The sequence below is a fragment of the Phalacrocorax aristotelis genome, chromosome 2 (assembly GCF_949628215.1).
Source record: "Phalacrocorax aristotelis chromosome 2, bGulAri2.1, whole genome shotgun sequence".
In the NCBI taxonomy this organism is placed as follows: domain Eukaryota; kingdom Metazoa; phylum Chordata; class Aves; order Suliformes; family Phalacrocoracidae; genus Phalacrocorax; species Phalacrocorax aristotelis.
The window spans coordinates 140457493-140745850 of record NC_134277.1 but is presented as its reverse complement, the minus strand read 5'-3'; the positions used below and the strand labels follow the sequence as shown (position 1 = coordinate 140745850).

Below are 288358 nucleotides of genomic sequence, written 5' to 3'. Positions count from 1 at the left end.
TTTTTTTTTCTTTAATTCCCTGTTTGGTTCCTCTGTAGTTTTATACAAAGTCCATTGTATTTAAAACTCAAATAATATCAACACAGAGAAGGTATGCAAAGTATACTGAAATAGATCAAAATTATACAACATACCCTAAAAATACACTACAAAGTCTATTATGTGGGGCCTTTGTTAGGTTATTGTACTCGAACAGTGCATTGTCAGTGAAAAGAGTCTTTATGTAAACTGACTTGAACTGATGGTAATCCATTTGCTTTAGCGGCTCGGGTCAAGTGAAGAGTAGGTATAAATTATGTGTCCTCATAAAAGTGATAAATACACTCTACAAGCTAAGGCAATAGCTAAGGAATAACCCCTGAATATTTTAACTCTCATGTCAAAATACTTTTTTTCATTTAACATATACGCATTTTTAGATTTATTAATATAAGTAATGTCAGTCCTTATGCACATAAATGCAACCTCACAGACCAAGGTTTCAAATCTTCTTTTTTTCATAGTTTTGAATTCAATTTGTTGTGCAGCGCCATTTGATTTTGAGTAATGTTTTCCTTTTTCTCTGCCATGAATGAACAGAAATGGTGAGCTGAAATTCCAAAATTTCTCATGGAATAAAAATTCCAGAAAATTTTAGTACATGCTTATTGAAGCAACCTATTTCAGCAATCTATCTAGCGCTATTTTATTCTGACCTGAAGAACATCATTCTAATAACATAAAAACCCTGAACTTAAAATTGTGAAAATTCTGACTTTCCAATTATCATTTTAGATATTTTGTTTTGTTTTTATGCCAAAATGTTCATGACGTATAATACAATATTTAATGCATTTGAATAAGATAGTAAATTAAAGCAATTAAAGAAGAAATAAACCTTGTTTTTAATTTTTTCACGGTGCATTTTCTCAAAATCAATAGATTCAGTATTATGAAAATAATGAAACTGTGGTTTTATCAGGAAGCTGTTCCATAAAATCGTTTTCATGCAGTGCTACTCTTAGATAGCAAGTCACTAGTCTGGTTATTCAGTGAAATTCCCATACAGTCCGTTATTCAGTTTTAGTTCAGCTTTTTAAAAAACATTTTCAAACACAAATCAAGTGCAAACAATTTTCAGCAGGAGTCTGTTTAAATACTAACAAACTAGTGGAATCAATAATATTAATTATGATGGTATAATAATGCATGGATTGTATAATCAATATTATTGTTATAAACAACTACTGTAAATAAAGCAATTAAATAACATTGTTTCTGTTCTTAGATTAAGGGTATTTTTATTTTTCATTTCATTCTTGGACATAGTGCCCAAGCATAGCTGTCCATACTTCAAACTCACTACCAATGAAGCAGAGCATCCGTATAGGTCTGTTGTTCAAATGTTAGTAAGAATTAGATGCAAAATATTAACCAAAGATTAATCTTTTTCCAGTATTGACAGTCCATGAAATACATGGATTAATTAACTGGGTTTCCTGTTTATTATGGTTGGAAGATAAAAAAAAACCAAACAAATATAAAGTCATCTAAGCTCAGTTAATGTTTGTGGAACGGCATAAAAGTATTGGAAGGTGTCACCCCTGCACAATCTGCCTGTGTGAGCATATCCTGGAATGGGTAACAACTTGGAAACACGACACCACAGAAGTCTTGGTCAAGACAGCTCCATCTTCTGAATTAAAATCTGGATCTCATAAGCAGCTAAAACATCAGATGCAACACAGACTGAGCCTTTGGAAGGATGTTAAGGGTTTTCAGCTGAACAACCATTAAGGCTTTTGCCTCCCATAAATTAAACTTGCTTTTCCCCAGTACATTATAATTTCATTCACATCATTGTTATTCTCCACCAACATGGAAGGATTTAATTCTCATTTACATCAGGCTAAATTGACAATTTTCTATCAAAATATTTTCCCCTCTGAAAAATGATTTTGCAAGTAACATGAAAGTTCTACTAAAAGAATTCAAGAATGTTTATCCTTTTAATTAATGGCACAAAAATGCAAACGGAAAATCTAAATATATTTTCTGTCTCTGGCTGACAAAAGGCACTTTACTTTCATGTTTTAGGCACCAAATCAATATAAATGATGGAACAAGGGTGGTTTTTTTATCAAAACATCGTTTCCCTCCCCAATCCATCCTAAAAGAATGAAAATGAGGATTTTTTTTCAAAATAAAATATAAAAATTAATTTGTTCTAACATACTTATCCTTTCTTTAACCATCTCTATTTTATGATGATACTGGATAGTGTCAGAATTCACCTTCTAGGCAGGGCAGGGAATATCTCGGGCACATCAACTCTTCTTCAGGGGTCAATCCATGAATCTGGAACTTCTTCAATAATATTTTTTGATGACAAGGGAACTGACCCCTGGTTCCTCGGGGATGCTCTGCCTTTTCTGTCACTGCAAGGACTAGCTCCCTCCAAATCCCAGGCTGGAGAAAACACCATTGACTCCACAAAATGAATTATTATAAAAATTATGACAACTCCAAAAAAAAAAAAGGTTACCTCTGATAATAAATATTCCCTATTTTCTCTCATTTGTGACTGAATTTTGATGTAAGTTACACTAACTAAATTTTTTAAAGTTTAAAACCCTGGCAGAGACTATTTTTAATGGATATAACAGTTTCAATGTTATAATCTAATATGTAACAGGTTTTGGAATATAAAAGGAGACTAAAAGCCTGCCTCTTTTCTGGACTATTTCTTAGCACATGTGCATGTTAGAGTTACTACTTAGATGACGGTATGTTAAGATGTCAAAAAACAAGCTCCCCCAAAATATGGAGGGTGGTGCTTGCATATTTAGGAAATGGTGGGCATTTTAAAGTGAAATATATAGAGGAACTTACTGGTCTGGTTCAGTAAGTTTGTGCAAAGAATGCTAATTCTTATGTACTTATCCTATAACAAAATTAATTCCCTTTTCACCCTCATGAACTAAGTTGGGTCCACAAGTCTACAAATGCAAGCAAGAGGTCACCCGTGCTGCCTGAACAGTTTGGAAGATGGGAACTCATAATCCATTGATTTCTCTGTTGACAAAAGAAGTCCAGTCCTTCCACACAAAATATTAGACAATTTGGAGTTTAGCTACACAGTTTTGAACTCTGTGGAGGAGCTGGACAACAATGAAAGTCTTTCATTAAAGCAAATGTCAGCCAAGTTTGCAATGCCTCTTTGATTAGCGAAAATTACTTTGCATGTTATGCCTTAGAGTGCTTCCTCAGGGTCCCATTTCCTTAATTTTCTAAATCTGGGCTTATTAACTCTTCACATACTGACTTTTTGTCACTGGTGCAGTAATGAGCACTCTTCCTTCCTGGCTGTGTTCGTTACCAGATGCAAAAAACATTCATGACTCTCAACAGCCAAAGCAAATTTTTTTGTTATCTGTTCTCCTTTCTTATTACTGTTTCTTGCCCATTTGACACAGTATCATCCTCAAAAAGAAAGACCGATCCTATATCATGCCTAGTACTGTATTTCTGGAAGGCTTTTTCCCATTTGTATTTCCAGGCTCAGGCAGGGCAGCACATGAAATCTCCATGGAGACCTCAGGTGGGATTCGGAATACTCCCCCAAGCCTCCAGAATTTTCTGACCTAGAGTCAGGCTCAGAGTAGCATGGGTCCAATGGTTAAGAATTATTTTGAACAAAGAAGAATGAATGCCTAATGAAAACAAGTGGAAACATTGGAAAGGAATAATTATTCACAAGAACAGAAAAGAATGAAAAAAACTACAAGAGTGTGTGCATTTGTGTGTGCTGTAAATTATATTACAGACTACTTAAGTCTAGGGAGGAGTAAGATGCATTCAGACTACCTATTTTGGTCTATAATACAGACATAGATGCTTAGGTTTACACCTACCTTCAAAAAAATTGATGACAGAATCAATCTTACTAGGCTGAGACAGTAAGCTATAGCTATGTATACATTCTACAGGAATGACATGCTGGGAAATGTAAACTGTCTGAATAGGGTTCCTACGTCATTTGATAGACTGCCCAGGGAGCCAGACGACCTTTGCCTCACTCACAGACAGGTCTCTTGAACTTAAACATCTGTTGGTTGTGCAAGTCCTTTTTAAGCACTGTAGTAGCTGGTCAGAATATGTCTCGTTATGACTATCCAGTTGTGTGACCAGCTTCAAGAACAAGTATCTACACTGCAAAGTCTATTGACAAAACTAGTGCAAAGTAATCTGCTGCAGTCTCTGCATGCAGATATAGGCCTGGCCGGGGATAATGAATTAATTCTCTCTGGGACTGAGACAAATGCTGGCAAAATAAAGAGAGGTTTGCATGGATTTCTTTTTTTTACTTTTGCTGTGTTTTTGTAGGAGGCAGGCTGACTGTCGACTGATTGCAGTAACAATTGAATTTACACCTAAGCAACTGCTGGTTTTGAGCAAATGCAAAAAAGCTCTACCTGGTTAATTTATTTTTGCATTTTATTGCACTGTAGGAGAAATCAGATGACACCACAAATGAAATAATGAAAGAGTCCTCCACAAGGATTTTAAGGGACAGAAGTATTTTCAATGGTAGAACTTTTGTTTAAAGGTTTTTAGAAAAACCTTTCCCACCTTCTTTTGGCTTTAGGTCTATTTTGAAACAGAACATGGCTATTTTTCCCTTCTACCCTTCTACTGTCATTGTTTTTATCTGGAAATATTTTTCATCAGATAGAAGTGTCCTGTACAACAGGGAAAGAAAACATTTTTGTTAGTTCAAAAAAAAAAATCCCAAGGTTTCACTGTGGAATGAGAAAGGGTCTGATGACATTTTCTAGCAGCCAGCAAATCATGCTGTCATGCATAGGGAAAAAGCCACTAAAATATCCCCAGCTAAAATATCGCAAAATTATGTAGAGCTCAATCCTAGGGAGCCATCTGCCATGTGAAAGCTCCACTGATTTCTAAAGGCGTTCATTGCAGGCAGGCTTGCAGGACTGGACGCATAATTTGTCCCTTTTAGAAACTGTAGCTGTCGAAAAGAAGCCTTCATCAAAAATACTTGAGTGGCAGAGGCTGCCTGAAAAAAAGTCTGTGAATTCAATTGGGAAAAAAAACCCACCACATACCCTCGAAAGGAGTTTGTGTGCTGCCTGAAAATGCACCACCACTACAGGTATAGACGTGTATAGCTACCCGTGAAAGGTCTGATCCTGCCATGTGTACTCACAGAATCTGCCTGCTGTTGAGGAGCTTTCTGTTCAGGAAGTGTGCAGATAACGTTCCTCCTCAGTAACTGTGCTTTTCTGAATTGTAGACCTTTTAAAACAAAAGTTAAATAATGCCAGACTAAGTGGAGGAATTTTTGACATACACTACACATATATGGAGATATATGTATATGTACATATGTATAATACTTTAGGATTGCCTTTCATTTTGCTAACGAATTCCTGTTGGGAATGGTTTAGTGGGTCCTGCCTTGGGACAGAGAGATGGCTGAACAGCCTCTCGGGGTCCTCCTCCCAGCTCTGTGTTTCTGGAAGCACGGTACCTCGATGTGGAGGAAACAATCTGCAGAGAGGCAGAAGGGGATGTGTTTTACAAATTGCAGCCTGATGAGCTCTGCAACAACATTAAACATCCATGCAGAGTTACTATAATACAAATACTAAATGAAAAATCTTTTATGGCAGTAGTGAAAGCAAAACCTTTGATATATATATAAAACAGATAAAATTCCATTAATTTTCAACTGGGGACAGAAGGTATATTTGAATTTACAGACATGCCAAATGGTAATTTTGGCTTCCAATCTTTGAGATGTGGCTGATCTATTATGGGTGATAACAGCATATGCTACTTTCTGAGTCAGTTTCTGTTATGTCATTGGAAGCTAGTAATGGAAGGCATTTTTGCATTAGCTAAATTACCAAATGAGGTTCATAACATAGAAAATAGGTGGGCTCCAAAGGTAGATTCAATATTTCAGGCGGATGTCAAATTCAATACTGAGTAAATAAATGAACAAAAGCAAATCTCACAAGACAAATTAACACGGCATGTAGCTTGTTCAGACTTTTTTATTTCATGATGTCAATGGGTTGTGTGTCTTGACAAGTGTCTTCTGCTGGTTATGCCTGAGAGATTTAATGGAGACATTTGGCCTTCGGGGGTCTGTGTCCAAACATGTATGTCCCGGGGAGGTAAGTAGCTGCTTGAGACATCACAGAGCAGTGGCAAAGAGCCGAGGAATGGGAGCATCTGAGTGCAATTTGATGGAGCAGATGTTGCATCCCAGCACTGCACAGCTGCCTCAAGGCTTTGTCTGGTGTCAGCCCTTTCCTAAATGAGTTTTCATAATGAATTTATCTGTTAATTGACACATAAAAATCTATGTTAATATAACATTAAGGGCCTATCTTAAATTTACAACAGCCAGGAAATTGGAGGGGAAAAAAAAGCCTAAGCTTGACTCTCACCAACATTTACCTGCTGTTTTCCATGGGGAAGAAACCGCTGATGCAGACACACTTTACATACGACAGAATTAAACATCACTTTTAGTTTTTTTGCTGGTACGTGCTTAAGGAAATAGTATTTCTGTGGAAAGATCTTTTTTGACAACTGCATGGGCAGAGGCAGCATCTCCATTGCCTGGTAAATGTTTTGGCAGCTGCTCCTGACTTTGGGGTGTGCTGCAGTATTAGAATACTTTTTTTTTTTTGTAGCTGTTACCCAGGCTCTGGTGTAACCGGGGTTGTCCCACCACTGACCAGACCAAGAAGCAAGGCATTTCCCTTACTCCTTGCAGAAACGTAAAGATGCTCCCCCTTGATCTTTCAGCATTTCCACTATTTAAACAGCAGAGAGCTAACAAAACATAGAGGTGGCCCTCATTTCAGACATAAGCTAGGGCAGTTCCTTCAATACAATAGCCCATTTTTTACCATATAAAATGACAAATCCAGAAACAATCTCCTTCTCAGGCTGATAAGATTCCAATCTACCATTTTAACCTCAGGAATACCCTGCTTACTGTTGGGTGAGGATACCTTCCACCAAAGCTATGCCTCAAAGAGTTCAAGCCTGAAATGGGAAGTCTGGGGAAAAGGACTGACTCTGTTTTAGTGCCTGAGGAAGTCAAATGAGTGTGGAACTGCTGGGCACCAATCCCTCCTCCCGGAACAAGGTATATATTTAATGTTAAACTACCATTACAAAGACCAGAACCTAGGAACTTCACCTCATGCCCTTTGTTGCCTTTGTCCTTGGCCCCAGTGAATCTTGTTGCCCTCTTTTCTATGCAGCAGGATAATGTCCCTATGAAGGAGAAAGAGTAAAAGAGTTAAGGCATGCTCCCAAGGGAGGAACAGGAAGTGTGTGGCTAAAAATATCAAACCAGAAACGATGATTAAATCTGGACACCTCAGCTCTCAGGAGGTTGTTTGAACCATGATGACATGTAAAAGGGCAGAGAACACCTAAGCCCTTCTCCAGCTGTGTTCTGAAAAGGAAAGAGTGAGCCCTTTTTACTCTGTTGGCAGAAAAGTCCCCAGCACCTACCTTCATGAACTTGGGGCTGGGAGAAGACGATTGTTGCACCGTGGCTTCTGCAGCTCAGGATATGTTTTATACTTGAGCAATATTCACATAAGACTGTCCAGACCCCATCTGCCTCTGTGCTTGTTTCCATACTGGCTGATAGCCGGTGTTTAAGACCAGTGCATCAGCCTTTGCTGCCTGTCTGGAGAGGGGAAAGGGTTGCCACACAGGTCACTGTACAAGAGCTGATGAGAGGCAGGGTGGCAGCCAGCACACATAGCAGAGAGGCACACTTTAAATGGCCAAAGTCATTGTTGTCCCCCAGGTGCACAGACTGAGAGAGTCACTGAGGTTTTAAGACCTCTGGAGGTGTCTACTCCAAGCTCCATGAGCAGGTTGCTCAGGACTGTGTTCAGCTGGGTTTTGAATATCTCCAAGGATGGAGACTTGGGAGCCTCTCTGAGCAACCTGCCCCGGTGTCCGACCACCCTCACAGTAAAAGTACGTTTGAGTGGAATTTCCTTTATTTCAGTTTATTCCAATTGTTCCTTGTCCTGTTCCTGTGCACCACTGAGAAGGGTCTGACTCTGTCGCCTTTGCTCCCTCTCATCAGGTATTTATATGCATGGATAAGATCACCCTGAGCCTTATCTTCTCGAGGCTGAACAGCCCCAGCTCTATCAGCCTCTCCTCCTATGTCAGGCTTCGTGGCTTTTGCTGGACTCACTTCAACATGGCCATATCTCTTCTACTGTGAAGTCCAGACCTGGGCACAGTAGATTTCATTCATCTGGCAATGCTCCGTTTAATCTCTTTAAGATCTGAGTTTAAACTCTCAGACAACACCTTGGTGCAGGCAGCCCAGGCAGGCAGGATGTCGCCATTCTTAGCTGAGGACCATGTAGAAGGCAGATTCAGCAGCTGTGCAAACCCACGTGGATGTGTCTCTCCTGATAAACAGTGCAATAATGCCTCTGGCTACATTAACTCCTGGTTGCCCTGTGCTCAGTGGGTCACAGTAGTCCTCTGTGTACAGTCCTGTGTGTGCATCTCCGGGGACACCCCAGTGCAGGTGTCGGGGTTCAGGGACAGTACTACAGACATCTCTCTACTGCACCACCTGGTTTGGCGCTCCCCTGTGTGGGCAGAGTGCTGGTACGTACCATGGCACAGGGTGCCACGTCCCCATGAAACTCTGTCAACATTGTTGATAGCTAACTGTTGACTAGTCCTAAGTGACTGGTTATTCTAAAACTATTTTCCTAGCTTTGCATTAATCTTTTGATTAAAAGTATATCCCCTTTACCTTTCTCTCTTCTGGTTAACACAATTCTAGTCCTATCCTAAATTTCCTTGGATGCATGCCATGAATGGAGCTGCCACTACCCCTGCTGGTTCCTGATGAAGTATCTGAGTGGTGACATTGCTGGAGAAATGAATGAAGTGCTTTGAGCGCAATGTTTGCAATGACTGTCCATAACATGGAGGTGGTAATGCTCAGGCTACACCTGTTCCTCCTTATGGACCACCTGTCTCTGAAAAGGTGTAGTCTGTGAGGTTGAAAAGAGGCAGATGTGAGCTTGCTTATACATGTACTTCCTGCTTATAAGGATGAAACACCTATAAATGCTGCATTTTGTCTGAAAAAGACTTACTCTAGAAAAAAACACACCCTCTTCTTTTATTGCTCTGAAGTAATTAAAATGCTGTTAAAGCCACATTAGCAGGATCAATGGCAGTGTGGGGAAACTATCCTTGTGTGAGGCAAACTGCACTTCTGAAGGAAACGATCTCGCATGCTGATCAAGGGCCTGCCAACAGCAATTGGTCCAAGTTTTTATGGCCTACCTCTCCTTCATCCAGCACCCCCACGCAGCCTGACAACCCAGCTGCACCATCCAGCTTTTCATCCATGAAAACATCACACAGTCTCATTCGCTTGAGATTTCTTACCCCATATACTCTCTTCCCACACCCTGCTGCCCACCCCAGTGCCCGGCTCCTCTCAGACCCACACACCACAGCCTCACAACCCACGAGCATCTTAGCCCTGGTCTCCAGCTCCACATCTGCACCATCTTACGTGTAGCTTGGTCATTACTACAGCCACCAGCACTTGTGTTATGCAGTCTGTAGGGCAGACTATCTGATAATGGGAGAGATAAGAAGGAGGAAGGAGAGAAGCAAGCAATTCCCTGGTCTGCAGAGCATCACGCATACCTCTACAGGTCACCATCTCTGTTTCATGGGATTGGGGACTGAAAAGAAGAGGCATACTGGAGACATGTGAAATGAGGGCAACAGTGGAGCCAGGCCAGCACTGAACCTGAGCTATGATTGGCAGATTTAAACACAATTTTACTACTGAAAATAAAATGAAAATGATCACAAATTGCAGATTGCAAATGTAATATTCCAAAACCTGTTTCAAATCTGGAAACACTCCAAGACCAAAAATGTGCACTTTTTTTTCTTATCCGTTAGGATTGCTCTCATTCTTTCAAAACATGTCTTCCATTATGGAAGTACTCTGAATTAAGAATTTGGCTATAGGAACCAAGCTAAAACAGAACGGAATGAAGTTCCAGAGATTTAAAAACATTCACAGAGAAAGGAAAGAGAAAAAGGAGCTTGAAGCAAAAGCTGAGAGTGTTTGAAAATATTAGTTTATACTGGGGTATAAACTAATAGTGCTGGAGTATTAACTAGCAATGCTAGTATTGTGACTACTAAGATTTCTTGGATAGGAAATGTCATAATGTTATTTTAAAATATATTCTAAAAAGGGCTTTTCTAATAGAGATGCAAACACAGCAGGTCCACAGAGGCAGGACAGAAAATCAGCTATAGACATTACAGCAAAATACTCTAATACCACTGATAACACAGATGAGCTGGATCCTAAGGCAGACATGATGTTCAGTGTCTGATGTGTGATGTATAGAAGTAGATAGCCCTCCTCGAAACTGCAGGATTAAAAAAACACTGCACTTCTCCATTTGTCATAGAGAGCATGCAGGATGGATGCTATCTGCCAGTTACTTTATTCTCAAGACCAAAGTAGCAAATATCATCTGCTCTTTCCTGCTTTGGTTCACAAGAACAGAAGACAGGGATCTTGTTCCCCCCAGTACACAGGGGGATTTACAGTCTGTCCCAGCAGTTTACAGGCTGAAGGGGTTGCACAAAAAAACATGCGTATGAAAGTCATCATGGATAGGGCAGGTAATCACAAGTGGAGGTCTGTGAAGTACTTCAGGGTGGGGCTGTACTATTGCTTTTAGGTAATACTACTGTCCATTTCTGAAAACTCTCTCCATCTGCAGACTACCACAGATGAATTGTTCCTATAGCTACTATGACCTGTTCAGGCTTCAGATGTTTGAAGTAACAAGTCAAGTCCCAGGCAGTCGTGAGATTTGTTTAAAGATCATTCTCTGAGATTAAAAAAACATATCTACCAGATCACACAGAAAAAGCGATTCAGTGATGGAACAGGTCCTTTCCAGACCTCTCTTTCTAAAATTATATAATTTTTCTATCAGTTTACTGGTTCAATCACTCCAGAAGCTGCAAGTGGTTCAGATCTGAAGCCATCCAATGTATGTTATGTATCATAGAATCATTTAGGTTGGGAAGGACCTTTAAGATCATTGAGTCCAACCATTAACCTACCACTGCCAAGTCCACCACTAAACCATGTCCCTGAGCACCACATCTGCACATCTTTTAAATACCTCCAGGGATGGTGACACAACCACTTCCTTGGGCAGTCTGTTCTAGCACCCTTTCAGTGAAGAAATTTTTCCTAATATCCAATCTAAACCTCCCCTGGTGCAATTTGAAGCCATTTCCTCTTGTCTTGCTGTGATGCTCCATCACTTTGCCGGTCGACTAATAGAGACTTCATTTTCTGAACTGGTGAGCAGAGAACATTTTTAACTCGACTACCTGGGTCCACAAATGACAGCCTAAGTTTCATATTTGCTGGTGGCTTCATTTATACAAAATCTGTGATTTACTCAATGAAGAAAAAAATGTGCAAAAAGTACCTTCACCAAAAAATTAGAACTATTAATAGTAAGTAACAATTAAGGGATCAAATAAGTTTGTCTCCCAAATGAAATATAAGACAAGGTATTTAATTAGTGGGACATACTTTGTGGGATTTAAGTGAATGTTCAGCGTGCAGCTTAATTCAGCATTGTGGATTTTTTTAAGAATACCTATGATTTGGCTGCATTTTTAAACTGTGACAACATTTCGGTCAAAGCACAATGAGGATAGAAAGTATTTACAATCACCAAGTCTATCAAAGCGACAGCATGGACTTTTATGACATCCTGTGCAGAACTATGAGCCACTCCCTTGGTTCTCCTCAATCCTTAATCACCTGAACGTATCCAGCACAAAAGTTCTCTATTATTAGAAAGCACATTAGAAAAAAATTAACCAAACAACCATTTCTCTGCTTTTCTATGCCATGCTTCCCTGAAATGCTGTGGACCCAGAGGATTCACCTTAGGGAAGGACTTACACCCCAAGCTACTTTTCAAGTTCCTGGTGAGAGCTGATCTTGGATTTCTGCACTCCAGATCAGGGAAAGAAAAGAATGAGGTTTCTCAGCCATCTCACTCCAAAGGGGTTTCCTTGCCACTGTGTGAGAGTAGTGGAGAAGCACAGCTCTACTAAATAGCTTTTATCATTAAGAATATCACTAAGAATATTTAGCTGGATAGCAACTAGGAGTCTATGGCACTGTAAATTGTTACAGTTTTGCAAACCACTGTAAGATAAAATATGTAGAGGTTGCATTAGCTTTGTTAGATGCACATGCTCTCGTAAATTACCAGGCTTGAAAACTTGAGTTGCTACTTTCAAAGTCCAGCTTTTGAAGAAATGTCAATCTATTTTCCATTAATGCCATCACAGTTATTGGCAGGGTGGGAGGGTTTACCCATAATTTCCTCTCTACTGGGGTAAGCCACAGACCATGTGTAAACAATACCATCAGTATGTGCAAACTGGATATGAGGTGCACCATCTGTAGAAACAAATGACAATTAAAAAAGAAGTATTCAAATGACTGTGCATGCATAGAGGCAATACTGGAAAAATTGGCCCAAGATTTCTGTATCTCTTACGGAGGTAAATATGTCTGTTAGGTGCCGTACTCCCCTAAGAACTCTGAGGAAGTCAAACTTCTGAATGTAATGCAATTTCTCCTCTTTCATTATTAAGATTTAATACATTTTGATGTTGGAGAAGGCAACATATCTCATTACAGACTGGTTAGTACAGAATGTAAAAAAAAAGCTGCTAAGTATTGAAATAATGAGGCCATTTTCTTCCGTCTACATGTAAATTGTCTCATATTCCGATTTATTTCCCTATAAATTTATTGTTGCATATGCTAATACACAAAATTGAAACACGAAAAAAATAACTAAATGCATTGTAAAACATATGGAAACGTACAGATTATGTGATCTTTACTAAAAATCCATCTTAGTGATGAAAGCACCATTTAGCATCCACTCTGGAAATGCACTCTTTCATTTATTATTGAGACACTACTTTCCGTAGACAAAGAAAGTATCTTCCAAAAATAGGAGTGCCATATTTTCAAGGCATACTGTATATTTTATTTTTGTAACTAGTAAATGTCAGTGTCATACACAGTATTGATGGATTAATGTTTTCGTTCAACAGTGAAGATACCTTTCCTTGTTACATTATATATTTATGATACACAGAGCTGTCAAATTAATTATGTCAAAGCACCTAAAGTCAGACCTTGTGACACTTGAATCATACAATCAGGGCAAATAACCTTTAAAATGAAAGACATATGATGAGAATTAGAAACATTTAATTTGCATAAATATAATGTTAACAGTCTTTTCCTTATTACATATTGTATGCCTAATTTATAATTGTCACTATATTAATTTCTTAACATCAGTTTGCACTCTATTTTTTTTCCCTCATTGCTCGCTTTGTTTTGGAACATGTGAAACACAAATTGTGTAAGAAGCAAATGATCAGATCCCCATTTTAACAGACTCTGATTAGTACCTCTTAAATTTTGCAGAAAACTCTTCATGCACATAATGTACTATCTGACATCTAGAATTAATTCTTAAAAATAGCTAAAAATTCCTAAAGACATCAACATCTCTGAACACATTGGGCCGTCTCTTGAAAACAATCTTGTATTAATGTTTTCCTATGAAATGCAGAATACGCCAAAATGAGCAAAATTGAAGCACTGATTTTCGTAAGCTAGATGATTCATACATTTTGAGTTTAGGAAAGTAAAATCTGAGCATCTGAGTATATATATAGGAATCAAAGGGAATGGTGACGTTTTCAGAACTGCTTACTAAGAGTAGTAAACTCATTGGTTTCATTAGTTGAAACATGCTAGTAAATGAGACACTTCGTCAAGCCTCTGCTGAGGGATGGGAGTATCTCTCACACCTTTAGAAATCAATAAGAATGGAGAGACCTCCACACTGCAGGACTCTGCCCTTATTGCTAACACTGCACAAGCTTATGTATGCAAGCATGGTTAATAAAACTGCATTACTCTGAAAACTCACTAGGAATGTTCAGGTAAATAAGGCTGGAAGGTACTAAGATGAATGTTTGCCTCAAGAAGGCACAATAACTAAACCCCTTACTCTCTCTTACTGGCTGTAATTCACTTCCGTGTGGATAGCGAGACCAGGGCCTGCACTGTGGTAAGGAGACACAGACTTTATGCAGTCTCTTTGTGACACGGTGAGTTTGGCTCACCTCACCCTTCTGAATCAGCAGAATAAATATGGTTTATTCTATTCTATTCTATTTCATTATTTTTTAATAATAGGAGTTGGATAAGATGATGGCTGTAGGTCCCTTTCAGCTGAACTATGTTATTCTATTTCATTCTATTCTATTCTAGTCAAGCTAATTGGGAGGTTTTGGGTTAAGCTCCTATATATTTACTTAGAAATTCTTCCTGAGAGCTGGAGGGCAGACAGTGGACAGCCTATACAAAAAAGCATAGAGGAAAGGTTGAAATCGGTAGTACCCCAAAACCTAACGTAGGAGGTTTAGGGTGTTTCCTTAAATCTTCACCAAAGGATTGAGCAGTTGCTCCTCAGTTGACTCTGCAAGTGAAGCAAACACATCACCACCAGAGACATGTAGAGAGCAGCTCCGGCAAGGCACCAAGCAAATTCCAGCCCACCGGCAGAGCAACTGGTGATCTCCTGGCAGTCAGTCACTGGTGTATGAAATCTGAGGGCATGTCATCCTGGTCACCTGAAAGCAGGCAACGTGCAATCACCAGTTTTAGTAAATGTTAATAGCTGAGAGGGGGGGCGTGGGGTGGAGAAACAGAAACTGCATCAGTAGTGAAGTAATTTGCCCTCCTAGACCAGTGATAAAATAAAGTGACCCTCTCTCACCCACTAACCATGGTCTGTAAAGCAGTTCTGGTCTGACAGAGCTTAAAATCAGTACAGATATTTCAGAAGCAATTGAAAGGGCAGCTATCTTCATGGGTCACTTGAATGCTCTGTTCTGCTGAGAAACAACTATCCCAAGTGGTGCCACTTGCCAGCAAGGGAATCTAATTAATGACGTATATTTGGAGAAATAGAAAGAAATTTAGGCTAATTATATAAGGTATAATACATTACAGGAATATTACAAGTGTTCCAAAGCCCAGTGTTGGAAGGTTAGGAAATTTAGAGTTATGATTAGGTGTTTTAAGGGAAGAAATGTATTTCATCCCTGATTCTGCCCTGAGAGACAATCAAGCAGTAATCACAACATCAGAACATTTTGAATTTGAAGTCTTACACTGATGAAACACTTTTTAAAATGAGACTGAAGGTCTTTGAGCTAAAGGGAGATAAACAGAAATCTCAAAACAGCCATTTAGCTGTGGAAAAGTTATTCCTGTTGAAAGCAGTGGAAAGTGGAAGCCATTTTGATTAGCGCTACAAAATTGTTAATTTGATGCAGAGATGCAGAGGATTTCAAAAGGGCTGACACTACAAAGAATTTTAAAAGCATCCATGTTTTTCCATTTAAAAGGTCATTGAGAACAAAACTGTAAGTCTCCTGGTAGATGCTATCTTTGCTAAAGACCCTATTTTTAACAATTTCATTACAACTTATCTGTAAATTTTCAGAAAAACATTTAGCTGTCAAAGAATAAAAACTGAATGTAGTAGAAAAGATACCGTTTATTCATTTATTCGTTTATTCAGTTTACAGTTAAGTAGAGATCTCCATTCAGCTGTGACATACAATTGGTGCCTCTACAATTAAAGTACAATGTAAATAGTTTCTAAAGTGATAATAAATTACTAAAACTGTTTGAGGAAATTATTAATCAAACATTACAGCCTTAACTATACTGAATCCAAGGATGTAATGAGTCATCTGCAATCAACTATGACATCTGAAATGAATGCATTTGGGACAATGTGCAGAACTTACTTCTCCTGTGTATGACAAGCTTCTCATAGTTACTAATCAACACTTGGGGTAGCAGTTATTAAAGCAGTCTCAGCAGAACATGTACGGAACACTTCTGGGCATCTGTGGGACAAAGTGGGGGATAACTTCAAGAGTCACTTATAACTGGAAGGGTAAAAAAACCCCATGACTCTCTCCCATTGTCTTCTAGCGGTGTGGAATCACCCAGACCAGAAGAAAAGCCTATTGATGCCTTAACTCAAGTGTGCAGAGATGGAAAACTCACTTTGTGAGCCACCTCATCTACTGCAGGCAGCTGCCTTGGGCAGAGAGAGCAAGGAGAGTCTAGGCAAGCATACAACTGTAACTGCTGCTGAAAACAGGATGCTTAACGTTACATTTTGCCTATACATGCCAGCTGCACAAAGAGCTTTGTACTTCTCTCCTCTCTGTAGCGCTAAGACAACCATTACAGCTGTGGATATTAATTTACCTTTTAGATTCCATAGGTTTTTTAAAGTCTGTGAGGAAAAAGGCAAGACAAAAAAAAGTCATATATGTTGCCACATAATATGGTACAGATATGATAGCATAAACTAATATGATTGCTGGCAACCATAATTACAAGCCAAATAATTAACCCATTAATTCCTCCACCCCACTTGCGTGCTTGCACACAGTACCGCACACCAGAATTGGGGATGAAATGTGCCACACACCTTATGTGTCTCTCCGCTGTCATTTCTCAGCTGCCACAGCTGAAGGTTTCAACACCAGAAAATCACAGCTCAAACTGGAAATCCAGACTACTCTATACTGGAAACAAGAACAAGTTTCAGAAAAATATTACCAGCTTTTCCTCTTCGATCTGAGCTAAATAATACCTGTGGCTTTGAAAATGTAACAAGCCATAATAATAACTTGTGACAAGTACTAGAGGGGGGAGAAAATCCAGTGCACTTAGCCAACATACATTTGCCTTCTCTGAATATACGGTGCTCCCACTGACCTTGGCAGGCATTAAAAAGCATACAAAACCAAGTACAAGAAATGGAAGAATATGTCAGCTGTGCTATGATGCTGTTATTGCGAACGACTGATGGAACAGAAGAAAGGATAACTAAAGCCGTTAGAAAGAGAGTATGCACAGGTATATGGCTTCCTGCATGTACTGTATCGATTATAACACACTGGTTTTAAGAATTCATAATGTTTTATTATTTCATGCACAAAACTACAGATGGATATTACAACTAATGTTACAATAGAAGATATCTAAAAGAATATACCTTAGTGGTAAACACAGTCAGTACCTCATGGCTGTTTTCTAATAATTCGTATCTAAATGTATATAAAAATATTATATAAAACCACTATAGAAAAATTATATGAACATTCTCTGAGTGATGACAGCTGAAAGATTTTTTTCTGAATAGCAGATTTGTCATTACTGAATGCAGTCAATATATATGGTATATAAAAGATCATCTATGAGATCCCCTGGAGAAAAAAAACTAAGGAGAAACTGTGGCGTAGTTCATTCTGAATACGAGCAGATCAGACTAGCCATATTCAATAGGTTGACATCACACTTCACTCTGTTCACTGAACTTGCTGTAATTCTATATTGGGAGAAATAGAAAAAATGTATTATAATGTTTTCCTAGAATATCATGTAAAATTAGTAGATGAAGCAGTGCTAGTTTGGAAATGTTACAATTATAAAGACTAATAAATCAAAAAGTATCTATGACGAGGATGAACTGCATAAAGCAACAGATGAGTCTTTTACCAACTTATCAACATAAAAATTAAAATTGCATGACATTATCCTTGGAAAATGTAGACAAGAGCACCCTTGTATTTCCAAACAGCAGCAGAGATGAAAAGGATCCATGAAACCCTCTTGCCTTTATCTTTCTGCCAGTGAAAGTCTATTTTCTGCTATAGGGGAAAGTTGAAATATAAATCAGAACAAATCACTTTCCATAAATCTCCAACTCCTTCCTTCTTTTTCCTTTCCTTTCCTTTCCTTTCCTTTCCTTTCCTTTCCTTTCCTTTCCTTTCCTTTCCTTTCCTTTCCTTTCCTTTCCTTTCCTTTCCTTTCCTTTCCTTTCCTTTCCTTTCCTTTCCTTTCCTTTCCTTTCCTTTCCTTTCCTTTCCTTCCCTTCCCTTCCCTTCCCTTCCCTTCCCTTCCCTTCCCTTCCCTTCCTTTCCCTCCCCCTCCCCTTCCCTTCCCCTTCCCCTTCCCCTTCCCTTTCCGCCTTCATGTAAACACTCAAAATTCCTTCTGATGTTAGCATCTTAAAAAGGCACAGGAAGAGTACATAGACAGACTGTGTTAGTTACAGTGTAGTGCTGCTATTGCACTCACCCTGCCTTTTTAGTCCTGTTCATCTTATCTTCAGGTATTAAATGCAAGGAACACACAAAAAACCCAAATCACACACTTTGAATACTCTGAGGAGGCATCAGCAGCATATATACACTGTTCATAATTACATTTAAAATTTGAGGCTCAGTGGAAGCCTTTCAGACGACTCAACTAAGCCACTATTCAGAGCTTTGATTTCCTTAGCAGCTCCAGTAGAAACATGGGATCAGTTCCTAGAAAAGTGGGCTTCTGAGCTCTAACTCTCCCTTTTCGCTTTGGACATTTGTCCTGGTCTTTCTATGTCCCATTTCCACAAAATGGGAATGCTAGTACATAACTATCTTACAAGAATGTGAGGAAGGTTAATGAACATCTATAAAGAATACAGACATTTTATAACACAACAATCATCCTAGTTCACCTAATCAGACCCAGACAAAATATAAAATAGTCATCCCCGTTATTCTTGCCCTGCAGTTACCATTTCTTTTTTTTTCAGGGCCACAAAATTAAAAATATTGAAAGCTCTGAAGAAAACATGTTTTTCTGGTCAATCTGCTAGACCAACTCTGCCAATTCACCTTATCTGGATAAATCAATGGAAAGTGATTTCGTCTATAGGCAGCTCTATTTTAATTAGTAAAATACAAAGTGGAGAACAAAAATACCCAAACCACAGACCATGATGAGTTTAATGTCCTTCAGAGAAGGCTCTGAGCCAAGCTTCAGCCATGTTTGGAATCATGAATAAAACCATGGCAAAGCACAATACTTGTAATGCTTGCTCAGTTATGCTGGCATTGCAATGAACAAGGCTCACATGGTTTATGAGGAAAGCCCAGGTTTACAGCCTTTTAACAAGGAATGCAAGAAATATTGAGCAAATAAATACACGTTCAAGCCTCCTTTTCCCTTTAGCTCTCTCTTCCACCTCATGCAATTCCTCTCCCTTTTTTCTACCAGCAAACCAACACAGCACACTACAGTACAGGGTAGAGGGAAGCTTATTAGCGCAGAACAAACTTGCTACGGATCCAGAAGTGTTTTGGTCAGAACAGTGCGGTGCTCTGTGAAGTACCTTTAAGTGACCCAGGCTGAGCAATGGAGTGTAGTTGTTCAGTAACGCAGAACTGGGTGTGAGTTAATTTGCCTTGCTGAGAGGCCATGTTAGGTGTGTCTAGATGACATAATGCTTTACAGCAGAGAATGCACCCAGATTAATGTACCACAACACAGCGTCTCTGGATCTACCATAGAAGACTGAGAAGTTGTTGCTGACGGAGAGATGGGGACAGGAAGAGAGTGCTAGCAGGAAAAGCTTGATAACTGCAGTCCAGAGGCTGAAGACCAGTTGTAGAGAATAGATAGATAAAAGATCTCTACACAAAAGGTTCACTAGGTAGATAAGATTTCCCTGGACTTCAATAAATTGCTGTGAGTATCAAAGAAGCCCTCCAGCCTTCACCTACCGCTGCTTTAAGTCTCACCCTGTGAATCTGAATGGCATCGATTGCCGAAGAAATAGATTCAAAGAAGACAGGATTTTCAGATTCAAGATTTCCACCGTACTGCATTGCTTTTATCAAGGAAGCTGCAATAAAACAAACATATGAGCACTGATAAGGTAGCGAGGATATATAAACCGTCATGTTAAAAATTTTGCTGTAAGCTGATACTTGCCTTTGCAGTGTGCTAGCAACACATCGATGTGTCTGTTTTTACAGTCCATGTAAATCTATATGTGTGAAAACATGAAATTCAAAAAAACCTGTTTAAAATACCAACAGGAATTAAATATCCAAAAAGAACATATTCAATGCAGGCAGAGAGGATCAAGTTCTGCTGCTGAAGTGATACTGCCAGCAGCCACCAGAGTGAGCCCTTCCATAATGCAAACACCACAAGCCCACACTAATTTCCTCCCCCTTCTCAAAATACTGTGCAGCTCTTCTGGTGATAAAATTAATTAAATCTGAATTTGATCAACAATTTATCATTTTTTAAATTATATTTTTTAGATTTTTTTTCTCCAGTTTTCCTTTTTCAGCAGGTGTCCCCATCTCCTCTCCACATGCTTACCTACCATTCCACAAAGGCTTGAATCAGACTTAGGAAACTTTGAAACTTCCAGCAGTCTATCAGAAAAGCACCATAACCATTATGCTACATTTTGCAGTAAGTTGTTCTTTATTCTTTCTTTAGAAATGTTCAACTTCACAGAGACTAGACATTCAATAAGCCAGAAAATCATAAAAAAGGTGAAAATAACTCTAGAACCTGAGTAGGGCCTTTTCTGGCTGATGAGGAACATCAAAAGCAGTCCCTGATTCAGAAAATGCTTAAATAACCCATGTAAAGTGGAAAAACTGAGAGAGAAGAGATTCAATGAGAACCACATCAGAATACCCTATTTTTAAAAATAAACCAAAAACCTGACTCAGCCTAAAACTTCCTCCAACTCTAGCAGCAGTGATGGCATTTCGGGAAGGAGTGTAACAATGAGGACATGTTGAGTCTCCTTCTCCTCTGGGTAACTCAGTTTTGAAGCAGTCATTCATTCAGAGGCTGCACTCCCAACCTGTGCTTTTCACAGCTGATAATGGACTTACCTCTCACAGATCTGCCTAACACTTCTTTAATATAATTCGTACTTCTTGGGTCTCTAAGAACTTTTGGAAACGAGTTTCACAAATCTTTTTTTTTTAATTAATGCTTTATCTAATAGTTTTATTGAATACCCTACATTTTGAGGTGACACATAATAAAGAGTAACTCCCGCTCTCCTTATTTAACTTTTCCAGTTTTATTTTTAACTATACCCTCACATACACACAGTTTTATTTTAACATTTTTAAGGCAGCACTTACTTCCCTGCCTAATCACTGCAGCAAAATGAGAAAATGGTTAGGATAAGAAAAGGCCTGGGCTGAGAGCCAAGTTTAAATCTGGTCTTCTATCTTACTCAGAAAAATTATATGAACGAAACCTTGCATACCCATTTAAATCAGTACCCACTACACATCTATTAAATGCCAGACCCAATGGAAATATAAGAAATAGGTTTTGAACATAATTTTTCATCCACTATATAAAACTGCTCATTATGTGGTTACTGGTTTTAGTCTTCTGGGAGCTTCTTGGAGCTCCTGCAATGCCTGAGGAACCCAGCCTGCTAGGTATGTAACCCACAGAGGAAAACATGGAGATCATTAAGACCTTTGGCTTAGCAGAAAGCAGGACATACAGATAAAATCACAGAATTAAAAGCTGAAATTTTAAAGGGGTAAATCCACACATGACTCCAACTGACATAACTGACATGACAGGGTCAAATATGACCTAAACCAGCTGTAAATTAAAAAAAAAGAAGGTTCCGAAACTCATCTCCATTACGTACAGATACTTAAATATGCACTGAATATCACCCCAAATCTTTAGAATTATTTTTAATATCATTTTATATATAAACACAGTGCAGTTTAATACCAAATCTGTGTTCATCTTTTCCACAAATGACATGTTTATCCACTAATATAGCTGAGGTGACTAGTAGCTGGCCCAGTAACTTGCATGTGTAATTATATTTCTATGTAAAGTTTGTCTGATGTCATGAATACCTGAAGCAGCACCGAGACTCCAGTGTAGTCAAAGAAATTCAGTCCACTGCAGTCTAATACCAAAACACATCGCTCACCGTGACATAACTGCAATGACTCACCTACACAATTGATAAATGAAAAACTTTAATTAAAAGGGAGAATAGTCAAGAAATGTGTATAAGAATAATGGTAGTTCAACAAAATAAACCCAAACTGTCACAATAAAAATTTTACTATTTTGTACGGGGGTATCAGTCAAGTATATGGCACATTTTAGAAGCACAAATGAAGGACATTCAGAGCAATGGAATGAAGTGATGATGGGCAGAATATATTATTAGTAAGACGTTCTAGGCAGGAATAGTCCCACAAGAATTGGGGAATTGCTTCTTCAGATTTGAATTTCTAAATGAGTCCGGATAATATCTTGGCTTGTTTGGAAGAGTTTACATGAGCTACACAGAGAATATATCTCTCTTTTAAGTTCTGATACAACATTCATTTCTGTAGTACCTGAATGCCTGCCTATGGCTTAACTAGTATCTTCCTATAAGGAAGAAAAATAAAGTGGCGTGTTTAATTTTCCTAAGGTTTTACTGTGCTGTTTTTTGTTTGGTTAAATTTTAATATACTACCACTTATTGATGCTGGGGAGAAAAAGTTGTTGGTAAGATTCGCAAAGGTCTTTTGCTCATTCTTCAACCTCAGGCCATCTTGTGCTTAAACTAAGCACACTCCCAGACTCCTAAATGTGTCCTGAACTAGCACATAGATAAATTATTCTAGGCTGTCATAAAGGGAAAACTAGAAAATAATGCATGTCTTATTTACATTGCTCTGTGAACAAATGTTAGTTATGATAATGCACAAAAAAAAAAAAAAAAGGGAAAAAATCTGAATGTAAAGATGGGTTAAACTAAACCATTTTGACAGAGCAGAGGACAAGATTTTAAACTCTTGAGGGCACTTAGAATTTCCCCATGGTCTAGATTTATAAGAGTGCTAATTCCTTTCTGACAGAAGCCTGAGAGCCAGAGCCTTTTGGACTTGAACCTCCAGAGATTTACTGTCTTTGTGTTGGCCAACGTACATTAACAGATACATACCAAACAAAAATACAGAGTTTAAAAAGAAACCTCCTGCCTGACACTACTGTGATGGAAACCGAGAAAGGATTTATGCGATCTGCTAGGCTGCTCACTGTAATCTTTTCTATGCACCTCCTCTGCCTTTGAAACAAAAGAACTTGGTCTTTCTCCCTGTTACTTGTGCTACCTTCCCACCCAGCTGGCTTCCTGCACTGCAGCAGAGGCTGCTTGGCTTCTGAATGGAGGTTAGGTAAAGACCTCCTCCCTCTCTGAACGAGTGGCAAGGGCAAGACCAGCTGTTTGATTTGGTGCTGATACAGACCAATGGCAAATTGGTACTCCCCAGAGGAAGAAAGGAAAGATTTTGATAATGACCTACATTACTGTGCCTTCCAGGACACCTGCCTTAAGGATTAAGTTTTATGTCTTCCTGCTCCCCTCCTTCCTAAAAATTAAAGCCCCATGTTTTGTTTTCTTTCTTATAGGAATTTTTTTTTTCTCTGTGTTTTTTTTTTTTTTTATTTTTATTTTAAAGCTCCCATGAACAGTCACCATGGACTAGTTGGTACTAGGACCAACAGAGCATTTAAGTCCTCAAGGCAGGATGTAAGCAATCAGAAAAGAGGTCATGTGCTGTCTGTAACTTCTGTAACATGAGAAACCAGTTCATCCAAAAGAAGACCCAAGTATGTACTGCCAAAACCTTCCAAAAATCTCCTCATATATAAAGTGCTTTGTACTTTTTTAGTATTTTACAGTATAGCCCTGTATAGTCTTCGGTAGCCATTATCATTGCATTGCTATGTGTTACAGCAAAGCAGTCCGTCACCCCCAAGTAAACTAAACACTGTAGTATCATAAAAATGTCATGAATCTAGTTAATAAAAGTAAACGTTCAGACAGCATCCCCCAAATCAGATTCTCTACTGGGGCCTTAATGCTTTTAAGTGTTTTAAATAAACACAATATTTTAATTCTATCCACAATGAAGTCATCTGTATAAAGTATCTTCTGCAAAAGGTTGCTGCAGCTCTCCCATGGGAATGTATGTGTTCTGGTTTGATTTAAGTGTTATAAAATGTGGGAAGAGTGGAATTATCCAGCTTATGCTTTAATTGAAAACAAACCCTTAGGTTTTTTCCTTTATTCTCTCCTCTATTGAAATACAGCACAATATTGGTGGTCATAGCGTTACTGATAATTCAGTTGATGTTTTCTGAGATTTTCTCCTAAGTAGCTTTAAAGTTCATAAGGATTTAACATGGCTCTAATCTTATCCTATTTTTACTTTTGCATACTAATATCCAAGCCCCACTGTGAATGCAGAAAAACAAGACCAGAGCTTAGCGAAACAGCCTCTTAGGCCTTTGTCTGAAGACCAATCCAAGCACTAATGTGGCAAGTGGTTCCCCCCACTGCCTGCCTGTCTCACTGTGCACACAGTGGTTCATGAGAAATGAGCAGGGACTCCAGCAGAAAAGGTATATTCATGGGTTCCCTGCTTTTGAAGTCTTAAAAAGTCAGTCAAGAACAGAATGAAATAGGACCTGTTAGGCCAAGGTTAACAGAATTTAACACTGTTTAGCCCTCATGCTTCATTGAATGTTTGGTCTAACTGAAAATATTAGTCTCCAGACAACTGGAGTTCACATAGAAACAAATAGAAAAGCGTGGAGCCGTTTTGCACACTTATATCCATTTTGGGTTTAATATCATTTATAGATAATAAACTCACCATGACAAGTCCCATTGGGAAACGAACAGAGCAATGTGTTCTGCTCACACTGAAATAAAAACAACAAACTATTAACATACTAAGGAAAAGTAGTCCAATGCATAGTAACCAGAGAAAATCAGTGCAATGCATAAGAATTCTGGTTTTCAATATCAAAGTTAACTCCTTCTCTTCAAAAGCATATTGTGTGGAACAGCCTATTAGATATTCAGCACTTGCCAAGTATGTTTCTCAGTATTCTTCTGAAGTTATACTAAACTGATATCTTGTTTTTCTTTCTAGATGACTCAACTTCTGTCATGTTTGGATCCACTAGAAAGCACATTATGGACATGATGCTTTGGGGAAGCAGGGTTTGGTTAAAAAGTGGTCAAAAGACCACTTCTAGTCAGTGATTTTATAAGATTAATTTTTGATTCATTTTCTACTTGCTGCAATCTCATCTGCTATGCTAATATTTTAGTGAAAACATTTTCAACATGTAAATTTATTAAAGAACTACTTTTATCGTGAGAAATTTTTTTATAACCATTTAAAAATGAATATTAAGTTCTCAGTAGAAATATGTGTTAAAACCAGAAATACAGCAGAGAAAAAAATCCAAGGTGCATTTTTTTTTTCACAGAAAGACCATTATTCCACAAAAAAATTTACATACAGTATTTCAGGCAGGTGTACTGCCAAGTACCTTACAGAAGAGACAAAGGATAAAATCTTCCTCTTAAGTAAATGTATAAATTAACTTATTAAATTAACTTACTGACTTATTACACCTACTAAATTAACTCATAAATTAATTCCATGCAAATCCTAAGTAATTTCTCTCGGTTTGGGGGTTTGTTATCATACTAATCCAAATCAGTTAGCCGAGTACAACCAAGGAAAAAAAGCAGCACGATTTCTGAGCTGAATTTCTGTATGAGGAGAAGCCACCCATCAAAGTAGGTATGGGTAGCACAGCTCTTTGGCAAGAGACAGGAGAGGTGGCGGGCACACAATGCTGAATGTTGTCTTAACTTGCCTAAGAAAGAACTATGATTTTCTCAGCCCAGTTTGCCAAACTGGATGATATTGCCCACCGTAAGGATAATACAGGATTGGAATGTCTTCACTGTAATGATAGAAAAAGTAAAATTTTTTTCCCTTTTAGGGAGCATTGTAGGAAGTTGCAGTAGTTATGTGCAGATAAGCTTGGAAAATACTGTACTTATGGAGATATTCTCCAAAACCAAGTTCTATATAATTTTTGTACTGTTTATTCTTCCAGTACAACCAGTGCAGAAAATGAAAACTAAACACTACCTTTGAGAAAAACTTCAGTCAGTTTGTACCTTCTTCCTAATTCTCCTGGAATTACTTATAGTCAGAAATGAAGTGTCTGTCTCTCATGGACTCACCTCCAGCAAAAAAACCTCACATTTTGTTCAAGTAGATTTGTAGCACTCATTGTCTTTTTAAAATCACAACCTTACATTATCTGAGGTTATGTAAGTTCTGGCAGAAATTTTGAAGAGCTTTGAATCAGTGCTTTAATGTCTTTTACAGGATCATATATAGAAATAGTAGAGATATTCAAGTAATAGCAAGAAAGCAATCCATACTGAATCTGATTAAGATTAACTTTTTCTATCCTAAATTAATAACTTGAAATATTACCTTTTTAAATCTGTTTCAGTATCTGATTGCATTGTCTAAGAAATGCAAGGAAAGCAATCATGATCTTCAACACCATCACCATGATTACTGAAGCATATAGCACAGCTTACCTTGTTTACATCTTCACATGCCTGGCTGCTCGTGCTATCCTTCTGGATTATCTTTATCAGGTCAGCATGAAATTTCCTGGCATTCAGAAAGACTAATGGGTTGCAGACTGAAACAATCGTTACCTGTTTTAATGATTCCTGTGGAATAAAATAAAATACAAGAAGATTACCTTGTGTTTGGAGACTGAAAAACAAAGTAATTTCTTTAAAAATGCTGCAAATGCCTGTAAATCAATGTGGAAAGAGCTTTGGGTTGTGATAATGATTTAACAGATAACTGTCTTGATCAGTTTTCACACACGACTGAAGTAAAAAAGGAAATGTAAGTAACCTATAAGAAAAATTATCCTTAATTCAAGCAAAATCATATTCATTATGATACTTAAGGCTATTATCTGGCAAATAGTAGGAGCGCTGTTTCCATTGGTATGATCCCCAAACACAGGCAAGACAAGGCTTGCAGACAGGGAGTAGCTGTTATTAGTCAAACATATGTGTTGGAAAAAACACATGAGGCTTGGGGGCAAATGCTGCAGGTGCTTTGGGGAATGCTGAAAATCTTCATCTCAGTTATCTGAAGATGACTTTAGTGCAACAGGGATATTTCTCCATGGAAATACTTAGTAGATCCAGACCAAGCTTGAGCAACACTTTTTAAACTTTGCCAGCACGTATCTACAACGAACACAATAAATAATCTACACGAGAACCATCAGCCGCCACCAGTTCCTGCCTCTGCACTTCCTTGAATAAGTTTCATCCAGTTCATCAGGTACCTTCAATCAAATCGTGTGGCCCAAAATACAGACATTATGCACCAGAACAATTTCTGAATGACATCAGATAAAGGTCAGGAAACCCCCAGGTAGCAGTGGGGAACATTTCCCACAAAACAAGCACTTTTTCTCTCATTCTCAAAGTGGACTTAAAACAACTTCGAAAGCCAGTAAGAAAAATTAATATTTATGTATAAATATGCTGATTTGATAGGTGGGTAGAGTTAAGCTAATTCTACCACGCTGTCCACTTTCCACAGGTTAAGAACCATATCTCTCTTTTCCTTGGGCAAACTATGTTTGAGACTGCTTTCAGCTGCTTTGGATTCTAATTCTTCTATTTCAGACTTGAAGAAAAATCTGTCAGCTGTTAGGATCTTCTACTTTTTCCAGTTGTGCTGTTTGATCTAGTAAAAGATATTACATCTACTTATGAAGTTCTTTTTGTATATTTCAGTAAACAAATGTATTAAGTTTTTATGCATCTAGTGCTGTAAACAGGAATAAGCAGGATCATGTGTGGCCTGTAAACGTTACCAGTATTTTCAATGGCATTTTCGACCTGACAGGCATTCATGCAACTACAGGTTCTTAAATAGCCACAATTACACTGCTAGAAGCACATTGCCAAAAAAGTGATAGGATTAATTTGCCTTTCAGATATGTCTTTTATGGAAGCTGGGGATATCTAGGTTACATGTGGAAGTTCAGAGCATTCTCCTTCCAGGTGAGACAAAGAAAGGATCCTCGAGTTCACAACCTGAACATTGCACAGCAATGATTCCCACTAGTTATTTTCACATGCAGAACATGGTATCACTGAGTGTCAGCTTCAACGGTCTCATAAAAAACTTTACCCACTCCGGAAGAAAGAAAACAGAGTGAGATTTTAATGGGCAAACACTGCAGCTGACACCACCTCAGCAGGACAGCAGCAGACTGTGTGAGGGCCCATCAACAGATCTGACTCCAAGAAGTTCTCCAAAAGGATTTCAGTCCACAAAAGTGCTATATGCAATAAAGTATCCTATCACTAAGTGCAATGAGGGATCTGGACACAGCAGGTATCTATTTACTACTGAAATAAGATATCTGATTTATGTGAGTATCAGGTCTCAAAAGTTAACTACTTGTGACAATGGGTAACAGGAAGTAAAAACCAAGGAGTCGCAAGAGAATATAGGTTCAAAAAGCCTCTATTCTTCCTAACAAAAGTCAGAGACATATAACAAGGTCACACTCAAACACAAGTAAGTGGAGCTGACACACAGACAGTTTTTAAGTAGTTCAAAAAAGCATGGGATTGCATTGGAGATACACAGTTTTCCCAAAAGACCTTCAAGCAAAACAGGAATGAAAATCTTCACCACAAACCACACAAACTACCTCCTTATTGTAGACTGCTATTCAGACCTCTGGGAATCAGACAATCTCTCGGACACCACCAAGTGACCAAAACTGCGGCAATGAACCCCAGACTATGTATAGGGACTTTGCGCAATTCACCTATGAATATGATTGTGGTAAATATCATCTCACCAACATACCTCGGTCAGTCAAGTGGCAAAGCCTAACTGGCAATTAAAATGGCTAAGATTATATGAAAGAAAATTCTAAAATAAGGGTGAAACAGAGGACAATATATGCTTGAATGGAGAAATACTCCAACATCCCACAAATTCTGTTAGAAAAGGTGCTATACACAGCTTGGTGTGGAGACAAGTGGGCACTCCAGTGCCATACCAGTAGAAGCAAAGTGAAAGATGACAACTAAAAAAAGGAATACTGATGCGCAAAGATCAAAGCCTGTGATGATCAACAGCTAACAAGTTCCTAAAAATACAAGGTGGAAAATCTGAAAGGCTCAAATCATAAGGCCAAATGAAGCAGATGGCAGATTTAGGTACAATCTTTTTTCCAGGATGGGCAAGGACAACTGTGCCACATGTGGCTCAGCTAATCCTGGCTCTGGTTTGGTTCTAGCTCCTTTCTCAATAAGAACCACTCTGAGAAAAATGGATTTCCTCTTTGTCGTGTCCTTGCCAAGAAAGAAAGAAAATTATCTCAGGTGGCCTATCCCCGCTATGACTTAGAAGGGTAATGGCAATTGCCCCGTGCACTCTGCACAACACTGTCTACGCTTGGATAAAATTCATTTCAGGGAACGCCTGTGATGCAGTGTGTTTCACATAAACTTCTAAATACCCTCTTGCTTTTTTCCACATTAAAGTGTCTTTTCTCCTATTGATGAAATAACCTCTATAAATCCAAAGACTTTAATGGCAGGGTAGATCATTAAGCTTACATATTTTCATGTTTAAAAGTCCTGTTGTCTATGTCTAAGCTGTTATTTACCAGGGGAACTTGGATCATTCTAACGTTCATACATTAAAAATTACCCTAAATGCCTGGTGCAACCCAGTGATTCTAAATTCAATTAAAGGCATTTTTCTAAATCTTAAAAATATTTTCCTTCTAGTTTTGTGTAATAAGCTCTTGAGCAATTTGCTTTCTTAACGAAATGTTATTTTCCCCACTGTCTGCAGGCACTAGTTTGTTATTACTTGGTTACTGGCATTAATCTTAATGATTAAGAAAAGAAAATCAAGGAAGCAGTTAAAAAAAAGACACATAGGGATTTGTACAAATTCTTTTATGAACTGATATGAAAAAAAGGAAGTAAATCAAATTTTGGTTACCCATCTCTGACAAAGTTACTCCAACACTTTTCCTCGAGAATGAAAAGTGATATAATAGTTGACAGCTGGGCCAGCCTCAACAACCATGTTTTTAATTCACATTTCAGAGTCCTCCCCATTCTCATGTACCTTTCACATTCCAGCATTGTTCAGCATGCCAAAACAGTAAACCCCCCTCAGCCAAGTTCAGATTTTAAGCCCAAGATAGTTCTAATAGAAAACATTTGCCAGAAAAAATAAATTCTTTAGAGGAGAGCTTCTTAATGGTGAGGTAATAACTGTTGAGCATATTGCTTACTGGTACATAAGACCCTTCGTAAGCATTAGGAGAGCAAAGAGGACATAGTAGAAACTGCCATGATGGAGAAGGCAGGATGGCCTAGTGACGGGACTCTGTGCTGAAAGGACACATGGTTCTACTTCTCTCTTGGCTGCTGACCTACCATTTCATCTTGGAGGAGGGAGTTCATCTCCCTGGGTCATTACCCTTCTTTTCCTACCATGGGCCTGACCACAAGCAACTTTGATGATAATTGCAATGAAAATAACCGAAAGAATTTAAAATCTCTGACTAGTAGATTTAAGTTTGTAAGAAGCCAAATTTTTAAAGAACAGTATTTCAGGGACATTCTTCCATCTATTTTTCACATGAGGGTACCCTTGTTTGAGTACAAGGTGGTGATATGTGTGAAGTAGTCTCTGACAACTTCATGATGATGTCCCTCCTTCCCCAGCCACACATGGTTCATGTGTCCTCTGACACAGTCCGATCACAAGGGGCTGGTGGCAGAAATGAGGTCAGAGAAGAGACTGTGTATGAAAAGGACTTTCATAAAATGAGGAAATTTGATAAGAATATAGGGACAGCTATTGTCTGCTCAGATGGACTTTGCTCTTGCTGCCAAGAGATTTCCTCAGACTTAGGAATTAGGAAAATTTTACAAAGAGCAATTCCTATCCTAAAAGTAACAAATAAACTAAAATAGACTAAGATCTAAGATCTAAAATAGACTAGATCTAAGTAATCTAGCCTAACTTCACTTCGCAGACCAGCAGCAGAGTGAGGGAAATATTCCAATTTCTGATACCCAGACTAGTTCTGTATTTACTTCATCATACTAGCTTTAGATTTCAAGTGGTCATTTCCTAAAAATGTTCCCTTGACTCACTGATTACCATCTGGTAATGAACTAGAGAAAATAAACAAATCAGAATTAGTGGAACACACACACACACAAACATAATTTAACTTACACAATTATCTTCTGTTTTGTATTTATATTCCACTTCTTTCACATTTTTCAAGTTCAGTGTCTTTGCTCTGTAATCAATACACAGAGAAATTCTGTAAGGCAAATCACTAGTAGTCTTGAACAGAAACAGGAAGAGACACACCCCAAAACTACAGCATAGAAGTTTAGAGTCACAGTGATGCAATCCATATGTATTTTTGTGCATATACAGCTTATTTTTCATGCTACTTAGTTAAAGGGTAAAAAGCACATTTTAAAATTATAATAGATCACTTTGAAAATACAAATAATGGAAATTTCTGTAAATACAACCTTAATTTTAAGTTTCATTACTGTTTCACAGCTGGCCAGAGAGCTATTTTCAAGTCAAGGTAGGTAATATACAATCTACAGCTTCAAATGTACAGAGGTTTAATTAATATTTTTTACCTGCAAAATCATATTGTAAGGGAAGGAGAAAAAAGATATCAAACAGCTATGGGACGTGAAAACTAAGGATGGTTTATTTGTCATTAAAATCGACACATCTGTGTATGATGAAGCAGAACATTCCACCCTAGCTGTCAAAGTGGGGGGCTTAACTGGAAAAGCCAGTATCCCGACGCTCTCTCACAGCCAGTAGAAAGTTGCCTTGAAAAGGCAGCTCAGTGGGCGAAGCTCATTCTGCTTCAATACATCATTTGCAGGAACACATTTAACTGCAGAACAAGATGGCTATGAAACTAGCTATCATCTGAGCTCTGTGCCTAAAGCTAGGCAATGAAAATAACTCCAGAATACAAACATTTAATAGATGCATCAATGTGCAAGGAGTATTTGGAGGTGCTGGGGTTGGATAAATGAGGCTTGCAAAAGTCAGCTGTTCTCTCCTGTTTGCATAAATCAAGCTGTAGCTGCTGCTGGTTTTAATACGTTCTGGTACATATGTATCATGACGTGATCGTGTCCAGTACTCTGGCACCTGAACAGAAACTTCACAATAAATTGTCTATGGCATTTTTCTTGCTTCACTTTTGCTGACACTTTTGCCCGTGACTGGATGGCTTACCGCATGTTCTCTTGCTAACCTCGCCTGTGCAGTACGGCTTTTAGGGCTGTTATCTTGTTCCGTGCCTTTCGATTGCATGGACAATCATGTGCACCCTGACTGAAGACCCCAGAAAGCACTGGGAAGAGTCTTATTTACTTTAATTATTGCAGGTTCAGACTGAGGTCTCTGGTAGATCAGACAACAGAAGATCATGCTATTTTGCGTCAGATGTCTCTCCCTTTCTGCTGTGGCAGAACCTCAGACATCCAGGCACGGGGTTTAAACAACATGAAAACTTACCTTTTCATTTTCTAGCAGAATTTATGAAAATTTTAGTTTGTTGAGTAGCAGAAGGTTACCAAACAGCTACTGGTTGATTCGAGCAGAAACCATCTTCCATAATCTGTAATTGCCTTGCAATTTTGAACTATTTTCACACTGGTTCTACAACCAATTCTATGAGAACAGTGCTACGCCCAGATGGTTAACCCCATTAACTCTAACAAGCATTAAATCAAGCTGTCAATGATGTACTTAATTTCAGTGGGATTCGATGTTCATGCAAACAACTGCCTGCAAGCACTAAGTCACTTGCGGGGCTGGTGAGCTATGGATTAATTTGAACCTCGACTGATATTTTCCTTTACTCATGATCCAAAGTAACTACTATAAGATACGGAAAAGAATATAAAAATTTGTATTAGCTCTAGTTTCTTTGTCCTGGCTTTTCTAATTCATACATAGAATTTATAATGTACTTTTTCATTATATGTCAGAATACAACATAGTATCTGGTTTATAAAGGGCACTTAGTTACTAAGGCTACTAAGGTTATTAAGAAATACTGTCTCTTTAAGGAGTAAATAAATATCTAATGGAAAAAATTATAATTTTTATATTTCTGTTGATCCTATGCTACCTTCACCTAATGAGTCATAGAGATGTGTAATACTAAGAGAAATCACAAAATAATGCCAGTAAATCACAAGTAAATACACAGGTGTAACTTTTGCTTTTGAATTATCTTATCTAGTAATTTTCTGCAACTAAAGAAATGAAGTTTCCTTGTTATATTTTGTGAACTGCATATCTGTCCCGACAGTGAAGCAATGTGCCACAAAGAAGACATAACGATGTGCAACTAGAACATTTCAATAAATTTATTTCTCACCTGGGAAAGCGGAAAATCACAACTACTATAGTGCAGACAATGCCATACAACAGTCCCACGTTAGCAGCAAAGCATATTGTAAACACGTAGGTACTAACCCATATGCTCTTTAGGGAGGGAAACAGAAAAAGGTTATTAATTTCATTTTTTGTAACAATGTGCATTTTATGAATTAGAAATAATTTTAAAATGAAGATAGCTTCACAGAGGTGAACATTTGGACTTCTGAACTGGCAAGTATTGAAGACAGAATTAGCAATTAAAATAATGTCTCCCCATGGGAGAACACATATGACATGGCACTATTCATCCCAGCACTCATAGAGGTTCCTTTCAGAGTTACTTCAAATAGCATATGTAGCTGCACTAACAGCATAGTTCAGAATGAACTCAGTTGTTTTGCAAAACCTATATTTCATTTTTCACATTACAAGTTTTTGTCACCTTCTTCACTGTACATATTTAAAATCCTCTTTTGCTTTTACACAGTGAGGTACGCTAATGGTCAGGTACAGAGAGCTCTTCTCCCACTAATTGTGTAAGTGGGAATACTAATATGCAAGGAGGCTAATTAAAAGTGGCATTTATGAGAGTACAGCTGACTAAACTAACTCTATAACAAATAAAAATTATTGGGGAATTAATTTCTTCACGTGGAATTGGTGAGACTTCAGATCACCTCCCCATCTTTCAATATTTGATTAATAAAGCTCTGGATTCATTTTAAATACAATTTAAAAAAAAATACAAAGAAGCATACCTGAAACAAAAGTCACTTTGGAAAGGAATTTAAAATATTAAAAACCAAAAAGATTTTAACATTTCAATTTTTTTTCTTAATTGTTTTCTCAATAGAAACGCTCGTATTCCCATACCACAATGATGTGTATGGCAGAGAGTTATCCAGATTTTACAATTCAAAGGAAAAAAGTACAAATTACATGATTTCTTATACCAACCTAATGTCAGCAGATATTTTTTTCCTTGAGGGAGCCTTAAGCAAAGAAATGTCACCTAATCTTTATATAAAAAGTCTTAAAGAAGAACAGAGAGTTTTCTCACTCCTCTGGATATACTGATCTCCACAGGTGCCCATTTCAACAGTTACAATGCTTCTTGTTCATGTTTGCAGAGGGAAAGATCACATTACAATGGCACAATCAGTGTTAAAATTGTCCCTTCTGATGCTTTCACATAGCTCAGGAAAGCCAGAGACAACAGAATACTTTCAGCCTAACCACTGGAATTTTGCTCGAGCAGATTTCAGAACTGTTATTTTATGAACTAAAAAATGTAAGTCATAACGTACTAATCCGTGCTTCACAGAGGATGGAGTGTTACATGACTCTACTGAGAAACCTTTTCCTCCCTCATCTTCAAAATTTTAAACTACTGCAAAAGGTTTTGGAGTCTTTTCAATGGCACAGCTGCTGAGCAAAAAGGTAGTTCATTCTTTGAAACAGTGCTCGACCTCCATTATATTTTATGACATCTTATACAAATTTGTCATGTATATATTTGCAAAAAGTACCTTTACAAGCAACAAAGTTCTGATTTTGAGTTCTGATTAATTAGGATGAAAGTACTTCTAAGATTTAAAAATCCAATATATATTTATGAAGGAGCTTGCTGGACATGAAAGGACTAACAGAAGTACTACAAACCTGAAATTCAGGCAGGATCAAGATATAGCCCATCCTGATAAGGCTGAGCCCTTAACAATACCTGAGGTCAAGCTATCTGCTTCAGCTGGAGACCTAAGCCTAACTAAATCGCTGCTATAAGACCTTCTGTCTCACAAGAAAAGAGAAAGCATGAAAACCCAGTACAAAGTCTACATAGGAAAAATCAAAGCCAAAAATGTTTAAGTACTGCTGAGTACTAAGCAACCTAGTAACCCACATCTTAACCATAACCAGAGGCTGCCATTGCTGTAAAGGACAAGCCAAAACAATCATATTCTCATCATCAACCACCCTTTCAGTGCTTCGTATTGGCCTGGAGTCAGTACTTTTTTAGGTAGGGTAGCATCACACTTGTATAAAGAAGTTATGTTGATCTTATAGGCATTTTTTTAATTCATGGGTTGTCACAAGGTTCAACAACGAAGTTGTAAAAATATCAGGTTTTTATGGCAACTTACTTCAAGGTGGTTATTGTATATTCCAGAACAGATAGAATCTAATAATTCTTCAAATATTAGCAATAATGTATTATAGGCACATTATCCTCAAAGTCAAAACAAAATCCAACTTCAAAATATGCTTGTACTGTATTAATTTTTAAAAATTCTAAAGAAGGAGAAAAGAAACAAGTGGGTGATATGAATGTATCTTGAATTCTGCATATATCAGAAAGTATAGGAAGTATTGAGAGGTACTATGACTGTAAAATAGCAGCTGCCTCCAGAACTCTGTGGACAGTGTGTTTCTATGTAGACGTTTTCATTTCATGAGGTCTGCTCATCCACCGTTTAGGGGAGTGTGAAATGGGAACTTGGTAGGAAAAAAAGCATATAAATAGGTGAAGTGGGAGAATACCCTCTAGGTCAATGGCTAAACAACACAATACTAAGATACTGTGATACTAAATGTTTCTGTACTACTTTGAATCCACCTTATAAATGTCCCTTTTTGTTGCAAACTGAGGAGATGATCGGCTACTGCCTGGGTGGTTCATTTCGTTTGGCATTAACTATCTACTACACAAATGTCTACAGCTGGGTGAGCTGTCTAGGTTCCCACCATAATCAATAGAGACCTGGTTATCAGAGTGAGGGGAATTTAGTATACAGTTCACCTGACTCCTACCCGATTATGCTGCTGCCTACTTCAGGAAGAGATGAATCATGCCCTAACATGACTCGATTGACCAGTTCTGTACTGTCTATAATGCAAGGCTGTCATGACTTGCTCAGATACAGAGGCCCTTGCTGCAGTCACCAGCATGTAGCCAGAAGAAGAAGAATCCTATTTAAATCCTGTTAATTCAAGGGGTGCCTTGGCAGAGAAGATGCTGGAGTCCAGGAGGAGGCTCTGGCTCTGGGGAAGCTGCATAGCCTGCTCATGCTCCCTCATCCTTCTGTAGACAAATGACTAAAGCGTGCATATGTCCTCAGGGCACCCTTCATCAAAACTTATGATTTAAGTGCTGAAGTGAAGACTACTACAGCCATAAAACAGGACCTGCTTAATAGGAAAGTGGTATGGTAGTTCTTTAATATAATTTTTTCACAAGCATTCCATACACAATGGTTGAGAAGGTATTTGTTTGCACAGACTGCCCTGAAGACAGATGGACTGATATTATTTTTTAAAAATAATTTATATAGCAATCACACTTTCAGTGGATTAAACATCTGTAAATTCTTTCCCACCCCACTGAGACTAACTACAGCAAAACAAATATAACTCAGAATAGCATATTCACTAATGAAGGAAGGACAGAAAATCTCCCTAGGATGTCATAAGCTAGAAGCATTCATGTATAATTATTATCATAGAAGAGATGGATTCATACTCTTGGGAAAATTGTTTCTATAGCAAAGCTCTCCATAATCCCTCATGAATCAGGGCCCCTATGTAATGGATACCTGAACAAATCTAAATGTTCATCTCTCTCCTGAGGATATGTTAAAAAGTTCTAAAAATGCATGCAATTGCACCAGTGAGCTCCAAAATTTCAAAACTGGACCCTCTGTTCCAGTCTATTTTGACAAAACAGATTGACAGGGTGGTGGCTCCATGTCTTAGAAACTCACACTGGCAAGATCTTGGAGGACACTAGTCAAAAGTGAGAACTTCCTAGTTGGATCGATTTTAATTTCTGAATTAGTAGTATTCTTTACATCCTTATATATTAATATATGTGAATGCAGAATTCATACACCCATAACTACCTCTGCCATCATGGCACCATGTAGGGAATGTGTAATTTTTACCATAAATAGTTGTCATTCTTTCTGCTGTACAAGTCAGGCATACAACTTAGCTGTGCCTCAGCTGTGGCCATTTCCTGGCAAGGTCAATTTTACATTTTTTAACATTTTTTTCTTTTTAAATGCCATAAAATTTATCTGTTGAATATCCCAAATCCCTCTTATATAATCAACTTGTGAAATAATCCTTATTCTACTGTCAATTTTCACTTAGAGGGTCACCTTCTGGAATACTTTTTCCCCATCTTTTGTCACTTTCAAGTCCAACTGTTAACACCAAGAAGAACATTTTTTTTCAGCAGTCCATTACCAGGCAGTAGTCTATGCCTAGTTTAAACGGCTGCAGCTCACCTGGGATGCTCAGCCTTAAAAACAAGAGTTAACAAGAACCTCACTGACCTTTTTGTTGGTACTAGGAAAGTGCACTGTCAAGTTGGAGAATGAAAGAGGGAAGTTAGTCAAGAAGTAGGCCTGCATAAGAAATTAGGCTTGCAGGAATGATATGGAAATCAACTTTTGATCTGAGGACCTGAAAAGTGAGATACACTTACAGAAGAATTCCAGATCAGTGTCCTGGTAGTTCCCCCAAAACAGGCAAAAATTCAAGACAAATTGCTCTCACGTTAATGTACAAAACAGATAACACAGGAATCAACACCTTGGAAACAGCCAGAAGATGAAGACAGCAGAGGGAGGACAAATACAGTTATGCATACAGTTAGGTATTTGACATATACAGTGGACTAGAGCAATTATTGATCTGAAATTATTGAAGTCATCCAAGAAAGTATAGGGACTGACAGAAGACCTTAACTGAAGCAAGAGACCGTTGAAGTTCATATGAGTGCTGTGAATGGCAGGAAAGGGCTCTTTGGAGTAAGGGCAGTGGGGATCTAGCTGGAAAGAAACTGAATGTGATTTTAGAGGTAGGATGTGAAAACAGGACATTTCCAAGGGTTGGTACAAAACAAGTTGAAAGAAAACTCAAACAAATACATGTAATAATACTCCTCTGTAAATATTTAGTACTAGCTACTTAGGTCTGTCAGCCTAGCTGCTCCTTTGAACTCAGCTGCTCCTAAACATTTAACCTGCAAGAAAAAGCAAGCCATGGCTGAAAGGAGAGATTTCATAGACTCACAGTATATCATAATTTGGGAGGGACCCCCTCAATGAAGATCATTGAGCTCATCTCCTGAGCTGCACCTTTCAAGCTGTACCTTTTACATTTAGCAGGATTATGCTTTATAAAGAACTAATTGGCAAATAAATATTACTCACCCTGCTGTGTTCAATGGGAAGCTTAAAGAAGTGCAAAGGAACAAGGTAACAAAAGCCATAACACTCTGCTTTCACACGCTCTGATTTGCCAGACCATAACAAACCTGACTTCTATGTTACATGACACACACCCTTCAAAGAATCAGTTCCAAAGAGGATAGCTGCTAATTATTTCCAAATGTTTTTTTTTTTCAGAGTTTCTATCTTCAAAACACTTTGGATAACCTCGGTAATGGAGCCGATTCATTTCCAGTGTGCTGTCAATTGCTGGGGTGAATCTTTTCAGGCCAAAATCAACACCAGTGTAGTTATTCAAATCACTGGGTTTGGTGGGGCTCCTCAGACCTGGCAGCAATGTGAGATCAATGTTTATAGCCTTACTTTAGATGATGCAATTTAAAGCAAGATGATTTATCCTGTCAGGCTGAGGACTGATAGTGGAACTACTTGAAGATAAATCATTGTTCAAGTATGTCCAGTCAAAAAGATAAACTTAGCAAACTCCCCCTCTCTATAACCTTTCTCAGAAATAATGACAGATGTCAGAGATGTAATAACTAACTACTCACCCATCCTTTTCTGCCAAAACCACAAGAGCGAAAATCAATCAGGCTAGTGTATAAAGATGCATCAAGACTAGTGAGCTTCCAGAATATCCTGCTGGAAAACTTAACTACTTGTTACCTCAGTGCACTGATAGAGAAGCTATATCTCTCTCCCATAACTACCAATTTCCTTAAGTCTGCTGCCCCCCGATGATTCTTGATTGACATCATCCACCCCTTGGACACTGGAAATCTAGGTTAAGCTGAAGACCAAATACAGTCCAAGCGGTAGAAAATATTTTCAGAATTTTGCTGCTCGAGGAATGTAAGATATCACAAACGATAGAACTTTTCTTCTGGATGATAAAAAAAAAAAAACACTCTAGTTTCCTGTGACTTGTTGTTTACTCAGCTCTGCTTGCCATACTGAAATCCAGTACTCTATAAAAATGTTTTACTCAGTCTAGACTTACCACTACTGCTGTAGAATATTAAGTCACTGGTGAGTTCAGTGAAGTCCAATATTACATCCAGTAACCTATATCTCCCACCACAGAAGAGGAGGATATGGCCAAAATACCTTTCTGAATATTTGTTAACTGAAACTGCATAAACAGAAGTTCCAAAACCTTTATGGGATGTCAGTATGTATATATGTAAGTGGTTAGAGGTTTTGGTTCCACAAATTAGCCAATACATTCAAAAAATCCCACAGAAGAGAAATCTAAGAGTCTTCTTAAACATGGACCCATCTTTAATATTTGCTAGGAATTCTGCACAAATGTATGTCACGCTATTCAGGCTTTACATTAAACTTGATTTTCATACTATGTTTATATTTTATATGTTTATATAAACATATTTAATATGTTTATATTTTTTCTATTTCATCTATCTGCTCTTTCTGATGTATTCCTCCTCTCATACTGCAAAATCTTTCATTACGATCAAACAATAGTTATTCTGTTTGCAAAACCTGGAAGAGTTAAGGTAATTTACCTACAGCACCCTAGGACATGTATCTTTCTGCATCTCTAGTGTTTCCAGTTCTGTTTGTCCTGTACAGTCAGTCATTCCATACCCCCAGAGGACAAAGATACCAGAATCTCTTCAATAATACTGCAGTAGCAAAAACATGCTAACCAGCTAGAGAGGGCATACAAAATTAGACACACATCTGCTCAGATTAACATGATCTGTCTATATACACATCTTTAGCATTAAATCAGGTTTGATTCTTCATCATCTGTAAAATTCATTTTTTTAAATACAATTGACATTACAGGTGCTATTATTCTGAGATAGAAAATAAGCCAATAATACACAAAACCCCTAATAATAATGGCTTGCACTTATCTCTTCTATGGCCACAGAACTATTAAGGTTTATATAGCAGGTATTTCTTAAAGGGTCTCAGAAAAACCTCCTTAGATTAAGTTTCACTTACCCAGTCTATTTTATCCACATTCCAATATTTTTTTAGGTCACGGAACTGCATTAACATCCCCTTCAAGCCCACAACAATAATGCTTGCTAGCACACACTGCAAAGAAATAAAAACAAAAAAACGTTTGCAGAATTGGTAGTGAAAACAGATGCCTTTTCTTCAATTTAGCAGTCAATATTATAATTAAATTGTAAAAACCTGAAGTTAGTTTTTAAAAAATGGAATAAGCACAGGTGTCCTTGTAACACAGACATAACAGTATCAAACCCAATTTTTTTCCCTGAAGGCAATCTCTAGGCCACCTAATTGTGAGAACTATGACAGAAACTTCAGGACTTCCTGAGACTCTCCATGTGTCACCAGCCCAGCTACGTTCTTCCATAGTCTGGGGGACTCAGAAGAAAATCAGCACTCAAATTCTACACAGTGAAGAATTTTAATTCCCCTTCTTCACCACCTAGAGAAGGCCTCTAGAGCAAAAAAAATCCATTAATTTTGAGGCAAACAAAATAATTTATTGTGCTCCAAATGGGAACGGAGGAGGAAATGGATGAAGAAATCATCTGGAGCCAAAAAGGATGGAGTACAAAGCAATGGACTTGCAGTACATAGGTGGGGAGGGCTAAAAAAGCATAGTAAAAAAGAAATAAAATATCAAGAAAGCAATATATGAAAGTATTCCTTAAAATATGGAGAAAAAGGCCTACAGGATACCAGTCAAAATGTACATATAATCCATATAAAAATGAAGGGAGGAAAGCAGTATAATAAGAAAAAGGGCGTATTGTGCACCCCACCTTAAAGTGTCCTTACTTTGCATGGTTAAAATAAGCTATAAAAGGATCTGTGTTTGAAAAGTGAGAACCTTCATGTGACACTATGTAAACAATAACACAAAGTAAATTTAAAACATAGTTGAGTTAAAATTTCATGTACAAACATGGCAGAATTATAGACAATTTTGGAGCTGTATTTTGTGTCTTTGACATGCCTTTAGTTAAAATTAGCTAATAATTTTTAATACCAAAAGCTAGATATAGCTTATGTGAAAGCACACCATGTTGCTTTAGAGTCTTAGTGTAGAAGATGTATTCCATGACAGAGATATAAGAATACCTCACAATCTTGCTGCAGTTAGGCTTAGATCACCACAATTATTTGTGTCATATTTATTTGAAAAGCAAAGTCATACATCATACGCATAACTGCAGAAAAATTGTGGATCTTCATTAATTCCACACACTTCGTCAGTTTACAAATCCACAGCAATCTGGATGTATATTTTTCATAAACTATGTGCCAAAATTAAGTAGAAGAGAAATACTTTCTTATATACTTATGTGATAGCCTGTATGTGTAAAATCTGTAGGTACTATGTTGTCACCTCTGTATTTTATGATTTTGAGACTTGCTTTGCCCTTATTATTCTTTCTCCCATTGAAATTAGAGCTGGTTTAAAGGTAGTACTATCTTTCCCTGAAAGACATTAAGTCATTAGAAAATATTTGACGTAAACTTTAAAAAAGAAGATAAGTACCGTACCATAGGCAGCCAGTACAGCATAGGTCCAATTGCATAGATCACTACAAGAATTAATACACAAGAGATAAGGCAAGCCACCTAAAACAATAAACAAGAAAAGCGGATCATTGTCTAACAAAAACAAAAAAAAAAAGAAATTAAAACATGTGAAAAGGACTAATTATAAAATATTGTAGACAAAGTCAAGAATGAGATGTTAAAGATGGTAGCTATTAACATCTATGGATTGCAGAAGCATATAATTTCAGTTTTAATCTCTGGCGATTACCTTCAACCAGCTACAGTGAAAACATAGTAAGAGATCTCAGCATCTGTTCTTGACCCTGCTGACAGCACGCAGACATAGACCACAGTATCACTTACACCCTCAGTTATTAAATGGGGCTTGTGTGTGCAGTATCTCATCCCAGAAGTTTTGCAGCACCTACCATCATTCTGTAATATATTTATATCCATGCACCCTATGTTGCACTAAATAACCTATCTGTCACAGCACTGAGCAAAAACTATGTACGGAGAACTGTGTTGTCACTTTTGCACAAGAGAGGAGTTCTAACTTCTTTTTCTGGGATCAACACCACAAGGAAATTTGTGTTAAGTCAGAAACCACCAATGATTTCATGTTAATATCAGTGGACTTTAGAATGTAGGAACAATTTCTTTTTACATATTAAAAATTAAAATTAAAGCAAGTGACAGGAATCCAGACAAATGTATGGTCTAAGAACATGTTTCTTCACAGTATTATATGGCATTAATCTCATAAAAAACTACAGTAAAATTGAAGTCTCCTACTCCACTCTGAGTGTTCACGAAGTAGAGTACTTCTGGTCTCATTAAGATAGCGAGATAGCGTCCAGATTCACAGAAGGTTTTTGACGATAAGTAGACAGATGCTCACTTTATTTTTATATTGATAATATGTTTCTTTACCAAAATAATTAGGTTTCATTTTAAGAGACAAGTTGTTAAAAACAAAACCAGACAAGTTGTTAAAACACTAGAAAATTAAAGCCATGGTGTACTTAAAAATGCCATCAAGAAGTGTAGACAGAGTGTTTACAGAAAAAGGGACACAAAATCTGCTGGCAAAGTCACAAGCAACTTTTCCCTCTTTCTGCCTTCCCAAAAAGCAAAAAAAAAAAAAAAAAAGCGTTGTTTCTATTTGAAGGACACTTGTAGCCCATGATACAGTCCCTCACTTCTATTTTCTCCCAGCAAAAGATATCACTGAAGAATAAATGACATCACTGAATCCCAGGTACAGTCTTTGGAGAAAAAAGGGCTGCGCTGAGCCACAGAAAGGCTCTTTGCATTTCTTTCACAGCATATGCAACCCCTCACTCTTCTTTTTGCCTATGATCTGACCAACATTTATTAGTGATGTTGTTCTCATATCCTCATTCTGCCTAGACAGCCCCCAAAGTAAAGGATTAGTTGGATGTGCTGCTTTACAAAAGGAAGGCAGGAGAGAGGATTTTATGTTTATTAAAGTACTCTCATAGTGCTAATGCATGGCCACATTCTAACTTTTGGATGTAGGGTCTGCTCTACTGTGAAACTAATGGATAAAACAAAACAGATACTTATTTTTACCATGTACATTCTACCTTGAAATCAAACTCTGGTGGTTTCTTTTCCCAGTTCATATATTGAATAACCTTCTATCGGGGCCTTTGCCTACATGTAAAAGAGCCAAAGTGGTCAGAACACCTATATGCCTTCAGGTTATAGGTCTTCAAGTATAGGTTTCAGGTTACCTTAAAGCTTCCTTGGAAAAGCTATGATGTGGTACAACTGCAAACTGGACAGACAATACGTGAACGGGTAACAGAAGAGAATGTCTGTGAGGACGAGGGCACATGGTATGACAATGAATCCGACTCAAAAATATGCAATAGTTAATAGTAAAGTGGTAACTAAACTATTTGCATATAAATGCTCTTTAAGGGTATTTTTTGATAAATTATTCATTATATTTACTCAAGTTCAGAGTATTGCGTAGGCTAATTAGCAAGTAATTAACATGTAGAGTTTTGAATAAAGCCCTGTATAATTTCTTAGTGTATTGGTATCCACATGAGAAATAATCGCAGGACACGGTCAAGAAGAAACAGCACCTACAGACTGTACTTAGTATTGTCAGTTGTACCTCATTACCCTTTTCCTTGTAATTAATGTCCTTTACACAGGCAAAATTAACAGTTATTTTTATAACTGCAATAGCAACAAACTCCAAAGGACATAACATTTATACCTCTTTTGTTCACGGGCATGGTTTGGACAGGTGACAGCCTTACAGGGTTACAATTAACGCTTTCATCAATTGCAGTTCCCTCTTTTCTGAGATACTGCAATAAGAACTTCCGGGGTTGGTTTTCAGCAGTAGGAAATAGGCCAAAAAGGCCACAAAAATCTGAGTGTCATCTCTGTAGGCTAAATGTATACTGAGGGACAGACAAGCACACCATGTCACAAGGCAGAAGTTGGGACATTGTTTGGATTCTTTAGCTGCAGCTTTTAAGATTACTTTCACTTTATTTTGAAAATCAGATAGAAGCACTTAATCAGATCTGGGTTTTTTTCCAAAACTTCAGCTTAGCCTGTACCATTAAGTCCATTAAACACCATTAGAGGGCACTTTTGTTACAGCGCTAACAAATTCACATAAAACTGAAAGGGATTGTGTGTAGTTTCCTGCAGTCTGAAAACACAACTCCTACCCTCCTTACTGCCACAGACTTTAGAGTTGATACTGAATTAAACAGGTAAAAATAAACAAGTGGAACCATTAGCTTTTCTTGTAAGACAGCTGCTGATCAGATGCAATGCCATTCAGATTGTTGAAAATTACAGGGCAGAGTCATTTCCCAGGGCAGAGGAAAAGGAAGAATAGGGAAACAGAGTGGATAAATCAGTACATGTTCCAGTGAGCAGTATCATAGCCTTAATTCTCCTGTGTACGTCACTCTAACCCATTACCTGTGTTTTGGCACCTGTACTGTATAAAAGTGTTGTCCGTCCCATCGCTGCAGCACTTGGTATGCAAAAGAAAAATGAAGGAATCACGTTGCTGAGGCCATGAGCCAGAAATTCCTGCAAAGTTGTTAAATAGAATATGGTTTTTTCCTATTGTTCTGTCATTCAGTGCTTCTTGCCAACAAAGGAGTCCCCTATATTAGCAATGACAAAGGATGGCCATAGTTTTGAGTGAAAAAAAAATCACATATGTACATGATAAAAGATCTCCCAATATAATATATCTTCTCACAACTCAGAACTTATTTGAATGATAGAGCTGCTGAACCAGATTCATCAGAAGCAGGAGGCACATTTTGTTCACAGAATAAATGGTACTGCTAAGTTTTGAAGATTAAATTCAGCCAAAATATTTATATCTTGATCCACATCTGCTTTTTAACAGGCCAGATTCTCAAGTAGTGGGATCTGGACAGTGTCCAGGTTGTTTCTGGCTTATGACTCTACTGGAAAAAGACAGCCACTGATTTTTTTTATTTTGGAGCATGCTGTAGTGAAAGTGAAGTATGGTAGCAATACTATCTGCATGCTGTCTTTCATTACAAATATATTTGGTGTTTATTCACAGTCAAAAAGCAGACACATCTGAACAAAGATTTATGGAAGAAAAAGTGGGAGAGCCACCTTGTATCTGCAGGCTGAGCTAAACAGGGTTTTCTAAGAAAGCATCCCAGTTTGGCGACTCAGCATCAGTCTTCCCCAGACTATGAAGAGCTCATTCATCTCCTGAGGGCAATGTGTAAGAAAATACTTCTATGGTATTGTATCCAGCCAGGGCAACACCTGATCATAAGTTTGTCTTCACAGCACAGGACAGCACCACTTTAAAGCTCCCCAGAGAGCCTTGTGCACCCACACGCCACCATGCAGAGCCCTATGCCTGGCCCCTGAATAAGATACAGCTATGAGCTATGCCACTGCATTGCCACTGTAGCCTCTGCTCTCATGGAGGTTTTGCTCTTTTGCTCCATTATTCGATGCAGACATACACACAGTTTCCAACACCTCAGTAATTAAGCTGTGTAAGTTACGAGTATTCCAAAGGTGCAGAAAGACATACAGGTTGCTGTGCTCCATTTAGTGCTCTAGAGACAGCATATGACCATGAGCCTGACTTGTACTAAGCTCAGAGCATTTTCCCTCTGCCCCCTAGAAAACAGGGCTCTGAAGCATCAACATGAATTCATGGCACAGTGTATGAATTCTGAAAAAAATTCTGAGACCTGAGTAGACAAGAACATTCCCACCATATTTTCCAATAACACAAAGAGTGGTAAAAGACATGCACTGATGTAGCAAGACTAACCTGTTTAGATAGGGTGTTGAGATAGACCTCCAGCTGCAAAACCAACTGTTCTTCATTCAGCCTTACATCATTTGTCCCAAACGACTTAAGAGAAAGGTGGAGGCAGCATTTTCATCACACAGCACTATTGCCAGTTATCTAAAATGGAGTGCTTCTCACCACAGTGCTTGAATAATTGCCTCCATGGATCTCCAGTTGGCTTGGAGTTACCAGCCTGCCATGACCAGCAGTGGGGTAGTTGAGAAAGTAAGCATCTCACTCTTACTTAAGCTTGCCCACTGTAAAGTGGAACTCTGCACAGAAAGCTTCTATGACTGCAAATTTGGCAGCACTGTCTAAACCCACTCTGCTTCTTTTATACAAATAAACCTTTATTTCAGATGAGACTTCTACTATTTTATAGTAACAGATATGTCGTAGGGCTGTTAAGTACCTAATTCATCTTTAGAACTGCTTTGTTTCTTTGATCAGTGGCTGATTTAACATCTCAGCTGGTCTTTAAAAGCTCAGCTGCCAGAGGAGATGCTGTCCTGTCTTAGAACACTGGAAAAATGCATTAACACCCAAACTGGCTGCTGGCTGCACCAAATGAAGTATTATGAGATTATCCTGGAGGATGCATTTCCCCAGAAGAGGTCAACCAACTAGGGCGTTCTGCAGAGCTGATTTGGACTAGATTTGGAGTTTACTGTAATCACTGGAAGGCCTCACGATGCCATATGGAACTCACCCTTCCCTACTGGCTGTTCATCTATAATACATTTCCAGAATGATGAAGTAATTTCAAGGCCTATGGACAATAAGGAGAAAGAGCTTTACCTGGTTGTCATCCACAGTGTATTTAAACTTTTTAGCAGAGGCTTTGGCAAGAGCTAGTGATGCTACGTAACCAACCAGTGCTACTCCAAAAGCTTCAGTGACTACTTCGGGCAGGATGTTCATGGGTGGTGTTTTTGGTGATGGTAACCTAAAAAAATAAAGACAGTCCTTTCTGCAAAGCCTGGAACATAACCTCGATATGCCTGCAATTAATGAAAATATAACAGAAACAATCTTTGCATGCACAGCTGATTCTTTTAATATTTGTAAGGTGATGTTTTTCAATATTTTAGATTACTAAAATCTGTGAGGAACTGCGGGAGAGAATTCATACAGGAAGTTGAACCCGTTTCAGATGGAGTATTCAATTTGTATACTTCAACTGAGAAATTAGGAAGGGATCCTTCTAAATTAGCTCCCCCACTGACAGATAAATTCAGCAACCATTCCCTAATTTTGTAATGTGCAATAAAAGAAACTCTACTGCATATTTTTTCTTTTTTTATAGTTGGCTTTCCTGTGAAGTTTAAACCTTTTAAACAGGTTAGTATTCCTGTAGCTTATGGACTGTATGGGCATTTATTCCATCTAATGGATACTGCAATGAAATGCCTCAGTTAAGAACTGAATCACCCCATATTGTCTCTGTACTCCGTGAAAAGACTTCTGTCCCTCCAGAGCACAAATCACACTGCCAGAGAGCCAAATCGCACTCTGAAGGTTTCTAACATTCTCCACTGACAAGGCAGTTAGTTAGATGTTTCAGGTAAGTGCCGGAAAATACACAGGAATGATCGAGACTTCTGCTTGTGTTTTTCAACACTACAGAGTGTTCTCTTGTGAGGTTAGAAAATAAACTCCTGATTAAAGATGCACCAATGCAGTTTAGCTGTTCATAATACATATCAAAAGGGGACACTTAGCCCTGTTTATTCTCAGATACATTACATGTAATAGCATGCCTAAATACTTAAAATCAATTTTTTTTCTCATTGACTTATATTTCTATCAGTCCATGTTGCTACACATGCACTCATGCTGTCTCAGACTCGTACTTTGTGAAGTTTAGGGAAATCTTGTGTCCTGGTTTTGACTGGGATAGAGTTAATTTTCTTCCCAGTAACTGGTACAGTTCTGTGTTTTGGATTTAATATGAGAATAATGTTGATAACACACTGATGTTTTAGTTGTTGTTGGTCAGCGCTTGCATTAAGTGAAGGACTTTTCAGCTTCTCATACCGCTCTGCCAGTGAGGAGGCTGGAGGTGCACAAGAAGCTGGGAGGGGGCACAACCAGGAGAGCTGAACCAAACCGGTCAAAGGGATATTCCACACCATATGACATCATGCCGAACAAGAAAACTGGGGGGAAGTTGTCCGGGGGGCAGCATTTGCTGCTTGGGGATGGGGTGGGCATTGGTCAGTGGGTGGTGAGCAATTGCATTGTGCATCACTTGCTTCGTATATTGTTTTCTCGTTATTATTTTCTCTTCCTTTTCTGCCCTCTTAAACCGCTTTTATCTCAACCCGTGGGTTTTTCTTTTATTTCCTAATTCTTTTTTCTGATTTTTTCCACCAGGGATTGGGAGGGAGGGTGAGCGAGCGGCTGTGTGGAACTTAGTTGCCAGCTGGGTTTAAACCACGGCACACTGCAATTTCCAAAAGGGAGATTACACAACAGCTGTGCTATTCCATACCGACCCTTAGAGTTCAAAAAGTCTCTGTGACATCTAGTCCAAGTTCTCTTTCCAGCTAATTATACAGAATATTTTTTTTCCTTCCCTTCAAGGTCACGGAGAAAAATGTATCACTATCTATAGTCAGAATGCTCTTTTCTAGATTAAGCATATCTAAATCCTTTACATTTCCTCAGAAACCACTTTTTCTCTAAGTGGCTGGAGAAAAACAAAGTGCAGTAATCTACAAGCCTCACCTCATTGCCGGCCCTTTCTACTACAATACCCAAGGCAACCCTCAAAAAGCAAGTTGCAATAATCTTGTAGAGTGTGCTCTGTCCTCCTGTCACACATCCATCAGACATCATCAGGTACTCAGTACCTACTTTTTATTCCATAAAGTAATGGAAAAGCTATGAAAATATATAAAAAGTAGTCTGCATTTTTACAATGATATCTATACAGATATGCCTTGTTAACATGGGGTTGAATGATGAGAGAGTATTTGAGGAAGTTGGAAATGAACATAATAGATTTTTGCCATTTCTTGTTGCAGAAAACTACTTTGACCTCTCCAGAGGCTGTTCTCAGAAGTAAACATATTTAAAAGCCACAAGCTAATAAAAAACACATTACCCTTCAGGAATATGTCCCACAACTTCCAGCCCATAGACGTATTCCATATCAGCATAGTAGCAGGCAACGGATGTAGCAATTATCTATTGATTCAACACAGAGAAAGATGTTATGTTTCTATTGCGTTTAGCTTCTCACTTGCTCCTTATTATTGCCGTACCTAAGCACATGATAGTGTTCATGCATTTATCCTTAGATCAATCCAGTAAGACAGGGAAGTGTTATTATGGAAAATTTTGCAAATGTGGAAGAGTCAAAAGAAACTAAGATCTGGACACGATAATAAATTTAGAAAAGATGGCTGAAGAAGGACTATGGTGGAGTTTGGACATTCTATGTTAGTGAAAGGTATCTGTACAAGTCTCTGTAAAGCTTCAGGGATCTTGCCAATCAGTGTCTGAACTGCCTTAATGCAGCACGTGCCCCAGACCACTGCCGTTCATGTGAGCAGCTTAAAATAATTTGTAATTTAGGTGCTCATGAGTGGTCTGGGTCAGCTGATGTTCTCCACACACACCTAATCCAGACCAGCAGTAGAAGATGTGTCTGTCTCTTATTATTTTTTTTTTTCCTGTAGGTGTAAGTGTTGCTGAGGGAATAGAAAGTTCGGCCCTGAGGAGGTCCAAACTCACTTCCAAAAATTTTTATGAGATAGACACACAAATCCCAATAGAACAGGCACAGGTTCCAGTCCATGATCCTCAGTTTGCTGGTACATTTTATCCAGTGTTGTTTAAAAGGCAGCAGAGAAACAGATCTTAGAGCAGGGACCAGAACCACACTACCTTCTTTTCCAGCATTGTGCCCCCCAAAATTTATTCTTTTGTAAATAGCTTTTTCCAACTGTCCTGGTTTTAGCTGGGATAGAGTTAATTTTCTTCACTGCAGCTGGCACAGTGCTGTGCTTTGGACTTAGCATGAAAACAATGTTGGTAACACACCAATGTTTTGGTGGTTGCTGGGTAGTGCTTGTACTAGTCAAGGACTTTTCCAGCTTCCCGTGCTCTGCCAGGTGCACAAGAAGGCGGGAGGGGAGGGGGCACAGCTAAGAGAGAGGATTCAAACTGGCCAAAGGGATATTCCGTGTCATGTAACATCATGCCCAGTATGTTAACTGGGAGGAGCTGTCTGGGGAGGGAAGCAGCAATTGCAGCTCGGGGACGGACAGCGTCAGTCGGTGGGTGGTGAGTGGTTGTATCATTTGTCTTTCTGTTTTTTTCCCTTTTTCCCTTTTCCTTTTAATTATATTATCATTATTGTTATTACTATAATAATCATCATTATTATCATTATTATCTTATTTTAATTATTAAACTGTTCTTATCTCAACCCACAATTTTTTTTTTTGCTTTTGCTCTTCCGATACTCTCCCCCATCCCACAGGGGTGGGGGGAGTGAGGGAGCGGCTGCGTGGTGTTTAGTTGCTGACTGGGGCTGAACCACGACACCAGAAAAGGAAGAGTAACTGGGAACATCCACCCTGAAAAGCACCTGCCCTTCTTTTTTCTTTTCTTTTTTATTGTTTTCATTTTCTTTTAGAGGTCTAGAGAAAACCACAACTTTCTTTACAGGAAAACTGTAAGTAAAATTACAAAAAGCAATAGCTTAGGTATTCAACTTCATTTCAGATAAATAACAAGAACCATCTAAGCCACAACTACCCAGCACAAAACTTGCCTGGAGTTACAATGTGCCCGTTACATTTCATTTTCTATTTCAAACTTCTTACACTTTAGCTTTCTAGGATTCATGTTCTTGTGATTATGTAAAAAGTAGTAAACACATGAAAAATATTATACAAATTGGGAACGTATGTCACTTCTTTCTTAATTATTTAGCCAAACTATTTCCTGTTCTTACATGTAACATACAGCCATGAAAATTAGTTATCCATTTAATAAGTGGCAGGTGTGGCTGTGGGTAACTATAGAAAACACAGTAAACCTCAGCAGATTAGTTGAACCATTGAAAGCTTTGTACAGCAAAAAGTCTAATGTTTGATTTTGTACTTACCAAGACTAGATCGATGGGAAGAACAATTTTAATGTTTCTTTGAAATTTCTCATTCAGTTCTTTAACAAGAACAAGCACCACAATGCTCAGCAAGGAGAGAAGTAAAGCCTCCAACTGAACTGATCTGATATTCTCAAACACATAGGCATAAATCTGTAGTGAACGGCAAATAACAAACACAGATCAAAAAATATATAATTTTGAGTCATATGCTATGGCATATTCTACACAACTTCAGGCATCTCAAATAATCTGTGAGAGCTGAATCAATACTGCAGGAGCTGAGTCATCTGACAAACTGGCCTACACGTAAGATTTTGCAAGGAAGAAAATCACCAATTTATTATTGTTAAAAAACTGTGGACTTTTGAAAACTCAAAAATCCACAGTGAACATCTGTATATACGAATTTACGAATTTTTATTGTAGAAACAAGAAAATTTCAATAAATGTGATATGTATCTCTTTCTTATTCAGTCTCATTAAATTATATGTGATAAATGAGTGTTGCACAAAAATGTTGGGAGAAGCTTACATGCGCAAAGATCTATTTTGACTGCCCGTAGCTCATAACATCCATCAACTCTAACAGTAGAAGTTACTTCTGAGGAAAAGGTTTAAAAGACAAAAGGGGAGGGAAAGAGAGGGAGAGAGAGGAAGATCAAAAAGGGGAGAAAAATGCAGTAGTGGCTGGATGGAAAGAGAACAGGAATCTTCGCAGAAGATCATCCTCTCCAGGGCATCCTCTCCAGTGCATGAGGGGATCCATCAAAACACTTTTCCAGAGTAAGAGTATAGCTTCAGCAGGGTGCACTCAGTCTCTCTGTTGGTTGCTTTTGCCTGTTACACAAACAGTGCTCCATGGAGCATGCTTTGATCGGGTCCAGATGCTGCACACATTACTTAGCTGTCAAGCTTTGCGTACGTATGTTATTGGCTAGTTAAATAACTAAAATTATCTACTAGGCCCCGTTTCTTTCCGCAGCATAAACTTATAAGTTAAAAGTTGCAAAGCAAGAGGTAAAGAGTAGGGGAAGAAGGGGTGATTCACACATCAGTGGCAAGTGCTTTCCAGGGGAAACTCTCCATGGCAAGGTGGGGGAACTGCAGGTGCAAGGGTGTGAGGGGTAGGGCACGCTGGACCATGAGGGTCAAAATCCTTCAGCAGCGGGCTCTGGGATGTTTGGGAGCGGCTACATCACTGCGCGTGAGAGGCAGACTGCAGGGTGAAAAGAGGAAGAGGAGGTTGGAGTAGGGCTATGGAGATGGAAACAGGAGGCCTTCAGCTTTTCAAAGGTTAAGGCAAAGCGCAACATGCTGTAAAACATGGTTAGAAAAATATAGTTGTGTCTATGATGAAGAAAAGAAATACAGTGCTGAAAATAAGGAACATGTGGAATAGAAATACGGAATAGGAATAGAATGACCAGTGGTGATGAACAAGGATCTCTGATGAAGAATACAATGTTGTGACAAACACAGAAGAATGCAGTTGCCTTCACACCAGCACAGATGACACAGCTATCAGTGAACTGTAATTCCAGTCCTACTCTGAATTTGAGGGTCCAGAAAATGAGGTATAAATCAGTATCATAACAGATTAACAGAAAGTAATTAAAAAATTCACAACTTTACTGAATGGTTAGAAGGGTGGAAGAAAGTTAGAGGGGAACTTCTGTCCCAATAAACAAAGGAATAATCCTATCACAAGTTATTTTCAGGCCACATGAATAAAAGCAATAGTCTGTTGCCTGGAGGAACAAAGAGGCATCAAAATGGACATAATACACATGCTTACTAAAGCTACAAGGGAAAAAAGGTGGACTCAGACCCTTGAATTCTGCATTTATATTCTGGGAATTATTGTGTAGCCTGAGACGTAAACCATATAGAGAACAGAAGTTAAAACCTAGGATGCAGATTTAGATTGCATCACAAGTAACTTCTTTTTAAACCACAACATTAAGGATAATAAAGTCAAGCAATGGAGGCTTAAAATGCTAATATAAAAAGGGTGTTTTCCCTGGCAACAGCTAAGATGGACACTAAAACAAATGAAAAGTGACACTTGTAGTTTTATCAAAATAAAGATTAGTAATTTTTTGTCCCAGAGAACCTATTCTCAAATACATGGATAATGCTAATAAGGTTTGACGTTTTGGAGCTCAAATATATGAATTTATACTGGACAGGAAAAAGTACTAGAAAAATTTTCTTAGGAAAGGACCTTGTTCTAGCAGAAAGGTGGTCACTATCACAATACAATTTTTTACCACTGTTCTGATTCTGTCACTCCTTGAAGAGGTAATGCGTAAATTTTAAATATTATATACAAATATTATATATATATAAATATTATATATATATAAAATATTATATATATTATATATAAAGAGGTAATGAGTAAATTATCAATTACTTCCTTATTCTTCCTCTCTCACCCTTTCTAAGAATATTTTCATAATCTTTAAGGGAAAAAAGAAACCAACTAAAAGTCCTCTAAAAATCGTTGCAGAAAAAAAAAGACAAGATGTAATTTTCCTTGTAAAGAGGACAACTTAGTGTAGTCCTTTGAAATTTACCCTTGGACTTTTGATTAAGGATGCACAGTGCAACCCAGCACATAAGTTTCTCAGAACCCAGGAAAATATTTTAAAATCAATGTGTTAAACAATTTGATATATATATGTCATAAATGTGAATAATGGTAATGAAGCCACAGTTTTTAACCACGTATTGTCCCACTGTGATCAGACAATGTGGATTGTGTCTTGAGTGGCATGGGACTAGTCTCTGTACCCATAATTTTCCAAGAATGCATTTTCAAGAGAGCACAGGAGTTGGCACAGTGCCCAAGCAGACACTGTGATTAATTAGGACGCAAGGAGGCAATCTGGAAAACTATATTGCAAACTGTGCCCACAAACTCACCAAAGGCTGAGCTAGGTATAAGGTGAAGTGATAAGAAAAGGGAAGAAATGGATTCATTCCAAATTGTTGAAGTCAAAGAGATGTGAGCGTATTTTGAAATGAACAGTATCTATTGAAGTGTCAGCATTAGCTATCTGTGTTTATGGTGTTGAATATCATTTTCCTAGATAAAGTGAGACATAGGGTTGGATGAATCAATATAATTTTAATGAATGATTCAAAGAAATATTTCAAAAGAAATATTTATAAATGTTTTCATCTCAAATACCATGATGAATTCAGTATTTTACATATTTTGATGATGCACTTACTGAAACAATTTAGAAATTCTGTAGCAGAATTGTTTGATATTGCAGTGTACAAAGCAATTGTGTCATTATATAATTAACAAATTTTTTTAATACAGCAATAATACATTAATTGAGATGTTTGTCTCCTGTTTTTTTGTTTTTATTGCTATCTTTGTGTAAAAATTTTTAATGGAAATGGTCTGGCACTATTATGAGGAACCAGTGAACATTTTGGCAATCAATGTAAATTTGCACGTAAGTGGAAAAAAGCAATGTTTTAACTTTGCACACACATATATGCAGACACTGAATGTCCCTGTTCTAATGGGAAATTAATGGCTTTGAGTTCTACTATATTTTCACATACTTGCATAGGGTAATGATGAACATTGTCATGGTTTATATTCTAGAAAGAATATGTATTCTTATGCAACAATGAAATCCTCCAAGTTCTTTTTTTTAAATGTATACAAGAAAACCCAAGGGATTAGCTCTAAAATGAGCGTACAGGCTGAAGCAAACAAAAGAATTAAAGGAACATATTAGTTAAAACACTTAATACAGTTTAACAGTAGATGACCTCATTGCATTTTCAAAAACGTTTCATTCTGATGTTTGTTAGAAAAATATAACTGGGGGGAAAAAGTACAGGCAACCATTGTGAGCTGTATAGGGAACAAACTTGAAAAAAGAAAGGAAATAAAAGGACTGATAGTGGGAACATGAGGGTTTTCAGCCAACTGCAGCACAACCACAAGGATTTTGCAACAAACTTGCAACACAACCACAAAAGACCCCATTTTGCAAAGTAGGTTTCTTATGTTGCAGGAGTTCATTTTGCAGTGCTGTATAGTCTCAGAAACTTGTGGAAGGATAAATATATCTACACATGGATAAAGAGCAAATAAAGATATGTTTTTCTGTTTTCAGATACTAAGTAAAACCTGATGACACTTTTCTTGTCCCTTGTAAAAATCAGATCTCACATATAGTCTTCCCTCACCTTTTTTCTTCTTCCCCTTTACCTTGCTCTACCCATTTGTAAAATACCAACTGATGCTGTAATGTGCAGTTCTATTGCAGTGATACAAACCATGTACATGGAAAATTAAATTTAATAAATTACATAAACCACGTGTAAACACAAAAATCTCATAGGCCTAACGCCAGTGTAGTGGATTTGTTCCCCACATACAAAGCTCATTTTTACATATTTAATCATGATCTCACTTGCTATAAAGAATCCGTTTCACTGGCTTGCTTTACTTTCAACTCTCTTATCACACTTTATTAAACATTCTTATTCTTGCTTTGCCAACCCAAAGGCTGCCTGAGGCGAAGCAATTGGCTTTGTGAGTGGGAGGTGTTTTGGAGCGGAGAAAGAAAAAAAATGTAAGCAAAAATACCAGTCTTTGGGTTTCAAGAATTTGAAGTAAAGAACATGTCCAGAGAGACACGCCAAATTTGCCTTTCACTCTCGAGTTACATATGCACACTAGCATATATCTAATGAGTATAATTTTCATATAAAACTACCACCACAGGAAAAAAAATATTGTTAAAAACTAAATCTGGTGCTTCTGACTGAGATACTTGACCTTCTTAAAGCAACCCATAAGTCTGCACAGACACCAGAAACCTTTTAAAATATTTGTATGGTAAAATTGTCCCTTCTAAATATGGAGATTTTTTTAATTATTCTTTTAAGTTGTACAGTTGTATTCTTTAAAGTTATTTTTTGTTTGATCATTTGTTTTCATATAATTCTACCGAGCAATTCAGAACCATAAAAAATTCAGGAAAAATTTTCTTTGGAAAATGTTCAAGGGAGTTTGATTTCAAAAATGAAGTGAAGGGCAAAGGACTTGTTTCAGATACATTAAAAAATACAAGGGATAAGGGAATAGAGTTCTTTCAGAGCATTTGAATGACCTCACTTATGATATCATCAGCACACCAACGTGGAAATATTTCTTTGTATCACTGCTGTTCTTTATTATTGCTTATAATGTATGTTTTGATTATGTCTTGGCTGGGGTACTTAACACCAGTCATCTCTACAAGATGACAATATTCCTATATGTAAGTATAGTCTCCATGGAAACGCCATGAAAAAGAGGCTAGCCACATTTTATATTAAGAAGTATTTTTGAAAAGGTTTTTAAAGAATTAAAAAATGTTTTAACGTATAATGAATCATTTGTAATAGTATGACAGGCTGCCTGACTGCTCATAGAAATGGCTATGACACTTTTAGTTATGTCCTTACAAGATAAATTACTTGTGTTTATTACATGCCCTTAATTTTCATTAATGGTTCGATCCTCTAAAAACCTTACCAATGGATTAGCCATACGAAATATTATCGCACTTATGAAATACTATGACATAACATTCTGAAAAGCAACATCTTCTTATCACAGAGTTCACATTAACAAATGCCCCAAAATAATAGGAAAAAATAAAGAGCAGAGCAGAGCAAGCAAATGCAGTCAGTGCTTTTAAATAAGGTGTCCTAACTGAGTGACTAACTAGACGAAGCCTCACTTCATCTGGTAATCAATTCATTTATGGCTATCAGTGCACTGTAAATATCATCTCAGCAAGTAAATAAAGCTTTATTTTGAGCAAAATATCATTTTGACAGGTACTACTGTAACACTACTAATGCTTATGCCAAGAGGTTATGCTTACAGCACCTAAATCCAGGGTTTTCTGGAATAAGTTACTGTAAAGAATATGTTCTCATATCTTTTATGCAATAAGATTATACAGCTTCGCCCTTTAAGGTTTCAGCCAACAATTTGTACTTTCCAAAGGGAGTAACCATGATACTGTATGAAAGGCTGTATGAATTTTATAAAAATTACCTTAAAGCTGTACACTTGCTGTGTTTATGGCAAAGCATAAAGCAATAAGTAACCTATTTAGGGTAATTTTTGCATAGGAGATCCACAAACCATGGGTCATTTTCCTTTTACCACAATGATGGTCAAGTTCTGTTCAGCAAAATATGAATAAAATATGTTTAGAATGATATTTGGATATATTCCTCCCACATGCTAATCCAGAAAGGGTTAACCCTCCCTGTAAAAGTGTGTAATTTCTCAGGATAATAAATGGAACTACTGATGCTGTAATACACATATTTTTAATTGATTACTGAATCCTTTCAAAATAAGACCCATTCCTGCTAATTCTTTATCAAGTTTTCCTAAAAAACACACCTCGCAAGGTGAAGGTTTTGGTATTATATTTTCTGTTCATTCATATGCATGCATAATGATTTTCTTACACTTACCTATAGCCGAAAAGCATAGTATTTAAGAAAATGTTAGCTAATGGAATTACCCATCTCTTTTACTGAACTCACATGAAAAAATCCCAGTGGCCCCGATATATACGGCATTTTCATTCCCAACAGATACTTGACTTGTGAAGTCACAACGTGTGTAGCTGCTCCTGTTGTCATCGCACTTATCACTGGTTCTGTTAACAAGAAAGTGGCACTGCCCAGCTGCAGCATAAACATCGCTACCTGAAAAGCAAAGGTGTAAGTATCAGTAATTATAATAAAATGCAGCTTCCTGGCGATAGGACAATGAGGCAGGGGCCTTTCAATAAACTGTAAGATAATGAGACAAAGATAAAAAGCAAAAGCCCTTTGAAGGACAATTATAGCAGAAAATGGAACCCATTGAAACCCTGTGGGTTTACCTGCACCACCTTACTCACATCACTAGTTTACCAGACTCTATTAGTTTAGTAACAAAAGCTGACTCAGGGAAACTGTCTTCATGCAAAGTTAAGTATTCTCTCCCGCTCAAATACATGAGCACGATAAACACTATAAGAACATCAACTCAGCACAGAAGCATGAAGTAAAGTAAACTCAAGTAAAGTAAACTCAAAAAGTGAGGGTGGTGCTAAGACTCATTCCTGCTCCACTGCTGTTCAGCCTGAGTAGGCAAAGGGCCATATCTTGGTCCCTCTTACCAATTGCCAACACGTTGATATCAGGATTCCCAACGTTAGTAATTCCAACACCTACCAAATTAATTAGGTCCTAAAACTACAGACAGCTGAGTCCCATGGTGAGAGCTCTGTCATCCCGCGGAGGCCCGCCCTGTCCCCAGGCTGCTGCACCATCAGATTTCTCTTCCCATGCAGTCACGCAAGCACTTTGCTCCTCCAGCAGACCCTTAGCCTCCTGATATCCCACTCACCCTGCGCATACGGTTCAATATACCATGGTATTTGGTGCTCTCATGCTACAATGTCATAATATCAAATACGTCAGATACCACCAGTCCACTACCAGTAGTTACATCAGCTTCATATGTTGAGGAGGGTATAAAAATACTTCAGATGACAGAGGGTTTAAAAATACTTCTTTACAGAGAAACAGGGATGTTTATATATAGTTATGTGTTCTGTATGAACAAAAATAAAAGTAAAGACCTTTAAAACTACTTCCCTTATATTTCAGAAATGCTTGAATTAATTTAAAGTAGAATATATGTATACAATCAGAAAATTTAAAGCAGGAAGAAAAATTCAACATCCATTTTCACAAAAACACTCCTGTATACAAACTGGATTTCTCTGCAAGAAAAAGGAGTATGGTTTGGCTCAGCAATATTTGACCTTGAATACTATTTCAGCTTTGTTGCAACTTTTGCAGAAGTTATTTCAGAGTACAGGTATATAATGGAAGAATAATATTCCTCTCTAATCCAGGAATCTGGACTACAGATTAATCTACAACTATTGTAGATATTTTGTGGGAATATAGGTTAAATACCCAAAGTATTATTGGGTATTACTGTGTTTTGTCCCCTTATTCCACACTGCAATCACTCTTTTCCTCTGAAAATGAGATTTGACAGCTCTTAATTCTTTGAACAAGGTTATTACATACCTACAGATGCTACTGTGGTTAGAATAACACTTAATCATTTTCTGATCAATATTAAGATATCAGCTTATGTTTGAATTATCTCCCCATACAGTATGTTCTGCAGATTCATTAGATAAAAAAATAGTTTCTTACTTCTATAATCTTTTTCATTTCCTATTCTTCTGCCTGTAAAGTTACATATTCTTGGTACAGAGTTGTTTGTTAAAATAGTTTCCAAGAGGATTATTTTGTGTCTACCATATTAAATATCATCCTTTGGGAATATATTACAGCCTCCTTTGCTTTATTTTGTTTTGTTCTGAAGCTAAAATAATAATTTCCAAATGTTAGCATTCTTTACGCTTGAACACCATTTATTTTTTCACCATAAATCTCACCTGTATGCAGTGAGCTATGAGTATAATAGCACAAAAGAAAGAAAAATACCAAAGTGAGTGGCTTTTAATTTATCACAAAAACCTCTGGTGAACAATTTCCTCTTCCGTCTGAGGGATTAAATCTGAGATTTTTTTTTCCTATTTCCCACTATTAGCCTGTGGACAGCTCTATACTACAATCAGAACATTGATTGCCATTCAAGATTGGAGCCCAATAACAATAATTACTGTGTATCCTCAGTGAATAGCAATTTAGTCAGGCCTAAAACCAGTAATAACTAACTTCAGATATTTTGTTTAGCTGTTAGTACAAACAGCCTATTCGTATATTTAAAACATTGTTCACAGTAGCAAAGTTCAATAAGAATTAAATTCTCTCTTCCCTAGTGAATTTTGGGGTTTTTTTTCTAAGATCAGTTTGTATTGTATGAATGTGAAATTTCTAACTGTGTAATAGCCTAGCTTCCAGAGAATGAGATGAATGTTTATTTAGCTGTGGAATAAAAACCACAGAGACAATTCTGTGAGCTACATAGTATCACAGAAAAATATTAGTTAATATTAGCATTTCAGAGAAAGTTATTACAGTGAATTACATGGAAATGGTGTCATCATTGCAGAACTTCGCAAATTCAGCATCACCCTCTTTTTACTTTAATTTTTTAACTTTAAATCTTCAGCATATTAGGGGGATGCTTCACAGATAGTAATTAAAAGGTAACATTTCAGCTGCACTTTCTATTGTTTATTTATAACCGTGGGTTATGTAAAATACATCCAAACCACGAATATGGTTTCAGAGAGACAATTTCTGTAGCCGCTCAGTTAAACAACCAGCAGCCTACACTTCGTCCCTCGTCTCTTACTGCAGAAGGTAGCTCAGGACTTCCAGAAACAAAGGCAATGTTTCATCAGCATGTACATCCTACTCTTTCTTTACATTATAGTTAAATAAATGTAATGTGCATCCATATATCTTCCATGGTGAAGATCTAACAATGAAGCAATGAGAACAGAAAACATCCGGGGAGGAGGGCATAATTTTCAGCACAAGCTGGTGAGGGAAACTCCTGCTGTCCTTGCAATATGAGTAATGTACAGAAACTCTTTAGGTAAAGAGGGAGTAAAAAGGTGTTTTGAAACAAGCCTCCCAAATCTAGTTGCATGTGAGTGTTTTTGACAGATATACTTAAAATTTTTAGCATTTATACAGGTCCAGATCAACTTTCCAGTTAAGCCTCCATGCTGGGCAACAGGCATATAGCTTGGCTGCTTTTTGGATAAACATCATTTGAAACTCAGACGAGCTGACAGTGCACAATTTCATCACGTTGCATTATGTCATAAAATCTGTCACCTAATAAGCAATAACCAAAATGTAGAAAGTTAAACATTCTTAAAGAAATTTCTAAAAATCTACATTATCTTCGATGTGTTTGTGATACTCATTTTTGCGGGTTTCCCATCTTATTTTTGGATATATTGTATAATTTTTCTTCCTTCTTGATCAGACAAACTACAGGCAAAACTGACAGTGAAATGCCATAACAGCAAGAAATAAAATACAAAAAAATGCCAAAGGCAAATAGGTTTCTCTTTTCATTATTTGTACTAATACTGGGCTTTTCTTAAACTGTAAAAGGAACAAAATTTTCACATATTTTAGGATTGTCTCCAGAATTTTTAATTTTTCAAAATTTAGTTCTTAGGGGGTGAAGGAATATTTCAGAGACAACAATCACAGTCACAATAATGGTTTGAAAGGCACGTGGCTCTACTTTCTTTGTGCAGCTTTTTCAGTATATCACACTATGTAAAAAAGATCATTAAGAAGTAACTTTTTTGAGATGAATTTTGCTTTCACCAGGTATACATTCTTGATTAAATTCATGCAAATGAAACCAGGAGCTGTCAGAGAAAGGAAAAAAACCACAGAAGCAAGGGAGAGAGAGCAGCCTTGAGATAATGCGCAGTAAAGGAGAAAAGATCTTGGAAACAAGTTATTAAACCAAGTGGTGGAAGGCAGGATTTCTAAAAAACATTGTGGAGAAAAAATGAAAAGTACAAATCAGAATGGAAGGTAATGCAAAGGGAACCTCTTATTGCAGCTGTCTTTACTGCTCCATAATTTTACTCTGACAAGCAGACGAAGAGAATGGGGATTTAGCCAGGAGAAGAGAAAGAAGTAATTTCAAAAAGCAAAGCCCTCTATGTTCATTAATTCAAGTCCTTTTGGTTCTTGTCCACTTTCAATACTTTCTTCCCATGACAACGCGCTCAGTTTATTATTGTTAAAATTCCACTCTCACTGTGTAGTCAACCTAACTGTATGGCCAGTAAAAATTTTGATCATGTAACAGCACTTTGGAAATCACTAATCTTAAAATTTCTGTCCACAGTAACTGAAAGGCTGATATCATGTTACCTGCTACATGAATTCAATTTTGGACAATGAATTTTAAACCCCTCAAAATTCCACATTCTGGAGGGTGCTCGTTTATTTCACGGTTAAACTGAACAAAAAGCAGTGGTACTCTTTCTGATCATTTGCTGCATGGGCTGAGAGGACAAGGTGAGCCGTGAGGAATATATCTTGGAAGAAAACAGTACAGATTGTGAGCCTCTCATTTAGTGTGTTGCATTGGTTATCTCAAAATCAGAGGTTGCAAAAGTGAAGACATCTATGGTCCGTCTGGAGACGACTGTCTGGAGACAGCTGTCAGACACAGGCAGTTCAGTTTGACTGAGTTGTCAATTTAAAACTCTTCTGGCCTTTTTCAATAGACATTGTAATTGGCAGCTTTGGGTCTTTTGAATTGCAGCTTTTAAGTTCATTATGTTTAGTAGCTTCTGATGGTGTGTGGAGTGAGCTTTCCTCGCTCCAGGACCTGAACAACACTTCTTTCTGTGGTCTTTCTGGACTAACACATAGCACGCTGTACTGTAATTGCAGGAACCAGGACTCACACCCAGCCAGTTGTACAGAATATAAGCCTGCAAGAAGTTATTTCCATTGTGAAATCAAAATGAACTCTTTTCCGTGATTATCACTGTATAATAAAGGCTCATGTTTGTACTTCATGAAAAACTATGTAAAACATAAAATAGTGCAGCATGATTTTCCCTACAGGAAACAAAACTTTGGACAAGAATATTAACCTTACAAAACCACACTTCATATTCAAATGTGCTCCTCTGTTATTAAGCAAACTGATAATAGACCATGTAAATTTGTTGTCCTGATAACCAGAAACATTTTTTATTTCCAATACTGTACATCAGCAACTAATTATTTGTAAGTCTTTAAAATACAGTCATTGAAAAACTTGCTAGTAAAAATGTAGAAGACTGGGATGAAATAACCACTATTTCTCATTTACAGAACAGTAGCACAAGTGAAGTCTGTAGGACTGTGGTCCTGAAGAGAATACAGCTTTTTTCTAGGATAAAAGTTATTTTTTCTCTCGCTTTGAAATGCAAGCAGCTTTCCTCTATTTATTCAGCAAATTTAATATTGAATTTCAGTTTAGTATGTTGAGGTTTTTTTACGGACACATATTTATGCAAGCATTCTTGCACATATACTATACTAATAGGAAAAAAAAATCTTACCCAAAATAATTTTTTGAGGATTTTTGATGCTATAAAGGCATCATCCAATTCTAATTACAAAATTATTTCATAGGCATCTGTTATGTTCCATCATTTCCTCTCCCCATCAATATCTCTGAGGTATTTAATATCAGGAAATAATTCCATTAACTTGATTAGCTTTCCCTGCCCTGATTATCTTTATAGAGTAGCAGTTACACAAACATTAAAAATCCACATTATACCTTGTGTTCTGCTTTTAAAAATGAAATAGTCTCTGTGAATGCACTATATTAAATGTTTTTAGTAATTACAGTTTTTATTTTGTTATTTATTTTCTGCTTTAACACTACATTATGTTCATTAGAATGCCTCTTAAGATAACTAAATATCTTTCCTCTTTTATGAACAGTCCCTCAATCATTAGATTTAAAAAGAAGTTTAGGAATCTGAAATTTATTATTTGAAAAAAAATTTAGTCAGCTAAGCCCCAGATTTCATGTCTTACAAGCTCTACCTATTGTCTGATGATCAGAAATCCATTCGAAGTTATTTCATGTCTAGATGGCACTAAGATTCACAAAGCCTGCTCAGAGTTTGCCTCACACACAAATGCACACTTATGGTCTTCACAAAACACAAAGCAGCCAACAGCAGTTCATCTCAAAAGCATACTTCTTCCCTTTGCCTTCCCTGCATGACTCATTATTTTGTATGTTTTTTGCTTTTTCTTCTTTAATGTTATTTGCTGATTAGCGTGCTTAGCCCCGCTACTGGAAAAACAGTATGAAGTTCCTTTTCTGGCCAAGGACGTTCAGGTCTTTACCTACTATTTCTAAGACGGAACCAGCTGTTTTGGAGAAAGATGCTTCATTCTTCATGTGGAAGCTGCCCAAAGTATGGAATAGTCATAACATCAATAGTTTTTGTGTAATTAGTGGCTGGTTAGAGCTCTGCATTTTGACTACTTTATAAAGAAACGGTCTTAGAGTAGACATCATAGCCTAGGTCTGCTCCCTTCCCAGAGAAGCACCATCCCAACTACCAACTGCACTCATAATTCCACTTCTTTTAGTATTTCAGGATGTCTTCAATGGGAAAGTGCTGCCTCAAAATGCATCATCTTGTCCCAGAGTACATCATCTATTCCAAGCTATCCATTATTTTCTAGTTTAATCTGATAAGTAGAAGCAGGTCACTGACTTAGCCCTCCATTACCAGCAAGATGTGCCCTGTCACCTTATCTGGGAATTGCAGCAACTGTTAGCTAGGAGACTGGAATCATGATGAGAAATGTGGATTCCCACTTTTAACAGCACCTGGCATGATGGCAAAGTTTAGTCACAGCCTTGATCCAGACTTTCACTTGTATACAGCATATCAGTAGCTTCAAGGCAGTCCTCTAGGAAATAAGTATTTTAATCTGGTCTTTAACCATTAAACTCACATGAAGGACTAGTGGTAGCCCTACGATCACCCGCTATATTAGTATGGCTATAGTGCAAGTGACTTTACTGACGTGGGAGAGGAGCCCATGCACATAGCACAGCTCCCTATCAGACCTCCTTTGAAGATGCAGGCAGAGGATTTTCTAGTTCTTCTCATTCTAAACAGGCTTAAACAGGACATAGGCTGCAATAAGTCAGCTGGTGCAGTTGAAGGTATATGAAAAAGCAGAACTTTTCAGAATGAAAGAGGTTTACACATCTAATGGGATTCTGCAGCAGCTAAGCAAAAAAATTCTACGTGAGATTTTGAAGTTAGATCAAATGCAGGCACCAACTTCCTGCTTGAGGCATTTCAGCCTCTCTGGGGACGACGTAGGAGATTATCAGGCTGTGAGCACAGCAACCCGCATGAAGAGCTCTGTGCGTGCTCAAAGGACTTTGCTGTTAGAAGCACCCTGCACATGATGCAGTGTTACGTTGCACACACTAGTGCAAAGGCCACGCATGCAGCAGCCAGGCACATCAGCATCAGCTCTACTCCGCATGTTGTCTGTAGGGTTTCCCTCACTCATGCTACTCCTCCAAGTCATAATTTTGTAACCAATAAACCAACAAAAGAATTTAAAATGCAACAGAAAACCATGCTTCTTGATATATCCTACCGACTAACATAAGCACATGCCCCAGTTTCTGCTAGGTGTGCAGGGTGCTGGAGATCCCATTCCATGCTCCTTCACTCATCCTTTGCATGGTAGAGGAATCCAAAGCAGCAAGCACAGGGGTCCGAGTTTCTTTCAGGAGGCCAGGTACCCAGGAGGTGTTGCAATGTTGAATGTTGGAACATTTCTTCCCTTTTAATATTTACAAGGAAAGAGGGAAGCCTTCTTTGAAGACCTAAGTAACTGGCAATGGATAAAGGAACTCAGCGCTTGTGGTCAGAATAGGAAAAGAGAAAAAATTTAAAAGACCTCTGATCATTTGAATAAGCTTTGGAGAATCATTTGAAGACATCTGTTTTACTAATTTATTTCACTTTAACAATGGGTGTGTGAACTCTAAAGAGAATTTAAAGATGTTTTCCCTACTGTTTTTAATTATTGAATATTGTATAGTATTTCTTTTCAAGCCAAGAGCAATAAAAAACCTCAGGAATATGTCAATGCTTACCAGGAGCTGATTCATGTTTTGTCTCTGAAGGAGAAGGAAAGGGAGTACCAACAACAACTGAATATTATATTAGAGCTGACTGAATGTGGTTTTACTTCATATTGCAACACCCTAGGAGCATGTATACAGACAATTACTACATCTCAACAAAGGAGCAGCAAGTTCTTAAAACACATTAATTTCATTATCCACGAACATTGGACCAGACCCATGGTCCGTTTTTCTCAGAGAAGTGAAAAAAAAAATGTGTTACAACAGTCATAGCTATCAGTAACATACAGAATATGTGTTCATAACTAACCTGAATGATTCCTCCTAGAAATGAAACTGCTGCTGCAACTCCAATCCTCTGCATTTCAAACTCCGATAGGCCCCAAAATCCTGAATTATTGTTTGTAGTGAAATTCATGCTGACCGAAGGAACAAGACGCTCAACTGCGCTGGCAGATATTAAGGAAGTTAAAGCAAAAGTTCCTATAAAAAAAGCCGCACATTAGTCACCTATAATTCTATATCTGTCTGTACTTATGACTCACAGTTTCTTTTTTAAAATTTGGACATTATGAGTAAAAGTGCCATTTGTGAATTTCTATCATGCTAAGAATAATTTTTAAGGTAATCTTTTTATGTGACACACATTTCTTCATGTAAAATACCATTTATACATGTGAATTAAATGTTGTGAGTTTTTTCTGAGCATATTCATTTAGACATGGTAACAAAAGAAATTCAAACACAACAATTCACAATGATTTCAAGTTAGCAGAAATGCTTTTAACTCACCCTGGGTGTGATGAAACAGCTTTTTGTCTGAAGATCCCAAAAGTTCACCATTCAAATTTCTAGGGCAATTAATGCACACTGTATACATGGTACCTAGCATATTATAGCTAGCAGATGTATGTGTTTAAAAACTCAGCTGTCTGCACTCTAATATATGGAGGCAGATTATGAGAGAAACATTTATTTGCTGACAGAGGTAAAACAACTTTTATGACACACAGATAAATAAGGATGATAATTCAATATTAAAAACCACCAATACATCATGCAGAGCTCTGAGAGCATAAGAAATGCCCTACTATGTCAGAACAATGCTCCACCTTGCACAGTACTCTGCCTCCAGCTGTGGCCATCGGAGGTGTTACCCAGAGAAAGCACACAAGCCTGGCCACTTTCTGCAGGTCATTCCTCTTCTAATCCGCTGGCATCTATGGCTCATGTTAGGGAAGCACATCCTTATCTGGCCCTTTTAGATTTCGTTTACAGACTAGCATTCATGAATTTGTCAAATCTTTGTTTGAACCCGCTTGTATTTTCTGCCTCCACAATGTCCTCTGGGAGCAGGTTCCAGAAGTTGGGTTCAGTGTGTATTCAGTTCCATCTGCTGTAGGATTTTCTTTAATCTACACTTTAAAAGTCTTTTAAAGTGATCTCTCACCAGTTTCACTGACCTCTCTATTTCTATTGTTGCAGGACCTGGTAAACACAGTTTTACCCTCACCTTGGGTTTCACAGAGTAAACCTCCCAGCATGAATTCCTTTGAAACTACCAGGATCACCTCCACCTTGAAAAAGGACCACTAAGTCCTACCTTTTGCTTCTTATCCTTTAACCTGTTAATAATTAATAAAAGAACTTTTCTTGTATCACAAACACAACTTAGTTTCTTTAGTAACCTTTAGAGTGGAACATTATCAGTAGCTGTTTGACCATTCTGACATCTTGTTCAAAGCATTTCCTTTTCCATGTGCTTACTGACACTCATACAGTACTCTAGGACGTTAGCAAGGCAGGATTTTTCTTTACAGGAGTCACATTAACTCCTTTCCAACAGACTGATTATGCATATCTTTCAGTGATCTTATTTTTTAATTATAGTCTATAATAATAGGGGTGCAAGACAGGCCTGCACTTCCCAGGAGTCCATCCAGAGCCCTACTGACAGACGAAATTACACTAGTAACTTGACAGTCCTGTGTCCATGTCAGAAACGTGTCCCACCAGTTTCTTCCCTGGCTTCCTGATTTTGATGTATTTAAAGAACATTTAACCACCAGTTTGATCGCCCCCTCCATGGCACTCTTCAAATTCCTTTTTTTAGCCTTCTAAACTTACTGCATATGTTTGACCTACTGAATTTCATGGCTTTCCTGCTCACCTCGTTTGGTCAAGCTTTCCGTTTTTCAAGTGGCAAACTCTTCCCTGTGACAGTCCCCTTAGTTTTCCAATTGAGCCATGAGGGGTTTTTTTGATCACATTTTCTTTTTTGAATCATGATACACATTTTACCTGAGCCTAAAATACAGTTTTTCAAGCAACATTCAGGATACTTGTAGGCATCTTGCTTTTCAAATTGCTCCTTTTTCTTTTAAACCTGTTCCCTCCTTTTCACTTTTTTTCCTGCCATAAAATTGTATTTGAAACAGTGTACATAAAATTCTGTCTGAAATCAAAGGTCTATGTGTAGTACGATGACAGATGAAGCTGTCTCAGAGGATCCATCCAAGATCAATTATATCAAAAGTAGTCAAGAAGATCTGACAGAAAGTGCTGGTAGGAGAAGAGAGAGTCACCCATGTACGTGAGGAATTATGGAGTGTTTAGGATTCTGAGGCAGGTGGTATAGCTCCAGTTCAGCCTGCACACCATAACGCCTTAACGGAGGCTGGTGGGATGAGTGCATGAGACATTTCTACTGAAAGGATCAACAGCACATGTCACACACATTTATTTTAAAAAATCATCACGATAGCAAGAGAACTGTTTTGTTTCCTTTTTTTCTTAAGATTAAATTCTGGAATAGACACCTGTGAAAGGAACAGTTTTCTACACCAGGAACTGTGCAGCAATCTGCAGCCACGGCACTGCAGGACTCAGCAAATCATTCTCTGAACAGTATTACCTCCCAAGGATAAAACGTCAGACTTAACTGTTTGTACTTACTCATTTTATCATCTGTTTTTATTACTAGAATTTATGTCAGCCAGATACTTATTTATTTACTTTCCCACATATGATCATATGATGGATTTTTGTCTTCCTAATAATCTTACACTAACAAACTACTGACAATACACTGCTAAATTATTCATTTTTAATATAAGTTCCTGTTTTAATATATTTAATGAAAAAGTTCAAAAAAGTATACTAATCTATAATAACTCAAGTGTCAAAATTATTTTCCAAATTCTAAATTTTCATCTTTTTTTGAATGCTTCTGTTTCTTACATGAGCTGAGTACATGCCATCATTCATTACAGCATCAAGTCACTAACAGCATCCACAGATCATTCTCAGACATCAAAAGGCTCAAATACTTTCTGTGCTTTTAGGGAAAGCAAACTTCCAGCTTTCTTTTTGCTATAAGACAATTCATAACTGTTCAGCAATTTTGAATTTAACTGAATATTTTTGAATAAAAACGGTCCTCGAAATATGTTACTAACTTCTTACTGAAACATTTGTCAGTGCATACGCTTGAGCAATCAGATTCTGTGGAGTTCGTTTTGTGTGTGATTCCCCAGAACCATCTTTCCTCTTTTCAGGAGTTTTTCTCCTCCACAAGGAAAACATACCTCCTCCCTGCTTAAGTCTCCTGATGACCGCAGAGGCTGCTTCTCTTTACCCAGTCCTACCATGCTTTACTACTGGGCCTGTCTCATCCTTCCTGAGAACCTCAGAGGCCACAAAGTGCCCACTTCTACACAACAAACAACTTGTGGTTCTACCTCTTGAGTATTATTTCCAACTTCGGTCTGAAAGTTGGGTTCTTTGGAGTCAGAAACAGAGCATTTGCCAACTTATTAGGAGGTCAAAGTCACTCAACTCTTGCAGCTGCTGTTGACTCTGTTGAGGGTAAACAAGTAACTCAACTACTAGAAGAGTCACCAGAGAGCACCTTTCTTGTACTGAACTCATTGGGAGAATCTCTAGCTTTAATTCTATAGCAGGTAATAGGCACAGAAAGATTTTTTTCTCAGAAATGCAGAGTTTGTGTTTTAGATCTGTGAGAAGTAGTGTGTGTTTTCTATGGCTTAAGAGGCAATCAAGCCTTTTTCATTCCTGTTTGCATATATCTTGTTGGCTAAGCCCTTTGTTAAACTCTTAGCCTGAAGCAGATTTCTAAAGTAGAGTTAAAATACAAAAGCCCTTAGTAAACTACATTTACAAAGGAAGTGTCAATGTAATATTAAATTATAATGGCAGGAGTAACTCCAATATGTTCTTAATGAGGCTCTTTAAAGTGCTTAAATGGGCAAACAATAGTTGTAAAAAGAAGCACAAAAACATATTTTTGTTTAGTCTTAGTTTTCCTTCCATTGATCTTATAACAAAAAAAAAAGTTCAATTTCTAATTCCTTATTTCTGAAAATGTTTTTAGCAAATGGACACTTACCTGTCGCAACATGATGTCCCATTCCAAATATGGCATAAATAATGACAGGAAAGAAAGAGCCATATAAACCGAAAACTGGATGGACTGAAGACAGAACCGCAAAGGCCAGCCCTGTAGAAAGTTAAATGGAATTACTTCACTGTATGAAGATAAAACTGTTCTGCATTCTGTTTTGGTTTTGGGTTTTTATGTTTGGTTTTTTTTTTTTTTTAAATGAGGAAACATCTGCAATTTTATTAAGAGCAGGCAAAAACCCACCTTCATTTACAAAAACCTATAGCATAAGCCAACTACTGCACAACAAGGATCAGGAAGAACTGTGGAAGGTTTTTCATCTATTGTAAGTCATCAAAATCCACACTTTCTTCTGAGTCTTGGTCAGAAGAAACACCAGCAGAAACAAATGGGCCACAGATACAACCTATGGAACCAGCTACCATGTTTCCAGTTTATCTCCATCAATGGTCCCAAATAATTTTTTAATAGACAATCCTCACAGGAGAAGGCAGCACCATTTCACCCCCACCCTCACAGACATGAGACTGGGGCTGCCAGGGCTCCAGGCAGTCAGATAGTTATTTCTTACAAACAGTTCAAAACCTATAATTTTGATTTGGATGGAGCCCGTTCAGTCTGCTTTCTTCTAATTCCTTAAACAAAAAAATATTCCAGAGTTCATGGTCTTTAAGTGCCTGCATTTTTCATCCTATAGATATTGTTGTGGTTTAACCTGGAAGGCAGATAAACACCACACAGCCATTCACTTACTCCCCTCAGCAGTGGGATGGGGGACAGAATCGGGGGAAAAAAAAAGTAAAATTCGTGGGTTGAGATAAAGACAGTTTAATAGGACAGCAAAGGAAGGGGGAATAATAATAATAATAATGACAGAATATACAAAATAAGTGATGCACAATGCAATTTCTCACCACCTGCCAACCAATGCCCAGCCAGTCCCCGAGCAGCAGTCCCTGCCCCCCGGTCAGCACCCCCCAGCTTATATACTGAGCATGATATCATATGGACATCATATGGTATGGAATGTCCCTTTGGCAAATTTGGGCAAGCTGTCCTGGTTGTGCCCCCTCCCAGCTTGTTGTGCACCCGGCAGAGCATGGGAAGCTGAAGTCCTTGACTTAATATAAGCACTACTTAGCAACAACTAAAACATCAGTGTGTATCAACATTATTCTCATACTAAATCTAAAACACAGCACTATGCCAGCTACTAGGAAGAAAATTAACTCTCTCCTAGCCAAAACCAGGAGAGATATTAACTTTTTTGTTGTTGTTATGTAAATCTCTTGGCCTGGAAACAGAAAGTATTTGACTTTCATGTTGAGATGGAGAATGAACTGAATTGTTTAGGATTTAACTTCACAGACTTACTAGTTCCCTTCACTGTTTAGCTATAGAGGGCAGTATCCATCCTATCCTTAGAAAGTCTCAGAATATGCCAAGAAATCATCTTTTAACAGAGACATTCCTGCAAAGCAGAGCTTTGGTTGCTGTTCAACTTTAGATGCCTAAGTCTGCACTGACTTCTTAAAAGTCATCGGATAGAGAAATTCCGCAGACTACACTTCAGACCAGCAGCCTCTACTGCCATTTCTCAGTTTTTTCTCCTAGAAACTAAGCATAGGAGAAATTGCCTGGCAGTGTTGCTCTGTAAATCTTGCTGTATACCTTGTCTTGCAGTAGAGAAGACAGGATTGGCCTGTGTAGCACACAAGGTGCCTTTCTGAAGTCCACCTTCAATCTGAGCTGAAGTATATATGTGTGTATTGGGAGAATGACCGTGCATGAGCTGTGACAGAGGTGATTCAGATCTATGAAACAGAGTTGCCTTCTGTGCATATTTGAAATGTCTAAAGAAAATTAAATGTGTAGGACTAATTGTTCTCACCAAACTTTCCTGACTGCTCCAGAGAGCACTTTTTACCTGAAATGTTTCAGGCGTATGGTGTTTTAATAATATGAAGAATACCAAAGACTATCTTTGCTTATAGGTTTTCAGTGGCAATACTGAACATTTTGATTCAAGAGCTCTCTTCTTGAATTTGCATTTGAGTCTGTAACAAAGAGCACAAGATGGGGGAAGGAAATAAAAGGCCAAAAGGCCAAAAGTGTCAAGTTCTCTGTGAGGCAGACAAGGCCTAGCAGTTCACCTGTTCTTAGAAAAACATCATGGTGAAGATTTTGCTGAGACAGATCTTACGTGGATCGTCTTCATCCACACTGCACTCAGCAAAGTAGCACTATCAGTTATGACTTGGAGAGGAGATATTTTAAAACATGTCTCTCTTAAAATTTTTAAACAGAAATGGACATCCTTTCTCTTTTGCCTTTTCATTAGTATATCTACTGATCATCACTTCTGGATTTTTCTCTTAGCACACCATTATCAGGAACCAGAAAGATCTCTGAAATTATAGTTCTACATCCATGTTCATGTGTACCATGCAATAGATGTAAAAGATTCTGACCCAACAGTGACACAGAAGGATGTGTCTGAGGAGAAGAAAAACCTCACATAAGAGAACTGCATGACCCTCTCCAGACAAAAGTGAGCATGGGGGGAAAAAAACTACAGAAAAGGAGAAAGAAATATTTAAGGTTTGTTCAACACTGAAAAGCTCTTCCATTATAATCACTTTATGAACTAAACCAAAAACAAACAAACATTTTGTAATTAATAGATGGTATACACATAACAGACTGGTAGAATACCACTCACACAGATATCCCCGTCTTGAAAAGAAAGCAGTATGCAAGGCTAATCTATTTTAATCTTCAAAAAGTAAAGGAACCAGCAAAATCACTATAACTTCAGCCACGCTTTAAATATAACAACATAATTAAACTGAAGTGACCTCTCTGTATGGACAAACATAAGGGAAATACACAAGACGCAGTACTAAATGCTGAGCCACGTATGTACTTTACAAGCACTATTAGAAGAGGTCTATAAATCCTGGTTAAGATGACCTGCAAAATTCTCTGTGTTTAAGATGCTCATTAAATGAAAGGAATTCTTTAACACTAAACCAGAGAATGACAAATATAGAATATTTTAATCTGAAAAGATTCCAACTTCCAAAAATTCCTATTCATACACTGCAGAACACAATGCATAAACTCACTTTGGTGAGTTCCTTTGCATGCTCTCCTCCTTGCATTTTTTTTCCAGGTGTTTGTACTCCATGAGTTATTACAAGGGAAGAACAAAAACTCCCTCTTTGCTAAGAAAGTTTAACAATTTTGAAAGAATGTTTTGAAATATCAAGTTCATTTTGCAGAAAATGAAGATTATGTTCATATTTTTAAGTTTGTGCTTCAGTTGTGTTAACTTTAGACTTTGATGTTTTCCTTATAAAACCTACACAGTTCACTTTTAAAAGGTTTTCACTGTAAGTATCTTTATCACTCAGTTCAAGAGAAAGTTAGCTTAGAAGTTGTACAAAAAAACCTGAAGGGTACAGTAATACACTGCAGGCTAAATATTTCCAGAAGAGGGACTACTAGTTCTTCTACTATTCAGTATTTTCAATTAATCCAGGATTAAGAACAGTATAAATTGTTCTTTCCTCTCAACATTTACAGGGAAAACAAGGGCTCAGCTACTGCAAAATAATCTGTCACCATCTGGCTGTAAAAGCCAATTGTCCTTTCTTTACATGTGTTTACTTTGTTTTTAGGTTTCCTAAAACCTTCTGGATCCGAAACATTTTACAATTACAGGCTGACTGTGTTTGATTCAACATAAACTGTACATGTTGTGGGTAGAGCACAAGAAGCTTAACCCAGCTGTAGATCATGCACAGACAAACTGTGTCAGCACCTCAGTTCAGCTCTCTGAACAAGGCTGAGGGGAACAGAGAGGCACAACCTGAATGAACCCTTACTTCCAGAAGAACTGGCCAACAGAAATCTGGCAGGAGACTTGTTAAACTGTGGAAAAGGGGTTGCCTCGCCCAGCAAACCCCTGGCACTCAAGTGGAATTTTGCTTTACTCTCAGACTTGCCTCTGAGAAATATCTCCTGTTTACAGGCAGATAATATAAATCTGGCCCTTGTTTTTATCCTTTCACGGTGTTTTTGTATTAAGTTTCTAGAAGCAGTCTCATTCTTTTCATGGTGAGGTCATGGCAGTCAGGACAGAGCTAAAATTACCAGCCTTTGACTCTGGTCCTGGCTCTCTTTCTTAGCTTTTTGTTCCCATGACTGAAGCATGTCAATCATGTGCAAGAGCAGAGCTGCATTATGAAATAGAATTAGTAAAGACTTCAGGCTTTCTGATTAGGTATATAATGTTCAAAGGTTCAAATACTTTAAATGATATAATCAGTAGTATATTTCAGCTCACTTCATTAATTTTCATATTAAACTTTGCTACAATGCATTCCATATGCTCAAGAACTAGTCAAAAGACAGGAAACATTACTTAATTTTTTTAAAATTCCAAACGGTAATAATACTCAAAAGAAACAGATCATAAAATAAGGATCCCACATAATCTTCACTGGTAAAATGGAGAAGCCTCCATGGCAGTGACATTAAGAACATAAATTCCATGGAAAAAAATGCAAACAAAGAATGAACCGTAAGCTAGGACACAGTACATTAATATCATGGTTCTCTATTTTAACTACCTCCTTATCATAAGATAACATTGTACAACAGAGTGTCATTGGAAACCATGCTTTCTGACCAGCACTGGATGCATAACAATACTCTGCCATGCCACACTGAAAAAAGAGATGGTGCACTGCTGTTGGTAAATTCAAATGCAGATAACTACCAAATAAAAGCATGATACAAATAGAAAAAAGGCCATGTCCTACCACATGAGAAAGGTCTCAGTTTGTTAAGTTGATAGTTTCTGCTAATGAGGCTAGTGCAAAAACTACAGAAATAAAAAAATATTTTCCATAGAAAGAGCTATGAATCATGAGAGTACGGTCAACTAGTTAACAATTTTCTGCATCTGGAAATGAGCTTATGAGACATACATGTGTTCTGATGAAAGCTATACCATGCCTTCTGGAAATATACCCAAGCCAGAAATTTAAATGAAGAAGCAGGAAAAGCAGTAAATCTATAATTGATCTGAGGAGTTTCAAAATTTGTATCATTTATTATTTACACTGAAAGCTATAAATTTCAAAGTTTTTCTGGTATCATATATATTCAAATAGATTTTGTTACTGTAACCTTTTATTCTTAAATGTGACTATATTAAGATTGTCAATCCCCAAGTTTGGGGAACCCAAAATAACACTAATACATCTTATCCCACTCAAAATGCTATCTGCAGTTGTGGTCACTCTCTGGTGTTTCAGAAAAAGAAAATTTCTCCCTTTGTTCATAAAGCTGAAATATATATATATTTCCTGTAGATGCCCTAAAACATAGAATTAACACATATTTAATTAGCGTCCTATCAAACCCACTTGGAGAACTAAAAGATCAGACACCCAATGATTCATATCGCAGCTTTTAATTTCCAATTCCAAGATAGCTAACTTTTGCTGAAGAAAAAAAAGCCACTGCAGAAAACATTTTTAATATTACATTTCATAACAATTTTCCTATACAAACCTACAGTTCTGGAAGATTCTTTGACTCTGGCTTGTTAAGAGCTATTAACACAAAATGATCCTTTGGAAATAATGTCATTTACCTCTGAAACCTGGAAAGCTCAGTATCAATTCTCTTAATGGTGTACAGACACACTTCATGCTTGCAAGATCTGTGTTTCCTAATGGCATCATTTGCTAGGGCTACACATGTGGATTGTACCTTCTGTCTGACTTATTTAAAGACAAAGTACAAAGAGCTTAAAATCATTCCTTAGTTCTGTGATTCAAATCCTGAGGCAAATTAAGAATGTAAAAGCAAGATGGGAGGACAGATTATGCAAAACGTACCATAAATCTTTCAGAGACCACAGAATGTTGAGTTAGCAACCATTCTCTTTTTTGAAGGATGTTTCAGTGTCGTTTCTTCCCATGCAACTGTCTCCTTCAGTCTGGTGAGAATTAAGCATCTCAGCTGTATTAGTCGTACAGTATCTGAAATGCAGCTCTGCCAGTGTACCATCTGATAACTGCATCAAAGGTATATTTGAGAAAGCACTGCCTATTCTGCCACTTTGCAAATTTCCAGGTACTGACACTTGTATCTTGATGTTCAAAAGAAAGAATATTCAAGTATTATGGTAGAAGAAACAAATGAACGATGTGATCCATTAATTAATTCTCTATTCAAGATAGCTTGACCCTTCTGTACCTAATAAAGCTATCTCTATTTGAGATGGCTTGACCCTTCTGTACATTTTGGATTTACCCAAAAACAGACAGAAAAAAAATAAATCTAGTATTTTATTTTCTTTTAATGGATCTCCTGGAAAAAAAGTTATGACTATTGAGAGATAATCAGAGATTCAATGTTTAGACCTCTTTAAGATGAATTTGATACAATATCTAAACACCACAGATAATTTATAAACTATTATACACAGAATTCTATGAACTATTCCACAATGGTCAGCCATAATACCTGAAGAATCTGGCCCCCTCCAAAATAACATGAAAGAGGCATTTTGAAAGTGGATTAAAGGGAAATTCCTTTGCATCTCAATAAGAATAAACAGAGAATGAAACCCATAAGAAGTTTCTGGCAAGCAGGTAACTATGAGATAATCTTCTGAGAAGCACCAATGCTGTGGAGAAACAAAGACCAGTCGTGACTGCTGACAGGCCTTAATTAAGATGAACTGGACTTTTGAAATCCATTAAAAGGGCATCCATTTTGACAAATTGCTGGCCAAGGATCTCAGCACTAAAAGCTGACCCAGAATATTATAGATGATGTAATTTCTTCGTCTTCTTCCTTCAGGGAATCAACATTTCCTGGGTTTGTCAGTCTCTGTCCATGGTGCTCAGGCACCCCCCAGGCGCAGGGATCCGACATCTGCGCAGCTCATCTGGTCATACTAAGACAAGTGTACCTGGACATTAGGCTCCAAAGGAGTCAGAGGTCATTCAGAAGCCAAATTCACATTTCTAATAGTCTGTCAGACAGGTCTGTATTAGCACATGTATAACTTGGAAGAATTCTAGTAGGCATCAGAAATGAAATATTGCATGCACAGCAGCATCAGTGCCTTTCTTCTCTGCTGGAAAGTGGTATAAATATGAAACATTGCCCTACATTTACTTACTAACATGTTACGTTTCATGATCAGCTTACATCACTATTCTTTGTATAGGAGAACTATAACAGAGTTCAGCTGGACACTTCCACAAATCATTTATGATTTATATCATTTATATCATGGATTCTCCAATGCATTCTCCAGGAGATTTTTCTGGCTCAGTTTCCAAATGTGCTTATTCAATTTCATCTATACATGCTATTTGTATGCCAGATGTATATTTACAAGACAGCTCTACCCCTTAATAAAATTATTAGCTCCAGTTAGTCTGCTCAGAGTATATTTATGTCTACATATATGGTCAGAACCTGAAAAAAAATCCCCAGCAACCATAACCCTTGAGAAGACACAGCTGGGGTTCCTCCATGAAAAGCTAAAAAAAAAAAAAAAATGTATAAGTTTTTGGCATCATGCCTTCCAAAACTCTGGGCACCAGTTCTGGAATGCATGAAGGCAGTATCGTTCGTTTTTTTAACGGCAAGGTCTCCAGCCAGTGTTAAGGAATTAGTTGTTCAGCAATAAATCCAGCTCAAAATTAAATTAACTTTAATTAAAACATACAAAACACACCAATCCTCAGTGAGTTATTACTGGGCTTGCAGAATGAAAAAAGAAGTTGGCAGGAATAACAATACTGATTTCATCAGATGCCATCTACATATTTCACTTTTAGAGGAAATGTGTCTCAAGGGCCCTCCACCCCCCCAAAAAACAGCCCACCAAAACCCACTTGAGCCAAACTTGTTCACAATAGGTCATAGGAAAGGCAGCTAATGTATAACACTACATATGAATTCCATACGAAGTATATCCATGTGCTAGCTGACTACAAAAAATTATATTTTTAAAAATTTACAAACACTGCCATAATCCCAAATCTGATAAATTTGAAAGTCCAAAAATTACACCCTCATGCTTCCACATGGGCAGCTTTTGAGTATATGCAGTATAACACATGGACAGATGTTTATTTCAAAACAAATAGCATAATGTTTATGATTCCAGCCAAATACCAGGAATGTAGCAAAATAAAGATCGAATCCAGAAATACAGTGAAAGTATCATAGTTTGAAAGAAACACCACATTTTCCTTAACTTATTAATAGATACAACTCAGTTCAAAACTTCCCAGTTTTTCTGAGCAGCAACAGATATTGAAAGGAAACATAAACTTGTGAAGGAACCCCTTTGTGCCCTGTGTTCCATTCTCTTTAATGACAGGAAAACAGGTAATTTAGTACACCTATGAATGGAATTATATGTTAAGGAGATACATCTTCTTATCCCAATATTTTAATGGAATATTTTTAGAACTACTTCCAGTTTTAAGTCTAAAAATATTCATGGCACTTTATACACATTTGTTCATGTGCTGCAACTGTCCTTTACTTTAAATGCCTTTCCTGATAAGGAAAAACCTTCTCAGGCTTTAATTAACCTGTTCAAGATTTTTAAGTCTTCTCCCAGGTATAATCTTTCCTTTTTTTTTTTTCCTGATCCTTCTCCTAGCCTTTTCTTCTCCTACTGACGTTTGAAATCTTCTTCCATGAACAGAGGCAACCAAAATTACACACTATATTTCAGATAATAGATCAACAGTCAGCACTACCTGGGGTCATCGGCTTCTTTGCAGCTCCTAATCCACCTAACAACCCATTCTTTTCAAGGAGGCTAATTAATTTCCAGCAGATCACTAAAACTACCCCTACTTGAGAGCATCAGCAGAGTTGTCTTTAGAATACATATATAAATCTGAAGGAAAACCTACTAGCTGTCCTAGAGCCTTGCTTCAGAATTGGGTAGCACAGCCAACCACTCTGGTATCCTTTAATGCTATACATGCAAATATTATTTTATTATCTTTAAAGGGAAATACACCTCTATTGCTTGCATCCGGTCCAGTCCCTCCTCTGCAATGCAGACTTGTAACTTGGATACTCACTATTATCCGATCGTAGAATATAACTCCAGATTTGACAGATTCATCAGAGGTACTTGTTACTGGATCTACAATGTCAGTTACCTATTCTTTCAGAATTTTGAGATGACAATTACCCATTCAGCCCTTTATCTGAGTGTGTTTTATTTTCTGTGTTTACTCTCAATTACATATCCATGCACTTGACCATTTCCCCCATGGGCAAAGTCATCATCCTTCAGGAAAACTGAGACAAAGTACTAATTTTGTACTTCAGCTTCAATTTAGACCAAATACTTAAGCAGAAAGTACCATGTCTTTGTTTTGACCTCTTTTCTTCTAAGGTTGAAGAAACATTTGTGAGTTTGGGTTTTTTTGGAAGGGTCTAACTGAGTTGTAATGTTGGACATTTGTATTAATAGCAAATAACTGAAACCTGTATTAATTGCACCATAAACTGTCAATACAGTATTGCATGAGTCATGTCTGTGTCCCAAGAAAAAGCACTTTTGTGTTTCTAATTGCCCTCCCCATATACTTTTCTATTACTGGACAGTGTAAAGAGCTCCAAGATGCTATAATGAAAAGTGCAGGGTGCAAGTATTATCATCACCCAGTGAATAACAAAACAGAAATTAAGTCATGTATTCGTCCAAGCAGGAGTTTGTCTGGTCATTAGTGGCTTGCAGAAGAGGATTATAATTATCTAAACCTCAAGTGATTTCTTGGAAGAAGCTTGGGGGAAAGGGTTGACGTTGTCTGAAGTTAGGCATCTACATTAGGAATTTACATCAAGAAAGAGTAAGGCAACTTCAGATATTAAGCAGAGCACTTGATTTTCATTTTATAATGTCCTAACCAAAATGCTTCAGATACATTTGTGCCCCCTAACTGTATAGAGAAATGACATACATAAATAAATAATGTATACTACTATACATATTCTGGCAGACTAACTTTGGGGATAATTTCTCTGGCGATGAACTCAGCTGTGTGACAGAGGGTGTATTTGCATAGACTTTTTCAAACTCAGACTTCTTTTTTTACAGCCCATGATGGTCAGAGAAACTTAGTGATGGATTGCAGCGTTACCTACATGACTTCTAGATGCCAGTCTTTTTGGCCAGTATTTATAGTTCTGCCCAGGAAAAAAAACTATAAAAACAAACAAACAACAACAACAACAAAATCACAAAGAAACACATTCTAAATAACAATCCAAAAGCAAATACTGAGATGTGATGTACTGACCAACATACATTGCATAATTTAAATCCTTAGAGAAGGCTCAAAGCTAGTTTTGAAAAGACAAGACTGGATGAAGGCTAGCAAAATGGATTAATGAGAGACAGATCAACAGCCTGGTAATGAATAAATGATACCAAGAAAGATTACCTCTGAAAGGCCTTGAAAGTAAAGGTGAATAATTTGCTTGATGCAATAAAAAGTTACCACAGACTGTGAAAATGAGTTAAGCAGCTGCATTCTGAAGAGGTATGAAGGGGCTACAGCATGTGTTCAGAAGGCTACAGAAAAAAACCAAAATGACAGCTTTATGAGATTTAGCTACATGGAAGGACTGCATCATAATGCATCTTAATATTAGCATGGAAGGAAACTGAGCAAAATTCAGACACAGCTTGATCAAAGTATGCTTCTCGTGTCCAGTAGGTTGTGTCTAGGTCACATGAAAAAGCCACAAAGAGAATTCTGATATTATTACAAAAGGTCAATGGATGAGTTACAGGAAAAAAAAACCAGTAAGACCTGCCTTTAACAATGTGGAATATGAACTGTTTATTACCCACAATGCCACAGATATAATGGCTGAGACACACCTCACCTAAATATTATGTCTACATCATCAGTGTCTACACCTGAGCCAGTCCTGTGTTACACTCAACGGAAATCTTGCCAATATAATCAATCAGCCTTAACAAAGTAGATGGTTAGATTTAGTCTGTTGAATCGCTTCTGTGGTGGGTTGATCCTGGCCAGCAGCTAAGCAGCCACCCAGCCACTTACTCACTCTCCCTGAAAGGATGGAGGAGAGAACCAGAAAAGCAAAAGTGAGAAAATTCATGGATCAAGATAAAGACAGTTTAATAAGTGAATGAAAGAAAAAGAAAAAAAAAAGTAATGTAAAGACAGTCATTCACCACCTCCCACAGCAGACTGAACACCATAAAATTCACTAACTCTTATCAGCTAGATCTCCATTGAGTAATAAGAAACCTAAAAGCAGCTTGCTGAGAACTAGATACCTACACTGCACAACCTTTGTTTTATTAGGACAACCTCAATTTGGATTAAAAAAAAAACCAGATTAGGGATTTATGAGACATCTACATGGATCTAGCAATTGAATTTTTGTGTATAGGTGAGGAACACAGAACTAAACGGAAAGAAAAATCGTCATATGATGACTATTGATGAGATATTAATAGTTTTAAAGGGAAAGGGAAAAGAGCAATGAAGTGTTAATCCAAGAAGCAAATTAAGGATTTACTTGTTAATTTAGAGTCATCTTGCTCTAGATGACTATCTAGATGTCTATCAATAACAGATTTTTGAGAAACACAGATAAATGAGGTAGCGGTTACCAAAACATGAAAGCTCAAATTTCTTAACTGTTGGTGAAAGTATATAGCAAACTTCAAGACTGGATGACAAAGTTCATTTTAGATTTAAAGGTTATTTTTCAACCTTATATATCAGAGTAAGAATAAGGATTCTGCATCTGAAAAACTGGGTGTTGAGCTCTATATTATTAAATGATAGCTGGAACTAATGAAGCCTAGTTTCTTCTACTGGTTTTGACATGTGGTTGACTGACTTTGCAGTCAGATAGTCAAGCTCCAATGGAATCTTTCTTTTTGGTGTGTTTGAAAGGACTACACAGATTATCTAATGCCCAACAAGGTATGAGTTTCTATTATCACTTTTTAGAACTTGTAGGGTCTGTTTCCTCTGGCCATTTTCATGAAATTTGTAGAAACACAATTATTTTTGACACTTCCTTCTCCATCTTCTGTGAAATTAGCTAAAAGACTCTAAAATTAAAGAACATACACAGAGACCATACAAGTAGAGTCTCGATAGGTGAATAGGACGGAAGAGCTCAACACTGAATTTTGGGACTCATGAATTAGGATTAACTTGGCATTTTTAGCAGACAATGAAACAAATATAGAAACACCTGAAGAATGACTGCTTGGTTTCATCAATGACTCTTTCATCACAAATGCCAAGCAGTACATCATGCTAATTCCATGCCTTTCCTTCCCATCTCCCTACATTCCTTGGTCTCCTCTCTCCCAACCCACTACTGGATCCATTTGTTGTACTGCACGCTACTGTTCAATGGATTCCCTCTGAATGGTCAAATATGACTTGGGCATGTTTTGAAAATGTTTCAAAGCATTTGAAAAGTAGCATTAGAAGATTCACTTTCTGCAGAAATTATTACATAATTTCGTATGGATTCTTTGATAGTTACTATACTCTTTATTAGATAACATTGTCAGATAGTAAGGATAACACCTTAAGCACAGAGGCATATGGTTTTACCTTAGCTCAGTGTTAGGTAAGGTAACACCTTACCTTCTAAAGATCCATTTCTTCTACACTGTACATAGAAGTAAAGACAATTAAATTAACAAAAAAAAAAAGGTAAAAAGGTAGCATGCCTTTCTTGTACACCATTCCTAGACTCTGTCACCATAGGACTTAGTTTCTAGTTTAAGTGTGTCATGATGGAAGACATTCAAACCTAAACTGATATATGAGCTCAAGTGTTTCCATTTTCAAGTAGCTGATTTGAAGGTATCTTACAGGAGTTTGAAGGCTTAAGTCACATTTAGAAACTAATAATTTTGACCCTGAAAATCAGAAGATGAATGGTACTAGCTCCTTATAACTTTATCCAAAATAAAAGATGGCATAAAAACCATTATTCTGAACTACCTTATACCTTTATAAAAGACCTTTTGGGAGTAAACATTATCTGCATGCACTGATTGCTGATATTTCTACTAATTTGCTTTTTTGGGGTTTGGTTTTTTTTTTTCACTTATAAGGCAGACACCAAAACCTGCTTTTGCATAGGAATTCTCCAGAAAAAAACTTCTGAAAATTCTGTGAGGAGCAGTTATGAGCACTATCTTTGTTGCATTCACTACAACACACTAAGGACAGTGACTTTCCTCTTTCCTTTCTTCCTTTACAAAGGCAAGCCAGCTATATAATCTAAAATTTAGATTAGAGGTTGGAACACAAACACGTTACACCAGATCAGAGGAGCTGCCAACCTGAATAGTCTGAGCAAGGCCAATGCCAGATGAGTAAGAAATCCCACAGTAAGAAATTGTGAAAAACACAGCTCATTTGGAAGATCTTAATTATTCTCAGGCTACTGGACTGCTCTCTACCCTGGAGTATGCAACCTTCATCACTCAGAAGATTGTTGCATACAAATACAACTGCAGAGTTTTCCATATACTTCCATAACTCAAGTTTATTTCCATATACTTGAATTTACTTAAACATGTTGCTGCAACACCAAATGACACTGTGCTCTGCATGTCACTTTTCACTGGTTACTAATTTTTTCCTACCATTGTTAGAATTTCTGCTTTCCATTTCATTACAAAACTTATTGTTTTATTTTGTGAGTGGAAAGAAACAGACACTGTAAGTCCTCTCAAAATGTAGGGTCTTTTCTCTTCATGTTATATGTCAAATGGGACTTTTTATTTTCTTGCATAACCCTCTCTGTAAAACCATTAAAGGATATTTCTGGTCACTTACAACACTATGAAAAGAGCTACTGCAAGCAGAGTCTAAATAAATATGTTGTGTTCAAGTTAAAGCACCACAAACATGATAAAATGCTTTGGTATTAAATTCTTTTTTTTTTGTCCCCTAAAATCTTTCTGAAATCTTGAGAAGCAGTGAGGAGAGAGAAAGGGAAAACAGGTCAGCAGGAGGGAAGAGTTTCAATGTATTTGTTTTTAAACAGCATAAAATAAGGATAAAATTATTTCTAGGTACTTAAAATAATCCAGAAAAGAAACCCCAGTATTTTCTGTCTTAAATAGATCTTCTTAAATTTATTTGTTACATTAAATTACTTCTTGGTACAAGATTCAAACAAGAAAATCCTGGCTAAAACTACCAGCAGTGCAGAACTGCTGTTTAACTTAACAATTTTGATGAATTTCAACAGACTGTTATTAGAAGCATTTTAACTACAATTGTTGTATATGCACATACCAGTGAAATTAGATCCTTTGCAGTGTTACGGTATTAAGGTTCTTAAAGTTAAAGCATGTCAATGCAGATGTTCCTAATTACTTTAAAAGCAAAAATACTTACACAAATCAGTTGTTTCCAGTTCCAGCATAATTCAGTTAAAGGAGTGCTTATGATTTAACAGCATGAATGACAGTTAAACATAGCTAATATGGGAAATCGTTAAGAAATAATATATATATTTTACATAAGGGAAGGAGTTAAAGTCCAACTGAGGCAGATAAGAAACTGTGATTTGCCTGGGACAAATACAAAATATTGCCAAAAGAAGGTGACACTATCAAAGACACATTAAAAGAACCTGACAAAAGCATTTATTCCCCAGTACCAATCACTTTACAAACCCGGACTACTGGGGCATTAGGTTACTGCAGGTCATTGTGCAGGCTTTTGTATTTGGGATGTTTTCCATTTTCTTTTCCTTTTTTTTTTCTTTCTTCCATGTTTTTTTTTTAAGCTGCCAAATGGAGCCTAGCTCCACCCCTACTTTGTATTGCTGCTTGAAAAGACACATGATAGGTAGTGTAATACAGCATTAAATCAATACAGAAGCCGAAGTACGCAAGCTGCGGATGCAGGCAGATCCTCTCCGTGCGTATTGTCTCTGGCAGGAGCACCCCTTATGTACAGAAAGTTGTTAATTTTTCCTACTGTGCTCCGGGCTTCCACAGGTAATCGCATAATGCCAATGTTTCTTTCAGAACAGCATCTCTTACAATGCAATTATCATGCACACGTATTTTGTTTTCCATATGGAATAGGGAAAAAGGTGGTCATTTACCTAATAAAACATTGCATATAACCGTACGCTGTGTGAAGAGAGTTACTGCTCTCTTATCTTCTACATTAAGTCTTTGAAAAATTGTCAAAGGGGTGGGATACATAGTATCCCACCCATAGTAAAGTTCCAACTCACAGAAATCAGCTACAATAACAGAAAGCATTTCTATGCACATTTTCACATCCACTAACACATAAGAGTTAAGACTATATATTTTTTCCTTGTATATTTTAGATTAAATCAACATTAGATATATCAGCATGTCTTTGTTTTAACCAAAGCTTTAAGATAATATTAAACAAGAAAGAAAAAAAAAAAGAAAAAAACAGAAGAAAGACCAGACCAATTCAGCATGACCAGATTTCAAAATATGAATCCGAAATGAGTTAACTGTACCTTGAGTCACCTGTTGGATGGCTAGCATCATCCCAGAAATTGTATCAGGAATCAAATTTTCTTTCCAGTTGTAGACAGGCACCCAGTTCAAGATGGGCAGCCTTCTCATACACCAGACTTTGATATCTTCAAAGCGAACAGCCTGGATCTTCCTCCAGGCTGCACTTTTCCTTTTTGCCCCTGTCATCATTCCCACCCCGCAAAAGCAGTTCCTTTTTCAGAAGAGCAGAGAGTTGAGGAATTAACTTGATCTGTGTCAGATATGTGAGATTTTGCAGTTCCAAAACTACAGAAAAAAAAAGAATGAACAGAAGCACTTAAGATTTCTGCAGCCGCTCTCTAAATATACTCAATAAAAACACTTATTAAACACTTCAGTCATATAAACAGCGACATGAAACACAAGAACCTTTTATAGAAAAGGTCACATTTTCTGCTCTTTGCAAAAACTTGCTCTAGTCTCACATTAGTTTGTGATTCTTTCCAGTAACATCCCGCTTTATATTCCCTGTAATGCTTGTGCTTTTGGCCTCAGTCCAGTGGCAAAATGAGGTATTACTGGGTGTGTGTACAATATAGGCTGGGCTATGCTAATATGAGTGGGAAGTGCCCAACAGAACACACATCTCCCTGCCAAGCCCAAGACAGCAGCCTTTGCTTGTTTTACTCCATCACTGTTTTGTATTCTAAATGACAGTAAAAAGCTTATTTATGTAGAAAATTCGGAACATCAGGTAGTAATAAGTCCTGCTGAAAAGATATACAGATTCTGTCCAGAGGCTGAAGTCTCAGACTAAAGTGTAGCAAGCTCAAAGCGCAGTGAAGGTCTGCAAGCTATCAGCTCCACAAGGGAAATGCCAAAAACTCTCGGGATGATCATTCTTCCCCAAAGCTACCCCTTTCTGCTCCTAGCAGTCCACCCAGGAAATGCTCTCTCAGTGAAGACAGTTCACCAATTAACTTTGATCTTGTAATAACTTCATGTACCTTGTGCATGATACAAAGTGCTCAGATACAAAGCGATGAGAGCACGGTAGAGACATTTAAATGCCTTATCCACTATGGAGTAAGGACACAGTGGCATTCATCTAAGTTTTTTATATCTCTGGATGGGAAAGAAATTTAAGTTAGAGTGTAAGATCCATCACATGGGTGAAGTGTCTTCCCAGCCACTGATCTGCAGTAGGCAATAAAAATAAATATTCTTTTTTTACTATTTCAGTCTCATTTATATACATTAATTTACATTTTATTGTTTAGGTTAAGATGAAGAAAGTTGAAGCATGGCCCACTCAAAACAACTTTAGGAAAATGAGACTTTGTTTCCAAATGCAATGGGGAGAAAATCACAAGGGTAAATGCCCAGCAGTTCATTCTAGCAAATGACAATCAGGTGGTCTCCACTGCTGTGTGCCTTAGAAGTGCAAAGGGAAAAAAGGGAAAAAGAAATAGCAGGAAAAGATTGCTTCAGACAGGCCTTCACTTTTAACTATTGCGACGTTCTTATTCTTTGCCCAGCCTTTTTTTTTTTTTGTGTGTGTGTGTAGTTTGGGGGTTTTGTGTGTGTGCGTGTGTGTGTGTCCCTGATTTTAGCTTGAAGGTGCAGTTAAATGGCTTCATAATCAAGGCTTTTATGGCTGCCAAGTGTTTCACAACACAGACCTTTCCCTGCTTTCAATTGTCAAAAGTGGACAGCAATCCTTCAAGCTACAGAGAGAGTTACTCAGCTGACATGGGCTGCTTAGCTTCAATAAAATGTTCAGTACTTCTAATTTTAATACCATTTACTGGGGAAAAAATCAAAATATATTTCTACACATAGATATATATGTATGTATAAATGTACCCAGATTCGGGTACTTGTGTAATAGAGACTAATTCCATTTTTTTAAAAAAATCATGGTTCACTACAAGCTCTCAATATTGTGAAAAAGTGAAAAAAAAAAAGAGAACTATGAAATCAAAGAACTATCACTAACCACACAAGAACGTATTCTCCATTCTTCAAACTTCTTGCATCAAAATGATGAAGATGTTTGAAAAAATCTGTAATTGAGATTTTCCCTTCTATTGTGATTTAGCCCCAGTCAGTAACCAAGCACCACACAGCCACTCACTCGCTCCCCTCACAGTGGGACGGGGGAGAGAATAGGAAGAGTAAAAGTGAGGAGACCCGTAGGTTGAGATAAAGACAGTTTAATAGGCAAAGCAAAGGCCACTCACACAAGCAAAGCAAAACAAGGAATTCATTCACTACTGCCCATGGGCAGGCAGGTGCTCAGCCAACTCCAGGAAAGCAGGGCTCCATCATGTGTAACGGTTACTTGGGAAGACAAACGCCATCACTCCAAATGTCCTTCCCCTTCCTTCTCCTTCCCCCAGCTTTGTACATTGAGCATGACACCCTGTGGTACGGGATATCCCTTTGGTCAGTTGGGGTCAGCTGTCCTGGCTGTGCCCCCTCCCAGCTTCTTGTGCACCCAGCAGATCATCAGAAGCTCAAAAAGTCTTTGACTAGTGCAAGAACAACTTAGCAACAACTAGAACATCTCTGCATTACCAGCACTGTTTCCAGCACAAATCCAAAACACAGCCCCATACTAGCTACTACAAAGAAAATTAATTCTGTCCTACCCAAGACCAGGACACCTCCTCATATTTGCAAAGTCAGTAAATTTTGACAGTTTTCATCAATCCCAGATTACTCTCTGAACTCCTAGGATTAGCTGTATCAACAGGCTTTTGTCCATCACCAATAACAAGGGCTGGTTTCTCTCTATGTGTGTGTGCATCCATGGGTGCGAATATGTTACAACAAATACTTGAAAATAAGCCCTTTTAGTTAGGCACAAGCAGAACTTTTCATGCAAAGTCTCTGGGATGTCCATACTGATGTGGAATTTCTGAGGATATTTTGTTTTATTCCAACAATTACTTTGATGTGTAAAAAAAATTACATCATTATTAAATTTGCAGTTGATAAACATCATCACTAGTCTTGAAAAACATTGTTCCTTGTTCTAACTTTGAAATTAATAAAGCACTCTTAATTAACAATAACACAAAGCAACTTATCATTTACAACCCCCTCAGAAAAGAAATAAAAAATTTTAAGGGAAAACAGATGTACAGGTATGCATAACAGCAAACCTACATCTCACTATGCAGTAGTCCAACATTTGAATATTTTAAAAAAATCAAAAAAAGACTTTCTTAACTGAAATACATACTGTATCACACACATGATATTTAAACATTTTCCCATCAGGTGGCTTTCATTAACCTATAAACCTACAATTTATAAACCCCCCAATCTATACAGGCTTGTCATACTTCAAACTGTACCACGATGTACATGAGCTACCAGGATTGTCAGACCCTCTCCTTTCCTGAAACAGGTGTGCAAAACTTAGTTTTATGGACTAACAAAGGATAAGCGTGAAGAACCTCTCTTTTTATGTTTTTAAGTCAGTGTATTCATATACATACAGTTGTAAAATTAGATCATTTACAATTCGCTCTTTTGATGACCTTATGTAAGTAAAGCCTATTTGTGTTGGGTTTTGGTGTTTGGCTTTTTTTCTGGAAAATACCCAATAGTATGACTTTAATAGTGTATATAAGTACAACGTTAAAAAGATAAGTCAAATTTCAACGCACAGATAAAAGGAAAGAATTATTGCATTGTAGATCAGATTGGGCTTTTCAAACTTGATTTATAATAGGTTCACTGAAAAATGAGGTAACTTCTGTGGGGACAGTTTCTATCTTCATCAGTTCCTCTAACATTTACATACATTGAATATTAATATACGCAATGGATACATGGAGTTAGAAGGTTTGATTCTCTGGCTCTGGCCTCAAAGGATGAAAAAAAAAATCTAATACCTTACTCCAACCTAGACCTCAAAAAGAAAAATTTCTGGCAAACTCTGAGACAGAAGTCCTGATCCCCACCTCATAAGGAAGCAGCTTTTCCAGGAAATCACTGAACTTTTGCATGAGAACTCCTTTTAGTCTTCATATAAATTGACAGAAAAGTTCAAGAACAATAACTGTGTTTCCATATGCTCACGGTTACAGTTAAATGAAGTTATTCATACCTTAGGCAGACATAGACGCCATGATGGAAATAATATTACTTGTTTTTGTAATTTTTCTCAGGAAGACAGATCACTTATTAAATATTTGCAAACATCCAATATTAAACCAATTTGGACTACCTAAACCTGTATTCATAGAATAATCAAATCAGAATCTTAGAATGGTTTGGGTTGGAAGGGACCTTTAAAGGTCATCTAGTTCCAGTCCCCCTGCCATAGGCAGGGACACCTTCCACTAGACCAGGTTGCTCAAAGCTCTGTCCAGCCTGGCTTTGAACAATTCCAGGGATGGGGCACCCACAATTGCTCTGGGCAACCTGTTCCAGTGTCTAACCATGCTCACAGTAAAGAATTTCTTCCTAATATCTAACTTAAACCTACTCTCTTCCAGTTTAAAACTGTTACCCCTCATCCTATCACTATACTCCCTGATAACGAGTCCTTCCCCATCTTTCTGTAGGCTCCCTTTAAGTAGCGGAAGGCTGCAATAAGGTCTCCCTGGAATGTTCTCTTCTCAGGCTAAACCACCCCAAACTCTCTCAGTCTGTCCTCATAGGGGAGGTGTCCCAGCCTTTGGATCATCTTCATGGCCCTCCTCCGGACCTGCTTGAGTAAGTCCATGTCTTATGCTTGGGGCCCCAGAGCTGGACACAGTATGCCAGGTGGGATCTCATGAGAACAGAGTAGAGGGGCAGAATCACCTCCCTCAACCTGCTGATCACACTTCTTTTTACACAGCCCAGGATACAGTTGGATTTCTGGGCTGCAAGTGCACATTGCCATCTTATATTCAGTTTTTCATCCACCAGTACCCCCAAGTCCTTCTCCACAGGGCTGCTCTCAACCCACTCATCGCCCAGCCTGTATCAATGTTTGGGATTGCCTCAAGCCATGCGCAAGACCTTGAGCTTGGCCTTGTTAAACTTCATGAGGTTTGCACCGGCCCACCTCTTTAGCCTGTAGAGGTCCCTCTGGATGGCATCCGTTCCCTCTACAGTATCAACCACACCACTCAGTGTGGTGTCATCCTGCTGTATTCCTGCTGATTTACATTATTTATTCCCCAAGAACATCCAGTTCATTCAAGTCACTTCCCCACGTTCTCTTATATACCCTCACTGGGCAAGGGAAAGTGCATGCTATCATTAATCCAAAGCTACATGCATCCTTCTGGTTGGTTGGCTGCTGCCCAACTGAATATACAATGATTGAGCTCTCCTCAACTTCTCCGTTGAGTTGTGTAACAAATTTCCATTCATCTTTGTCCTCTATCCTGACTAACGATTTCTATGAACTCAGTTTTGATGCTGCTATCTTTCTGCCAAATGCAGATAAAAAGGCTAAAGGTTTCAGAGGATATTAGATGAAAGACTTGAGAAAAAAAGACAGGTAAAAACCTGGTCACACAAAGACTGTGCCTTTAGGAAAGATGGCTAAAATCCCAAGAGGATTTATATGAAAAATTCCAAGTATGTTTGACAAAACAAAGCTGGATGGGAATGAAAGTCAGTTCGAACTAGATACTGCTGCAGACAGACCAAGCTGTGCAGTCCACATGTCCCAGAACACAGCACATGAGAATATTATGTAAGCTACTGGAATAAGAGGGTGACAAAAGGGACCAACACAAAAATGGTGACAAAAATCCACACCTTCAACAAAGCATTCCTGAATTTTGACAATTTGTAAAAACATAAGTTATCAATCACATGTATTATATAAGGCCACAGAAGTTGCATACCCTTAAGTATGAAAATTATTTACTACTGAATTTGAAGGAATTCTGCCTCTGAAACTCTGGTGCATCAAAACCAAACATAACTCTCAAACTCCAAAGCTTCCCAATAAATCTTCCAAAGTTGGATGCAATGCATCTATTTTCAGCAATACCTAACTTTAAAAGTACACCTGATTTCAATCATCAAATACTTAAATGTGGACATAAATTGAAAAATATATGATTCTTGCCCTTATAAAAACAGATTAAGGTAAAATCTGCATCCCTGCATCATACAGCACATTTAGGAGCCTCTATGGCTTGACACTAACACCTCCTTCGCCACAGAGTGATCAGAATTATCACAAGATAAAGATGAAAATCCAGGCAACACAGAAGTCAGACCCTGACTCAAATGGCTTGGGCTCGACTTTAACATTTTCGCTGCAAATCGGGGTTTCAGCACCGTTGATGATGCTGTGCTGCACAAAACTGTGTGAAGCAACACTGACATCGAGTGGCTTCACTTGGTATTTTTATTTGGTTATTGCAGGGTCCAAGAGCACCGTCTAGATCTGCGACTGCCTCATGACATGGTGGTATTTGAACTGGACAGTGTTAACTACGCAGTTTAATAACACAGTACGTTAAAAATCAAAGATCTGTAGCACCAAGACAAGGTTTATTTGCTACATTTCAAATGTATTTACTGGTCAGAAATTTAAGACAGGAGGTTGACTGATAGATTAGCAAGGCACTGAACCATGGGTGCTGCTAATGCTCCGGTACAATCTGCTCTCAGCTTATCTAACAAATGAGAAATACAAGTGCAGAACAGACAAAAAAAAATCTGATAATGCAACCATCCTTTTAGAGTCTGTTCCTGTTGTGATACTTACAGCTGTCTGTTAATAAATTACCACACAGTTGCTAATTAATAAAAAAAAACATTAAAATTATTGGAAAGTATATTAAATTATTTTAGCACACCTAAAATGAGCATGAGAAACCTAACAATATCCACCTCTTAGGGAAAACATCTGTAAAGAAAATTGCATTTTCTTATTCTCTTTTAAGATTGTTTCTAGCAGCTGTTTGAGGGTCAGCTTACCTTCAAATTAGTAAAAAAAAGGTTAATTTTTTTCTTTTTAAACTAGGGATAAGTGTTGCAGGATGGGCTGAAAACTGAGATTTATGAACTCGTACATTTGAGAACACATCTTCATAGCCAAAATACAGAAATATCTATACACATACACTGACATTAAACACAGAAATATTTTGTGGTAACCCTTAGCCTTGACACAGATTCATATGTCCAAGCAGATGCTGTTTAAGGTCTCAACATCAAAAATGCGTGTTGAAAATATGTCTAAATCACAAGCATCAGTTTCTGCATACTATTTTCCTTATCCAAATTTTAAGGCAGAATGCATAAACCAGGTTTTTCTGATTATTGAGTGCACAAACCAGCCTGTAAGCCATGCAAAGAAAGGAGACTATTTTAACTTTGGAAACCAACGGGTCCAAGCTCAGGTGACCCCCTCCCCGTGCATACTTAATGGGCTGGTGGGTGCTCAGCAGCCTGTGGAGCTGCTGCATTGCAGAAGCAGCTCTTTTCCAGTTTTCATTCTCAAACTTGGTTTTGATTCTCAGCTGCTGGAGAATGAGGTTCAAAACCTCTACTCACTCCACATCTCCACCATTTCAAATCAGTGGGTACTGAACTTTTAAACACACCTTGAAGAATTATCTATCCTTGTGTCTGAGAACTGATCTGTAAATGACATTGCTGAGACTTGGCCCACCAAAGGCTGTGGGACACTGAGGTGCTGATGCAGCTGAGAAGACCAAACATGACCTCCCATGATAGGGCTTCAGTTTTCCTGGAATTCAGGTGCAACAGCCTTGCAAGTTAGACAAACAGCAGCTAGGTCTAAAATGTAACTATGTTCAAAAAGTGCTACCTACTGTTCCCAAGCCACCAGACTGTTCATACATCAAGTTACTTTTTACCTGAATTAAAACAATGTTCTCATTAACCACAGAACATGTAGGTGCTCACCGATTACGGCTTGTCTAATGAGAGAATTATTTGGGAACAACTATAATGAAAAAAGCATTCCTGAAGAATTATTTCTCCAGATATCCTTAGAATCATAGAACAGTTTAAGAGGGGAGGGACCTCTGAAGATCACCTCATCCGAACACTTACTCAAAGAATTTATAACTTCCAAGCTAGATCAAGTCGATCAGGACCTTGCTCAGGACTATTTTGCAGATCTCCAGGGGTGGAGACCCCACAAGCCCTGGGGACAAACTATTCTTGTGCTTACCTCCCCTCGCTGCATTTTTTTCCCCTCTATGTATTTAATCAGAATACATAGAGAAAGTAGTCCCTTGCTACTCCTTGTGAACGTTGCCTCTTGTCCTTCTGCTATACAACTCTGACAACAGGCTGGTTCTGCTTTCTCTATTACCTTCCTTTACTTCTTCCTTAGAAATGAGAGCCTCTTGCTTCAGTTAATTTCACTTTCAAGTGGACTCAAAAAATACGGCAGTCCTATTAGAAAAATGAGCACACATGAAGCTAACCAAAATGGTAATCGGCTTTTTTATCAATAGACAACATAAGTTGATTCCAAGCCTTCAGACACAAAAAGTATATTAAAAGTAAGTGCAACGAAATTCATTTTAGTGGAGCAGTAGCAATGTGTGACTAAAAAGAAAGCCATCTCTGTGCCACAGTAACTCTACTGCCTGTGAGCATGTTGAAAACAGGAAAACCTTAGCTACCATCAGGATCATGAAAAAGAAGTTTTAATACTCATACAACAGATCAATGAAACAAATGTCAGGTAAGAGGAAAAGAATCCTGAGATGTGATATCACTGTCCTTTTGCTCTGAAAGTGGTGTATGAAGAATCACTTTCCTGTAGCATCTTCTGGCTTACCATTTCTTCCCAAAAACATACACTACATTAAACACTGTGGGCAATGGAGAAAGTTTTTCACATTCTCTCTCAAGTGTTACATCTTATGGCAGTGGAACAGATACTAAATCAAAGACTATCCCAGTTTATGTAGCCTTCCTTCAACAGTAAGTTTTTGTTCTGACGTTCTTACAGAGAGAAGACATCACTATCTGAATAATCAGCAATACTCTGCCTCCAGACCCTTCAGCAGATAAAATCCCTTCTTCTGCATTACACAATATTACCATACTCCTTTTTCTCTGTGTGAAAGCTCTAAATGCCTTGTTTCTACCCACTCTTACTATGCACTGTGGTGCTACTAAATATTTTACAGAGATTCATCATTCCATGCAAGTGCTGAGTTACAAAGCCTTGCAACTTAGAGTTTATAGTTTACTCATTGGTTTAATTTCATCCAGCTGAAGTGGATAGTTAATCACCTCACTGAGGAAACCAAGTTAAGAATGTATTTATAAAGCAGGATACTAATCCAGACCTGTAGGCTGTCATAATATAAATTACAATGATAATAGATTTTACAACGTACAACAGAAAATTTGGCTATTCAGAAAGGAAAGCCTATGAAGTGTAATAATTAAAATTTAGTAATTAAATAGCTACTGTGCGCTGGCCTTGGAGACAGCAAAAGGATGGAATTCCAGAGGCGCAGCCAAGCAATTCCATGAAGCCTGCAGGACAGCTAAAATAATTCCTGAAAAATCCAACCTGAAAGAATTAACAATTTCACATAATCCTTTGTTTCCTCATTTTAATTTAATATATCTGAAAATGTATTTTATGAGACTACTGCCCTGTAGTCTATGTACTTTACAAAAAGTTTCACATGAAGAATGTACAGTACCTGCTAAATAAAAAAGGGTTTACTTTTCAAACATGAGCCCAAGAGGACTTAAGTGCTTTCCCTCCCCACAATTATTGTTTGCCAAACTGACTTAATCATCATCAGTGAGTACACATGAAAATCCTATGTATTGTACACAATGCTGTCCTAGTGGCTAAGAATTTAGGAGACAAAAACTTCTGTGCTAATAATAAACTGAATTGTAACATCATCTTTTACGGGTTCCAGGAATAAGCCTGAAAAATATATAGAGGCATAAGAGCATTATTTTTTCTAAACAACTTTACTACTAAAAAGGTTAGTAACCTTGGAAAACTCATAAAATAAACACTTGTCCTGAACTATCTTGCTTGCTTCAATAAAAAGTCTCAACCTTATTTGGGACTTAGTGAACTAGACACACACAAAATACTTAAGTTTGAAAGAAAGTATTTTAAAATAGCCTATACATACATCCACAGCTTATAAAAAAATTTAATTCCAAATACCAACAATTTAGAAATAAGTCTAGCTAAATCCCCCAGTATACTTGCCAACTTCTTTGAAATCAGGAACCTTGTTGCTACTTCTCCAGCACTTTCTTCCAAAGCATCAGGAACAAAAACAATCTGCCTACAGTAACTCAGAACACCATGACTCGCATGCCAGGTCCTTAAGAATCCATTAAAATACATTAAAAAAAAAGAAATTTCTCATTCAAAGACGCCACCCAGACAAGTCCATATATTTTGTTCAAAGTTCCCACTACAGAGATGCATATTCACCATTTCCTAAGCCACGGTCCACTTTAATTTGCATAAAAATACTGAATAATTGAGATGAGAAGCCAACAAAATGCTGCTACTTCCACATTCTGTGTAACGGTGTACATTTTATACCACTGATTATGTAAGAAAATAATTCCTTGTATGTTCAGAATTCATTGCCTGGACTCATCATTTGGAGAGTTTTGCCCCAGTTGTTGCTGGTCTATAATTACTGCAGAAAAATCTGTTCTAGGTGATCTTGAGCAATGCATTCTGTCTTTATATCACTGCTCCACAGGCTAATTAAGATATACTCCTATTCTCTTATATGATTGCTAATGGCCTCATTGATGAAGAAAAGGCTGTCATTTTGCTACTTTCTTACAAATCGTCTGTTACTTAGATTAGACAATTTAACATTAGATAGTAGTAAATTACATAGTCTCAGTAAAGGCCTTATGGCTTTTAAACATGATCCCTTTCCTGGGGTTCTAGGGAAATGATCTACATCGCACAACACAGTGTATGTTGTGTTTCCTAGGAATAAGAAAATGGCATCGACTGGAGAGTGGAGAACAGCTGATAAAGGTGGGACGACGTGCTTGGCGTGGCTGTGGTGTGCAGCGTTCAGTCCTGCTTGAGAGAGCGGGGAGGAAGGAGAAGACATCAGAGGGAAATTTTTCACACTGAGGACAGTCAACCATTGGAATAATCTCCCCAGGGAAGTGGTTGACTCGGCCACATTGGACACCTTTAAGAGTCGTCCAGACAGGGTGCTGGGCTATCTTGTTTTAACTCTGCTCTTCCTAGAAAGGTTGGACTAGGTGATCCCTGAGGTCCCTTCCAACCTGGGATTCTGGGATTCTATGTGACCTTTGGCCACAATCCACTAAAAAGAAATGGCTAATTCATTATCATGGCTGAATTGTGCACACATTAATTAAATCACACTTATAAGATGTTTGAAAAATTTCTTTGAAATGTGCTTGTCAGGGCAAGAGAAACACACCACAGCTACTGGACAACTGTTGCAGAACTTCAGGTTTTTTCCGAAATTATTACTGAATGCCCTAGACAGCTCCAAATCTTATGAAACTGCCACCCCTCCCTTATCACAGTGAGGGAGCTCAGACAACTCAGATCATTCCATGCCAGTGCTCTCTCTTAAATACTTTTAAAGCTATATTTTAAAGATGTATTGCCAAAACACAAAACCATCAATTGATTATATGCAAATTTTTCGAATACATTTTGGAAAGTAATCAGGAAGACTGTGCTTTTCAGTGTATATTTATTTAAATTTTTGCATATAAACTTTAAATCGTTCAAATAATTTTTTTATCATTTTGTCAGCCTCATTTCCTGTAATCCCATAAATAATGGAGACACAAAACCTGTGTCTTATTGAATTTAAAAAAAAAAATAGAAAAAGCTAAGGGATTAAGCTATTTCTCATAGCAGTTATGGAAAGATTTCTCCCGACCCCAGTGATTGCTTAATTGACTGTGGGATTCTTAGTTAAATAAAAATGCACTTGAGCATACAGCTGGATAGTTTGCTGATTCAGGTGCTTAGCAGTTGCTTTTGTTGGGTTCCTTATTTTCACAAGTGACACAAACCACTTTCTTTTGCTTTTTCCCCTCATAGTTCCTTTTCTATTGCCACTTTTGAAATTTAGACTTTTTAGCTCTAGTGTTGATTTTGCCTTCTCTTCCCACTGGCTTGCTGTTCATTTTCCTCCTCTTATGCAAGACTGATATGTTCTGACTCTCATACTCCATACAGACTTTTCTTTTCTGCCGGGTTAAAACATGTCCTGTGCCCCCTGCTCTGGGTGTGCCTGCTCAAGCAGAGGGGTTGGACAAGATGATCTCCAGAGGTCCCTTCCAACCCCTACCATCCTGTGATTCTGTGATTCCTTTACAGACTGTAAAGAACTAACAAGAAGTAAAGGGAACCTACACTGGGAGACTAAAGTTTTGGGCAGCTGTTAGAGCTAGTACCCATTTTGCAGTGACTTCATTTTCCAACTCCTCTTTTACCTCCTGCTGTCTCCAGCCATCTTAGGCCCCAGTGTCTGACAGATGAGGGCCCTGTCTGCCATCAAAGACTAATTTTATCTGCATTTATAATTAATATCTAACATTTTGATGTTGCCTTATTTGCATTTGTGTGTTTATTTGTAAAGTGTGTTATTTGAAGAGCCAACAACTTAAAACAATGTCAGTATAACATCATACAGGAAACACGGTGAAACTTGGTGCTGTAATGAAGCTGCTTTTGAAGAAAAAAATGGGACAAACATTTCAGTGTGAATTAGAATATCTACATTTAACAATAAAACCTGTACAAGACAGGAGTTGTTTTTTTGTATACAAATTACACAGAATCTGAAAAGTTCTACAAAATCCTCTGTGGATATATATTTTCCCAAAGTTTCTAAATTATAAACCTGTATGTGTGGATATCTTCCTACATATAGACAAAGTTTGTGCAAGTGCCCACATGGACATCTGCTCTGTGACAGCACTTGTGTAAACTTCAGTAATATATTTTTCTTCTCATCATAAATGGATTTTGTTTTATGCCCTACCCAAAGGAAAAGCACTATGTACATTACATAGACTAGCTGAATGTAAAAAATGAAATCTGCGTAGGTTCTCTTTAAATTTTTGAAGTAATTGGCTTTTATATGATGCATAATGTTATATCTTAGACTAGCAGCCATGAAAGTAGCCTGACTCTGATATTCTTGTATTTGGAAATACAGTCTGATTGTACATAAAACATCTTTCTAAAGAGCTTAAAGGTCCCTGACCAACTTGGGTTTTGTCATTTCCATACCTTTGGGCACATCCTATAGCCTTCTTAACATCCTCTTAATGTGATAAGGACATGAATTTAGTATGCCATGTTTACATTTTTACCCTACCTCAAAATCAGAAAAGAATTCAGTGCTTTTAAACCACCCTTTTGCAGAAATGTTCAAATTCAGGAAGGCATCAGAATATTTGGAACATTACCAAGATACCCTTCACAGTTTGTACAGCAGTATAAAAGAAGTTCATTGTCTCTCAGCCATTCACACTGTTCAAAGAGAAAAGATCATGCCAAAAGTCTCCATTGGCTCCATCATGGAGCCAAAAGTCTCCAGAAGTGTTTGCACTCCAGCCATCCTTTCTTCTAAGCAGCAAACCTATAGAGAAAAATCTGCACCTGCATATAGAACTTTTATTTACTTATTCTTAAGCCTTGCAAGTATCTACTGTAGGAGTAGTAGAACTAGTAGTATTATTTCAAAATAAGTAACTTTGGACCGCTTGGAGAAGCTTACTAAGCACATTCTTAAATTCAAGCACATTAAGAATCCCACTGAAATTACTGACTGATTATGTACTTAATGTTTAGGAATACGTTTCCTGAATCAGCTTTGTCTTTGTAACACCACGATCATTTCAAAAGAGTGATAAATAACGAACAATTGTAATTTCAGGGGAGAGAAATTACATGAATGCTCAGATTCTTAGCATAAAAGAAAGTAATAATAATCTTGTTTCCACATGAATTCATTGGTAGAAATAAAAACCAAGGCAGAGTATAAATATAGAATTTCTAAAGATAAAATAATTAATGCTTTCTCAGTGTCTTCCATGAGGTATAAGAGCCTTTAAACTTTAAGTTTAAATTTATTCCAGGGGAAAAAAAATATCTCCAAACATTTCAAACCTAATCTTTTTTCTTCATTTTTAAGAATGTATCTGTTTCTATATTAAGACATCTATACCTGAAACTTTAAAAGCCAATTTCAAAATTTAGGAAAAGTAGGACTTACAATGAAAATGCTGAAGCATGTTAGAAGTAACACTTTATCCACATCCAAACATTTTGTGCAACTTTAAAATTTGAACTCAAACAAAATTGTTGATCACAATATCACATTAAAATACATGGAAGAAGCCAGTCAAAAGCAATCATATATCAATTGTTTATGGTTTGCCCAATAAAACCCTGAATAATGTTTAAGCAATGTCATCTGCTTCATCTATCTGTTGCTGGAGTTTAAACAGCCAAAACCACCACGATTACAGAGTTACAAGGAATAATTACGTATATGAATAGATTACTACTTCAGAATTAATTTTCTCTCCATCTGGTGTACATTTTATTTTGACCACAAATGAGGTACTATCCTAGGAAACTAATTAACAATTACTGTAAACAATACCAAAGAGAGCAATCTGATTGATCTACAGAGTGCATTCCTTGCTTGTTGTATGGCACAGCAACAGCAACAGCAACAGCCCATGACCACAGTGGGTAGGAGCGCTGCACCGTCCCTATAGGTAGCAGGGGTACATCTCAGCTTATTTTCATTTTCTTCTGAAAAAAAGATATGTTGTGCATACTTTTTGAAGAAAAGCTGTAACACCAATATTTCAAAATCACTTTCCATAAATTTGTACCACAAAATTCCTGAATCCTTATTATCTCAAATATCCTGTAAATAGTGTTAGTTTTTTCAAACTGTTTACAAGGCACAGAAGCTTCCAAGGGCATGGTTTAAGCTCATATTCTATATTGCCTTCAAGACTAATATTTAAATTTAAAGATCTTTAGGACAGGGACCACTATTATCTTCTCTGTCGTATGCAACACTAAGCAAGGCGTGGACAGTAATACTGCTGCTGAAAACAGAAGTTTTCTGAGACCTCAAAAGCAATTAGATTATTTTTAATCTAGGAAGAAGGAATTAATTTATTATTTGTACAGCAGTATAGTAGTAACTGGGATTGGACTTCATGGAAAACATCCACACCATTAAATAACTGAGGGCCAGAAAATGAACTTATGCATCAGACCCTTCAGTGCTAAACACAGCTTCATTTTTCGCTCGCTCCCTGGATCTTTTGGGCTGCTCCAAGTAAGTGAAGAAAATTCAGAGGATTCACTCAAAAAAACAAGCCACAACCAAAAGGCAGTGTGGTGTGGATAAGGTTACATCAGTTCTGTCTTTTTCTGCATACCCAGTCCTTCGATACTATATCCTAGAGGTTTTTCCATTCTTACAAACGTCTAAAACTCCTCATGCTGTGCTCTAAAATGTGCATACGTACCTTTACTTCCATTCTGTAAAAACATTGCCTTGGTGAGCTGGACCAATTGCTCTCAGTTTATTTCATAAACTTTAAAATGAAAGGAGCACACAAAGAATAATGGCTGTTTCTTAGAGCCACGGGCACACCATGTGGGGTCCAGCAGAGAGCCAAAGCCAACTGCTGTGCCACGCAGCATCGGACAGGCTGCTGTGAAGAGCATCACAGACACCAGTCAACCTGCTTCACTGCCCGGGGCTGACTACCCATATAAATAGAGGCAGTTTCAATCCTGAACAGCCTAAGGCTGAAGAGACAGGACTGACAGACACTCAGAGTGGCAACAGAGGAACACCTCCCTGACTCCTGGCAGTGGACTGCAGCAGCCTTCTGCCCTGCTTTCCCCATCAAGGTCCAGCTGTGTGCTGCATCCAGCAGACTAGTAATTCCTCAATTCAAAATTCAGGATACTGTTAATATTTTTCCCTATCCAACATTCAGTTTAACATTTTAAAAACCTAACTCCATTTCTATCCATAGGTCACATTCCAAGAGATTTCAATTGCCTAAGCAGGAGGTTACACTGGATGATCTCAGGAGATCCCTTTCAACCAAGAAGATTCTGCATTTCTCCAGCTCCATGAATCATAGAATCATAGAATCATTAAGGTTGGAAAAGACCTCTAGGATTATCAAGTCCAACCATCAACGCAACACCACCAGGCCTCCTAAACCATGCCCTGAAGTGCTGCATCTACACATCTTTTAAATACCTCCAGGGATGGCGACTCTACCACCTTGCTGGGCAGCCTGTTCCAATGCCTGACCACTCTTTCAGTGAAGGAATTTTTCCTAATATCCAATCTAAACCTCCCCTGATGCAGCTTGAGGCCATTTCCTCTCGTTCTATCGCTTGTTACTTGGGAGGAGAGATCAACACCCACCTCGCTACAACCTCCTTTCAGGTAGTTGTAGAGAGCAATAAGGTCTCCCCTCAGCCTCCTCTACTCCAGACTAAACAGCCCCAGTTCCCTCAACCTCTCTTCACAAGACCTGCTCTCCAGACCCTTTACCAGCTTCATTGCCCTTCTCTGGACACACTCCAGCAACCTGATGTCCTTCTTGTACTGAGGGCCCCAAAACTGAACACAATATTCAAGGTGTGGCCTCACCAGTGCTGAGTACAGGGGCACAATCACTTCCCTGCTCCTGCTGGCCACATGATTCCTGATACAAGCCAGGATGCCATTGGCCTTCTTCGCCACCTGGGCACACTGCTGGCTCATGTTCAGCCAGCTGTCGACCAACACCCCCAGGTCCTTCTCGCCAGGCAGCTCTCCAGCCACTCCTCCCCAAGCCTGTAGCATTGCATGGGGTTGTTGTGACCCAAGTGCAGGACCCAGCACTTGGCCTTGTTAAACCTCATACAGTTGGTCTTGGCCCATTGATCCAGCCTGTCCAGGTCCCTCTTCAGAGCCTTCCTACCCTCAGGCAGATCAATGCTCCCACCCAACTTGGCATTGTCTGCAAACTTACTGAGGGTGCACTCAATCCCCTCATCCAGATCATTGATAAAGATATTAAACAAGACTGGCCCTAACACTGAGCCCTGGGGACACCACTTGTGACCAGCCACCAACTGGATGTAGCTCAGTTCACCACAACTCTTTGGGCCTGGCCATCCAGCCAGTTTTTTACCCAGCGAAGAGTACACCCGTCCAAGCCATGAGCAGCCAGTTGCTCTAGGAGGATGCTGTGGGAGACAGTGTCAAAGGTTTTACTAAAGGCCAGGTAGACAACATCCACAGCCTTTCCCTCATCAACTAGGCCGGTCACCCTGTGTCATAGAAACAGATCAGCTTGGTTCATGAAGCCATGCTGGCTGGGCCTGATCCCCTGGTTGCCCTGCACTTGCCTAGTGAGCTCACTCAAGATGAACATACCCTAACCTTCCCTGGTTCCAAGGCCAGACTGTCAGGCCTTTATTTCTCCAGATCCTCCTTACGGCCCTTCTTGTAGATGGGCGTCACATTGGCAAGCCTCCAGTCATCTGGGACCTCCCCTGTTAAACAGGACTGCTGGTAAATGATGGAGAATGTCTTGGCAAGCTCCTCTGCCAGCTTCCTCAGTACTCTCGGGTGGATCCCATCCGGCCCCATAGATTTGTGAGTGTCCAGGTGGAGCAGCAGGTCGTAACCAGCTTCCTCTTGGATTATGGCAGGTTTATTCCGTTCCCCATCCCTGCCTTCCAGCTCAGGGGCCTGAATACCCTGGGGATAACTGATCTTACTGTTAAAGACTGAGGCAAAGAAGGCATTTAGTACCTCAGTCTTTTCCTCATCCTCAGTTGCAATGATCCCCCCATGTCCAATAGAGGATGGAGATTCTCTTTGATTTTCTTTTTGTTGATAATATATTTGTAAAAACATTTTTTGTTATCCTTACAGCAGTGGCCAGGTTGAGTTCTAGCTGGGCTTTTGCTTGCCTAATTTTCTCCCTGCAAGACCTAATGAGGTCTCTGTACTCTTCCTGTGTTACATGCCCCTTCTTCCAAAAGCAGTAGACTCTCCTTTTTTTCCTGAGTGTCAGCAGAAGCTCCCTGCTCAGCCAGGCCAGCCATCTTCCCCACCACTTCGTCTTGCAGCACTTAGGGACAGCCTGCTCCTGTGCCTGCAAGACTTCCTTCTTGAACGAAGCCCAGCCTTCCTGGACTCCTTTGCCCTCCAGGACTGCCTCCCAAGGGACTTTCCCAACCAGTCCCTGAACAGGCCAAAGTCTGTCCTCTGGAAGTCCATGGTAGTGGTTCTGCTGACCCCTCTTCTTACTTCGCCAAGAATCGAGAACTCAATCATATCATGGTCACTATGCCCAAGATAGCCTCCGACCACCACACCTCCCACCAGTCCTTCTCTGTGAACAGGAGGTCAAGCAAGGCACCTCCCCATGTAGGTTCACCAAAATGGATGACTCACTGGTAATAACGAAGTAAGCACTATAGACATGCTGTAAACTGATCCTCAAGTTTCTCACTCTTTTTTTATAATGTTACCTGTATCTACACAGGGAGCAGAAGCAACATGCAGCTGAGAAATTGTTTAAGCTGTTGCAAAATCCATCTGTTACTGTTGGCTGGGAGGAGTTCCACTTTCAAATGGCTCTTAAGAGATTCGTTTTTCTGAGGTGTTGAGCATCTCCGACCCTCATTTCCATCACCTACATTGGGACCCAAAATGCATTCATATTTAATATCTTGAAAATCCTTTGAAAACCTATAAATAATAAAACGGAGTAAGGCAACTGCAGATTAGACAACTGTATAAGAAACCAACCAAATATTAAGTCCTGCAAGTAAAAGTACTGTAAGTCCTCTTATCTAGGATCATCCAGAACCAGATAAACAGTGGAGCTTTAAAATACAAATACTCCAGACACTCTAAAATCCTTTTACTTCCAAAAAAAATTGTATACTCATGATGAATAGTGCACATTCAGGATTTCCTGTGTCTCAGTATTGCACATCCAAATGCTTCCTAGAGATTTACAATTCCATCTCAAATTTTTCATTCCACATCCATGTATAACCCAATTCTCTTTCCTGTTGTATGATTCATCACATTACAGACAAACCATTTAACCTCTATGACCTTTTCTAGCATAGCAAATCAGTGGCCTGTATAATGAGCACAAAGATACACCTGTGTTCAACTGATAGCATTGAAAGACAACTATTGAAAGACATGGAAAGACAACCATTAATTCACAACACCTCATAAAAATTAGGCTTGCGTAATAGCACATCAGCTCAGTCATAAGCAAAGACGCAGGGTAACTGCAAATAGGTTATTGAATCAGGCCTTTGTTTTGAAGACACTTGTTTTTTCCTGTATTCACTGGCATACAGAACGTAAGTGCTAGTGTCCTTAAGTGGCTGTGTAGCCATGACTTAAAGAGCCAGCTGTGTTCTGTTTGAAATCCTGGATTAAGGTAGTGCTCCAAGTTGTTACAGAATGTCAAACAATGACCAAAAAAAAATTTAAAAACGTATGGATTTTCTCTTCCTCTAAATTTTAGGTTTGAATTACCAATTCTTTTTTTTTTTTAATGAAATTGCTCGTTTGATTTCCAGTATGGAGTGCTTAAAAAATTTAACAAACTGACAAGCTCATCTCACAAAATGATGCTTTGTCCCGAAGGCCAAATTGAAAAGAAAGACGTTGTTGGCAGATGAAATTATTTCATTTTATGCTGAAGTTCTTGAAAATATCCTGATAAGTATAAATGCTGTACATTTTATCTAAATAATAATTATCTTCAAATGGAAAAGGTAGATGAACACATAATTTGATTTTTCTGTTATTAAAAAGATTCCCAGTTCCTGTCTCCACCACACTGACTTCCCTCAGATGAGAAAAGATAGGAAGAAAAACACCTGAACAAAAATGACAGGACTGTATTTAAACCGCCCTGACAAACAGTGAAGTGCTCTTGCTTACTGCTTTGCTTCCATGAGGTATCAAGAATTTCAAGGCTGGATGTATTTCTTAACCTAAAATCTTAGCACATTCCAATGCAGCTCTCCAAATGAAATAAAATATGGTGTGTTTACTGTTACGAAATATCTGAAATATCTGTTTTGCTTGAACACATCCACAGCAGGACCACTCATAGCTAGATGAAAGGATTTTCACATTGGTTTTTAGTACCTAAATAAATTACAATAACATATATTAAACAGTAAAAAACCTACTTTCCCCATTGTCTAGCTTAATTATCAAGCTTAGCTGCTTTTCACTGACTTCATTGTATCTAACCTGGTGAGGTAATTTTAGCTTGCATGGTATAAATCATTGGCAAGATTAACAATACATATTAAGATGATGTATGTTTTATTGCCGCTCAGCTAAACATGTCAGCTAAAGTAATTATGGCTATGAAACTGCATTTATTTTTCCATAATGGGACCCTTTAAGTCACACACATTCGGAATGAGGCATATGCACTTCAGTCTCTTTCAAGAGTAGTTTTTAACTGCATTACATCATTTAATATGGGGTTGAAAGTTCATTATCCAACACACAAATCGTTTACTCCCAAAACTCCATAACTTTAAGAGGATCTAGGGAAAAACTAAGATTATCGGCACTACAGAAGGTAAATATATATGAAAGTGTACCTTGAGGACTGGATGTCTGAGGGAGATGGCAATGGAATTTAGGACCTTCCATTTCCAAGTCACTCTCTTCATTATGTACTCTATGAGTAATAATCAAGAGTCGTTACTACAAACTATTTGACATTAGCTCCTTGGCCTGAATCCAGATACTCATGGATGAAGTCCAGATTTTGAAAAAAAAAAAAAAAATCATATGGTTGGACTCTTGCTGACAGTCATGGCAAAGGCCGCAAAAACTGCATTGCAGAGAAATCATTACCTACTCTGAGATGGAAAAGTCCTTGCAAAAGAAGCAAAAGGCACATGAAATGAGTGATTTCTGTGTAACAATTGGTGTAGTTAATGTCCAAATAAGTAGTTGCTGCAGAGTAACAAAGTCTGCCAGAAACACTCCATACTTGTTGGCACTGGTGCTTCATGACGTAGATAGGCTCAGGGTGAATTTTTGCATCAAAAAGGGCATCGCCAGCAGAGAGAAAGAAGTCATTATCCCACTCTATTCAGCGCTTGTCAGGCCACACCTGGAGTACTGTGTACAATTCTGGTCCCCTCTATACAAAAAGGATGTGGACAGGCTGGAAGGGGTCCAGAGAAGGGCCGCCAAGATGATCAAAGGATTGGGAAGCCTGCCATAGGAGGATAGGCTGGGAGAGCTGGGTTTGTTCAGCCTTGAGAAAAGGAGGCTCAGAGGGGATCTCATCACCAGTACTTAAGGGGCAGCTACAAAGAAGGTGGAGACTCCCTTTTTACACGGAGTCCCATGGAGAGGACAAGGGGGAATGGACACAAGCTGCTCTTGGGGAGATTCCGATTGGACACCAGAGGGAAATTTTTCACACTGAGGACAGTCAGCTATTGGAATAATCTCCCCAGGGCAGGGGTTGACGCGGCCACGTTGGACACCTTTAAGAGTCATCTGGACAGGGTGCTGGGCCATCTTGTCTAGACTGTGCTCTTCCTAGAAAGGTTGGACTAGATGATCGCTGAGGTCCCGTCCAACCTGGGATTCTGTGATTCTGTGATTCTGTGTGAATTACAAAGGGACAAAGCATCTGCTGAGTGAGATAGCTAATGCTGTGTGACAAAGTCCATTACTGCTGTCCAGTCCAGTCTTATGTAGCCTACATTTAATGAGGTGCAAGTAGTAGAAAATGCTTTCATGAGATGTGCAGCAGCTGCTAAATTGGAAGGAGGTGCAATCATAGAAAGATCATTGGAAATACAAATGAAAAACAACAAACAAATTCAAGTGGACAACGAAGAGTCCGTTGTTCACCATCTGCCCAAATGTGGTAAGACAACCTCCATGGTATATGGGTGAGAGCTCCAGGAGTCTCAAGCGAGGACTGACGTCGAACAGGTGAAGTTCTTCAGTAACAACTATAACAGTTCCCAGCCCCAGCAGAAAGAGACTACAATCCGGCACTGCAATGCCGAACTATTTTCCAGTAAGATGGTTTATCTGAAAAGCCCTAAGTATGATAGCTCATATGAGAAATGCACAGCTAAGGATAAGAATGGAGTGGAAGACTTGTCTAAAGGAATAAGCATCAGGTGAATTAATCCTACTGCATATAATACACCAGCATCATAAATAGGCTGAATAACCAGAAATACCTTTAAGGCTGTTCTAGTATGTCAGCTGGCTCTATCAATCACAGACAAAAGTGAGCAGAAAACCCCAAACAAATTTCTCCCTTGCTCAACTAGCTCCCTAGCAACAACCTAAGAGACTAAACATGAAGAAGCTGTAAAACTCAGATCAAACTGAGGAAAATCTCAGTTAAAGAATTTCTGAGAAATGTGGTTCCTTTGACCAGCCTGGCCTCAGCAACAAGGGATCTGCAGCCTGAAGCAAACACACAGAACAGGCATTTCTTTTCTGTCCACATCTACAGAGTTCTCAGTAGCCTTTCTTCCCCTTTTTTCACATACAGAACGATGGTGCTCATAAAGTAAAAGACAGAATAATCAAATCTATCTGAAGTTAGTACTGCTCTGAGCTGGATGGACCTCTGGAGGACCACCAGAGATCCCTTCAAAACTAAAATGTTTTACAAAAATTGTGTTTTGTATTTGCTCATCTCTTTTGCACTGCATTTTAGAAAAGTGTGATCAAATTTTGACATTTTGCAAACCAACTGTTGGAAGGTTCTTGGTCAGGTTTATAATAAGGTGCGTTACTAAGGCCACTGATAAACTTGTCAATAATTTTTTGCCCAACTTCGAGACCCACATTCCAACCCCACATTCCACCACCTTGCGTTTTGATTTATGCTCTTTCAAAAGCTATGCTATTTTAAAGAGATAAAAAGTGAAGGATATTTAATAACACATATCTCTAATCTTGGTGTACCATCCATCAAACACTTGGTTAAACTATCCTTGAAGCCATTAATTGAATTAACAGATTGTCACGTGCTTTGTGTGCCAGTAATACATTCAGCACTGACTCCAGAAATTTGCTTAACTATTATTTTACTGTAGAAAATAAACTGACAAAGAAAAGAAGCACCAAATATGTGGAATATATATTTTTTAAATATTTCTATATACTTTATATGTCCATGGGCAGATGAGCAACATGCAGAATCATAGTTTCATAATATAAAATATAATTTGAGTTACTCAGTATAGTTATGGGTTACCTGTATCCAGGCTTCCGTATTTCAAAAGCAAATGTGAGATGTACTATATGCAAAATTAGAAGTGAAGTTGATTCTATAATTTTTAAGGCTCTTGAATGAAGATTTACTGACAGTTTTGTTCTTGATGATATATAATTAATTTGTACAGTGCTTTAAGAAACAATTTGTCAAATTTCATTTGAAAAATTGGAAGCAAGAAGTGTTTCACTGCTGAGAGTCTACTATTAAAACTGCTCTGTGATTTGCACTGAAACACTTATAGATAACAAAATTAAAGTATATCTAAAATCAGTCAAGTAGAAGACACTTTTATGTGTTAATCTCAGATATTCTGGTCGCCTTTTGGGTCCTTAATGGGCTGAGTGTGACAACTTCTAGTTCTCCAGTAAACTGTCACTCAAGTGGCAAGATTAATCTAGAAGAGCAAATGAGGATTAGCTGTCTGATTAAAATATGAGAATTATTTATTAGAAGCATGAGAGGACTATGTGCTCCTAAATTTTTGCAAAGGAAAATGAGCTTTAACTTAGCATACCACATGGAGCATCTGTCTTTATTTCTTTACCCTTAAATAGCTTTTTAATTTGTAAAACAGTTGATGTAAACTGAAGCAGCAAAACTGCTTAATTATTAACTGTTACAAACTATTCTGTTGAAATAAAGGGAGGACGTCAGGTTAAGGGAATTATGCTGTAAGAATAATGCACTGCTTTATAAACAACCATCAGTATAATTTTGAACGAGGAGGTCAGTGCTCTGAAGACTAGTAACGAGATAATCCAAATATTCCATTTGCTATAACTGACATCGTCCAAACCCAACTATTTAAAGGAATTCTTCAATAATACAGAGCATTTCAAGAAACTTCAGATTATCTTTTTTATTGGTGTACTTCTGTGCTATCTTTTCTGATGATGCTCACTCACCTGATTAGCAGGAATGCATCCACGAATAGAGCAGAGACATGCGTAGGCTACTGGATGGAGGTTCATTTTCTCATAATTCTAAAGGTGCATTTTGCATCGTTTTTGTTGTACTGTTATCAGTTACAGATATTTTTTTTCTTAAACCTATTGGTGTAAATGAAATCAAAGATCTTGTGTCAGTGCTTTGTGAGAAACAAAAAATAAGGTCTGACAGATGGGCAAATGGCTTTAGAGAACTTTGCTAAGTTCCTTTCAAAATTTAATTATAGAAACTTCAGGAATTACTTTTCTAGTTAATATTATACCCTAATTATGCCATCCTATTTAAGGTGATGGTTTTAATGAGCTAAAATAACTCTCAGCCCACAAAATGAAGAGGAGGCTGAGGGGAGACATTATCACTCTCTACAACTACCTGAAAGGAGGTTGTAGCGAGGTGGGTGTTGGTCTCTTCTCCCAAGTAACAAGCGATAGAACGAGAGGAAATGGCCTCAAGCTGCATCAGGGGAGGTTTAGATTGGATATTAGGAAAAATTCCTTCACTGAAAGAGTGGTCAGGCATTGGCACAGGCTGCCCAGCACGGTGGTAGAGTCGCCATCCCTGGAGGTATTTAAAAGATGTGTAGATGCAGCACTTCAGGGCATGGTTTAGGAGGCCTGGTGGTGTTGCGTTGATGGTTGGACTTGATAATCCTAGAGGTCTTTTCCAACCTTAATGATTCTATAATTCTATCTTATGCATAAGTAATTATGCATAAGAAATTCTGCTAAAAAAAATTACGCTTACACACTTAACAGGTATCCTGTTCTCTTCTTGGCCTGTTTACTTAGTTTCTATTATAATAGTAGTCAGCAATTCTCATCTCTTTTTACAGTGCACAGAACAGGGTGGGATTTTTTCCCCTTACTAAAATGCATGTTTGATTACAGTCCTTGAAACTTTCTTTTATAAGTGCTCTGATCTGGAAAATGTTGCATACCGATGCAGCTGACATTCATAAAGACTATTTCAAGACTCTTAAATCATGTAACATTTGTTATCAGTTTTGGAAAGCCCACTTTTTGAAGGAAATACCTTAGTTTGTGCATCTGGCAGACTGAGATGCTACATGCATCATTGTGATACATACCATACATTGTGTGAAGTAAGTGAGAATACAAGAAAGCCTCTGCTGAGACCTGGTTTCACCTGTTGTACAAGTAGGCTATCCTGTGTGTTCTTAAAATACATAAATAAATTTTGCAGGGAAAAGATACTGGGTTTCATACACAGGATTTAATGGAGACTTCAGAATCAAATGTATTTACTAAGCAATAGTTTTCAAATTTAGCCTGCTTTGTCTTATTTTCAGATTAAGGCTCTGGAGTTGGCCAGGGAACCTGAACTGTGCAAAAGACCACTGTTAGTAAAACCAGTAAAAATATGTTGGTTGGTGTATCGCAGGCACCCACCGCAATGTGCCCCACACAGGCCATCCCCCTGATCCTGACCCATAAGCTACGAACAGACCTGCCACCTGTCCCACAGCTGAGCACTAAGCTAAACCTCTCCTCCTCACCTTCCCAGCCTGTCCTTCCTAAAGAGTTTGTATCCATCCAATGCACTGCTCCAGCCACGCAAGCTATTCCACATTTCTTTTTATTCCCAGTGATGTTCTAGATCTGCAACAGTCCATGGACTTCCAGCTCTAGTGCCAAAACTCTGTAGCTAAGAAGTTTTTCCCAAAGAGACTATCATGTGGGACTAGTCAGCACATAACCTACAGTGCAGAACATATTGGTATACAGATTTTAAATACACAGTTTGCTCAATAGGCCCACATAGTGCCCAATGTCTCAGTTCAATTATTACTGATTTCAGGAAAGCAATCTGTGTCCTCCTTGTCCCCGCTCAAGATCCCCACCATCAAAGGCACTTTTTTAAATTAAAAAAACTGAACAGCACTACTCCTACACACAGCATCAAGGATGTTTTACAAAAAAATGTTAGAAGTTCAAAATGGTTGTGCTGGTTTTGGCTGGGGTGGAGTTAATTTTCTTCATAGTAGCTGGTAAGGGCCTGTGTTTTGGATTTGTGCTGAAAACAGTGTTGATAACACAGGGATGTTTTCATTACTGCTGAGAAGCGCTTACACAGTAAAGGCCTTTTCTGCTTCTCACCCCACCCCACCAGCGAGTGGGCTGGGGGTGCACAGGCAGCTGGGAGGGGGCACAGCTGGGACAGCTGACCCCAACTGACCAAAGGGATACCCCGTACCACAGGGTGTCATGCTCAGTGTACAAAGCTGGGGGAAGAAGGAGGAAGGGGGGGACGTTTGGAGTGATGGCATTTGTCTTCCCAAGTAACCGTTACATGTGATGGAGCCCTGCTTTCCTGGAGATGGCTGAACTCCTGCCTGCCCATGGGAAGCAGTGGATGAATTCCGTGTTTTGCTTTGCTTTTGCACATGGCTTTTGCTTTACCTATTAAACTGTCTTTATCTCAACCCATGAGTTTTCTCACTTTTACCCTTCCGATTCTCTCCCCCGTCCCACTGTGAGGGGAGCGAGCAAGTGGCTGCGTGGGGCTGAGCTGCTGACTGGGGTTAAACCATGACAATGGTCTAACTACAAAAAGATGCTTATTGTAGTTTTTGTAACACGTCCTTGCACTAGCAGGGATATCACTTGTTATGCTGGGGAAAGCTACCTTTCTTTTAGAGATAACAGAATCTGCAAAACCTGAGTACACTCTCAGAGGTGTAACACCCAGTTTCTTCTGTATTGAAAACAAACAAACAAACAAAACTTTTACTTGATTGTCACAACTAAAACATAAAAACTAAAATGTAAAGGTTTGAAATATTATCAGGGTCATTTTCCTTAAGAATCTTTTCATTATTGTTGTTACCAAACAACACAGTTTTTCAAGATGGATTTAAAGCATTCTTTCACTACATTCTCCAGCTTCTTGTCCCATGCAGGTTTTCTCAAAGATCTCTATGTTGACTCTCAGTCTGCAGTTGTCTGCAAAAATTGTAATAAAACATTCAGAAGCAGATGGATAACATAAGCAGCAGATCAAGCAGACAGCAAATACCGCAACTAAATCAGTGACATAAAACACAGTATGTCAAATACTGATAAATATATCAGAGCTTAACATAAATTAAAGTTTCTAAAATCCATTGAAGTAACCTACAGTTCTACCAACCACGGAAGAAGGTGCAATGAAGGCTGCCAGTGAAGCTACAAAACAGCTCTCTTTCGGGGAGCTCACCTAACCCCGAGCGTTTGAGGCTGCTGGTTATACAGTGCAATTCTTCAGAAGCACATGAGGTGTAAAGACAAATGCAAGACCTGCACAAAGATGTATATTGATATTTTCATATTATTAAATAAATTATGAGCTAGAAAAAGCAGCAAATATTTACTTTCTCTTCTTTCCCCTTTCAGAAGGATATTTTAGCATAACAACAGATCCCAGAGTCACACACAATCCATCCGTGTTTTGTTTCTGGAAAACAGGCTACTAGCTTAGTGTGCCATCTCTCTGCTTGGCTACTCCTCTAGCTATTCTAGCCCTCACGTAGTATTCTCTCTCACCTCACTGTTCTTAGCCCAGCTATTTTTGTGCATTTCATTCAGGCATCCCCAGTAAGCACCAACTCTCCCTATTCTGCTTCCGGCTTTTTGAGCTCCTGCATACAGTTAAGAGAAAAGGGGTTCTTCATTAGATATGCCATCTTTTCTCCCTTACTCTTTCCCAACTCGAAAGAGCCTTATTCAGTTTTAACAATGAACTATCACCTATTTAGACTGCTGAGGTTTTATTAATATTTTGAATTTTATAGGATACATATGTATTATATGTACATGTAAGGATTATTTGTTTAAAATCTCCATGTCCTCAGCTTCCTTGAAAAGAGTATTCAAATACCTTCCAGACTGCAATTATTAAAGTGCATCCTCATTAATCACATAATAATTTCAAAAAAGATACCTTGCTCAAATGTTTTCATAAGGTATTATTCTTCAAAAGAAAAAAAAAGCGCTTTAAAAATAAAACTGTTATTTACATCTGGAAGGTTTTCGGTTTTGGACAAGCACATCATCTTCAGACTCTTCATGTATCTAACCTCTTCAGATACCATGACAAAGTATTTGCAGGACTGATGAGGTTCAGGGTGCCTTTGCAGAAAATGTGGCGTGCTCGGAATATTTTTTATCTTGCTACTATTTAAGCTCATGAACTCCAATTTTTCTAACTTTTCAACTGAAACCTTAATGTGTTCATTCAATCTGGAACATAAAGACTACATCAGTGTACTTTGAATTTTACAAAACATTTTTTTTGTGTGACAATTATTTTTATGATACACCTGTTTTATAACATACAGAGGCAGTTGCTCATTATTTTAGTTGTATTCAAAAGTATGTGTACCATATGCCTCTAGTCATTACCCATAACCCATCTGCTGCCTTTATTAGTCTCTCAAAACAAAGGAATTGGTGGGTTAGTGTTCTTACTGGAGCCAAGGAAAAGAGAAAATGCCTTCTATATTTCAGATCCTATTTTTAAGTCTGCTCAGCTACTTACACAGATTAAGTAATCAACTCAGGCTGCTTGTCATTCATAAATACACCCCAGGAGATCAGCTGAGAGACAGAGGAGGGCACATTGTGTCTTGAGGACTGAAAACATTAAGTTGTACTTGCAACAATTCCATGGCCTACGAAAGACGATGGCCCAAAGCGTTGCCTTGTCTACCCAGATGATGCAGACGGGGCCTTCTGACGCCCACTCTCGCCACAGCCTTCAGGGTATCTCTGGGGCATTCAGCATTCGCTCCTTTGGCTTGGAGGCTGTTGCACCCCTGACGATACCACTTAGCCAGCACACCTCTGCAGCATGTCTGACCAGGACTTCCCAGAACATACACCACGGCTTGTCTGCACTGCAACCACCCATGTCGTCTACGAAAGAGACGCTGCCTCTCTCCACTTATTCAACTGTCACATTAATGAATTCATAAGCTGCAAGGCGACCAGCGCTGGTGAAGAAGGAAGGTTGGAGTACCGGGCAAAATCCATAGGCTCAATACCAACCACAAGAGGCAGCGCCCCTACCCCATCTGCTCCCCACGCATTTAGCTATGATAATTCTCACTTTTGTAATGCATAACAATATTACACTCAAGCATAACACAGCAGGGGTGGGGGCCACCATCGCACAGCATCCGATCTGCCCAGTCACACTGCTGACAGCTCCTCTTGCTCCTTGAGCCGGAGTAGGAGCAGGCGGGATGTGCTCGGCACAGATCCAAAGTTTCAGCCTTGTCTTTTTTTCCTGGGGCCTGTCAAAACTCCTGTTGAACTGCCTGTTAAAAAGAGGAGATGGGAAGGACACAGCATGGCTAGGAGGCATAAAGTGCCTTTACGACAATTTTTCCTGGAGGTTGTGAAACAAATTCCCCTCTTCACTGTGTTTCAGCTTTGGTGTAATATTTTAATATATATAAACACAACAGGTTATGAGAATTGTACAAATGCACACAAGGAACACTAGTGCTTCATTGCATTTTATATGATTTCTTTTAAAAAATAAATCCTTAAAGTCATGGAATATTTAAATAATTTATGAAAGCCCCACCAGCGATGGTGCCGCTTGTTACCACTGCAACAGCTCAGCGCCACCTGACACCAGCCCCTGGGAGCGCCATGGCCCGGGGTGCTTGCTCCATGCCACTCCAGAGATTCCTCGGGACTTAGGGCCTACCTCTGCACCCATTGCTTTCAGCAGCAAAGAAGTTCTTCCCTTTAAGAATATTGTACACAATTTATTGCAGACCACTAGACAGTTTCCCTCCCATTCACACGAGCGTTCCTACTGGAAACTAATCTCAATTAATCTTGCAAAAAAGTTACCTAACAGCTCTTAAAAGAAACAGTGGCTGAAGAAACTGATGTCAATGATTGCAGTTAAAAGCAAGAAAAGCTACTCAAATACATATAAACTCAAAATAAGTAGTGCTATTTTGCAGAGAAAATGTAATCTGGCAAAGAAGTTAAAAGCTAAATTCTGAAAAAAACCTCTCAGTTTCACTTGGTTGTTTTTATGTAAGGAGAAGTTCAATAGTATTTTCAAATACAGCTTTTCAGAAGAGTTCAACTGCTAAAATGCTGAGGATAAGTTTTCTTTAAAAACAACTTCATTTCATAAAGAGTAAAGCTTTGCCTGCTTGAATAGGAATAGTCAGTTGTTGGTGAATTCAGCATACAGCAGAACCCTAAAGCCATAAAAATTAGATGAGTAAACTTATTAACACTAGGAATTAAGAAGTGGACAATCTAAGGACAAAATAAAAAGTGACCGCAACAAGGTTTGCCACAAATAAACCCATTTATTACTTCTGGCAAGTCCCATACAGCATGAGCAAGGATCTTTCTCTCACTGTCGTAAAACATTATTTTGCTTCATACAAACTGTACACATTTTCAACAAGACAAACTGTTGGTAGAGGCATCCCATGATTCTGGCATCTTTGCTCTGTCAGTTAATCAAACAAGAATGAAAACCCAATAAACCAAAGAACGTTTTTCACATGGTATCTATAAAATGCAGCATGTGCATTTCATATCACATCAGGTCTAAGCAAAACAGAGAAGAGTATTTCTGATTATCATTTTTAGTGAAATTCATAGTGGTATTATGAATAGAGACACTTTTTCCATACTGTTGTATCCAATTTTTTGTTTGAAGTTAAAAGCACCGTTTTATACAATCAAGGTAGTAAACCAAATTCTACAGTAATTTAGTTGCTGACTGAGGCTGAACCACGACAACCAACTGCTACAAATGCAGCTATAGTTGCTACACTGTAGCAGATAAATAAGGATGTAAGAAATCCGGATCTGGTTAAAACTTTGTTTTCCTGGTAGGCACAAGGCTAAAGAAGTCATAATTCAAGTTCTGTTTGTCCAAACCCCGCTGCTCTAATTGTCTGGGGTTTTTTCCCCTCCCTCTCTCTCAAAGTGCTTAAATCAGACAATTTGATCCATAAAGTGAACATTTTTGTCCTTCTTAAGTAAGAGCAGATTTTATTTTCTAATGTAGAAGTCCCAGGAATGTCAATCTGCTGGTGAGCTTTACCAAAGGGCTACAAGAAGCACAGTTAGCTCATAATCCTCAAATCAGGTCAAAGGTGTTTAAACTCAACATAAACTGCTTCTTCCCAAACCAAGCCATCAGCACTAAAATAGATAATTATGTTATTGATTAAGGCTTTTTTTAAAAAAATCACTTCTATTGTTAAAAACAATCACATTACAACTTTGGTTTCATTATGCTGCTAATTTTGGAGTTACATTTACAGTGACTTAAAGATAAAAATCTACATTTCCGATGTAAAAAGTCAAGCCATATCAAAAAACTCCTCACCCTTCAAGTCTCTGTCCATCATCAGGAGCAATGAAAGTAAACTTGTTTCCTCTGCAGATCACCTTTAAAGTTACTGACAAAACCCACGGTGGTTATTTTCACACTTGTATGCAACCGTCTGTTTTAAGCATTATAAAACATGACGCTTTAGATCACAAAGTGCTTAGATCAGCACATCCATAAATGGTAAGTTCAGATGAGTTTCACTACCTGAAGTGAGGACACTGAGGAGCTTTTTGTTTGCAAGATTTCTGTATCATCGAAATGCACAGAGGAAAGTCTATGAAGGCTGAGCAGCACAGTAAAACTCGCATCAATGTTATCACATACAGTCATAAAGAACAATGCTCTTCCTACAGATTCACTACTAGGAACAGCATAAAGCATTCAGGTCCTATTGTCAGTGGGGGTTGGGAGGGAGTGAAGTCCTCAAACCTTGGTAAAAATCTTAGATGAAAGTCTTTAAAATAAAGAGATTGCGCACTTCCTTTGGCCAAGCAAGATTTGCCTCCGGCTCTTCCCTGCCCAAATAAAGAAGGGGATCTCTACTACAGTGTTAAAGCTAGATCCTGACAGAACTAAAGAACACTGTGGAGGATATTCCATCAGTCAAAATAAAATAAATTATATTAAATGCCTTAACTCTTCCATGATCATCAAAATTTGCCAGAAATAATGTAACAGGAACCTTCAGGTAACCTGAATTCTTCACAGAAATGCAGATTAACCAACATTTACTACTCAGTATTTTCACTGCAGCATGGGATGAAGCCCTGTTGAAAATTCTGATCTACACATCCACCATTTTAGAGAAGATCATCTAAACACGATTAATGCCAACAAATTCAAAATACTGTCGTGTAGTTTTGGTTTGGTTTTGTTTTAAATCAAGAGTTATTTCTGATTTATAGTCAAAACTTGTATGTCTCTCTTCTTTTCAATCCATTCCATTTAGTTTTACTTTCCAGTCTGTCTGGGAATTGTCTGGAGCCCAACACATCAAGATGCAACTGTTTGCCACGTGGATTTATGACTTTTGTATGCTAGCTGCCATTTTCTGTAGCAGCATCTGTTAGAAGTTTCACAGAATTGTAATGCTCTCCTAATCCATAGGCATGCCTCATATACCTAAAAGAAGAAGTCAGAGAATTCGTGTTCAGCTTAACTAAAAGTACACACCATGACAAACATAACATGGAAGATACGTTTATATAAGCTGGACGACACCTTAAATAAATTCAAGTTTTAGCACAGAAAATATATACGGTCAATTAAATAGGAGAGTATTAATAAAGGCAGTCTTTAATTCTGGTGACTTCCAGGCACAGATTGACATAAACTTTGGAGAGGAAAAAAAAAGGTTCCTGTTGCATCTTGTATCAATTTCACTATTATTTTGTAATTATATGACAGGTAAAATGACTTTGTAGTATTCTATAAAGCAGTGACTAAATCACACTTCAGACTGATTGTCAGCATTTTAAGAACCCTAATTACAACATCTTTAAACTGTGTCAATAGCAAACCTAATTACTGACCTGCAAAATCATTATTCAAGCAGCGTTTCGACACCAGATACATTACAGAAAACAAAAGAGCAGGTGAGAACCAAAGCTGAGCCCTCTGCTCTTGAAGTGAGTGCACTAATTTTAAGAAGGGATAAAAATGACATACTTACACAAGTATTATTGGTTTTCCGGAATATTCTTCACCAACAATAATGGGAGGGGAATCCATTTGCACTACTTCAATAGGTGTTTGCAAAATGTGTGACAAAGCCCTTAGCTTTAAGGCATAAAAACAATTCAATAATAGGATTAAATCCAATGTAGCGAGGAGAGAGGAAGACACGGCATTTAGTTGTAGCCGACATGAATTCGGGCATAACATTCCAAATATTGTCAGAAAATAAACGTTATTAAAATAAGCAAAATTATTTTAACTTTTTAAACTTTAATTGAAAACAGGTTGCCTTAAATTAATCATTGATGATACAACACAGGTAACATTGGGCTAGTTGCAGTAATTTGGTAACTACTTTTTCATAAAACATTAAATAAGACATAAACTAAAATAAATACAGAGTTTCTCAAGCTCAAGTTCTGGGTTACATTGCAAAAATCTAACATTGTTCCGCTCTAGTCAGTTTTGCTGCCATTTAAGTCTGCATAATAAAATGCTTTCCCCTTAGAAAGTCTTCCCCCTCCCATACTGTCAGTCTTTCTAACGATATTTAGAACTACTGAATTCATTAACTTGCATGTCATCAAATACATCAGAACAGAGGTGCACCATCAGAAAAACTGCTAGTTTGGGAAAACAATTTATAACCATAGAAGAAAGTTCTTGATAAACTATGACTATGTCCCCTTATGCCTTCAGGTATTCTTTCTTAAGAAGCCCTTTTTGGAAGGTATATTCACCCACTTCAGAATTTCACAAATAAAAATTATCAATACAAGACTTACTTCCAGCTGACCACCCCATGCAGCTGTATTTGCTATATCATCACAGTATTTTTCAAATTCCTCTGCAGGGAAAGAAAAGACAACTTCTATTACTTCTCTTACTTGAGAACAAGCAACTGAGGAAAAATACTGATTGCACAATGAAGAATTAGAACCTGAAGAGTCCAAATACATTATATAGGAAAATACATAGGTTAACTGAAGAGAAAGAAAGAAAAAGAAAGGAAAAACACCAGAGGCCATAAAAAAACCCCATAACTGTTCTAGAAAGAAACATTAAGACTGAAGACAGGAATAAAGACAAGTATGGGAATAAAAAGAAGTACAGGTTTGTATTTTAAACTTTTTATTCAGGGAACTGTTAACAACAAGCATGAAACTGCATACAGTTTTCTTCCTGTTAAGTTTCCAAGGGTGTTGTTTTAAGACTCTAGAAGACAATGTGATAGCAAGCAGTATGCTTAGTTCTTATATTAAGTAGGTGTCAAGTGTGTTTTTAAAAATCTTGTAACAGTATATAGTTCAATTGTTGGGGTTTTTTTTTGAACTTCCAAATTAGCTGTCTCGTTTTTAGCCTCCAAACTATTTATTCCCAATAGTTCCTTTGTTAACAGCTAAACAAACCTTTTGCTGATCATATTCTACAGAAACCAATGTTTCAAATTAATGAACTGCAACAATTTAGGCTTCTGAACTCTATGAATAGATTCTGGTGAAGAAGGAACAGATTTTCTGAAGACTGCTCAAAACTGGTTTTCATACATTCCCCTTATAACAGGCTTAAGAGACGTACGAAAACCACAACTCCCTGTTGCTCTGGAGAACTTCATTCGGTCTTCTCTTGGGGCACAATTATCCTATGGCAATTATCTCTGTCAACATGGGAAAGACACCTCCTACTTCAGAATGGCCCCCACTCACCAAATGAAATCCACAGGAGAAACTATTAAATGAATGTAGCAGGAAGTTAAAAAGAAAAAAAAATTTATAAAGTCATTGGAAGGCATTCCAGACACACAGTAAGAAATTAATAAACCATGTATTGCTCAAATAAGTACATAAATTCCATTTAATTGCATTTACTCAGCCTACAGCATTGTTCCACACTAAATGCCTTTATAGTTTTAGTTTAGCCTGTTTATAAGAAAGGACTCCAAAAGACCTAATGTAAAAAGTGAAAATAAAGGGTAGAATAAGAAAAAGCAGATATGCAAACTATTCTAAAATTTACTTGAATTTCACCCTCATTTTCAACAGCTTTCCTATGAAACTGAAAACACCAATATAAAAGTTAAAAAAAAAATCATCCCTAACTTGGGAGACAAGCTGTTTATAACAACTTAAGTCACATCCCGGAACACGATTACCACCTAGTAACCAGCAAGTTCTGTAGGTTTTTTTTTCAGATGGGCAATAATGTTACACCCCAATTCAGCTGTAACTAAGATCAAGAATTATCAGAAATAGTTATAACAGTTTTTAAAGTCTCTTAAGCCACAAGTCTTACCTCTGCTATACATGTCTCCAGTACTAGGGTTTGTTAGAAATGGCAAGAAGTCATCAAAGTGACTTTGCATATACTTCGCTGTTTGGTTCCTCAGAGTTGTAACAGTCCAGGAATTCTGGTGATCCTTGAGCTGATCTTCAATAGCTCTGTACATGCAATGGCCATCTGAAGGGATCTGTTTGATCTCTAAGTGCCTTGCTGCCAATAGGGAGGTAAGTTTCTGACTTTCGAGATGCCTAGCACCCGTTAAATTTTCTATCTCAGCTTCAGCTATCCTTTCTTCTCTTTCTTTCTCCAAGGCAGCTTTCTTTTCCTTAGATTAAAAACACACAAAAATTACATCAAATGTTAAAATGTAGAAGGTACCTGTACAGTTCTTAGCTTAGTGCTTGCTTCTAACTCTTCAAATGTTTCTCAGTACATTCATATCTGTGCAATGTTCTCCTCTATCAGTACTACCAAATCTTAGAGACCCCTAAACCCAAATGATAAGTGACCAATATAACCAAACCGCCTCTAACACCACACCTGAAATTATGTGACAGACAAAATCTTCATATCAACATGCAAAATAGCACTTTATGGGGCCTGTACAAAGGATATTAATAGCCGTTTCTTCAGGATTACTTATTTCACCACACTGGCAAACAATTTAAGTACGAGAATTCTAATTAAAAAACAGAAAATATTGCTCTTTCATAATAAGTGTGAGATCTACCACTTACACGTACGATTGCATAATGGAGCTCATGTCACAAAACTGAAACTCCCTCAGGCTAGGTACTATACATCATTAAAGACTGCTCCTAACCTAAAGGACAGATAAGAATGCAAACAGAGAACACTAGAGGGGATGTAACAATACGTAACAAACAAGACTTTTATAGAATGCTTCTTAAGTTTACACTTAAGTTAACAAAGGAATAAGTCAAAGTAAACGAGCAAAAAAGGAAGCAGTACAGAGAACGTTCTTTTCACTTGCACACTTGAAATTCACCACAAATCAAGATCAGACTGGCTTAGGCGATGACAACATAGGAAAACTAGACTACAGAGTTTCTAGTTTGCCTACACATGGTGCAATGAATTAATAACATCCTTTTATCATGTTTGTTACAAGGCAGCTCTGCAGTAGCAATCATGTAACAGGGGATGGACTCTACAATAAAGCAGCACTCCTCTGCCCCTGAGCCAACATTCCTGCAGGTGCAAAGTGAATGTTAATCCATCGCAATTTAACATCTGAAGCTTAACAAGATTTAACTGTAATGGCCAGGACACCAGGTAGTGTGTCTTAACTCAAAAATTTACAAGAATTTCAGTATTAATGTTCTTTTGTTAAATGTGTTAAGTTCTATTACTTGCATATTTTCCACACAGTATTTCACATTATCTTAATTCAATTACTTTATTTCTTTATTAATGTTTTTAGTTAAAATCTTTTCAGATCATTTGCTTTAAATCATTTGTTTTTCTGGCTCCCATCTCCTGACCTATTCTGATTTCCAGCTCATGGCTGACGGTGTCCTGGTTTTAGCTGGGATAGAGTTAATTTTCTTCACTGTAGCGGGTACAGTGCTGTGCTTTGGACTTAGGATGACGATAATGTTGATAATACACCGATGTTTTAGTTGTTGCTGTGTAGTGCTTGTACTAGACTAGTCAAGGACTTTTCTAGCTTCCCATGCTCCGCCAGGGGCACAAGAAGCCGGGAGGGGAGGGGGAACAGCTAAGAGCAGATTCAAAGTGGCCAAAGGGATATTCCGTGTCATGTGATGTCATGCCCAGTATACTAACTGGGGGGAGCTGGCCGGGGCGGGGGCAGCATTCACGGCTTGGGGACCAGCAGTATCAGTCGGTGGGTGGTAAGCGGTTGCATCACTTGTTTGGGTTTTTTTCCCCTCCTCTCGAGGTTTCACCTCTCTTTCATTATTTTTCTTTTTCATTATATTATTGTTATTACTGTTGTTATTACTTTTTTTTTTTAATTATTAAACTGTTTTTATCTCAACCCATGAGTTTTCTTACTTTGGCCCTTCTGATTCTCTCCCCCATCCCACTGGGGTGGGGGGAGTGAGCGAGCAGCTGTGTGGTGTTTAGTTGTGCTGTTTACCAACAGACAGTAAAAAAGTGCAGCTATTTATAAAATGCTTACATATCTCTAGGTAGCAGTGTTACAGATTTCCAGGGTACCCAGTAGGTATAGCATCAATACCGAACTAACCAGGTAATGTCCCTTGCAAAATTGTTTAAGTTAAGTTTCAGTGAATATAACTTCAATCGAATATTTGTAAAATTTTTAAATGATAAGTCATACCCGCCTCTTCTGTGCTTTTGATATTCGAGGATGCTGAATCTGTTGCTCTACTCCTTCAAGCTCTAAATTTGCAACCCCATCAGCTGTAGAATCTGTCTAGAGAGAAAAGAAATGTTAAATGTTCTTATTAGTAAAAATGATAACTGAGATGTGCACCTCCTGAAACAGTTTCTGTTCCTAGGTAATTCCAGGGTACATTTCTGAAGATGAACCACAAAGATTAGCGTAGAGCAGAGAACCCATCAAAGCCAAAAGTAAAGCATTTCACATTCCAAACCACTGCCATGCATTTTATTATTTTTTCTGTAGTCTCAGCGAAGAGACAGTTATGAACTGTGCATCTCAAATTTAATCTATATGTTCTCTTACAAGCTTCCATACTTAAGTGTGAACACTGCTTACGGGCTGAAAGGGAAAGTTTCCCTCACCATACTAGCCAACTGAAGGAGCCAAACAGCCCTTATCAAGTTCTGTGACAATTAAAGCAGGAGAAGGCTCCACCAAAGCAGCAGCTGGAAAAGACAGGAAGTTGACACTTCAGGAAAAATGACAAAGCTAACCCTGTAACGCTATGAACTAGATATCCGTGCTTCCAAGGGTGACATGTTTCAATCCAAATAAAAAAGTTGAGAAGCTAAACAAACCATAGATCTCAAAATAAAATCCTCTCAGGTAAAGCTATGTTCAGGGCAAGGATTTTAGCTTGAAAGGTCCTCCATCAAAAAGTTTTGACAGCTCATTTAGTAAAATAAAACAAAGCCTTGCAACTAACCTGAGACACAGATAAACAGAAGTATTATGTTTAATGCTTATGCATGAATCATCTGCTTAAGCATCTGAATAAAAACTACTACAGAAGATTGTTATATGGTGATAACTTCCACAATGTGAAAAAAATTTTTCAAAGGTTTCTCAGCAGATGCTTCTCAATCGAGTCTATTTCCCTAACAGTCATTCAGAAATGTTTTAACTCCCATTTTTAAACAAAAGTACATTCTGCTTAAGTCTTTGTTAGATCACTAATTAGAAAACACCTAGTCCAGAAAGTGTTAGGCAGCCAGGTTTTTGTTTGTTTCTTCACAAGATTTAAACAGCCAAGAGACACACACTGTTAGGGAAACACTTTAAGGAGGTGTATGAGCATGGAGCATTAGCATCATTCACAGATAACTGTATTGCACCAATTTAGCCATAAGCTCTATTCCCATTTACGTAAGAGAAAGTATATGAACAGGCCTACTTGCACAAACGATCCTTAAATTCAAGCACATAATACAAATAGAATTCTTTTGAGTACTGGGTATACAGAATTAAGTCTATGGATTTAAAATTCGCTACAACAGGAGCTTCCAACACTCTACTTATTTAATAGTATCTAGTTTACTCAGGTGCTCGTATTTCCTGCAGCTAAATTTGAATAATGCTAAGCCTCTGTTAAAAATGAAGTGGTTTGCCAACAACCAGGAAACTGGAAGCACTTAAGTATGTAGCTATGTTGCCAACATGGCAGAACAGAACAGCAGCATTAAGACGACAATTCTCATCATCACAGGACTGTCTTCTTACAAAAAGGTCAGTTACGCTGTTGACAGAATTGCAAGACAAAACACACTGCATCGGTCAAATGCCTACTGAAGGCCACTAATACTTGAGCAGTCTACATAAGATAATTAGAGTGACAATATAACAGGAATTTTAGAAATAGATTTCTTTAAGACAACTGAGCTACTAACCTAGCCTTAAGAGCAAAACCAAATACTGCCCAAGAGCAAAAAAAAACCACCCACAGTTAAATGCCCCTTCTAGCAGTGCCCACGCACCGTAACAGCTGGATCTTTCCAAAGATGAAGAGTTACTAATCCCGTAAGGAAAAGGAGGAATACTTTGACATGTTACTTCATTATAATTTTTAGAAGTTAAAGAAGCCCTAACACAAATGTATCTGCGCCACTTCAGCTAAAGTTAAGGCACCTACCTTATTCTGCTCAGATGAAGCTTCCTTCAGCTGCTTTAATTCCTCCTTGTGCTTCTGTTCAAGTTCTGCCTCTAGTTTGGCAACTTCATCAGCCAGCTGTTTTCGTCTCTTTTTATCATTCTTGGGAACAGCATTTTTCATGCCTTGAATTTTCGCTGTTAGAGAAGTAGTATAATAAAACATTACCTCTAAATATAGATACAGAAAAAATTTACATATATGAACACACCAGCATTTTAACAGTTTAGCTATGAGATTGCACATTGCAATCATCACATTTTAAAGCAGCTATATTTTTCTTAAAAATGCAAACGTTAAATCTGAAGAAGAGAAAAACTTGTGCCAGTTTACTATTACATATACTTATGAACTTCGTCAACAAAGCAGACCTCATCCTGTTGCCTTCAAAAAGGTTATTTGGGCATTGAGATCTCACACATCTTTCCTGTGACAGGATTTAAATTCTTAATGACACAAATAGGAGATTAAAAGTAACAAGCACAGTTCACCTGTCCTTAAAATAATGTTTCTAAAAGCAAAGTGGGTATTCAAGAAGAAAAAAGGAAAAAGAAAAAAAAACCACCACCTCAATTTGCTGAAGTTCCATAAAAAATTTTAGGCTGTAAGTCAAGGCTCCATTTCTCAAAACATAGAATAGCTTAGTTAGAAGAGATGTCTGATGGTCATCTAATTCAACCTCCTGCGCAACGCAGGGCTGAATTCAAAGCTACATCAGGTTACGTTAATTCAGATTGATCTGGAATTTGTTCAGGTGACTGTGCAAAGTCTCCAGGGATGAACATTCTGCAACCTTTCTGGGCAGTTTTTTCCAACGTTTAACCATTCTTGTAATGAAAGTATTTTCCCTTTTTCCTCTCATGAGGATTGTCCTTGCTACCACTTGCAGCCATTGTCTCTAGACCATTATCTATGTTTTACTTTGAAGAGTCTGGCTCCATCCATTACACAGTGGAAACTACAACCAGATCCCCCATAGTCTTGTCTTCTTCTCTAGGCTGAACCAACACAGCTTCCACAGCCTGTGCTCTGACATGAACACACCCTGCTAGCTCTTGTCACTTCTGTATTCACTGTTTTAGAGTTACAGAACCAATTATTTAACACCCTGCTTGCTATTCATCATCTGTACATTTTCCTATCCTTCACCCTTGACTGAGGATAGGAAGGATTCTCCTGTCCTTCACCCACAATTGAGCTGAGGATGATGGCGATGATAATGAAACTCTTCAAGAAGAGGAAGCAAGAATGCTCACATTGAAAGATTTATGTTAAGCATTCAGCCTCACAGGTGAATCAGCTTAGTTTGACAAAGAGAAAAGCAGTTTTGTTCATAAAAATGTAACAGGGGAGAACCAAATCTGGGACTTAAGAAGCAAGCATAAATACAGTAATGAGAGTACATGGGGGGTGGTGGCGACAAGAATAGTCAACCGGAGGAGATACTGTATTTTCAGAGACTGACATGCATCTTATGCTGATTCTTATGAACAAACTGTTTTGCTATCTGTCACACAGTTTATCACTGCACTTCCCAGGAATGTATTTTTCAAGTGAGACAATGTGTGTCTATAGGTCCCCTGTCTCACCTAACTGGGAGGACTGGGGCTCTGTGTTCTGTATGCCCTTCCCACCTTCACGTAGTGCAGAACTGCAATTACATACCCCCTTATCACCTTCTCTATGTGGAAAAACCCTCTGCTCCTCAGCCTCTCCCAATCAATGTGCCATGTACTCCAACCACCTAATCGCAATGCTTGATTCCTACCCGTCTTTTCAATTTCAATCAAATTTGAGAGCGGAAAAGGCATCTCAAAACTGTAAATTTCTATTGGTTTAATGACAATATACAGCCCAATACTGTCTCTCCTCAACTACAAAACTCAACTCAACAGAACCCAGCTAACAGAACTATTTAATTATATTAATCTGCTGGAACAGGGTAGGTAAAATGTGGCTCATGAACAGACCACACAGGTCCGTCTACTGTAGATGCTTCACCGTGGCGAGACGGAACGTGAAAGTTCACTTCAGATCAGTTGCACTTCGAACAAAGAAAAGCAGCAGCCTGGGCGGCAAGGACTCTTATGCGGGCTTTTCAATCTAAAATGCCTTACAAAGACGCACCTCCCTTAACTTAGAAGCAAAGCAGCAAGTCGTTAACATCACGTTAATGGTCTAGCGTAAAGTTACGGCTCCCAAGCACTGCCAGGCTCCCAAGACTACAGCAAAGCGAACTCGGCGAACCGCCGGCATGACGAGAACCGCACCTGGCAGCAAAGCAGGGCTCGGACACCTCTGCCAAGGCGCAACGTTTCCATTCCCGACGTCCTCTTCCCCTTGCGAGGGCAGCCCTCCTTTTCCAAACCCCCGCCGTGGCGAACCCGTCCGCCCGCCCGCCCGCCCGCCCTCCCTCCAGCCGCGCTTCCGCGGAGCGTTCGCCGGAGAAGGCCGAGAGCGGGACGCCGAGCCCGCCCGCCCGCCCGCCCTCCCCGCGGCGAGGCGGGCGCCTGAGGAGCCGCTATCACCACCCCCTCCCCCGCTCCGGAGCCTTCCCGCCCCGCGCCGGGCCGCGGCGACCCTCACCCTGCAGCTCCCGCTTCTCCTTGCGCTGCCGCTTCACCAGCTGCTCCAGCGGCCCGTCGGCCCCCGGCTCCTCGTCCCCAGAGCCCTCCATGGGCGCCCGGAGCCCCGCGGGACGCCCTCGCCCGGTGGCGGCGGCGGCGGCGGCGGCGGCGGCGGCGGCGGCGGCGGCGGTGGCGGTGGCGGCAGCGGCGGCGTGCGTCACCGCCGGCGCCAGGCGGGAGCTCTCCGCGCTTCCGGCAGGGCAGCACCGCCCCGCCCGGCCCCGCCCGGCCCCGCCCGCCGCCTCAGCACGGGGCGGGGGACAAGCGGCAGCTCCTCCCCGGGCGCTGGGGCTCCTCCCCGGGCGCTGGGGCTCCTCCCCGGGCGCTGGGGCTCCTCCCCGGGCGCTGGGGCTCCTCCCCGGGCGCTGGGGCTCCTCCCCGGGCGCTGGGGCTCCTCCCCGGGCGCTGGGGCTCCTCCCCGGGCGCTGGGGCTCCTCCCCGGGCGCTGGGGCTCCTCCCCGGGCGCTGGGGCCGCCCCGCCAGCGGGAAAGGCGGCCTCTGCCCCACCCCGCCCGCTCCGCTAGCTCGGGGTCGGGGCGGGGAAGGGGAGTATTCCTTCTGCTCCCGGGGCGGGAGGGCGGCGGGGAGGGGAGGGACGGGATGGTTGTGCGGGGCAGCGGACTCCGCCTCATGTCGGTCCCCTGAGCAACCGGAGCCGCTGGCTCCTACCCCTGCCCCGTAAACCACTGCCAGGGGCACGTCTTCACTGGAGGAAAATGGTGCATTTAGCTCAGCTACGGGTAAATCCTATCAAAGGGGACGGCTAGAGGTGAGAAAGGAATTAGTTAGGGTTTCTATGTAATTTATCATGTAATAATAAGGAAAAAAAAATTTTTAACCTGTTCACCTTTGTGTAAAATACAGAGTGTCCTGTGTATGCAAGGTGTTTACCTGAAGTTACTTAAAGCTGAAAAATACCCAGAAAGTCTCCCGATTTTCCAAGTTGTAATGTCTGTGATTTCAGTCTCCTCTACCACTGTGAAATTATGTCCTGTAAAGCGTTACGTTTTCAATACGGTAAAATCCAAACTTCCTGGTTGGGGTCAAATCCCCGCCTCAAAGTGGGATCTACAAATTCTTGTGGGGTGCTAGTGTGGCGTGAGATGCCTTGCTGTTCAGTGCAGTCACCAACGTTATTCCAGGGAACATTCAGGTCATCTGAGAAAAATACAATTTACAAACTTTAATTGGTTTTAAAATTATTCAAATTGAGAAAAAAAAAAAAAGAGTAATGGAAACAGTAAGTTTGTGCTTAACTCTTACGGCATTGCTATTATTTTACATTTTTATCAACAGAACTCCTACAAGCGTAACTCCCTGGAGGTATTTAAAAGACATGTAGATGTGGTGCTCCGGGACATGGCTCAGTGGTGGACTTGGCAGTGGTAGGTTAATGGTTGGACTTGACGATCTTAAAGGTCCTTTCCAACCTAAATGATTTTATGAAGTAGAATTTACTCTCTCTATATATATAAACTATATAATAGTTTAAACTGTCAAGTTTAAAGAAACAGATCTAAAGCAGAATTGTAAGATGATGGCTAGAACCGTCTTGCTGTATAGAACCACCCAATTTTTAGACCTCCTTTACAATTCTGTTGAACTGTAAATAAATTTCAGATTTGTATATCAATACCTGGAAATATTGTTTTCCCTTATCTCCACCTGCTTTTTCCAGCCTGTTAGAATAAACAGATCACAGACCAGCTAGGAAATAAAAAATTCTTATCCAAAAAGGATGAGAGGGGCATGGCTGGCTTTTAGCTAGGAAAATAGGTTAGTGCTGGAAATTACTAGGGTGGCCCTGTATTTCTGTACACTACCAGCAAATCCAGAATAAGGACAATTCCGGGTTAGGTTTGCCTTTACTAACGTATTTAGGTGCTCTGTATCAGTTTGTCAATGACATATATTTGTCATTATATATGAATATGCTGACATTTAATACATTGTCTTAAAAATTATGTATATTTAAAAATAATAAACACTGTTTTATACCTTCTGCTTTTTAGTTTCTTCAAGAACTTTGTAAGATTACAGCAAAGAAAAAAACTCATCTTTTTACCATAAAAGGACACTGTAATTTGATGTTCGGACCTATGACCCAATCCATCCTTCAAGCAGGCTGAGCTTTACAGTGTTTTAGGGGTCCACATCTTAAATCTTTCAGAAATAAAAGGTAGCAGGGGCTCCTTTCCTCCAGCACAGCTATCCCTAGTCAAAGGGGATACATCCAGTGAGGTCCCTGTAGTGGCTACTGGTTTTAGTCCAGACTTCTGCTATATCTTTAGCAGTAATCGAAAGAGGATATAGAATAAATACCAACAACCAAATAAATAAATACCTCAGGTGACCCAATGTGAAGTGTGGAGTGATGATGAAGGTAGGTTGATCAAAGTGATCTTACGATTCGCTAGCCTCATGTGAACAACACGTATCTTTGTACAGCTGAACTCAAAGTTACACAGGAATGGAGGTTTGGGGGCACGCTAAGTAAGAGGGAGTACATTTTAGAGGACAGCAGTACATTAAATGCTGGGGAGGTCACGCTGCACAGCCAGCCACAGATGAGCTTCCTCTGCTACCGTGCAACCGAGAATAAATGAAAGCTGTTACGAGGAGCACTGCCCTTGCCAGCAGCAGGCCACGGGCTCAGTGCCAGCTCCGCAAGGCCCCACTCCGGGCCTGCGGGGCTCGTTATCGACCTGCGTGAGAACCAGCCCTGTGAACTGGAGCTGTGTGCCGGACGGCCATTACGAACTGGAGTTTAACATGGGATAAGAAGCAAAGGCCTTGGAAATATCATTGACGGCAGAAGAACCAACATTATAAACAACTGATGGCTACTTACTGGTTGAAAAAAACCCACAACGTCGCAAGTTATGAAGGCAGCTGCTTTGAGCGTGCCAAAGGAAAGCAGCAGCTGAGCAAGAGAAAAACAACCAAGCAACAGGAGGGGGCCTGAGAAAGTAACTGTCCAGTATCACAAGGTATGTGTAGGGCTTAGGGGGTAGAGACCGAAGGCTGCTGGCTCTCGAGAAAGCATCTTATAAAATGAAAAAATTCTGAGTTTGGGGAAACCGTCATCATGGGGATCCGCAGTCATGCGGATCGCCCTGGGGATCGCCTAGTGTGGGATCGCCAGGGCTGCAAGCATGCCACCTGCTCTCCCTGCCTGTGCCAAGGTCCCTGCCTCTCCCTGCCAGCTTGCCCCCGGATCCCTGACTCCTCAGGGACCTCTCAACCTGCTAGCTCATCAGGACCATGTCCATCAGGATTGTGCACAGGCGTTTTTCCCCCCACAAATTCTGTGTGTTTTTCCTCTCCGCCGTTCTTACAACAAAACACTTAAATAGAGCCTTACTGCATATAAGCTTAGCTTGGCTAATTATGATTCCTGGGTAGAAAAGGTGGTTTAACAGATAAGGTCATAATGAAATAGAATGCTTAGAAGACGAAATGAAAAGAAAAAAAAAAAAAAAGAACTGAAATCTGAGGTAACTGTGAAGCACTTTATCTAGGATGCAATTGGTTCATTGTCACACAAATCTTTAAATTAAGACAGAAAGCCTTCCTATGGGTATGCGTTAACTCAGCTATAACCTATAGGCTCCATGCAAGCAACATTTCCTGACATTCTCTCAGAATTCAAAGAAGTCCAACTGAATTACCATAACGGCCCTTTCTGGTATTAAAATTTATTACTTTATTAATCTATTTTGTAGAAACTTGAACCTCCCATTGAAATCAGTGATAGCTGTAAGATGCTCTGTATTAAGCACAGTCTGTCCCCTACGCATCGTCAAAATTGAAACTTTCAGAATTAAGGGGCACTTTGGAAATGTGGCTGAATTATTGTCAAGTTATTTACTGAAGTAAATGACTGAGGGTTACCTTTGATAACAGCTAACTCGGACAGTGAATTAACCAGCTGTTGTGCTCTCTTTGTTTTGTATTTATTTTCTGTGAAGGAATGCAAGGCTATTTTAAATATTACACTTTGACGTCCTTTCTAGTATCTTTCTCCCAGTGGTTTGCCAGTGTTCAGTAAGCATGCTGACAATCAGGAAGGTTGGTTGTTCATTGGTATTTTATAAGTTGGGGCAGGACTCCTGGTACTTCTGTCACTCTAAAAATCTTGATTTTGTTTCTTCGGTTGCAAAACTAATAAGCTAAGGCTGTCTAGCAGTCAGTTTTCATGACAGCAGTAAAAAAAATCCAGATCTTACTCCAGCTGAATGATATAAAACACTGGTCAAGCAAAGAAGCTGTCTTACTACATTTAGATCAGCGTGTATCTCATTTCCCTGCATTATCTCAAAAATGTTTCTTGCTGAGCATTAAAGTGAATTATAGACCAGCTGTAGCCATACACAAAACTTTTGAAGTGGCTCTGCTGTTTCACTGAGGTTTTTTTGAGAGTTTTCTGATATATGTACTGCATGACCAGTCAATTTGGGTCACTTAATTCCAGTTATTGAAGTAAAAGTAGCTAAACTTTCCTTTGCTCTATGCCGTAAAATCGGCGGGTAGAAAGATTTGCAATTATTCTACATGAATTAAGGAGTATACATGACCTTGCAATGAAACCTCTACAGAATGTGAGGATCAATATGGCACATTCTATTTGGAACCTAAAATCTCCTAGGGTGGTATATGTGCTATATATTGCTGTCTGAAAATTCATTATATCTATAAGTAAACTAGCTGACCTTATCCTGTTAGTTTATGTTTGCTGAAAACAGCACAAACAGATTTTGCAGCAGGACATTTGCAGCTAGTAACCCTCATCTGTGAAACTGTTTTCTAATAATTTTTCAACACAAATCTGACAAGTGTCAGCACCTAACGCAAATCCAATTACTTAATAAAATCTTTAATGAGTCACATATATCAGTGAAACAAAATAGTGGGGTTTAGTTCTGGATTTGACACTTTGGAGCTCACGAAGCCCAGGGTATTTGCCTTCTCTATTTGTAGCACTCGAAGGCGTAAAAAGAATCCCAAGTCTCTGTTAATGCAAACAGATTCAGGGTCACTCATTATTCACAGTTACAAATGCTGGGATGCAGAGAAACTGTGGCTGTTACCTGGAGACGTCCTTGATTTCTCTGAAGACTATTGAGAAACGTGTGTGTTAGGGGTAACATGTTTTTGCCAACCTCTGCAGTATTGTGAGCTTTGCAGTGTTTTGCTTTCTTGAATCTCAACAGTTAGAATGAAGAGATTTCATGAAAACCCACGAGTCTGGATTTTTAAGCAATTTTCTTGGATATATCACTGAGACATGTGACCTATGTTTGACAGGAGGTGACATGAATGCATCCTAAATGCTGAGAAACAATAAGCAAAAATCCCAGCTCCAGCTCTTTACGCTGCTTTTCAGAAGAAACATTTTTAAAAATTGGACACTTGGGATTTCCAGTACTTAAGTACAGTCACTTAATGCATTCAGCAGAGAGTGTCAGTCAGGTTTCACAGAGTTGGTACTGCATGTCATCACATTTTGCTGGTGTAGCCTTGGCAAGAATCTTGCCCAATAATCCACGCTCTGCTAAACCCCTTGAAGCTACTGTCATTTTCACTATGGTCTTTATTTACTTTCTAGACTGTGGAGTTGCCAACTATAGCTCATGCTATTGCTATAAAACAATGAAAGCAAGTGTCGCATGTAAGCAGACTTTTTTTGCCAGGTAATCTTCTCAGATCTTATGCTAATGAAAAAGAGGGACCCTAGGTACTCCTTAAACTGCTAAAAAGGGTGACTGGAGAGTTAGTATTATCTCTGAGACTCTCAAAGTAGCATTCAGCAGTAAGCATTCCAGCTAAAAATGCATTTTACTTGTACATAGATTTTAAGACAAATATATGACTAAAAATTTGTACTGTGATTCATGCAGTATAATTTCCTATACCAATAAAATACAATTACACCTTAGTCCAGACCATTGCTGTCCAGCATACAGACCACTGGTTAATTCTCTCCATCATTTTCACAACTCAGCCAAAAATATTTGCCCGTGTCAGACAAACTGCTGATGTACTTGAGCAGAGAACCTACACATGCGTGCACATTCAACAGCAATGGGGCGGCCATAGGGGGTTCAAGAGTAAACCTGCTGGGTGACAATCTTAAATGCTGGTGGTCTGTGAATAGTTTCAAATCCCACCTAGTGTACATACCCCCACACCTTTAGATCTGTAAGTAGGACTTCCATCTACAACACCGTGCAAAGAGCTCATATCTAGGAGTAAGTTTTTGCCCTACTGATTTAATGTTTGAGCACAAGAATAAGGAAGCCACCAAAACAGATCCTTAAATAGCTATAATATCAGAAAAACCTTTAGTATGGACATGAGGGATAGCACATTTACCAGAAAAATTTTATTCTCAGATTCATTTTTTTCCATGGTGCTTGTCAGCAGGTGAGATTGTGTCAGCAGCCCTGGCGCTGCTCTAGCTGGGTACGACTGGTGCTGCAGGCTGGTGGAGCACAGTCTGGCCGGGGCTGAAGCACCAAGTGAGACCCATCCTCTAATCCCAACACTGGGCTGCCATCACCTTCCACAGGGCTGAGTACTGGAGCCTAACTCTAGTGCTCTCATCTGCTGGGTAGCCAGGGAGGGAAGAAAGGAATCTGCCTAACTTCATTGCCCTAAGACCAAGAAAGAGACTAGTATAAGTTTCAGAAAATGAGTCTGGAGACCCAGACATGGGGAAGGGAAAGGGAAATCTCTGACTGAGAGATGTGAAAGGAGCATTGGCCTAGAGAGGTCATGATTGGAGAGAGGTTGTGGATGCCCCATCCCTGGAAACATTCAAGGCCAGGTTGGACGGGTCTCTGAGGAACCTGATCTAGTTGAAGATGTCCCTGCTCATTGCAGGGGGGTTGTACTAGATGACCTCTAAAGGTCCCTTCCAACCCAAACCATTCTATGATTATATGAATTTTAAAATAGGGGAAGACCAATGTGACTAGAACTAGTCAGAGAAGGAGACAGAGAATCACTGATTCCTATCACAGACAGGCAGAGTTGAGAGATAGCTCTGGCAAGAAGCAAGGCAGCAAGAGAAAATTGGGATGAGTGAGACACCAGAGGGAATCAAGGAATGCGGAGGACAAAATCAAGAGTTAAGACAGGGTAAGGACCTGGAGTAGAAAAGCACGAGTACTGGAGCAAGGAAATGGTTAAAAGAGGTTAAAACAGATGAACTCCAAAACTCTGCAGTGCAATCCCAAAGCGAGTGGGTGCACAAATACTTTGGCTGACACACAGAGACATTGCTGCACACACTCCAAAGAAAACTACCACACCACGTTCAACATCTACAAACAAAGACCTGATTAAGTAGTTGATGAATTTGGCAACAGACTTTTGCTTGCTCTTTCAGCGTGTTGGAGTGAACACCCTCTACATGGAATGGTTTATGACTGAATTGTGGAGAGGGATGAAATCGAGTAGTAAGACAACAAATGATTAGGCAACAAGCATAACTGATTTATTTGAAAAGGTGCAGAACATATGGAGGATACAGGGCTTGGTAAATGAAGACTATATGTCAAAGGACACATAAAGCTGTACATTGTAACTATGGGGCTGTAAGTACAAAATCACTACTTCAAATGTTTCAAACCAGTGTTGGTAGTTAACATCAGCCATCTTTCAATCCTTCTCTCAAACTGCTTCATGAAATTTTATCTCTAGATTTATAGAACCTATTAATAAGCTCCTACTAGAGCTCTGTATACCTTTGGTGTGTGTCGTGTGGGAGAAAAAAAAATCCAGCAGTTTCCCCAAAACCAAAGCAATAAATAAACAAAGCTGATGTGTATTTCCATTCATCTTATTAAACATCTTACAAAAATCTTTTTCCATACTTAGAAGAAAGTGATAGTTCAGAAACAAGTGACATTATTCTTTCTAGCTTCTTTTGGGTTTGGTGTTTGGGTATGGGTTTTTTTTGGGGGGGAAGCTACTTTTCAGGGTTGAATCTGCGGCAGAACTGAATTTTCCATGTCCATGGAAATCCCAAATCAGTGCCTTTGAACTCCAAACTCCTCAACTTCCAATAGCATGCTGTCAAAAATATGTTGGAGAATTGCATTAATTCTTGCTCTTTCATCTGTTCTAGTAAAATGCCCAGAGATGATGCCATGTCTGATCACTGTTAGATGCTAAGGACATAGCAGAGAACATAGATATTATCAATTTCTTACAGAAGGTTCTTTGAGTTTTTTGTGATCTGTAAGAGATAGCATGCTAGAGACCTCAAGTGATATAGCAGGTCATCTGGAAGGGGTTATGGAAGGAAGGTAGAGCTGGAATTGCAATAGCTGCCTGCAGGAAATGACGGAAGTGGAAGCAATCCATACTGCTATATGCACACTAAATAGGAGCACAATGCAAAGACTTCCAGCTCTACAGGGCGAGAGCAAAATATTATAACTTAGCTGAGTAACCTGATAGCAAGATCACAAGAAAACTGTGTCATTGGCTCCCAAAGCTGATGCACTTCAACATAGCTTTTGCAGAGATACACTGGAGCAACATGTCTCTTTTTTTGTTTCTTCCCCCAGATAAAAAGATTACAGGAATTACGTTTCAGGCATTATGTACTGAGTAGCAATGTGCAAAGACTCCATATTTAGTAGCTCTTTGTTAGGAGAACTAGTTCTAAAGATGCTGCAATGGCATTAAGTACACTCATTTCATTGCACTTTTTCAATTGTATGGATCTTGAAACTTGTTTGTAGTACTGATAAAGGGATTTTTTTTTCTATTCAGTTGTTACCTTAACTGCACCATTTTGCATTCTTTCTCCTTGTTATTCCTCCTGCATCTTTTCCTGACAATCTTAAGATTGGTCAATTGATAAGTAGCTCCCAGCTCTGTTTTGACCTTTCCCAGGAGGATATTGGGTTTTGTATCAAAAAGCTGTATATTTTAGTTCTGCTGAATATCACAATACTATTGGCATGCTTCTCACATCTTTTCCATCAATGGGAGAGTAATGCATGTTTCCACTTTTCTGTTTTCAATCTGTACTGATAAGATCTAGATACAGGCAAAAAAATGTATTTCTGTTATTTTTATTCTTATAGTGGGAAATTCAGCCTTCTAGTAGCTGGAGTCCCTCCAGGCTTCTAATTTGTCTGGTTTCTCATTGCTACTAGCTTTTGCAGCTAATTACAATTTCCTCTTTATTGGTGGCTGTGATTAGACTAGCTGTTGCCACCCTTGCATCACATGCTGAGACACATACAATAGGACTCCGTATCTGTAAATCTAAATTATTTCTTTATGAAAAGAATCAGTTAAAGAGGTTTTGCAGGTGCAGCTAATATTTAGAAGCAAACAAGCAAACAGTTTAACTTCTGGGTAGGTACAGTAAACTCATTTCCCTTCAACTTCTTTTCTTTCTCATCCAGTTATGTGGAGGTTTCCTAACTCGCAGAGATCTTGCAAAACCTCAAGGCACCCGACATTCTTTAAGAATTTCATTCAATCATATTTCCAACATCTGCACATTCCTTCAGCAGCAACATGTCTTTTGGCAGCTCCCAGTAGTAAAGCTTATCTTGGAGAGAGGCCATCACCAGCATTTTCACTCCCCCAGTCTGATTTCAGATGTTTACTTCCAAAGTGCTGGTGATTCAAAAATCGCCAGTTAAATATGACTAGTCTTGATCACATTTGAGCACTGTTAACAAACATGGTTAAGTTTCAAAAGCAGCACCATGCCACTTCAATCCACACAATCCATATCTATGTAGAACAGCCTTTGCAATACAATTTGCAATATTGTCATGAATCATCAGCAAAACTGCTACTTACCTGAAATAGAGACTGATGCTCACATAAAAACAGAGTAACAGGCCTTGTTACTCTTTTTTATTCTCCTGGACAAATAATGAATTCTTTATGTTAATCATTTCAGCCACTCCTGAAATGGAGCAACACTTCAATGAACATGTTGCATGAAACAAGTTCTGGTTGAAAGAGAAGAGGGACATCGAGACTAAAATGGCAAAGGGAATTCAAGTCAAACTATTATTATCCAAACTGGAGTTTGATCAACATGCTGCTATTCTCGTGATATGAGTCATGGGGTAGCTCATGATCAAAAGCTGTCATAACCTTGACTTCAGTTTTAAGCTTGCCTCTTTATACTTGGTCTCCATCTGGTACCAGGAGGGTACAGCAGCTCCATTCTTCCTCAGAGAAAAGGGGGCCATCTACTGAAGCGCCAGAAGTGACTTTAGATCTTTGCCTGTTTTTCTTGGCTGTCTCTTATCTAGGCATTGACTAAGCCTTATATTGCTTAATTTCATGACCAAAGACTCAGGGGTGTTTCTGGCTAAAAAGTAACTCTAATGGAAACTGAAAAAAATGCTAAAATAAAAGTGTAAGTCCACTTTTTCCCTGACATCTCTCCCAACCGCCACCCTCAAAACTAACGATTAGAGTTCAAATGAGAATCGTATATGATGCCAACATTCAGAAGTTTCTACAAATTTAGAAGTATCTAATTACCTCTCTAATATTTCCATTCACAAAAAGAAAGTAGAAAAAAGTCATAACAAGCTACTAGTATGATACCATTTGACTGACATTAGTAAACAAATAGAATGATTTTGCAGAAGGAAGGGATCTAATATAGGCATTTATTGAGTAGCAACCTCTGACAAATAATAAAGGAAGGAATCTTGAGTATATGTAACGTGACTAAAAGGAGATGAATATATTAAATTAAGATTTTTGAAAGCAGCTGGTGTTTTAAGGATGACCAAGAAAGTGCTTAGCAGTTATGGTAATACACTGATATGGAGCTGGGCTGGAAAGGCATTTAAAACTCATAAACAATTTTCCTGCCAATCAAGATTACATTTTCCATTGTGAACTGCTTCTGAATTGAGAGTGAAAATTCCTCCATTATTCTAAAAATAAGGTTAACTAGAAATAGCACCAAGACTGTAAAAGAAATGACAGATGTGCAATCAGGAAAAGATGATAACAAGAATAAGCTTTACAAGAATTGCAATTCCAGTTAGGAATAACAGAAGAGGTCTCCCTTTCTGTAAATGAAGGCATCTTTACCATGATAATTTCTGTCTGTCACAATCTACTGTAGTAAAATTAATGCAATCCAGTAAATTGCAGCTTTGTAACAGCAGCCTCCATGCATACATTTGCATGAGTGCTCTGTAGTGACAGGAATAGAATATATGGGATAAAAAGTTACCGAAAATAGACTTGTCGAGTCACTGGCCAAATGCTACCCGTCACTTTGGGAACAGAGGGTAGTGACAAGCAGAGGCTGCCAGTGCAGCGAGCACAACCCTTCCTGCTGCTCTTGTGTCCTCCAGGTGGGAAGCAGTGGGTTGGAGGAACAACCACTTTCTGCAGCATTAGCTGCTGTCAGCCTCCTAAGTCATCATTAAATAGCATAATGTTCTTTGTCTGCGTATTGCCCGTGGGAGGGTGACTTATCACACAACCATAACGGGATGAGCAGTGTGGATGGGATTACAGATAAAATTCTTCTGCATGTACGAGGTCCATATTTAATTCCCGTGCTCTATAGACCTACTATCTAATTTCTGCTGTATGGCGAGGAGTCAGCCTTTTCCCAAGTACAGATAAATATGGAATTGTAGGACGTTCCCATTTTCATGGTCCTTGTATACTTTTGCATGTGAATAAATTACAGACAGATACATTAAAAGAAAAAAGGAAAAAAATTAAACACCCCAACATGCTAACAGTTCCAGAGGTTATCACACGGTTACGCACAGTTGTGCATATCAATGCCAAGCTACAACCCCGTCTGGAGTCAGAAGTTTGCGCTAGGTTGTGGCATGACACAAAGGACAGAAGTGAGAAGTGTTTTCAAAAGACTTGCCCATCTGTCAAAATATGCTCTCCTATGCTATCCTGGATATCATAGTTATCCTGTATCATAGTTATGATACTAGATCATGTTGCATTACCTTACCTGAAACCACATATGCAAACCTATAGTTAGTTATTTTTATAACTGGTGCTGATTATTATATCCGGCATTTTATACTATACACAGTAATGTTATTACATTTCTCAGACTATGTACAGTATAAAATTTTATCTTGTTACAGACTTAATCTTGCAGCACAGGGTACCTCTGCAAATGAAAATCATGAGAGGATTTTGTGTACACTGTACATACTGCTCCTACACACAAATCTGTATTACAGTTTTAAAAAATAAGCCAGGTCTTGTGTTACCTTATTGTGCCTCTTTCTAATGTAGCAGATCTGGGAAAATGTAAGAATAAGCACCTTTCTTTCTATTTTTATTCAATATTCTCACCAAGTAGCAGAAGAGAAATTAATGTATTTCAGTAACACAGAAAAAGAGACATTAATACACAGGCACAAAAAACAACCTCAGAAAGCTTCAGTCGCAATTTACCTTCTCCTTCCCGGCATGGTCATACTCATTATCTGACACCTCTAGAAATTCAGGTATTTTACCAGTTAGCCATGGACCACAGGCATATCATTCAAAAATTATTTGAACTAACAAATATTCTGCAAACTCGTTAAGGCAGACTTGTATTGTTCTCTTTTACTGCCTTATTCAATATCAAAGCCGGCAGTAGATGGGCTTTTCATTGTTTTCAGCCATTCTCAAGTAAGATTTTACCATCCAAAGGTTTGGATAGACAATACGACTTTAATTTCTATTGACTTAGATTATTATACTCTCTGCAGAGCACCTGAAAACTGTGCTCAGGCCATGACAGGGCACAGGGCTGGGCCATGTGCGAGACAAATGATGTCAGGCTTTTCTTTTCTCTTTCTTTGGCCATGGGGAAGAAACTTGGTTTAACAAATAGCCCTTTAACTGTACTTGAGAAAAACCATATTCCATTTCTTAATGCTTCCAGTGAGATGTTATGTGAATTTGCATAACCTGTATTATGCCTGAACATTTTTTTTCCTACCTTTTAGATGGTCAGGGTATTCCCGTGTGTCTTTGAACAGCTCCTATCACAATGGATTGAGGCTTGCAGTCTGTAAGCATTATTATGAAAATAAAAACAATAGATAAAAGGTAATTATTGGAGGTTATTTATTCTTAAATATAGCACACAAATTTACAAGGTTACCTGAAAAAAGTCTGCAGAACACAAACAGACTCTCTAAGATATTTTTCACACTTACTACTTATTAAAGAGGCAAGATTAACAGAGTTGTAGTTATTTATAGTATCAATACTTTTGCACTTGACAATGCGCTTCAACGTTTGCAGCGGTTTGTCTCATACTAGACTAATTTGATTCTTTCTTTTATCTAAGGAAAATAAAAAAATAAAATAACCGGTGAGGATGGTATTTTCAAAATGAAGAAAAAGAAAACTTGAGCATTACGAAGCTTCTCAAAAGATCACACTAAGCATGGAAGATTAATAAAAATAGTAGAAGAAAATATGTTATACTGTGTTCATTTTGTTTCTACTGAATGTAAGCCTTGTTAGTAACTGGTGTGCTATCCTGCTCAGCCCACATTTATTTGGTACAGAAGTTTATATGAAACAACCCAACGTAGGGGCAGGACGGAGAGGTACAGCTGTGATTCAGTTCTGTGACACAGATGAAGACACCTTGAGAAACCACTGTAAGGTTGTTCTCAGAGGTGTGGTTGGTTCATTTGCCTGTGCCATTTTCAAAGCTGTGAAGTAGCATGTTTTCAGTTTACCTGCACCTATGGAGGCATTTTCTGTAGAGGCACGTGGTTGGACCCATAGTCTATATCATTCAGCCATTATCACTAAGAACCTGCGAGATGCCTTGGCAGCATAAACAGGTGCCACAGTACCAGTGTGAGGCATACGCAGGGTGCCGGTCGAAGGAGCCTAGGGGCAATGAGGCCAAGTATAGAAAACCACTGGGATGTGCAATGCACCGTGGCTTGTGCTGTGGCACCAAAGGCAGGTAGACACATATCTTCTGGGTAGTTCAGTCACAAGCAGAGATGCTCAGGGCAGAGCATCCTACCCACCCTACAAGGCAGGATTTACACAGGAGGAAAACTGCACAGCGGTGTAATTAAACATATATCATAAGGCATTTGTGTCTGAAGGAAGAACAGCAGGAAGAAAGCAGCAACGTCTCATGCCTAAGTTGTCTTCAGCCTGACATTATCATAAGGCATTATCATCATTATCAGCTTGGCATTATCATAAGGCATTTGTGTCCAGAGGAAGAAGAGCAGCAAGGTCTCACTGCCTAAGTTATCTTCAGCCTGGCATTATCAATGGTTGAATTCTTCCCTTTACAGGCCGAGTAACACCCAAAGGTGGTTTGTTACCAGCCGAGTGCATCCTCTCATTTCATGGTGCACCTTTTGGTACCCTCTGTTGTTACTAGCTGCATCCATCCAGCCTCACAAGGATACTGCAGCCAACACTAGATCTATATGTCAGGCTGTAACATTTGAGTTGGAAAGTCTTGTAGACCTATGGCTACCTTAAACGCATGGACTCAAAATACTGAAAAATGGAGACAGATGACTGAGCTATTACCTAATTTCTGGTATTTAGACTGTTTAGCAGCTCAGGTGACTATAGGGTTTAAAGGACTCTGACAAGTCAAATCACAGGGGCTGGAGAAATGCATTTTTTTTTTAATCCCAAACAGGTACTTATTTAGATGACAATCATATTTCCAAGAATAGGTCAGCATGCTGAGATGCTTAATAACAATAATTCTCAGCTGTATGTGCAGGCTTGAGCTGTCAGACTGAGCTGTGACATAGCTTTCCCTGCGGGCCCCAGGGAGTGATCTTAAGGTTTCCAGTCTTCTTCTGGGGCACAGAACAGCAGTTCAGTGGAGAAGGAGGTTCCACACGGACAATTCGCTGTAATTGCAGCAGGATGGACTGGGCATTGGTGGAACTCAGTGCTGCCTAGTTGGCAGCAAAATCTTTTCTATCTTTCCCGAACAAGAAAAATGGTAAGGAAACCCAGTTGCAAATGCCAGTTCCTGCATTAGGACGCCAAAAGAAAACCTATGGCTCTGCACTTGTTGAAAACTGGGCATGTGATAGCAAAAGTATGGGCTGAACATGCACTGCAGATACATCCTGGCTAGTAATATTAAGGATCATCTTTGAGCTACCAGTATCAGCTTCACAGTGCTGCAGCAAGATGAAGCATTTGGGGATACAAAACACCTCGAGCCCTAAAAATCCTCCCCAGAAAAAGCTGTTAAGTATTGATTTGAGCTTGAGGGAGCTATTTTTAAACTGACTGGAAACTAAAAGCTCAATCTAATTTATACCAGAAAAGCATCTTCCAAGTTAGTTGCCACATTTTCCAAAGGAAGAGCAGTTTGACACTGCATGACTGCATTTCTTGCATGATGAAGACAGTTGGAGCACCCCAACCAGCTGCCTTGTAGCATACTGTTCCTTATGTGGTAACATCAGAGCTCACTCAAATTTGGAAGTTATTTCTTTGGGAAATAACAACATTCAAAAACTCAGTTTTGTCCCAAATGAGAAAGAATGAACAATATTTCAAAATTTGCCTCAAAACTTTTTTTTTCTTTTGGAAGCATTGGAATAATCTATGAAAACACTGGTTTGCCCTCACAATATTACCATAGTTCATCAATTCTATATTATAGTTAAAAAAATCATTTAAATATTACAGAAATGAAAACCATCAGCCTCCATTTTATTTAATGTTTTGATTATTTCTTAGTCTCTCAAGAACATCAGTCTGTTTTTTTAGAACAGTTCAGTTTCCCAGATTCAAAATTTTTTAGTGGAAAACAGCTCCCACAGAAAATTTTCAACGTGATGCAAGTACTACTGTTTCATCTTACAAAACATACTATTAAAGAAGATATACAACCAGCTCTTGAACTCTCAGGCCACGATCTCATCTGATAACGTTTTCCAGTTATGATTCACTACCCTGTTTTTATGACGACACCTGCACACCTCCCACATAATGCGTTTCAAGAAGCAGCTTGGTTCTGGGTAACCATGCCGCAGGGATGCCGCGTGGCACTGGGCAGTCAGGACTGAAGTCTGCCTGTGTACCAACTACTTATCTTGTGGTATTACCACAGCCTGGCAATCTTTGACAATGGCTGGATACAACACACGGGTGACAAACATCTGTCTTATCTCAGTATTGGCTGAAAAATTCATCGTGAATGGCCATTTTACCTCATTGCTGGAGACTTCCAGATGGTGCCTGAGTGGGCTGTCTAGCAGAAGGAAATTAAGTCCTTACATCCTCAGGGAGCTCAGTGACACTAAGGGAGAGACTTCTCGGTTGAGTAGATTTGATAACATGCAGATTTATCTCCTCACGTTTAGAGTGGCTTTAAGGGTTACCACCATTTTCACACCTCAGCCAGTGCTGCCTCAGTCGAGCCCCTCACTGCCTGTCTGCATCCTCCAGTCCCTGGAAAAGGCGACTGGTAGCAGTTAGATCAACTATAACACTTCCTTGGTACTGTATTTATAACCACAGAAATTCAGAAAACCACAGCATTTCAGGAAAAAAAAAAACACCACTTTTTTTTTTTTTTTTTTTTAGTTTATTGAAGAAAGAAGCTTGCTACGTTTCTCCTTCAGACACCTTCCTGCTGAACCCGCCCTCGGTTTACCGCCCGTGCCACAGCCACCGCCGAGGGGCTGCGGGCCTTCCGCCCTCAGGGGGGATCGGCGGGGGCGGAGGAGCCGGCGGGGCGAGCCGGGGCAGCCGGGGGCGAGCCGGGCCGCGCCTCCCCGTGCCGGGCCCTCCTCCGGCAGCGCTGCGGCTGCCGGCAAGCCGCAGCGAGGCTCCCCGCCCCGGGAGGCCCCGGCTCGCCCCGCCGCAGCGGCGCTCCCCGCCCATCCGCCGGAGGAAGCCCGGCCCTCCCCGGCCTGCCCCGCTCATTAGCGCCTGGCGGGGGGACGGCGGGAGGCTGGCTTGGCTCCCCAGCCCCCGCCCCGCCGTCCCTCCTCCCCGCCCCGGTCCCATTCATTCCCAGCCCCTTCCTCTGCGCTCCTTCCCCTTCTCCGCACCGCCGGCCCGGCTGCCTTCCCGCCCCACGCCGTGAGCCCCGGCAGCGGGAAAGGCACTTCGCGCCGCAGCCATGGCCGCCGAGGGGGTGGACGAGCGCTCCCCGCTGCTCTCCGCGCCCGGCTCCGGCAATGTCACCCCGACCGCGCCGCCCTATTTGCCGGACAGCAGTCCCCGAGGTAAGGCGGCCGCCGCCCGCCCGGCGCCCCCGGACTGGTGCCTGGCAGGAGGCTCTGAGGGGGCGGGGGGGCCCTGAGGGGCTCGGCGCGGCCTTTGGGGCGGGGGGACGCGGCCGCGCCGCCGCCCGGTTGCGGCGGTGGGGGGCGGGTTCCCTCCGCCTTTGTCGGCGGGCGAAGTTCCCCGGTTGCGGCGGTAACGGCGGGGCCAGGCCGGGAGCCGCCGGCCGGGGGGAGCCCGCGCCCTCGCCCTGGCCCCCTCGGCGGCGGGGGCCGAGCTGGGGAACAACAGGTAACGCCGCGCAGGGCCGCGTAGGCCCTGCTCCGCGCTCCGCCGCGAACTCTTCAAAAGGGGGGGGGGGGGATGGAAAAAAAAAGAAAGAATTGTTTGCAGTGGCAGAACAAGCCAGAACCGGTCTGCTTATTATAACTCACTCGCATGTTGGAGCTTGTAAGGTAGTTGTTGGACTTCGGTTCCCCCATTAATTAGGAGGAGGATTAAGTAAAAGGTCCTCAGCTACGAACAGCCGGGCTGGGTACGGCGAGCTGTAGGGCAGAGGCAGCTGGCAGGGGCGCGACGCAGCGGCGGAACAGAGCACGCAGGTCTGTGCTCCGCCGCGGCGCCTCAGCCCGGGGATGGCAGCTGATGGGCTCTGGTCTGGCAGTCGGGCTTAAATAGGCGAGGGGCTCCGTGCAGTGCAGTAGCTGAAGTCCAAAACCACTAGGATGTCCTTGCGAACGCGTTTCAAGGCCATAGTTGGTTTTGGCTTTATTTTTAAATCAAGTCAGATACTGCGGTTACAAATCTGGAATCATGGGGTAATGATATGGTATTAACTTTCTTTAACACTCAGGGAAAATCATCTTGTCAATCAACACTGAATATTTAGTAAGTAAGTGAAAAATTTTTACTTAAAAATAAGAATCAGGAGGTTTACTAAATATTAATAGATCTAATTTCCCCACCACCACCACCCCCCCCACCCCCCCAGTTAAAACGTTTTAGAGCAGAAAGCGAGGAGTGGGAGAAAGCTGAAGGAATCAAGACAATGTAAGATTAGCGTACCTTTGCTAGCAGTAGCCTTTAACGTGTAAGATTACAGTCCTAATCTCACTGGCTCCAGTGTGTTGGCCCGTTCTTAAGGATTTTTATGTAATTGTATAGTTTTATTACATATGTATGTAACTAGAATGCTATGAGTGAGCATCTGTCTGTTTTGAATAATATTTAAACCCATGGAAAGCTAGTCCTCTTTGCCTTGGTATGAAAATGTGTTCCAGTTAGTGCTGTAGCTGGTGTTGACTGTTTACTTTCATTTGAATTGCACAAATGAATATCGGCCTGAAAAACAGCAGAGGACTGTTGTTTTTTTTCTCTTTTTTCCCCCTCCAGCAAATTGTGTGGGATTGGCATAATCCCCTAAATTTGTAGTCTAAAAAAATCCAGAAATCCTTAGTTTAAATTCTGGTATTTGATGGTTTTAGTCTTAGTAGACCTTACCCCGTGACTATTACTTTTGTGTACATTTCAGTCTGTTTTGAAAAGATCTTTATGGGTTTAAAAAGTAATGAAAATACATCAGATCAGTGACTCTTGCTTGAACCCAGGGTAAAAACTCATGATCTGGAAACAAGCTGGATGCCAAATGATCATTTCAGTTGGTAGCTGTGCCCTGCTGCGCCTTCAGCCCATGTCTGTAACTTCTAGCTTGTTTGGCACCCGTGGTGGGGCGTGGCACCTGGAGTACGTGGTCTGTGCCCAAAACTGAGGAGGAACTGTAGAGCTTTCTTAAATGTCAAAAATCTCTTCACAAGTTTAGGATCTCCTGTTTGAACAGTCCTCGAGCAAGCATGCTAAGTAGCACGTCAAAACTGTTCTACAAAAGGTACCAAAAAAAAAAAAATAATCTGCAGAACAAAATTTTGCAGGGCTGTCACATGGACCGGGTAGCTGTAGTTTCCTTGCTCTGTCAGTTATCCTTAGTGAGAGGGTCTATGCAAGCTAAGCTGCCTCTTCAGCTAACGGGTAGTCTTTATCATTTTTCTCTAGTGCAAGTCTAGACATAGAGGGAAGAAGCATTATCACAGGGAGATGAGGTTTGCTTCCAAGCCCCTTTCTGCAGAGCTTCCCTGCTTAACATCACCTGACTGCCATGGAGCTGGAGAGGTAGAGGAAGAAGCCCTTCATATTCCAAATTACCACCTGAATGTACATTAATAAATTTATCCCCATACTTGTAATTACCTACTGTGCCCAATACGTCATCCTGAGCTTTAAATTAAAGAGGCCATGGTTTGAAAGTAGCCGCCTCTTCCCTTGTGAGGCTGCAGCTGAGACCCAGCTGACCCTTTTCAGTGTGAGCTGGTAATGCCTGGGTATTCCTAATGATGGAAGCAAGCAAGAAAAATCTTTTCGATGTGGATGCAGGGCACAGTGTTCAAGAAACCTTTCACATAGTCAAAGGGTGGGACCATCAGCTCTGCTCCTTGTAGTAGGATGGTTATTCAGTGCTTCACACACACACCCCTTTTTTTTTTTTGGGGGGGTGTGTGTCACTCAGGCTTTCTGAATCTTTAGATGCTTTCGTAGAAATGTAAGACTTTCTTAGTCCTTATGTACCTGTCTCTGACATAGGTCACTAATTCTTTTTCCCTTACTCACCCCATCCTCCGAGGACATGATAAAGAATCTTTGTTTTGTTTATCTGCCTTTTAAAAAGAAACCCCAAAACAAACTAATTTCTGTTTGACCAAGGTAAGCTGCAAGTGGTTCACTGTGGTTTCCGCCCTTCCAATACCAAGGGAGGAAAGTGCACAAGCACCACAAGGAATTTCTGTGGTTGAGTATCTATCTGATATCTTCTTCTGCATCTCTGTGCTGTGGGAGTGAGGAAGGAATTGCAGGGTAGAGTCAGATGTACGGCATGGTAGGGCACTCTGCTAATCTTCCTGAACTAATTACTATTGGATCTTTTTTTTAAAGAAAAACTGGTAATACAGTTGTAAACTGGTATGTCAGCAGCAGGAAATTCAGTGTCTCATTAAACATGTCCTGAAATCTCTGGTGTGCACGTGAAACTTGCCTACCATCCAGTAACGTGCAGCATGATAGTCCTTTATGAACTGGTTTTAGAACTGGTTTTAGATGTTAGCCTGAAATTCAAGCTGTCAAACCTTCCCCTCCCCGCCCCCCCAAAAATAAACACCCAACAACAACCAAAAAACACACCACAAAAAAAAGCCCCAAAAAACCCACTTCCCCCCCCAAGTCATACCAAAGTACATGTTGATGTGCTTTGAAAGCTGCCGGCCTTTTTATTAAGGGATGACAAGCAGTGAATTCTGAGGCAATGCCTTTATTTTCTTCTTCACCCACTTCTACACCCCCTGCCACCTCCCCCCCCCCCAATATAGTTTTCTTTAAACTTAATTTTGGTGGCTTTTGCTGGTGTGTTTTTTGGACCTTTTCCAAATGTTCTTTTTCTTTAAGCATGAAGTCTGCAGTGCCAAGATACCTCCAGCTTTCTGTTCTATAGGAAGTGTTATTTGCTGCAGCACCACTCTGAAAAGCAGCCATTATTTGCTTGCTATCTGAAATTTGCTGAGCCAGCAGGAGCCTGCTTACCTGGAAGCTGAGCAGCTCCAGTACGAGGCTGGAGAAGTGGCTGGTGGTGTCTGCAGGTGCTCACATGCCTCATACAACCAATTTTCAAAATCCTGAGAGTTGTCACTTACAAGTGATGTCTAGATGGGTATAGTTGCCAGTCCTTAAGTATTGCAGGAATGTGGAAAGCTGAAAGGCTGAGGGAGGTGCGTGTGTCTCTACTTCCTAGTCCTTGTCAAGATACTGTTTGCCTTTCCTTAGAAGAGCTGCCCTGTTCCCTGCTGATAGAGTTGAAAAGTTGCACTTTAAATAGAGGGGTCAAAGTGAAGAAGTTCTGTAACCTGACTGTTGCTTTTCAAAAAAGCAACCTCAAAGCTGGGACTGAACCGCAGGGGTGTTGTGACAGTGTCTGGCATTCAGTCTGCTGGACATGTCTTTTGTTTTACGGCAACCTATTCTAGCCAGAAAGTGTCAGCTGCTCGCTGCAGGAGCGGTTAAGTAGCCTGCTTATGGTCAAAACCCCCTTGCAGTAGCCTTGACTTTGCCACTTGCAGCTAAGACGCTGCCACTTCTGTGGTCCAAATCTCAAACCTGGTTTCTGCAGTGGTTTAGCAGACTTGAGATTGTTTCCAGTTGCCAAAGTGTGGGGGGTTGGGGTTTTGTCTTTTGTGTGTTTTTGATAGTATCTCGTAATATTTCCTTCCTTGCATGTGGCAATCTTATACTGAAAATGGGGTGTCGCAGTACTGCAAAACATTGCTATTCTTAATTTTCAACCGGGTGCTAGTGTAATTCCTCAGAAACAGAAAAAATCAGAACTAAGTTACATGACAGTTCTGAAGGATATTAGTTTCTGCAACCAGGATATCAAAGCTGAAGGTGTGAAGTTTACTTGTGCAAGCACGGAGCATCAGTTTGTATGATTGCTTCAGAACTGCATCGCTGCATATAAGTTAATTTTGCTTCTTGTCTAAAATAACTCAAGTGTGTTGGATGCGATTCTGAGACCCTCAAAGTGTCCACCTTCCTTCCTTCTGCTGCGTCTGTGAGTTAAAAATCAAGTGCGGGTCTGGATCATTTGTAGGCCAAGTAGCAAGGAGAGCGAGCACAGCAGTGCTGCTTCAAAGGTTGATGATGATCTGTGTATCTGAAGGGCAGGCAGGATTTCTTATATCCCTCTGGCTTACAGCGTTCACTTTAAAATAGTGCAGGAGTGATGAGTGTTTTCTTAAAAGCTTAAATTTAATACTTGGGCTTGTCAGCTTTGATAGCAGCCCATCATTTCCCTTGCCACCCCCCAGCAGACACTGCTCTGTTCAGTGCTGTTTGTAAACTGAAAGTAGGCTGACCTCTTATTGCTTCTCTGAAGATTTTGTTGGCTGTTTGGATGTAATTATGAAATAACTTATTGAAGTCCAGGGCTGCAGAGTATTTCAAATTATTAGTGTAAAAAAATAGTTAACTATGAACTACTAAATGTGCCCATTCCTGATTTGCTTACCTGAAGAGGCCTGAACTTCTCGATGAAATAAAAACTGATGCAATTACATGCCAAATGATTGTAGTAATTAGCTTGTGAGAGGTTGCTGTGTTGAATTGTTTTCATTCCATGGATTCTTAAACTGAGAAGGATCTTGAGGGTTCCCTCTCATTTTTGTAGGCTCAGGACTGGCAAAGCTGAAATCTGCTGTTCCATGGGGGCCCGAGGCCACTGTATTCTCCCTTGTGTTAGCATGTCCTAAGTGACTAAAGACCTCCTTGTCCGTCTACCCCTTGGGTCTTAGAAAACAAAAATATCTGGAACCCTTAAAAGCAGAAGCTGTGAGGGTTCAGTTCATCTTTTCTTCAGCAAGATAGCATAAATTTGCTGTTCTTGCACTCAGAAAAAGAAGCACTTAATGCCACTTCCCATCAAGGACCTGTTTCTTTAACAAGACTTTTCTGTATTTTCACCCTTAGTACTTGTTACTATATTGTAAACATCTGTCTGTTTCATTCTCTCCAGATGTTTGTAAATGCTGGTTGTGGCTCTTCTGCCTACCTGTGTCTTGTTTTATCTTTCTTTTTTTTTCTTCAGAAGTCAGTCTTTAGTTGCTCCTAATCTGTGGTGAGTGTGGGGTTCGTTTGGGCTCCCCCCTTCCCCCCCTTTCCTAAACACTGTAAAAAGTTGGTTTGAAAATAAAGTTGCATAGAAGAGCCTTTTGTCTGATCCACTTTTGTGAGGTGATTTATGGTGTGTTTGTGTTGCTGGTATGCTTTCTGTACAGCTACGGTTGTTCAGGCACACAGAAGTTGTGGGGAAGGGGAAAGCAAAGTTATGTTTGTCTTACACTTATACTAATAATTAATTTCAAATTTTTTTTTTTGAGGCTGTGACTGTTAGACTATCTTTGCTGATGGTGTTTTAGGATCCCGTTTGGTTTTTCAACTGTGATTTCCTGATCTCTTGCAGCAGAGCTTCCTCCTCCATATACTGCCATTGCAAGTCCAGATGCCAGCGGTGTTCCTGTAATAAACTGCCGCGTGTGCCAGTCGCTAATCAATTTGGATGGCAAGCTACACCAACATGTTGTTAAGTGCACAGTTTGCAATGAAGCTACGGTAAAATGGATTTTTAGCGTTTTCTTTTTGTGGGGGGAGGTTGAACTACATCCTTGGTAGAATTCATGTCCTTGCTTACAAAGGGCGAGTCCCTTCCTGCCATCTCTGCAAAGGACCTGTTGGCACAGCTGGCCTCTAGCGTTCAAGGGTTGCTGGCACAAGGATGGCCATAAGCAGCTAGAATATATCTTTGTGCTGTTGATGAGGCTGTGCAGCATGTTTCCTTCTGAGGCAGAGGACAAAAAGCAAAGATGTTGTTTAATTACTCTTCCGTAAAGAAGGGTGAAACTTTTTTGGCGGGATGAAGAGAAATGGAGAATTGAATTATTTTAAGAATGGAAGAAACAAAGTAACTAACCCACACCTCTCCCTGGGTGTGTGCTTCCCTCCTGCAATATTATTCAATTTGTTAGCTTGCTAACAAACCACAACACAACAATTTTGAAATGCAGAAGTCGTAGGTTCTGTTCAGTGATCCCAGGCATTTTGTTACTCCTCCCCTTTTCTTAATTCAGGTCTTCAGTTTTTGGCCTCTGCTTCTAATTTTTTTCTTCCCTGCCAGTTTTAGTTTCAGGATCTGATACTGCGACACCCCACAGCTACTGGGAGCATTTGCATGAAAAACACTGGATTGGATTTATTTTATGAAAAGAGCTTTAAATTATGTCCAGAAATAGGAAGCCTTAAATCTGTAGGAAAACTTACACCCCCCCACCCCCCTTAAAAGAGAGAGTAGAGAACTTGCCATTAATACTCACTTTCCCTGCCAATATATAATGTTTCAGGCCAAACAAAGTAGCTTGCAGCTTTTGAGACGTGTGATTTGCTCTATGAAAGGGACCCAGAAACTTGAAGCCTAGGTTGGAGAAAGATAATTTCAGTACAGTTTAAAATAAGATTATAGTTCGGTGATGTCTATGTAGTCTCTTAGTGACTGAGAGCCAGACTGAGGTCCTTTCGCTGTTGAATAAAGTCATTGTACCCAGCAAGAAGACTTTCTTCATGCTTTGACTGTTTTTTAAAAGCTATTCTGCTACTTCAGCTTACATTTTAAAAAATAACTAAACTGAAGTCTTAAAGTCTTCATTGCAAAAATATGAATGGTTTTTCCATTAGCTTGCTGAATCTATTTTTGCTCTAGTGAGGAAATTTGTACTTCTTTCTCTGAGCAGAGAGAGAAAACTCCCAATTTTGTCTTTACTCTCAAGTTTCCTCTGTAAGAGGAACTGTATTTCTCTGTTAGCAAGAACTTGTCACTGAAGGTGTTCTGCTTTGTCATACTGTTATAAGGAAAAAAGTGACTTGTTATGACTTCTGATGTGTGTTCTCTGGTGGTTTTGTTGTTTTCTTGTTTGTTCGTTTAGCCAATCAAAAACCCTCCTTCAGGGAAGAAGTATGTTAGATGTCAATGTAATTGTCTCCTTATCTGTAAGGATACGTCTCGGAAAATAGGCTGTCCAAGACCAAACTGGTAAGAATAAAAACCTGTAAGTGCCTTGAGATAGTTTTCTTTAAAGCAATAGTGCTCTTTGTGTTGAGTATTGAAAACCAAAAGAAGTGCAAGCCTGGGCCTCTGTACATGGACACTTAAAGAGCATTACTGAATTACTGCAGAGACAGGTTGTGGTAGTGTAAGTTTGTTTGGTTGTTGGTCTTTGGGGGTTTTTTTTTTTTTGTAAGATTAAAGAAAAAAAAATTATTTAGTGGTAGTCTCAAATATGTGTTTCCCAATTTAGTTATTTCATAAAGAACAAATGGTATAAAGAATGATGGAGAAGAAAAACACTTATTGTTTCTGGGACTTAAAATTTATAACTCCTTGCAAACTTAGTTATTGTAAACACACTGGTTGCTCAGTTTGCATGGTTCAGAGTGGGGATTTCAGAATGAAATGGGAGAGGGAGCTTGGCTTCAGTCCTGTCCTCCCTTCTTTGGTATGCTGTTTTCCATCTCCTCTCAGCTCTCCACTTGAACTTACACATTTGTTGTAACATAAACAAGTGCAGTTGCCCTAGTGAGTGTTCTTACTGTTGGGATTAGGGTGTTAAAGACCCCGCTGAGGTGGGAGTAATTTGATTGTGAGTGGTGCAGCTCTAACAGGAGAAACTGAGATGAAGGCTAGGTCTGCAGATACTTGAATGGAAGCTTTACCTTACCAGTGCCCTAGTCACCAGTCTGTTGGCTATTCTGGTTTTGAAACATAGTTTTGAGACTTAAGGGGGATTTTTTTTTTATTTTAACTAATGTAGCGTTGGAAAACTTCAAAACATTCCAAATATTTTCTCAGAGTGAAAAAATTGTTCGTGGGATACCTCAGTTCTAATACATCATATGGTTGGTAACCAAGCTGAATCAGAAACTCCCTAATTTTATTAAAATAATCTCAAAAGCATATATCTCAGAAGTTTGCCTCAGATAGCCTATGCATTTGTCTTACTAGAAGATGAGCAAAATTGGGGTACTTTGAAGGAAGGAGTTGGGAGTATGCCCTAAATGGAAGGCGCCAGACTGAAGGGAGGCCATCCAGAACGCAGTTTTGGTTGTATATGGAGAGAGAGATAGTGCAAGTTAAACAATGCTTTAATTTTTCCCTTACTTTTTTCATGCTAGGAAGTCCAATCCTCATTCTGCCTTGAGTTGGTTAATTTGGGTACTGTCATTTTGGATGGACAAATTGTATAATTAAACTGGAAATGCATTGAACATAAAAGCAAATACTTACAAACTGTTTTTTAAAGTAAATTGATTGCATTTAGTCAACCTGGTGTGGTTTTCTTTTTTAGTTCACTCAACTTGAATGTCATTTTTACTGTATAAATGCAGATGTGCTGCTTGTATTGACATGATTGTCAGTAGTGTGGGAAGGAGGAGTTTGGAACGGAGAAGTAGGTTATAGAAGAGTCCTTACTCTTTCTGTATGTTTCACATGGGTATGTACATTCTAATTCATGGGCTTGCTCAGCCTCGGTATTAAGATTTCGTTTTCCTGAGGAGTGTTTCTGCCATATGATGGCACGTCTTTGATCTCTACAGGGTTCTGGCCTGCATGGCTGATCTTATAGTGAAAAAGAATGTTTTCAAAACTGAAAAGAAAATCACTTTGGAGAGAGACCAAAACTGGGTGCATCATCCGTTTAAAAAGCAGATTACAGTTTAAAAGTGTAAAATATTTGGTAGTGACTGGGGTAACTGCTTAAATGCATCGTCCTTCTCTTTTGCTAGCTTAATTATATGTACATCTAATGTTCTTAATACAGTAGACGAATCATTACTCTTGGTCCGGTAATGCTGATCCCAGAAGAGCAGCCAGCTCAGCCTGCCTTGCCAGTTCAACCAGACGGAACTAGAGTGGTATGTGGGCACTGTGGAAATACGTTTCTTGTAAGTAAAGCACCAGATTCTCCTTCTCACGTCATTGTGCTATCGCTCAAGCTATTTGTTGTTAGCACTTTTAAGAGCATATTGCCTGGCTCTATGGCATTGGGGAACTAAAGCTTCTTCTGTGCTTATATTACTATGGTATAGTCTGCATTTGGTTACCTTTACATGCGTTTCAAGAAAATGCTTAAGTCTTTCTGTGCATGCATGGGTAAAGCCCAAAGTCAGCCTTATTGCTTAGAGATGCAAGAATGGTGCTGGAAAAGGAAATCATGTTTCTAGGTTCTGTTTGGACTCGCAGTGATGATCATGTTCTGCAGTGATTAAGATAGTACAGGTTCTTCCATTACTGTATGGACCTCTGAAAGCTGTTAGTTATAGTGCTTGCTATTAGCCTACTTGTCGGTTGTTATAGAACTGGAGGCTTTGGTTTGTGTGTGAGGCTGAAAGTTTCTCCTGTTTTTTTGTAGTGGAAGGAAAACTGTTCTTGCTGCTAAACCATTTTTGTAGTCTTTTACGTGAATAAGGGGCTGCCATATTTGAATTTTGATTTGGGAAGAGTCTCTGCCATACACAAGTTAGCTTTAGCTTCATCACCTAGCAGTGCTAGAATGTTTGTCAGGTTTGTGAGTTATGGGAGATGGCTAAGATCAGTGGTACAGCTCAAGGACCTCCATAGTCGCCAGAGTGGTGTTACATTCCTGAAACAAAGGATTGTAAGATACATAAAGGCTGGAGAATACTCAAGTGCATTTTGTGAAAGGAAAAGGAAGCTTAGGGGATGGTGCTTTGTGTTGGCTTGTATCAGCAGTGCGAGAAGGATTTGCTTGTGATGGGTTCTATAATGGAACAGAATTGTTCCTTCAAATCTTTACTTCAGGTTTATGGATCAGTGGGGTGTGCAATAATGGCTTAACTACTAGAGCAGATGATGAATGCAGGGAGTAGGAGATGGCTCTTACACTTTTTTTAAAGGGGAACTGAGGATTTGATTATAAGTTTACGAGTGATGTATCTGAGAAACCATTAGAGATGCTTGAAATATTCTATCTACTAATTCTGCCTATATATTAAAAAAAGAAGTTCCTATTATAATACTTGCTGAAGAACAGTAGTCTGTAACTGGAGATAGCTGGAGTTGGTTTTCTGTTTGCCTTTTTAAAATGTGAGTCTATATGTGACCTTAACTATTTAGAAAATTGTGTGCAATATAGAATAATGTTACTAACAGAAAACTACTGGACCTATGGAAGAAAAAGGCCATGTCAAGTACATGTTCTAAACGAGGAATCTTTTATTAAAGTTTGCCTTTTCTTCTAGCTTTTTTTAAAATATAGTAGCATGTTACAAACAGTTAAGTAACTGCATTAGAAAATTAAATTGTGACTCTATCAAACTACAGTGTTCATGCATGTATGATTTTAGCACAGCTTTAAAACTACACAGGCAAAAGCAGTGCTGTAGAAGAGTTACAGTGTTAAGTTTTAGTGTCATCTCTTAACACAAAAGACCATCTCTACTACGTGATTTAATTTTTTTTAAAATTAGGGAGAGTCAGTGTTGTGAAGTAAAATTCTCATTACTAAATTATTGGTCTATCTTTGGGGACTTTCATAAGCATGGGAGTTTTCTTCATCCCTTGTTCACTCTCTATAAGTGCAGCCCAAATTACTTCTGTAGTTTACACTATGAACTTCTGTAGGTGAACATAAAAGCGGGGGCGGAACCAAGCTCGTAAAGGCTGGTTTTGCCCATAACTAATAGATTATGCCTTAAAAGGTTAAGTTTTCTAATCTGGAATTTATGCATGTGACTTCAGATCTGATGGTTGCTTTAGGGAACTGCATCATTCTGAACTTCGTAGTTGTGTCTGCCAGTAAGACCAATTTACCACTTCATGGTACATTGAAAAGAAACCCTCAAAATCATTAGAAATTTGAAGCTTGTGTTCTTTTATGCTGAGTTACCAAGAAACAAACTGTTTTTTCCTCACTTTATACAGTTTATACAGAAAAGTATACTTTTTCCCCACCACTCTTGCTTATACCTTTTTCTGTTACTAAGTTTGAGATTCTGCAAATAAAGTTTTTTTTTTAGTTATGAAAAATCAGAAAATTGCTTGGGTTTGAGAGTAAGCAGAGAAGCAAAAAACAGAAGTGCTCTAGTCAGCCTGGAAACTCAGCTTCTGTGAGGGTATTTCTGCCCTTTGATATCTCCACATTGTAAAGCAAATATGTAATTCTAGACGCATCTCTCAGCAACTCAGTAAGGTATCTCCTTTACTTGGCAGTTTTAAAAAAATTAAATAGACAAACAAAGCTAGATTAGCAAATAGCTAATAGCAGATAGCTTCCTGGAGTGTTAAAGTCAAATTGTCAGTTGCTTTTTCTGTGCTTTTTTTTTTTAAGAGTATCAACTTGTTCACCACCTTTCCAAGAATTTTTTTTTTCCCATATGAAAAGATAAGTATGGGCCGTGTTTTCCCTGTCTCTGCATGTGTGAGCTGTTTTTTATAAATTCCTAAAAGCATGCTCCATGCTATGGAGTGCCTTAAAGTTTCTCTGCCCTATCTGGGAGAATGACTTAGTAATGAAGTGATACTATAGCTGAACTGTCACTAGTTATTCACACTTTGTTCATCAGACTATTTTTTTCCCTTGGGTAACCTGATAGGAGACTTTTCTGTGTTAAGGTTTCGACTGTTCCTGGCAGATTTGGAGTTCAAACAAGTGGAAAAAGTGGTAGAATAGAAAAGGAGGGCAGGATGAGAGTTTAACTGTCTTCTGAATCACAGTCTGATCTGGTTTGGGCTTTTTTGAAAGCTTCTGAACTTGGCCTGTGGCTGAGTTACTGTTTCTGCCCACAGTAAGTCATTCCCCACAACCCCTCTACCAAGGACCTCTGTCTGTGATGATTTGTGGCTGTCAGAGGCTGAGTTGCCTTTGGAAATGGTGGCAGGCAGGGGAGGGGTGTCCTTGCCTGCCCTGCCATCCCCCTGCTACTGTCCTGCTGTCAGAGAGACCCTCAAGGACAGGAAGCCAGGAGCAAGCTGTGGAACCCACAGGCTGTAGGCTAAGTGCTGGGGTTTGTCAGCTGTGCTCTGTCAATTTTACTTTTTTATAACTACTTAAATATGAAAAACATTTCTTCTTAAATAGTTTCATAGAAAACCCTTAAAGTTCTTTAGAAAACTAAGAAATGTTTTAATCTGTGGAAGTATTTTGCTTTCCTAATGGACTGGGGAGAGCTTTTTGGTCAGAAGCAGCTGTCTGTAGGGATGTGTGTATATATATGTATACGTCTTTTTTTTTTTTTTTTTTTCCCCTCTGTCTTGTATTGAATGCATTGAGAAGAAAGTTTGACATATTCTTCTATTAAATACCTTGATGGATGTCTGGTTTTGTCCACAGTTGAAACATTTAAGAACTCTCTGAAGTCCTCATCTGTGTTTCAGTACATCTAACCAGGGATTTGAGTTGTTGTTTATTGTACTGTTGCAATGGGAATAATACAGTTTGTATTGTCGGCAGGGAGCTAAATGTCACATAACTGTAACCTCAAGTTTTCTTAACAACATGAAATAAGATTAGGTACTTTAAAGCACTCTGGAACATAAGTAAAAATACCAGCTTTAAGCATGATTTAAACTATTTGTTAAGCCCATCAAAACTCCAACAATTACAATGGGCATGAAAACAGTCTTTCCGTACTGTGCTAATGTGATATTGTAGTTTGAATGTATTGTTGCATTTTTGCTCTTTTTCTGCAAATATTTTGGATGTGCGCAGAAGGCATAACAGTTAGTGCTTCTCTTACTTCCAGGTAATTCTCAATGAAAACAAATTATCAATGCCTCTGGTTTTTTCCATCAGTATTTGGAGCCCAAGTGCTTTTGAGTTTGTATCCATTAATAATTATGGCTAATAATCAGAAATCTTAAAATAAATAGAACCCTAGAAAGATCATTACTGAGTAACTCTGGAAACAGAGTTGCCTACTCTGGAGTAAAACTAGTGTACAGAAGTAAAGTTGAATTACAAATACATAAAATGAAAGCCCGGGATTTGGATTTGCTTCTATTTCTGGAGTTTAAAAAGGTGAAAGAACAGCTCTGAAGGGTCTGTCTCCATCCCTGATACTGACAACCAGACCGTATCCCACTTTTGTTGTGTAGGACTAAGCAAAACTGAGTAGTTTTTGACAGGGATGCAGGCAAATAGCTAACTTGCTCCTCTGGCAGGAATGTGGAAGTAGAATTAATGCTCAAAAAATGCATTGCTCAGGTGGGGAGTATTATAGCAGCTTTCATTTTATTTAGGGATAAAATACAACTATGCTAAACCAGTTTGGCCAAGTCTTTGTTAAAAAAAACAAACAAACAACAACAACAAACCTTTAAACTACTGTGTAACTGGTATTGTAATTGGATACTTCAGAACCAGGAAAAAAAGATGATGGACTACTACTTAGTGGAGAATTAGCCCCATTAGAAGTAAATAAAACTGAGGGAGACCTTCAAGAGGGAAGAAAATGCACTCTAAATGCTATGGACCAAAATTGTGCTCACAGCAAAACTTGCTCATACTAGCAAGTCATTACAAGCCACATCCTGTTTCTTTGCACATAGAATCATAAATTTATTCTCAGTATTTAAATAGTGCTGTGCTGTGGGTAGGTCCTGTTTGCTGTACAAGGACAGGTTCTTGTTTGATTTGTGTTTGTAGCAGTTATAACACTAGTCACTTCAGTAAACCGACTTCTGATTTATCACAGAGACAAGGAGGATCCAAATGAAGGCATTGGCGGTCTGTGCTGGTGCTTCTTCCCCTGCTAGTAACTTGCAGAGTCACTTTTGCACAAATGAATTCTCCTCTCCCCTCCTCTCTTACATTTAACCAAGAAACTGTGTTAACTACCTCCAGTTAAGAAAGGCAGCAGAAGAGAAGTGCAGTTACAATATAACTGCTTACACAATGAAGAACAATAATATTATCCCCTTGTTCAAGGCAAAGATGTTTAAAATGCTTGTTTAACACCTGTATTATCACAGAATTAAATTTAACAAAACCTGCTGTTTTTAAACAAGTGTGTGACTGTGTATCCTCTGGTTGAGGTAATTCTAGGCATTACTTCCACTGAGGCTGTTTCTCAGATAAGTTTTAGTCTGTGCATAGAAGGTTATGACCATACCATGTACGGGTCTATATATCACCTTTTTAAAATGTCATGTAAGTAGCCAATAGTATTCTCTATTTAATTGATAAAAAACTTATGAAGACCCCTACTTTCTAAAATATCCTTTAGCTAATCTTTCTGTGCACACTTCACTTAGTTTTCACAAATGATGCAAGGGTTGGGGAAAGATGGAAAAATGCATCTATCTGTAGTTGTGCCAAAGAAAACATATTTATTTTGATTCAGGGTATATTCATAGTCATGGAAGTAAGAGAAAAGCTGTATTAATATTATCAAGTTGCCCATAGTGTGCCTGTGGATGAAACCACGTTACGTCAAGTGAATCTTGTAATACTAAGGCAAGTCATGGGAAATGTTCACATGGAAATCCCAATCCTATGTTGCTACTGACAAAAGGGCATCCCATTTACGGAAGAAAGCAAGAAACAAGTCAAAGAAAGCCTGAGAAGCAGAATGTTTTCACAGTGACATTTAGCATGAAGTACAACAAACATTTTTCTCAGGCCAGTTTTTCAACCTCTTTATTTTATTCTTTTTTTACAGTGGATGGAACTGAGGTTTAACACACTAGCAAAATGCCCACACTGCAAAAAAATGTAAGTTCTAAGCAAGGTTATGTAAATTAACTGTTAAATAAGTTGCCAGTGTTTCTTCCATAGAAGTCTTTGGAGTAAAATGTGTCTGCTGTGATGATTGTGTTGTCGTGCTCATCTGAATTTCAAGGCTAAAGAACATGTTATGTGCACATGAATTCTCCACTCCTTACGCACAAATCAGTTAACTTTAAAAAAAACCCAACCTGCATTTATTAAAATGCTCTGATTGAATTGCTAGAGGCAAAAATAAGCTGCTAACAATAGACAGGAATGGGTTTCTAAAATTAACAGCTCATGTCCCTGAAATTTTGCCACTTTGTGCAGTTAATCAGATGTCATGTTTAAATGTAGAACTTGAATTGCCGTATTGTAAAAGGAGGCAAGGAAATAATCTTGTCTTAATTTGAATGAGGTTTTACTGATTTCATAAACTCAACAACTAACTTGTGTTAAGCAACTTAATGCATTAGCTTGTTTAATGTTTATGAATTACCGTGGAATAGCTTGTCTACTCATTTGCTATTACTTCAGTAAGAAGGAGAAAAATTAGAATACAAGAGCTGTTAGAGTTTATGTTTTGGGCTTGCTTTGAGGCTTTTCTTTTGAGTATTTGGCCTTTCTTATCTGAGGTCAGGAATACTTAGTTTGAAGTGTCATTAAAAGCTACACTACAAACATACTTTAAATTTGCATGGAATCTCAACCACAGGGTGTGAAATAAGACTTAAATATTACTTCAGAGACTTTCCTGTCCTGCTGACTTATTTAAATATTTGTCGTCTTTTGTTAGGCAAGTGCAACTTCCAGTTAAAGGAGCAAATGTGTTTTCCACTGGGAATGGAGAACCACAGCTGTGTGGCGCATTGTAGGAAAACTAGCTGGTCCCTTAGGAAGCAGAAGGCTTAAGACAAATGTACTGTAGGTGTTGGCACGGCCTGGCCTTCTACAGTGTTTGAAATATTTTATTGGAGTATTTGATAGAGAAGTTAGTCCAGTGGTACGTTTAACCTCAGGTGTGGAGTACTGTGTATGTTCTAGTTTGCTTGGGTCAAATAAACTCATGGTCTTGATGAGATTCTGCTTTGCAGGGTTGTTTTACTGACTGTAATTGCGTTTAGTCTTTTCAGTCCTGGGGGGAGGAGTTGGTGTTTTGTGGCTTGGTTGGTTTGTTTTTAACTAATTGCAATTATGCTTTATATTTTATCATGTCACACTTGATAGCTGACCTCAGCTTTTTTCTTGATTCTCCTTAGGTACAAAATTATATGTTGTTCAACCTTAAAAAAAAAAAAAAAAAGAAAAAAACCAACAGCAAAAACCAACCAAAAAACAAACCCAACCCCAACAGTAACAACAAAACCTCACTCCAAGCAACAGTCCAAAGTCATACCATGTGATATTTTGGTCTGTCTTCTGTTGACTTACGTTGACGGTTTTTTAAAATTTAGCTGGAGTCTACAGATTTGTTAGTATTTTTGTCTTTAACATGCGGAGCATACTATTTGTATGGAATAAAACTGGAGCATCTCTGCAGTGCGGTTTGTGAAAATTACAGCTTGCATGGCAACTGAGTTGCAGAATACAAACCAAATTTTAACAAATAGGCATTTCTGTCCTTGGGCAGAGGTTGCAGACTACAGAATATTGTAATTTAGCTTTGAATGAGTTGCTTGGTGTCTTCCCACGTTTGAGGTGCGATGGTCAGGTGTTCTGTGCTTCCAGCAGCATAAACATTTGTAATGCTTGGATTTAGGGCTCAGCATAGATGAGGCAGAGCTTTGAGCCCTGATGATGGAATAAATAGCTGCAGCGAGTTGCTGCTATCAGCCCTTTGTCAGAGGTTGTGTGGTACCTGTAACCAAGTATTGTGAAGGGAATGTGGGGTTCTTTAATTCAGCTTAGTAATGCAAAACTTCTTTCATTAATAGCTGACTAGTCCAGATGCAAAACTATTCATTCCTTCTGTTGACTCAGTGGATGATTGCCACTGAAAAAAGGGTAGTGTAGACTGAGGCAAAAGGCACCTTGAATCACTGCAACAGTAGGTTTTTCAAGAAGACAGCTGCTGAGACTTTGAGTCTCACATAATTATCATTATTTTGTTTCAAATGTTTTCAAAAGTGCAATGAAGCTCTGCAGATATCTTGTTTGTGACCACCTTTTTGGTTGATGGAGACTAGACCTTAGTATTAACAATGCCTTGTAAAACTGCAGAGGAGGTTAGGAGTTATTACACAAAAAGGTCAATAACAAAACAATGTTCATTGAAAATAAAATTATTGTGCCTCAGAGTACATAAACAAAGGAATCTTTCATATCTAGATGTTGGGAGAAACAGGATTTTGGGTTTCTTGTTTGTTTTTAATGCCATCTACCTGCTACCACTGTGGTTGCAAACTTATTATTTTGTGACATACTACTTTTTCTGTGTCACTGTCCCATGTTCCCCTCCCCCTGAGAATTATTTTTCTGCAAAATCACTTGGGAAATACAGGAAATTAATGATGATGGCCGAGAACACAATCACTTACTTAGTAAATGAGCGAATGTTCGGAAATGGACTACAACCCTGGTCATGCCAGTATAGGTAAGGTGATTCCAGAACCCTACTGATGTGTAGTGGTTCTGCCTAACACAGACCCTTAGTTGCACGTTATCTGTTGCATTGTGATAACAAATGTAGCTAATAAGGATGTTGTTGTAGTATAGTTTTGTTTTATAGTGTAGAGGATGACACCTGGGAATGGGGGAGGAACTGTTTCTTTTTACTGTTTTAGTGGGGGTTTTTTTGTGTTTCAAAATACAAAATACCAGAAGTTTATCAGCCTGTTTCCCAAAAGAGTGAGAGGTTTAAGGAAGGCTTCTGGTATCTTTCTCATTTAATGATTGAGAAGAAGCAGGAACTGGGTTTTTTTTGTCTGCTGCTCTTTCCTAAGCCACCTATTAAATCATCTAGAAACTTCAGGATTATGAATTCAGTTACTAGAAAGAGCATAGAATGATACAAGTTTTTATTTCCGAATGCCAAATCTCTTTATTATTTTTAGAATCTGTTATTTTTCTTTTTAAGGTCTGACAAAATGATGAATCCTAATGAATTTATAAACCTTCTGCCCCATAAAGTATGCAGGACCTTCAGGAAAGAGATGTTGGAACCTTGTCAATACTGTGGAGGCTAGTTTCAGCAGTGCTGTTCACTTTCAAAATACTGGGATTTTGATTCATTGAATCATTTAGGTTGGAAAGGACCTTTAAGATTATCAAGTCCAACCGTTAACCTACCACTGTCAAGTCCACCACTAAACCATGTCTCTAAGCTACACATCTTTTCAATACCTCCAGGGATGGTGACTCTACCACCTCTCTAGGCAGCCTGTTCCAATGCCTGACCACTCTTTCAGTGAAGAAATTTTTCCTAATATCCAATCTAAACCTCCCCTGATGCAGCTTGAGGCCATTTCCTCTCGTTCTGTCGCTTGTTACTTGGGAGGAGAGATCAACACCCACCTCGCTACAACCTCCTTTCAGGTAGTTGTAGAGAGCAATAAGGTCTCCCCTCAGCCTCCTCTACTCCAGACTAAACAGCCCCAGTTCCCTCAGCTGTTCCTCTTAAGTCTTGTTCTCCAGACCCTTTACCAGCTTCATTGCCCTTCTCTGGACACACTCCAGCAACCTGATGTCCTTCTTGTACTGAGGGCCCCAAAACTGAACACAATATTCAAGGTGTGGCCTCACCAGTGCTGAGTACAGGGGCACAATCACTTCCCTGCTCCTGCTGGCCACACGATTCCTAATACAAGCCAGGGTGCCATTGGCCTTCTTCACCACCTGGGCACACTGCTGGCTCATGTTCAGCTGGCTGTTGACCAACACCCCCAGGTCCTTCTTGCTGGGTAGCATTCCAGCCACTCTTTCCCAAGGCTGTAGCGTTGCTTGGGGTTGTTGTGTCCCAAGTGCAGGACCCAGCACTTGGCCTTGTTAAACCTCATACAGTTGGTCTTGGCCCATTGATCCAGCCTGTCCAGATCCCTCTGCAGAGCCTTCCTACCCTCAGGCAGATCAATGCTCCCACCCAACTTGGCGTTGTCTGCAAACTTACTGAGGGTGCACTTGATCCCCTCATCCAGATCATTGATAAAGATATTAAACAAGACTGGCCCTAACACTGAGCCCTGGGGACACCACTTGTGACCAGCCACCAACTGGATGTAGCTCAGTTCACCACAACTCTTTGGGCCTGGCCATCCAGCCAGTTTTTTACCCAGCGAAGAGTACACCCGTCCAAGCCATGAGCAGCCAGTTGCTCTAGGAGGATGCTGTGGGAGACAGCATCAAAGGCTTTACTAAAGTCCAGGCAGACAACATCCACAGCCTTTCCCTTGTCCACTAGGTGGGTCAACTGGTCATAGAAGGAGAACAGCTTGGTCAGGCAGGACCTGCCTTTCATGAACCTATGTTGACTGGGTCTGATCCCCTGGCTGTCCTGTACATGCTGTGTGATGGCAGACAAGATGGTCTGCTCCGTAACCCTCCCCAGCACTGAGGTCAGACTGACAGGCCTGTAATTTCCCAGCTCTTCCTTATGGCCCTTCTTGTGGATGCTTGTACACTTGCTCACCTCCAGTCAACTGAGACCTCCCCAGTTAGCCAGAACTGCTGGTAAATGATGGAGAGTGGCTTGGCAAGTTCCTCTACCAGCTCCCTCGGTACACCTGGGTGGATCCCATCCGGCCCAAAGACTGTGTGTCTAAGTGGTGTAGCAGGTCACTAACCATGTTTCCATCCTTGTCTTCCAGCTCAGGGGGCTGGGTACCCAGAAGGTCTTACTACTGAAGACTGAGGATAAGAAGGCATTTAGTACCTCAGCCTTTTCCTCATCTTTTGTCATTAGGCTTCCTCCTGCATCCAGTAAAGGATGGAGATTCTCCTTAGTCCTCCTTTTGTTGCTAATCTATTTAGGGAAGCTTTTTTTATTGTCTTTTATGGCAGTAACCAGATTAAGTTCTAGTTGGGCTTTGGCCCTTCTGATTTTCTCCCTTGTAGTCCTCACAACATCTTTGTAGTCCTCCTGAGTTGCCTGCCCCTTTTTCCAAAGGTCATAAACTCTCCTTTTCCTGAGTTCCAGCCAAAGCTCTCTGTTCAGCCAGGCCAGTTGTCTTCCCTGCTGGCTCGTCTTTTGGTACATGGGGATGGCCTGCTCCTGCGCCTTTAAGATTTCCTGTGCTGTTCCTTTAATAGCCTCTGTCCCTTGTGGCGGTTTTCCCCCCTTCTAATTACTACCTGATGCTAAATTGGCTTTGGAGTCTTTTATATCTGCTGTCACTGCCCAAAGGTCTGGCAGGTGCCTTCGCTTCCTTAGCAGCAGCTCAGAAAGAACCGCAGCCTTCTGGATAGCTTTGTAGTGAGTTCACCCTCATTAGTCCCACAATAGAAACAGCTGCTTCTGCAACTTAAAAATGTTCTTTTGACACAGTTTTAATATTTCTGAATTTGCCTGTCAAAGTTTCTGTTGTTGGTAGGTTTCAGCTTGCTTTATTCTAAGTTCATTTGGGGTTTTTAATGCATAATTTGGGATGGGTAGAAGGAAACCTCACTATTTATAGTGGCCCAGTGGCTAATGTCATTCTTGGGAGATGAAGAATAGGGGAGGTTTAGACTAGACATTAGGAAGCATTTCTTTGCCGAGAGGGTGGTCAAACACTGGAACAGGCTTCTTGGAGAGGTGGTCAATGCCCCGAACCTGCCAGTGTTTAAGAGACATTTGGACAATGCCCTTAACATGACTTGACTTCTGCTCAGGCAGTTAGATTAGATGACTGCTGTAGGTCCCTTCCAACTGAAGTAGTCTATTCTAAATAAATTATGATTTATTGGGATTGCTAAATATTCCCATGTCTGTTATGTGACCATAGAAATTTATTTATTTCAACTTTGCTTCCTGCGGAAAGAAAAAGGCAGTTAAAATAAAGACACAGTTTACATTTCCTTTCTGTGGTATTTGAGATGATAGTTTCTCTCCCAGCTTTTCTTACTGGATAGGAGGGGACAGATCTTGAGAGAGATATGGATGGTAAATACACACAGCACCTGCAGTATTATGATTACAAAAACAAGATGATAAGTCAGACAGCTCTGAAAGTGAAGGTCTCTTTCCCAAAATGAAATTTGTCTCCCTGTGAAATACAGTGCAGTAAACATCATGTGTGTTTTGGGTGTATTGAATGTGACGTTTCTACCGGCTTATCTTAAGGTATCCAGCTCTGTAATAGAATTAACTTTCTGAGTACATAGCCAGGAAATCCTGCAGAAGTGGGAACCTAAGGTCAGTTTGACAAGCTCAGTGCTCATCAGTTCAGCTTTTGGAGATGTCTTCTCCCTGTCCCCTTTTACAGAACTTCTGTTATGCTTGGGTTTTTTCCCTCGTGTAACTTGGAATCAGGCAATATATCCCTCTCCTAGAGTGACTGTAGAAGTATTTAGGTTGGCTTCTGGGGAGTGTGTGTGGGTATGAGAGGGTGGTAAAATACCATTATTTCCGCAACTGGGAATTCTCCCACCCTAATCACCACACCCACAACCCCCACCCCACCACCCTCCTGCCAAGCCCATCCCAAAAATGTATGGTGAGGCTTTTGATAAGAAGTAATTTCCCCTGGGAAGTTAACCAGCAGAACGATATCGGGACTTTCCTCTTCTGAAAACGTATAATAGATGGCTTATGAGCAGTCACTGTTCTATCCTTGCCTTGCAAGGCGAAGCTCAGCATGTGCATGTTAACTTGAGGACTGTATCTTTGTTTTGTTTTTTTTTTTTTTCTGGGAGCATTTTAAAAATTCCTTGTAAAGAAGTAATATTGGAGTAAAGCTGCTTAAACCAATCTATTTGAAGGCTTTCTAAGATGAATGCTTAAAAAATTCTAGTCACATGCTAAGCATATGAGGCCTTTACTATGTGGTTCATTAACTGGAGCCAGAAATTTGGTCAGTCATATGACAGACGTACTACTTCAATAGTTTAGCAGTGCTTTCTTCTGTTCTACATTTATCTTGAATATGTTGAACTATCATGAGATGAAAATTACTTTTCCTTGCATCTTTGAACACAGAGGCCAAGCAACCCAGTATTTCCAAAGGCATGTTGATCTCCCAGAATGGGATGAAGTACTTAACTAATGATAGCATGCTTCAGGATGCTTCAAAACTACCTCTACGATAGACGATACATGCTTTTTTTTTTTTGAAAGCACTTCTGCCTCTCGAGTCCTTTCAGTGGACCTACATGTTCACTGTGTTTCAATGGAATTAAATCACGTTCCTGTTTTCTTTGTTAGTATAGCTGTATGTGATTGCAAATGTGTGACTCAAGATGCATTTGCTAAACAATGCGGAGCTTCTGCAATAATTTTTCTAACCTGTAGTAAATAATGTAATGTTGCATTTGCATTTTGTATTCCGTTTGACTGAAGCACTGTAATAGCTTAATGCACCAGGTGGAGACAAAGCTGTCTGTTCTGGAGCTCGTAGTCTAGAAGATGAGTGACAGAACTTCCAGGGGATTCATTTACCTTGGCTGTCAGCAGTCATTTGTGCAGCTCGTAACTTGTGACAGAACTCCAAAAACAAGACAAGTTCTTTTTACTTTCCTATTTTCTTTTAGAGTTACTAAAACTGTCTTAAAGGTGTCTAAAGAATTTCAGTCTTTGGAAGTGTTGAACATGAAAAATTTTTCATGTTTGTGACTAAAATGGTTTGGGTTTTTTAGCTTCAGGAAATGGAGTAGAGTTTAGCCCTCAACAGCATTGAATGAACTATTCCAGGAAATTGCGCAAGTTCTTACTGTTGATGACATTTAGAGGTGGTAGAACTGATTTCCAGTTACTTAGATCCAGTGAATGTATTAAAGCCATGTACTGATGTATTAAAAGTCTAGTAAGTGTCTTACTGCCTACACTGAAGCTGCAAAGCAAACTTGGGTTTTGCAGTCCAAAGGCTATTCAAAATACTTCTCTGGGTGCACTGGGGATATAGGAGGTAGGCACAGGCAAATGTAGGTGTGGCACCACTCTCTTTGTAAGCATCTAGATTTTTAGATACTGGATAATCTTTACAAATAAACAAACATGGACTCTGTTTTACTGCTTGGTATAATTGTAGACTTTGCCTACAACTTCATAAACTTAAGATGGTGTATGTGTATTGCCATTGTTTCCCCTCCCCCATTTAGACTGAACAGTTTCTATTTATGTAGGGGTTTTTTGCTTGTTTGTTTTAACTTAAAATGCTTTTTATTTTCTAACAGTTCTTCTGTTGGAAGTGCACTGCCACGGAGACGCTGCTGTGCATATATTACAATTGGAATGATATGTATCTTCATTGGAGTTGGATTAACTGTGAGTGATGTACTATGATCTACTTGCAACTCTGTGCAGGGGTGTGTGTATACAGAGGAGCTCCCCTGGGTGATCAGTTCTTCTTTCCCCAGCATTTGAGTAAAACCTCCTAAGTTTGTGTGGTGGTTTTTTTGTCATATCTATTAAAACCATGACCTTAATCATCTGAGCTAGCCAGAAAAATGAAATGTTCCCTAAAAAAGAAAAAAGTTCTGGCACTTGAAGAGCCTCTTCTTCCTGATGTTAAATTTGACTCTTCATCTCTCTAAAAACTCTCTAAAAAACTTCAGTTTTATAAAAAATGGTTTTACTTCACTGTAGAAATATCGGAACATCTTGCTCTTGCTAGGGCTCTCAGAACTTCCAGGTTTCCAGAAATACATATTGCTGTATAGCCAGGAATGGGAGGAATGGGATTCCAAAAGTTAGAAACATTTATATGCCTTTATAAATTGTACAAAGCTATCTGTAAAACCAGATAATAGGCTATTTACAAATTAAAAGGCTCACGTGGTTGTTACTCTATTACTCAGAAAACTATCTGGCTTGCTTGGCTCTGATGTATCTGGAGCTGCATACTAGAGCCAACTTTCTACCCGGCAGTCCCAGGAAAATGCCTATGAGGAAATACCTACAGCTGAACTCATATGTGTGGTTCTATTTATACCTCGAACTTGTATTGTAACCGGATTAATTTTTAATATGTGACCTTAAATGAGTTATGAAGGGTTTCCCTAGTAAAAACAGTGACAGCCAGAAGTAAAAACAGTGAGAGAAGACTTTTTAAAAACAACCTTGCTGAGTTTGAAAATGATGAAAATGTTTCACTGTGAGGTGTGCCCAGGGGCTTGTGCAGCCTCCATCCATGGAGTTTTTTGGGACCCAGCTGGGTTAAAACCCTGAGCAACCTAGTCTGACCTTAGAGTTGACCCTGCGTTGGTGAGGAAGGTGGCACTAGAGACCTCCTGATGTCCCTTCTTTATCCTATGATTGTGTAAAATTAAGCTAATAAAATATCTGATTTATCCTTACCAGAGTAAAAAAGGTGCTGAAATCCTTCTTAATGTAATCTGCTCTTCAGGGAAGAAAACAGTGCTGCATGTTTGACACTTTTTTGTTTTCTCTTTTTAGGTTGGTACACAAGATTTTGCCCGGCGATATCACGCAACATATGTTTCTTGGGCTATTGCATATCTCTTAGGTTTAATCTGCCTCATTCGAGCCTGCTACTGGGGAGCCATTAAAGTCAGTTATCCAGAGCACAGTTTTGCATAGAGAGATTGTTAGCTTATAGCAGACGAACATCTAGTAATTCTGGATATTACATCTTGGACACTTTTAAAACCTTTCCTGTAAGGATTCCATTCTGTTCAAAGTAGTTTAAAGACTGGGGGTCTCTAAGAACAAATGTTCATTGCACTACATAATATGCAAATAGTTTGTTTTGCTGCTCGATTCCCTAGCTCTGAATACTAAAGCTGTGTTTACATGTTCATAACTCTGTCTTTATAGGTGTTGAATTTTATTTCAACAGGCAGTATTAAGTTTTACATTTCCTGTTACATTAAAATCCATCTGCCATTTTTCTAGATGATCAGCAAGAATTCGAAAGCAAGAGTGTTTATAAGTGTTTCTACAGTAGCTTCACATTTGTACTTAACATTTTAACTAAAATTATATTGAAGTGGCTTGCTTTAAAACCTAAGCAATAAGCATTTTGCTTGAACTGCTTACTGTATCTTTTGCCTAAGATCATAGTGACCTTATTCAGGAAATGAAAGTTATGAGTGTACTTCAAAAGACTGACACTGTTGCTAGAGAGACATTTGTAAACACTGTACGCTTTGCGATTTTTCAGGTAGAGAGAGATGCTATTTTGGTAGTCCAATTAAATTTCCATGTATCCAGGACTGGATTTCAGTTATGATAAATGCTTTCTTCTCAAGGATCCTGGGACTTAAATGTTTGGTTTTGGTGGGTTCTTATTTTTTTTTAATTGGCAAATCCTAAAGCCATGCTCGGATTATGGAACTTAACGCCGGTTCTTCGTACAAGTTCCTTTACAGGGTCTAAGGGAAGCATTTCATATGACTTGTTTCGTAATAGTTCAGTGTCACATAGGTGACAATAAGATGGTGATGGGTTGCCTCTTACTTTCTTCGGATCATGTCGGATTTTCCCTGTTTAGGAGAGTTATGCACTGGTCACGGCAAAGGGAGGCACTGTAAATTCACGTTAACTGCTGTAATAAGAAAATGAGTAAACTATTACTTGGACCATTCCATCAAAGTACAACTAGTCAATTTAGCACTGACTTGCCACGAGAATACGGAAACAGAAAGCTTTTTCTAATGATGTATTCAAAGGATGGAGGGACCAGTTCTTGCACTGCCCATCTTTATAGTTTTAAACAAGTTTTTGCTAAATTTGAAAGGAATGTCCTGAGTGATTTAGATGACTGTAGTAATTTAGCTAATGGGGTCAGATGGGTAAATTAATGTGGATGTTTCAGGGATACATGTAATTTAAATTATCTATGTTCCTGCTAGGACAAAATGATACTCAGATAAGGATTTTGGAGCACAATAAATGTAAATGATCAAACTGTAAATGATCTGTCTTTGTATGATGCTAAATGTATAAAAGCAGTAGCTCAGGATTACAATGTACCTTTTACAAATAAACTAATAAAGAAATAAAGATTATTATTCAAACAACATCTTTTGTTATTTACATATAAATAAAAATACACAGGTGGAAAATTTCCTAGTGTGATACAGGAACAGCAAAGGTACTGTGCAGGAGAGGTGGGCTCTGCATTTTTGCCAAATGGCAGCCTCAGGACTATAAGAGAGCAAAACAAACTTCTGTTTTCTTGATGTCTGGGGAGAATGAGGAGGTAAATAAGGGTTGAGACCACTGTTGGGGTTCTGTCGTCTTTAGTCAACAGCTTATTGAGGGAATATGGTAATACGCTCTTCCTTTCCTCATGCTATTTGCGTCCCTTCACTCTAGGGATTTGCTGTGCTCATTTGCATCGTAAACATTCAGATACTCTTTCCAGTTGTCTTGTATTTCGAAATACTGCCTGCTCTCTGCATCCTGAAATAAAGTAGGCTGGGCTGTACAGAAAATCATCCACTGCATTTGTAATTTAAGTAAGGGCAGGGCGGGGGGAGCCTGGGTTAATTAATGAATCAAAAGAAGTACTTTTTTCTCATGTTAAGCTGTACTTGATTTCCTATCTTGTATTTCTCCTTTTTCTTCTCAACCTGTTTGACAGAAGGGAAGATACATGCAGAAAGTACTTCATTTTTGTCTGGATCGGGATATTTGCTACTACTTCCTTTTGCAAAGTGAAAGACTGTAGTTATTTCTGTAAAATATGAAATGTATTATGTCATTACATTTCAACCACTTCTGGGTGCATCAGAATAATGATATTTTAATTAGAAGAAAATTTATGGTAGATCTGCTGGGCCTCTACAAGGGGCTCGAATAAATCTGGCTATTTGTGGAGCAGGCTTGTTTGCAGGCAGTCATGGTGTTCTGTGCTGAGCTACATCTCAATCCATTAAACTTCTCTAACCTTTAAGTTTAAAAAAAATAATACTGACCACTAGAAGAACTTCCAGCTTTTGTAATCGCTCATTGCTTTTGTTGACTTTTAATACTCTTTTCCTCAATGTTTTTTGTGTTAGATGGGGAAGGAGCTATCGGAATTCACAGTGAAGGGTTTCTGTGCTTTCTGGTTGTATCTTCCCCCTTCCCTACTCTCCTTCCGCTCCTTCCCACCAGAGAGCTTTTATACAAGCAGAGTGGTGTTAACTAGGAAACACTTGAGACCTTGAACTGTGTTTTAATTATGAACCTACTGATGGGTGTTTTACTGGTTTGTTTGTACTCCTCATACATGTTGCTATGTCATACTTTTAAAAATAAAGGCTAGAGGGTGGTGTTTCTAAAAATTAGATCATCAGGATACCTTTGTCATGAATAGCATGTTGAAAGGTACTATAGGTTTCAAACCAGCCTGATAAGAAATACACCATGAAGTGCTTAGAGAAGATGCTGAAGTGACTGTGGAGCCATTAGTGGTTTATTGCTGAGAAATGGATGATGAGTAATATTTGCCTTTTCCTGGTCTTTCAAACATAGCTTATGGCTTTACAGACAGAGGGAGAGCCAAGGCAGCACCTTAACATTGAGTGCTAGAAAATCCCTGTAACTAGAAGGACTTGAATAATAAATAGGTGAGTAGCAGCGAAGATGACTTGTGTTAGATCAGTCTGCCTGCCTTTTCTGACAGGGCAAAAATACTGCACTGAATGCAATATGCCCTCTAAAAATGTTTGTGAAATGTTCTTCCAAGCAAGCTTGAAAAACACATCAGTAAAATTATGCAAAGATGGTGACTGTCAGACTGGAGGATGTGGCCAATACATGCCAGCTATTTGGAAATATTTAACATTTTTGTAAAGCTAGCCTGCTTTACATTTCACTCCTAGCTGATTGAAACAGCATGCTGAACAACAGGGTTAAGTTAACCCATCCTGTTTTCCTGCTTGTTTTCCTGCTTGTTTTCCTTCTTACATGTGATTCAGATTTACAATGCGAGGGACTGAGCTTTCCCTTTCGAAAAATTTGTTGTGGAGAAGTAGATCAACACTGAAACGAGTGTCACTTAACTACCTGCAATAGAAAACTGTAATAACGTTTAGTATGCTGTGTAATGTTCAAAAGCTGGATTCATGTTAAATACCCCTTCGTAGCAAAGGTTATTTTCTTTATAGTGGAGTTCTAAATCATGCTTGTCTCGGTAGCCATATCAGATTAAGATGCCCCCATTCCTCAGCCTTCCAGTCGTGCCTGTTCCTGTACCACAGCTCAGCAGCAGAGCAGTGTTCCCGAAGTAGTGTGAGTGACTGCACTGTACACCCATCGCTGCGGGGGAAAAAGCCTGCTTGGAAATAACTTTAAAAGTGCCTCCTTAATTCAGATTTCTTTCAGCGATTTTATTGGTACAGTTGATGTACAGCAGATTGCATGAAGATGAAGTAATAAAAGGCTGGAGGTCTTGAAGGAGGGGGGAGGAGAGGAACTTAATCTGATTTAACCATAACAAAATCTTGCCAACAAGACAAGAATATCTAGGCTCAGTTTCCTACAGCTTTAAGCACAAAAGGGCTTTTATTTTAGAACAATAGAGCTACTTGTTAGCCTGACTAGCTAGCAACTCATCATGTTACACTTCACTGGAAGCTGGAGAAGTCTATGGGGGAGGTACCCCTGTGTCACTTTCCCTGCTTCTATATTCATCTGTAGGCATTCACCCGTAGCTGCTTTGGGAAAAAAGGATATTGGGCTAAACAGATTTTGGATCTGGACCTGTATAGAAGTTTTCGTGGCTTCTTTTTAACAGGTTATTACTACGAAGTGTGTTCAGCTAAATCCTATGAACAAAAGTAACAGCTAGGACAGAGGATGGATTGGAAATTGCTGGTCCAGATGACAAGGTTTATGTTGTTGCAATGATTTAGTAAAAAGATTATCAAATGGGTTTAATGCCACTTAATAACGGCTAAAAGAAAAAACTGGATGAGAAATGTGGGTTCATAAGGACCATTGTATATTATGGTTTTATCCAATAACAGTGTATCTTGCATGGTGAAACAGCAATTTATTTCCAAGTAAATGTATAGCTTTATATCAATTTGTAATGACATGGTTATAGTTCCAGCTTACTTAAATTTAAGTGTGTTGCTTAGCGTTTAAAAAAAATTGGGGGAGGGACAAAGAGGCTGAGGTTAGAAAAACACATCTGAGGGCATGCTTCTTATTTTTCTTGCAATATTTACTAGGGAAAATTATGCAGCTGATGGAATTTCAAGACTGATTTGAGTAGAAAGTGTGTGAGAAAGAAGTTGCTGTCAGGCTTAGAGGTCCGGGCCAAAGACGTAGATCAGACTGAATTTCTAGTATTTCAAAAGCAACATCTTTAAATGTTCACTGTTACTTAATGAAGTCTTTTACCCACATATAATACATCTTTCTTGTCATAGTTTCAATTGTTTGTTTGAAAAATTAGCATAGTTGCCTACATAGGAAATAGGTAGAGAATTTGATTTTTATATTATTTGCCTCCAAAATTTTGCATATGTAACATTGCTGGAGTATTTTGGGGCCTCCTTATTATTGTAATGTGATTATCGTATTTTTCTTTGAATATTTTTAATTTTAGATCTGTAACTGATGCTAATGTGTTTAGTATATGCCAGTTACTCAAGTTAAACTTTTGAAATACTTTAAATTCTTGTCTCTTTAAGGGGTGCCTTTATAACATACTGAATGTAACTTCTAAACATTTCAGAGAGATAAAACATGAAGCACCGTGAAGAAATTAATCTTTACTAACAGGATTTCTTCTGAACATCGATTTGAAAAGTGTAACGCACCCCCTGAGCTGCTCTGCAAGCTTGGAGATCTCACCCTGAGCAGGCTGCGTGGCAGGGGACCCCGAACGCCCACCAGATGGGTCAGTGGGGAACATGCAGGTTTTCTCAAGAGTTCCCTGCTTTTTTTCACTGAAAATGCAATCACCTTAGGAGTCTGCACTTCAGAAATGAGTTTCACACAGTGGCATTCTCTGATTATTTTTGTTTCCTATCAAAAAATGACTCAGCTAGCTCTCATCAATGCTGAAGATGGCTGAAAGAGCCTACAGTGCTATTTATAGCTTGTGTACCTTTCTTATTTAGGAGTAAGAAAACAGTACCTTACCTTCCTTTTAACATAAATGCACACTACTGTTATTTTGATTGAAAGGTCAATGAACTAGAAAGAGTGCTTTAAAAAAATATTTAACTTGCATAATGTTTCCATTCTCTGAGCTTTAATTGTCTCTTATTTTGTTTTGATGCTTAGAATGTTGATCATTAACCTTTTAGATAAAAATTTTCCACCCGAGGTGTCTGTCTCTGGCTTATTATCTGCGCAATTTCAGTTTAAATAGTACTGTTTTCCCAGGAATGAGAGCAGGGGAAAAACTGTTTATTTGTTGATGCTTAAATAAAACCACATAGCCAGAAAATTCCAGCTCTCCCTGCCCTGTGCCTTGGAGCAGTGTGGCAGGATCAGTTGGCATTATGTCAGGCGTGTTTTCAACTCTCCTGTGAAAGGGAGCTGCAATATGGCTAAGTTACGAGACTCAGAAAAACTTCACCTATGTGTTCTCAGCAGACATTTGTTAGAAGTGTCAGAAGATCAGTTCTATACTGTACATCTCCTGTTTCCTCTGAACTGGTCAAATGGGTACCTTCATTTTGGAGGTGCAGGAAATGCACGTGGCTTTTATGTCACTCCTCCTTCTTCCATGCCTGAAAGAAGGCAAGTTCTGCCTCCTTCAGTACTGCAGACTGTTTTGTTGGCAACTGGGCAACATGAAGGAAGGAAAAAAAGCAGCAGGGAGGGTCAGGTTCAAGAAGAAACCTGGAGGGGGACAGTGGCACAGAAGCAGAGGTAGAAAACACCATCTGCGAGAGTCAGACCAAGGAACAGGAATAGAGGAAATCACGCTATGCCAAATGAGGAAGAAACACCTAATGATTCCTTAACATTAAATTCTACTTAAACCAACCTTTATCTAGGCTGCTACTTTTTTTTTTTTTTTTTTTTCATGGTATGCCTTTTACCATAATACCTAGTCCACAGAGGACTGCAGCATCCCTGAGAAGGTCCTTTTAGTACTCCCGATCATTATCCACCTAACTACACAGCAAAAGGATGTGGATGGAGAGAACCTCAGCTATGAGCTGGTCTTCTGGGCTTACTCTTTGACACTGCCACTGTTTGCATCAGCCTATCCTGAAGGTTCCTCATCATTGCTATGCATTAATCTCTTCCTACGCTGGTTTGCAGTCAGCCCTCTTTACAAGCCCTGAAAAGGCTGATGAAACACTCATCACTGCAAGCGTCGCTGTCTTACACAGTACTAACACGAGAACCGTCCCCAAAGTCCTGCATTTTATTCTGATTAGAAAAACACTGAAGTGGTCTCATTTACATATTGCTGAACAGAACAGATGCTGGAGGTTTCCTGAAAAACCATTAGAATCTGCATTTCTATTCAAAACACTTCCAGTTTTGTTTAAAATACCCTGTCGCCAGTATCAGAGGTGATATGCAATAGATTTCATTGACTGGTAGGTAGGCTTGCAGCAAATTAACACCTTTTGTGATCGTTAGCAAAAAGGCGGCACAACCTTACAAATGGGGTTTTCCTTCCAAATTTTGAAAATATAATCACAGAATCACAGAATGGCAGGGGTTGGAAGGGACCTCTGGAGATCATCTCATCCAATCCCCCTGCTTGAGCAGGCACACCTAGAGCAGGGTGCTCAGGAACACGTCCAGGCAGGTTTTGAATGTCTCCAGGGAAGGAGACTCCACAACCTCCCAGGGCAGCCTGTTCCACTGCTCTGGCACCCTCACAGGAAAGTTTTTTTCTCATATTGAGGTGGAACTTCCTGTGTTCCAACTTGTGCCCATTACCCCTTGGCCTGTCATTGAGCACTATTGAAAAGAGCCTAGTCCGTCATCCTGACACCCACCCTTTAGATATTTATAGGTATTGATGAAATCCACCGTCAGTCTTCTCTTCTGCAGGCTGAACAAACCCAGGTCTCTCAGCCTTTCCTCATAAGGGAGATGCTCCAGCCCCCTGATCATCTTGGTAGCTCTCCACTGGACTTGCTCAAGCAGTTCCACATCCTTAAACTGGGGGGCCCAAAACTGGACACAGTACTCCAAATGTGGTCTCACTAGGGCTAATGTAACAGCTATTATGGATAATAAAACCTCAGATGAGCAAACATACTGTATATTTACTTTGCAAAGGCAGAAATCACATAGTGATAAGACACTATATAGCTCTGGTATTAAACCTATGGCAGGAAGCTTAACAAGAATGCTTTTTCCAGATTGCCAAAGCAAAAATTAGTGAGAATAACCTTTTTTTTCTTCATCTTTGTTTTAAGGTAAAAAGCAGAAAAGATAATCTGTTCAATATAGTGATTTTAAACCAATGTCATTAAACCAGTACAAAAACATTCTGCAGCCTTTATGTTTCAATTTAGTTGAAAACAAACATGTAGTGCAATTGGCTTGAAAAACTATAAATAAATACTCCTCTCCCACCCCTTTTCTTTTTAAGAGAAATCCATACTGCAAGCTTGAGATATATCTCATTTTGGGAGAGTGTAAATGAAAGCTTTCCAATTCATAGTTTTGTACCCAATGAATTCTAGAAAGAATATCATTGCCTCCTATTATTCAGGCTTTGTCAAACTATTGAATTTTCCTATGCTTTCAGCGTTAAGAAGACAGAGCAGGTCAAGAGCATGGAGAACTCCATGTCATGCCTCACTGTGCGTGGGGAAAGCAGTTTCTGCCGTGCACAGGCAGCGCGGCGTTGTGTTGGCATGACGCTACCCAGCTCTGCACCAGAGGAGCAGCCTGGCTGTAAGGGCAGTGGCCATCAGTGTAGCGATAGGAGCGAGATCTTCTAGCACTGCCAGGACAGGCAATATTACCATAGCACAATTTATAATCTTGTTATGCCCAAAAGAGCTCAGGTATTTTTAATACAGCATTAAATGTATTGGACTGTTGCTAATACTGATTTCTGAGAGTAGGCAGAGAAAAGAATGATAAAATTTAAAATTCATATATTTATGTTTGTGAAATTTAATTTACTTCCCTACTAGGATTATCTCCTTTTAGTTTCACCCTTGTAAGCGCACAGGCTGGTTGAGCTAGAAAGCTTGAATGGAATTTTCAAATAACAGCAGATCCTAATCTCGGCTTGAAGGAAAGCCTTGGTGTGAGCTGATTTAATGAGATATTTATGTGAGCTGACTGAACCCTAAGTTTCCTATTTCATTATTATTTATGGAATCTCTGTCATTCTTCTAAGTCTATAATCTTTTCTAAACTGATGAGGAATATATGCTTTAATGAATCTAACCATTTCTTTCTCTTTGATACTCCCTGACTAGAGTGATAGAACATTTTCAGTTTAGTAAAAAACTACCTATAATATGGTTTCAAGGATGGCCATATCACTAACTTTCCTTGGATCCAAGACATCAAAACTTATCCTGCAAAAAATGGTATTGCTGAGAAAAGACTGATACCACTGGAGTCCTTGGAAGTCAATTTCCAGCAGCGAGACAGACTGAACAACAAATTCCTAGCGCAGGGCAGCATATGCTTTATGTTCGGAGTGGGATACTGACACCCCTGTTTATCTTCCAAAATATGCGTTCCTACCCCTGGTTGTGTGGGGGTGGAGAGGGGCTCACAGCTGCTCACAGGCTGTTTCATTTCTCATTGAAACAGATTTCTGAAGAGTAGCAATGGACTTCTGTGAAGAACAGATGAGAAGGCTCCCTTCAAAAGCTCAACTTCCTAAATGCTTTTGTGCTTAATTAAAAACTTTGGATTCGTAACTTAATATATCTGAAAACAGGTTATATCTGTTGATTGAACTGCAGTTAATATGTTATTAAAAAGACTATTCAAAAAAATTTCAGGGTTCTCACAAACCTTGGGTTTAATTGGCAGCTGCAGTTAAAAGACAGCATGAAAAGTAAAATACCTGCCTAAACATCTTTTTTATATTTACAGCCTTTGAGGAAAAATGTCTTTTTTTTAGCTACACCTTATATAAACTGAGACTTTTTTTTTCCACTTTCTTTCACTACACTTGTATGATGAACTTTAAATCTGGATCAAAGCTCTTCATAAAAATATTTATCCCAAAATATTTTTTAAAAGCTTTTAATATGAGCTGTGGTAGAAAAATATAATCTAGAGAGATACGATAGATGTACTGATACAAATTTGTTACAGACCAAGGCAGAGTATTACTGTAATACTTCTAGAGCTCTAGAAAATAAGATTTATAAATTAAAACAAAGGAATACCTGTAACTACCTGGTGTGGCCAGATGCCTCTGTAAGCATATGTTCAGAGAAGAGACTGGTTAACAAACAGTATTTCCTACGTAGAAATTAGAACTTTATCTGATTTTTTTTGTTATTTTTCCTTTTTATTTTTAGTAAGATGAATCTAAAATCCCTTAGCTTTTTCCAGTTAGGGGGCCACAACCTGTGCTTATTCTCAATAATGTCAAAGACTTCAACTGTGCATTTCACAGGGAGTGAATTTCTTTTTCCACTTCATATACTAAACAAGAGACTTTTGTGTATTCAAAAAAATCAAATTAATTTTGACGCTTGGGGTCATTGTAGGGCTTCAGTTCCAGAACAGGGCTTCTGGGCACCATTTTTGTGGGGGTTTTTTTGTTTGTTTTTAATTTATCCTATGTTTGGTTAACGACAGCAACAATTCTTTTGTTTCTGGCCTGCTCCTGTTCCTTATTCTCATTTGCTGTTTGGTGACCTTTGCTTTTTCCCTGTTTAAGAGGCACACAGTAAATTACAGAATTGAATCCAGACCATCTGGGTGAGAAAAACCACCTTTCTGGCCAGAACAACCTGCTGTCCAGAGTTATATAAACAGCTGAAATTTCACGGGTCCATTGCTACAATGAAGTGGCAAGCTTAGATAACTGAGAGTAAGTAAACAGTGAGTGTATCGAAGCATAAGCTGTACAGTTTCTGGCTCCTATTAGCAGGGTAATCTCCAGTGGGCAATGCCAACCCAAGCCCCACAATGCATTAATTTTCCCTTAGTGAGCCCCAGTGCAAGTCTTCACTCGCCAGAGCCTTCCTGCTTCCGACAGTTTCTGTTGCAAGGAGCCCCTGCCCAGGCAGGAGTGACTTCACTAACTCTTATCAAACTGCTGTTTCTGGCAGAGGAATGGCAGCCACTAACTGGACAGACCTGACTTCCAGTGCCAGACTTTCTTCTGCACTCCTCCTAACTGCTATTTCTCAGATCCCTTCAGTGCACTAGCTTGGTTCTCTCATTCTACTTTGCACGGTCAGAGATCACAGTTCCATGCTGTGAAGCACAGAATATTCTTACATTTTCACTGTCTTCAACAACCCACGCAGCAGCCAGATAATCTCTATGCTGTAGGTAGGGTACGTTCCAGACTCTTTTTTAGGACAAGACTAAGGCTCTTCCCCTGCCTCTTCCTTGTCCTGGTTCCAGAGGGAACGGGGAATGTGAACTGTGAGGAAGCTACAGTAGTTCTCCCTGTCCTTTTCCACGATTGTAATGTCTGCTGCATATTATGGGAAGCATTATCTGTCCTGCAGTATACCTACAGGTGCAAAGCCAGAAAGGGCTGGAAAGTGCACTTGCTGTAGAAAGTTTTTAAAACCCTGATGTTTGTGCACATAGAAGAACACAGAAACAGAGAAGACACGTAATGCAGAAAAATCAGTGTGTCCTAAAGTGAAACTGACTGCTGCCTGGATAGTTCATTGTTACAAGCTATTAGATACACATTACCACCTACAAGAACAGTGAACTGAATTAAGACAGGTACTAACTTAAACTGTATAGAAATATTAAGCTCCTTCTCTTTTAAATAAATTAAAATTTAAATGACAATATAAGTAAGAAACTTTATTCTGGTTCCTTATAAACTGGCCATATCTTGCATCTAGAAAACAAAGTCTGATTTATTCCATTCCAATATGTGGTAACTTTCATTTAATAATTTTACAAAAATGTATTTCAAGGTGACAAAGCAAATCTGATTTCCCAGGGTGCATTACAATGGATTAATTTAAAAAGGATTCATTTTCACTTAGGTCATTCTTCCCGTCATATGTATATACACACATCTGAACATGTAACAGTTTTACTACCTTGAAATCATATTTCCTTTCTGACATGCAAACTAAAATTTTCAACAGTTTTGATAACCATTTTTTCCCACAGCTGTGACATAAAGAGGTTATTACCTCAATCCAGAGAAAAACGAATGAATAGTTTTCATGTGTGTAATTTTCATAATCGCTACCCATATGATACATTCCAAACTTTGGGTTTTTTTTTTCCTGTTATGCTCTTGGACCTGACTCTACTATTCCCATTTACTGTATCTTTATTTATCAGTACAGGTTTTGGCGGCATTTGCTGAATCATGCTGATTTAGCCTGAACCTAAAGGAAGCAATGTCTTAGTCATAAGACACTATCTATACTCCTGGTATTAAAGCCTCTGACAACCATCCCAATCAGCATAAAAACTAAACCCAATTCCTACAACTGAAATACTGGAGAGCAAAATTCTGCATTCTATTCGAGCATGAGCTGATTCCTCTTGAAGTTTCTTTTCATATTCAGAGACTAACTCCAGCATATATGAAGATTTTTAGGTCTTGTAATTCAGCTATCATAGATATATCAGATGTAAGAATTCAGAGTAAAGAAATCTATACAAACAGCAGGTGAAATTCTGACCCAAACCCAGGAAAAATTCAAAACTTGCACAAATTCATTAAGCCACAATTTCAGAATTCCAGCCTCTCAAAGCAAATTGAGCTCTTCCAGGATATTATCAACTATTCCTCTCTTCTGGGGTCCTTGGTGGTCTCTGGTGATCTTTACGGATGAAGTACCCTAACCCTTTTCATCCATACATTGTCACATGTCACCTAAGGACAACTCAAGGCTATTTTCTCTTGCCAGCTCTCCTTTATTTTCTTCCAAAAGGAACATTTGTCCTTGATTAAATGGATAATGCTAATGGCAAAGATATCCTGTCTCTAAGCTTAGGTTAAATATTAAAACATCAAATGCTACATAAACAATGCTTGATCAAAAAGGAGTCTAGATTCACGCTAATTAAACATAGACAATACCTCTTCTTTCCAAGAGGGGGGGGTTGTTCCCTTAACATACACAGATTATAATTTTGTTCTGGATGATGACAGATTTGGGCAGATTTTTATTGATTGATTCATGCAGGACCACAAATCTTTCCTAACTTCTTTCTCTTATGCTTTTGTTGATACAAAAAAATAAGCAAACAGTAGATATCTTGACACTTTCTGATACCCTCCTTTGTACCCAAGGTAGTTCATCAAGCTGTTAGCTGCAGTCTAGCAGTCTAGGCATCAACTGTCCTGTGGCACCTTCTTCCACTACCCAACACAATCACTGCAGAACAAAGCTCTGCATCTGAGACGTGCCCTCCACATTCCAGTTCCTTCAACACAGGCACAGTTCAGCATATCAAAACACCTCTGAGAGGTGTGAAGTGCCTGTGCTGGGCCAGGCAGTGAGAGCAGACCCTACTACAGGTAAAACCCCTGTGACACAACAGAGCCTACAGGTTCCATGGGCGTTTCTCCCTCTTAATCCTCCTGCCAGCAGCTTCTGGGATCCCCTCTGAGAAGCTGGACATGCAGGTGGTTTTTCAGAGCCCACAGAATAAGGTCGGTTGAAATTCTGATGTTCAGTGTCTGCAGTTATTGCGAATATTCAGTTCATACACCCTGCATGCACTGTTCAGTTTAGGTGTGGTAGTTAACCTCTGCAATTCAGTCCTGCCATCACTCAGTGATGAGAGTTGAGCCAGGCAGTCCTCCCCTAAAATAATGAATGTTTAATTTTAATATGTCTTTTATATATTTATTTATAAAATTCTTTTTATTTGCCATTTTGGGAATTTTTTGGTATTTAAATGGTGCCTTTGATCCATGTTGCCAAGATTTTTCTCTACATTCACAGAAATCAGAAATTTTGAAGAAAAATGTTGAGAATCTGTTATAATTAATGATCCCAGAAAAATATTTTTAAAGAAAAATACAAAATCCTAATCCAAGAGAAGCACCAGTTGACAGAAGTGAGTTTTTTATGTGAAGAAAATGCATTTGCATATATTAATGTACATAATATTATATGCCGTTCATAAACATTCAAACCCCTTTTCCGTTACATATGGTAAGCACTAGAGCAATAGCTTCCCACTTCTAGTTCAACAGCTTTTCTAGTCAAAAAGAACAAGATTAATACTCATAATTAATATCTGAATTCTCAAATCTATTGAAAGCATAGAATCAATAAATAGTTTAACTTCAGGAACAGACAAGGGGTAAAAAAGCTTTTTATTCTTTCCCTGTGCTGCTGTCACAGGACAAGTCAGTAGCTGAAGGAGCCACTTCACAAATTTGAACTAAAATATTCTGTGTGCACATGTAGACATTTGCATGTACATCCTTGTCTCTCAGCGTTTGTTCTATTGACTGACTGATAAAGCATACAGCATTAGAAATAATGCTTTTTTTGCTTTGTGATGAAATTACTTTGAAAGTGGCTTTAGAGAAAAAAATCTCCCCAAAAAGTACTGCTAAATAAATCACAGTTACATACGCAAATAGGCTGATTACATTTGGCTGTACAGCTGAATGACAAATTGTGCTGAAAATGGCTTTTTAAACTTGCAAGCACAAGTCTGCCCCCAGGCTGACCCAAGAGTCCTTTCATTTCAGCACAAAGCCATTACTTTCCTATGAAGTGCCATCCATTACAAAACTAAAATCACTTGCAATTACAATTACACGCTCATTTAGAGGTGCAATTGCTCATTTTTACATGTGCAATATCGATATTGTCTTTCATAAATGTTTTATGCTTTCCTGAACCATACCTAGTAAAGGGAGTAAGTGCAGCTGTGTGGCTTTCTGCAATCTACAGCATTTAGGATCACAAGCAATATGTTAAAAAAAAAAGGAAATAATTTCTCTGATTAGTTTGCCAAGTAGAAAAAGCCAGTTGGTTTTGGGGTGCATTTTTTCTACAAATGTGCATTTTGTTCACACAGCAACAAAACTTTTACTATTTATATTTTGCTATGTATAATAAATTTCTCTTGCATAGACCTGTCATTGGCTCTTTAAATTAATTACTGTTATATCACATTATCATCCTGCAACCTAAGAACATAAACAAAAACAAACGAAGTAGAAATTTCCAGTAGCGTAATTACCAGCACCAAGCAAACTGGGAGACAATTGATAAAGTGGAAAAAACGTTAGCTTCTCTTTTCATTCCCCACAATCAGAAGCAGGATTCTCTCTCAGCACAGGCAAAGTTGCTTAAGAGAGCAGGCTGCTGGGATCTGTGAAATGGCTGCGGTCCAGTGCTCCCTCTGCCTACACCAGAATGCTGGAAAGCTGGCCTCGCTGCTCCTGCTGGTATTGCCAACTCATGGGCGGCAGCGTATGAGGTGATAACTACTCCTGCTGGGATGGTCGGCACCTCAAAAAACAGCCATTACCAGCCCTAATATCCCCATCTTCCCAGCAGGCCCAGTAGCAACAAGCTTTCAAAATACCTGGCACGCTCCATTTCTTTCCTCTTGCCCTATTTCTGCTCCTGCCTGACTCCTTCCCATGTATATTAAAAGCAGTAGCCCAGTCTACAGACCCCATGAAATATACAAGATATACAAGTGAGGTTTTTTACTGTTTAACTCATCCTTAGCATATTTAAATCTGCAAAAATACTGGAAGAATATGTAATTTTGCATCAGTGTACATGATACCATTTTGATATGTCGACTGCAGAAAGGGCTGCATTGATCTTGTGCATTTCTGGTTTGCAGCACCTGGCACACTTCCTCCAAAAACTGCAACAGCCCCAAGAAAAACCACACCTTTGTCTTGGTTGCCCCATTGACTTTCCCATTAGTAATTGTTCTGGAGTGGCAGCAGACATTGAGTGTTTATGTGCACTTGCATACTAACTGATAATTAGTGCTGATTTATGTAAGGGAAATGGCTGACATGAATCGAGGAGTAACTGTTTTACATTATAAACTTGTGAGAATAGATGATGGGTCAGAAGAAACATGATTTTGTCTGAGTATGAGCTAATTCACTTGGGAGAAATTACTTCAAACCAGACTTTACGTAGCAGCAAGTGGGTTAGCAAGTATGCTGACGTACATCAGTGTCTGCAAAAACAACGTGATGATACACCATGGGTGAACCGTTCAGAAAACTAACGGGAAGATGATGTGTTTCGAGAGAAGACTACAGAAGCATGACATCTATATGTTAGTCTCTATTTCAGGGACAGTATTCAACTCTGCATACCTGACTTAAGAAAAATAAAATTCAGAGGTTGCAGCAAAGAACCACCATGATGCCTGGTGGAACAAAAAAGTCTTTATATATAACAAATGAGACTGTAAATCTTTAACATTGAATATTAATAATTAAATACCTATTAATTAAGTATTTGTTATTTACATAATTAAGTTACATACTTGATGTTACCTACCTATTCTGAACCTCTGGAGTCAGACTTCATAGGTGCTATGAAATATTAAAAAAATAAAAACAAAAAAAGTTAAGGACTTTTCATTTACATTGTGTACTCAAGTAATATAAGTAAGGTGACTACCTGGAATCTATCAAATTAACATAAGGGAATTCTAGTCTGCCCATCTGGGAGTTAGCAGGGCACATCCACTGTTATTGTTGATTACATGTGGTTAAGGAAAATATTTTAATTTCCAAAACATGCAGGATGCCATCACTTAAACAAATGAAAAGCCGGTGGCCATCCTCCGGTTCCTCATACCCATGTGAGTGGCTGGTGCCATTGGGCTTGGACTGTTTTCCAATTCACAAACCACACCTGACAGCTTTCCCAGGCCCATGGATTTTCCTTTTTTTTTTTTCTGGATGAGTCTAGTTGTGGAGGCCTTGCAGCTGTGTTCAAAAGTCACTTATTTTCTTCTGATTTCCACTGTAAGACCATGACAAAATACGATGTTTTGTAGGACAGAGTAGTCATTCTAATGATAAGTAGACTTAATTTCTAAGAGAGCCGGAAAATCTCATTAACTACCAACAAAGGTAGGGAAGGAAGAGTATGTGGAGAACTGCCTTCTCTTCAGCCAGTAAATCACCCTGATGCAAGCTGACTCTGGAATTGAACTTTTTATGGGGATTGTAGTGACTGAGATCACAGGCCGTACCGCTCCACCCCCCCAGCCCCAGGCTTCTCCCTCACGCCGAGGGCAGGCCGTCTGCCCCCGGCTTGCACCAGGGCTTACGGCTGGTTTTGCGCTGGTGGTACACTAGCTGCTACAAGGTAACACACGCTTTAATTAATGTAGAAAAATATTTATTAGAAAAAACCACAACCCTTTGCAAAAAAACATAACCACGAAGCACTCAGTAACCTGAAACGGCAGAACTTTGAACGCAGTCGGACAAAGAGTCAACTGAAGCTTACTTTACAAACGCCAGCAGCTTTATTGCCGGTCTCTCTCAGCCCTGACAGGAGGGGGAGCTGGCGGCACCGTCTCATCGGGGCCGGTAGAACCCCCTGTACGCGCCCTGCCAGCCCGCCCCGCTCCGCAGACCGCCGCAGGAGCTACAACCGCCCCCCCGCGGCGCGACCGTTAAACGGCCATCGGCGCCCGAGCACGCGGTTGAGGGGAGAGCCGCCGCGCGAAGGCCGCTCTAGCCTGCCGCCGCTGCCGCTGAGGGAGGGCGGCGGGGCAGAGGTGCTGCCCGCGGCCGGCGGAGCTGCCCCGGGAAGCGGTTAGAGGTGGGCTGGGGCAGCCCTCGGGCTCCCTCGGACCAGAGCGGGGCGGCAGGGGCCGGCGAGCGACGAGGCGGCGGCTTGGGGAGGCGGCCGGACCGGGGCGGGCTGTTAGGTACCGAGGGGCGGCTCCGGTCAGGCTGGAGGAGAGAGGCTGTGGGTTCTGGTGGGTGCTGGGGGGCCCTGAGTGAAACAGTGCTTGTGCGTCTTCGGGCAGGGGGAGACGGTCAGGTTGTGGTTACTCGTGGGCCTGCTGGGCTCGGGGTGGGTTTCACAAAAATTTTTCATGTGTTCAGGAAGGAGTCTTCCAAAGAACATTTCTGATGGGCCCCCATAAGCTGTCTGTTGTGAATGTCCAGTTTGTTACCATGCTCAAAATAGAAAAAAAAAAAAAAGTTATACAGAAATCCTGCTAGGCCTGTTTGCTACAGCAGCAGGCTTCCTTTCTGGTGGGCTGGTCACTGACTGGAATAACGCCCGATGAGCAATGTGGTTTTCGTAAGGGTGAGGTCTTGGGGTGCAGCAGGTGTGCCCCTGCAGCAGTAGTCTTTCCTGGAAGCAGTTAGTTTCTTAACTATTGAACTAATTTTTCTCCACTTTTCTTTATATTATTAAGCTAGAAGGCTATTAATCCAGAAGGTTGGGCTGGATAACTTGTTGAGATCTTTTCCATCCTTTTCCCTCAGCTTAAAAGAGGAAATAGAGCTGTTACAACACTACTTGATTTCACCCCTGCCCAAACTCTCCTCTTCCTCTCATAGTCTTTTCTGTTTTGCTTTCTTTGGGAGTGTTTTCTTAGACATCCTCATCATGGAAGCTGGGGGGGGGCAAAATGTATTGTTTTGCTGTCACCTGTTCTCATCAACAGGAGAAGGCTTTTCAAAATACAGGTGTGCTACTTTATAGAAGCTAGCCAGCCTCTTAAAACAGTTTTTCATATTTTTGAAAAGTGTGTGCATATCATTTGCAGTCAGGGTATAGAGGAATAATTGCTTTTTTTAATCTTCTGATGCAGATATCATTACTGCATTGCTTTATGCAGAAATTTAGTATCTAGTTTAAATATAGTTTAAACAAGCATTCGTACTCTGGATAAAATGAAATATGTCATCCTTGGCAGTTGTCTCAGTTCATTCACCTGCAGGAATTTTCACCTGTGCTTTTGACTACAGCTTTCAATCTATTTTTTTAAGTTGAGAAGGTAGGAAAACGAGGGAATCAAACCAGAACTTTTTTCCTAGTTTTAGCTCAACTGTTCTAATTCAGAAAGTAACCATTTAACAATTGGTTTCTGTACCTGAATGGGTTTGGACTGGCTATGTTGGAATATTGTTACTTGAATATGGAAGAAGTTCAATGTTCTAGTTCAAAAGATTTTATAACATACATGAGGTTTTTTCCTATAATGCAAAGATGAGTTCAAGTGGGGAGTGACACTGGATCATATTAGATATAGCCTAACTTCTCTTTTCCAGTTCCATACTGGAATTGGATAATAATCTCTATAGTTTTAACTCTTGAAGTAATGATAGTTTCCTTTGAATCCTTTTTTTTTTTTTTAACAACAATTCTTCCCTTGTAAAGTCTCTTAGAGAAAAAAGACTTTCAGTACCATTATTATTGTGTTGATTGTTGTTTCTGCTGTTATTTTTCTCTAAACAAAGCAGAAGTTCCTTCAAATTATGAAATCTTCCAGTTGCAAAGGAGATAGGGGTGGGAAGAAGAATCATTTAGGTGTAGATACGAATTAAGCTATTATGAATGGTGGTTTACTTGTAGTGGGAGATTTGTTAGCCCAGCGCCACCTTAGCAATTTTTGGTGCTTCTGTAGCAGCTAAACTGAGTGGAAAGATGCAAAACTGTTTTAATATCTACTTTAGTTAAATTAATAAACAATTATGCATGTTTATGTAGAGAGAGAGATATATGTGTATATATATAAAAGGAACTCCTGTGCAACCAGGGCAGACTGCAAAGGGTATGCTGATATTAATTAATTAATCCCCCACTGAATTAAATTAACTGTTAGACAATACCTTCATTTCCATCACATGTCCCCATCTCCTTTCTCCAAGTGTACAGACAACATACAGGAAAAAAATCTTTTCCAGGATAAGCTAGGGTAGCTCAACTGGAGGGAGAAATAAGAGAGATGTCTGGTTCTGTCTTTATGCAAATTTTATCTGTCATATTCTATTATCTAAGAAAACTTCTGTGTTAGGCCTTTCTTCTTTTTCCTGTGCAGATACTAAAGAATAGCGTATCCTCTTGTCAAATGCAACTAAAGAGTGGTAGATAGACAGCTCTTCTCACTTAACATCCTATGTGAAACTGAATGCTCTGTATTGATTTTTGCTGCTTTTTTAAAGTGTGATGCTTCAAAATGTTAAAGGAAACTAAAAAGTTTATTGGTAAATCTCTTCAGCCAGCACGACCTGTGCATCATCTGTCTTCCAAACAAGGTGAGTAGCATGGCTCAGCTGCTGTTCACTTGGCCAAAGCTTCAGTTGCTTTAAAGGAAATAACAAGGACGTGCAGGGTGCCTTGGATTTTTTTTTTTTAATTACTTCATCCAAACTACAGTGATGTATAGATATCTTGCTGTGTGTTGATCTGACTATGTCATCTCTGTGAAAAATCTGAATTTAAACCACATTTATGCAGAAATCTTTTTGGCAGTGTTCTTCTAGCTTGGCAGCTAAATTCTGGCTTCAGAAAGCTGGATCAGGCTTCTTTATTAAATTTGGATTTCTTGGGTTAGTTGACTCCTGCTATTGAAAACATAAAATACACATAATTTAACAAATACATTACTGTTTAGGTTTTATTGCAAGTACAGTATACTGCACCATACCGTTCTTATCTAGCCTTCATACAAGTTTAACACAAACAAAGAAAAACCTAAAAAACAATTATGCGGTATTTATGTCAGGTGTGATATTTTGGTTTTGTTTTTAAATCTCTGTATGCCTTCTAGATATTGCAGCATTACAACTCTTCTAAAATTAGACATTTCTGGTGGTCAAAGAACTAGTGACAGCTGTACTGATGTGGACAGAGGCTAAGTGACAGGATAAATTTTTACTTTGTTTAAAATTCGTGGAAGAAATGAAAAATGGTGCTACAGTGATTTAGAGCATTTAAGTTGTGAATAAATGCCCACATAATCTCTTTGCAGTTGGATTTCAGTAGTGTTCTTGTGGCAAATATAATAAACTAAAAATGTGGAGTCTATTTAAAATATGTTTTCTTTATGTTTTCTCTTATTTTCACCGGCATCAGCCATTTCGTTAAACTTTCAGACGGAATTACCTAGCAACACTGAAGTATGTTTGCAGAGTAAGGTTGACTGGGTAAGTATTGAGTAAATAGTAGATGACAAAGTTGATGGAGTGTGTTCTAGAGCGCTAAAAATTGGAGGTCAGCTGATCCCTTGTGTTACCAAATGAAAAATAAACTGTTTCCAGCTAGGAGTGTCCTTGAATCCATGTGTTACATACCAGCAGTGTCAGAAGTGCCAAGAAGAAGTATGAGTTTCAGGAATGCCTTCCCCCAATATTTGCATGCATTGGTAGCTGAAAAATACATCTTATGAGTTAGTTACTTAAGAAGCTTATGACAGTCTGTGTATTGTTTCTTAAGTCTTTGTTGAATTTAAGATGGCTATTTTAAATGTAAAAGCACACATATTCAGCCTTTGCTTATTGTGTCTGAAGACCAACATTATGAATACATTTTTTTTTTGTTTTGTTAGCACATACACAAATTCATTTGAGGCAGCAAACATCACAAACCAGCTAATTGAACAGTTCCAGTGCATGCTGTAGTGCTGTTTCATTGACTCTGCTGGACCAGCCAATAAATGGGCCCTAGCGTTCAAAAAACCAGAAGCACTCTAGTGCTTTACTGCCAGAAATACTTGTTTTTAGACATGGTACAATGTGTCCTTCAAACTTGAAATGGGTTGTAGCTGTTTGCTGCAAAATGAAGTTTTTAGTGTTTTGACTGGAATGTTTAATGTTCATAGTCTGCATTTGATTTTATGTTGATACTGGTTTGAATGTTCAGAGCATACTGAAAGATGAATTTATTTTTTTTTGTTAGACCAAGTGCCTGTTCCTTCATTTTTTTTTTTAATTTTAGAAGAGGTCTAATAATCCTGTAGACCTTCCTTTATTGTATGAAGCTTCTGGAAGCTGCCATTGACTTAAAAAAAAAAAAAAAAAGCTCCAAAACAAGCAAACAAACAGACAACCCCCAAAAAATTCAAGGTTTTGGCAGCCTATCCTTGATCGCACATGGGAAAATGAAGTTATGCTTGTCTCTTGAGTAATATTTATTTGGGAGAACAAACTAATCCCTTTTAGAATAGGCCTGTGGTCAGCAATGTTGTAGTACTCAGTTTCATCAATATTTGGCTGTGTACTGCATTTCTTTGATGTTAGTGTAGCTGTATTATTTTTTTAAAAAAACTTTTTCTTTGGCATAGGATACTGAAAAGGCTTTTTAATACTTCTGACAGTCAGCTATTTCATGGGCACCTCCGAATACCAGCTGGTTAGTACCCTATGAACCACTTGTTGGTGGGCAGCATTATCCTAGAGGCTGGCATAGCAGCTTCACAGAATATTTTTCTAAGCAGCAACATTCAGTATCTAGTTTTGAAGATATCGGGAACTGAATCTGGCGATATTATCACTCTTCAATGATTCATGCTCAACATTCTCTATGTTTCAGAAAGCATCAGTGGTGATCTGAGGAAGCTGTATGTTGTTATCCATTTGCTCTTTGGCTCTTGATATGGTGAAATATGTCCCCATTTCTAGAATAATATATATATTTTTCACTTCAAGAACTTGTTCTTCAAAATTGTTGAAGTATTTCAGGTACTTTAAATCTTACTGCCTTTTTGGCAAGACAGTAATAGTGCTCTGTATCTACAATCATAAAATTTTAATTATCCTCATCCCATTTTCCTTTCTCCTCCAATGTATTTCCTTTTACAGAAGATGAATGAGCACAACACTGAACACACTGTAAGGTGAAAACCAAGAACAACTATTGACATAACATTTAGTATTGCTAAAGGAAAACCAACTTCTTACAGCTCTTTATACCAATGATCTGTTAAAGAGAGAATAGATATTCAAGTTGATATAGGTTAGGGTACAGGAAATGCAGGTTGCTTTTTGGAAAGCGTGGTGAATGGTGAAGATTTTAAAAAGTAAAGCAGACTGTATTTACCACTAACTTATAAAGAGATTTTGAAAAATAAAAGAAGCTTCAGAAACAACAACAAAAAAAACCCCAAACCCCAGCTTTGACGAACCAGGTTCTTAAAGCAATGAAAGAACTGAAGAAGAATCTGGCAACTGAATTTTCCAAACTGTGTTACTGTGAGATATTTAGTATGCACGCTTAAAGCTGCTTAGACTTCCGCCAGAAAAAAAGAACTGTCATTATTGCACATCAGGAGTGCTGGTCAGTGTTAGATTCAACTCTGAGTATAAGGAACAGTGAATTATTCAACTCCTATATGAGGAACTTACAGTCTGAAACTTACGTCTTAAGCCTTAGAGCAAGTGGAGAAGAGCTGCTGTTAATAATGAGCACAGCAGTAGTGCTTGTATCTAAGGTGTTAGCCTTGATTCTAGGGAATTTGCACCAAACTGCTGTTCAGAGTAAAAGTGCCTGAATACTCATTGTGCCCTAACCAGATGATGTAAAGTAAAGAATGATTTGTATTCCTTCATGGTATGCAAGAATTTTCAGAAGATCTGGAGAGTACTGAATCTATTACCTCAGATCTGTTTGAGGTAGAGAGGCAGGCTTGAAAAGTCTCTATCAGTCAATATCAGTTTTAATTTACTACTTCTTAACTACCATTTAAAAATGATGTTGAGCTTCAGAAATACATGCCCTGCTCTAGGGATGTTTATAAATGGATTCCATTCTTTGCAGGTAGATTTCAGACAGGAACGTGTGTAAGAGTGTTGTTGTGAGTGATGACACTCAAATGTTAAGTTTTGGGTTGAAACCCAAGCATAATAGAACTCTTGATATTATGAAGCAGTCGGCGGGACGATGTGGTAGGAGATGATGCAGGAAAAAATGTAAAAATATTGTGGTGATGTCTGGCACACGCCTGTAAATTCTGCTTTATCATGCATGTCTTTTTCTTGTATATTTGAGAATGTGTTAAATCCTTGTTTGTACTTGGAAAGAGCCTTTAAATAGCTAAGCCTTGTGAAGACTACTTGAACATCACAACACAGTTAGAATTAGCAGTATGGCGCTCTGTTAACTTCATTCTCTGAAATCCCTAAATTTTTCACATTTTTTCCCCCAAAGTTTTGGGCAAAACAGGAGAAGATAACTAAATTTTAACCACAGAAAATGGAAGTGCAAGCAGGGTGGATGATGTACCAGAAATATTTGCCATATCACACTTAGCACACTTAGTAGTCTTAGCACACTGAAAGCTGGTGGTGCAGTTACAGTACAATGTGTTAACTGCTGTCTCTGTCAGAAAAGAGGATGTCTTCCGCTTTTGACAAATGCTTCGCAGAATTTTCAGTTGTTGTTGCACCCCTCTCTCCCTGCCACCCTACACCCCCCCCCCCCCCAAAAAAAAAAAAAACCAAAAACACAACAACAAAAAAACCCCAAACCTGTTTCGGAATGAGGTCAAAATTCTTCAGCCAAACCTGTGGAGCCTTTTTGGAGCCAAGACTAACTATTGAAGGTAAACTGCTTTCCTACTGTCCCAAAGGGTCACTTCAAGGTTTTGGCAGCTGGAAGGAGCTCAGCGTTATGCTGTAGGTGTTGGGACTTGATGTTTATGAAACCTTTTGCAAAGTGAGAGAATCAAAGTCTCTCCCTTGGCCTTAAGGAAAGTCCTTCCTGCTTTTATTATTCTCCAGTGTAGCAGCTTCTGGCTGTGTTCTGGGTGAGATAACAGGAGGAGATAATTGTGTTCTTTTTTTAAAACTAGCAATAGCATTGTTAAATTCTGTCTAAAAGGTTGTGTCTCAAATGTGCTTACCTATGCTGCTTTGTAGCTTGTTGAACTATTCCTTTATTGTATGTAATAAAGAGAAACAAACATTCTACAGGTTCACGTTAAACTTCTCAGGCATTTTACGTTACTGGTATTCCTATTTACAGTTTTCTGCAGTTGTTTTTCAGGACTTTTGTCTTTTAAGTTAGAGTTGCATCAACTGTTATAAATAACTGCAGTTCTGATTACAGTTTAATTTGTGCAAGACCGTTTCTTTTCAGACTGTTCTTATACTGTAAAGAGTAGAAAAAAATCGGTTTTCTTCATGCACAGAAGATCTTAATTACCCAGATTCTTGGTGACTGGTAAAAGCAATATTGATGACTGAAAATGCTACAAATGTTATTTTTAACTAAGAAACACAGAAACATACATCCATGTTTTAATATGTTTTTAAGGAAACAAGCTTCATAATCTTGTGAAATATATAAATTTTTTTAACTCTTTACTCCCTATTTTAGTTACCTGAAATGACTGAAGTGAAGATCTTAACTCAAACTATGATGCCTTGTCAACCAAAACAACATGAATCAGAAGCAAAAAAAGGTAAAATATTGCATGGAGGTCTGTGTCAGGATTGTATTTTTCTGGATGGAAGACAGCTGAACTTTGAAATGATGTGGGCTGCATATTATTTTTTCTTATTAGCCAGTGCTTTGAGAGTTTGCCTTCCTTCTATACCACAATTAAAAAGCAATGTGAAAAATTTGTTTTTCATGTAACACTCCCAGAGAAAGTGTAAAGCTGGGCCATAACTGAGGTGGGAAATCTCCACTGGAAGACTTTCTTGCATGTAAGGGTATACCTGTCTTTAATTTTTTTTTTATAAAACAAACAAAAAAAAACCCCAAAACCAAACCCCAAGCATAAAAAATTTCTTCACACAAAATCCTGGTTTTGTGTAAATTGCTTCCGTATGTAGAAGTACAGGTTTGAGTTGCATCCTTTGGCCTGTTGCAGGCATCAGACAAGGCATACAATCTTGCATGCAGCCAATTTAAGAATTTAGTAGTTTGGCTTCCTTTTCCTACTCTTAGTACAATGCTTCTGAGATACTGATTTTCTGATGGTTAGAAGTCACGTAACTTCTCTTATGATTAGTCCTGGACAGTTTGTTCTTGTGTCAATACTGGCCTTAAGGTTTGCTTCTTATGCTTTTCTTTCTATACCAATTGTCACTCAGTACTTACAAAGCGTAATAGTGTTTTTGTCATGGTTTGGTAGGTTAAACAAGGCAAACTTTCACTCTTTTTTTTTTTGTGTGTGTGTGTTTTTTTTTTCTCTTTAAGGGATGGTTTCAGATTCCAGATGTATTCTCACAGTCCTTCTCTGCACTGCTTCCTGCCTAATTCTTCATTCTTAAACATGTCACAGGAACTGTGACAGTGATCCAGGTTAAGTCATCAGTTCATTGAGACAATATTTTCTGTTAATGTTTTCCTGTAATCAGGCATCTCAAATCTCCAGCTGTAATCTCCAATCTTCAAGCCTCCAGAGATTACTTAGTTTGTTCTGTTGCTCTTAGTACTCAAGAACTGGAAGAATTTTGTTAAGTTTTGTTGAGCCTTTCCTATTTTTCCTCAATCTGAGGTTCTGTCACCCATATTTCTGAGCAGTAATTCTATGCTGTCATCTGTTACTGACTTGAAAGTAACTCATCCATGTATCACCTTTCAGGCTCAGGTTCAATTCTTTTATTCTTGATCTTAGTAAGTAGAATAATGTTATGTTCTTTAAGTCTAGTTTGGTGTCAGGCTTGTCAAGTTCTAGATGGTTGGTGGTGACTTTCTCATCCTTTCTCGTTGATTCTGCTTATGGTGTGTAGAGACCGTTGTGTTCTACAAGATCTTAAATGGCTTCTCATCAGATCCTGGTCTCTTGTATAAGCCATCACTTTAGATCTCTTTAGTGGTTAATTGCTCTGTGATGCCCTCCTGGGTCTACTCCACATTTGTCCATAATTCCACAGTTTTTCCAGCACTTGTTTTCAAAGGGCTTTTGTTTTTTTGCTGGTTGTTGTAATCCTTTCCTCCTGAGGCCTTGTTGTTCAGCTAAAAATAAGCCTTTCTCTTCCCCCTTCCCCTTCCACTGCACTCTGAAATTTCCACTGGATCTCTATTTTTATCTCCAGCTGTACCTTAAGTTCTAGATAATAATTTCCATTTGATATCTGTTCAGCGGTAGTATGCCTTCAATTATCTGCCTTTGCAGTTCTTCAGTGCTTTTTGCTGCTATCTCAGTTACTTTCTTGCTTTCTCTTAGAATCATAGAATAGGTTGGGTTGGAAGGGACATTTAAAAGTCATCTAGTCCAGCCCCCCTGCAATGAGCAGGGGCATCTTCAACTAGTTCACTACACTCGTTTAAGTACTGGAAGGCCGCAAGAAGGTCTCCCTGGAGCCTTCTCTTCTCCAGGCTGAACAACCCAAACTCTCTGTCTGTCCTCGTAGGGGAGGTGCTCCAGTGCTCCATCCCCTGATCATCTTCATGGCCCTCCTCTGGATCTGCTCAAGCAGGTCAATTCAATGTCTTTTCTTATGCTTGGGGCCCCAGAGCTGGATGCAGTACTCCAGGTGGGGGCTCATGAGAGCAGACTATAGAGGGGCAGAATCACCTCCCTCAACCTGGTGGTCACGCTTCTTTTTATGCTGCCCAGGATATAGTTGGATTTCTGGGCTGCTAGCACCCATTGCCATCTTATATTCAGTTTTTCATCCACCAGTACTCCCAAGTCCTTGTCCACTTGGCTGCTCTCAACCCCTTCATCCCCCAGCCTGTACTGATATTGGGGGTTGCCCGACCCAGGTGTAGGACCTTGCACTTGGCCTCATTAGGCCTTTTGGGGTTCACGTGGATCCACTTGTTCAGGTCCTTCTGGATAGCATCCCATCCCCCCAGTGTGTCAGCTGCACCACTCAGCTTGGTGTCATCTGCAAACTTGCTGAGGGTGCACTCGATCCCTCTGTCAATGTCATTGATGAAGATATTAAACAGTATTAGTCCCAGTAGGGACCCCTGAGGGCCACCACGCATCACCAGTCTGCATCTGGACATTGAGCCATTGACCACTACCCTCTGGATGTGACCATCCAACCAGTTCCTCATCCACTGAACAGTCCAGCCCTCAAATCCATCTTTTGAATTTAGAGAAAAGGATGTTGTGGGGACCATGTCAAAACCTTACAGAAGCCATCATTTTCGTCTGTTTTTAACCAAGGGGGAAAAATCCTAAGCCGTAAGTTTTCAAATATGCTCGTGGTCTTTAAACTATTCTTTTTAAAGTAGTCCTCATGCCCTCACATAGGTTAAGCAGTTATTACAATCACTTGTGGATTAAGCAGTTATTACAATCAAAGGCAGGAAAGAATCATGTTCATAGTTGATTTTGTGGCTTCTCTTGTCAACAGCCTACAGCATGAGAGGCAAAAACTAGTCCATCGAGTGACTATGTAGCAGTGTTACAGGTGGCCCACTATTCCTAAAGGAACAAAATTCTTTGTCACCAAGGACCAGAGATAAAGTTTGTCCCTTATTTGCCTAATTCCTTTCCTCTTTTTTCTGCTCTTGTTTAAGAGCTTAAAATACGGACATCGGTAGATATACCTGAGGCCATGCTAGAGACAAGATAGTCGTACAAGCTTGAATGATAACATGTACGTTCTAAGCAAAGCCCCTGACTCTTGTTGATTCAGTGTAAAACGCTCAAAACTGTTTCACTGGTATTAATTCGTTATGCCAGTTTACATGCAGCAGATCTTGTAATTACTTTTACCTGTTGAAAGACATCAACTTAATAGCTCCAAGAAAAGAGATACTCAGTTTTTCTGTCCTATACACATTCGCCACTTCGGTGTGAGTTATAAACAGATTTTCTTCTAGGGTTTGAAGACCATTTTGTGGTATTTCTGTTAAATAGAGCAAGATACAGGGAGTCTGTCCATAGTGTGATGTTGGATTTCACTTTTTTGTGTTCTTTTGTATTAAAATAAACCCTTATTAGCTTGGAATAATCCTCAATATTTACTAACTCAATTTGATAGTGTCGCAGTTTAACCCCAGCTGGCAACTAAGTACCAGACTGCTGCTTCCTCACTTACCCCTGGTGGGACAGGGGAGAGAATCAGAAGAGTAAAAATGAGGAAACTCGTGGGCTGAGATAAAGACAGTTTAATAGGCAAAAGCCACTCACACAAGCAAAGCAAAACAAAGAATTCATTTACTGTCCCATGGGCAAGCAGGTGTTCAGCCATCTCCAGGAAAGCAGGGCTCCATCATGCGTAACGGTTACTCAGAAAGACAAATGCCATCACTCCAAACGTCCCCCCCCTTCCTTTTTCTTCCCCCAGCTTTATATGCGGAGCATGACATCATATGGTGTGGGGTATCCCTTTGGTCAGCTGGGGTCAGCTGTCCCAGCTGTGTCCCCTCCCAATGACTTGTGCACCCAGCCTACTCGCTGGTGGGGTGGGGTGCTCAGCAGTAGCAAAAACATCCCTGTATTATCAACACTGTTTTTAGCATATATCCAAAACACAGCCCCATACTGGCTACTATAAAGAAAACTAACTCTATCCCAGCCAACACCAGTACATAGAGCTAAACTGAAATGCTCTGTAATTTACTACACATTGTCCTGATGCAAGGCCAGCATTAAATCACTGCTGGTTTTAATACTGATTTTTATATTCCACATGCAGCATTTCCACCCTTCTTTAAGAAACCAAATCAGTTCTCTGAATTCCCAACCTTAATGCCTTAAACAATGTTGAACTTAGTAATTTTGTATGTTCACAGAAAGGATCAAATACAGCAGAGATTTCCTTCTGAAACTTTCAAGTGTTTCTCTCTCTCAGAAGAAGCCAGAGTTTCTTCCTGATCATCCAATTGTACTTGATAAGCCAGTAAGTGCATTTTTCATATTAAGTGAAGTTATAAAAACAGTCATGGAGGTTTTGACAACTTATTTGATAGGAAACGCTTTTCTTCAGACTAGCCTGTCAAATAGATAAAACCTTCAAAAGACAGATAGTGCAGTTCGGTTCTGTTACTTTTATGTATGACTTCCCCAGCCAGTATTTGGCATCTTACCATGGCCAGTACTGTACAAAGGAAAAGGGTTTTTTCTATGTTTTCAGGTAAAAGATCAAGTATGTTTCCAAATTTAAAGTCAGTATGAAATCATATTAAAGCTTTCTACTATGAAATCACAGTACGTAGACAGAATTCACATAGAATTCCAAAGCTCTGTCTTTTCAAAATAAAAAAGAACAGTCTTGATGAATTTCTGGCTTGGTGAGACTCTGATTGTAGTGTTTAAGTTGTTCATGCATCAGTGTCCACTACAAAATTATTAATGAGCTTAATGCAGTTTGTGTTATCATTATCTCTGGTCTGTGTTGTTGGGGAGAAATAAAAAGATATGAATGATGAATCTGAGGGATATCCAGGAGGGCCACCTTAATGTTTGAGGTGAAATAATCCTCAAATACTTCGTATGCTAACAGAAAAAAATCTAATAGTTTGCATTCCGCACACCAAGTGTGGGAAAACGTTCTTGGGTATAAACATAATATCAAATCAGGCTATATATGAGGCTGCTTCTGAGGCCATCGGGTTGTAGTACTTCTAGAAATAGGATTCCTATCCTGGAGAAGTATGTCCCAATGACTACTCTGTTAGTCACAATCTGAGGCAGTTTTAAACTTTTAAAATCTATAGTTTTTAGAAAAACAAAGTTAAATAATATATGACAGTAATTGGCCTTTCCTGGTCTTACTTTTTATATCTTTGTTACATTTGTCCTCAAGAAGAAAGCTTTACTTGTTTGAAAAGCTGCCTGCAGGTAGGGAAGTTTCAACTCTTGAATTTCCTAACATTTTCCCCCCTCCTCCTCCTGTCGCTTGAGTTTCTAAAGGGAGCATATTTTGGTAATGTATACACTTCCACGTGGTTATGTTCATAGGTAGAGGAGGACCCCTGCAGAAATGTAATAAGTGGACAAATGAACTCTAAAATTGCTCATGGCATGGCTAAATCGCAAATAATTTGGGTAGAGGGAAATAAGGATAGTAAAAACTGGTGCAAGCCAAGATGGGTTTGTGTGTTTTAAGAGGTTGTTTTTGGGCTGGGGGATCTATGTCAGTAGGATGATGCCATAAGTGTATCCAGTTATATATAGTCTTGTCTTTCTAAAAAGAGTATCTCACTGTTCATGAGGCCTGCTCTTAAATCTTTCCTCTGCTTTGTGTTAGTCATATATATGTAAGCCCCCACTTGCATATGCTAATTTATCATAGAGATAAAAAAAGCGGTAAGTTTTCCGTTTTATTTAGCTGCAAAAGGGGACGGGTAAATTACAAACCCTTATTAGTCAGGTGGTTGTGTTAGAATAACATAATGTGTACCACTTAGCTATCATTATTGGTGTCTTAAGCACAAAGTATGGATGGTTGAGTAGGAAGCTAAAGGAAGAAAATCCTGTTTTCATGAAAAAAAAAAAGTAAAAGCTGGTAAATTTGCTATGTCATCTTGGAGACAGCCTTGAAAAGGGTATTGCAAGTATATTGGTCTCATTAGTATATAAAGGTGATATTATTAGCTTGCCAGTCATACTTTGGAAGTTAGTTCCACATTGCAAGTATGAAACTTGATCAGTGATAGTCTGTATTTTTTTTCTTTGCTAAACTGACTAGAATAAATGTCTTGCTGTTAATATAGGATAAAACTATCCACTGTTGTATTCTAGTGTTGAGTTTTAGTGTAGGCATTGAATTCTTAGTAATTTGGGAGTTTGTTTGGTGGCTTATTAACATGAATTCAACATAAAAGTTCTTTGGATGTGGACGTATTTTGCATGTCTGCATGGATCTACCAGCTTGCTTTTCACTTAGCGGTTTCATTATTGGCAAGGAGGAGGGAAAAATTACCATTGTTTCCAAGAACGTTGTAAGATCTCAGTTAAAGTAGATGAACCTGAACCCTACCCAGCTAATCACTTTCTATAAAAAGATTGAAGCACTTGCAGGCGTTAAGTTTTTCTCTGTGGGAATCCAAATATAAGAATCTGTGAACAGAAGCTAAATCTTGCCCAGGAATGCCTTAGACTTGACTTGGCCTGTCAACTAAGGGATCTTACTTTCAGGTCTTCTATGTTAGTGTGGAAAGATACGTGTCCAATTTCAGGAATGAGGAGGGATAAAACACATTTCAAAACCAGAAGAAAAAACCCCAGCAACTACAAACATTTTATGGGACAAAGACCCGCATTATTTCCTCTTCTGAGTTGGATGCATATCTTAGAAAACACTACTAGTCAGACTTTGAAATACAGGACCGATTAGTCAACATGGAAATAGGAGAGGCCTCTGTCTGTTCAGAATGCGGAGCTTGTTGTATTGCTCCTCTTAAAACAGTGACACTGAATAAACAATTTTTCTCTCCAGGAGAGGGTTTATCTCAAATAAGAACAGTCTGAGTCCAATATCCCATAAAAGGGTTTTTCTTAATACTTCTTATAATATGTAGATTGGAGGAAAAGCAATTCATAATTCTTGACCGTGTAATCTAAGAAGGCACCCGGAGTCCGGGGAAAAAGCAAAGATAAATTCAGAACTAACTTATCCATAAAAGGCAGTGATTTCATGCTCCTCCTGGTGCAGTCCGGTGACATCTGTCATATTAAATTGCCTTCACCTTGCTTATTGAGACTGGATGTCTGAGTTTGAGCATCCCGCATGGAAGTAGAGAACAGGTTGATTAATAGTAGAAGGCCTATAGGACAAGTACACACAGTTTTAGTTTTGATACAAATGGTGTTTTCCAGGTGCTGTTTCTTTCTTACCTATTTAGTGATGAGATAGCATTATAATCTCAGTCTTGTTCTGGGGTTGCTGAAGCATGTTTTTGGTAGCTTTTAATGACTTCCCCAGAATCATTTAGTTTGGAAGGGACCTCTTGAGGTCATCTCGTCCAACCCCTCTACTCAAGCACAGTCAGCTAGAGCAGATTGCCCAGGATCACGTCCGGTCAGGTTTTGAGTATTTCCATGGGCAGAGACGTTACAACCTCTCTGAGAAGAGACTGCACAACCTGTTGCAGTGCTTGGTTGCCCTCACAGGGAAAAAACAATTAGTTTGGGGAGGCTGTGAGAGCTGGGTCTCTTTCATCAGATCTTATTGGATGTTCCCATTAGTTAAATCAAGTGTCTCCCTCATAGAGTTTGTTGTTTCTAGAAGGGAACGGGGAGAGATACAGTCTGATTTTAAGGACATCCTGTAGCAGAGTTGAAATGATAGTAATTATCTGATGTTGCTGTTCCTGAGGTCTCTAAGGTAAGTGCTGAGGTGGGTTTCTGTGCAGTTTTTCTTGTAGCATCCTGATAACAAGTCATCTAAAGATGGTACTTTTTTGGTAGGGCAGTACCAGAAATGAGAGTAGAGAGTTTGTATCCAGACAATATCATTATTCAGGTCTTGTTGACAGTGGAGTGTGCAAACCTGCTTAATTTACTTAATTTACAGTAAGTGGTGTTCAGTTGCTCCATTATCCATCCTCTTTCCTCTGCACTTGAGTTGCCTTCATGCAGCCGATTCTGTAGTTACATGGGAAAATTCCAGTATGTTGATTGATCCCGTGTCACTCATTTTTCTTCACAGAGACCAGAGGGACTGATGAGATGCATGTGTGAATTAAATGAATTATGCTTAAAAGGGGCAGAAGGAGGCCTCCAAATAAATTTCTAATGAGGAACAGACAGTCCTACAACATGTCAGTGAGCAGGTTGTTGTCAACAGTTTGCTGCTGAATTCAATATTCAGGCGGTTCTTGACTATCTTAAGACTTCTCTAGTTCTAAATTTTTGAAATCACTCCCAAAGTATGTGCCCATCTATGAGTGAAAGTTGTATTTTCAGATGGAGAAGGCTTCCTGAAGTAATCTGTACAAGGGAGATGCTGTTGGTACAGTTAGTGGGCCGTGGATTGCATTTGTCCTAAAAGACATTGAGGTTTTCTGAGATGCGGGGATCAGCCCTACCTATACATAGCTCAGCATTTGAACTGAACTGATGTTACTGTGTTGACAAAGTCTGCCAGGAAGATTTCAGATTAAGTATCTGTGATTAATGAAAGTAGAACTGTTTGCATTAATTAAAAAAAAAAAATCAAATTGTTAAATGTACATGGAGTAGAAAAGGGCTATAAGCAGACCCATGAAAACTTAATTTAAATGACCTCTTATAACTGAAGTAATTTGAGGGTGGGTTTGTCTTACAGGAAAAGAGCAACCCTTTTGTTGACATATGCAAGAAGTGACAGGTTGTTTGGAAGATGAGAAATCCATCAATGAAGGAGCTCCGTATGATGTCGATCTTCAAGATTTTTGAAGGTACTTGGGTGCCTACAGATGACAGTAGGACCCTGAGAAAGTTACGGAAATGCCCGTTTCTTCCTGTAATTGCCCAAATGCTTTAAAAGTCAAACGTTTAATTTGTAATGCCTGAGATTGTAATACCATTGCAGTGAAAATAAATAATTTTACATTTTGCCATGACAGAAATTTGTCCTGAATAGTCTGTATTATGTAGCCATATAGTTTGTCTGACCATAAATTCTAAACCAATACTTGACTGGGGCTTTTTGCTTGCTCCCACCTCCTTTCCTTAGCAGTAATAATGTAACAACAAATACTGGCTGTGTCAAATCTCCGATGTCTTAGAGCATGTACTCCTCTAGCTTCCCCACCACCCCCCCAACCTCATTTGCTTGCTTTCTTCATTTGAAATCTCCATATTGACACAAAAGATTCCTTAATATTCGGTGGATTCATACCGTCTTTCAAGGTACAAAGTCTTAACAGTTTCAAGGTACAAAGTTACCAACAGTTCCACTAAAAGAGAGATGATTTCTCCATCATGGATCAGAACATGAGAACTGTCTGTGTTGCATTCCTTGAAGTTCTTTTTAAATAATTGTCCAGCGTTTTTTACTTTGAATTGTGGAAGTAATGGGCAAAATTGAGGAACAAGACAGATATTTATCACGTCTTATATGGGTAAATAGGTATGCCAATACATAGTTAATTCTACAACTTTTTTTTCTTAAATTAGAATAGTATTTAATAGTGAAGTGGAAAGCAGTATTTTGAGTACTTCTTGAAAGTGTCCTTCAGTTGACAAGCATCAATAATAGTAATTTTGTATGAATATAATTATCTTCAAAACCTGTATTCAGACCTGCAGGAACATCATTTGGGCACTGAAGGCAATTTTTTAACCTATGTTACAAACGACAGTGGAAGCTAAATGAGAACGTGTTGAATGGTAATCACAATAGCGCAGAAAACTTTGAAGTTGCATTTGATAGATACTAGCTTTCTTTCCCTGAACAACTGAAATAAACTTGCTTGAATTGAGTTTCTTTTATGTTTAGCAGCAGTCAGTCAGTTAAAATAAACTTCCAAGTGTATTCTATTTGTATGTTGTTTACAAGTAATTTTACAAAGAACTGAAATCTTTGTTTGTTTTATAATCACAGGGAGCTCTTTTCAGAGTAAGTCCTATGGATCTTTTCCCCTGGTATGTGTTGAAGGCAATTTCTGTGTATAGCTCTCAAAACTTCAGTGACACTTCTCGAACTTGTTCGTGTGTATGATTCATCAAAGTGTTTGTTTGCTAGTAAGTATACTAGGGAGAATGACCTGCTAGAGCTTTCCTCCCCTCCAGCACCTGATTGACTTGAAGTTCTAAAGCAGGTTATTTTGAGAATGATTTTAACATAGTGTATCTAGTGAAAAGGAAAAATGTCGTAAACGTCAGTGCAGTGTGTCAGTTTTCACTTAAGAATTTACCCTGCAGCAGTGTCACATGTCACTGTATTTCCTTTGTCAGTAGAACAGTAGTGACAAAAGAAAACATGCTGTACACTAGACTGATGTCTCGGCATAGGGAAAAAGCCAGCCAGATCTTCAGGAATATCAGTTTTACTTTTACTTTGCTAAAGACAATAAACCTTTAAACTTTCACTGATCTGCCAGTTGAGAGTCTAATATGGCTATTTGGGTACCTTTCTAAGAATGAACAGATCTGTAGTTGGGTTGTGGCAATACTGGAAAGCTTTGGACTTCGGTATTAAAAGTATTCACTTTTGCTGAGTTACTATAAGGTGAAATTTGTCTCTAACATGGGTGCCTAAATTTAGGTGTGTAGGCATCACTTTCTGACATCCACATCTGCTTAGAGAACCTAAGCTCCATTGATGTTATTGGCCAAAAGGTTTGATTTGGTTAACGGTGGGCATCTGGTGTCATCTGAGACATGTCAGGTATCTGAAGCAGCTGCATGGGGCTGGCACAAATGACACACAACCTATAGGTAACTCACGTCTTTCTCAGCTGGGAGCTGGACCAGTTGGGATACCCTCGGGCATCTCACATGTACCAGATGCTCTTTTTTAGGCAGCTAATTTTGCCTCAGAACTCCATTGATAACAATAGGAGCTGCGATGCTTTGGTCACATGCAGGTACCTGAATGTGACACCTTTCTTAGTCTTGAGCTCAATCCTGGGCATAGCTTCTGGAATATGGAACCTTATTGCAAGGAAGATTGCTCATGTGTAGTCTAAATTCCCCACTTTTTAATTACATATGGTAATGTGTTGGCTAAGTTGAAAAAAGTTAGATAAATCCTACAGTTAAGAAGCTATTTTATTTAATATGACTTTTAAGTTACTTTTTGGGTACTGTTTGTAACTTTGGACTGCTCAATGAGTGGAGAGAGTGGTCATTCAGCGTGTAGAGCTTGTCAGCCTGGCATGGAGGTGTGAGGTCACAACAGTCACTTGCCTTTCATTCTTAGGCTGGAGGACACACCTGCTCAGATGCAAGGGACAACAGCATGACTTCTTAGGGAAGAAGGTATTTCTGCTTCCAGGTTTATGGCTATTTATGCTCTAACAGTGGTTTCTCTAATGACTTTTCAGTGAGCTGCCAGTGACCTAATGAATGTTTGCTGACTGTTCAGGACACAGGGTTCAAAGCAAATTGGTTGTGAAATGTTAAGTCTGTGTATCCAAAGTGGCTTGGCAGACATGTTTCCTCTTGTGAGGACAGGGGCTGGAGGCTATGAAGAGAAAATGGTACTGCCTTGTCTTGTCGTGGGCAAACAATTTCCTGTATGAGCAAAGTTCTGTGCTAAGACAAGAAGTTGTCCCTGTGTTTATTCTCCTAATTAATGACTTACAACTTCTCTGAAGCATGAGACATCTATGAAAATGTGTGTTCATGTTCCTACCTGTTTCTTCTGTAAAGGGAGAAAACAGCAGCATTAACTAAGAGTTGCTTATTAACGTAAGACTAAAACTTTTCACAAATACCTAGTCATACCAATCAAGATGCACTTTTCTGTGACAGTTTGGACCGAATATACACATAAACAGCTTAGCATAGTTGTCTTATTTCAGCTTTCAGAATGCATCATTTCACTGAACTAGTCACAAGAAGAGAAGGTAATAAATGTGCAGTTTTCCATATTTTAAAATGGAAAAGATCACGTCTGTAATAACAAACAGCATCACATCATAAATTCATAATCCAGCACATCGATACACTGTGTGAGCATTATTGTAATGAAAAGCAATGCAACGTTAACAGTACTCGGAACCACAGCTTCTAGTTGTTATTGAGGACCCACCACGATGCTGAAAGAGAGGAGAATTTATTTATTTGTTAACATAATCAGTATTTCTTTTTCTAACTCTTGTAAAAAATCCGAAATAAAATCACTATAACGTATATAAAGAAACGTTAGTTTACATTTGCAGCTAATACTGTTTTATTTGAAAGCTGCATACTTTCAAGGACAAAACCTCTCCAGGCAGGGGAAGAATACTTAAAATAGTAAAAGAGCGGAGTATAGAAGGTATACTGGTAGGCTTACAGCCATCATTTTTTTACTTCATGAACGCTTTTGGTTTTTCAAATACAAATATGGTTTGTATAGATCAAATACAGGAAGTACCTTCCGTGAAACAAAAGTTCAAATGCCTGCACAGATTTCTAAATAATAGATAATCTATGAAATTGTAAAAATAACTGGGAATACGTTGCTGCCCCTTGCCCCCCCAGCCAGGAGTGCACGGGAAAAATGCTGTTTCTATGGCAACTGTCTGCCAGGATAGAGTGCTGCAGACTGAAACCCTTCTTAGCAGACAGAGTCCACACTTTAACAAGCTTTTTCAATCCCATTTCAGACACTTCTGTATTTAGGCATTTATAAATGACGTTTACATTTTATATTATGTTAATTGTACTTTAGCTGTGAGTAAACCACCCCAGGAACGCTCCTGGGTCATACCCCATCTCGCTCCTGGACACACGGAAGTTTGGAAAAAGGATGCGTTGTTTCCTACAGCAAAGTTTATCTTAAATCCAGCAATTTCCCAGTAAGATACATGATTTGAAGGGATTCTCGGTTCATTAAGTGCAGTCTCCAGACACTGCAGGAATCTCTGGCATATAATTGCGTGTTCAGTCATGAGGTCTGAGAATGTCTTAGCTGGTTTCTTCTAAGGAGAAACCCAAGGGATAAGGCTACATAATACTTTTTTCTACTAGGTGGGGGTTTCTTATTTTAAATTTAGCCTGTACTCAGGCATAGGGGAAATCAGGATTTCATTGTAATAGATTTGTGTAGCCTAAGATAAAAATTTTGCTGTCCTCCCTCTGAAAATACGGGACCGATGCTTGCTTCATCCTGCTTCTTAACTATCATTTCTTTCAGAAAGAAGATGTTGTGTGCTCATTGGTTTGTATTAGAAATAGTAATTTGGAATCATTAACACCTTGCTTTTTCAGAGGAGTTTGGTTTTTCCCCCCCATTTTAAGATAACGGGAAGCATGTACAATAAATTGGTTAGTAAATAGAAATTATTAGTAATTAAGACTCGTGTCAGTCAATGTAAATATGATAAAGTCAAATCTTCATCACCAAGCAATATTTTGCCTGAAAATCTTAAACAGGGTCTGTTTTACTAATCACAGATTGTATTGTTTACTCTAGATATTTTCTTAAGTAGTGTATGCTAGCGTAACTTTTCACTATATAAAATAAGGAATTGTGAGTCTTATTCTTGCTGATGCATTTTACATTTCTGTGCCTAAAATAAAAACATCTGGAGCCGCTTTCTCCTTCATGCTTTACCAAAGAAAATCTGACTAAAGGTGATATTACGCAGCGGACCTGCATATGGAACACATGATGTGGCAGAACTCTTCGCATGGAATGAACAAAATAATGCGAAAAATTGATATTTACCAGGGACTAGCATTGTTGTGATGAGCTCTGGAGTTTCCAAGAAGTCCACGTTACTTCTTTGGAATGTCTTGCAATAATTCATTTGAAGGTGGCTGAACAGTTGTAAAAAATAAGAGTAAGAATAAAGTTTTTTAAAGGGGCTAAAAATTTTTGTGAGCATCAGAAAATCTACAATTAACGCTGCAACAGAGATTTTGTGCTTCAAAACTTAGAAAAAGATGATAGTGGGAGAGAAGACCAGGTAAGCTGTGAAGTTCTTCCATGTTATATTAAACATGCTTTTTTTTCTGTATGCTGAACTGCTACCCTGATGCTCATCCCTTGGTTGTGACCCAGTATAGCAGTTCTTGGTCTGAAATGTGTTGACCTGTTACCTGTGTTCTTGAGTCTTTCTGAAAGTAAGCTTTGAACCGGGGCTTTGTTCAAAAGGAAAGAAGCTAAGCTGCTTCTCCGTCTTCCTTCAGAATTTAGGATCATGGGTCTTGTTTGGATTTTTTTGAATAGTAAAAGTAGTTAAGGAACGTCTTTATGTCTCTACTCAATTTCTTAGCCATCTGCCTGCTGCAGGCTAGAACTCAGCTGGTAGGACTTCTAATGACTATAACTTCTAATTTGGGCCCAAAACAGACATTCCAGAAATCGTCAGATAGGTTTTAGTGATGTGGGTCTGGGAAGCTTTGGGACAGCTCCCCATGGCTGCTTGCTTGCTTGCGTGTGTTGCTGCACGGCACACCTCCTGTCTCGTTCGTTTCTTTCATTGTCATCGTTGAACAATGGGAATATTGCTGTTTCCGCACTCTTTTGTCTCTGATCTACTACCATACATCATCTGCCATACCTTTCTCTGTTCGCTTTCTGTTTGCAGTAGTCATGTCTTTCTGAGATTTTTATTTATACGTCTCAGTATGCTTTAGTCTTTAGCAATTGAAGTATTGTTCTGGAGTACCGACTGTGATACATTTAGCAAGAGATCAGTTAGCAGTATTTAAAGTAATTTGTCTTCAGTCCTACGCAACTGCTCTCTAATCTTCAAAACTTTCTGTAGTGCAAAAAAAACCCCCAAACCCCAAACAAAAAAAGACCCCTAAAACTTACCTATTCCAGGCATTGCTGTTCTCCCAGAACTCATAAACTATGAAGCGGGAATCACTCGGAAGTTTCTGTATGGAAACACTAAGAATTGTAGGATGGAACTAATTTAATCAAACATGACAAAGTTACTGGACACGCAGAGCATGAACCAAATGCAGTGATTTTTGAAATATCCAAACAAATAAAACCCCCCAAATAATAAATTTAACAAATAAGTGATTTTGGAAAATATACTGTGAATTATCTGAGCTTTTTTTGTAAACTCATGGAATATTTTATTGGCTTTTTATTCATTAATATCTTAGTACACTTACGGACTCTTATTCGATAAACTAATTTTTCATACTGCTCCAGTAGTATAATTTATCTAAAGAAATGCTAATCAGTAATATAGAAAATTAATCAAACAACTGTGGTTCAGGGAAAAAGTGATAAAGACAGATAGGCTGATGTCTGCTGCAGATACACTTTTAAAATAGTACCTTTTGATATTATTTACTTGTCCTTATGTCATTCAGCTAACAATTTATCATGGGTGAAAAATGTCTCACAGAATATCTGCCTATCCTCTACACAGAATCATCCCGCTTACTGTCCTGAGCGTAACATCTTTATAGCAGGTAGGGTACTTAGATGTTTGGATACTCAAATTGGTGTTCAGATGTATAGCACAGGATACATATATATATACATATTTCTCTGAGTGTCCAAGTGTGAGATTGCTGATGTGCTTGCAAACTGGTCTCAGATTATATTTCATACTGTAATAAGAAATTTCATAGGGTGTATCGGTTTTCTCCAGCTGTATGTGAAAGTACATTGTAAAATAGCAAAAATACCACGAATTGTTGGAGAAAACAAGTCAATGTCGTGAACAGCTACAGTGAAAAACAACCGGTAGGTGGAGATACAGACCTACCAAATGCCTGAAAACTTGGGAAAGAGTAGTTTTTTGCCGTCGCTTGTTACCTTGCATTCAGAAGTCATGTAAGCTCCCACTCCCCGAGCGGTTTGGAGTCACTGCAGTGTTTGGCTGGATGTTCGTGTTTGGAAGGGGGCTGGGGGGCTTCCCTTTGTTTTTTCCTGCTCGTTGCTCGTGAGAGAATTTTATTTTCCTCATCAGTCTGCCTTTACAAGCGAACCACTGCAAAAAGGTCTGTGTTCTGGTCTGTGTGAACACTACTGATACGATCGCAGTAAGTGTGATGACCTCATAGCAACAAGGCTCATAAATGAGGGATGTGATAAATGTGATAAATGAGGCCTTTGAAGCCTTCGAATATACAGGAAGATCCTGTATTGTGTACACATTATCAAAATATTTATTTCATAATTGTCTGTAGTGTGCATGGTAGTAGCTTTCTCTAGTATGTTAAATTAAGAAATGTAGTACAGTGGTGAGTCACTAAAATTTCTTCTTAAGCCACTTCTAATGTCTTTCTTAATTCTAAAAGGAGAAAAGCAGAAATACACTATTTCATTGAAAATTTTGCTTTTTAATTTTCCTCATTCTTCATTATGAATGACAATTTTAAAATGACAGCCGAAGGGGAAGATTTTGAAAGCTTCCAAACAGAGAACAGGCAAATAAGTTGATAAGTTGCTCGCTTGCCAGGTGAGCACAAATGAAAGGTGGCAAATGAGTTTTCCAATGAAGAGTGTTAGCCTGGGAGCTTACAGAAGCCATGAACTGACGACCGGCAGAGCTGAGAAGGCTTAAAAGATTGTTTAGCATCTTTGGGTTAACATCTGTTGTCATTTTGTAGTAGTACTGAAACTCTGCACATACACTTCGACATCTCTTTCTGATTTTAGTTGTCTTTGAAAAGCTCTGTCTTACACACATGCACAACCAGCCAGCAAAGAAGATGTTACAGGTTCTCTCTTCATAAATAATCCAGCTGCACTTAGAGGTTATTCAAGAAATCAGACCAGATTCCGGCCTTCAGCCTGGGTCAATAACATTGTACTTACTGCAAGCAGCCACCCTGAGCAGAAGCAGATTCCACGTACTGCTTCAGAGCAAGCCGGAATTCCTCAATTTCTTCTTCTATCACAGACATTTGACGCTGAACAATCATTATGTGCTGATACAAAAACATTACAATATTACTGCCGTATCTTCCCCTGAATTCCTTGTACTTTAAACTCTGAGAAGTCTATCATAAAACAATAAAAAACACAATCATAAAAAGAACCCCACAAAAGTTTCTTCAAAGTTTGCTGTCCTGTTTTAGTGCTTTGGAGTGGAGAAGTAGAAACACCTCAGTGTAGCTTTTATATATCGGCAGGCTGAGGCACAGAATGGAAACACCCCAAATTAGTGTCGACCCTAGAGAAACTGCGAATTGTCGGAAGCCTGGATGAGAGTCTTTTCAGAAGAGTGCAAAGCAATGTCTGTCTTTAGAATATTCAACAATAGAGTCAGCATGACTCCTTGGATTAATCTATATGCAAGCAGGTGTGAGGCTGGAGATAAGAACATGTTCCCACAGCCTGCACTGGATGCAGGGTTACCTGCATTGAGGCGCTGTTGTAGTTTTTTACCTTTCAGAGGTCTGACTCACACCTGTGTTAAATGGTGAAGAGAGAGGGGTTTTTTACCTCCACCTTTCTGCAAAAAGTGAACCATCTTTATAAACAGGACTATGGAAACACTTGGCAGTACAGAAGGCCTATTTATCCTGAATTATTATGGTTATAATTTAGCTAAATGTAAGTAGTTTACTTATTGGTTCATCCTTTGAAGCTTGTCAATTTTACTAATGAAATATATAAAGAAACACCACATGCTTCTTAACTAATACAACTTCATCTTTTGTGCAGCTTTTTGACGTGTTTCTACCTTCATTATTGATACTGTTATCTCATGGATTATCCCTTCATCATAAGCAACCTGTCTAGCAATACTGTATAATCGCATTTAAAAAAGAAAAATCTAATACAAGTCCTGTGATGAAATAGGAATTTGAGGGATCATCTATTTTGGTTATTTTTTCCTGTGTATTTGATTTGTGTTTTGTTAGGTTCAAATCCCAGAATTTAGGATTGCTAGTGTATTTGAAAAATTGATCTTGGGACATGAACTTAATTAAAAGTAACTTTATTTCTGGTTATGATTTTGGTTTTGTGACTTGTAATACTGATTACTGCTTAACACTACATGCTTTCCTGTCTTTCCTGATAAGGCTTCGTATAGCAGCTGAGGGAGGGAGGCTGGCTGTACAACCTTGATTTAAAACTTGCATGCAACATTAGGTGATCAGGAGCTGAGAAGCTATGACTCCATAAACACTGCTGCCAAATTCAGTAAATCTTATAAATTACACCTTTCACTCTTTACGTGAGCCAAGTTTTTGGCTCACTGTGTCCTTTGAAAACAATGTAAAAATTAATGTAAAAGTTTTGCCTACATATTCAGAGTTATGGTGTTGTGTCTTGCACAATGTATTCTGCTGACTAAAATGGATCCTTATCACTGGGAAAAGGGAGGATGGTGATATTTTTTGTGTCTATTTTTTAACAAAAGAGATCAGGTGAGATTGTTGTCTCAATACCTGACATGGAAAATCAATGTCAAAAGTAATTATCTTGAAAAGCACTTACAGATTTTGTGTTTTCTTCCAGAACTTCCTCTTCAAATGGCTCAAGCTTTAGGTCCTTTTAGGCAGTTGAAAAGAGAATAGAAACATAAGAGGCAGTACTACAGTGTATTCTTGTCTTACCTTTTTAACAAGTTATTCCAATAGCTAGATTCTGTAATATCTCCAGAAGTTATAATTAAATCCCTTCTTTATCAGCTACAAGTCAAACACAAGCGTTATTTGCAGAATCCTGCACGTTTCAGTGGTTAAATCCAGCCCAGGCTGTTCTGTAAAGTTTAATCTATAATGCCGAGCAGGTATTTTTTCATTTTTAACAAATCCTCTTGCTCACAAATGTATGTCAAATGTAATTCAGAACAGACAGATACCTTCTCAAATTGTCACATTGACTACGGAGAGGAGCAAGGATGGTAACTTGAAATGGCCTATCAGCTACTATTACACCATCATAAGACTTTATACAGTAGAAAATTCTTGGTGAGATGGGTGATATAGTTCAAGGGGCTATTTTCTAGCACTGAAGATGATGTGCACGGTGCTCCAGGTCACGTTTCTGAACCGCTGCACTTGCTTCTGAGGCCAGACTGGGCAGCAGCAAACAGATGCACCTGTGAGGCAGCAGCCTGCTTGCTTAACATGCAAACTGGATGCGCGCTTCATGAATCAGCGATTCATGCAAACGCCATCCAGTAACACGCACAAAATTATCACTTACATGCTAGGCACATGCAGTAGCCTCTAACCCAGTGCCGTACGAATATTCTGAAAAATATCCATATGCCTGGAGAAAAGCAGATCAATTTGCAATAAGCAGCTGTAGCAAAATGCACCCTTTGTTAGTGGTGCTTCACTTCTCATTGCAAACAATTCTTGTGTTACAAAGATAAAAGAATTTCTTCTACTTGCAGCTGGGTGAGGATTGATTAACCTCAGATAGCAGGTGTTTTTCCAGCACAAATACTGTACTGGCTGAAAAGCCAACAAGAGGTGTGCAAGTAGAATTCAAATGAATAGGGGACCTCCACCAGCAGCAGGTGGCAGAGCAAGGCAGGAGTGAAGTAGCAGTCACGCAGTAACTGCTGCGTAGCTGTACCTCTCCTGCAGAATGTGCGTAGAAATAGGGAGAGAACACCCAGCTTTAATAGCTCATTTGTCAGTGCAGACACTTCAGCTAAAAACCCTGAGGGAAAATGCATATTCCTGGCGTTCTTCTATGCTCTCAGTGCAATTTTCTTCTAGGGAAATGTATGGAAAAAGAGGGGAAAGGAATGACTCAGGTTGTACTGCAAGGTTTCTCTTAAGGAAGCAAGAAAAGAATTCTATTTTTTCCAGTAGAACTTGAGAAAAAAATTACTTATGAGATTAATAGTTAAATCCACCTTTGACAGAAGACAGCAGAAGGGTTAGACAACATTAAATCAGCTGTTCACCAGGTTGTTTACCAGTAGGAATCACCGATGGATAACTTGCTGGCCCCCTCAAGGAGTTAAAATAATCTATACAAGTTATTCAGTAATATTATGTCATTAGACAGGACATGACTGCGCAGATGAAGTTAAGTCTACACAGACCGCCTGCTGGACCTTGGAGTATGTCAGCACTGGCACATAGTCCTCATCCGTGGGGAAAGAGTGCTCAGGCATCGGCTGACTCGGCATTGAGCATGAGTGAAGCAGCTCAATGCAGAGCTGAGAGCTCCTGCCAGACAGTTATCATGCAGCCTGGAAATAAAAACTGACCGAGACTGCAGCTTGGGCTTTACAATGCCTCTTCAGTCCTACCTCACCTCAGCTGAGGAGTGGTAGCTTCTGACATTGCCTCTTAGTGTGATTGTATGATCCTGTCAAAAAGAGCTGCTGAAAGCTGAATGTAACACTTGGCTGGATGTGGTGGGTTAACCTGGAACATCCCCTGGGCTAAAAATGATTGAGTTACTGCTGAGAGATGGCATGTGTAACCGCCTCATCCCAGGTGGGAAGTGGTGACCAACCTCTTGGTCACTGCTTGATGTTTCTGTCTAATTTATTTCAGTCTGAAGTCAGCAGTCATTCAAGCACTCAGCTATGCTTTTTCTTGACTTTGCCCTTTCTTGACTTTGCTTTGGAACAGAGTACATGGGCTGACAGTCTCCTACTGCTAGGAGGCATCAACACCATTTTGCAATACGTGCTTGCCCAAGTCATGTCCCAGACACTGTTTTGCTAGATGCTATTTAAACATGGATCAGAGGGAACTTCTCCTACTGTAATGAAGTGTAGGATCTAATAAAATGAGGACAAGAAGGGATGTTGTTAATGCAAAATAATTATCTTTTTAATATGCCTTAGGATACTTTAGAGGACCGGAAGTTTTATGATTTCTAAGTTACATGCCTAGTAAATTAGGTTTTTTAGTTCACAGAGGCCAGAAAGAAGTACCAAGAGAAGGACAATCAAGGAGGTGGTCCTGGAGAAGCTGTAGAAATGAACTTCTCACCTCTCACTGTTAGACCTGGCCGTGCGATACAAAGTCAAGCAGATGCAAAGTTAGGCAAAGGTGGATATAGTCTGTCTATTGGCAAAAGTAGGCTTGTCTAACTGCTATGTTTTACTAATCAAGTTTTAAATTGGTAAGGAGGTAATTATGGAAGGTCTGTGCCCTGCCACTGGTTCCCTTTGACACTGAGCTCCTTTTCAAACTGAGGTTGTCTGTCATTTATCTGTAGCAGATTTGATCATTTTATAACATCCTTGTCGTAAGTTTATTTGCTACAAAATGGTTGGCTGCTTTCTGTAATGTTTGCATTGCATTATTGCTGTATGCCAGGTCTGTTGTTCAGTAACTGTTAAGTTTCCTTAAACTCCTTTTGGCATCAGTCCGTGTCAGGCAGTCACTGTGGCAGGACAGCGAGCTGCTGCTTCCAGAGCAAAGTGGGGAGTAACGCTGGACCAAAAGCAAGAGTTACATTTCATGACGGACTTTGACATTTCAAAATCCAAATTACAGCTATTCAGAAAAAATCCAGTTGCTACTAAAATGTCATTAACGTGGCAACTGCTGTGTAATTGCTTTTCTCATGCAGAAATGACCTCTGGGAGGAAGCTGTTGTGTGCAGGCAGACATGCCCTGGCCAGGGGCTTCGTGGACCGAGCAGGCCAAGAGGAGCTGCTGAGCATAGCAAGGAAGAGTGAGAGGCTGACAGAAGTTACAGACAGTGCCACAAGGAATGGCTGAATTTCACAGCTGGTTAAGGAGAAGTGATGCGAGAGGCTGTCAGACCTCAGGGATAACCAGATGGGGGTATTGGGCTCCCTTTTGTCAGCAGAGCCTTGCAAGGCCAGCAGTGCCGGGGGTGACCATATTTGTAACGCAGCTAATCAGTAATAAGGCTGAGATAACAGAAATACCAAATTTTGGTCCCAAACTGGGACCAAAGAGGTGAAGTAATTAGGGGCGGTTTGTTAATTTGGGAGGGAGCAACGGCAGAAAAAGGTCAACGTGGCTGTCTTGTTGAGCCCTGTGCCAGATCACCACCATTTATTCTTGTCTTCTTGTTAAATCCCTTACTTAACTATTTTCTAGGTACATAATTTGCTGCTGAACTCAAGCTGGACTAGTGGGTGAGTAGGAGGAGACACTTGTCTGCCAGGACCCAAGGTCTGAGTCGATGCCTATGTAAGGGGCATGGGTCCAGCCAGAAATTCTAGATGAACTTGAAGCCTGTGATAACGTTCACAGGAGAACATCCTTCCTGATCAGCTGGAAAGAAGGAAGAGGATCAGGCCATTGCATTTCATGTTTCCGCAAGCGCTGCCTGTCTCTTCGTGGGTGCTGGTGAAGGCACCTATGCTGGTGTGCATGGAGCCGTGTTTGTGGAGTACATGCACAGCCTTGCCGCTGATGAGTACTGACCTGCAGGAAGGGCCAGCATCAGCTGCACTGAGATGAAGAACTCCTGGGTCTGAGAGTGCTTCAGCTGAAAACCTTGCCTCTAGTGGACCGGGAGGAAGAAATCCCCTTGGTCCCAAAATCCACTGAATACAGCCACTTCGTTAGCACCTATCTGAAATTGTCTGTCTCTCCTTCAGTAAGGACACTTTATGGAGAGAAGAACACAGGAATTTATACCTTACTTTTTCTTCTGCTTGCTTTCTTCTCCAAAAAAAAAGAAGAAAGTCACCACACAGACACAAACCAACTTTTCAAACCCAGGGTAGCAATAATGTCTGATTGAAGACAAGTAGATATTTTCTATACAGACAGATGCTACTCAGGTTTTTGCAAGCCCTGGGAAGCCTTGGTATCGTTGGACCAGATGGTCGTTTGTCAGACTCCTGGAGGGCTCTGCTTTGGTGTGGGAACCACAGGCGATCTCAGGGCTCTGAGGGCTTGTGCAGCCCCGGAGCTGGGGCGGCTCCCAGGTGGGATGGTGGGATTTGCATCAGCCTTTGGTTGAACTGTACTTATTAGGAAAGTGTTTTAATCTTTACAAATTAGCACTCTCTGATGGGGAAGGAAGAGACAAAACTTTCTGCCAAGCTTCAGTGGGAAAGTTCAGAGAGGAAGAGAAAAAAATCAGATCCTAAAAAGAGGGGCTTGTCACGTGTTCCCCAAAACAAGTGTAACTAAATACAATAACATTCTCCAGTCATAGAATAGTATGACTTTCCAGATCTTTATGAAAAGTTGGATCTGTGATGACGGGAAGGGGAAAGAGGAGCTTGGGAAAATCATGTCATGCTTTCATGAAATAGGAAAGAAGAAAGTGAAAGGAATATGTAGGCATTTAATGTGTATTAACTCTCTCAGGTGATGTTGAAGTTTCAGTGATTACTGATTGAAAAGACTGAGTGGACATTGAAAGCCTTTCTGGTTTAAGGATTGCTTCACTGAAAATGGGAGAACAAACAGTTGAAAAGAAACACACACCTTCTTTTCCAGCCTGTCAATCAGCTTTTGGAGTCTGTTTATCTGGGTCATCCACTGGCTGTCTTCCTCAAGCCAACCTTTGGAAAATATAAATAGTGAACATTTATGAAATGTTACTAAATGCTGGAACATAGTGTGTTCCCTTATTTTATAAAAAAGTTTAGCTTAGCTTGCAATTTCTTTTGATTCTCAAAGATTGTGCTGGAACTAGTTCAATGTTCATTTAGGTATAACTAAAGGAAAGCATGATTTGACTATATGAATTATTTTCTTTCTTTTTAAGATAGAATAGAAATCCAATACAGAATGAAAACTACATTCTAGATAATGCCAGTGCTTTTGAAATCATGCTGATACCTGAAGAAAAGCATGCTCTCCTCTGCAGATGGAACCAGCTCATAACCTGAGCACCTTCTGCTCAAAATGCAAGATCAACTTGTGTGTGTGTTTTAAAGCTTTCTGTGTCTTAATATTTTTTCTTAGTTTGCCATTTCTTAATCTTCTTTATGTGAAAGTTTCTATAAGAGACAGCTCTTCTGCTGCATAGCAAGCCTGTCTCCGGGATTCCTTTCAAATACATCCCATAGAGGGACCATATGCTGTGTGTTTTCTGCATTTCCTCTTTCTCCTGAGAGCACTGGTGAAGGTGAAAGAAATGTAGTCAAGACTGTCTTAAATATCCTGGCATGGCCAATACAGTTTAGGTGATAGGATCTTTCTTCCTCCTGCAGAGACATAACAGACCTCCTACAGGGCCCCGACAGCAAGGACATTGCTGTGGTTAGCTTGTTGCTGTTCTGACATGGTGCTCCCAGCAGAATTCCAGGATTATTCAAAGGTTAAGAGTATATATGTTCCTTCCCAATAAAAAAAAATACATTCTTATTAACAGCAGAAAAGAACTAATTGAGTGTACATGAGCAGCTAAATGACCTAGGTTTCTGGCATGGCATGTTGAGGAATCCTGATATTGAGGGATTCCTGAAAGAGCCTCCTTACATAATGGTAGAATGTCTCCTATGCATTGGGAATAAGAGGCTTTCTCTTCATTCAGAAAAGGTTCATTTAGCTGCAACAGCTCTTTTTGTACTTACGCTCTGAGGGGTTTTCAGCTTTGTTACAGTCGTCTGCAGTATGCTGTCTTAGGGTTTTTCATGTGTTCGTTCACTAATTACGGATATAATTTGCAGTGGACTCTATAGCTGATTTAATAACGTTAACTGGATGTCCCTTCCAGCTAATGATCCTTCTTTACCTTTCCAACCAAACAGCTTTCCTAGGTGTTTGATGAGTTGCAGCAATATGATTATCAGGATTGATCCTTCCTGCACTAGACTTTTCTAGAATGAGATTTTGGTTTTGAGATGTGTAATTTATGCCTGTGGTGACTGCCAATTTTGACCAACTCAGGATTGATTATGTTTCATCATAATAACTTTTCTATGTTTATTTTCCTCCCAAGTCATGGAATTCAGCAGCAGAGGAAAGACTAAAGACACTCGATGTTAATTGTGTCTATGGATAGGACATGACCCTGCCAGAAGACTTCCTAGCTCGCCATCTCTACTGCAGCCATACTCGTGACTGTATAATGACCTGATGTCATATAGCAAAGGTGAAGCTAGAAAATGTTGTTCTACAAAGGCACAAGCATCTCTGAGCCTCTCTAAAGTCACTGGAAACTTTTGCTTTGCTAAAGTCTTAAGAAAATTGTCTATCAGATGGAAAGAATAATACTCAAGGAAACAGGTGCATTTTGGGAGCAGTTCCTGGCATCAGCCACAGTGTGAATGTGTACGTAAGTGATTGCTCTAAGGAGAGAGGAGGGTTTTTTATCAGAAACTGAGGATTTTTCAGCACATGCTCTTGATATGCATGTTCATTAACCTGCTCATTTTCTAGCTGAGAGTTCTTGTGGCACTTGGACTATGTTTTGACCAAACAAAGAAATCCTAATGCTGAGGATATACCATAGGTGTGATACATAGAGGAGGCAAAGTGTGGTTTTACCTGAACAAGTACAGAGGCTAAAGAAATGCTGGCTTGAGTGTTGAGTGCGTATACACACCTACAGTGTTACTGTGCATGTGGGCAGCAGGCAGTAACGAGGAAGACCAAGTGCCAAAACAAACACAAATCTTGTCTAGAAAAGTAGACAGCTGTTAGACAGCTATTAGAATAGCTGTGGAGAAAGGTGTCAGCTCTTTAAAATGACATTAATACAGTAAGTGGATTTGGTACAGCTTGCATAAGTTTGGGTTCCTTGTGACCTCTGTGAATTAGGAGAGCAGCAACAAGGCTATGTGACCTTCCTTGTTATGAACACCAGCAACTCACAGCAAGGGACCAAACATCATCCTGTGTCACTGTGCTGAATGAACATCATTTGGTGAGTGGCAGAAAGCGAGTCATGAATGGGAGTGACAGCAGGGTCTTCAACAGAGGGTTAAAAAGGAAGAGGCGAGAGGCAAGCATGTGGCTGCAAGCAGCGAGATCTGCATGGCTGGTCAGGAAGTGGGCTTGGCCCATCACGTACTTTGGTGTTTCAGTCATCCTCAAGCCTTGACTCTGGGAGATGCCTGGAGATGCCTTCATTGCAGCCTCATGCTTAATGTCACTGCTTCCAAAGAATCCCATTTAACAGAGTGCTCTTTCATGTTTTCAAAAACAGAAATGCTGTTTCAGTGGTTTTTGTATCCTCTTAAATGAAAACTTTTTTTTCCTTCAGGTTTTGTAGTTTTCCTTTCTGTCTCCTGTTTGTTCCCTTCAGCAGGGATGTAAGTCAAGACAGAGATCTTCGTTCTGTATAAGTTATAGTCTTCACCTTTTCATTCTTATCTGTAGGCTACAAATATTACCTAAGAAATCTTGAATCAACCCACAGCCCAAGAACAATACTATGTTTTGCCCCATAATTTTTTTTTTTATCAGTTCAGTTCTGTGGGTACATATTTCTTTTCCTTACAGTTTGAGCTAATAGCCTCTACATTAACTAGAAGACTGATTTCTGTCAGTAAAGTATCCAAGTTAGTTACCATGTCTAAATTAAAATTTTCTGTGCATTTTTCTGTATAGGTGTGTTTATGCACGTGTTTTAAATATAAAATGTGAAATACCATACCTGTGCTAAAATGAGGGCTATTTGGTGACAGGCTGTTGTTCCTCTGAAGCCTTCGAGCTGACCGTTTTCCTGGCCATTGAATTGAGAGCACTTCTGGTTTTGTTGGATCTTGTCTGCACAGAAGCACAGGAGACTTCATAGGATAAAACATATGGGAGAGGTCTCCTCTCCCTGTTCTCAAAAAACTGTGCTTGTGTGTTCTATTTTGGATTAAAAAAGGAGAAATATCTATTGAGACCACTGATTTATTTTCCAGGTTTTCACTATTACTAATTACACAACTAAGTTGTGTTTAGGTTGCTAGTCATTAGAGAAGTAAAAAAAAAAAAGGAGGGTTAAGCTGGCGTGAACCTATCTTTTTGGGAGAGAAAGCTCGAGGTCAGTGTCTGTTCATGATGTGGTTCTGACCTGACCTAAGGAACCATTCACACTGTTTCTTCATTCATGGGAGTTTCGTAGCATCTCTGCAGAGGAACTGGGGCCACAACAACAGCTAAAAGTGAGATATGAACTTTAAACATTGACCTTTTCAGCTTAAAGATTGAAACAGTAAACAGCAACATGTATCTGTGAATAAGGGAGGAAAACCAATGAGAATTAGGTAATATTGGATCAAGGACAGATAAATTTCTGGGACCACTGTTGAAACATACCAGATACAGAAGTGACTTATGTTTGTACTGTGATGACAGAGACATTGAAGCTTGAGAATTTGTGTGAGGACTAAAGGCTCTCTCTAAGAGGTTCTTCATCATCATCATCCAGCTGGAGATCAATGAAGAACCAGGACTATTGTTAGTTTTGAACAGTTAGTTGGAGGAGTGGTTGCAAAGAATAGTAGACAGTTCAGTAAATAATTCTAAACAGTTCAGTAAATAATTCCCAGGTCACTGCTTTAGAAAGCTCTCCAGTCTCCTGAAGCACAGAATAAAGGCTCAGCAAAAACTCATACACTATGTTAAGGAGATGTTTTAGGATGGTATTTTCTGCAGCATAAAATCCCTTCAAAGTAAGTCAAATTATGGCAGTTCCCCACTGTGAGCACTCTTAAATTAGTCTAGGAGTGTCTTAATGGAATTTTGATCCAGGCAGTTTGTCCCCCATTTAAGTGAAATGTGATTGAAGACGATTTTACACAGGGACTGGTGCAGCTGCACTAGGAACTGACTGATTTTGTCCAAAATAGCTGTAGTTAAAGTGCTGAGTTTGCCTGGCTTTTCCATTGGTCTCTCAGAAAATGGGGAAGATGGTATTTAGCTTAACAGTGTCACACTTCTTTCTCATTTTCTTTGCCATAAATGAAATTCGCCATCCAAGACGATATTTCTGAATGACTGCACTGATAGAACTAGAGAAAGAAGTCTCCACAATGCCCTACCAGACAGTCAGTGCAGACGAGAAAGCTGGCAGCAAAAGGGATGATTACTCCAGAGGATGTGAGAGCACCTAACTTAGGCTCCAGCTCTGAACTGGCCGTTCAAGACTTCTTTCCCTCTCATCAGTTGTGTGTGGAACCTGGAAAGATGTACGCATGAATGGAGGGGTATTTATACTGCGCATACTTGGTGCACCCTCGGCCCTCCAAAACCTGCTTGATTCCTGTGGTCAAGCTGCTGGCACAAAACCCAAGTGTACTTCATGTACTTCAGAGATCTCAAAACCAACAGCAAATCAAACAGGAAAATGACATTTCCAAAAGAAAGAATGAAAAAGCAATGCATTTTAAAACATTTGAAGTGTTGAGATCATTGTCCATGGAATGCAACAGCTTGTATTTTGCTTTCCCTATCTTAACAATAGCACACTGAGGAAAACAAATACATAAAGCCAAGTACCTTTCAAAAAATGTTTTGCCCCTTGATCCTACAAATCCTCATCTATGAGGTCAGCTGAATTCAGCTAAACCCCTTGGATGGACATAGGTTACCTAGGTGATTGAGAGTTTATAGAGTTAGCTGTTAACCAATACTGTTCTAGGAAGAAGTTGTAACAAGCAAGAGCCTGGCTATTTCTCTTAACATTGAGATCATTGTGCAACAAGGAATTAGAAAATAATAATCATAAAGCTGGAAGAAACAAGCAGGGAGACAGTCAATGGTCTTAGTAATTTCAGAGCTCTTCAGATTGCAGTGCTCTGATTTCTGCATTTGATATTAGATAGTCAATGGATTTAAAAAGAAGTCAAAGGAGCAGAGCTTAGGATGTAACAAAACGGTCCTCCTACAAGCAACCCACCACAGGATTGCATTGGAACCTGCTTGTATTCAATTTCAGGGAAACTCCTATTAGTGAGTTCCTATATGGAATACAAAGTGTATCCTTATTTCTCCTGTTATTCCCTACACCAGGTTGCTGGGTGAAATGTAAAATGGTCTTGGAGGTTCACGGTGACCCCACTCCTCACCCCCTTCATTGCAGCTGGGCAGAAGGTTTGCTCACCTTTCCTGCCGAGTCTGCTCCTCTGTGGTTTCCATGGCACACTCCAGAGAGCTCTGGAGGGACTGAAGCTGGTTCAGTGTTTCCTTCAAAAGAAAGCGAGTCACAAACTGCTCCAAATTAGAAGCTTCCTGATAGTCCTAAAAATTACATAGGGAAAAAAAGAAAAGGTAAGGATTTACCTAGTAGGTTGGAAATACGTGAGGGAAGATTCAGACAACTCAGAAAGGAAACAACTTGGATCTTTTTGTGCTTATACATGCAAACCACACAAGCAACCTTTACATTACTGGACAAAAAGACCTCTGAACTTCCAGGTATAGACACTGATCCCACCCAAGCAGAGAGAGGCCCAGGTACGCAGTGGCACAACATAGTTTCTACTCAAAACCCCCCCCTTTTCCTTACATTTCTTAACTCCATTTGATGGCAGTGCCACATTACTTAAGTATGGAAAAGCCAAGATATGATTGACAACTGCAGAGGTTAATTTAGTTTTTATTCAGATCCGCTCTTGTGAAAAGATGTTTATCTAGCCCACTAGCCTGTCTCTCGCAGTGATGATGGGAATAGTCTTTGAGCAGAGCATGTACTTGGTGACACTGCCCTGGAAAACTCTACCAGCAGTTTGAGTGAAGGACTGCCTATGCCAGAGATTGCCTTCTGAATTTAACAGCCTTTGACAGATTTTTGTTCCTTTAATTTGTTTAATTATTTTTGAAACCATATTTCTATATATTTCACAATTACAGGAAAAGCACCTAACTATTCTTTGAGTTGGAGCTTGGTTATTAGAAAAGTTCGCACCTATATTTAGCAGTCTAAAAGTTCATTGTGTAATGACATTTCCAATATGTTTTATGTGTTCAAAAACATTTATGCATATTTTGTGTAGATAATTTGAGAAATAAGTTCTTACACCTGCTCTCTCCCTGGCCCAATGAATCATGTTTGCATAGATGGGGTCAACTTTAACATTTCTGGCAAGCCCAGATCTGCAAAGCCCAGCTCCGCAGTGACATGCAGGTAATGCTGTGTGACGGGGTCACCCATACAGTAATATAAACACCCTCTTTGTTGTTTTCTCATTAATAAATGTAATAGAGAGGATAAAGCCCCCTGGAGCCTCTCCTTACTGTGTAGAGCTCCTATCAGAAACAGAGGAGGAAAATGGACTTCCATCTCTCAAATTGAATGAATTTGTTGGCTCCTACTGTGATTAAAGTATGCTGGTATCTATTTGTCGTATGCCCTAAGTCTGCTTATGAGTGCAAAAAAAACCCACTCAGCTGATCTTGAAAGCCTTTAGGTACAATTCAATCTAAAATGGTTGCATAAAATGTGAGGCATATGGAAGGAAAGATTTCTCTGGTTGCCACATCTGAAGGTAGTTGATGGTCTGTCATCTCCAAGCTTTAAAGAAAACTTGTCATTTGAATGGTGTTGCCTCCTACTCTAGCTGAGAACCCATTGAGTATTTTTGGCAATGTATATGCATATTTTTAAGCTCTTCCCTATTCTTCCCAATGTGAATTGCTGAAATGCCTTTTTGACTCTTAGAGTTCTCTTAGAATTTTTACATGTATATGTCTGCAATCAGAACAGAAAAACATGATGTTTTGAAACGTAAATGTAAAATAAAAGATTGTAAGATAACAGCTTTAAAAGTATTTTGCTCTCAAATGTGAGCAATCTATTCACAGTATAAGTTATTAAGTTAGTTCTTGTTGGAAGACTTCGCTACATAAATCTCAGATGTTAAACCACCCGTGAATCATCAGAAGCTGCTTACGTAGCCAGGAGCTTCATGGTCTTCTATATTTACTTCTTCTGTCTTCAGATTAATAAGGTGTGAGCCACTCTCCAACAAACAATATATACATTTTTAAAATAGATAGTCATGGGAGAACATGTCTGACTCACTTCTGAGTGAATACCTGACACTCAAACCAATCCTATAAATAATATTTATGGCAATATTTATGAATACTAAATCTTATTATGCAACAAGAAAGCTGATTTTTCTTCTTTTTCTTCTAAATTGTCTCCATTGTAACTGATTTAAAACTTTGGTGCACCTGACGGAGATCATTTAGTTTCCAAAAATTTTGATTCTCTCTGGCATGTTAGTAGAACAATGTGTGGGAATCTGTGTAGCATAGGCAGCTAAATAAAACCCTGCATTAGAAATCCAGGGTATGTTTTAAATTTTCAGGTTTCACCAGTGCTTTTGGAAATAAGTGAACAAAACATGACAGAACCGACCATTTCTTGTACGTTTTTGAATACCAAAGCAATCTCACAAGGGGAGGAAAATCAGTGTGTTTTAAAATTCTGGGCATCCAAATAGTGAATGCTACAGATACCTCCATATAGCTTCCTGCTCATAGCCAAGGTAAATCTGATACCGGCATGCTGAATTACAGCTTAAAATGTACATCAATACTGTTTCATTTTCCAAACTGCTCAGATGGGCCCTTACTGATGGGGGGATTATATATAAACATTAGCTGTGTAATACTTGCTACTGGCTGAGACTGACTGCTTTTTGGCTCCTTCAGAAATGCCTTCCTGCACCTGAAAGTCATTAAGGGGTTTTTCTTGAGAACTACTCCAGGTTTGCGCATTGCACCAGGATTTAGTGTTTGTTCTTCCTTTTCTGTTGTCCCACAAGTTCTGTATTTAAAGGCTTCCCTATAGAAAAGTTCCTAGTGATCTTCAAATATGGCTTAGAGTTGCCTTGTCAGGTACACAGAGGTTTTTTGTGAAGATGGGCTAGGCAGACAGGATGCTAACATCATCTGTCGGAGTCTAAAATTATCAAAGACTCTTTCCTTATGTATATTTCCCCAAATATTGGTGTTTACAACTCTTCTATACAGAATTACTTAACTCTCTTAATACACCCAGTCGGGCAAACGGTTACTCAATATTTTGCTTTAAATAGTGGTTCTGAGGCCAGCAGTTCTGAGCTTACAGCAATGTTGGGCAACTTCAACGCCTGCCTGCTGAAAAATAACTACTACCACTTGTCCTTCTAAAATTTTTTGAAGATCATGGAAGAAGGTATTCAGCATATATAAATTGTCAGCAGTATTATAGTTTGAGTCATGGAGCAAAAAAGATTGTCCATTACAATTCAACTTAAACCTCAACTCCATGTCTCAGCAATGAGGAATTACCAGCCATGCTTTGTTATCCTTTCACCACTTCACTTCCTACAGGAAAGTGCCTTCATTTGTGTTTTACTAAAGGCACACTGGTACAAGATTTCACTAGAAGAATGAAAACGTTAATTCTGAATTAAGAAAAATGTGTATCAATTTATTAAGTGTATACTATAGTAGAATCAGCTTAACTGGCATGCCGAGCATTGGCATTGTCAGTATAATGTGTCACCAAGTAATAATGGGACCCACCGATGGTGTCTGTACATAAACTAGAAAAATGGCCTGTTTCTTGAATTTCATTAGCTGTAAATTACCATTCATTAGCATATACATTATACTGCACAGCAGTTTGGGCAGTCCAGATGAAGTAAGCCTATGTTAACATATCGTTCTGCTTGTTAGTTTTACTGATTGTGAGTGAGGGTAATTTTCCACATCTTCCCCAACAAGAGACAACTGCGACCTTCGTGAGCAGCTATGATTTGAGTTTCCATTAATGCAATTGAAAATAAATTTAATTAGTGATTTCCCTGTGGAAAAGGTCACTGTGGTCTTTATAACTGGCTTACGGCTATCTTAAAAGGTGCAGAAGAGGTTCTTTTATAAAGGCGGAGGAGGCAGGGCTTAGGTAACTCCTAGGAGTACACATCTCAAGGCTACCACAGGTTCAGCGACTCTCTTGATCCTTGAGCCCTGGTGCCAGCCCCAGTCCTCTCCCCTTGGATGACCTGACACCATGCTGACCCACTCATCCGAAAAGCAGCTCCTTGAGATGGGGCAGGAGGGAGGTACCTGTGTTCACTTACTTGGAGCAAGCAAACTAAACTTGCCTGGGACAAAAAATAACTCTGAAATCTCTCAAAAGGGGTGGGAGCTTAGGCAAAAGCTCCACAAACGTAGTGGGAAAGGATGTCTGGCTGTCATCTAGTCCAACCCTCTGTTCACAGCAGGGCCAACTTCAGAGCTAGTTCAGGCTGCCCTGGGGAATGTCAGCTGGGTTTGGAACATCTCCAAGGATGGAGATTACACCATCTCTGTAGTCCACTGTTGCACCACCCTCTCTGTGCACAGTATTTTCTGTACATCTAGTCAGCATTTTCCCTTCCGCAAACTAGCCATTGCCTCTTGTGCTTTTGCTATGCACCCCTGGAAAAGACAGTGTTGTTTTGTCTTCTCTATAACCCTTCTTTAGACAGTTGAATTACATCTTCCCTCAGCCTCTTCTCCACACTGAACAAACCTGGTCCCCTTGGCCTCTCCTTTCTATATTGCTCTTTTGCTATACAGTAGTTTTATGTTATACAACACTTAATAACTTATTTATTTGTACTTTATTTTATTTGTAACATTACTTATAATAGTTATTTATTACTGTTATATTACTTTGCAATTTTATGTCTTATTTTGTATGTCATATCAAAATAATTTTGTAAAAATTATTTATGTTTATCTTTACAGAAAATCCCCCCCCAGCTATTGAAAGGTAGTTATGATTGAGTAAAACTCAGTAAGGAATAAGCTATTTAAAATTCCCTTCATCACAGAATGTCTCCCGCCCTGCGTGTTTAGATCCTACATTAGTGGAACAACGCCCTGGGTTACAAATTTAAATTGAGGATATTAAATTAATCAGAATAACTGTACTAAAATGAAAAAGAATTCAAACCGTATTAATTTCAATTACTAAACCTAATTCTTCAGACTGTAAGGCAGAGTCAGAACAGAGTCAGAATAAAATCATAATTTCAACAGAAGCCAGATCCAGAGATACCCACTGTGTTGACTTTTACATCTTTTACAGCTTTTACAGCATCCTTGCTGTAAGAGTGAGCAAAGTCATAACATGCCAAACAATTAAATAGATTCAGTTTATCAAAGTATTATCAAAGTATTATATTTCAAATAAATTACATGTTTAAATTCCACCTAGAGAACTGGAACAGTGTCAGCCTCTACTAACCACTTGCAGAGCTGCCATAAAAGCAATGAAATAAAATAGGCAGTCATGAGTGATTATATTGACACACATTTGTAATAGCGTCCATCAGAACAGCACAAAGGTCTATCACTCCCCCTTGCTGGGATTACTGAAGAAGAAATATACTCTTATTGCAGTAATAGTGTGTAAAAACTTAATGTATGGATTAAAAAGTAACTCCTATTTAACAGCTATTAAGTGCGCCGTGTAACTTAGAGACAAGAAACTGTGTTTTGGCCGTGTTCTATATCAGCAGGTAGCAGGGATATGTGTAATGCCATTGCTCCTGGGAGAAGGTTGTAAGAATACGAGGAAAACATCAAAGCTGTTGGTGGTTTTGATAGGTATTGGCAGGAGAAGAATGGCTAGGTTAAATGTTTCTTTTTCTGCTCTGAAGTTATTTCTATACACTATTATGTATAAAGGTACGGATATTAACTTAATGAAGGGCTTTTTTTTTATTTATTTTTTTTTTTTTATTAACATATCTTCTCTGCTACCAGCAAAAATTTGAGCATTGCCTCTTTCTGACCCAGTAGGTATAAGACTTCCACAAAAAAGATCAAAGTCTTTCCCAGAGGAAAGGGATGAATCCCTGGAATATCCTTGCACGACTGCTCGGAACTCATTCCTTGCAGCTTTTCTAATTTAACTGCATTTGACTTGACTCGCACTAATAGTCATGATCTTAAATAAATTTTATAGATAGAAAATCCTATGAAATGAAAATCCAAAACCTCATGTAATAATGTCCCTAGATAAAAATAGCTATTTATTCATAGGCCCCTCTCTGCCTTGTAGCCAGGTGCAACTGGTGATATATTTAGCACTGGCACCAGCATTCCTCTCTTCAGCTGAGTTTATGGATGAACAGTTGAGTACCCGGATTTATGCAAAAAGGATCCAGACTCCAGTTCTAACCACTGGCAAGTCTCTCAGAAATTAGGGAATGATAAAAAAACAACCCAACCAAGACGTTTAAGTCAAGTCATCCATGGTCAAAAGAAAAAATGTTCCAGATGGTTCTTTTTAGGAATTTACGGGCTGCATTTAACAAGTTTTAAAGCTATTTTAGCTACAAAAAGTAGAATATGAGAAACAACTATGCCTGCAAATAGTCCTTAAAAGCTTAGTGCATCTGGAGCTTATTAACAAGCCCATTTATTGCTCTGATATTTTGACATTACTATTTTTTATCACTTCGTTGACTTCTGACTACTAAAAAAGGACTGTTGAAAAATTTGCACCAAAATTTTAACTTGATAAAGCTTTGAAATGTAAACAACAGAAAAATGCACTGAAGACATCTGCTTAACTCCACTTTTTTTTCTATTTCATACTGAAAAACCTTCAACAACTCTTCAGATTTCCTTCAAGAAAGTCCAGTCATTATGACTTTCTTCAACAATTGCTTTAGAATCATCTCTCATTTCACAGATCTAATAATGAACATTGTAATATTTTCGAAGGGTATGTTTGGTCTGATATTAGAGCTGAATGAAACTCCCGTGAGAAATGGAGGTGGGAGTGGCACCATACCTGTCATTTCTTTGAATGAACAGTAGGTATGAAATTTTGAAATTATTACTACGTTTTTCTTACAATGAGAAATTGAACTATTGTTTGACTAAAAGGATCTTCTTTTGCTCTTCTTTTGGCCCCAAAATTAATGCATCTTTTTTTGCCGCAACATAGCCAACATCTGCCCAGAAGAGTAGGATGGGTTTTTTCTCCATTAAATTTTGTGTTCTTGAGGCTGGGCACTGGCAGTGCAGGGCTCGTAATGCCTAATCTGTATGCAGCCACATCTTTCAATGGTTTTCTGGCTCTGTGTTTCCCTTTGTCTCCTCTGTGAAAAGCATGAATTTACAGCAAATCTTTCAACCCTCATTCCCTTCCATAGTATTAACTTATGACATCCATGCAAGTGGTGCCTAACAACTGAAGGTACCTGAAGAGAGCTGATAGGATGTGAAAACACACCAGTAATGCGAGAAAGACAAATCCTGAGTCTGTGGTTTGCTTGTCTAGCTGGATAATAAATATTCTGAAAGGATGTTTTCTGATGAGGAATTCAGAAAGTACTCTTTGCAAAACCCTCTTCTTTATCTATGATCTTTTAATCAGTATCTTACATCTAAATAATTAGGAGAATCAAAACCTCAACTCACTGTAATGGAAGGAGATACAATATATGTCAAATTAAACTAGTCCAATAGAATTAACTGTCATTAAAAGACAGCCTGAGGCAATCAAATATACAGGAAGGATTAACTCTGTACAGCTAAGAAATACATTAGATTGCAACATTTTTTTCAGTTGGCTTACAGTATTAAATATTAACCATTGCATGCTGCAGTATGTATCACTGCTGCTCTTTATGTCTTGACCTTCATCTGTGAGCCTTCAGTGTTTTATGTAATTTTCATCCTGAACAAATTTCTATTTCTTTATTAGGAGTAATAAATTCCATAACTCCTTTTTGTTGATATATTTAGTCCATTTTAAAACATCAAGATGGGAGATGGCTATGATATTTTAGACTGATTCAGACCAGAAAAAACTTAGTGATGAATGCAAGGAACAAATGAACTGGATTCAAAGCCAATGCATGAAAATTAATAATCAGGATAAACTGAGTAATACCTGCCTGAAGTTATTCTTTGGCAGCAGCTATTTGTTATATTCATTCTGCAAGAGGTGCTTTTGTAAAAAGTGCAATTTCAAAAAGAACAAGACTAGGTTCTGTGGAAACTGTTAATAAATTCTAATCATGTGCAAAAATTGGTGCCAACACAGATTTTGAGAAAACAAACAAAACATTTAAAACTTCATTTTTGCTCAAACAGAATGTCAGTTATGGAACACTATTGTTGATATATGCTTGTCTAGCTTTTTTTTTTAGTTATTTGGTTTTGCAATATAATTTATGTAATTGCTGCTCTTTCTTACTATTACTCAAATATGCAATTAAAAAAATCTAGGTATTCTGGTTTATAACGGGTATCATCCCTCCAGAGTGCAGTGATTTACATAATTACTATAAATGCACCATCAGTAACTAAATTGCATGTCCCTGTGTTAGTCTTTCAGCTCCTATGATCTTCTTTCTTACTTTGGCTCCTATTTTTAGGCTATTCAAGAAGTTCTCCAGTAATAACAAGGCTGCACTGGCTTCACTTGGCTTTGGGTTTTTATTGAGCAAAGCAGAAAAATGAAAAATTTCATAGGAGCAAAGAATTGGACATGCTGTGTCAGTCACTGAATCCAGCATCTTCCTAGAATCATAGAATGTCCTGAGCTGGAAGGAACCCGAAAGGATCGTCAGGTCCAACTCCTGTTCCTTCACAAGACAACCCCAAAATTCACACCATGTGTGAAACAATCTTGCTGTTGTACACTACTCACTCCCCTTTCTATGTTTCTGCAAGCAACATGTAAAAAAGTTAGGTTTTTTTGCCCCCAAATGCTTTGAAGGCTATTGCAGAACTTGATTGCTCTATTGAATAAGATCTGTCTTTCATTTCCATCCTAAACTTAGTATGTTTATGTTCTGCATATTTAAATGCTGGGTATAAACCAGTCTTGGTTACTGCTGCATAAGTGGTGTTTGCTAGTTCACTGAGGCTGGTACCCAGGTATCACAGACAGATCATTTGGTATCCATCATAAAGTAGCTGCAAAGAAGGGAAGAAAGTCCCTCCAAAGCAAAGAATATGAGACTTTAGAGTTTGAAAAGGAGAAATTTGCAGTGTCCCTTCCCTCGTTTGCTATGTTTGCCTGCCATTCCTTTCCATGGAAGTCTGCAGTGCTTTTATCTCCAAAAGAACTGCACTTCTATATTTACTGGAGGAGTGTGCACTCAGAGGTCATCTCTCTCTTGGTTCGGTTTTGAAAATGTGTACATTAGCTATTCTAGTCAAAGCACTTTCTGGCTTTCATCTAGGGAAGAAAGATCTTGCTGTCCTTTTGAGGAAGAAGAGATGTAAAGAAATGGAATAAGGACAATGAAATAAGCATGATGAAAAGATGACACAGAAGACGAGAATAAGGGGAGGTCTTCAATATCTGTTTAAACAATTTCCTGCTGTGCTGACAGTCCTTCTTGGTTATTTTGATCTTCCCTTTACTTGAGATTTTAATTTCTCATTTTGCTGTTCATAAATGTTTTCTATTGGCTGTTCAAAAGTTCTACCCAAGTCCATCCAGGAGGTTGCTGTAGTGTTGTAGTTATTGGATTTGAACTGCAAATATGAAGTTATATAAGGTCAAGCTCCACTCTTACTCACTGCATAAAGTTTAATCTTAAAAACACTGTTAACTATAAAAACCAGTTTCAGTTTACTTAAAAAAAAAAATCTATTGCACTATTTCCTTTTGAAATTAAAATATATGATCTAATAAATATAACTAATATAACCTAAGAAACAGCTTAGACATGGAGCTCTTTGTTGCTGGAGGTCAGATCAATTTTACAAGAGGTATAGTGGTCTTAAGTCACTTTTAAGACAGCGCACAAGGTGGCCTCCATTTGCAAGGACAAAGAAACAACTACATGGGCATCTAGTGCCACTCTCCCGAGGAAGCGTCTCTGCCGGGCTCACTTGCTCTCAGTGATTCCCAGTTCCCACCATTTCACTGATGTGCTAATTCAAAAATTCTGAATTTTAGTTGTTACTCCAGAAAGTTAAGAGCTGGTACACTGCACGTCAAGACCGTTGTCAGCTCTGTGACAGAGTAATGGGCTTGGTGAGGCTCAAGCCAACAGTCACTGAACTCATGAAGCAGGGAGCATGTCCCATCCTGAAATCCCCCTGGCACAGTCACGCAGCCACCAGCCAGCTGTGGTTAGACTTTCCCTAATGCTGCAGCCTAAACTGCCCTTAGGGAGCCGGGGGTTTAAAATCATCTGAAATGGTCCCTGCTTCCTCCCAAGCCTCTGCTGCCAGCCTTCACTGTGTGGGTGCCAGTGCCAGAGGGGACACATGGGGATCAGTCCTGGCTGGAAAATGACCCATGCTGTTGGCAAAAGTAAAGGCAGGAAGAGAGGAGAGTACTCGTCAGCTGGTGAAAAAAAAGTGGACTTCAAATGGGTGTTATGACTGATAAAAGTTACAGTTGGATCAGGGTAAGCCATCACCAGATCTTCTGTGGGACAGTTCCTCTGGCAAATTCCCTTCAGAGACCTCAGAGCTATTCAAGAACTGGAGTCTGGTGTCCTACAGAGACCCACCTGGTTTCCAGCTGCTGCCCCAGAAGGGGGTCTCCTCCTGCCCCTGGGTCTTCTGGAGGTCCTCTGTGCTATTTGTCCCTGTGCAGACATCTTGGACATCCTTGAATACCCCAGGTTTTCTAAAATATTGTTTAAACCCCTGAATACTTCTATATTTCCAACTTCATTTCATATGAAAATTAAATTTCTGGTGATTAAATGAGCTTTTGCTAGTTTACTGAGTACAGAATAGTTCACAATCACCAGCAGGTTGCATTTACAATAAACTGTAGCAATGCCAGAAATAAAAATGATAGAGCAAAACTCGTTCTTACCAAATAGCTGAAAAATAGCAACAATTTTATGGCTTGGTAAATTGAGGATAATATGTTCTTTAGTCTGTAAGTTTCTGCTTTTCAGTATTCATAAGTCAATGGAACCACGATGTCAAGCACCTTAAAAAAATGGTCTAGTTTTGTCTATCTACATCATTACTCAGCGACAGATTTTATTTTCTGTGCTGTGGGTTGCAAAGTTTCTCTTCATTGTATTTATATGTGACTGCCAGCTACAGAATGTAATAAAAATGCAGCTTGCTGAAAAACTTATGTTTATTTGGGTAATAAAATATAAGATTTAAATATGTGCCTGTGTTTTGCTAGAAAAGATGTCAGAGAAAAAAGGCTTAAAGAAACAAGCCCTCCAATGCATTTGTAAAGTTCTGCTGAGTCTTTAATTTTTAATGCTTCCTGTATATAAGCTGTAGAAGAAATGAGATAAACAGAACTTTCCCAGCTTGTACTTTGATCAGAGAAATATCAATGTCACAGGTACTAGAAAAAAACAACTGACACCACTGAATAATCTGTCCTCACCACTCCTGTATAAGCAACTCATGCAGACTCTCCATCCTAAGGAGAGAAATGATCAACTATCAAATGCCATAAGTCCCTCTAAAAATCCTCAGATATGTGTTTCCCTTCCTCGTGTAAGGATAAAACACAAGAGACCAGTACTGAAACAGAAGGGCTGTAGCTTCCCCAGCATCCTTTGGCAAGATGTCTTTTGTATTGCATGTTGCTTGCCAGTGCAACTCAGCCTTTGCCCTGCTGGAAGGTGTTCCTTGCTATGTCCATTTCTCTGCATTTTTAGCATAGCAGCTTCCCTTCAAGTGACAGAGCATGAACCATTCCTACACCACTGAGGCTTCCTCTCTTCCCCGGTGCTATTTAGTTTGAATAGGCTGGAGGGATCTGGCCCCAGAACAGTGAAAGGAAGTCTGGTTTCAAAGTTTCTTGAACCTGCTAACACACTGGATCCTTTTCTCCTGTAGATGACTCTATTTTCACTTTCAGACTGCACAGGACAGCAAGGCTGGAGAAAAGCTCAGTTCAGGAAAGCTGTGTTGACAATGCTTTCAAACCACAGGGGGCAATAACGTACACAGAAATTATGCTGCAATTAACTTGCAGGAGCCAGTTATCTGCTAATCTGTTGGGTTAAAATATCTACACATGGAAATAATTTAGAGCGATGGGGACAATTTGGTTGATCTTGATTTAAATCCAGGAGTCCATAGCTAAGCCAATCTCCGGTTGCTTGTGATGAGGGATCTTTCTGACTAAAAGCTGAACAGGTTGGGAATATTTGTAAACAAAACAGAAAGTATTTGTTCATTAATGCATTTGTGATTTTCAAAACTGAAACAAGACAACATAAAGGGTCAAAACTATTTCATGTGCAAAAGCTACTTGGTGCTCACTTTGGTACTAGATATACAGATATGAGTCAAATGATGCCACACACTTTGCTGTTATCAAACTTAGATTAATGTACACCAAAAAGTAAAGCACATGAAACTACATTTAGGGTTTTTAAAATTTCTACTTCTGTTTATATCTGGAATAAGGAGGGTTTATAGATTAAGTATTTAGATTTTTCAGACATTCTGACGCACTGTTCAGTTTTTCATTGAAGACTGACACATCTTCCTTCTCCGGGGTTTCCTTGGAAACTGAAGCTGAACATTTTTTCTAGGGCTCCAATTCCACAGCTGCCTCTCGTGCAAAGTACCTACTGAATACAGGCAACATGAATTGGTTGGAAAGCAGGGATTTTCTATAGGAAGGACTGAGCGGTGATTGTTTATCTGAGTCTAAACTGGATAAATAAAATGAATGAACTAGCAAGGTGCTCCTCTCCCCCCTTCACCCAAATATTTAAGACTGCATGAGCTGCCTGCCTGAAGTGTCATGCACTCTGGGAAAGTTTAGCAGAGATTGACAGAGGCACTGAGCTTTCTCCAATCCACGAAAAGTCAGAGGGGACGGAAAGCTCACAGCAACTCTGACAACTGAGGTCCATGGTCAGCCCCATGCTCTGCAGGGTGGAGGTCAGCTTCAATCTCCGAAGTCTTTACTTTTGGTTTTTAATAGGAGAATTTAGTCCTTGGAAATTTGGTCCTGGTTGTTGGAAACTGACTCAGCTGCTGTAGATGCAGCATGTCTTTTTAGCTCTCAAAGTGTAGGTCTTTATTTCTGGGATTTTTTCTATATATGAATTTTTCCAACTAGATGATGGTGTAGAAGATTGTAATAAATGCTCCCGTTACTCAGTGACTATTTAAGAGACTAGGTGGCCACAAGAGCAGAGCAATTACAAAGTTTAATTTTGCACTAGGAGGGGAAGCCCAAGCCTTCCTCTGCATACATGCCAATGGCCATTCATAACCAGACCACCCATTTCTGCATACCTGCTTGTTTGAGCTGCAGAGCCAACTCAAGTTGGGAGCCACATCACATCTAGTGTGCATCACTGGTGATAAATATAATTTATCCATGCTATCTCAATAGGCTAACTAGCTTTTGCTCCACCTCAGCTCTGATTTTAGGTGGATATATTCCAGATTTTAGACGTCAGTAAAAGCTTGGACTATTTAAGATGGAAATTTTATTATCTGTACTCCAATGATTTGTCAGGTAGTCAGGTCACATTACCTGTTTCCTGGAAACCAAGTTACTGTTGTGAATAATCCCAACTTTGAATTGAGAATTTAATTTCCATGCAGAGCTGTAGTTGCTGGGCATATCCTTGGCAGAAAGCTCTATTTTAGAATATTTGAGGACACATTTTTTGTTTGACTCTGTTCACACACTGTGTCTACTAATTGGAATTAAGAGTATTTTTTCCAGTGTTAGCCTTGCTCTAGTTCTGCCACCTCTAACAAATAATCACTTGGGATATCCCTGAAAGAGAGAAATATTCAAAGAAATTGTAGTGTGTGGGTGTTTTTAGATGGTTTCTTCAAGCAGGCAGATGAAAGAGTTATTAATACTCCAGACTTTCTTATCCATTTTCTAGTCAGGCCAGTGTTTCCTTCTTACAACTCTGATTAGCCTACTGGGACTCCTCCTCTGTAATTAAATTCTGAAGTAATTCTTAAATGCCGTGTTCTATTTACTTCCAGTAGTTATCAGATGACACGTCCTGTGCTTTTGCAGTAGTTTATACACATGACTAATTTTTTTAAAAATTATGCTGGGCTAGAATAAACTAGTCTGTTGCTTTTCAGCGTCCAGCCCAACGAGGCAGTGAACCAGCGCACATTCAGTTCATTAGGAGTGGAAGATGCACAGCATGAATGGAGAGACATTCAGCTTACTGGCTCAATCTTTGAATAAATAAGGTACACTTTCAGGTTTTTATTTTGGCAGTTCATGTAAAATGTATGAGTACTACATTCTTGCAAACACACAAATGCCAAAGATAACAGCTTTTCTAAAGAAGCATATCTTTCTCCCCATTGACCTCTCCATTCATCAACTGAAAAAACCCAGGTTTTTCCCATTGATATATCCATCAATCGACTGAAAAGAACAAGGGTTTTTCCCCGCATGGGATCTCACTGAATTTTTTTTGGCTGAAATTTCTGTTGTTGGCTTGCCTTCCAGTGAATAGCCTTGTGGCGTAGGTCTGGGGTTGGGTTTGGAGCATCTAAGTTCACTCGTTTCCCTGGTTTGTGCTTCCCTCACTTTTTGAAGCTTTTCCACCTTGCACAGAATATTTAACTGTTGAGCCAGGGAAAAGGAGAATATTACCTAATGTCTTGATGCACTTTTTATCAGACATCGAGCTGGGATGTGGTATGAATGAGCAGGTATGGACACAGAAGCAGGTATGACCATACTGAATTGGGTGCCAAATGGATCAGCCACCTATAATGTCCTGCAGCATGGCTACATCCCCTGTCAGATGGACAGATGGAAAAACCAAGCTTCTCCTGAGAAACATCTCCTCCCTCTGGGGTGAAGGCCCCCTCACTGTGCTGGTGGGCAACAGCCCTAACACCTCTTTGCTGACTCTGTGAGTGCTGTTTTGGTTTAAAATGCCTGAAAATGAAATAAAATCTTGGTTTCGGTCAGGATGTTTCACTCAACCCAACTTTCTATGTCTTTTGTTGTTACTATCAGAAATACTTGAGTGATTTACATTGGCCAGTTATAGTTCGGGACTAAGTAGCAGGGACGCACAGCCTCTGCCTACAGCAAGGTTTTATAATCATAAAAGTACAGGGGTTCAGCTTCAGGGAACACAGAGAAATATTACAGTCCTTTTAAATCTTTTTAAACTATTCTGCAATCTACATTTAACAACAACAAATACAGCCCCCCCAGTATGACTCCAGATGACTCTTGCCTACCTAATGTAATGGTAGCCATTAATATAGTTTAAGTCATTAGCACCTTTTACTAACACGTTTTCTACTTCAAAAATTTGGATTATTTTTCCAAATTTGGTCTATTTTCAAATGCTGATATGCCGATAATACCCATATTTGGCATGGGACATGGAACCCAGTCTTGGTAAGACAATATGAAGAACCTTCTTCAGATCATTCGCAAAGAGAATTTTGGTTATATCCAAACTGTAATACTCTGCAGATAAAGCTTTACAGGTTTGATACTCAACCACTTTGACAGGCCTTTTCTTGCTGGACCTTTGCCTCAAATATATATACATGGAAGAACTTAAATATGAATTAGTAACTTTATCTAGATAATAGAAACACTGGATACATGTTCAAATAAACAAAACATACAATGTAAAGAAAATGCCACAATTTTTACTTACTTTCTTTGTTTTGTCCATTGCCTTCAGTATGGCTATGTTTAACTCTTCCAAGACAGATAGAACATTTTCATACTCTCCTAAGTGCTGGGAAAAATATTCTAGAAGAAGAAGAAAACCCACATCACCTATTCATGACCTGAAAAATCAATATTTCAATTAAATATCAATGTTATCAAGTATGAATTTGGTTATGATATTATTAACTATCTAAATATATGAAACGAATAGGAGTTACAATGAAAGGGATAATTTTATTTTTAGATTTTGTATTATTTCCCTCAAAATCGTTCCTGGAGTACTTAAGGTACCAAAATATGTGTTTCAAAACATTTTCTTTCATTAAATGAGTTGCCAAATTAACAAAAATTTAAAATACCACTTTGAGAGCTGAAAGAGACCTACTTTCAAAATATCTGCATTTTCTTTCAAAACTGGATTTTCAGTTCAATAGTATACTTCACTGTTACTAGCAAGAGATGAAGTTTTCATGTGTATGTATATAGTAAATCTCATTATATTGATACAAAAATGAATAACACTGATAAAGTCCTTAGAGGAGATAAGAACAAGTGGGGGCTGTTGTGAGTTGGGGGTCAGCTGAGACCTGTTGTTTCTCTCTGAGAAGCAAAGACACCATGAGCTGACCAGATAAGCTTCTAGTCCCAGGTAACGTAAGTATATTTTCAACAAATATGATGCATACAAAACGCTTTTAACAGAAGTCATGGAAATAAGTTGCAGGATATCCTTGCATAGCTGCTCAAAGCAAAGGACATTTTAACAGAAAGAACTGATGTAAAATTAGGGGGCATAATTCAGTCAGAGGGATTACAGCAAATGAGGAGGGAACCCTGGGAAATCATGACCTGAGTTCCTGTTTGGTCAGTGCAGCAAAATATAACAGAGGGAGGCACAGGTAGGAGAGAGTGTGAGAAAGAATTAAAGAAAATTTTGTTAAAGCTAGAGACTGCGTTAGGCAAGGCATTTAGACATCAGATCACCTGGAGGAACATGAAAAACAACATCTAAATAGCAGACAGGAAGAACAAGATTTGATAGGAGCTTTTTGAAATAATAAATAGCAATACTATGAGGCTTTTAAAAGGTCAGTGTGAGCTTCTCAGGGGAGTCATGAAAGCATAAGGTTTCAAGAACACTATGACATAAGCTGGTATTGCTGAGAGGTCGAATGAAATGATGTAGAATGAAAACATATTGTGAATTAGGATCCTGGAAGTGAAGCTTCGTTTCTGAGGAGGACTGAGATAACTGAAAAAGAGCTGTGAAATCACTAGCTTAAACATATGTTGAATAAACTCAGTACCAGATTTACAGATGAGAAACACCCTAATGGAAACCTGTGAAAGATTTAAAAGGTAGCTGAAGCAACCCATATCAAATCAAAACAGACAGTAAACAGAGCCAGTAGCAGGTTGACACCCCCCTCAGCGCTCTGGCCAGCCTGAGGTGGCTGGTGGGGTCAGGTACTGAGCAAACCTGTAAGTCTCCAATGCAACATCAACAGCAGTAAATCCCTTGTGAAACAAAACTGCCTGTCTTCCTTGGCCAGTTTTATATAATTTTGGCCAGATGCTCAACCAGAAGCAGTCATCACAGGCCAATTTACTTCAGTTGAGTCTCATATATTTATAGGACCCAGGCTGAGGTGCCTCTCACCAGGTTCTTGGTCATGGGTAGAGTCACCCTGTGGGTGAGTAGATGAGCTGGCATTCAACTTGACAGTATTTCCAGCTTTTATAGGTCTTCAGTGTTGTTGATTATTGGACAATTTAGCAGGCTACACTTTTTCCCTCAGAAACAGGCTGGTTTTGACGAGTATAACTTTTTTTTGACATTTTGTGGGAGGACTTGCAAAAATTTTCTGTGAATTGTTTTCTGCTGCAAGCAGCACTCCTAAATCAGGTGCTGTAAGATCAGCTGGAGAATAAACAGGGTTTTGGGGAAATGACTCACAGCCCAGAATGGGGTACAGAAATGGGTAACTGGGCCAAATACTAGGCCTTGCAGGAGTTTTTTTGTGATGAAGGATGATAGAACTTGTGGAACTGCTCTTCTCACTGGCTTAAGTTGGAGGAAAGTAATGAACTTTCCTCCAGTGGGATACTAATATGACAATCCCTTTCAAAATTGCCAAAGCATTCATTCCTCTGAAAGTGATAAACTAACTAGAAAAAAAATCTCATGTGAAAAGGAAATAACATAAAAGTTATCTATATGTCTTTACATCAGAACCGATCTTGAAGCTCAGATAATATTAAGTATTGATTAGGAAAGTATTTTTAAAGTAATTTCTGCATGTAATACATAGCAGAGTATGAAAAGATTACAAGCCATCTGCATTTTCCCAGGAGTTCTTTCAATGGAAATTATTTTCTGTTTGAGCTACAAAGATTAAACAGAAAAAAAAAAAATCATATTGCATGGTATGATTGCTTGCACAGGGTTGCCGCAGGCAGAGATTATGTTCTTGCCCAAAAAGGAACTTACCCCCGAGCTCTTCTGTGTCAAGATTGCTGGAAAGATAAGAGTATAGAAGGTTAGTGATCTTGGTAAATAGTAGGACTCAAAGATTAGCCTGACTGGAATATGAAGCGTCCCTGCCTGCGCTGTAGCAGGAGATGTGAGTGCCTGGCCCTTGCTGGCCTTGCTTTGCTACCTTAGGGAGGCTCGTCCTAAGCTGAAGGCTGTAGCTATGCTGCAGCCTTTCTGAAGCTGGCTGCAGGTGCAGCCTGTCTTCCTGATCATGTTCCCACTGGCACCTTCCTATGGACCGACAGCCCTCTTTGAAGTTCCTTGCCCAGCCTTTGTGCTTTACACATTTTGTCCCAATGCTGGCATAAATCCATCTAAACACCAGAAATTGTTGTTCGCTTGGTTTGGTTTGTTCCCTCCCAGCCGCCTTTCTTCCCATAGTCCTCTCCTGTGGCTCTCATGATGGACAGCATGGCTCAGAGCGCTCAGCCCTCAATGCTAGATGAGTGAAAACCCAATAACATTCTCCTGTTTACAGTCCTCGCTGTGCCATAGTCCTTCATGGGAGACAGTACAGTAGGAGGATAAAACCAGGCATAGCCCATCAGCAATCATGATTTCTAAGACTTTCTGGCCACAGAAAACCATTTCACTGGTACTAACTTCAGCAAAATTAGCGATGTGAAAAGTATAGCTGTATTGCCACATTCCCATGCCAACATTATATAAATACATAAATGTATGCAAGTATTCTATATAATTCAAACCTGTTCACTTCAAACAGATAGCATCTTGATCAACTCTTAAGCAATATTTTCTCTCTGTGGCTTTAATAGTCAAAAGAAAAGAACATTTGACCTTCAGCTCAGTTCTGAAAGTGAACATATTGACTTTCTTCCAAGGAGGAGAAGAAACTGATTAGTAAAGAAATTTAAAAGCATGAATGTTCTTTTTGAATCTTGCTGAGGGGTGAATATTGAATGTCTGACTGCACTTAGGATTTTTTCACTTATCTTTTTAATTGGATTTTTTTAGTGACCTTTTAATAAAATGATGACATGGTATTATCTTAAAGTCACTTTCGCCAATGCTAACTTCCGTACGTTTGGCTTATATTTCCTGAGAGAGAGAAACAGAAATTGCATGATCCTGGGTTGTCACAAACTTGCATACTCAGAGCTATAAAAACTTCTGAACACTTTTAATTGGTGTTGTAAATGAGATTTTTCCCACAATTTATGTTAACTGAAGGTGACCTGATCTAGATTTGAATAAGTTGGATGGTTGCAAATGGGTCTTACATCTCATTTTTCCAATGACCTTGGTGGCAGGTATAATGAAATTTGTACTAAGAGTCGGTGCTGAAGCTGAGAAACGTAACTCTTAGGTCAACAGATATTCAATCCTTGAATGCAAACTGTAAGCTGGAAAGTGGCCTGAGTTGAAAAGCGGTGACAGGATATGATGATGTTAAATGACAGGAGTTTGCTGTTATGCTGCCTATTCTTTGTTCATTGTCCCTGCATTTTTTGCCCCTTCACATCATCTGCCCTATGGCCTTCTCTTTGTAAAAGACATTTCTGCATTTCTTAATGAACAGCTTGGTAACTGTCTTTAAAACCTTTCACATTGTTAGCCAGTCAAATTCATGCTGTCTTTCCACGTTAAAATCTGTTTTAACATTTCATGTTAAAATCTATTCTGGTCCTTGTTCTTCTGCAGTATCCTTGGCAGTGCAGTAGCAATAGAGTAAGGGAGTGGGCTCAGAGGCTTTCAGCGTTGCTGTCATCAGAACGTTGCTGTTAGTCCTATTGACAGAAGCAATGCAGATGCAAATGGACTACGAGTAAAAATGGAAAAGTATTTGGGTGCTGAATTCATTTTCATTTAGAATTGGGCACCTGAATAATGAGAAAATTATTGTCCAAAGTGATTTGTGCAGCAGCCTTCAGGAAGCCTATGGCAGAACATAGAAATGGTGTGAAAAGCATGGATTTCAGTCTAGCGTATTCATAGTATTTCCTTCTCTATTATAAATATCCTCTGAGGCTCCATTGTTCTTGGCCTCCTATTTGAAGGGGATGGTATTCTAGGCAGGGAAACTATAATTTTGTGTCACTGATCATTCTCTCAGAAATAATAACATGCTGCTTAAAACACAATCATGAACAAACATAGAGATTATTTTCCTGTATACAAACAATACTGAGCTCCCTGCAGGATGCTAGAGAAGCAATTAAAGTAGTCTGGAATATATTTAACACTCACAGGAGTGAGGTGAACACTAGATGGCTGTTTCTGGAACTCAATATTCATGTTTATAGTGGGCACCTGTTAATCATTTCAGTGGGTATGTATTTCAAGGATGCTTCTGCTTAGACCTATAATCTGGCAACACTGAACATGTTATTTGCAATATTTGCTGGATGACTCACATCCAGGCACCGGCACTCCACTCATGATAAGCACCCAAAGCACAGGGTGCAGCCAAAAGCATTCACATCATGTCAGCACGATCATTTTTTAAACTTCTGCTCTCAATTTGCTTTCTGATTACTAAGCACAGTCCTTTTACATGTCTGACATGGTGTCTAAATACATAATACCTAATAATATGACCTAAAGGACTATTACAAGTATTCCACTGAGCAGTCCTGATCACTGCAAAGTTGATCATACCTGTTGCTCAGTGACAGAAACATAAGCAAATTCACTTGACTCAACTGTGGCAGAAATGCCTATTTATGGTACCTCTGGAAGTGGCCCAAAATGGAGGGCAAAGCAGCTGTGGTTACACCCTTGTTCGGCCCACCACAGTCAGTTGTGGACTGGGGCCAGCCAGGAAGGAGGGAAGGATAAAGCCATTCCACTCATCCATAGCCCCATTCATTGACCTTACACATACCATCCTGTGGGAGAAAAGGCACCTCCAGGCAAAGGTACCTGCAGAAGATCTGCATATATTTGCTGGACCACGAGAAGAGGCAATGACATCTCTTCAGTACAGGAATTATATATAAAATATGGACTCTGGCATCTAAAGCAGTTATTTTACCTGAAGAACCCAATACTATATCGAAGACTTTATAAACTAAATTTAGGAAATTCATTGCTATGACTATCATAGCTGGAGAAGGATAACACTTTCTTCAGATCTCTCTTTATTCTCAGTTATGAGAAGGATTTATTTCAGAGGCTTGAATCAACTCTTCTGAGACCCATTTGCATGTCTCTTTGCTAAATTTGGTTTTAGGGAGGAAAGTTTGAGGCTGGTATCTCCTATTGTTAAGTAGAAGCATATAATTTGTGACTGAAAGGAATTAAGTGTTAGTTAGACTGTGCAAGGGTAACTGACTAGTCATCTGTGGACAATCTCAGCCAACAAGCTGGAAGCTCTTTGCAACAAGAAAGCCTGTGTACCATCCCACTTTGAGTCAGCAAAATGATAAGTGCTCCAATGCTACAGAGGGTGCTGTGCAAAGGAGTCTTATTTGAGCACCTCCATTTTAAGGATATTCTTCCTCACATCTCCTTTGCAACAACATAGACCTTTCACTCAGGTTTGTTCAAGGTTTCTTGTCAGTGGAGGCAAACTGCCTTTTCCTATCAGTAGGATGAGGTGTTGGGACAAGCCCAGGCACTGGCCTCTTGCCACAGAGAAGGGAAAAGAGGACAGAGGGGCAAAAGTGGGACCGAACTCCTGGGGCTGGTCCCTGGGGAGCCCTGAGGACACTGCTGCTCTTCAACCCCAGGGCTGGCTGGATTGTGCGCCCTCTGGCCTTTCAAACACAGCAGCTAACTTGGCTTCCTGAAGTCTAATAGAGGCAGTGGGGTCACAGCTGTTTTATGTCCCAAATTATGCCTCACTATATGATTGCCTAGTTTGCTTGTGCTTAGCTCCAGGCCAAGTGATAACTTCAGATTTGTCACTTACTGCTCTGCGTGTCACAGGACTAGAGGAGAGAATGAAGTTTTTTCTTTTTCTTGACTAACAACTCATTGAAAAAAAACCCCAAAGCAACCCTAGTCCTTTGCATTAGGCAATGATTCACAGGGATGCAATGACTACATAGCTGGCTAGCCACCTTAATCACCCCAGCTATAACAGCCTCTGTGTTGCTACAAGAGTCTTAATAATGCCGTTTAAGTTGTGGTGCATGCTAAAATCTGTAGAGAACTATACAAGGGCTGCAGAGCTATGTTTTTTTAGCAGAGTCTGAATCACACCAACCTAAACGAGGAGATGAGGGGCAACATCATGGTGGCTTTTTTGCCACAAGGAACAAATTTCAGAGTTTTCACCCTGTAGAAGATTATAATGTTTCAACTTCTGGTTTTGTCCCCAGATGACTTTTTTTTAAAAACTGATATTAAATTATTTATTGTTATACAAAATAAAATTTTATTTTGGTTTATTAAACTCTTTGGAAATGGACATGTTGATAGAAATACCAAAACTGCTGTGGTTCTCTGGGAAACACAGATTATGGAAGGGACTAGGCCCTCAAACTACACCTACCATTAAGCAATGAGCTCACTGCTAGGAAGCCAATGTCATCTTCTGAAGCACTGAACTGAAAAGAAGCTTTCTAGCTCAGCTCCATTTAGGTCAGTGCAATTGAAACTACTCATTGCCGTTTGATTTTCCCAGTGTGAGTGATTCTCATTTTTTCTGAAGAAAGCTGAATTTCCCATTAAAAATATCCATTGATATGGAAAATTTCCAAGCAACTCTATTTGCAGGTTGTCTGTCTAACCAGAGGATCTGTTAGCATCAGGACTGTGTAAATCATTTTCAGTGAACTTGTTTTGTTCAGTCATGAAATACTAAACTGTATAATCAGCTCATTCTGACCAGTATCTAGCTTTTTAACCTGTACTTCATTTCCAGATTGATTTCTGTAGCTATTGTCTTGAAAAGCCTGAGGGTTAAAGCCAATAGCTGCAATTATGTCTCTTAAATAGTAGCAAACACACTTTTCTGATGACAGTGCTGTGCCATGTGGCTGTAATTCTTATTTAATCTAAAAGATCTAGTTTTTTAAAAATGGTGGAAAACCAGTGTATTATTTTCCTCTTGCAATTTTTTGCATCTAATAATTCCTTTTTAGAAAAAACACTTTTCACTCATCTGCAGTTCACCTAATTAAAGAGCCTGTCTGTATCTCATGCTGCTTTTAATAAATCTTTTTTTTTTCTCATTGTACTTAGAAGTTCATTATTTTTTTCTGCGTACTTGTATTGGACCGTGATAAATCAGCAATAGCATGAGACTAAAATATGCCTTCCAACTGAAACAAAGAAAACCATCCAAGGCACAGATAATTACTACCCTTAGACTACTGTTAAACTACTGAGGATTTGTCATTATTATCTTTACACCAGAATCTTGAAGGAAGCACTGTGGCCCCATATAAAATGCATTTCATTTTAGTTTCCCTGCACAGTACGGGGCTGCAGGCTACTGCAGTCAGATGAGTTCCCATGATTGTGAGGATAATGTTAACCAAACTCTTGCCCTCAGAGTGGTGGGAGTTCAACCTCCCCTGCCAGGCAAAGGATGCCCAGAGTATTCAATGGAGTTGGGTTTTTTTCAGTAGACCAGCTAGTAGGAGCCTGAGTAATTGGATATAACATAGGCATCTAGTGTTGTTTCAGATACTCTAGCATTTCTTCTACCACCTGTGTCCTAACTGCTTCTCCTGTGTCATCCTGTCCGCCTTGGGCTGATGTCTTAGGTGGGAGCATCTTAAATGCCTTATGAAGGGGCAACAGTGCTGAAGCCTATGTGAGCAGAATTACTTCTTATGTGCCAGTGACTTAATTGACTCTGAGGGAGCCTTAGACACCCTGCTGACACATACACAAGCAAGTGTAGATGTCTCTCCATAGTGCCAAGCCCCATCCCTACATGTGTAGTACGTGCAGCATGACAGACTTCCCAAAGGCCCAGCATAAGCTCAGCGCTGGAGTTGGCTGCTGAGGCTATCAGGTCCTCACCAAACTCATCTCTGGCTTATGCATAGTTTATCTTTAACTTGTGCCACACACAAAGGCTTAATTGGACCTCCCTATCTTTGGAAGGTTGCCCGTGCCCCAGGTCTGCCTCAGTAGTTCTAGCATCCCTCCTATCTTGTAAGTAAGGTCCTGGCTGAGGACTTCATTTTACCAACGAGAAAAGTGAGAAAAACAAGTCTGATTCCCCATTGACTCATATGAATCAGTAATCAGGGAAGCATTTATCGCACTATCTCTCTGGCAGTGCTGCAGACTGAATCCCCTTGAGATCCTCTGCATACCTCTTAGTTTGTAACTTTGCCAAATCTTCTTATTATCTTCTGACACCTTTCCCCTGAGGATGCCATTATGCAAAAACAGTTTCCATGAAAGTTATGAGTGGGGGGAGGGAAAGGAGAAAGACAAGAATAAAAGGGAGGTTTACATTTGCAATGACTGCTAAAACCTATTCACTAAACCATTAACCATGTCAAGGATTCTTGCTCTGCTGAAACATGGGGTTTACAGAGTTGACATTAAAATTAAGCAGGGGCAGATTTACCAAGGAAATGAGCTGTAAAAGCATTCACCCCATAAGCCAAAAATTTAAAGCTTTTTCTGCAACCTTCTCTCCATGTAGAAAAAGGCCTGTGCTGCTGGTACTTTCAGTACAGTTATTCAGGCAATAACACATGTAAACAAAACAGCTATATTTCTGCAGAGCAACCTCCTCTGAAGCTGAACTGTGCTGCAACACCGTCTTGAACGCAAGCTGATTAGCATTTAGTAAAGGCAGATTTGAAGTTCAGGTAATGCACTCTATTAATTGTTTAGAGCATGCTAACCCCACAAGTTAGGGCTTTCTGAGTTGGGATAAATGGGAGTTTAAATAGCTTCTTCAGCAATATTACAACCCCAAGGAAGCTGCACTGAACACATTTAGATTTAGGACACATTGGATTTAAAAACACATTGGATTTAAAAACCAGATGGTAGCTCATAGAACTGTTAAGATACAAACTAGGTAGTAGGAATGATGCACAGAGTATTGAAGTACTTAAAATATTAAGTTTACAATAAAAATATAACTTTTGTTCCTGAATAGATGCAAATATGGAAGAAGGTCTTCAGATTTGGATTTGGTGCATACATTATGATTTAGTGGTTCAAAAGGGCCAAGAAATGAAATAGCAACGGAAATAACACCAAAAAAATCCTTCAATATTTCTTAAGTGGAAAGTCCGCAAAGCCCGTCACGTTCCATGATTAGTCTTCCTATTTAATCTGTAAAATACTCCTGTGTTCCAGTCTGCTCCTAAAAATAGTGCTTAGGAGAATAAATTAAGAAACACAAAGCTTAAGGTTGCAAGACAACTCCACTGTTCTCTCCTCAACCTTAAACTTCTCAGATATTGCCTTTGTACAAGTCCACAATTTTTGAAAACATAAAATGTTTCTTGTAGTTGACATCACTAGCTCACTTCTATCTTCAGCTGTCTTTGAACATCAGTATCTGATAGCCTTTGCCTTGTGGATTGATTTACACTTGTGCCATGGTAGTACAAATTGCTATGTCACCAAAATGAGTGTTTTACATTCACTTGATAGAGTTGTTAATAACCAGGATGCTCCAAGACAGCAGAGCATGTGGGTCTTCAGCTTAAAAATTGCTTCAGCTATGACCTGCAGACCATGTCCTCCATGAGCTGTGTGTTGTCACCCTCCTTGTCAGCCTCAAGAAAGACTTCTTGTGCCTTTGCAGCACCTGGATTTGCCTCCAACACCCTTCCCATTTCTCCCATCAGCCCTGCAGAGCCTCGCTGAGCACTGTGTAGCTTGGAGCCGTGGTTGTGGGGGGAGAGAGGGGTGAGGAACCACACTGGGTTTCCTTTGCCCTCACAAAACTCCTCTGAAAAGGTTAACTCAGCTTTCAAGTAGAGTGCATTGAGTGTTTTTGAAGTCTCAGGACAAGAACTGACAAGCTCCCAACTGTGACATTAGAGATGCATAATATAGATGTCATGTCAAATATGTGTCAGATCAGGAGGCAAAGACAGGCTCTTCCTCTTGCTCCTTCCCTGCTCACAGCCATGCCCTCATGTTGGTCTCATTTATACTGTGGTAGCTTGGCTCCTACCCAACACACTGTGGGGATCTAACTTGGCTCCTGATACCTTCAACAGAGCTTAAGATGTTGACCAGATGCTTATAGTGTGCTTATTTCTGAGCTATCTGCAAAACACTAAAACCATTATGAATACGGGCAGAAGGATCATTGTAAAACTCTAGGTTGAAGCTTAAGTCTTTAATAATCACTGCTCTTGATTTCTTGCCTATATTTTCAATTTTTTAAGGGTCTTTAAATACAAGACACTACTTTGCAGTAGATGCAAGTGCTAAGTGCATGCAGGAAATGGGAATCTGGAGACCTGGCTGTAACAGCCCAGACCTAATCACTGCTGCATCAATGCAATGCGTTTTCTTACACTGACAGAGTGAGGGCATCTGAGTGGGGACTCTCCATAACAGCTTTATACTATTTAATGGTATGTGATTGAATAGGTATTGCCCAAATGTTTCATGAGATCCTGGAAAGCACAAATAGAAGTGTCTTTCAGTGGAAGTCAAATACCTAATTGGCTTTCAGCTTCAATCTGAAGTAATGACAATACTGGAAACTGCGTTTAAGTGGGAATAGTTAACTGCTGCTCCCTTAAAACAGTCACCTTGTGCTAATTAGATGTCAGGAATGCTGGCTGTATGGCCTCACCAAAGCATGCCACTGTCTCTTTATGTAGCTTTTAAACCACAGTATCTCTGAATAAACAGAAGTTGCTTGTTTTACTGAAGAATGTTAAAATTAATTTAATGTATGAATTAATTCTTGGTATTATCTCCCTGCCTTCATTAACAAACAGGAGACTGGCATCCACTGGGTCACCACAGAGGCCCATTGGTGCAGTGTCCTTGTCCTGGTTGCAGCTGGGATAGCGTTAATTTTCTTCCTAGTAGCTAGTATGGGGCTGTGTTTTGGATTTGTGCTGGAAACGGTGGTGATAATGCAGAGATGTTCTAGTTGGTGCTAAGTCGTGCTTACACTACTCAAGACTCTGAGCTCCCCACGCTCTGCCAGGTGCACAAGAAGCTGGGAGGGGGCACAGCCAGGACAGCTGAACCCAGCTGACCAATGGGATATCCCGAACCACAGGGTGTCATGCTCAGTATATAAAGCTGGGGGGCAGGGGAGTTTGGAGGGTTGGTGTTTGTCTTCCCAAGTAGCTGTTATGCTTAATGAAGCCCTGCTTTGCTGGAGTTGGCTGAACACCTGCCTGCTGATGGGAAGCGGTGAGTGAATTCCTTGTTTTGCTTTGCTTGGGTGCTCAGCTTTTGCTTTCCCTATTAAACTGTCTTTATCTCAACCCATGAGTTTCCTCACTTTTACTCTTCTGATTCTCTCCCCTGTCCCACCAGGGGGGGAGAATGAGCGAGCAGCTGCGTGGTGCTTGGTTGCTGACTGGGGCTAAACCACAACAGTCCTCTTGTTTCTTTGTGGTCATAGGAGGCTTTAAAAAAAAATGAAAAAACATCTTATGTTAAGGCCTTTTGAACAGGTATGAGCTAGTCCGCTGATGGGGGAGCTTCTGTGTAACTCTTTGTATTTAGCTGTTGGCCTGTAAACTAATTATTATATTGGCTTATGGTTCAGAGGACTGAAAATCCCACCACGAATTTAATTATTTACAATTTATCTTTTGGACAGCCAGTTCTTACAAATAGAATTCTTACATTAAAACACCCTCAAGAAAGGTAAAACATTGTAGCAGTACTAAAATATGGGAAAAAATAACATCCTTTTCGCAGGGACACACTACTTCACCTAATTTGGTTGTCTAGATAGTGATAGCACCATTATTAATCCATGTCATACCTGGTATATATTAACTTATAGATTTGTTTCTGGCTGTATCAAAAGGAAAAAGTAGAATGGAAGTTAAAAAAAAATCAGGCTATCAATTTGTATGGCATGTCTTTACTGGTATTTATTTAATATTTAAAATTATATTAAAAGGTAATGTAGATTTTATGAAACAGAAAGAAAAAATAGCCACTCTACACGTAAGTACATTAATAAATTGAAAAATATATGTCCAAATGATGTACTGAGGAAAGATCCTTAGCTAATGCAAATTTTCAGTGAAAGCAATGATCTGCCCTGAATGAATAATCTGTACTTTAGGGTCTAGAAAAATTATAAATATAAATTCATGCTGGCATAATGAACTCTATTCAACCTATCTCTTGGTAATGTTATGCGGTGGTAACTAATTCCTACTCATCTTTTTCCTTGGTGGTTATGGTCACTGCGGTACCAATTGACTCTTCTTTTACTTTGTAGAAAGTTAACACCTGTCTGCACCAAATAGCAAGGTGCAGAGATCGTAGTTGGTTAGGCAGACACAATCTTAATTACTGAGGATTTAAACCCCCTATTATTTGCCCTGCTATCACATTGAAAATTATAATCACTCATTTTAGCAGTCTTCCATAGTCTATCTGCTTTTAACAGGTATGTTATGTTACCTTGGCTTGGTCTTTTTAAAAGTTAAAAATCTTCTAAATCTCTCTTCAACAAGACTGACACTAGGACCCATGTAACAGGTTTTTAATACCTGGTTAATTTAGTTCCTTTAAAAGTGATAAGCCAGTGTAAGTATTATGCTTTGAATATTTTTTTTGAAAGATTGCTGCAGCAGAGCTGAGAAGGGAATTCAGATTTCATGAGCTTGTGGCCCGTGGATATCACCCCAAGGCCACCTCTCCTTTTTTATCTTCGGGCTTTGAAGTACAAAGACTCTTGCACACAGGCAGTGAGGTTTTGAATGCTGGCAGAGCTAAAAGATTTAATGTGGGTGGAAACAACCTGAAGTCTGCTCTTGTGACAAGCTGGGTATGAAATCTTGAGCTACTTCAAGAAATTATCTAGAGGATCATGACATGCTTCTCTAGCCATCGGTCCTAGTGTAGAGTAAATTGCTGCACAATCGCAATGTTTACAAAATATTTCCGGCATAGGGATCTACAGTCTTCATTTTGTACACAGTGAAGTGAAGCAGAGAGAAGATAAATGATTTGCCCAGAGTTTGTCAGAACCTGTATTTTAACTGGGTAAGAGAGACAAAATAATCTGTGGAAATCTCCTACTAGATATGCAACTGAGCAGAATTTCTCACCCTCCCCTACTAAAAACAGCCATTAACTACTTGGGAATTGTAGGCACAAACCATGATTTTAATTGCATTCCGTTGGGTAATTTGCAAGTGAAAACATCACAAAATAGGTGGTTTGGGGAGTGTTTGATATGTTCATGATTCTCCTAATGTTTACATTATGAAACTTCCCAAGGTTCAATGAACATTTTGCTACTTTTCTTAGCCAGCTGGTTGATTTGAGACACTTTACATAATCTGTCCTTTTCAGCAAATGCCAGTGAGTAAAGTTTTTGCATCCTTATTATATCTGCTTCATGTGATCTTTGCTGGAAAGCTATACTAACAAGGAATTTATATTATACTGTCCAAGCTGTCTCTCTTTGCTATATCCATCTATTTGGCGTGCTCCATCTTGCTGCCTGCCTGATGACAGGGTTCTCAAAAGCTTTCAAAGGTGCTAAGGGAAAGCCTTTAAAATGTATTTGCTTCTGTTAAAGAGAAAGATCATGCAGTGTAGAATACTTTTCAGCTGCAAAGTCAGGCACTAGGCCTTGTATCAGTTAAAGATTTCATGGAAACCATACTCAAAAAGCTTTTTGTTGCTGTTTTAAATCCAAGCTTTAAGCATGCTTTCTTATTGTCTATAGCCAGGTTCTACTCTATGGCAAATGTTAACCAGTCAATAGAAAGCACCTTTTCTTCTAGTTAGAAAAGGTAATTTAGAAGGTCGTCTTAGTCTTTCAGCTGTTCAGTTCCCTGAAATACATGAAAATACGATCAGAGTATGTATTCTCTGTGACATTTGTGCTTTGCTTTTTGCCAGGCCTTTTCTGGACAGTAAGGATGATCTCTCTCAGATAGCTGTTGTGCCAGTTTCATTACCTGTTCTCAGCTAATAACTGTAGCATTCAACAAAGTAACACCTATTCTTCAGGTGTGCCTATATCCCAGGAGGAAAAACGTAATGTTATTCTCAGTTTTCTACATATTTTTCAGGTCCAGATATTCTCTGCTGAAGAGAAAAAGAATTACAAATAATAAAAAAAATGTACAGATAAAAAGATTTTACAAATTAAAAAAAGGTTTACAAATAAAAAGGAAAGTAGAATGTCTATCTGTTTTCTTAGAAATCTTACATAGTCATTGAGGATATTGCCCTTATCAGGATGCTCCCTGACAAATAGGATTATGGTAAAATAAAACAACTCTTATGCAGGTATGTGGTACACAAGGAAGTCCAAAGCTGTATGAACGAGTCTTTGGCTCTGAAATGAATATTTGACTCTGGGTTGAAAATTTGCATAAAGGCCCTTAATCTGCTAAACAAATTCCCATGGTGTTCTAAGAAGCATGTGATTAATTTTGCTAGGATTATATAGACTGCATGCATTGTATATGTTGGAGATCATATTTGTTTCTCAGTCTTATCCACGGATTTTAAGAAACTTGAGGAAATTAAAATGTTACACTTATTTCTTCTGTACACAATACCTATTTACTTAGCAGTATTTCTGCAACCTTCTGCTTTGAATTTATAGCACATAAGTACTTTTGACAAACTAGGGAAATATGGGAAATTAAGGAAATAATGACAGCCACTTTTTTTTTATGATAAGAGATAGCCTGTTTATGTTTGTTCTTCTCTTGTGTTGTCTGTTAAGGAGACTGATACACCTGGGAAACCTGTTTCTCTCTTTGTTGCATCCTAGTACCAAAAGTCTTCAATACACAATGGTTTACTGGATGCTTTAGGGTGAGAACAGTCAACCATTGGAATAATCTCCCCAGGGAAGTGGTTGACTCTGTCACGCTGGACACTTTTAAGATTTGTCTGGACAGGGTGCTGGGCCATCTTGTCTAGACTGTGTTCCTCCTAGAAAGGTTGGACTAGATGATCCCTAAGGTCCCTTTCAACGTGGGATTCTGTGATTAGGAGTCCAACTCCATACTTCTATTTTGTGCTGTCTTAAATCTAATGATTCTGGGGAAGTTATGCCTGATTTACACATAGATAAGTGAGACAAGAGCTAAAAAATGAATCCAGAGAGTTATTTAGGCATTTACTCCTAGGGGATATATTCCTCTGTTTATATGTATGAGATGCCTATGAGAATGCTTTCAGGACTGCAGAGAACAGATCTAAAAGAGAATTCCTAACTGTAAGCGTTTCAAGACTCCATATAATCACACAGACAATAATACTCATAAACAGTACTTCATACATGCTTATAAAAAAGCAACCAAACTCTTAAGACAGCAAAGAAATGTGGTTCTGCATATACACTGTATATTTAAGTGGCTTGCAATAAGCAACACTTTGAATAGTTAATATCTGAATTCATTTAACTATTCATTTTTAAAAAAGGTTTGCATATTAGCTAATGAAAACCTAGAAACTTTTTAAAAATGTTGATGTTTATCTTTCTGGAAGTGTTCATAGAAGATCATAAACTGAGATACATATTCTATAGCATACATTTGCACAATATTAATCAGATTTCAGACTTCAATTGATTTCCTTCTTTGTACATTCTGGAAAAGGTAAAATGGTTTAACAATTCAATCTAAATTGGAGGGAGTCAAAATTTGTAAGGAAAGAGAATATATTCATTAGACTAGCTCATAATGGTGGAAGAAATGGACAAGGTTCCAAGCACACAAGGCCTTCATTGAGGCTTCTTCAGGAGAATGAGCTTTGAGATGGTTCCTGAAAAAGTCCTCGGCTGGACTTCCAGGCCTTCTGCTGCAAGGGTAGTTGTCATGTCAATGGCCAGCATCATGCTTGGTCACTGACGGGCTACTGGGGTGATGGGCCTGGGTTTGGGTTGGCATTTGGGGATAGTGATACACAACTATAATGGCAACCGGGTGTTTGTGGAGGAGGACTGGCAGGAGCTGAGAAACAGGGGAGCAAGGAGGGATGCGATGCTGTGACACAGACATTCAAAGGAGAAAAAGCCATGTGAGAGTTGCTATCAGGGAGAACTGGCCAAGGGGAAAGGTCTGTCTGGAGCTACTTGTGGTAATGTGCAAGTCCTAAAGTATTAAGTTAATTGCCAAATTCACGTGTCTGAGGAGCAAGGTTACTAGTATCTCAGTATGAGTTAAGTGTTTGGATGTTTACAAAGTAGATTAATTACAAAATCACAGACTGTTGTTTTTGTTTGTCTGTGGAAGGTAAAAAACCCAGAGACACAGTCAAGTTTGGCACTGGATGAGATAAGGTCCTGTTACACTGCTTCTACTTTTTCTTACAGTAAGCATAGGAAGCAGGGCTGCGACAGCATCTTAATACTTGTTGCTCCACTGTATGCAGCTGAGAAAAGCAATATTGACTTACTGTGTACTCTCCCCTTGTAACCAGAACCACAACCCACACCATGATTACTACATGATGTCTTCATAAACTCTTAGCAAAAGCAATAAAACAGCCTTTCCTCAGGACCTTGTCTACCACAGGAATAGTCCAATTTAAAAACCACCAGCTTAGTAACACCCTCCTAATTAACAGTAAATGGGAGACCTGCTGTGAATAACTGCTGATGGCCAGAAAGCAATGAAAAGAAAATTCATTCTCTTCTTCAGTCATAAAATCATAGGATGGCTGAGGTTGGAAGGGACCTCTGGAGGTCATCTGGTCCAAATCCCCCTGCTCAAACACGGCCACCTACAGCTTGCTGCCCAGGGCAGTGTCCAGACAGCTTTTGAATTATCTCCAGTGATGGAGACTGCACAACCTCCCTGGGCAGCCTGTGCCAGCGTTCAGTCACCCTCACAGTAAAAAAGTGTTTCCTGATGTTCAGGGGAACCACCTGTGTTTGGATTTGTGCCCATTGCCTCTGGTCTTGTCACTGGGCACCACTGAAAAGAGCCTGGCTCCACCCTCTCTGCACCCTCCCTTGGGGTATTTAACTACATTAATGAAGGCTCCCCCTAAACATTCTCTTCTCCAGGCTAAACCATCCCAGCTCTCTCAGCCTTTCCTCATATGAGGTGCACCAGTCCCTTAATCATCTTTATGGCCCTTTGTTGGGCTCTCTCCAGTATGTCATGCCTCTCTTGTACTGAGGAGCCCAGAACTGGACTCAGCAGTGCTCCAGGTGTGGCCTCACCAGTGCTGAGTAGGGGGAAAGGATCACCTTCCTTGATCTCCTGGCAACGCTTTGTGTAATGCAGCCCAGAATGTAATGCCTTCTTTGCTGCAGGGGTGCATTGTTAGTTCATTTTCAGTTTGGTGTCCACCCCATGTCCTTTTCTGCCAAGCTGCTTTACAGCTGGGTGGCCCCCAGCATATACTGGTGCATGGGATTGTTCCTCCCCAGGTGCAGGACTTTGTACTTCTTGTTGAACTTCATGAGGTTCCTGTCAGCTCATTTCCCTGTGGCCTTGTTAGGCCCAACCATGATGGGGATATCCAAACAGCCTAAGTGACAGCACCAATACAATTACCACGCTAGCACCAGACAGGATGGCTTTTTATGCTCTTTATTTTATGTTTTCTTCATTTACTTTTTTCCTGCGCAGCATCTGGTCCAAGAATTCATCTCATGTAACGAATTAGCAAAGTGGGATCAAGAACTGAGGAACTCATACTTAAGCCTGAAGGAGGCCACAGCCCCTTTTCCTTACTATCATGGGTGGGGAACACAGAAAGAAACCAGTTTCCACCCTGTGTTCCCAGTACCCAAATCATATTTATTGCAACATGCAGGTATTTCTATAAGGTTTAGAAACATGTCACTTGTACAGTTTAGAACCAGATGACACAGCCTAGCTTCCCTGAAGCTGCTTTCTTCTTAGACTTGTTTTCTACAATCAGCCTGATGTCATTTTTTCTGTTCTCAGGTACAGAGGGTGGCACTGTAATTGTAAGAAGGGGGTACTTACTCAGTATTGTGTGTATCAATGGTGTGAAAAAGTTCATGCAGTTCTTCCCCACTCAGAACTCCATCAGCAAAGTAAGCCTTAAATTCATCAAAGGACAGTTTTCCATCATCTGAAACAATGAAGAAATGGAAAGTGCCTTAGTTTCATTTATGGTTTTGCTCATTTACTTCATGCAGTAGAAGAGGAAACTATTAAAAACCACTAGCTCTTCAGATTAAATGTAGAAACTTTACATATTTGATCAAGACACATAACAAACATGATGCTAAATACATTGGCTGTTGTAACACAGTTGTCAGTTTGCCTGGTAATTCTGTTATTCTTCCTCCTTCTTATCTTTCAATCAAAGATAGTTTGGTTTTGGTAAGGCTCTACTGACAAACACATCAATACAGTCCTTTCTTTGCCCTGATCCCATTCACTGTGGCTTCTCCATGTCCTGCTCCATGTTTCCCACACTTACTCCCTGCTCATGTCCTTGCCTCTGCATGGAAGATCAGTGACCTCCTGAGACTGAGTGGGACAGAGAAAATCCAGGGAAATGCAAAAGCAAAAATTTGTTGAAGGAACATGTTAGTTCAATTAAAAATTCTTCAGCTGTCAAGAGCTATCATCTACTTTCCTTTCCTTTCATTCTCCTCCTATTTCTTTCCTCTGCTCCCTGCCTCCCACATGGGAGACAGACTCAAGTGCACAAATCAATAGCAGCAGGGATCTGACCCTGAGTCTCCTCTCTAGCTAAGGACACTAATCAACACACTGCACTGGTCTGCAGCATTTTGATTCTCTTTCTTCATAAAATACATCTTTCTCAAAAAGCTCTATGCTTGGTGTGTAATTAACAAACTAAATTTTAAAAAAGTTTGACTTTCATGGACTAGGAAGGCAGATTTGTGTCTTCTTCCACTGGAAAGAATTCCAGCTCATTTTCTTGGTCAGCATAGACTCATAGAAACATAGAATGGTTCGGGTTGGAAGGGACCATTAGAGGTCATCTAGTCCAACCCCCCGGCCATGAGCAGGGACATCTTCAACTAGATCAGGCTGCTCAGAGCCCCGTCCAACCTGGCCTTGAATGTCTCTAGGGATGGGGCATCCACAACCTCTCTGGGCAACCTGTTCCAGTGTTTAACCACCCTCATTGTAAAAAACCTTTTCCTTATATCCAGTCTAAATCTACCATCCTTTAGTTTAAAAATGTTACCCCTTCTCCTGTCACTACAGGCCCTGGTAAAAATTCTCTTTCCATCTTTCTTATAAGCCCTTTCATATATTGAAAGGCCACAAGAAGGTCTTCCCAGAGCCGTCTCTTCTCCAGGCTGAACAACCCCAACTCTCTCAGCCTGTCCTCGTAGGAGAGGTGCTCCAGCCCTCGGATCATTTCTGTGGCCTCCTCTGGACCTGCTCCAAGAGGTCCATGTCTGTCCTGTGCTGAGGGCCCCAGAGCTGGACACAGCACTGCAGGTGGGGTCTCACCAGAGTGCAGCAGAGGGGCAGAATCACCTCCTTCGACCTGCTGGCCATGATTCTTTTGATGCAGCCCAGGATACGGTTAGTATTCTGGGCTGTGCACGCACATAGTTGGCTCATGCTCAGCTTGTCGTCTACCAGTACTGCCAAGTATTATGTGTTATTAACATTATTCATCTACTGGAAAGCAAATTACATGCCCAAATGGGGCTATGCTGAAGGCAATTTTATGCCATTATGATGTGGAAAAGGGGATGAGGCATCAGCTCAGGCCCAGAGCTCCAGCAGGGTCATTCATCTGGACATTACACCAAAATATAGGAATAAGAAGATTGGTTTGGACATATATCAGAGGTCAGTCAAAATCCTCAGATGGATTTTCAGATGGAGTGTGAATTGACCGTTTAATATACATTGAAGCCCAACTAAGAAGTAGTTGACTTTTTCTAAGTATCTGCTGTTTTCATTTGTTTGGGACAAAAACCAGTCATCACCACATGGGTCCTGATCATCATCAGTAACATGTTGCTGTAGTTAGGAAGTGTCTGCAGGACTAATGGGAGTCAGAGGGAAGGGAAATACCATAAGATAACATTTAGAAGAACAGTAATGGGATGTACATTAATTCAAGAGGAGAAAGTCCTTAATACAATCTCTACTGTATTATTTAGTGGAGTTTGTTTCATCTGTTTCTTAAGTTTGCTTTAATTATAGCAAGCCCTTGACTGCATGATGCAAAATCCTTGAGATGAGATGTGTTAAGCAGATTAATTAATCTGGTATTTTTAGGATGTTACCACTTCAGATTGAGGCTCTACTCTCCTTTTTCACATCAAACTCTGCACAAACATCAATGCTTTCTAAAGGGTATTCCAATAACTAATAAAGCATTCCACTGAAGAAAGGATTGTACTTGTATCTCACCTCACTTACACATATCTGATAGCCCCAGAGAAGTTTCTATACTGCAAATTTTCCACGCTTTTTTGGGTTTTTTTTTTTGGATCAGTGATGTCAGAAATGGATAAAATGTGCTGCAATTTGGACAGCCCCTACCACCTATAGGGTGGCCGTGGCTACAGCGACAGAAGTTGCAGACTTAGGCTATTGTCTGTTTTGGAAAGTAGGACTCTGGGGTGCAAAGAGCATTAGACTTTGTTAACTCTGGCCTCTAATCATATCACAATGGCTATTTAAACAACACATGACAGTCATCACAAATATTATTTTCCTGAGTATATGATTCAAGCTCAGGAGAAGGAATCCATTAAAAGAAGATATATAAGAGAATTCTGCCTGCTGAAATGACCTAGAGCCTGGATCAGGCTTTGAATGACATTATATAGAAGGTGATGTGAGAAACCAACTAATGCTTGCCAGCAGGATGTTAAGAAAAATGAAAGTAGTCTGTAAATGGAAAGCTGACTCTACAGAAGTCCAGGAGATTTCATCAGGGATCCCTCAGCAACAGCTGACATTTTTTTCTGTCCTGAAGATCAACTGTCCTCTTTTCTTTGCTGCACAGGCATGACTTCAGAAGAAGTGCATGGGTCAGGATGAGGCAAATCTGTAACTTCATTAAAACAGGGCAATTTGGTCCTCATTGACTAGTGTAGTGAGTTATAGATGCAAGACTATCAGCAACCAAAAGCCAAAGAAAGAAGATCCACCTTTTGTTTTTATTTAGAAGACGTTTCAAGGGTTAAATGGTAGTTAAGTAATAAATTACCTAAACTGATTGAGCCTTTGCATGAAGCATAAAGAATATTTTCAAAGCCTAAGACTTCATAACTCTGTTTTGGGTAGCACTAAATTTAAGTTCGTGTCTTTCTTCCTTCAGTAACATACTGAATCATTCATAGGGCACTAAACAACTCTAGAAGGTAAGTCTAGGATGTCCTAAGCATCAGACTAATCTACAACATATTGTGGCCTAATTTCATAGTGGTGAAGATCCTATTATAAAGGCAGTATCTGAATCCTGTATCTACATGCATGCAGATTCGAGGAGTAGAGCTGAAGAGTTTCCTAGCTCTTTTACTTCCTATTATTTAATAATTTCTTCGACTTGAATATGGGGTTTCAAATATGTAATCTTCAAGAGGTTTCAAAACTGTACAAATTAAATGTCTGCTTCAACAAAAACATTTTCAAATGTTTAATGTGGAAAGACAGATTGTAGCCTGAGATAATCATCATTACGATCAAAATAAAATGTCAAGATCTACAAGAGCTAGAAACCAAGATGGCACAATACTGTGTTGAAGGTAGGCAATTTTCTTTGACACAGCTGCCATGATTACCTAATTGAGAATCTAAATACATCTGCCATTTGGCACTTGTTACAGAGAAGGAATATCAAATATTGAGCATGTTGAAATGAGCTTCTTTTCACATCTATGCTTCCTTTGGCTCATACAGATACAATGGATTATTTAATCAAATTGCCTCTGCAGCTTTAGCCTTTACTGGGAAGGGTGATTTGCATGCAAGTTATAAACATACTCAAGAAACTAGTGATTTTTGACAACTTTCCTGAGATAAATGTATTATGAGTTTACTCACAGAAGAGTCTGGGTATGACACAAAACCTGAAACATCTGTCTATCTCTGTTCTTCAGGATCATTGGCTTTACATCAATCCAGAAAATCAATGATCTGCCAACAGCCAGATTGGGCACTTTAGATATTTTCTTTAAAATTTATCATCCAAGAGCAGAGATTGCCTTTTGCTTCATTGCTATTTATTCTCGATAACATTTTGAATGTTATTGACGTTGACTGGCACATCACTGAGCTTGTTGCTTGCAAAACCCAAGGAGGTTTGAGCTTATTCAGTTACTTACAGACTTCATACAGTTACGTTTACTGATTCTCCAGGGCACTTCTCTGATTTCATATAACTGTTTTGCCAGTGCAGCTGGGGACACAGCCACCAGTGGCATAGGCCACCCCTGTGCTTCCTCAGTGCTCAGATGAAGCTCAGAGCCAACCCCTAACAAGTGCTCCTTGTGTTGTTTAATGGAAGACACATTTGCCTAGACAGTTTGTTTTTTTATTTCCATGTGTCAGGAATGGCTTTTATTTTAAAGCCTGTGTTACATATCCCCAGCATCGCCTCCCTTGCTACCCTCAGAGCACCTGGATAAATACTGTCTGGTTTAAGTGCTTCAGAGCAGCTGAGCAGAAACCTCTATTATAGATGCTTCAATCCTTGCCACTGGCAAAGTGACTGGGGATGGATGATTCATGAAAGACAAACTTCTCTGAAGCCACGCATGTCTCAGGCAAATCAACCTTCCGCAGCATTTGCCTTGGCAACATTATCTCAAAGAAGCTGTTTTCCAAGCCTTGCTTGCTTTTGTGTATCTTCTCGGATGTCTTTCAAAAGCAGGGTTTCTTCAAAAACAGGCACAGTTGCCCATCCCTCTTGGAACCAAAACACTCCTGATTGGCAGACAAAAATATAAACAATAAAATGAATCTCCCCATGTAGCACTTGCAAGTTTAGAAATATGTTTACATGGTGTTTTAGGGGGGCCTTCCTTCAGGTTACAAATGCATTCTTACATTTATTTCAGTAAAATTCACCTCTCTGTTGAATAGATGTTTTTATGTGTAAAATAGGCCCAAGTGATATCCCCCAGCCAGTCTGCTCCAGAAACACTAGTGATCTCCAGGACACATTTTGGATAGCTTACAGCATATCTGATGAAGGAAAGCCACACACACCCTCTTTTTTTTTGAGTTGAAAGGTGACTTCAGTGAGTGAAAAGATATCAAGCAAATAGCGAACAAGGGCATGTATATATTTGGAGTCTGTGTGCCCAAAGCCACTGGCAAACAGTGAGTCTACAGCCAGTGAAGGAAGTTACAGTGATGTAGAGGAGCAGGATGTCTCGCACAGATGCCAGCAAATGCTGGAGGGCAACAAAACAGCTTCCACTCCCACGTATTTCAGGATTCTTGTTAGGACTGTGAGCATTTCCTAGCAGTTAAACATGCCTGTGGGCTCCACAGAAGGTTGGCAAAGCAGTCTTTCCACAGCAGAAGCCACATCAGATGGAGCTTGTATGGCTGAACTGCAGTCCTTGGGCTTATGGCAATTGGAAGATCCACATGGAAGAGCTTATAGCAATCAGAGGGAAAAACCCCACTGGGCTAAATCTCATCCTGGGATTCACCTTGGCAGGATGGGATTTGGAAAGCAGAGCGCATGGCACTGTCCCAGCCCCACAAGACAGCGCTGATCCTGCCTCCAGGCTGGCAATGTGCACACTGCCAGGGCAGTTGGGTTATTTAGGGTCTGGGGCTCTACATGCACAGTCCTCTGCCCTTGTAGAGCAAAAATTATCAAAGGGAGAAGAGATAACAACAAGTGAAACCAATAAATAGAAAAAAAAACCCGTGGCAGAAAGTATTTATTCCCCAGGAAGGTACAACAGGGACTAGGAAATGACAGCATTCAAAATGAAGCAGTCACTTCTGCCATGGGAACAGCAAGGGCCGAAAACACAGCCCCACCCCAGCCCTTACAGTTCTCAATGGGACCTGACTTCTTAAATCCCTCGTGGGAGTTGTGACAGTCCTTTACAACTTCATGAAATCTGGCTGCCTCTGAAGAACTTAAAGTCTTAAAGTGCCTCCCTCAGGCCACAGTCCTTGCACAGCTGAAGCAAACACAGTGGGAAGTCAGCATAAATGTGTGTCTTCCTCCCAGCTCACCTGCTCCTGGGCACCTGCTGTGTGACTTGCCTTTTTGGAAGGAACTGATAGTCCATACCTACTGTAAAAGATTTGGATCAGAGCACTTGAGTGTGAAAAGATATTGCCCTGTACACAGAGAAAATTGAGGTGGAGGGAGGGAGGACAGGTGACAGCAGACATGGATGGAATTAGCTTTTGCATCTGCAAAAAGTCAAAAAAAACCCCTGATTTATTGGCACATGACACATAGGCTGGAATCAGACTAAGGAAGAGCTGCCAAAATAATAAAATTCAGTGTGCCAAAGACTATGCTGATAATAAGCACTAGTTCACAGGCATAAGGGGCTGCATATGAAAAATCACAGACATAGACTGAAGCTTTAAAGATTCTGGGCACACTAAGCTTTCCTTGATTCTGATCTGTATGAAGTGTTGATATAACCAGAAATTATTTTGAGCTATTATTCCAGCTGCTATGGTAGAAAATCTTAGCATGACTAACCAAGTGGTCCCAAGGGATCTAGGCTAACAAGGAGAAGATTTAGCTTTAAAAGTAGGCATTTTGTCTTTATAGAAATAATAACATTTGGAATCTGGAGCACAGAGTCCAACCATGCAGCACCTGAAAGACCCAGGGATATAGGATAGGGAATCCCCCCCCAGGCAGATCCTGGACACTGAAACGGGATCCAGGGTGGTGTCTGCAGTGAATCCAGATGGCCAGGAAGCAAACAGCAGCGTGGTGAGTGTTCCTGGAGGCTGTGCTACAAGGGGTTTGCCTTACAAATCCATTTTACCATTTGGGCGTTCAAATCAGCAGTGCTGCAGTTCAGACAATTTTTGTGCTCTGGCTCCCGTTCAGAATATTTGTTCTGTAAAGACATACCAGTTAAATGTATAGCTCAAACACGGTCACTATGATGTCAAGACCTGGCCCTCCTGGGTATCATGGTGCATAGAACTTCCCCAAGGGATTCCTGCACATAGCTGTTTTTCTCAAGTCTATGGGCTAGCTGAAGACCTCAAGAGACGCCAAGATGTTGTGGACCCAGATTAGGAGATACTGGCTGAGGAAAAAATGCTGAAATCAGGGACATGGCATGCCTTGCTGTGGTGTAACTTTTACTGAAAAAAAGTTTAATCCCACGAGTGGTGATCTTCAGAGAGCCTCCAGGCCAACTCTGATGGTTCACGTTAGGCTGATTCAAGAGATCCCCTTCCTGAGGTGCTTTCCCTGCCTCTCCCAGGCATATTTGCTCAATTCTCTGGGATTGCTTAAATTAGCTCTCTGGGCTACAAGCTAGAGCCACTGAGAAGTCACCATCTGAGGACTGCGGTAGTGAGGCAGTATCACCCTGCCAGAGCTCACCTGGAGACACATGAACAGACGCAGCTGGTAGAAGTCTTACCTGCAAAGCCAGTGTTCCTTCTGCAGTGGCACTGTCAATAAATAAGGTATAGGAAAACACCTATTTTGATCTCTGCAAATCTGACTCTAGATGGAGCATTGCGAGATTTTGTCTTGATCATCGTACAGGTGCATCTTGGTGGTGTTTTGGTTATTCTGCGGAAATCTTGTTGGGTGACTCAAATGCATATGTACTGTGGATCAGTCCATTTGGTCACTGACAACAGTGGAAGCTATAGGATGCTACTGCTGCACTCTGTTGCCTTATTTTAAAGAGTCCTTCCTTTATGACTTGCAGTTTTTTGTCGGGCTAATGTTCACATGGTTTTAGAGCTGCTCTGAAATCCCCAGGCCACTGCAATCTACAACAATTTTGCTACTGCTGGAGTGCCTTGTGTTTTAGAGAGGACACTGGGGGACTTTTCCTGTATAAATTCTTATGCTAAAGGCAGGTGAGGAGATACTGTTAGTATTACCATGCTATACAGTTTCAGAATTTTACACCAAAAATGTGATGTCCCTGCTCTGTATCATGGACATCAAGGGGTGCTAAATGAAGACATGACAGAATGAGAAGATTAGTCTCATCTGACTATATTTTTCATTTTACAGATTCTAGTTCAATGAAATTATACACCCTGTATTTTTAGGGGAAAAGAAAAAAGCTTTCAGTGAGTGCTTGTTTGAAATGTCAGAGAAAAAAATGAAACAAACATAAATGTGCTGGTTCTGGCATTAATAATATTGTGTTGCTGGTTTGTTCTGGGTGTTTCAGGTTTGGCCACCTCTGGAGCTTTAGTCTTCTTTGTTTAGTCATTTTATAAATTTTCTTTCATTAGGTTGCAGCTCTTCCTGACTGCCTGCAGCATATTTTTTTCTGAAGGTTTCTGCTTCTATAGCAGATATTACCTAGAGTGTTTTCAAATATCCTTCTCTTAAGAGCATTAAGGAAATTTGAGATATAGCTTGTACTCAGTGCCTTTTCATAACAGCTGACTTGTATTTGCAAATCTGTGACAGCATCTATATACAAACTATCTTTTCTAAATTTGTCATATTAGAACTGCCCGAGGGTTTGAGGGCAGAAGCTGTAAGTTTGGAACGAGGCCATGATCAAATACCAGTTCTAAATTTGTAGAGGTGAAAGAGACAGCTGAGAAGCCTTCCTTCTGGCAGATGTGGCTGGGGGACACTCTCTCCTCCTTCCAGGTTTAACTGGATGGCTATTTCCACACTGAGAAGTGCTAAGGGGAGTTTTAAACACCAGGAGCAGGAGAGGATGCTCATGTCTCAAAGAATGGTTGTTGCGCTGGCACATATACTCAGCAGCCCACAGCCAGGCAAACATGCCTCTGGGCTTGGAGTCATTTGTTTCCACCTTCATAAGGATAGACCTGAAGCAGCCAGGGTCCCCTCAAGAAAAGATGGTGGTGATAAAGTAGAAAGGGAAGAGCAGTCCTCTTCTCCCACAGGAGGATGGGAAGAGAAGTAACCCCCACCATGATGCAGACAAAGGCAGGGCACTGCTCTCCAGTTATTTTGTGGTACTCCCTGACTCTGGTCAGTGTTGAACCATCAGTGTTGAAGCATCTTCCCTCAGCTGAAAGGCTGTTACTCTTGCAATACCATGAGTTGCATTCTCTGTAGATTATAACTTTTTTCTTCCCCATTTGACAGTCAGACTGTGACTGAATTCTGCAACACAGTCTATATTTGAATTTCCACCCCTGTGCTAACAGGAAGGAATTATAGCATGAGGCTATACTAATAGGGCAATGTCAAAGCTGCACGGTCAGGAGAGGCCCCAGGATGACTTTTGCCAACAACTGATATTGTTTCATTTGATTGCAAGTCACTGCAAGGCTCATGGGCTGCCCCACGTCCCTCTTAGCATATCAGAAGATAGGAGAAACACCTCATGCAGACAAGCAGGAGGATAAGCACCTACAGGTGCTGCAGTCACATGTGTGGGGCAAACACTGTTGCCTGTAGATGAGGGAGGTAAAAAATTACCTTAATTAGGAAAAAATACATTTGGCAGTTCCAGTTTTCCATATTTCTTGTCCCTGCTGGCTAGGAACAAGATTTTACTATTTGAGAAGAATTTAACTAGTTTGATTTTGTTTCAAACAGCAAAAGGAATGAAATAAATGAAGAACGAGCTGGCGAGGAGCACAGCGGCAGCAAGGGCTGGTCCCGTGGCTCAGCGGTGATCAGGGCAGGCAAGGGGGTTCCTCGTACCCGAGAAGCCCGGGGGTGAGCAAAGGGGCCCGTCAGGAGCCGGCAGCTCTCGCGAGCGAGACTGACGCGGCGTGGGGCGTTGCCAGAAGCAACGGCGGGAGATTTAAACGTCCCCTAGGGAGCGCGAGCGGCCAGGGCGTGGCGCGGCAGAAGGGCGTGGCGCGGCGGTTCGCGCAGGCAGGGCGAGCGGGAGGGACGCCGCAGCCCGCTTGTAGGTCTACAGCTCAGGCAAGGCCTTGGGCAAAATGGTGGGCACTCGCCTCAGAGCTAAAACCACTGTTCGTGGAGCAAAAGCCCCCGAGATGTCAGATGCAGCCACCCAGGCGGGTCTGGTAAGAAAGGACACATCAGTACAGGCGGTGGGTTGCGGCAAATGCCCGAACGCCCCTCCTGACGAAAAGGTAAGTGCCTGCACGAGGTGTGCACAGGTCGATGACCTGTTACATCAGGTGGCCGAACTGCAGGAAGCAGTTAAGAGGCTGCGCAGTATTACAGGAGCTGGGGCAGAGATAGACAGGTGGCTTCAGAATCATGTTCCTGTGGCAGGCACTGCCGAGAATGAGGCCCCTTGGACCCTGGTGACTAAGAGGAGCAGGATTCCACATCAGCCTGCACTCTCCACCATCACAATCAGAAACAGATATGAAGCCTTAACGACTGAGCACACCCAAAGTCTGCAAAGTCCCCTGCAAGGGTAAACTGCACCAGCAACAGACAGTAGACATCGTGAAAAGAAATGATGAGTGCTTGTGGTGGGTGACTCCCTGTTGAAGGGTACTGAGGCACCCATCTGTCGACCTGACAGGGAGTCACGAGAGGTGTGCTGCCTTCCAGGAGCCAAGGTCCGAGACGTTGCTGAGAGGGTGCCACAACTCCTCAGGGAAACAGACTACTATCCACTATTACTATTTCATGTAGGCATGAACAACATTGAGAGCCGTAACCTGGGTAAAACCAAGGAAGACTTTCAAGCCCTGGGGGAGCAAGTGAAAAACATTGGCGCCCAAGTAATCTTCTCTTCCATTTTGCCAGTTCAAGGGAAGGGAGCAGCCAGAAACAGGTGCATAATGTATATCAGCTCCTGGCTATGTGGCTGGTGCCACCGTGAGGGGTTTGGCTTTTATGACAATGGGGTGTTCTTCAATGACTACAACATGCGAGGAAGGGATGGAATCCATCTGTCTAGAAGTGGCAAGGGAACCTTCAGCAGTAGGCTGGCTAACTTGGTGAGGCGGGCTTTAAACTGAAGGACTTGGGGGGTGGGATCTGTTGTGAAAATGCTCACACCAGCATGTCCAGTGGGGGGGTAAGTCAGGCCAAGCAGTGTGGTGATAAAGGTTCCTTAGCTGTCTCTCAAGAGGTGAAACAGAAGAGTAATCACCTCAAGTGTATGTGCAAAAATGCACGCAGTCTAGGTAACAAACAGGAGGAACTGGAGCTCCGTGCCCACTCAGAAGGGTATGACATCATAGGAGTAACTGAAACATGGTGGGACACCTCAAATGACTGGGGAATCGCATTGGATGGTTACAGGCTCTTTTGTAAGGATAGGCAGGGTAGAAGAGGTGGAGGAGTTGCACTCTACATTAAGGAAAACCTTGAATGTACTGAAGTCAGCTATGGTGATTGCGACTGCTCTGTCGAATGCCTCTGGGTTATAATCAAAGGCGTTGTCTCCAAGCAGGACCTGACAGTGGGCATCTGCTGTCAACCTCCTAACCACGGTGACGATGCCGACAAAGCAATATTTGGTGCACTAAAGCAAGCTTCTGGCCAACAGAACCTGGTCCTTACGGGTGACTTCAACTACCCAGACATTTGCTGGAAGAACAACATGGCAGCTCACATGTCATCCACCAAGTTCCTGGAATGCATAGAGGACTGTTTCCTGATACAAATGTTGGATGTGCCAACCAGGAATGAGGCACTGCTGGACTTGCTATTCACAAACCAAGAAAGCCTGCTTTGTAGTATCTCAGTTAGTGTAGCCTTGGCTGCACTGACGACAATATTGTGGAGTTCGGGATCCTGCTGAGTGTGCTGAAGGTCACCTCTAAGACAAGGGTTCTGGATTTTAGAAGAGCAAACTTCAGTTCACTCAGAGCTCAGTTGGGAGGGATTTGATGGGAAGCTTCCATGGAAGACAAAGGAGCTAGTGAGTGCTGGGAATTCTTCAAGAACTCTCTATCAGAAGAACAAAGCCAATTTATCCCCTACAAAGGAAAGGGAAGTCAGCAAAGCAAGAGGCCCCCGTGGCTCAACCATGACCTCCTGGATCTACTCAAATCCAAAAGGGAAGCATACCAGAGATGGAGAAGTGGAAGATTATCCATTGAGAACTACAAGGGTAATGCCAGAGCGTGCAGGAATGCAGTTAGAAAAGCAAAAGCCCAGCTCAAATTGAAACTGGCTGTAGATGTGAAAAATAAGAAGAAAGGTTTCTTCAGGTATGTCAACCATAAGCAGAAAAAGTAGGAAAACACAGCCCCACTGTTAAACGGAAAAGGAGAGCCAATCACCAACGATGCTGAAAAGGCAGAGGTCCTCAACACCTTTTTCACCTCTGTCTTTACCAGCACTGCCAGGTCCCAGGCTGTGGGAATGAAGTTGCCAGCTGATCCAAACACCGACCCACCATCAGTGAAGGAAGAGTTAGGACATGAATTATTACAGGAGCTTGACCCCTACAAATCGACACCATCCACCCGAGGGTGTGGAGAGAGCTGGCTGACATCATTGCAAGGCCACTCTCCATAATCTTCGAGAAGTCATGGAGAATGGGGGATGTCCCAGAGGACTGGAGGAAGGCAAATGTTACCCCTATCTACAAGAAAGGCTCGAGGGAGGATCCGGGTAACTATAGGCCCATCAGCCTTACTTCAGTCCCTGGGAAAGTTATGGAAAGAATCCTCCTGGGGGCCATCACAAGTCAAATGAAGCACGTGATTGGAAAAAGACAACATGGCTTCACTAAAGGCAGATCATGCTTGACAAACCTGGTGGCCTTCTATAACAAAGTGACTTGCCTGGTTGACATGGGGTGGGCGGTGGACATTGTCTACCTGGACTTCTCCAAGGCCTTTGATATGGTCCCCCATAGTCTCCTCCTGGACAAATTAATGTGTTATGGCCTAGAAAACTGGTCTGTGCAGTGGGTGGGGAACTGGCTGACAGGCCGCACCTAGAGGGTGGTAGTAAATAGCTCCTTTTCCAAGTGGCAACCTGTCACAAGTGGAGTTCCCCAGGGATCGATACTGGGCCCAATGTTATTCAGTATCTTCATAAGTGATTTCGATAACAGGATCAAGCGTAGCCTGATTAAGTTTGTGGATGACACCAAGTTGAGTGGGGAAGTAGACACTCCAGAAGGGAGAGCTGCTCTGCAGGAAAATCTGGATAGGCTGCTGCAGTGGGCCAACAAGAACCTTATGAAGTTCAGCAAGGACAAGTGTAAGAGCATGCACCTGGGAAAACATAATCCGGGAGTGCAGCACAGACTGGGATGCACCTGGCTGGAGAGCAGCTCTGTGGAAAGGGTCCTGGTGGACAGGAAGCTCAACATGAGGGAACAGTGTGCTGCAGCAGCCAAGAAGGCCTACAGGGTGCTGGGCTGCATCAAAAAGGGCATCGCCAGCAGAGAGAAAGAAGTCACCATCCTGCTCTACTCAGCGCTTGTCAGGCCACACCTGGAGTTCTGTGTACAGTTCTGGTCCCCGCTCTACAAAAAGGATGTGGACAGGCTGGAAGGGGTCCAGAGAAGGGCCACCAAGATGATCAAAGGACTGGGAAGCCTGCCATATGAGGATAGGCTGGGAGAGCTGGGTTTGTTCAGCCTTGAGAAAAGGAAGCTTCGAGGAGATCTCATCACCGTGTACCAGTACTTAAGGGGTAGCTAGAAAGAAGATGGAAACTCATGGAGAGGAGAAGGGGGAATGGACACAAATTGCTCTTGGGGAGATTCCGATTGGACATGAGAGGAAAGTTTTTCACAGTGAGGACAGTCAACCATTGGAATAATCTCCCCAGGAAAGTGGTTGACTCGGCCACATTGGACACCTTCAAGAGTTGTCTGGAGAGGGTGCTGGGCCATCTTGTCTAAACGGCGCTCTCCCTAGAAAGGTTGGACTAGATGATCCCTGAGGGGTCCCTTCCAACCTGGGATTCTGTGAACTTCCCTTTTAGCTGGAATTTTTCCAAATTAGCTTTCCTCTGAATGTATGGAGTTTTGTAAAGTAAACCTGACCAAAACTTCATTTTGACATGCAAACTTGAAACTTCTCCTTCCCAAAAAGGTCAATGTGCAACATCTCACCTTTATGAAATTGCTTTATTTCCCTCGGGGTTTTCTGTTGCTTTTGTCAATATTATGAACCATATATTTCTTAGAAATGTAGTATTCCTCCCCTATGCCTTTTTGTTCCTCTAAGAAAATCACACTACCTTTTCAGTTATGGGAGGAGTATGGATCTGCTCCATACAGAGTGGAGTTGCTCAGCCATGAAATAAGAACTATTGACAGGGTTTATGAAGCTGATCCTCCTGTGGAAGCTGTGCATAGCTGATATTTCCAGAAACGGGAGGGTAATGGAATGATATATGTGCGTGGGCTGGCAAAGAAAGAAGCCACCACTCCAAAAGAAACAACATTTGTACAGCTTCTTTCAAACAGGGAAATGACTGTTTGACAAAGGAGTTCCTCAATTAAACCCAGCTGTCATAAATCGTCATAGTATTTTTGAGTGACAGCAATTCAGCAGAATTTCTTGGCTCTTTTGATCTCTTATTGTCTTTACAAGAATAGTTGCCTGCCTTTGTTGTGGAAGGCTAACCTCAAGTCCCACGGTCCCTAAATTCATAGTAAGAGCACTGTCTCCTCTAACACTCCTATTAATCAGATTGATCTTTTTCTTTTCTTTTTTTTTTTGTCAAGCAAGTATCTAGTAAGGTTTTCGATGATAAATTTTGGGGGGTATTTTAACCTCACAGAGGATGAATATGGCAGCTCTGAGAGAGTCCTGTTAGAAGTGTATGGGTTAACAGGAGCGTGTCATGGACAGTAATGTAGTATTTGTTACCGTAGCCAATACTTGGTTTCCTGCAGCACAGACAGGTGATACTGAAAGTGTAAGTTTCTTAGTCATTAATAAGAGCTAATAACCTGTGTTGACACCAGTGTAAGCATGTTATATGAGTGTTCACTTTCTGAGAAGGTACTTAACATCCCAGCCTTAAAACAAATCTCCTCCTTATTAATGTGGCATGAGCCTGTGTACTGCTAAATTAGCAAAGTGGAAGCCCCATGGGCAATTGATGGTTGAGCAAACACAATTAAGCACATGAGAATTGAAACAATTTCAAGCTTGTGGACTTAAATTAACAGAACAAAAGTGGATTAACTTAGCCACTTTTCTCCCAATAATATATTGTAAAGGATCTGTTTATAGGTATGAACTCTGATGACCAAAGTCTCCAGGGCTCATCTGGATTCATATTGTTTTGGAACAAGCAAGCTTGTCATTGATCATGTGAGCTTTTTCCCCTATTTTAATAGAAAAGTATTAATAATAAACTGTGAGGTAACCCCACTGAGGGCTGAAAGTCTTCCTGACCGCTGAAGTGCTGTGGATCCACCAGGGCTGGGACAGAGCATCAGAGCATGAGCTCAGAGTCCAGGGACATGAAACTGCAGGGGCTCTTTTTGACTCCAGGGGATGGTGACCACTGCTCTGAACCATGTGCTCTGACTCTCATCAGTTTTCAGGGTAGACACTTAAACATCTGTTCCAAACACCACAGTGAGGTCTGCAGGGGATACCAGCAATGCTTGGCTGTGCCTGGCGCACAGCTAAACTGTAAAAGCATGGCTGAAGGGGAAGGTCCTCCTCCTCCCCATCCCAGCCCTCACCTTGGGATTCAGTCTGCACCATCACTGCCCTTCCAAGCCACTGACAAGGGCGATAAAAATACCCCAATATCAAAAAAGTAACAGTGATGGGGTCTGTGATCCCTGAGCTCTCTGAAGGAGCCTGCCTTGGTTTAGTGGGAAGTGCCAGTTGCTGCACACGAGCTGGGGCAGGAATATGCAGCCAGTGGTGGGCCGTGGTGGTCGGATTGCCTCTCAGCAGCAATCAACAGTTATGATCAAACTGTAAGTAGCCCCTTAATGTCCAACAGTTCTTCCTTGAAAGTGATTCTCTCTGATTTTTCCCAATAGTATCCATTAGCCCTTTAAATACCTGAGAATACACTTTATGGAACCTGCACAATACCTGTTTTCTGAGGATTGAGTGGGAATTACTTGTCAGGGTTAAACCTGTCTGAGCTGTGGCTTTGACACTCTTCAATTCTTTCAGGAAAAGACGAAAGTCTGGCCTGTGCTTTTGAAAGAAGTCGCATCTCCCTTCTTCCTGTACTTTTGTATTACAGTGCTAAATAGTTGCGAGCTTGCATTTCCTCCTCGTCCTGCAAGATCTAACTCTGGTTATCTGAGCTAAGTATATATACTATTATGGTAACTGCAGAGCTACAGAAGCTCTTCATAGCTCAAGCACAGCAAATCTCACACTCTGTGTGATGCAGGGAAGTAGCAGAGGTTTCATTTCTCTGCTGGGGTATGTGGCACAAAACCAACAATGTAACTTGTCCAAAATTGCGAAGCAATTCTGAGATGGGAAAAGGAGTCAGGTTCAACACCATGACTATGTACACGAGCAAAAAATTACACTTGTGGTCCTTACAGCAAGGACCTTTCCCTGCTGTGGCCAAAAGAGGAGCATTTGTGAAGCCTTACAGTACTATGCTCCAACTTAGTGAATTTAAATAAGGGAAAAAAATTATGCGGAAGGAAAATCAGTCAGTAGCACAAGGCAAAAACTTTCTATTAAGACCATAAGAAAAAACTCATTACTTTTGTGTTATAAATATGTGAGTTGAATTCAAGGCTTTATTCTGCCTACTGACATGCTGAACAAATACATAACTGCAAAATGCAGGAAACAAGTCTGCTAGATATAGCCTATGGTGTTCTTAAAAAGTAATAAGATGGAGCTACTAACAAGTATTTCAAACCTTGTTGTGAACACAATGTCACTAAGAAAACACCCACATGCACCCGAAGAACAAATCAAAAACACATGCCAAATTGTGAAAGCACAAGATCTGCCCTTAAAGAACCCATAGAGAGGATCATGCACAACAAAATACATTGCATTGGGCCTGTAGAAAAAATAAAATTACATGAGGGATGGCTGGTTTTCCTGTTAGGATGTTTAAAGCATGACTTAAAATGCTGAATCAATGATGGTTGTTTTTTTTCTCCAAAGGGAGGGGGAAGACACATGATGGGTCTTACCATTTTTGTCTGCTCTTCTTAATATCTGCACAAAAAGAGAAAGAGAACAGAATAACTTTTTTTTTTGTATGGGTTAATAGCATACAATGCTGCATTTAGTGGGCATTTATAGTTTAAGCTTTACATCATATTTTCACAAGGCTGCATAAAATTGAAAAGCCCTTAGTATTTCTCCATGCTTCCCTCAGAACATTGCTTTCTTTAATTCCTCCTGTGCTGTGTGCACAGAAAACCAAGACCATAATATAAACCTGCTTTATCTTCTAGTTTGTGTATAGCTTATAAGGATGACATTCAGCTACAAAGCCTGATACCATATGGCTACCATGATACTGGATTCAGGGTTGAGAGAAGTGGTTTCAAGAAGCAGAGCAAGGATGGTAACTGGGAGTGTGTGCTGAGCATCTGAGTTGGTGAGAAAGACTCAGGGTTTGTGTGGGTGGAGGAAGCAAAGGGATAAGTCAGGAGAGGAGCCAGGTGGCACGAAGGAATCAGGCTGGGTGTGGGAGGCAGAAAGATCAGATGTGTGGGAGCAAATTTGAGGATTGCTCTGATAGTGAGTAGAAACCAGATGCAGAAGAAAGGGGAGAGGGAAAGCATAGAGGTTTATAGGATGGGAAGGCAAGGGCAGAACGGGGGTGCGTGCTGTAGATCCTTCGCTGCAATACTTCTGCCACAAAAACTGTATGTGGCCCCAGCTTACCCACACAGTCACAGGTCTGCCTTTTCTCCCAGCTGTAAATGGCACATGCTGAAGAACTTATTTAAATATATAGGTGAGAACCTGTAACATCTTGTGCAAAGTCTGAGAAGATGATCCTGGCCCTGCCCTGCCATTGGCGTGGGGAACAGCGCCAACCCATCCAGGGCTGTGCGCAAGTGCACCAGCCCTGTTTTACTGCTGGCGACATGCTGGCGTGCTCGCCTGTTGCTGCTGGAGCCCTACCGCGGGTGCCACCGCATTGGTCCACGCTTTGGAGAAGGGATCAGGGATAGGGAGCAGAAGTGACAGAGGGGGTCTCCTCTAGTTGCTTTGCTCCCTGCTCTCAGGATGAGGTGGTTTTGCTGTGGCATGGGTCACTGTGGGACTCTTCAGCTATGTGCAATTGCCATGTGCTGCAACCCTGCTATGTTTCTGGACATAGTCCTCACCACTACTTCAGCCTGAGCCACAATGGGGAGTCATCCAGGCAATGCTATAACAAGTTTAGACAAGGGAAGAAAGCAAGTCTTCCAAATATAGTTTCTATTGCTGCTATGAATATCAGTAAATGAAAGAATTTCAAAATGGGCACATGTATTTTTGTGAGCTGACAGCAATGGAAATGTTCTCCCATTTGATAAACTGCTAGTAGTATCTAAGCAGCTTCTCCAGCACATGTTGTAACTTCTCTGCTCCTGGAGATGAAACCAAAGGATCCAGGTGCCAAGCTCTGTCGGAGCATCTTTGTGACTGTGTTCTGTTGGGTGGGATTGGCGGGGAACTAACAAAGTTGTGACCCACACCCAGGACTTCACTTATGGTCTCTAAGCTGAACTTTGCATCAGACCAAGTTTACAGCACATAAAGTATGAAATAAACTTAGTAAGATGACATCTTGCCTCCCTATATATTTAAATAAACCATATATTGCAACTCAATTTTCAGTATGAGGACCGGACTGTTTAGGGGTTTTAAATTTTTACTCTTAAACTGGAAATTTTCTCCTAATGAGAACTAGAAGACTGAATGCAGAGGAAAGGAAGGATCAGTAACAGCATTATTAGAATAAAATAAAAACTCTTTCTACAATCCTTAACATGTAAAATACAGTCCTAGATTCCTGGGAGGTTTGGCTAGATTTTTCAGGGAACTGTTGTTGGTCCTTCTCCTATCTCATTGGCAAGCATCCTTTCTTCCTTTCTGTGTCACCTGAAGGAAAAGTCAGCCTGCTTGTCAAGGTACCCACCAGTGTGCTGCCTGTAGGACGTGGTGCTGCTCTTCAGTTAGTAACTGTATGTGAACTGAGAAGGCAAAGCTGGGGTGCTGAAAGGTTTCGCAGATTTTCAGCTGGAAGCGGGGATTCGTGAAATTTGGGGAGGGTGGAGAAACACGAAGATCTGAGATCTAGAGGCTTTCTTCTGCCCAGTTATACCCGATGAAAGGGAAGAGTGGGAGCCCCAGGCAGATGCATACAAAGGGGCTAGCGCTGAAATCTCGCTCCTCCCCTCGCAGGTGCCTGGGCAGAGCTGCCCGCTGTGGGCACGTGCACAAGCATGGCCGACGGGCGAGAGCAAGGTGTGCTCCAGTGAGGTCATAAATATGCCCAGCATGGCCCCAGGCAATATTAAGATGTGACCAGTGACTTGTGCCATGAGTAGCAAGGGCCCGTGCAGAGCCACACAGGTGTTACAGCCACACTGGGCGATGCAGGTTACACCTTGTGCAAGACTTTCATGGGAGCAAGAGCACTGGCTGCTCAGGCTTGGCTTATGGATGTACAGGACTGAGACAGCTATAGCAGTAGAGTTTCGATCAACTAGAAGTGCCCTGTAAATACGGGTCAGAGGTGGCAAAAGTTTCTGCATAAGTAATTTTTCTGTTTTATTTTAAAATTATTTTATTCATTTATTTATTATTTGAATTTTGGATTAATTAATTTTAATTATTTTTTTAAAAACCCTTATGGAAATGTTAAAATCGTTTGGACACTTGATAGGGACTTTGACACAAAAGCAGGGAAGTGGTTGCAAAAGAAATCAGGTCTCATTAGGTCCCTGCCCAGCTCCCAGTGGGACCAAGACCTCAGTGCCTCTCACAGAAGGGAGGAGCAGATGTACAGTAACAACCCCGCCACTCCCTCCTCTTCACCAGTTTGGTTAATGACACCTGCTTTTCTATAAATGTGAACCTGAGACCGTTTTAAGAAATTGCTGAAAATTAAACATTTTTATTTGAATGATATTTTTTACTTTGGGTGAAATTAAGTTTTCAGTTTATCAGGTATTCTGGCCAGCTGAAGTCTCCTAACCCAGCATGCTGTGTTAAACTGGGGAATCACTCCATTTAATGTTTTTTAACTCTTTCCTGGCAGCTTGGGTTCTCTTCTGTCTTTGCAATGTATGCCTCTAATTCTTCTCTTTCTCTTATGAGAGGTATTTATATGACCAAGAAGTTGCATTTTTTCATTATACACTTGAATGGAAATAATAAAAGTCAACAAAAGGTCTAATTTAAATGATTTCTTATGGAGCCTAGAGCAAGCAGGACATCAGAAGATGTGGTTTTCCTTAGGGGCTGCTTGAAGTAATTTCAGGAAAATGTTGTGGAAGTTTATGTGGGCGCATTTAGAGAAAATATCTAGATAGATGGTCCTTAAGTCAACCTTTAATACAGAACTTGTCATTTCCAGCTGGTAGTGTGGACTAACCCTGGTATAAGCATTGGCCTGAAGTAGATCAGAGTTGGTAGCAGAGTTGGTCTGAAGATTTGTAGCTCTCATCAAGGAGAGAGGATACTTTGGAGATCTTTGGGTGGGAATTTGCCTTTTATCCAGGACTTGCCTTGGACCAAGAAATGCTCTGTGGTGGGCAAGTATACATAAAAAACCTTACAGCTGTATCTTGTGAGATGCTGACCCCTCAGTGGTGGTCTGGCACAGCACCCCTGAGGGAGGGGAAGAATGGCCAAGTGAGCAGGAGGGCACCTTGCAGGGGTCCCCCTCAAAGGGCTGAGGGGCTCAGGGGCGTTCTGCCCATCAGCCCTGGGCACTTCAAATCCATCAAGGTCTAATGGGATGGGAGGGAGCCTGCACAGTTCGGGAAAGAACTTTTGCAGCATGAGACACTCTTCAGTGGGGTGGGGGTATAGGGGGGAAGGGAGAGAAGAGGGGCGAGTCTGAAAAAAAATATTAATAAAAATCCAAGCAATGTATTTTGAAAAGTGACAGTGTTTTCACCCAGTGCTTCTAACCACCCCCAATTGCTAACCTGCTCTCCCTACACATGCATGCCATTGGAAGCAAACTAATTCCCTCATTAACATTTTAAATGTTAAAAACATTTAACAAAAAAGGAAAGGGGAAGGGAGAAGGGAAGGAGAAGAGGAAGTAAAAAGGGAAAAGGGAAGGGAAAAAGGAAAGGGAAAGGGAAAGACAAGCAGAAAGGGAAAGACCCACAGCCACACTGGGCTTCACCCCCTTCCACCCCAGGGAGGAAATCACAGCTCTAGGAAAAAAAAAAAGCAACAAAAGAAGAAAAAAAAGAAGGAAAAAAAGAAGAAAAAAAAAAGAAAGAAAAGAAGAAAGAAAAGAAGAACGAAAAAGAAGAAAAAAAAAGGGGGGGGGAGGAAAAAAGACAAGAAAAAAGGCAAAACAGAAAAAAAGAGACACAGACCCCCCCACCCCCCCAAAGGCTTGCAATCGCTGCCGTTGCTGGGAGGAGGGGTGCACGCCCGGGGGGCCGCGTACTCACATCGCGGAAGATGCGCAGCCCCGCTCCCGGCTCCGCCGCCATCCGCCCGCCGCCGCCGCCCGGCCGGGGCCGAGCCGCACGCCGCCGCTGGGAAACCGCCCCGAAAGGGGCTGGGGAAGAGGCTGCTATGGCTTCTTCTCACCCTTGAGGGCGCGGGAAGAATTTGCCCCCTTCTGCTGTGCAGCCGCCTTGCTGCGCCTTTAAAGCGTGGTCATGGCTAGACTTGCTTTCTTTCCGTTAAACAAACTTGGTTCTTGCGGGCTGGCTTTGTCAGGTCAAGTTTTCAGCTTCTCTCATCATTTTGGCTGCTTTGCCTGGATACGGTCACCTGGGGGGGCGGGGGGGATCACTCCACAAGCCCCCGGACCGAACGTGCTTCGGAGTCTCAGCGGTGCAGAGGGGTGATGAGGCTTAACTGCGCTTTCACATGGCCGGTGAAGACATCACGATAAGCTGGGCTCTGCAAAAGCACTCGGGCTTGAAAATAAGGTCCTCGAACCAAACGTACCCCTCAAGGTGGCCTGGCCAAAAATCAGGGGCTGTGGGGACCTGGGAGTGCTGGGGTTACTGGAGGGGAGCAGGCGGGGAGCTGCAGGATGGGGCAGGAGCGGGCTCTGGGAGGCGAGGACAGGTGAAGAGGAGGATGCCGGGGTGAGGGGGAGAGCAGCTCTGAGGGAAACTCTCCCCCCGTGTTACTTCAGACGCTGAGAGGTTGTTACGTGGACATCGCGTAACGGAGGCTTTGTCTTCGTTCTCCTACCACACACCACTAGCAGATGGCATTGCAATTATACGTCACATATTATAATAATATATATTGCAATTATACATTACATATTGCAATAATATTATATATTATCCTTTATATATTATTATATATTATTATAGATCATATTATGGTTCACAACAAATGTTAGAGTGAAGGTTTTACTTTAAAAGGCTTCATGTATGAAAAGCCTTGGTCGTGGCGTGACCTGCTGTGTGCGCGTGTTCCGGCCTCTTCTACCTCCCTTTTCAAGTTTCAAAAGAGAACATGAAAGAGGACAGAGAGCAACGATTGTCAGAAAGACAAGGCATTTTACAGGGTCAGAAATTTTTATCTCACTTCCTAAAGATGGCTTGAAAAAGAGGTGGGAAATCATCTCAGGCTATTTTTGGTTTTTAACAATACTGAAAGGCTTTTATCTAATTTTATGTATGTATTTATTTATTTTTATGATGGAAGTATGGGAATGTATTTCTTTCCAGAGAGAGAAAAGAAGAAAGAAGTCCAAATGTTGTCTCAAGAGCCAGGAGGGTGAGTTAAGGTAAGGAAAATCTCCTTTAGACTACAGGGGCTTGGCTTTGTTAACTGTTATAATAACAAAGCCAACAATAATTTACATATTTAACTTTATTGACTAATTACTATCTTGGGATGAAAAGGCTTTTGTTGAAGAACCAGTATCATTTCCCCTTTGATTAGTCTTAACATTCACTGTGAATATCTTAAGTTTGTCTAGCGAAGTCTTCCTTAAAAACAGCAAGAAAAAAAGGTCTAATCCTGATATTTTTAAAACATAAGAAGCAAAAATAACTCCTAGGTCTTCTATTACATAAGGAAGCATTATTTCCATTATTAAAGAGCTTATTTGCAAATCTCCTTTGCATGCCATAGAAACGTGAAAGCACTGTTTAAATAATCATTTTTAGAGACTTCAGGTTTCAGGTTTAGATGAGCAAATACATCTGTGAGCAGAGCAGGTGCATAACTTAATGGTGATACTCCTTTATACCACTTTAAAATTTTCTGAATATCTCAATTTTAACAACATGAGCAGGATGAAAACTCTGAATTTTACCAGTTTCCCTGTTATTCAACGATTTCCCTTTGTCTCTGAGCGAAAGGCTGTGAGGGGGAGGAGAGGAGAACAGGGCCACGTGGTTCCCTGTGGTGTGGGAGTACAGGTATGGTACTTGCTGCTTTAATGGGAGGACGATGGGTTTGTGAATACCCAGGTGAGGTTAGCAGAGGTCAGCACACAGTGATGCACTCACTTCTGCAGCCACAGACCCGTGCTGCTTATAACCTATTACAAGAAATAAAGTTGTTTTGTGCGCAGATGAGGATAAAACCTAAAACTACGTGCTCTTTTTCTTGCCATTATGTCACAGCATTAAACTTTTACTTAGAAACCAGCCTACTGTACCAACATCTTTGCTCATGTGAAATGAAGTGGTCAGCCAGTATTTAATGATTTTGCCCTTTCATCTGGGAAAACAAACAAATGAAAACTGTCAGCAACAGCTACCGTACACTTACTGTGCAGTGGGCTGTGCAACAAGGGCCATCAGCGCTGAGATAGACAAAGCTTCCTTTTTACTGAGGAAATGCAAGCTGCCTAACCGTCTAATCAAGTTTCTAAATCACTCCATGATGTTTAGCTATGTCTGTTGCCTCTAAATGACAGGAAAACCACTATATAATGCTTATGTCAAAAAAGAACCTTTCCAGCAGAACAGCTTGCATGCTCGGGTACCCCATGGGTCTGCAGTGAAAAGTACTATTTGCCCTTGGCTAAGGAAATGGATCTGCTTTATGGTCCCTTTTTGGCTGCAAGATTGGATTGGTACCTAACAGAAGAGTTGAATTAGCGTAGGAAGATGTCTCCAGCTCTCAGAACATGCAGGTTTGTCTCAGTTTGAACATCTGGTCTGGTGCTCTGTAGGCCAGCCCCAGAACAGCCTCTGGTTTGTGTACCCAAGTGCTGCCTCCTGTAATATTTTCCTCAATACTGTTCTTGAGCATAAGCTATAACAACAGAGAAATTTCAGAGTTAGTATGTGTGTGGCCATGGCTTGTTATATGAGCGGTAACAGGATGCTAGAGAGTACCTTTCTTTTCCCTTACCCTGTGTCTTGCAGATGGACTAATGTGACCCGAGCCAGTATCTTTACAGCTCCGTATTTCCACAAATGGGACTGTAAGGATGGAAAAGTGAGTCCCCTTCTATATGGTCTCTGTGCCAGTGACAGCAAGGGTAGATGTACTAAATCCCCAAAGGAGTGATGGCGTGCCTGGAAGAACATTAGGTCAACCACCTATAAAGGGAGTATGTGACTACCTCTAGTTCATCAGACAAAAAACACCTCAAAGTTCCCAGATCCAGGGGCTCACTTTACCATCGTCCTGATCCCTCCTGGGGCAAGACTTAAGCCTGTCCCCATGCCCCTTCCTCCCTTCCTCCTCTTCTTCTGGTCCCATACCCACTCTTTGGTGGAAAGGAAACCCAGACACAGGCTGAACTGGAGCCACAGTGCGCTCTAACAGCAATCCAGTGTAGACAACAGGGATGCGGGTGGTACATCAGCAGGTGAACCTGAATGCAGTCCGTGAGTATTGGAGCTCTTTTCTAAATCACTAGGAGAAGAAATATAAGGTAAAGCCATAATTAGACATGGAGATGCTGGCTTCTGTGTTGGTAAGAGCTCCTGCAGGAGGAAACCACACAGCTTGCACGAGAACATGATTTTCTTGTTTTTGTTTATTTACATGTGCTTTCTATCAATATTTGGGAAAAAGCACTGAAGACCTCTCATTCAATCCAGTTTTCATGTAGGTTCCCAAGCGTAATTTTTCTTAATACTTTGGTGCCTTTGACAGACTCTTACCAGACAATGGGAAATGTCAAGTCTGGGATCTCCTGGCATCTAAGGCAGGATTTAGACCGGCAGCTATGAACCTCAATCTCTCTTTACCATCCCCCTTTCTGTCTGTAGGGGGCACATAATACTTCTGGGGTAGAAAAGTGTCATTGTAAAGATAAACGTAGTAAAGATGGAACAGTTTTGGGTCAGTAATGCACAGCGGTGCACTGGAAGTGCCTAAGTAAACTATATGTACATCACTGTACACAGAATATCAGTTGTTCCTTGCAAGATGTAACGCATTTTTTCTACACGTTCCTTCACGTAGATCCAAACAGTTTGGTAGATTTTAGGACAACTTTTTAGGGACATGTGAATTGCATAAGATGTGTGATGATAATTCATATACCGAGTAGACTCTTCTATGCACATTTTGTTTCTGACCAGTCCTGCAGGAACATTTTGGAAGCAAGTGGTGTAACTGTAATGGGTGATCCAGCAGAGACTATGGCTCATGGTGAGAAAAAGCCTACCTGCTGTGTGGCTGGGTGTCTAAGTCATATCTTACTTATTAAGACAGATTATTAAAACAGATATTACTTATACAATCTAAGAAAAGGAATAAAGAAAAAGATCAAAATATGACAGAGAGCCAGAAGCATAACAACGCAACAGCACAGTAAAAAAGATGTACTTTCATTCTTTGTATTTGCAATATTCCCAGAAAAAAAGGTAGGGTGGAACTGCTATTGTTAGTCTGCAGCTAAAAATAATTTAATATGGAATCCAAACCCAAAGAGGTCCAGTTCACAGTACCTGTCAGACTCAGATATAAGCAACGGTCCTGAGCAGTCCGTACAGCCCAGCTCCTTTCTCCTTCAGAAGGGGGATCATCAGGTTATTTGTATTGCAAAGCTTTAGTTGCTAAATATTTGTCAAAGCTGGGAGGACAGTTTTCCATACAGCTGAAGAAGGGAGTGAGGCTCCCCCAAAGGGTTAAGCCCAGCCTTAAAGGTCTGGTCCTGGTCTATATTGGCTCTGAAGAAGCCATTGACTACAGAGTAATTTTAGGAGCCTGGTTAATTTATTCAAGTGCTTGAGGCTTGTTGGGGTGTGTAAATAATTACTGTTTCTTCTCCATGCGTATGTACCCTCCCACCAATGCCAACCTATCACTAACGTGCTTTGAATTAAGTGTTTGAGGACTCCCACTGAGAAAAATGCCAAAGACATTCTGCCTCACAACTAGGCCAAATGTAAGTGCCTATATACATATGGTAGACAGTACAGCAACCTGGGATAGTGTCTGAGACCTATGACATGGAGTCATGGCTTTGAACTTCAGCAAAGCTTTGGTTTTTAAGCTCTGCTTTAGGCGTTCAAATACTTTTCTAGGTGCAAGCCATCATCCTTCATATGCAAAAAGGATTTAATTACATGAACCCAGTAACAAGGTCATGGATCTGAGAAGAACATCCCAAGTTCATTTCAATAGCTAGATTTGAGAAAATTGAAAATATTTTTATAAAAATTGACTTATTCCAATGGTATTGTGAAATGAAGGATTTTCTGTTTCCCAGGCTGCTGCTGCTCCTCAAGGAACACAACTCCCATAAAGTAGTACCTGATGTGACGATGCCAGCTCTTTTCTTTGCTTTTCAGTTTGAAAGCCCTTGACAGTTGTTGAAATTCTGCTCTCAGAAACAGCTGCCTGCCTTATTCCAGCTCAGTGATTTCATCATTTACAGCCATGCTGACAGCTCTGAGTCTGTGAGCAACCCCCTCTCCCCACGACGTGCAATGCTTACAGCCTGGTGGCGCATCTCCTGGTGCTTCTAATGTGATGGAAAGCCAAGGGCTCTTTGATGTGTTTTTGACTGATGTTTGTGATCATACTGTTACAATTGACACTCCATTTTGCTTTCAGAGCATCTTTTATGGGGGACTGAATTCCTGCAGAAAAAGCAGGTATGGGGCCATCTTATTTAAAAAAAATCTCTAGCAAATTTATATTGCCAGAGCATTCAGCGACAAGCGCTGTTTGCTCCCCAGCTGTTATTATGTTCAATCCTAGGAGAATAATGTAAAAAAATTCAAAAAAAGGAGGAGGGGAATTAGGATGTGATGTTCTTTGTTATGTATTTTAACAATAATTAATACAATGAACAGGCCAGTAATTAAAATAATTAACAGGTGTCTACTTGAAATAAAAAATTAGTTCTGCTAAATGGCAGAACCAAAACCCTTAACCCATCCAGAGTGCAGCTTTGGAGAAGTTTCTATCCAAATGCAACTCTGTACTAGAAACTGAGATAATTTCCAGTAATGAAAGTCAAAGTTTTGGCCTGCTTCTGAATATTGTGCTTCTTTGGAGAAACTTTACGTAAAATGTTCCCAGAGAAGTTCTGCTTACAGACGCAATTTGAGACTGAGGATAGCAGAAAGTGGTTTGGACAAATGCATCCCACTAATGCTGTCATTATCCCAGAGCCAGGCCCGTGAAGGCTGGTTCAGTGCCACATTGCTAGCCCAGCCCCAAGACAGCTAGGTTAAATTCCTGGCCATTGCAGACTTTCTGTAGGGTCCTAGACAAATAATTTAGTAGCACTGCTGTGCCTAGGGGCCCCCAGATCCATGAATAATCTGCAGACTTGCTGAGGGTGCTCCCTGTCCCATCATCCTTGGCATTAACAAAGATGTTACATAGTACTGGTCCCAGTATCAGCCCCTGTGGTGCACCACTAGTGACTGACCTCCAGCTGGACTGGAGAGGCTGAGAGAGCTGGGACTATTTAGCCTGGAGAAGAGAAGGGTCAGGGGGATCTCATCAGTGTATATAAATTTACAGATAAGGGCAGGAAACCAACATTCTGCAGATTGGCATATGCCCTCAAAATGTGCTCATTTGCTGCAATACTAGCTGGGAACTGTAAATACGATTTTAGGATGTATATTCTCTACAAAGGCCAAAATACACAAACTTGGTCTTCAAAGGATGCAATAAAACAACAGGGACATTGTATGCCTTTCACTGTGAGAGACACTGTCAGCATTCAGAGACTGATTGTACAAATCGCATTAAAATTAATGGGAAATGCAAGACTGAGTTTTCTACGTGGGATATTTACCCTCTCTGTGAAATTTCAAAGACTCTTTATTACTCTCAGTAAAAAATAAATAGACAGTTTATACTTCTTTGGTGTGTTTCTGTGCTAGTTATATTAATATAAGTAAAGAATAATTGTATTCTTTTGTGTCAGTGTGTTGATCTTCAGAGACCCCCCTGAAGTAATGCTGCTGATGTGAGTAGAGGGTCTAACAGTATGAGATAAGAAGCTGCCTCCTTTCATTTCAGTTAGCATGAGAGCTGTAGGAATCAATCACCATTTCTTCTTTTCCTTTTCCTTTTCCTTTTCCTTTTCCTTTCCCTTTTCCTTTCCCTTTTCCTTTCCCTTTTCCTTTCCCTTTTCCTTTCCCTTTTCCTTTCCCTTTTCCTTTCCCTTTTCCTTTTCCTTTCCCTTTCCCTTTCCCTTTCCCTTTCCCTTTCCCTTTCCCTTTCCCTTTCCCTTTCCCTTTCCCTTTCCCTTTCCCTTTCCCTTTCCCTTTCCCTTTCTCTTCCTTTTTATTCTTTTTCTTTTCCTACAGAGCTCTAAGTGTGCAATCCTTCCCTGGGAAAGATTTTAATCTGAAGACTCAGCCCCCTGCCTCATTACGGGTTTCCTGGGACTGCATTCTGTGTTTGGAGGATTGAGCCCTGAAGCAGACGCAGTGCTGCAGTGGACGATAATGACAGAGTGTGGGAAGACTTCAAGGGGGAAGAACATTATGTGTTCAAATCCCTCAGGTTGTTTTGAAAATTGTATCCATGATTATCAGTGAATGTC

General features: G+C 39.6%; 5 protein-coding genes across 7 annotated transcripts; 2 read left to right on the top strand and 3 right to left on the bottom strand.

The window, feature by feature from the left end:
• Positions 1-19623: 19623 nt before the first annotated feature.
• On the bottom strand, positions 19624-86826 carry SLC26A7 (solute carrier family 26 member 7). The gene is given in 20 exon segments (XM_075085806.1): positions 19624-19737; positions 19740-19818; positions 19820-19967; positions 20057-20111; positions 21994-22094; positions 24799-24847; positions 26565-26702; positions 31294-31360; positions 33494-33600; positions 40704-40799; positions 42246-42323; positions 45228-45341; positions 47410-47557; positions 49721-49803; positions 51734-51886; positions 58328-58492; positions 66760-66932; positions 70858-70974; positions 81975-82022; positions 86485-86826. Coding segments are annotated over 20 exon segments (2223 nt in total). The 5' UTR covers positions 86675-86826.
• Positions 86827-117090: 30264 nt separating this feature from the next.
• OTUD6B (OTU deubiquitinase 6B) lies at positions 117091-129190 on the bottom strand. The gene is made up of 7 exons (XM_075085374.1): positions 129019-129190; positions 126415-126569; positions 124440-124535; positions 122123-122435; positions 120616-120677; positions 119826-119932; positions 117091-119275 (listed from the first exon to the last, which is right to left on the bottom strand). Exons 1-7 carry the CDS (start codon positions 129107-129109, stop codon positions 119191-119193), a joined length of 909 nt encoding a protein of 302 aa, XP_074941475.1. The 5' UTR covers positions 129110-129190; the 3' UTR covers positions 117091-119190.
• Positions 129191-145991: 16801 nt separating this feature from the next.
• Positions 145992-172783, top strand: PIP4P2 (phosphatidylinositol-4,5-bisphosphate 4-phosphatase 2). Of its 3 annotated transcripts, none has more exons than XM_075085371.1 (7): positions 145992-146305; positions 152359-152507; positions 153872-153978; positions 155765-155888; positions 161625-161677; positions 169976-170066; positions 171198-172783. In XM_075085371.1, exons 1-7 carry the CDS (start codon positions 146200-146202, stop codon positions 171339-171341), a joined length of 774 nt encoding a protein of 257 aa, XP_074941472.1. In that variant the 5' UTR covers positions 145992-146199; the 3' UTR covers positions 171342-172783. The 3 variants fall into 3 exon arrangements, with proteins under 3 accessions (XP_074941472.1, XP_074941473.1, XP_074941474.1); XM_075085372.1 differs by having other exon boundaries at positions 146089-146305; positions 152362-152507; XM_075085373.1 differs by lacking the exon at positions 161625-161677 and having other exon boundaries at positions 146089-146305.
• A 15660-nt stretch (positions 172784-188443) lies between these two features.
• C2H8orf88 (chromosome 2 C8orf88 homolog) lies at positions 188444-205032 on the top strand. The gene is made up of 6 exons (XM_075085370.1): positions 188444-188617; positions 190981-191073; positions 191894-191964; positions 196133-196217; positions 200465-200571; positions 204943-205032. The coding sequence occupies exons 2-6, from the start codon at positions 190995-190997 to the stop codon at positions 204979-204981; spliced, it is 381 nt and encodes a 126-aa protein (XP_074941471.1). The 5' UTR covers positions 188444-188617; positions 190981-190994; the 3' UTR covers positions 204982-205032.
• NECAB1 (N-terminal EF-hand calcium binding protein 1) lies at positions 199823-281196 on the bottom strand. The gene is made up of 13 exons (XM_075085369.1): positions 280848-281196; positions 276396-276420; positions 259219-259327; positions 243140-243165; positions 240632-240729; positions 225145-225281; positions 222706-222818; positions 219585-219661; positions 214678-214731; positions 213046-213158; positions 211075-211152; positions 209980-210071; positions 199823-208363 (listed from the first exon to the last, which is right to left on the bottom strand). Exons 1-13 carry the CDS (start codon positions 280887-280889, stop codon positions 208335-208337), a joined length of 993 nt encoding a protein of 330 aa, XP_074941470.1. The 5' UTR covers positions 280890-281196; the 3' UTR covers positions 199823-208334.
• Between the last annotated feature and the right edge of the window lie 7162 nt (positions 281197-288358).

Coding starts and splice junctions, on each gene's coding strand:
- C2H8orf88 (XM_075085370.1), top strand. CDS start 190,995: ATGTTAAAGGAAACTAAAAAGTTTATTGGTAAATCTCTTCAGCCAGCA. Junction 191,074..191,893: donor TCATCTGTCTTCCAAACAAG/GTGAGTAGCATG, acceptor CACCGGCATCAG/CCATTTCGTTAAACTTTCAG. Junction 191,965..196,132: donor TGCAGAGTAAGGTTGACTGG/GTAAGTATTGAG, acceptor TCCCTATTTTAG/TTACCTGAAATGACTGAAGT.
- PIP4P2 (XM_075085371.1), top strand. CDS start 146,200: ATGGCCGCCGAGGGGGTGGACGAGCGCTCCCCGCTGCTCTCCGCGCCC. Junction 153,979..155,764: donor GGCTGTCCAAGACCAAACTG/GTAAGAATAAAA, acceptor TTCTTAATACAG/TAGACGAATCATTACTCTTG. Junction 155,889..161,624: donor ACTGTGGAAATACGTTTCTT/GTAAGTAAAGCA, acceptor CTTTTTTTACAG/TGGATGGAACTGAGGTTTAA.
- OTUD6B (XM_075085374.1), bottom strand. CDS start 129,109: ATGGAGGGCTCTGGGGACGAGGAGCCGGGGGCCGACGGGCCGCTGGAG. Junction 126,570..129,018: donor GGAGAAGCGGGAGCTGCAGG/GTGAGGGTCGCC, acceptor CTTCTCTAACAG/CGAAAATTCAAGGCATGAAA. Junction 122,436..124,439: donor CAAAAGCACAGAAGAGGCGG/GTATGACTTATC, acceptor TTTTAATCTAAG/GAAAAGAAAGCTGCCTTGGA.
- NECAB1 (XM_075085369.1), bottom strand. CDS start 280,889: ATGGCGGCGGAGCCGGGAGCGGGGCTGCGCATCTTCCGCGAT. Junction 222,819..225,144: donor GAGCAGACTCGGCAGGAAAG/GTGAGCAAACCT, acceptor GCTTCTGTGCAG/ACAAGATCCAACAAAACCAG. Junction 210,072..211,074: donor AACAGCAATGCCTGGAATAG/GTAAGTTTTAGG, acceptor ACAACTGTTCAG/CCACCTTCAAATGAATTATT.